The sequence below is a fragment of the Mesoplodon bidens genome, assembly GCF_964165515.1.
Source record: "Mesoplodon bidens genome assembly, chromosome: 3".
Taxonomy (NCBI): Eukaryota; Metazoa; Chordata; class Mammalia; order Artiodactyla; family Ziphiidae; genus Mesoplodon; species Mesoplodon bidens.
In genome coordinates this window covers 43,938,766-44,182,558 of record NC_138178.1, presented here as the reverse complement: position 1 = coordinate 44,182,558, position 243,793 = coordinate 43,938,766, and the positions used below count along the sequence as shown (strand labels likewise).

Genomic DNA, 243,793 nt, shown 5'->3' with positions numbered 1-243,793 from the left:
TAAGTAGAGAGAATCTATTTATACATTTACCCACAGATTAAAGAGTGATGTGGCACCTTAATCACCCCTGTGGTTGGACCTAAGTTGTTTCTGATTTTTTTTTGTTTTTAAATGAGTAAGTGGACTGGCTCGTCTGTAAACAAGGTAGTGGAGTCATCATTGTGTACTCTCACTCTCAAGTTGTTTGAGAAGTGGGATGATCCTTGAAGTCAAACGGATCTGGGATATAATTCTATTCAAGGGATTTAGATTTATTTACCAAGCCTCCTTTTCGTAATAAGACTAATGGTTCATGTGTCAACCAAATGAGATAATGTATGGGAAAGCCCCCAGCACAGCACCACATCTAGAATGTCTTTTAGTGAACACGAATTGAAAATACTTTGTCTTAAGACTGGGAAAGGATAATTAAGGCAGAAGGTGGGGATGTGATCTGGAATTAGGGAAAGTAGGGGGAGCCAGGACAAGGAAAATGATGAAAAGAGGTGAGGAAAAGGAATATAAAAAAAAAGAGGTAGGATTTGTCTGCTCCTGACAGAAAATCCACAGAGGTGAGAAGAATGGTTGTAAATGGCTCACCTCTTGTGTCTTGAATTAATGCTGAAATGGGCTGGAAGTCCCAGAAAATATCTTTTTAAAGAATTGAATATTCCAGTAAGGCTAAGTTTCCTTTGGATTATGACCCTCCAGTCCGGTCCCTCCTCTACCACTCCCTCTAAACCACCATGGAATTCTGCACCCATAAGCCTTCTTGATGTAAGTCTGTTTTGGCCACATTTCTGCTCAGATCCTGGAATGTCAGAGGGTGGTCTTAAAGACTTCCTTGGCAGAAGCATCCGTGTTTTGTAGGCAGAGTCAGTAAACACTGGAATCCTGGGTATTAGGGAGCCTTCTCCAAAGAGGAGTTGTCTACCTAGGTTCATATTCCTGCCTGTGGGAGTGCCTTCTATCTATTTATTCTGTGAGGAAAGGATTATCATAATGGCAGTGGACTGACTTCAATGTCAGCGTGTGCTAAAGATGGGAAAAGGGAAATAGTTTCAAGGCTAGGGAAGGAGACAACTGGTCCATGGGAAAACGCAGAATTTTTCTAAGAGAGATGCCTAGGTATAAGGGATGCACCATCCACAACCATGGGAGCAAAGTGCTCCTTGCTCTTGTACCTCAGGAAAACTCATCACAGTCTACTTTGCATCAGTTATTACCTACCTATGGCTTGACTTGTAGCTTGTGAATTCCTAGAGATCAGGAGCCTGTGTTTTTTCATTTTCATTTAGAAGAGCTTTTAATTAATACCTGTTGAGTTAATAAATGAATATATTCTTTCCTCAGGGAACCTATAATGTGGATGGAAAGAAGATTTATTACACAAAAGAAGTAGAGAACGGAATTTGGTATATGACCAATTGTGTGATTCAGAGTAAAGTTTAAGTATCTGTCTCCAGAATTGAGATACACATTATTAAGATTTATGTTCTTACTTGGAAGAAACAAAATCTGTCAGATGGTATATTAGATTGCTAGGGCTGCCATAACAAAGTACCGCAAACAGAGTGCTTAAATGGCAGAAATGTATTGTCTTACAGTTTCAGAGGTTAGAAGTCTGAAATCAAGGTGTCAGCAGGGTTGGTTCCTTCTGTGGGCTGTGAGGAAGAATCTGTTCCATGCCTCTCTCCTAACTTCTGGTGGTTTGCTGACAATCTTTGGCATTCCTTCTCTTGCAGAAATATCACCCCATCTCTGCCTTCATCTTCACATGGCTCTCTCCTTGTGTGCATCTTTCTCCAAATTTCTCTGTTTTATAAGGATGCCAGTTATACTGGATTAGCCCTAACCCAGTATGACCTCATCTTCACTTAATTAATTACCCCTGCAATGACCCTATTTCCAAATAAGGTCATATTCTGAGGTTAGGACTTCAATATATGAATTTTGGGGTGAGTTCAGTTTAACTTCTAACACGTGGAAAGATGGTAGATTTTGTTCTACTTTGCCAATTTGGTACGTTTGACGTTTTATTTTAGTCTCCCCTGCTTAATTCACTGAATAGCTGGGATCTATTGTAAATTGTGATAAACTGAAGGATTATACATGACAAGGATTACACTTATTGTTCTACTATTTACTTAACAGGATTTATACACAAATTTTGAGATTAAAAAAGCCTTCTGATAAGAGTGGCTAACATTTATTGAATGTTTACTATCTAGTGATTTCCATGGATTAGACCACTTAACTTTCACATCTACCCTATTAGATAGATATTATTATTTATCTACATTTTATTGACGGGAATCCAATACACAGTTGTAAAGTAACGCACCCGAGAACATACAGTAGTAGCATTGACATTGGAATCCAAGCTGACTAACTCTAGGGCCTCACCACTGGGTACATGCTATCTCCTTAGTCTTATTACAGCCAGGTTAGGTAAATATTATTACCATTTTATGGATAAGGAAAACAAAGTTTAAAGTAACTAGGGACTTTCTTGGGTCACAAAACCAGCACATATATAATATTGATAAGTGTATAATATTTGGGATTGAGTTTAGATATTAACTTCCATGGGGAAATCCTTTCTATCTTTGATTTCAAGCTCCACTTGTGTTTTCTTCCCAAACATTCTTGCATTTACCTTACAAGGCACTCATCACATTGTTGGTGACTCAGGATGTGCTTGTCTCCTTAGAAACCCATGAGCTCCTTGAAGTTTGGAGATTCTTATCTACATTCCTAGAATCTTGCATAGTCTCTAGCACAAAATAGATAATAAACGTTTTTAAACAAAATGCATGTAAGTAAAGGTAAAGGAGCCAAAGAAAAGGGAGACCAGTTGAAAACACAAGAAATAAAGGTCAATAAAAGGAGTAACTGAGGTGACAGAAGATGAAATTTGGGGTAATGATAAAAATGTTATCATAGGAGATTAGTATGAATATTTTAGAAAAATGAGCTAAAAATAAGGAAAAGATATGATATGTTGAAGTGATGAGAGGAAGCTCTTGTGTAAGTGGCTTGTTTTTCTTGGTTAATTGGAAGGAAGGGTCATCAACTAAGAGTATTGGGGTGTAAGGAGTTGCCTGGGTTGCAGGGAGGTTTATGAGGGGGTAGAGGAAAAGATTTGACTGTGGGACTGGATTAGAGACATGTTTCCCAGTGTGACTTTAGGTAGTACACAACAAACATTTATGTTAATAGACAAGTATTTATTTTAATGTACATTTTGAAAAAAAATCTAAGCAGCATGTCAAGTCCCATGATTTTATATGGTTATGAATGATTAAGATAATTCTAAAGAAATAGTTATATAACAATTTATTCTTAATTGAATACTTAAAATAAAAATGAGTTAATTTAAAGAAATAGGCAAATTGTTTTACAGATTGTATTTAGATATGGCAAAGAAAAATATGACTCAGGACTGGAAATATGTTTACAGAGTTCATACACGTCAAAACAATTGCCTAATAGTGGGAATACTTAGTTAAAATTAATCATAAAATTACTTTGTCGTATATACTTTGAGGTCAGGGATTGTGTTTTTCTGTTCATTGTGTTCTCTGCAGCTCAACCCACTACCTTGAATACATTTGGTTCTCATTAACTATTCATTGAATTTATTTAAGAATGGACTAGAACAGTGAGACTTTTTGTTCATGTTAAATATCTCTAGGTTAAGAAAAAAAATGACTTGGACTGTAAATATTCAGAGTTAAATGTAGCATAATTAAAAAGAAAAAATTTCGCTTCTTAAAGCCTAAAACTAAGGTTTTAGACAAGAGGATTTGAGTTCCATGAAGTTGTTCATTGACTAAATATAAATAAAAGTGAAGGAGCTCTATTTCCAGAGAAAATTTCATAATTCGAAAAGATGCATGCACACCAAAGTTCATTGCAGCACTATTTACAATAGCCAGGACATGGAAGCAACCTAAATGTCCATCGACAGAGGAATGGATAAAGAAGATGTAGTACATGTATATAATGGAATACTAATCAGCCATAAAAATGAATGAAATAATGCCATTTGCAGCAACATGGATAGACCTAGAGATGAATATACTAAATAAAGTAAGTCAGACAGAGAAAGACAAATATCATATGATATCACTTATGTGTGGAATCTAAAAAAATGATACAAATGAACTTATTTACAAAACAGAAATAGACTCACAGACATAGAAAACAAATTTATGGTTACCAAAGGAGAAAGGTTGGGGGGAGGGATAAATTAGGAATTTGGGAGTAATATATACACACTACTATATATAAAATAGATAAACAAGGACCTACTGTATAGCACAGGGAACCGTACTCAATATTTTATAATAACCTGTATGGGAAAATAATCTGAAAAAGAATATATATATATAACTGAATCACTTTGCTGTACACCTGAAATTAACACAACATTGTAAATCAACTATACTTCAATAAAAACTAAAATTTTTTAAAAAGTGAAGGAGCCACCCAGAAAGAAATGAGTTGTCTTTCTCTTGTTTCTTTTTCTGGCCAAATGCTCATCTGTTCAACATTGTCTGTAAATGGAACACACTTGGCATTAATGGGGCTCTTTTAAATCTGTTGCTCTACAGCTTAATAAGCAAGGAGATGAAATTTGAAGGTAATACTTTGTAATCTTTTACTCACAAGACTGGCAAAGTTGCAAGCTGTGATGGAAACCTCATCTGTGTAGTGATAGGGATGTGATTTCTTGGCTGTTTGGTTTTATACTTGTTCCAGATCACACGTGTGTGGAGTTCAGAGATTATTTTGCATATCTGTCTAATTCATCCTTTGATCTCTGGGTTATTTTACCTCTGACTTTACCTACCATGGTATTCCCTACCTAAACTTTCTAGCATTTCTTAAGTAGCAGTTAATCACTCAATAATAACATTTTTGGAGGAGCTTGGCTTTGATGTTGGTTAGGGGTTAATTCTGAAATTGTCACGCTCCACTGGGTAAACCAGGTGGATTTTTATGTTATTCAAATATGCCTTGGGCAGCTTATGACTTTATAGAAACAATTTTTTACCTTTTCTGAGGAATGATCTGATTACAATCTGTTGATAAAATAAGACCTTTTGCTTTGGGAGCATCTGCAAACAAACAGGTTTTGGGGGATAGGGCTTCTGCTGAGACCAGCTGAGCACAAACCCTTAGGTCCCATGGATTCCTGAAGCTCCTTGCTTCATTTCCCGGTTTTAAAGTAGCTCTCATGCTGGCCTACCCTGATACCCAGGTATGTTTCTCTTCAGCTTACATCTATTCCTTGTTGCTTCATAAAGCCCCACTTTGTCCTCTCCCAATTTATTGCCACTGACTAGCTAGCTGACATCCAACAAACTGCTTTATTCTGATTTCCAATCTATTTGTTTTTTTCAGCTTCATTAAGGAATAGCTTACATACAATAAGCTACACTCATTTCAAGAGTACAGTTTGATGCATGTTAAACCCCAAGCTTTTTTATAACCTAAACTTAAAACTGGGTAACGAAACTTCCTCTGGGCTCAAGATGACCAAGTTATCTTCTATGAAGGAGAGAATCATGAGGCAATTTATTTGTGTCTCTCACAGTTCCTAAGTATGAGTTTTGAAGAAAGTAAGTAGGATTCCTTTCCACTTAAGAGATGGGATTCAGAGACCACATAACTGTTAAGAGGCAGATATGAGATTCAAACCCAGATCTGTTTTATTCCAAAGCTTGTATTATGAACTGCTATACTATTTTTACTTTCCTCACAGATGTTTACTTTGGTCAGGAGGTTATTGTCGGAATTCATGGATGGTAAGTGAGGAGTATATCCTTTGTATTTTTTGATTGTCCTCAGTAAAGGGGTTTGACGTTTGTCTTTGTGTTTGAGGCTGGCGAGGCAGACTCAGTGTCAGGGTATGTACCTGAAGAGAGCTATTTATGACAAGGTAAACAATTCCAGTGTCCAGTAGACACCAGCCACAAAACCCCATTTGCCTCATATTTATTTTTCTGCTAGCCTCAGATCAGACAAGTCAGAGAGATAAAAGCAACTTGTTACAGGGAAGAAGACGAAGGTGAGAAGGAAGATGGGGGCTGTAATGGTGTGTTGTCTTCTCTAGTGCTTTCTCGTAATTATGGAGAAAGGACCAGGAAGCATTAGAACAGCTTTTAGAGACGATGTAGGCCACACTGGTGCCTGAATGGATAACAGTTTTTATTGTTGTTGTTTTACTTGACTATTTGCTTTTTGTTATTTATTTTTGTTTTTTTATTTTTATTTATTTTTATTTTTATTTTTATTTTTTTGGCTGTACGCAGGCCTCTCACTGTTGTGGCCTCTCCCGTTGCGGAGCACAGGCTCCGGACGCGCAGGCTCAGTGGCCATGGCTCACGGGCCCAGCCGCTCCGCGGCATGTGGGATCTTCCCGGACCGGGGCACAAACCCGCGTCCCCTGCATCGGCAGGCGGACTCTCAACCACTGTGCCACCAGGGAAGCCCTGTTTTTTATTTTTAAAGAAATACCAACATAAAGACTTTTGCTTAGCCTGTCACTAAGACTCTCTGGTGGGGAAGCCTGGGTTGTCTTTGTCATGGTGTGCAGGAGGAGAGTTCTAGGTGGAGTCTTAAGAGACCAGGTTCCAGTTCTTACTCAGCCACTCTCTACTTGGGTTACTTTGGCCAAGTAAACAGTTTTCCTGAGCTTTCATTCTCTTGTCTGTAGAAGCAGGGAGGGGGATGATAGTGATCTTCAAGGCTCCCTTTTGGCTGCAACTTAGGGTCGCCAGTGGCCCTAAGATGCCTATAGGATACCCAGTTCAGTTTGGATTTCAGATAAACAATAAATAATTTTTATAAGCATGTCCCATAAAAAAGTCAATTTTTAAAATTATAAGCATGTCCCAAATCTTGTCTAGGACATACTTACACTAAAAAAATTATTTGTTGTTTACCTGAAATTCAAATTTAACTGGACAGCTTGTATTTTTATTCGCTAAATCTGAGGACCCTAATATTACCTGAAGTTGTTGATTAAAAGATCATTATAGATTTTAGAAGTAATAATAGCATGTGCATTTTTAAATTATTTATTTATTTATTTATTTATTTATGGCTGTGTTGGGTCTTCGTTGCTGAGCGCGGGATTTCTCTAGTTGCGGCGAGCAGGGACTACTCTTCATTGTGGTGCGCAGGCTTCTCATTGAGGTGGCTTCTCTTGTTGCAGAGCACAGGCTCTAGGTGCGCGGGCTTCAGTAGTTGTGGCACGTGGGCTCAGTAGTTGTGGCTCACGGGCTCTAGGGTGCGTGGGCTACAGTAGTTGTGGTGCACGGACTTAGTTGCTCCACGGCATGTGCGATCTTCCCAGACCAGGGCTCAAACCCATGTCTCCTGCATTGGCAGGCAGATTCTTAACCACTGCACCACCAGGGAAGCCAGCATGTACGTTTTTATGGCCAAATGTTCTAGTATAAGTTCACAGGAGTTTTGAGAAAAGAAATTGTAATGACAGTATTCTAAAAGAAAGGAAGGAAATCTCACACTGAGAAAGGCATTGCTAGAAAGTGATAGTCACATTGTCTGCCCACAGTGTAAAATTACAGTGATTCATTTCCTCATTCATTCATTCAATAAACATTTACTGAATGACAATTATGAACAAAGAATTATGATAAGCATTTTCTGTAGACACTCACCTCTTTTCACATCAGTTCTGCAAGGTAATTATTTTTCCCATTTTGTAGTTGAGAAAACTGAGGATCAAGGAATATTTGCTATTAATGGAGGAAAAAGACCAAAATTTTTATGACTCCTTCTATTATATTTTCTTGCCTCTTTTCACAATAAAGTATATTTTGAATTAAATTAATGCGATTGTGGTATGCTGGATAGAACCTAATGATCAACCTAGAATCAGAAACTTTGTATTTCTATCCATCTGAGTGGAACACAAAAAAGGGAAATGGAGGAGTTACTTTCCCCAGAACATAAGTTCTACCAGAACAAGAAGACTCTATTTCTTCTAGGAAAATCACATCACCTTTCCTTTAATTCCTCATCAGCACTATAAGAGTTTAATGCTTCATTCTAGGGCTTCCCTGGTGGCGCAGTGGTTGAGAGTCCGTCTGCTGATGCAGGGGACACAGGTTCGTGCCCCGGTCGGGGAAGATCCCATGTGCGGCGGAGCGGCTAGGCCCATGAGCCATGGCCGCTGAGCCTGCGCATCTGGAGCCTGTGCTCTGCAACGGGAGAGGCCACAACAGTGAGAGGCCCGCGTAACACACACACACACACACACACACACACACACACAAAAAGGAGGGGGATGGGGAAATCATAATGATCTTACTGAATATGGCTTTTTCTAGAAAGGAAAAATATCTACAAACTTCGTGTATTTTGAATGACTAAATACCATTTGCAAATAACAGTCTGAAACCTTCTCTCTTATTCAGAAAAACAAAATGTGGAAATTATAAAAATGAACATTTGACTTTGTTAACCATAAAAGGTAGGAAATCCAAGCATTATGTCATGAATGCAATTTTGGTCTTTTTTGATATGTACCTAAATTTCAATCTATATTTAAATGTACAACATTAAAATAACATGTCTAAATTTAATATTATGTCTCATTCTTAGGTATAAATTGAATTTGTCTTTATATATAATTAAATTGTATCAAAAACAGCTTTATTTACCTACTTTAATAATTACTAGATCTAAAATAATGTTTTTTCTTAAAATTATTTTTCATTATACTATTCAAAAATAACAAAATAATAAATATGTATATGAAAGGGGTTCTGAGAGACTGTTTTTGAAGAAAGGGACAAAAATCAAAAGGATGGGAAAGCTGATGGAACACCAGCTATCCCTTACAGGTCACACCTCACCCTTATCTGCATAGCACTTATACATGTCCAGAGCATTGTACTGTGATGTTACATAGTAATAAAGCCACTTCGGAAAAATTGGGGATATATATATACAACTACGTAATTAGGTGAGTAATTCATTTACATAGGTATTCTACCTGCAGGCTGTGAGCTTCTTGAAGTCCATTTATCTCATTCTAAGAATTCATTGTGATATTTTGGTAGGCTGCAGTCAAAAATTTGTGTAGAAATTATCTGAAAGTCACTTAAGAGTAAAGTTTGTATGTATGTATATGTGTGTGTTTATGTAATTATTTTGATAGCTATACTGATTATATAATATTGATCATATTCCTTATATAAGTAACAAAATACAATATCAGAATCTAAAATGTTGTACTTAGTACTGTGACTCGGTACTGTGACTAGATCCAAATGAGGGAAATTTGTTTGACCTTTATAATATAGTCTGTAATTTTATCCCTGTCTGTGGAAATGTTTCTTTTTTAACGTCCATTTTTTCCCTCCAATGGAACTGTTTATTTTAAATTGTTTTCAATTAAACCAGATTTAGAAACCATTTAAGGGCCTGTAAACATCTATTCATAGTTTTGTTTTAGACATTCCAAAATATCATTCAGGCACTCAAATTTGGAATATAATAATTACAAATTGAGGGCTGTGCTAGAGGTTTATAATCCCTTTTCAAAGATTTTACAACTTGTCTAGACATATAATTATTTGAAATGGGACAGTATACTTCTGTCTGGGGCATGACTTTCTTCTCCACATCACAGACTTTTCCTCTAACTTAAAGATTCTACAATAGACTGTTTTTTCCTTTGAGGTTTAGTTATTTATTTTTTTAAATTTATTTACTTTATTTTTGGCTGTGTTGGGTCTTTGTTGCTGCTCGTGGGCTTTCTCTAGTTGCGGCGTGCAGGCTTCTCACTGCAGTGGCCTCTCCCGTTGTGGAGCACAGGCTCCGGACGCGCAGGCTCAGCGGCCATGGCTCACGGGCCCAGCCGCTCCGCGGCATGTGGGGTCCTCCCGGACCGGGGCACGAACCCGTGTCCCCTGCATCGGCAGGCGGACTCTCAACCACTGCACCACCAGGGAAGCCCAATATTTACTTTTTAATAGTAAAGTTCAGATATTTGTTACTTAGACGAGGTGACATTTCTGGGGAAAGAGAGTCTGCAAAGTTATCTTCAAATTATAGTGTGTAGACAACTCTATTCTTGAAAGGCCTAGCTGGACTTTGGTGTGGGTAAGGGCACCCATAGTCAGAGCTGGGTGTGGGGTGGGTAGACTATTCCTATCCTTCCCTTGGTTAGCATCAATCATCAAGAACTGGAATAAAAAACATTCCTCTTTGGCTAATTAACAATGGGCATGGTAATTTCAATGTCTGACTACATTTTTCTCTATTTGACGGGGACACACCTTTCTCCACAGTTCTGAGAGAACACATTGTTCAAGTTTGTGTCATCATAAACATTTATGAGATGATCAGTTTTCAAAATTTACAAAAGATAACTGTGTACACGTCTCCCCATCTCTGTGTGTCCAGGATTCCTTTACCATGAGGTCCTCCCTACAGGCGGTGGCACTCTGGGGAAGGAAGGCACCTCCTCACAGCATCACTGCCATCATGATCACTGATGACCAGCAAATGATTGTGACCGGAAGTCAAGAGGGTCAACTCTGCCTCTGGAATCTCTCATCTGAACTAAAGGTTAGTGAAAACTATTACTATTGAAGCAGATAGAGCTCATAAAATAAACACAGCTTGCTGTATATACCTGCAATGACAGTGGAAGTTTTGCATGGTTGTTAAAAAGGTACTTACCAAAGTAATAAATGGGTTTTACTTCTGAATTTGGAAAAATGAAGTATTATATGATGGATCAAGATCATATGTGAAAATTATATTATGAATAGCACCAATCTTAGCTACCAGTTAAGTGTTATCATCCTTTAAGCTATGCTGAGTTTTACTATTTTATATCCTGAATTATATGTTTAAGTAACTGAACTATGGACATGTAAGTATAATTCTAAAAATTATGGCTCATTAATCTAAACAAAGGGCACCCATGAAAACCACTATTAACTAAATGAGTAATATTTTAATTATCTGGGTGTTTCTGCCAGTTTGGCCTTCTTGCCATTCTTTTGGTCTCTGCTTGCCTGTGATTTTGACAGGTCACATCGAAAAGCTCTAAATCCAATTTACTATTATCGTCCTCCTATTTCAGAACCTGGCCTCACCTAGGATTTGGCCCATTGATTAGCAATTAATTGTCCTTGTCCCAACTCATAAACATTTAACATATTGGAACAGATATTTGCTTAGCTCTAGGAGCCTCTAGACCCAATTTGAACACTTAAACTAATGATGTACTTAAAGTATACTGCCCTCATTAGGAAGCCTGTTAAAGATCAAAGACTATTTTTAGCCTTTAAAGTTTGTCACTTTAAAACCTAAATTAACAATTAATTGTAATTCTATTTTATAGTGTAATTAATTAACATCTGCCATCACTGAGCAGTTACACTACAGGACTGCCAAAAACTGCAAGCAGACCAGCTCAGCTCAATGTTTATGAACATTCCTAAAAGAAGGACTGGGTATTATTGCAACAGCTGAGTTTTGAAATTGGCCCTTGCCTTTATTATCTCTTACAGTCTAAACTTAAAATCCTAAGTGGCTTAAACTATCTTGCTACTTTTTTTAATGTTGGAGTGTAGTGTTTCCTGGCTGAAGTAGTTGTCTTATAATATGTAGGTTGCTATAAGCTTAAGAAATTTGGAATCCTAGCATCTATATCTTTTTACATATGTTCCTGGTATTTATTCAACATGCATTTATTGGGTGCATTTTATAAGTTAGGCAGTACGGTGGGTACCTGAGTTCAAACATGAATGAGAAGACCTGGTACTGGCTGCCCAACTGGTCGCAGTGTCGTAGAGGAAGGACATAGGCTAGTAACTGCCAGTGCAGTTATGTTATAATACAGGGTGCTCTTTGTGGGGGTCAGTCTGTACTTCATCTTCAGTGGGAATAGTTATTTCATGCTTTTCTTAGGAGCAAGTCTTCTTTTTGGGGTTAGAGCAATGGAAAGGGCGATGCTATTGGCATCTAGTGGGCAGCGGTCAGGGATGCTGCAAACATTCCATAGTGTACATGACAGCCCCTCACAGCAAAAAAAATTATTCCACCCCAAATTCTAATAGTTGCTGATATTGAGAAATCACAGTTAGAAATATGAGGTGGGAATGGGAATCAGATTGGCAGGGGTGTAAGGAACAAGAAGAGTCATTGAGAAGACTTAAGAAGGAGATTGGATCAGTTTTATGTTTTGGAAATTCACTGTGAGGACATTGTGAAAAAGTTAGTAACACAAGTAAGATATTGATTAGTATGGGTGTGAGATTTTCCACATAAGAGTTTTCCTTGAGATTTTCTATGGCTAATCATAGGACCAGAAAGAATGAACACCTTTTCTTATTTTTCCTTTGAATCTTGCCCCTACATGACAATGGGTCAATTATTAGCAGGGAAGATTCTAGGCTTTTCAAAAATCAGGGCATTTTTGAGTTCTCAACAAATCCTCTTGGTATCTGTAAGATAGTCAAGTGGGTGTTCCATCACTGATATTTTAATGCTTAGTAGTTTAATTTGATTTTTGTTTTAAAATATATAGATAAAGGAATAATTCAGCCAAAGGAAGAAGAACAGAGGCCTTGAAGACAAGAGAGATTTTAAGAGAGGTTATGACCACGTGGTTGATTGAGTGGCTGTAGGGCAGCTTGGGGCCGATGAGCATAGCAGGGGAAGACATTAGGAAGGGGAGAAGGACACTGCAGGGAGGCGCGGTGTAAAATGAACTGGGAGCTCTTTCTTTCTTCCTTGTACTAAATGTGGAAAGCTTCTTCCCCTCTCCAAAATGGTTTAGGTAAGAGGATAATCACGCTCTGTGGTCTTAAACGCTCACTCACCACCAAATAAAGTGGAAAAACAAACCTAAGGACACTCACTTATGCAGTCATTAGACGAACTACACAGATGCTTTTTGTCACAGGTGTAGATTCCTCCTTCAGGTTTCTCAGAGTCTAGTGTAGGAGACAGACATATAATTAGGAAGCTGTAAAGTGGTGGGATACACGCTGTCTCTATGAATTTGACCTTACTGTGTATCTTATATAAGTAGAATCATACAGTATTTATCCTTTTGCAACTGGCCTATTTCACTAAACACAATGTCCTCATACATGTTGTAGGATATGTCAGAATATCCTTCCCTTTTAAGGCTCCATAACATTCCATTGTATTTATATACCACATTTTGTTTATCCATTCCTCAGTGGACATTTGGATTGCTTCCAAACCTTTTGACCATTGTGAATGATACTGCCATGAACCTGGGTGCATAAACATATGTTTGAGTCCCTGCTTTCACTTTTTTGGGCTGTACTCAGAAGTAGAATTGATGGAATATTTGGTAGTTCTATTAAAAAAAATTTTTTTTTTTCGGTACTCGGGCCTCTCACTGTTGTGGCCTCTCCCATTGCAGAGCACAGGCTCTGGACGCACTGGGTCAGCGGCCATGGCTTATGGGCCTAGCCGCTCTGCGGCATGTGGGATCTTCCCAGATCGGGGCACGAACCCGTGTCCCCTGCATCGGCAGGCTGACTCTCAACCACTGCACCACCAGGGAAGCCCTATTTTAAAATTTTTGAGGAACGGCTAAACTGTTTTCTACAGTGGCTGCACCATTTTGTATTCCCATTAGCAGTGTGCAAGGGTTCCCATTTTCTCAACATCTTCACCAACACTTGTTATTTTCTATTGCTGTTGCTGCTTTTTTAATAGCCATCCTGATCAGTGAGAAGTGTGCTCTTCAAGGGAAAGGCTTTCTGAGGGTGATGCCTGAGCTGAATTCTAAAGGATGTATCAGACTTGAACAGGAAAAGCAGGTGGGAGGAGATTGCAGACAGAATGATAAGTGTGTGTGTGGAAGGCAGGACTATTTTGCCTTCAGGGAACTGGTGAAAGTAGTTGAGCAGACCTGGAATATAAAGGGCAAATTAGAGGTGACAGGCACACCTGGAAAGGACAGAGCAGACTCAACGTGGAATCTGACATGCTGAGGAGATTAGATTTTTTTGTTTGTTTGTTTAACTAGCAATTGCTAACACTACGTGCTAACTAAAAGCAGTGGTAATATTAAGGGATTTTGCAGAGATGACATAATACTATTTTATTATATTTGTAATTTAGAATATCACTTGGTATTAAGGGCACACTGAAGGGAGAAGGAGATGAGGTAAGGGAAAGGGACTTTGGGCAGGAGGCTTCTACAGTAATGTAGTCAGGAAAGTTCTTGACTATGAACCAAATCAGTGGCAATGGGAATGAAGACGAGATGAAACCTGGAATGATGTTAAGAGGAGAGTATGGACAGAACTGAGAAACCAGTTGGATGTGAGCTAAAGATGCAGGAACAGCCAAAGATACCTTCCAGATTTGGCGTTTGGGTGATGGGTAGGACTGCTAGAATGAGAGTATCATGTTTCTGTATAAGAAATAGAGAGGATTAGAGAATAGGAAAAGGGAGGGAAAGAAGCTGATTTAAGGTCTGTACATCTTGGAGTATCCAAGCATTCATTAGGGGATTGTGTACACATCTCGGACTTTCCCTGTCCATGGGTGGTGGGATGGCAGGGTGCAGGGGAGCTGGAGAATAAATGTCTCCCTGTCCTGGGCTGCTCATCATGTATCTAGGTTAAGCATTCTGCTTCCAGGCTCAGGGTCTGACTCCCAAAGCCCTGTGCTTTCCCCAAAACTTTGTGAGGTCTGCCCATGGGGAGCTTCTCCAAGTCCCATGCTAGGAACTTCATCACTTGGGCCTTTTGGTATTGATTGCTGGTATTCATCATACCTGTGAGCATAGAAAAAGGTGAACTCTGAACATTCTCTCAAGTATATTCTCTTATAGTATCAGTATGTCCTATTTTTCTTCCTGTTATATACTCAGAGGGAAACACAACAGTGACAAAATGAAGAATAGCAATGTTGAGTAGAGAAAAAGAATAAAGGTCTTGGTCAAAATGTAGGTCTGTTATTTACCAACTCTGTAGTGTTGGGCAAATGACTTCTATTCTTCGAGCCCTAATTTCCTCAACTGTGAAATGGGGATTAAATCCTGTTCATAGTTGCATGAGTGCATGGAGTATGGTATATGCTCATCAAGTTGTGTGTTCTTTTCCCTTTTCTATTTGTGCTATGGTGGGAGTGAGGGGGACCAATGCTTCATAAAGGTGGAGCCCACGAATAGAGGTAAAGGTTTCCTGGATTTCATCATGGCAATGACTAGGTGTGATTGTAGAGGTTTTTGTTATTCTTCACAGCAGAATGTGTGATAAAATGAGGAGATTATAGTGAATTGTCACAGCTTATTCAACTACATGTGAAGAGTTAGTAGCAGAATGAAGACTTCATATGAAAGGCAATGGTGTTCTCTTCTGACATTTTGTCCATAGTGGATTTTCTCTGGAGGAGGAGTATCTTTGATTTGCCCTGACTCATTGCTTAATTTGGCCTGTAATGTATAGGACAAGGGTTAAATTCATAGAGGTACGCTTTCCCAAGTGTGATGATAGGGAAAGATAGTATGTTGTTTTCTGAGATGGAACCTGTATTTCCCAGGAGGAAGGTAGAGAACTTGGATTGTAAGTGATTAGAACCAACTGCAAAATGCTCTTTCTAGCACTAGAAATTTATTCTGTAACAGATCTTTTAAAGAAATATTTCTGATTAATATAGAAATAAGAGGAAGGCAGAGAACAATTGTGTTATGAAATAATTTGTTCTTATTGTTATGGTTGGATTATGAGGAACAGACTTCTTTCACACATGAGATAATGGAAGAATTAGTCCTTGGTGTCATTTTTAAAAATCACACATAGGAGAAAAAGTTGGCATTTTGAAATGGCATTTTAACTAAGTTGGCTTAGTTAAAATTTTATTTCTAATGTTGACAAGTTAATTTTTACTATTTCTGAGGCAGGAATTCAAATAAGGTGTTATAATGGTTACAAAAGGGGTAATATTTTCTCTGCATTGTTTTGTAAACTCAGTTCTGAATTCTGAAATCTGCACATAAATATGCTTCTATTGTTTGAGGCACATTTTGTGCGTAATAAACGTCAACACTGATTTATTTGTATTCAAAACCTAGATGTTGTAAAACAGGTCCAGCAATCATCTAGGTTTCATGACAGATGCAGAACCAAAAACAAAAAAAATGTGTATAACACAGCTCCTTTACCTAGAAGTTTATTATTCTGGGGATTTTGATATGCCATATATCAGTTTTCCTGAAACTTATGTACAGCAAAAACATAATATAACAGCATTCCTAATTAGAATTATGAATAATTATATAATGCCATGTTATATTCTTCTACTAAAAAGTTTACAGCTATTTAAAAACTTACCCTCATCATTTTCAGATTTCGGCCAAAGAACTTCTTTTTGGTCACTCAGCTTCAGTGACGTGTTTGGCGAGAGCAAGAGACTTCTCTAAACAGCCCTTCATAGTTAGTGCTGCTGAAAATGGGTAGGTAAGATGTGTGGAACTGTGCACCTGTTTCTGTTCCTTCTCCCTTTTTAAAAACTCTGATGGGATACAGAATTCTAGGGCTGAAGGAAATTTTAGTGATTAACATATTCCTTTTACATATAGGAAAAGTTAGATCTTGAATGGTTGAATAACTTGTGTGACAGTCCCAAGGAAAGTAATCAGTACTGTGACTCCCAATCTTTAGACATCCCAACGTGTATCAGGCCTTGTGGCTGCCTCATTGTGTAAAGGATGTCAGCAAATGCCACCTATTATAGAACTGAAAATGGAAAAGTCTGGGCGCTTGTCTTTTTTAATGTAGTAACTCACTTTGAGCTATTAAGCAAATCCATGCAAGCCTTCATAGTTTCATGAAACAATTCAGCAGTTACGATCTTTATGTTGTACACTTGTCTGATATCATTTTAAAACAGAGGAGAGGACTCACTTGTAAGTGGGATGTGGGAGTGAGAAGGAGAAGAAACATAGTGATCTGGGTGTACTTTCATGGAAGGAGGTTTGTTCCAATGAAAGAGGACTTAGCTGTAGGAAAAAGCCCCACTGATGGAAGAGCTACTGTGAACTACTCTGCTGATGAGATGTTTGCCAAAGTATACTCAAGAATGCGGAATCCATTCAGCATGTGTTTGTGAAGGAGGGATTGGGTTGCTGGTTGAAACAAGAGAATCTCCTCATTTTTTGTTTTTAACCCAAGGAGAAATTATATGGCTTAGAATTCTGAGACCCAAAAGAAGAATGAGGAATCAAGTGTCCAACTTTTAAAAATGGAATAGTTTAACAAAATGGCTAGTGGTACAGACATCAAAGAGATACCTATTCTCATAGCTTATAGCAAGGCATAATTGTTATACTTAGAGAGACTGAACTTTGGATGAAGCTAAAATGAAATGTCCTAGTACATTCTTTTTAAACAACTGCTTAGCTTTCGTACACTAGGGCTGCCTTGAAGCCTGCTACATAGGCTGAGATATTTATTCCCAATCTAGAGAATTTGGGGGATGGTTAGTTTTTCTGAGACTACTTGCACAGTTGATAAAATTAATAGCTGAGTGAGAAATAGATCTGAAGAGTATAACTGAGTTCCACCTTGAGGTTTTTGTCCACAGTGGTCTAGCTCCAAAAAAGAAACTAGGGGTTAATGGACATATTCTTGATGATAGATGAATTCAGCTGTATAAGTCCTGTAAATATGATTGTTAAAGAGCCAAGGAGTCTGGTTGGTCTTCCTTTTCCAAGATGATTTGAATTTTCTAGAACTCTATTTCTTTGGGGTCTGACACCTTGCATCTATGAGATTCTCCTTTGGCAGTACCTACACTTTAGCTACTGCATACTTAGCAAATCCTAATTCAATCTGCTGAAACTTGTTAAAATTACTAGGCTCGACCTATTACTTCTTAAGTAACAATGAATTTTTATTTTTTTCTTTTAGCTTTTAGAAGTCCCAGGAAGTGACCGTTGGCTTAGCATTTCTGCTCCAACGTTATCAGATTCATGCTGATCATGACTTGCTTCCTGACTTAGTTTTTCATTTTTTTCACTTAGTATTACTTCATCTATAGGCAAAAATCCTAATATTCAGGAATCCCAGTGAATTCCAGGATAAATGAAAGGAAATAAACACCTGGAACCTGATGTTGAAATGATGGAATGCCGAAGAAAAAGAGAAGAACCTGAAAGTAGGCAATGAGAAGAAGCAGATTACTTTTAAAGGAAAGTTAATTAAACTGAGAGCTGACTTCTTAACAGTAAAATGAGAACTAGATAGCAGTGAAATATCTTTTAAAAGTTGAGAGAAAATATCTATCAACTTAGAGTTATATCTCTAGCAAAAACATCTTCAAAAAATTAGGGCAAAACAGTAACATTTAAGACAAATACTGAGAGTGTTCACTGCCAACAGACCTTCTGTAAGTAATGAAATTCTAAATTATATTTTTCAGTAAGAATAATGATTTCAGAAGGAAGATGTGATGGAAGAAGGAATATTGAACAAAACCCAGCAAAGTTTTAGAAAATTTAAATAAGCACAGATTATATTACAATATGGTTTATATGTACCTCCCATCCACCTCCCCCCCACATACACAAAATCCTAATCAACAACTGCATATCATAAGCGTAGTGATCAGACTCCACGTGTTCTGGTGTTCTAGAGGTGGGTAAGGATGGTGATTAACCTTAGCCTTTAAGCTAGATATACATGCTGACATTTCCAGGGTAGCTGCTAAGAGAACAGACAAAAGAAATAAAAATGAAAGAAACAGAATATATAACTTCCAATTTAAAAAAAGATAAAGAATGTTGTTTAATCTAAAGGGGACAATAAACGAGACAAATAGCAAAAAATAAGGTAATTGAAATAAATCTGAATAAACCAGTAATCTCAATTAAGTAAAGGGACTAAGTCCATCAGTTAAATTACAAAGATTGTCAGACAATTTAAAAAACAAAAACAGCATAAGGATATATAAAGGTTAAAAGTAAATGGATGGAAAGAGATTTATTGGGCAAATAGTAATGAAATTAATGTTAATATAGCCATTTTAATATTATATTAATAAATATATATAGTTAATAAAACCTTAAGGCAAAAAAGGCTTGACATTGATAAAGCAAGTCATTACTATTAATAAAATTTCCAACTACCAGCAAGAGATGATACTAGAGAGATAGGCAGGCACCCAGCCTTAGAGTCTTCTAGGATAGTGTTCATTAAACCTAAGCCTGCATCAGGACCACTTTCAGAGCTTGTTTAAATACAGATTTCTCAGCCCCATTCCCGAGATACAGGTTTAGTAGGTCTGGGCTGAGGTTCAAGAACTTGCATTTCTAACATGTTCCTGGAGAGTGCTATGCTGCTGGTTTAGAGGAAAATATTTGAAATAGTGGGTACCCCACATTTGGGGCAGTGAGAGAATGTCTGAGTTCAAGAATGACTTGGGAAACTCATTGGTGATGATACCATTCATTGAGAATGAGAACAAAGGAGGGAAGGTGTTGTGCCTCATTTTAAGTACGAGGTGTGTGAAGTCCTGCAAGTCATCCAGGTGGAAACATCTAATTACTAGTTGTATGTGGAAATCTAGAGTCCAGTGAATAGGTCTGGGCTTCCAACATCATATAGTTGGTGCCTGCAGTCATGGGAGTAGATGACTCATCAAGAGAGAGTGTGAAATATGAGAATGTAAGAAAGCCTAAGATACTAAGGAAAACCAACATTTAAGAAATAGGCGTAAGAAGATGGGAGCTTGAGAATGCCAAAGAAAACCCCAAAGTGTAACTGAAGACAAAAGTGAGTTTGAAGAATGTAATGGACTTGTAATTCAAGAGGGCAAACCAAGCATTCATATGTATCTCCTTTCCCTCTAGATGCTTCATTAAAATTTGAGCAAAACGGTAACAGTGTTATAAGCACACAAATATGAGAATAAGAATAGGGCCAAGAGAAAACAGTATACTTTTGAGAGATAGACAGTGGATGAAAGAGTAGTGACTGATTTATGTATCCATTGAATGAATTTTTATTGAAGCGCTCAGGTGGGGATGTACAGTTGAATAAGAAAGAAAGGCTCTTTCGCAAGGAGTTTATAGTGGGAATGTAATAATATTCTAATTTTATATGTTATGGATTTTTTCCTATGTGATTTTCTTTTCATTGAAATTTAAAAATTAGGAATTTAAAAAAATTTGTAAATTGTTAAATTAATTTTTTATAATTGAAGGTGATTTAATCTATGTACAAAGTTGGGGAACAGTGTTTGAAAAGAAAAAGAAGAATGTTCATTTTAATAGTTAATTTTCATGTCTTCCTATTAGATACATAACTGAGCAGTTCCAGCTAAAATGCCAATGCTACTGTTGATATACAAGAAATTTGCTTTTCTTTCTTTAATAGAATTGATTGGCAAGGAGTCAATTTTTACTATGTGATATTTTTGTATTTTTTTCCAATTTAAGGTAGAAAATAAGATGATAAGCAAACAAACAGGGAAGGCATTAGAATCCAAGAGAGTTTAGAAACATAAGTATCACTGGGAGAGCTTTTATTGATGCCCAGGCTCCAACCTTAGAAATTGTGATTTAATTAGTCTGGCTTGATGTCTGGGTTGGGTCCCAGACATCAGTATTTTTAAAAACCTCCCTGATGAGTCTAACGTAGAGCCAGAGTTTTAGAACCACTGGTTTAGAGATAGAGTTATCTAGAAACAGGTTAATTGACCAGGAGCTTTGCAAAACCCCACATGCCAGGACCACAACACAGAGCCATGAAATTAGAATCTCTGAGGAGAAATTTTTATATATTCACAGGTGATTCTTGATGCACAGCTAGAGTTGAGAACCACACTGATAAACTCAAATTTTTTGTAGAGCTAAAATTTTATATTGATGCTGCTTAAAGTTCCATTTCTTTACATATATATATATATATACATATATATATATATATATACACACATGTACACGTATATCCTTTGAGATATATTATGTCAATTTCTACCTTTTTCCCTGTCTTATTTTTCATACACACACACACACACACACACACACACACACACTTTCCCACTGTTTAATTGAGTTGCATGTCTTTTCAGATTACCTCAAATCCTTTCTGGCATACAGTTGGATATAAACAGAGAGAAATAAAATCACTATGAATATTTAGTTCTATATCTAGGACATGGTTTTTCAACCTCAGCACTAATGACATTGTGGACCACGGAAGAATTCTTTGCTGTGAGGGACTATCCTGTGCATTGTAGGATGTTTAGCAGCATCCCTGGCCTTTCCCCACTAGATGCCAGTATCGTGTTCCTAGTTGTGACAACTAAAAATGTCTCTAAACATTGTCAAATGTCCTTTGTGGGGCAGAATCAGCCTAGGTTGAGAACCATTGATTTAAAGATTGATTTCCAGTGTTTGGCTAATAAAACCCCCAAAGCCTGCAAACACCAAATGCATATAGCATTTACCGTTATTGGTCCGTGTCTTTTGCTTCTTAATAGCAGCTCTCCCTTAAAGCCAATAAAGCTTTCATTTTCCTTCCTTGGAAAATTTTGCTTATGTGTTGAAACTGTCAAAACTGAAGAATATTACCAAACAACTGTGAAACAGCCATTCTGGTTTTTGTGAACTGAAATCATACAGATTTAAACTGCCCTATACTGGATGTATTTGTAACTGTATTTCATAACTGTAGCTGTATCTTTGTAACATATATGTAACTAAATCAGAGTTTTCTAAACAATGAGAATTTTCTAACAATTTAGTGGCAAGGATGGTTTCAGGATTTCAGGAGAAGCAAAGAAATAAAGCGTTATCAATGATAGACCAAATGTGGCCTCTTGGTGGCACTGTTTATTTTTATAAAAATGATACCTGAGCTCCAGAAGATGCAACACTTGATGTATTATGCTTTTCAGAATATGTAGTTTAAGTTCAATAAAATAAATCATTTTCAAGAAGATACAGTTTCCATAGAAAGATTGTTGTACTGTCACTCTCCCAGGCTGTGATAGCTGCATCCCCACAATTTGTTGTAGGTCAGGTTGGCACTCAAGTAAGGTTTGTAGGCTGGTGGCAGGGTGTAATTACCAAAACAAAAAGACATAGATACAGCATGTCATCCCTGCTAATGACCACAACATTTTCTTGCCCAGTAATCTGTAACGAAAAGCCACATAAACGATCAGGCTGCATTTAAGTGCAGCACTAAAGAAAAACTTGGTGGCACAAAAATTATTCCAGCCAATTGAGTGGAAATGACAGAGAATAATACAAAGTTATCTCTGCTAGGGAGATGTGTGTTTGGAATGTCACCAATGGACAGTGCGTGGAGAAGGCCACACTTCCTTACAGGCACACTGCAATCTGTGTAAGTATGTTCACTTCCTTGAGAACATCTCCAGATTCTACAGCTCCTTCAGAGCATTTGCTAAGCACACATTTAAAGACATGTCCTTAGAGGGATTATTTTCTTGAATTTTTTTATCATTAGAATAGAATACTGTCAGTTATCATCTGTTATTTTTGGCATTTTTCTTTCCCCAAAGTAACTATTCAACCAATTTTTTTTCTTATTCTTTCTCTTATTTCTGTATCTTTCTAACATAGACAAATTTGAAAAACAATTTCCTTATTTTTCCTTAGTTACGCTCACAAAACACATGCACACAATGACACACACATGAAATGATTCCATTTTATTGGCATACAGTTTTATAAAGCAAAAAAGTTTTGTTTTTTTTTTGCTTCCAGTTTCAACCTTTTTTGGATGGATAGGTTCTGAATTTCTTATTTATGAAAACAGAGCAAGAGGCACAGCCTTAATCTTTATAATAACTTCCCAATATTTAAAAGAGATTTTGGCTTTTGGTATGTGGACTCCAAGCATATGTAAGGTAGTCACATGATTCCATGGTACTGGCACTGTTTTTTATATTGTATGCATTGCTTTTAGCATTGATGACTTGCATTGAAACATTCATGAACTCCTTTCTGTGATCAAACCTGAATAGTGAGAGAGCTTGTCAAGGGTAGGTTATATTACTCAAACTTTAATAAAAGCCATTCTCAAAATTTATTTGGCACAAAAGTTCCTCAAATGCTTTTCAAACATTTTTATTTCTTCTTAAGATGTAGCAGTGTTGCTAGGGTAAGAAACCTGGTTTTTGTTGTTCAGTTCTACATAGCATTCCAGAATTAATATAATTGTGAGCTTTCCATGATTTGGAATAAGATTAGTTCTTCCCAAAAGAGCCCCCTTCTCCAGAAAAATGACAAAATGCAAGTCAGCTAAACGGCAAAATTAACACTTCAGAAGTGTAGAATAATTGAACTAAAAGAAATTTTAGTTGTTATTTAGCCTAATACCTTAGTTGAATAGATGATAAAATTAAAATCCAGAGAAGTCTTCACCGCAGCCAAAATTATGTTAATTGCTAGTGATAATTAAACTTTTGCTTTGAATTCAATTTGCATAGTATTACCACTGCTCATTCCGGATGATAGGAGAAGGCTGGCTTCTGTGTTGTGGAGAATATCAAGATGTTCTTATAATTGATGCCAAAAGTTTGGTTATTATTCACACTTTCATATCATCTCAGTCTCCGGATTGGATCAACTGCATGTGCATTGTTCACTCCATGAGAATTCAAGGTAAGAGTTAGGTATTATCTAACGCTAGAGATAGCATATAAAAATATCACCTTTGAATTATTTGTTAAATTACTGGGCAAGAGTTCAGAATGCTTCTTTATTTTTACCTACCGGTAGGGATAGCACTCTAAGCCAGATCAAGAAAAACTGAGAACATCCATCCCAGTGGTTCAAATCACTGGAAAGTCAGCAAGAGGTCATGAGGAAGTGGAAAGAGGAGACACTGTGTTTCCATGACCCAGTTCTGCTTTGATACATTTTAAGAGTGACAAGCAGGTGTTTGTTTTGGATTAACAGGACTCTTGGATTTGCCCTGCTGTATCTTCTGGATGTAGTAATGAAGAGAATTCAGTTCCTGTAATGAAGGAAGGCTAGCTCCTTACTTATTTCTGAAATAGGAAGGCGTAATTAGTATTGCCAGCGTGATGGTTTGCAATGTGGTTCTGCTTTCAGTGGTGCCCTCCTTTTACATGGAAGTCAATTTGAAATTGCAAAACAAATTTAGAACGTGATCTAAAATGTTTACTTTTTTAATTTAAAAAAACAGCTGAGTATTTTCTACCTACATGCCCTGCATAATCCTTAAATGACTATGAAATGATCTTTAGAGAAACCAGTTATAACAGTGGTCAGCTTATATATGACCTTTGTTGTTTTCACAGAAGATTCTCTCTTGGTAGTGTCAGTAGCTGGTGAGCTCAAAGTATGGGATCTCTCTTCATCTATCAACAGCATTCAGGTTGGCTTGCGAAACTATCCTTTATTCTCCAATTTCAAGCATATGTATTGGCATTTTTTAAATTATAAGAGTGTTACATTCTCATTGTTAAAAGTCCAAATAATGTAGAAGTATATAAGTTTTATGTCCATGTACTTTTTCCCTATCTCTCTTCCAAGTTGTGAGCATTGGTAACAATTGCATGGTATCTTTCCAACCTTTTCTCTGTATGTATACAAATGTTTTTACCTACATGCACATGCGCACGCACACGCACACACACAAACATTGATTATATTTTAATTTAAAAAATCCATCGTGGAATATTTCTCTGTCCCTTACAGAAGAAGACCCCATTTCTTCTGGCTCTTTGTGAGCTGTGGCAATGGGGGTAACATACACTGGGAGTCCAGTATATTCAGCTGCTCCCTGGCATCAGGCTACAAGTCAAGGTGATGGACAAAAGAACAGTCATAGAATTTGTGCGGTTGACAGAACCGTTTCAACTGCCCCATACTCTGGACTATCCTTCAGAATTTCTTGGTTGGGAAAACCTGGGAATTGAGTTGGCATACTGAGCCCAAAAAACACACACCCAGCGTTATCAGAAACTTATTGAGAACATAGTATTCTAGGTGTTCTGTGCTGGCTACGCTTTTGTCTTTTCAAAACATTTTGTTTGTTTTTCTATTTTAGCAATTAAGATACTGCAACGGTTTCTTAAAAAATTATTTTACTTTTTTTTGTTTTATCTTTCTGCCATATCTGAAAGTCAGTAACTTATTCATATCTTTATATTCTCAGTATCCTGCAGCAAATTTCCCGACAGAATGTTTGTTGAATGATTGTATATAATGAATTCTTGAATTCAAGTGGGTTTCCTTTTCATGGTTTCTTTTGCAAAGTAACTTTCTTAGTTCAGAAAACTCAAAAGGAAAATTGGGTGCTTTTTTTTAATAACAGTGTGATCTACTTCAGGCTTAGAGGGGAGGAGTCTTCTAATACAGTTTTATATAAATTAGCTAGAACTAGTACTAAAATGTTTTTATTCCTTTTGAAGGAAAAGCAAGATGTTTATGAAAAGGAATCCAAATTTCTTAATTCCCTGAACTGCCAGACAATACGATTTTGCACGTATACAGAGAGACTTCTACTGGTGGTATTTTCTAAATGTTGGAAGGTATTATAAAATAACATAATAAGTACCAGTGATACACAAATGTAATTTGATTTTTATCTTGTTCAGTGCAACAATTATAAGAATATGTTTTAAATATGATACAAACTTTTTATAATATTATTACCGCAGCAGGGAATTACTTGTCTTTTATGACTGACTTTTATCAGTTTTCCTCTCACTACACTGGGTACTTTTGCTTCCCAGGATTGTATATATAAAGTATATCCTAATTTTACTAATAACAAACTATTATAATAGTGAGCATTTGTCTCAGATTATTTTAAAGAGTTGATGCCTGTACTTTATAGTTAAAAAGAAAACTAATACTTTTCACCTACATACATTGATCTTATTTTTATATATTTTTTCTTTCTCTGCTTTGTCACTACATTTGTTTTTAGGGACTATATACATTCTTTTCTTGTGAATATATTCACTGACATCTCCAAGAAGAAAGGAAAGCTAAGTTACTGTCATTTGATAGCATCCTTTTTTTCTCTAATGTTTCATATACTTGGGTCAGTTAATAAAACTATATTGTCTTACTTAAAAGCTTATAATATATTTTTGAACTAAAATGTAAAGTAGATGGTTCAACATGTACTTTAGGATTTCTACTGTATCAACTTCTTTTGTGTGTAATAAATTTTTCAAATGTTCAGGTTTGACTATCCATATGGAAAGAATAAAATTGCATAGAAAATTTGGGATTTTTGGTCTCTGTGCTTAATGGGCACATTCTGGAATGATACTGTCAGATAGTTTGTCCACTGAAACCTACCTAGGATAAATGTGAAAAAATAAGTACTAGTGAAATATTATCTTGGTCCATGAGTATAGTGTGGCCTGTTATGATACTTCATACTTAATATTAATAATTAATATGTTGTTGCATTAACACTGTTATCTAAACAGTCTTGATAAGCATAATTTATCTTTCTCCTTGGTAGATTAGATTGGAAGCTTCTGTTAATGGGCATCATTCATTCTGTATTTTAGGTTTACGATTATTGTGATTTTTCTCTTCTTTGGACTGAAGTTAGTGGGAGCGGGCAGTTCTTTGCTGGTGGAGAGGTGCTTGCTGCTCACAGAATCATCATCTGGACAGAAGATGGTCACAGTTATATCTATCAGCTGCTGAACAGGTGGGCTCAGATGGGAGCAGCATACAAAACATTCAGGTAGAAAATGAACTTTGGGAGGTTTATTATGGAAAAATCCCCACATGCTGCCCATGATCAAAAACCAGAACAAAACAACTTTGGCACTAGAAGATTTACTCTGGGCTTGGTAGGCTTCAGCCTTTGTATAAAACAGCAGGGGATGAAGGAATGAGATTAACCATGTATAACTTGTACAGCTGGTGCTGGGTTTTCAAAAAGTCACTTGTAATTATTAACCCAACAATTTCTAACTAGAGTTTAGAAACTTGAATGGTACCATCCGGCTTTTGAAAGTGGGAGGGGAAAAAACGAATAAAGAACCCCAAAGTTCTAAACTTTGCTTTTTATTTTTCACTATGCAGTGGGCTTTCAAAAAGCATATACCCTGCTGATGGAAGAGTGCTTAAAGAGACCATTTATCCTCATTTACTGTGCTCTACTTCTGTGCAGGAAAATAAGGTAATGCAAGAAAAGAATGACTGCCTCAAAGCTGTTTCACTCCACTTCTCAGATAAGTGTTGCTTTGTCTGTAACAGAGTCTGGCTTGAAAAAATTGAATTGAAGAATCACATCAAGTTGTTAACGAGAAAATTAAATCTAATTGTTAATGGCTACTGAAGAAGAATTTGCCTTTAGAAAAGCTATTTTTTAAGTCTGCTTAACTAAACAATACATATTTATTATGGAATAATTATAATGATAAAAAAGGAAGAATTAAAATTTCTAATTTTACCACCATACATATTCACTATGAATATTTTTATTTTTTGTATTTACTTATTTTAATTGGAAAATGTTCAAATATTTGAAAGGTTGTAAGAATAGTACAATGACCAATCATATACCCTTTACCTAGATTCACCAATTGTCAACATTTGCCGTATTTATTTCCTTTCCCTCTCTCATTCTCTCTTTCTCTCTCTCTCTCTCCCCCACCATATATATATACATACACATTTTTTCCACTGACCTTTCCACTGATACAAAGTTATTAACATTTTGATGTATCTACTTCATTTTTTAAACTTTTATCAAATGGCTTATATCCTGCTTTTTTTTATTCTTAAGGCAGCTGTATATTGAGATCATTTTCACATGCATTTAGTTATTCTTCTGAATAAATTTTCTTGTTAAAACAAATATAACTATGATTCCTGGCAGAGAGTTGAGGATGTAATTGTGGGTTTTCACTTGACTGAATTATATCTTTGACACTCTATGAAGCCTGAAAATTTAAGCAGTTTACTTTAGTGTCAGTGAAAGTGTTTTTTTTTTTTTTTACCTATTGGACTTAGTCATCAGTTAATTATCCAAAAAGGTATTTCATGGAGAATGGAGGAGTTTTAAATTATTGATGTGTCAAACAACGAAGCATGTTACTTTTTACAGTGATGGTTTGCTTAATTAGGCAGCATAGCTGCTGCAAATCCTATGGTTCAGTATCATCTCTTTAACATATCTGTGAGGTTTTGTTGCAAAAACTTGATTAAGACTGTCAGCCAAAAATTAGAACTCCAAGTGCCACTAGGACATAGACAAACTTTAGAGTTATGGTGTGGAACACTATTTCTGAAGTCATTCATGGGTTGCAGTAGAGCCTTGTTTTGCTGTTGATCACAAAAGCTTTATTGTGGTTTACTCAGAAAGGCATCTTAAGTTATTTTTTAAAGGACTTTCCCTTTTTTTCCTTTTTAGCTCCTGAATGCATTTTTACAAAGCACAGTTTGCCCTAAAAGCTAGATATAAGAAATGTCCTTTAGGAGCTTCTAGTCTACTACATATATCAATGCTATACATAACTATGAGGAAAAAGAACAGCAATTACAAATTAACTTAAAAAAATACTAATCTTATGGGAAACCACCTTGCTTTGTGTCTCAAAAGGTGAAGACATAGATTTGTGAGTTTTCCGTCAATGTATAATTCTTGTTTAGACAACCACAGTTGTTTCTGTATCTTAAAAGTGGGAAGTACTTGGAAGCCAGTGAAAATGAATACAATAATCTGAAACAAAAAGAAGCTGGTCTACTTATTCGTAGACCTTTGCTTGCCCTTTATCCGGCCAAGAAACTAAATTCAGATATTGTTCTCTCTATTCAAAACATCACCAATATTCACTAAATATAAGACTTCTTATTGTTTCATGCAGTTACAAGGTAATGAAGGCATTTTCATGGTGTAGGGAGGTGAGTTTGATAGATACAATGAACTTAGAGAATTATGCACTGTAAACATGTTTTTTGGAGTGATGCCATAGAATTAAATCCCAGTGTGTGACAGTAACATGTTCTCATGTGATGCCAGGAACTTACCTGCTGATGGAGTTGTAGTAGAAAAAATGGGGACTCCTCCTTCATTCCAACAGCTTTAGGAAAATCTCCCTATCTTGAAATCATAGCTGATGATCACTGAAACTTGTGGTAGGGGTCCTGGCTGCTGAGGCGAGGAACTGGGCTTCCCAGGGTCTTAGCTGTGGAGTAAGATTGCAGTGTTGAGGTAGGAGTAGATGGAATAGAAACAGCCTGAGAATTGCAGATAAGGAATTTGGATGCATGAACTAAGAGTAATGACAATGACGACGATGATGAGTAACTTTTTTTTCAGTCCTTATTATTGTTAAACATATGCACTGCCTTATTTACATGAGTTTTCACCATGAGCCCAGTTTGAAACTGATGCTCAGGAAGGTTAATTCCCAGGATTTGAACCTAGGCAGTTTGGCCCCAGAGTCTGGGAATGGGCTTTGGAGTGAATTTCTCATTTGTTTTGAGAATGGATAATAAGAATGGTTACTGCTTATTGAGTATGTCCCAAATGCCTGGCACCATACTAAGCACCTTACCTTTATCAACTCATTAATCCTGACAGTAATCCCATATAGTAGGTGCTTTTATTTATTAGCCTTCTTTCACAGTTAGAGAAAATGAGATATAGAGAGGTTAAGTAAATTGCCTAAATCAAGTAATTGGCTCTTTTAATAGAGTTAGTATGTGCTAAAACCAGGATTTGAATCCAGGCAGTTAGCACAAGATAATTGTGTTTTTTTTTTTTTAGAGTTTTTTTTTTAACATCTTTATTAGAGTATAATTGCTTTACAATGTTTGTTAGTTTCTGCTGTATAATGAAGTGAACCAGCTATATGTATACATATATCCCCATATCCCCTCCCTCTTAAGCCTCCCTCCCACCCTCCCTATCCCACCCCTCTAGGTGGTCATAAAGCACCGAGCTGATCTCCCTGTGCTATGCAGCTGTTTCCCACTAGCTATCTGTTTTACATTTGGTAGTGTATATATGTCAATGCTGCTCTCTCACTTCGTCCCAGCTTATCCTTCCCCCTCCCCATGTCCTCAAGTCCATTCTCTACGTCTGTGTCTTTATTCCTGTCCTGCTCCTAGGTTCATCACAACCATTTTTTTTTAGATTCCATATATATGTGTTAGCATACAGTATTTGTTTTTCTCTTTCTGACTTACTTCATTCTGTATGACAGACTCCAGGTCCATCCACCTCACTATAAATAACTCAATTTCATTTCTTTTTATGGCTGAGTAATATTCCATTGTATATATGTGCCACATCGTCTTTATCCATTCATCTGTCGATGGACACTTAGGTTGCTTCCATGTCCTGGCTATTGTAAATAGTGCTATGAACATTGGGGTGCATGTGTCTTTTTGAATTATGGTTTTCTCAGGGTATTTGCCCAGTAGTGGGGTTGCTGGGTTGTATAGTAGTTCTATTTTTAGTTTTTTAAGGAACCTCCATACTGTTCTCCATAGTTGCTGTACCAATTTACATTCCCACCAACAGTGCAAGAGGGTTCCCTTTTCTCCATACCTCCTCCAGCATTTATTGTTTGTAGATTTTTTGATGATGGCCATTCTGACCGGTGTGAGGTGATACCTCATTGTAGTTTTGATTTGCATTTCTTTAATGATTAGTGATGTTGAGTATCCTTTCATGTGTTTGTTGGCCATCTGTATATCTTCTTTGGAGAAATGTCTATTTAGGTCTTCTGCCCATTTTTGGATTGGGTTGTTTGTTTTTTTGATATTGAGCTGCATAAGCCGCTTATATATTTTGGAGATTAATCCTTTGTCAGTTGCTTCATTTGCAAATATTTTCTCCCATTCTGAGTGTTGTCTTTTCATCTTGCTTATGGCTTCCTTTGCTGTGCAAAAGCTTTTAAGTTTCATTAGGTTTTGAGAAAGAAAAACAGAGCTGGAGGAATCAGGCTCCCTGACTTCAGACTGTACTACAAAGCTACAGTAATCAAGACCGTATGGTACTGGCACAAAAACAGAAATATAGATCAATGGAACAGGATAGAAAGCCCAGAGATAAACCCACGCACATATGGTCACCTTATCTTTGATAAAGGAGGCAAGAATATACAATGGAGAAAAGACAGTCTTTTCAATAAGTGGTGCTGGGAAAACTGGACAGCTACATGTAAAAGAATGAAATTAGAACACTCCCTAACACCATACACAAAAATAAACCTAAAATGGATTAAAGACTTAAATGTAAGACCAGACACTATAAAACTCTTAGAGGAAAACATAGGCAGAACACTCTTTGACATAAATCACGGCAAGATCCTTTTTGACCCATCCCCTAGAGAAATAGAAATTTAAAAAAAGTAAACAAATGGGACCTAATGAAACTTAATTCACTGTTAATGACTATTTTAATACCTCTTGGTACTTCTTGTGATGGGTACTTCTTGTGATGGGTACTGGGTACTGTGACGAAAAATCAGAATCACATGATAAGGGGCTTTGAGGGAGTTTTCATGTGAACTAGAGAGGAAACTACTGGAAAGGAGGAGGACTGAGGTGTCAAGGAGTGGGTGTGAGCAAGTGAGGAATGGTAGTACAGAAGTGAGCATAGAGGGAGTAACAGCATCTGGGGCGCATGGGCTGTAGGGGCAGCACATTTTGCTGGGAGGGAGGAGATGTGCTGCGACCAACTTCAGTAACCACCCAGCCTCTCTGGAGCGTCATTCGCATATCAAAATCATGAGAGATCTGGGCTACTCAATTTTAAGGTTCCCAAAGGTTGAGAGAGTTTGAGAGGCCAATCTAACCAAGTTTTATTGTACCATTTCTAACACCTACAAAAATAGTGGCCTAGAGAAGTATAAGACCCCAAAATGCCTTCTGAATCTTTAAAAAAATAATTATTCAGAGAACTCACTTCACTGGAACTGTTTTTCTTCAGTGCTTTCATTTCTTGGGACTATAGAGGATTACATATCTTGGTCTTGAATTAGTTTCTTATTCTCCTCTCGTCTTAGTTTCCTTATCTCTATAACAGAAATAATAATAATGTTTATTTACTATGTAGCTTTGTTGTAAGGATTAAATGTAGCAATATTTGGGCCCTTAATATTCTCTAGAGATACATTATAGAATTTTTCCACTAAAATAACTAAGTCTGGACCTTCAAACATGTGTTTTCTGACTAGAAACTATCACTTTCTTAGGCTTCTTTAATTCTAGCATCAGCAGTTGGCTTTCTTTTCAGGGTGCCTTTTATTTGTACATCAAAAGAGGGTTTTGTTTTTGTTTTTGTTTTTTCACTTAATCATTTTGATCCCTTGTGTGTAATCTCTATATACAGGTCTGCCCAAAGAACCTCTACACTGCACTGAGGTACTAGGGAGATTCTGGACCCATTCACTAGTGAAAATGTATCTTTAAGAGCTCTGGTACCCAATATTCATACTGTGCCTCAACAAAACTATATTTTTATATATATAAATATATTTATGTTAATTATAACATACATTTATTTTTACTAGTATCTATCTATCTATCTATCTATATAAGTTATGAATTCATTTTTCTTTGTGGCCATTTGGGAAGTTTGAAATCAAGTATGTTAAATCTGAAAAATGGTCAAAAGAAAGTAGAAAGCATAATAATACCACACAAATATTAGTTGTTGCTATTTTAACTGACAATTGGAACTGAAGGGATCATAAAGAAATCAGACCTCCTCAGTGGACAGTAGAGCACTGTCATCAAGACGTGGGCTCTTGAGTCAGAATTACTGGACTCAAAAGCCCACTGCCATCTATATCACCTTAAATAAATTAACCTCTTCCCTCTCAGATTATTCATCTGTAAAATGAAGACAATGATAGTACGAACTTCACAGGATTATTGTAAGGACTACTTAACTGAATACATGCAAAGACCCTAACAGTATATGTAATACATACACTGAACATGTTCAATAAATTAGCTATTAGCTATTCTTATTAACTCTCTGAAATCTAGCTGATGACTTTGCTTCTTATTTCATAAAAACTTTTTTGTTTTGAGTAAGAGGACTATTTCACTTAATTTACTTGAAATTTTTTAAACAGTGGGAAATAAATGGAAATAATTTAGTTCATCTATGAAGTCTTGTTCCTTCATTTAAAAACAGTGGCTGCCATTATATACATTTTTTTAAAGATATTTTTTCTACATAAATGCTAACTTTTTTACTTGGATCAGAGCCTTCCCTTTGTTATGGGCTACATGAATGAAAGGAAAGAGCCTTTTTATAAGGTACTTTTCTCTGGAGAAGTCTCAGGAAGAATTACTTTGTGGCACATCCCTGATGTTCCTGTATCCAAGTTTGATGGTTCTCCTAAAGGTAAGACAATTTCTATTTCTAATCACATGTTTTCTGAGAACTACTTTATAATTAACTCAGTGTTTTTTTTTAAGTTGAGTAATATGAGTAAATAAACAAAAAGTTCTCATGTACCGCTATGCATTAGATGCTAACATAAAAGTAGGTATAAACATGATGCTTATAGATCTTATACAACAGTGCAACAAGTGTAATTCAAATTAACATCAACTTAACATGAATGATGTTTTATTGACTTGAAATGAATGTTGACAATATGAATATAGGATAGACTGATAGACCATATTCATATTTTTGAATTCATCATGTCCATATCCTGTACCCCTTTTCAACCAATTTCTCTATTCGAAAGAGTTTCTCTGTTCTTTTCAGTTGACTTAAGTCTAAAATGAGTGCACTAATACACATCTATTCTTCCGAGGCTCCTTGAGGGAGAAAGAATCAATAAAATAGTATTTGGAGTGAAAGCAATGGATGGCAGAAGAACTTTTCTGCCTATAGCATACTGTTAGGATGGCAAAAGAGTCTCTATGTTCCCCAAGGTATGGTGCCTTGATAATATTTTCTATATCTATGATGAATTTATAAACCAAATTTTCCCTTTTTGTGTGTTTTCCTTTTAGAGATACCAATAACTACCACCTGGACCCTTCAAGATAATTTTGATAAGCATCATACCATGTCACAAAGTATTATTGACTACTTCTCTGGGTTTAGAGATGAGAATGGAATTGTGGTTGTCACTTCATCAGAGTATGTTCCAAGTCTTGATAAACTAATATGTGGCTGTGAAGATGGGACAATTTTCATTACACAGGCTTTGAATGCTGCCAAAGCAGGACTTCTAGAAGGCGGTTCTTTACTAAAAGGTCATTGAATTTTATTTGACCCTATTTATTTAATTTACCTAAGCTTCAACTTTAATAAGCTATACTAAGAAGATTACTGAAGCTTAAGAAAATTGCAGGCATTTGCTAATAAATTTGTGCATGTTTTAGTGTTAAAGTAAAACGCACATATAGGTTTTTTTTAAAGTCAAACAGAAGGTTATACAATGAGAAATACATTTCTCTCCTTCTTTGATCTTCCAGGAAGATCACCAAAGGCAAGTGCTAATAAGTTTCTTTATACACTTTTTGAAATTTCCTATGCATAAATAAGCATATAACAAAAGAGCAGTATACATTCTTTTAATTGTATTATAAAAATAGAACCACATTCTACACACTTTACTAAAATGTCCTTAAATCTTAATAAAATATTTTGGAGTACATTCTTTATGACTTAATTTTAAATGATTAATAATGATTGAATTCTAATTTTAAAAATCTCCTATGATGGGTGTTCAAGTTTTTTCTCATCTTTGGCTACTATAGACAATGCAGAATTAACTATCTTTGCACATATATGTAGGTATATGTATAGTATTAATTTCCAGGAGTAGAATTACTAGATCAACTTTTATGTGTATTTTTAATTTTGAAAATATATCTTAAATGTTCTCCAAAGTACATCAATATACATGTGTGTCCACTAGCACAGATGTATGAGAATGCCTTTTCCCCCCAGCCTTAGCCAACTTACTGTGCTATTCAATTTTTTAATATTTGCCAATCAGGAGAAAGTGGTATCTTCCTGTTTTAATTTTTAATTTTTTTGGTAATGAAATGTAAATGTGTTCTCATACATCTTTGTGCATTGCAACAGCAAAATCTCTTAAATAAAGACCATTATGCAGTAAGTTGTCTTATGTAAAGGAAAGAAATATAGGAGGTGACTGAGATTTGGGGCTGTGTAGGTAAATTTGTATGCCACTTTTCATTGTATGGACCCTACTAGACTACAAGGTCCTGACAGACCAAATATTATTAAAAAAAACACCAAAACTTGTTATATTGCCTATTGCTGTTCTCAGATTACTCTGGCTACTTACTATGTGTTCTAACTTTTCAGTGATTCAGTGATTGACTGAAATAGAGTGAGTAGCAATAAAGCAAGGAGAGGTAATACACCACTTTACATCTCAATGGCTGCTGTTAAAAGTTAGTAAAAAAGCTTAAGACCTTAGCATATTTTATCTAGTCTGATTTATCTTATCCTGAAAACAAGCAGAAACCTACATTTGATCTTTAGCATCTGAATTAATATTCATCTTGGTTTGCTAGTGGATATAAAGCGAGAAGGTGCCTGACGGAATAGAAGTAATAATGATTCTTTGGGACTCATTTTCAATGTGAATAAAGAGTTTGTGGTCTGTGGTCCTCTCCAATTTTTTTAGGTTTAGCTAATAATGAAGGAAGAAGCAGTGTGGAAACTGGGTGTCAGTAAGCCTGTGTTCTAATACAGCTATGGTATGAAACACCTAGGTTCCTACCAAGTGCCAGTGCTAAGAAATTATGGACATTATTTTATTTATTCCACACAGTAGTCTTGTGTGAAGTAAGTGCTGTTATTATCCCACTTTTTCAGATGCAGTACCTGTGGCTTAGAGGGAAAAGGCAAGTTGTCCACAGTGACACATCTAGTAAGTGATAGACTGAGAAAAACAAAGCTAGATTTGTTTAACAGCAAAGCTGTGCTCTTAAATATTATGCTGTGTTTCTTCACACTTGGATTCAAGCCACTTAACCTCTCTGAGCCTCAGATACTTTTATCTGTAAAACAAAATGGTGGAACTAGGTAATCTGTAATATCTTTTAAAGCAAAAGTATTCTGTGAAACTTTGCTTTTCTTTTATACTAGACTTGGTCATGCTGTTTTAAAGGACAGCAGTAGTGTTCTGAGAGTGTTTTTGTAGAGACAAAATGTATAAATTGTTCACTCTTTTAGAACAGAGTTTGCTATTTCATGGCACTGGAATTGGTAACTTGCTAACATCCTTAAAGAATTAATAGACCTTGAACAACAAAATTTAGTGCTCCATCAAAAGCATGACCTGGCTTATAATGAGGCACTTGCCTTTTGAGAGAATCCAAGGGTTGTTCATTAATTTTCTTAGTCAACTGCCTGCCTACCTTTAATTATATGTAGTTTCCTTACATTAAAAATTTATAAAAGAAAATCTCAGGACTATTTCTTGAACAAAAATAACTCTTTTATATTATTTGGTGTTTGGTTGTTTTCCAGGTTCCCTTCCTCAGAAAGTTCTCAAAGGCCATCACCACAGTGTTACTTCCTTGCTTTATCCACATGGTCTCTCTTCAAAATTAGACCAAAGTTGGCTGGTATCTGGGGACCAGGACTCATGGGTCATCTTGTGGGATATCTTTACTGAAGAAATTTTGCATAAATTCTTTTTGCAAGCTGGTTTAGTAATGAGTCTTTTGATGTCACCAGAGAATTTCAAAGTAAGTTAAGATAAAGAGTGAAACATAACACATAAATTTAAGTTATACATATAACATTTCAGAATGTTTAAAAAACGTAAGGAAAAATAACCCATATTTCCACAGAAAAGAAAAAGAAAGCCATAATACAACTGGATGGTTTTTATGAATTTCTTTCTTATGTTTTATGCATTTTATTATTTTTACAGCTTATACAGATAATTTGGTTCTAAAGCAAAGGTCTCATCAATTCTTGGCTTTACAAAAGTCAGTTAATTCTCTTTAAGTACTTATACGTTAGTTCTTTTTCTTTTCCTAGTTCTACATCTTAATTTTTAATGGAATTTTCTTTTTAAATAAAAGTAATGGACACTCAATGGAAAAATAAATATGTAGGAACTGTAAATTAAAATTAACTTTTGTGTTCAACAATTTAATAATAATAATGATAGTTACACTTTCTTTTTCTTAAATAGATTTTTGTTTACTCTTTCATTTATTTAACAAATGACGAGCTTTAACAAATTTACGAGCATCTACCTTGTGCTGAGCAAAGGAAATACTTTCAGGTATAATTTTCTCATGCAATGTCAGCTTAAATTCAGCTTTCATAAAGCTGATATCTTTGATAAAATATGAACAGCCAAGTTTTGAGTTTTCTGAGTTTATAAGTTAGTTGATTGACTTGTAAAAATTATGTCTCCAGGGCTTCCCTGGTGGCGCGGGGATTGAGAGTCCACCTGCCGATGCAGGGGACACGGGTTCGTGCCCCGGTCCGGGAGGATCCCGCGTGCCGCGGAGCGGCTGGGCCCGTGGGCCATGGCCGCTGAGCCTGCACGTCCGGAGCCTGTGCTCCGCAACGGGAGAGGCCACAGCAGTGAGAGGGCCGCATACCGCAAAAAAAAAAAAAAAAAAAAAAAAATTATGTCTCCATAGTAATGTTATGAAAAATCAGTTCCAAAGTAAAATCAGAGAAAACTTGCACTGTATTTTTGTAGTAAGAAAAAATGAAAGCAGTATTTCAGGAACAGAAATGATTAACCAAAACAGTAAAACAAAGTTAAGTGACCCCTCGCCCCCCCCCAAAAAAAAACTATGTGGTGATTTGAGATACCTTGATACATATTTTATTCCTGAAGTTCTCCCTTTTTCAAAAATATTTTTTTTCTCTTGGCCCCAGGACCGTAGTCCAAGTCAGTTCCACTCCTGACCCCTTTTACTTCTGCCTCAGTCATAGATGATTTAACTCCAAGGATCAGGACAGATTCAAAGTCAAATAAAAAGGGAGTTTATTGAAAGGGCACAAGGGGCAATCCCTAGGCATCCAAGACAAAGCACTAGAGCAAGGACCTACAGTGGAACTTAAATTCAGAAACCAAAGTTACTCCTTGAATCCACTGCCCCCAAATGGTCTGCTTTTCTGTGATTGCTCCATTCTCTTGCCTCTTCCTATGACTTCTTTTAGCTTTACAATTTCAAACGCCTAGAAAAGAGAATCTGATTGGCCTAGTGTGGGTCTCTAGTATATGTCTACTCCTGGCCATAGGATCTGTGTTCATGTGTTATGTGTGTTTTCTTGTGTTGTAGGTGTGTGTGAGTTTCCTGAAGTACACTGGGCTGTCTATTCTAGAAACTGGGGGTCAGGCAGGTTCTCCAAGAGGTAACAGTTGGGGGGCAATGCATCTGTGCCCCATTCTACAAGTCCAGGCTCCCCATATATCACACCTGCCATTTTGTGATTCCCCCACCCCCACCCCCACTCAGAATTGCTGTAGTCTCCTTTACAAGTATTAGGAAAAATAACAAGTTCCCAATGCCCCACAGAGAGAGGTCAGTGATGGGCACTGGGAGATTCTTCAGGAACCCTAGCTGATGCTTTTAACATAGCAGATGAAAGTCTGGCCAGGTGCCTTAGTGAAAGTAGGATCATTGACATAGCAAAATGGTTAGAAAAGAAAAAAATAGCAGAGGAACTACCCATTGCCCCTTCTCACCACACCCCAGCCATACCCACTGATGGGCTGATCAATGCATGGCCCTCATGGTGAGGCACAAAGCTGCCCTGTAAACCTCTCCTAGATGAGCCTCAGCAGCACCCAGCAAGAATAGTCTTTGTCCTAAACTATGCTGAAGGTAACCACATGCTGATGTTCTTGAAAGTATCTTAAGAATCTTTGTCCTGTGAGACTATTTTTGGTCCCCGTGTCTTTGAAGCTGTACATTCAGTTGGAAATATCTAATGCTTACCTCTTTTAGATTGTGTCTACACTGAGTTTCCTGTTTGGATTAAAATCTGTATAGTTCTGGGAACAGCACCAAATCACATTTTGAGGCTCTAAGTGGAAGATATCATCTCATGATACCCTTGGGCCTAAGCTTGTGTCTACAAATAGCTTCTTTTTGTGGCAACAAATTAGTTCTGGGGTTTATTTTATTCTGCATTATTTCCGATGTCTGCCTCACTGCCTGAATCTGCTGAGTGATGATCACGTCCTTCATTTATCTTATAAGTAGATCTGGCCTGGAATTCTCCTCTTTACTTGTGTCTTTTGACCTTCCTAGTAGGTCTTTGAATTTAAAATCTAGTTCGTTTGTAAAGCTCCCCTGTGCAGTGTTATGTGGAGAGGTGCTAGAGAAAGCAGAACTGTCATTTTGTAAATGGGATTTTAACAAAAACTTATGTTACTAGGGGGGAAAATCTGATTTAATTTTAAAGAAAGCATTTGACTATTAGCTTACAAAGAATGCCATTTTTTTTCATAGCTACGGAGTCATCAGGTAATTTGCTGTGTGTGCAGTGACCATTCCGTGGCTCTCCTTCACCTTGAAGGGAGGAGGTGCCTCCTGAGCGCCCGAAAGCACCTTTTCCCTGTGAAGATGATAAAATGGCATCCTGTCGAGAACTTTCTAATTGTTGGATGTGCAGATGACTCTGTTTACATCTGGGAAATTGAGACAGGTAAATTGAAATTTTACCCCTTTTCATCCTTTATATTTTTATGCATCAAAGCATTTGGCTGGGTGGAGAGATCCAGAAAAGACACGGTGATGCCCTCACTTGCTTTTACCTTTGGTTGGGCTGCATTTAATGGCTTCGTTTGAAGGTGTGTATGGAAAATAAACACAACAGCCCAAGTCAGATCTTAACCCACTGATGATTACCTGACAGAGCAGTGCGCAGGAACGAGCCAGATATTTCTGGAAGCTATAAATAAAAACATAAGTTATCCACTTTAATTATTAACAAGAGAGAAATCTAGTGTCCTACTACTAGTCTCAGTCATTGAATTCTGCTTTCTTCAGCATACTCACCATCTCAGCAACATTTTGAGCTAATTGTTGATCAGTAATAATGGAATATAATTAATTACAAAACTCCAAAATGTTGAGTCAGGGAAACTGAAAACTGAGTGGTTCCATTGAACTTTTGATGTCAGAGCATAGAGAATGTAAAGTTGAACTTTTAAGTTTTTAAAAAAGTTTTACTATATAACTTAAGATTGAGAGTAACACATTTCAGGCCAATGCTGGGAACAAATTAAATAAAGCGAGGTAATGAATGAATGTGAGTCAAGGGAGTGCCCTGGAGAGTACATTTTACTGAAACCATTGCATGATTTGTATTGATTAATCAGTGGTGGGTTTCTGCTGGGTGTTGTGAACAGACTGGATAGTTTATAATATAATAGTTTAGAGCCATACTTCACCAAAATAATTGCTATTTTCTTTACATTTGACTTTCATGTATTAATGACGATGGTACACGGAGGATGCAAATAATACCACCTTACATTTGTGCTTTGCTTTAAAGCTTTGATGGGCTTTCATGCTTATTTCCCATTAGATTATCACAATTTCTAGGGTAGGTAGAAGAGATATTATACCCCATTGCATGGATGAGGAATTTGTTGCTCTGATTTGTAAGTGTGCTAGGTTACACACCAGTAAGTAGTAAACCAATATGAGGCCCCCCTCCCCGTTGTTCTTTGCACATATTCACAAGATTAGGAGAGTTTAGAATTCTTAGGTAATCTATCAACCTGAGTGATGGTTGAATATAATAGATCAAATAGGTTCTAATGCCTGGACTTGCCTCCAGGACCTGCAAGCAAAAACTGTATGATCTTGGACAAATAACTTGGCTTCACTGCTTGTCAATTTGCTCACCTATGAAATAGGAGTAATAATACTTGTCTTCCTATTAGGATTAAATTAACAAGTACCTACAATTCTTGTAAACAGAGCCTGTAGATGCCAAGTCTTTAGTAAGAGTTAACTATTATTAATATTATTTAAAAATGCAGCAAAATCGATTTGTGCTAGTGAAATATGAATCTGTAAAACACATACACTTATAAATGTGTGCAACTGCATTTTTTAATGGTTATGATAGCATATATGTATTTATTTATTTATTTTAACTTTTTATTTTATATTGGCATATAGTTGATTAACAACATTGTGTTAGTTTCAGGTGTACAACAGAGTGATTCAGTTATACATATACATGTATCTATTCTTTTCCAAATTCTTTTCCCCATTAGTTTGTTACAGAATATTGAGCAGAGTTCCCTGTGCTACACAGTACATCCCTGTTGGTTATCCATTTTAAATATAGCACAACTCCATTGTCTTTAGTTGTGAAATTGTAAATACTTGCTAATCAAACATATTTTTTCCTAGAAAATGGAGTCTAGCAAGAATAAAAAAATTCTGGGCACTCATAAGCGTTTATGGTTCCATTGCCCCACCAGGACGCCTTTCAGGCTATGGAACTTATAATTTATCTGTTCTTGATAGGGCAGGCAGTAAAGAAGGGAAGCCAAACCACTAGTACTTCTTGAAACCATATTTATTCCCACATCGTATTTTAATTGTATTATTTCTTTTTATGCTCCCAACATATATAATCAAATGTATAACAGCTGAAAAATACAAAGAAACATAAAAAAACCTAATAATCCTATCCCACTGCCTAAAGATAGCTGCTATTTATATTTTGATCTACTTTCTGTCAGACATCTTTCTATGTCGATAAATAGATGTCTATATTATATTTCAGTCACAGTCCTGGCCAGAAACTGAAGTCAACCCAGCTGGGTTAAGTGAAGAGACTTTAAGAAAAGGACTCTTTATAGGGATGTGGATAGGGATTAAGGAACAGACAAGGAGTGGATAGTGAGGCCATCACCCAGACAGTAGCAGTATCAGGAAGCTCTTACCACCTCTAGGGCTGAAGTGAAAGATAAGAAAATAGTGGTACTGGAACCCAGTTAAGCTGAAGCCAAAGAGGAGTGGATACTCCCTGGGATCATGGAAGAGAAACAGCTCCCACCAAAAAGGCAATACTGAGACAAAGAGAGAGTTGGAAGAAATTCTCTTCTCTCTCCTGCAGTCACCATCTTCATTAGTTTAATCCAACTGGAAGTCAGAAGGATGTTCAGTTCTAGGCATCAGCCAGGGGCACAGAACAGGACACAGAAGGGTATTGGAAGGATGGAGTGGGTTGTCAAATGGACAATAATTGACATGTTGGCCATTATGGACACACCATACTTAAACTCAGGAATCTCCTATAGTTGGTTATGTATATTGTTTCCTATAAAAAAAAACCTTGTTTTAAAATGGCCATATAAAATGATATGCACATGTTTAGTGCCCAGTTAACTTATAGGATATTTATTCCAAATGAAGTTATGAGGCTGTTTATCTCTTGGTGATCTACAGTAATAGTTTATAAACAACCATAACTCAACTTAAGCTTATAATTGGTGAAAATGTTACCAATAATTGTATCATTGCCTTCACATTTGTGATGTGCCTCTTCACTTTTTCAAAGCATCCTCCCCTTGATAATCTCATTTGAGCCCCATGACACTCTGGAGATGGCTGACAACTGAACTCCTTACCACACTCATTCCTTTTGAGTAAGTCTATGTTGTTCCTTTTAGTCTGTGTCTGGTATTGGCTTTGAGTTGCCTTTAACCTCAGCAATTCCAATTTTGTTTAAAATTTAATGAACTACTTTTTCTTTCTCAAGCTGTATTTCATCTGGCTAAGATACTTCCATTATGTTTGCTATACTTGATATCTATTTTATTCTTTTTCTGTAAAGGTGGGAAAATCCAGTATCAGGAAGACTTTCCATTTATAGTTTCTTAAAGTTAGGAGAAAAAATGCCGGCTAAGACCAAAACAATTAGGCTGAAAAGAGGTCTATGAGGGTATAGAATATGCTTGTTCACTGACATGCCTGGCACATGAATAAATGAACCAACCCAAGTTTTCTTGGACTTGGGTCCAAGTAGACTCAGTAGACTGAGTACAAATGAGTTCATCTTACCATTGACTGGTTGCAGTGGCTCTTAGAACGTGGCTGCCCAACTTTAGATAGACCCTTAGCTTTCTCTTCCAAGTCTCCCTTAGGGTTTCTGGAATTCACAGGCACATACCTCACTTCCTTGTGTAGAAGTCTGTGTATTTTCTATGCCAGCCAATTTTTCTTCTTTTTTTTCCTTTTAGCTTTGCTAAAAGGTTCAAACTTGGTTCCATGTGTGAATAGACCTATTCTGTGCTCCATTTTTCCAGCCTTCTGCCTCCTCTAAATACATGGAGGAGAATAAATTGACACTCAGGCATTTATCAGATCTTTCAGCACTAGAGCAACTCCAGAGCTCCTAGGGAGAGAAATAGGAGGTGTCAGCGGGATAAGGATTTGGGGGCAAGAGACCTAGAAATAAAAGGCAGGGGAAGGAGATTAAAGCCAAAGGTGATTAATTCTCAACTGTACCAAAAGCCCACCTTGGCAGAAGGTTGGTGGGTGGGGTATAGGTCAGTCCCTGTGCCACCTTCCTCCAGGTGTGGAGGATGGGATATGAGACTTTAGTTTTTCACAAACACTTTACAACAACCTATTCTCACTTTATTCATGAGATGTATTTATTCATTTATTTATTCTCTTTGGTAGAATGCACAAGTATATTCTAGAGCCACGTACCCCCATGCCTATCTTATCTTGAAATTGTCTGAGGTGTATCTTTTCAGTGACAGGTGGCATAGCCAGATATGTACCAGGGTAAAGTTTGGGATCATAGGTGGGCATGCTCATCTCATGGGAGAAGCAAACAATCAAAGCAGAGGAGTATTTATGCAGCAGGGGGGCCCCTTGTCTTCTGGCTAAAAGTGCAGTGCTGCCAGGTTGGGAGTGATGAGGGCATCTAGTTTTGCTTATTGATTTAGCAGATGTCCCATGATGTTTAGGCCTGATTAGGAAGGGAAAAAATTGGAGATGTCATTTTGATTAATATTTGAGCTCCTACAGTGCATTTGACACTGACAACTCTGGGCAGTTTTGTCACCCTCATTTCTATGAGACACAATATAGAGATAATGTAATACTGATTTTTTCCCCTAAAATGCATACCAGAAATAAATCTCTGCTCTTAGTTCATTTTTAAGAATTGAATTTAAATTAATTCTGAAGACTTTTCTGTTCACAGAAATGGATTTACATAGCAGAAAACTTGTGTAATGAATTTCTTGTGTGTTATTAAATATAAATGTTATTATTATTGAAGGTCTTCTGTTAAGCTTATGGCCTGTGTTGTGAAATATGCTATATTAAACAACTGAAATTTTTTGTGGGAAAAATGAAGCCTTATTTCCTTGAAAATAAAACATTTATTGATAAGATAGGTCAAAAAAACTTTTCTGTAAAGGGTTGGAGAGTAAATATTTTCAGCTTTGGGGTCCATATGATCTCTTTTGCAGCTACTGAACTCTGCCCTTGTATGTAGCACAGAAGCCATTGACAATACATAAAGGAGTGGGTGAGGCTTTGTTCCAATAAAACTTTATTTACAAAAGCAGACAACAGGCTGGATTTGCCTTGCAGCAGTAGTTTATAGACCCCTAAGAATGATGGTAGTTTTTTTCTCTTTAATTTATTTATTTTATTTATCTTATTTTTGGCTGTGTTGGGTCTTCGTTGCTGCGCGTGGGCTTTCTCTAGTTGTGGCAAGCGGGGGCTACTCTTCGTTGAGGTGCGTGGGCTTCTCATTGCAGTGGCTTCTCTTTGTTGTGGCTCGTGGGCTCTAGAGCACAGGCTCAGTAGTTGTGGTGCACGGGCTTAGTTGCTCCGCGGCATGTGGGATCTTCCCAGACCAGGGATTGAACCTGTGTCCCCTGCATTGGCAGGTGGATTCTTAACCACTGTGCCACCAGGGAAGGCTGATGGTCATTCTTTTTAAAGATCACTATTTTGACACCTCATTCTAAAGCAGTTTGTAATTTTAATTCATTATACTTCACTGACTCTCTATGGTCATACCCATTTTGCAAAGGAGGAAATGGAGCACAGAGATTTTTTGAATCCGAAGGTCCCCAGGCTGAGTGTTGGGCACTTGCACTGGAATGTGTGTCTCTCTTTCATTCTGGTGTGTTCTTCACTGTACTGTACAACAGGAGCACCTTCTGCAGATGGAGGTCAGCTTTTTGAGACTGTCAAGCAGGGAATTACATAAGAAAAACTCTTGAGAAGAAAATAAGTGGCTACCAGGAACCCCCGCCCCCACATTGCTCCCCTGAAGGAGAGAGTCTCTGGCTATCTCTCGGCACCTGGCTCTCAATTTACATGCAGTTCTAACAGCCCTAGTCATCAGACTTCTCAGATGACAGATTAGAAACAGCAACTTGCAAGTGGGGAGACTGTTAGTGGCAGGCACTCTGGTAGCAGAAGCAACAGCTGACGGGAAGGGAGGATAGGCAAAACTATGTGTCACTGCTCAGGGCAGTCTTTCTGTACTCTGGGGAAGACGGTCACCCAGAAAAATAAATGCTGAGATTGTTTCCCTTGTTCAGGAGGCTCTTAGATATGCTTGCACAGGTTATGGGCAGCTGCCAGTCCCCTTCCTGTGGCTCCTGCTGGGGAGCTGGGCTTTCTCTTTCCCAGCACTAGCTTCAGGAAGAGTATTTAAAGGCATTATATCCAAGGTGAATTCTAGACCTAAGAAAATCTCAGAAGTGGCTTGGGGCCTGGAGTTCAAGGCCAATGAGTGGGTGGAACTGAGAGTCCATGTGAATGTCTTCTTGTGTCTGCTCAGGTAATGTGAGCTGTGTGACCTTGAGCAGGAAGCTTTACTGCTGCAGTGTGGCCTGAGGATCCAGCCTCTGGTTATGACATGGTTTCTGTGGGAAAGCACATTCTGAGTTTTAAGACAACTATCTTATAAACAGACCATTGGAACAAGAACAAAGCCTATGAATATGAAATTAAGGAAGTAAGGAAGAAGATAATACATTTTTGAGTTATTTTCACCACAGGTGTTAAATTTCCTCTCTCTTAATTTCTTTTTCTTAGTGAAATTAGTAGCAGTTAGCTATAAAATTATTCAATCTACTATGATGCCATGTAAATGAAGCATTTGTTCTTCCGTGGTTTCAAAGTACAAGAAAAAAAGAAAATTTAAAAACTAAAACTATTAAGAGATATAAGATGAGGTTTGTCAACTAATAGCTAATAGGCCATATTTTTAGAAAACATCCGGTGTTTAATCTACTGTAGATCTGAGTTTCCTTTAATTGTTTAGGGTGAGGTCTATATAGATATATGCAAGGCACAGTCTTCCAGATATATGTAGTCATATTTTCCCTAACAGAATAGCATCATGTGTCTAAATTCCTATTTTGCCACGCCAAAATATCACACAAGGTCAGTACTTGGAGGAGTAATTTTCCAGTCCACAAATTTTAGTTGGTTTTCTTCTTTTGCAGTATATGTTGGGTTGGCCAAAAAGTTAGTTCAGATTTTTCTGTAAGGTGTAACAGAAAAACCTGAATGAATGTTTTGGCCAACCCAATAGTATATTTAGTATATAGTGTATAAAATAAAAATTTTAAATTCCACTAGTTACCAACTATACTATTCTGAGGGGCAGTTTTGCTTGGTTTTCTCATCAAGGTCACCCCTTTGTAGATAAAGTTATGTTGTGTCGACTGCCTTGTCAGCACAAACCAAGTATGACTTTCATTATATGCGTTTTAAAGGTAGGTTTTGGGTATGTAGCATCCGACAGGCAGTAGTCTCTCCACTGTGTCATTTTCTCAAAGCCACGTTATTTTGTTGTGATAGATTATAGATGGAACTCTCTTGGGATGATTGTTTTTAGAAAAGAAAAATAGGATGCATTAAAGCACAGGTGGGCTTTTTTCCTATATCACCTTTTCTTCTTTATTATAATAATTACTGATGTTATTGCTCAACGTGTATTTTTAGTTTTACTGCCTATTTTTTGAATCGTTATTTTTTTGTCCTTGGTCCTAGTTATCACAGCTACACTATAATTTGAGATTTTGATTCACGTAGTATTGTGTGCACGTGCATGCAAGTTTTTATGTACGCACTTGTGCATATGAGGTTTGTCTGCAGTTTAGCTACTGAATAGTTGCACAACCGTCAAAGTTCAATGTCTTGAGTAGAAATTAGCATCCAGAGGGGTTATGACCATGAGCCCTGAGATTCGTACTCCTGGGTTTGAATCTTGTTCTACTATTTCCAGTCTTTATTATCCCCAGTCAACTTTTAACTCCTCAAAGAATCACCATCTCTTAATGGCAGTTAGCACTGAATAAACATTAACTATTACTTGTATAAGTCCTTCATATATTACCATACCAGTTTATACTGAAAGTTTCATTGTTTCTCCCTCTTTACCTCCTGTCCCCACTCTAGTTGAGCTCAACAGTTATTTCTTATTCTGATGAAAGGCACACCACTCTGAGGTATATTAGAATTATCACATATGACCTTCCAATAAAATCATGGAAAGTTTATCCCTTTGAAACAATTTGAAAAAATATAGGGCAACATATAAGAATGTGGTATATGAATTATGCTAAAGTGCCCAAATGTACTGACAAGTATTCTAAGCTCTTAGCTGAAGGCAGGGATGAGGGCAAGTTAGTGTAGTGGAGAGTTTTGTTACTTGTTCCCATAGCACAATGTACTTATAATTTCATACTTAAAATTTCATACTTCAGTAGCCTAAAACACCATAAGAGCAAGAACTGTGTCTGTCATGCTCACTGTTCTATTCCCAGAAGCTAGCATAACACCTAACACATGGGAAGAAATTAACAAATATTTGTTGAATTTAATTAAAAATTTTAAAAATATTTAGCTTTTGTAAACAATATGCTACTAAACAACCAATGAATCACTGAAGAAATCAGAGAGGAAGTAAAAAATACCTAGAGACAAATGAAAATGAAAACATGTTGATCCAAAACCTATAGGCTACAGCAAAAGCAGTTGTAAGAGGTAGTAGTATAGCCATACAAGCTTACCTCAGGAAACAAGAAAAATCTCAAATAAACAACTTAAACTTACACCTAAAGGAACTAGAGAAAGAAAAAACAAAACTCAAAGTTAGTAGAAGGAAAGAAATCATAGAGATCAGAGCAGAAATAAATAAAATAGAGACTAAAAAAAATAGAAAAGATAAATGAAACTAAAAGCTCATTCTCTGAAAAGATAAACAAAATTGATAAACTTTTTGTAAGAATCATTAAGAAAAAAGGGAAAGGGCCAAAATCAATAAAATCAGAAATTAAAAAGGAGAAGTTACAACCAACACCACAGAAATACAAAAGATTATAAGAGACTACTAAGAAAAACTGTATGCCAATAAAATGGACAACCTAGACGAAATGGACAAATTCTTAGAAAGGTACAATCTCCCAGGACTGAACCAAGAAGAAATGGAAAATTTGAACAGACCAATTACAAGTAATGAAATTTAATCAATAATTTAAACAATACCAACAAACAAAAGTCCAGGACCAGCTTTATAGGTGAATTTTACCAAACATTTAAAGAAGTGTTAACACCTATCCTTCTGAAAGTATTCCAAAAAATTGCAGAGGAAGGAACACCCCCAAACTCATTCTATGAGGCCAGCATCACCCTGATACCAAAACCAGACAAAGATGTCTCAAAAAAGGAAAATTACATATTACTGATGAACATACATCCAAAAATCCTCAACAAAATGTTAGCAAAGCAAATCCAACAATACATTAAAAGGATCATACACCATGATCAAGTGGGATTTATCCCAGGGATGCAAGGATTTTTCAATATCTGCAAATCAGTCAATTTGATATACCACATTAACAAATAGAAGACTAAAAACCATATGATCATCTCAATAGATGGAGAAAAAGCTTTTGACAAAATTCAACACCCATTTATAATAAAAACTCTCAGAAGGTTGGCATAGAGGGAACATACCTCAATATAATAAAGGCCATATATGACAAACTCACAGCTAACATCATACTCAACAGTGAAAAGCTGAAAGCATTCCAAGATCAGGAACAAGGCAAGGATGTCCACTCTCACCACTTTTATTCAGCATAGTATTGGAAGTCCTAACCATAACAATCAGAGAAGAAAAAGAAATAAAAGGAATCCTAATTGGAAAGGAATACGCAAAACTGTCACTATTTGCAGGTGACATGATACTATACATACAAAATCCTAAAGATGCCACCAGAAAACTACTAGAGCTCATCAATGAATTCAGTAAGGTTGCAGGATTCAAAATTAATGTACAGAAATCTGTTGCATTCTATACACTAACAATGAACTGCCAGAAAGAGAATTTAAGGAAACAATCCCACTTACCATCACATCAAAAAGAATAAGATACCTAGGAATAAACCTACCTAGGGAGGTAAAAGACCTGTACTTGGAAAACAATGAGACACTGACGAACGAAATTAAAGGTGACACAAACAGATGGGAAGATATACCTTATTTTTCGATTGGAAGAACTGATATTGTTAAAATGGCCATACTACCCAAGACAATCTACAGATTCAATGCAATCCCTATCAAAACACCAATGGCATTTATGACGGAACTAGAACAAATAATCTTAAAATTTGTATGGAAACACAAAAGATCCCAAGTAGCCAAAACAATCTTGAGAAAGAAGAACAGAGCTGGAGGAATCATGTTCCCTGACTTCAGACTATACTACAAAGCTACAGTAATCAAAACAGTATGGTATTGGCATGAAAAATGGAAATATAGATCAATGGAACAGGATAGGAAGCCCAGAGATAAACCCACACATTTATGGTCAATTAATCTATGACAGAGGAGGCAAGAATATACAGTGGAGGGCTTCTCTGGTGGCGCAGTGGTTGAGAGCCCACCTGCCGATGCAGGGGACACGGGTTCGTGCCCCGGTCCGGGAGGATCCCACATGCCACAGAGTGGCTAGGCCTGTGAGCCATGGCCGCTGAGCATGTGCATCCAGAGCCTGTGCTCCACAACGGAAGAGGCCACAACAGTGAGAGGCCCACGTACCTCAAAAAAAAAAAAAAAAAAAAGAAAAAGAATATACACTGGAGAAAAGAGTCTCTTCGATAAGTGGCACTGGGGAAACTGGACAGCTACATTTAAAAGAATGAAATTAGGAAATTCTCTAATATCATATACAAAAATAAACTCAAAATGGATTAAAGACCTAAATGTAAGACTGGAAACCATAAAATGCTAGAAGAAAACATAGGCAGAACTCTCTTTGACATAATTCATAGCAATAGTTTTTGGATCTGTCTCCTAAGGCAAAGGAAATAAAAGCAAAAATAAACAAATGGAATCTAATTAAACTTAAAAGCTTTTACAGCAAAGGAAACCATCAACAAAAAGACAGCCTACTGAATGGGAAAAAATATTTGCTAATGATGTGACTGAAGAGGGGGTTAACGTCCAACATACACAAACAGCTCATACAACTCAACATCAAGAAAACAACCTGATTAAAAAATAAACATTTTTCCAAAGAGGACGTGCAGATGGCCAATAAGCACATGAAAAGATTCTCAACATTGCTATTCATCAGGGAAAATGCAAATCAAAACCACAATGAGATATCGCCTGTCAGATTGGCTATCATCAAAAAGAACACAAATAACAAATGTTGGTGAGGATGTGGAGAAAAGGCAACCCTTGTCCACTGTTGGTGGGAATGTAAATTGGTACAGCCACTGTGGAAAACAGTAAGGAGGTTTCTCAAAAGACTAAAAATATAACTACTATGTGACCCAGCCATTCCAATCCTGGGTATATATCTGAATAAACAGAAACACTAATTCGAAAAGATACATGCACCCCGAAGTTCATAGCAGCATTATTTACAGTTGCCATGCAACCTAAGTGTCCATCAATAGTTGAATGGATAAAGAAGATGTGGCATATATCAATATGTACAAATTGGAATACTACTCAGCTATAAAAAAGAATGAAATTTTGCCATTTGCAAAAACATGGATTTAAAGGATATTATGCTAAGTGAAATAAGTTAGAGAAAGAGAAATATTGTATGATACCACTTATATGTTGAATCAAAAAATACAACAAACTAGTGAATATAACAATAAAGAAACAGACTCACAGATATAACAAACAAAACTAGTGGTTACCAGTGGGGAGAGAGAAGGGGAGAGGAGCAACATAGGGGTTGAGGATTATGAGGTAAAAACTATTACATGTAAAATAAGCTAAACGATGTACTGTTCAACACAGGGACTATAGCCAATGTTTTATAATAACTATAAATGAAGTATAACCTTTAAAAATTGTGAGTCACTATACTGTACACCTTAACTTATATAATATTGTACATCAACTATACTTCAATAAAAATGCAAAATAATTTAATCTATGGCTACTAAAAAGGAATTTGGAAAAAGTTTGGATAAGACATAAAACCTCTTCTGGGAAAAAAATTTAAAAATATTTAGCTTTTGTAAGCATAAATCATTCCATATGACTCATTATTCACTCCTAATGTATCAAACTAATGTTCCTGCCCAATATTTAGTGAAAGAAAATTGTGCCACTGTTAATTTGTGCACTTTTTGGCAAATCATTAAATTGATCAAAGCCTTAGTTTCCTCATGGTGATGATGATGATACTTAATACAATGCTGTAGAAGAGATGTGAGAAGTTAGTATGTGTGAGAATGCTGGCTTTATTTTTATTAATTAACCACATATATGTGTGTGTATATTACACATATATTTATATACATACATATCTATATATCTATTTCTATCTATCCACATACATATATATAAATATAAATATATATATATATATATATATATATATCTCACATGGTTGCGCTAATAAAAAAGAAACCAGAGCAACAAAAGAAAAATAAGTGGGACTCCATAAAAATTAACAACTTTTGCCCATCAAAGGACATTATGAAGAATGTGAAAAGACAGCCTACAGAATGGAAAAACTTATTTGCAAATTATATATCTCATAAATGTTTAATATCCAGAATGTATAAAGAACCCTTACAACACAACAAAAAGACAAACAAGCCAATTTTTAAAAGGACGAAGACTTGAATAGATATTCCTTCAAATAAGATATGCAAACGGCCAAAAAGTACATGAAAAGATTATCAACATGTTAGCCATCAGGGAAACGGAAATCAAAATCACAATGAAATACCACATCACATTCACATTTATAATAAAAAAATGGAAAATAACAAATTTGCCAAGGATGCAGAGACATAGGAACACTTATAGATTGCCAGTGGGAATATGAAGTGGTGCAGCCACTGTAGGAAACAGTTTGGCAATTCCTCAGAATTTAACCAGAAATACCATATGAACCTGCAATTTCACTTCTAGGTATAGACCCAGAAAAATAAGAACATATATCTACACAGAAACTTGTATGTGAATGTTTGTACCAGCACTGTTTATAATAGCCCAAGGGTGGAAACAACCCAAATGTTCATCAGTGGATGAAGGGATAAACAAATTATGGTGTATACAATGAAATTATCATTCTATCCAAATGAGGAACTGATACAAGCTACAACTTGGATGCACCTCAGAAACATTATGCTAAGTGAAAGAAGCCAGTCACAAAAGATCTTATATTTTGTGATTCTTTTTATATGATATATCAAGAATAAGCAAATCCATAGAGATAGAAAGTAGATTAGTGGTTATCAGGAGATGGGGAATGATTGCTTAATGGGTATCGGGTTGTCCTTCAGGGGTGATGAAAAAAATGTGAAACTAGAGAGAGTTGGTGGTTGCACAACATTGTAAATGCACTAAATGCCACTGAATTGTACACTTTGAAATAAGTCATTTTATGTTATGTCAGTTTCACCTCAATAAAAATAAGAAAACGCAGAAATACAGATAGTATAAAGGAAACAATTTTAAAAGCAGTAGAATTCTAAAATTTGTTGATAATCATTAATGGTTAGCATATTATAATTTTAATGTTTTTTCCTTTTACATATTAATCTATACAGAGACATGCTTATATTTATTTTGGTTTGTGAAAGTGTTTCATAAGGCATTATCCAATTATTAGTTCATTATTTTCATTATTGATATAACAACCTGGGAGGTATAATGGGGGACTTTAGAGGGTTTTTTAAACCCTAAATGAAATCAAGTATTTCTTTCCATTTTGAATGTAGGGAACATTTCACAGCAGTATTAGCAATACCTGTGACTTTCTCAACAATAGACATCACAGATAATTTTCATATCACATTACAATTGTTGCCAGTATCTCAAAGTATCATTTATGTTTATCAGTGTTGTAAACTTTTACCCACCACTAGTTCTTGCTATTTAATACATTAATAAAGAAGCATATAAATTTTTAAAAAATTATTTTGATGATTATATTTCAATATAATTGATATCCTTTATTATCCTGTGTATTTTATTTCCAACATTTTAAAATATTAATTGTGAGAAACGGTTCATTGGCATTCCCACTGCTGAAGGGGTTCATGGCACAAAAATGGTTAAGAATTGCCTGTTAGTCTAAATGATTTGTAATGTGGGATGCATCAGAATTACTTAATGGTAGCAGTACAGTTGGGGAGTGTAAATCGATATCTGCCTTTTAAAAAAATATCAGAGCAAAAATACAATAATAATAAAGAATTTAACCTTATTTTTCAACCAAATTAAGTCCAACAATTAACAGTGCATCACTGAAGAGAGGCATATGAGTCTCAATGTATATTTTCTTTTACTTCCATATTAAGCCTCGGTAGACTCCTTTTACATGCATGTGAATACACACACACACACACACACACACACACACACACATGTGTGAATGTATTGCCCACCCCCCAACAGGAATCTTCTGTAATTCCATGTAGTGAACATGAACCTCTACTTTGGTGAAATTATATAAATCTTCATTTGATTTTATAATTTTACAAGCTTTCAAAGTAAAGAAATTCCAAGGATGTAGACAAATTCAAGAAAAAAATAATCTTCATGGGGTAGTTTCTGCTGTGCTCTTTAAAAATCCAGATATCACATTTAAAAGCTATTAACAAAAGAAGCCCAAATAATTTTCTTTTCTCAAATTTGGATTTGCTTCTTTCTCAATCTTCATTTGTTATAAACATTTGAACAATTTTCTACATTTTATTGAAAAATTATACTTTATGTGAATATGGCTCCATATTGTTTTTAGATACCCCAGATGACTTTTAAAATTCTACAGTATATGATTAATTTTTATCTGATAACACACATACAGGAATATGTGTGTGTGTGTATACATTTTAATTAATGTATTATTCAACTCCATCATTTTTTAATCTCCTGGCATCTTAATATGTATTAGTCATATCATTGTGGTATTTGTAGGTTGTCTTTGGAGTATTTTGTATGGTCAGAAAAAAATATGAACATCAATATGGTCTCATTCTATCATAAAAATAAATGCTTTTTGCTCTTAACATTACTTTCACCAATTAAGTGCCATGCTTCACTGCTTTTATTCTTTGTCAGTTGCTATCTTCCTGGGTTTTATTTTAGTAAAGAAAATACTTGCAATAGTCAGTTTTAGCTTATTCCTGCAGTCTGATAAAATTTTGGATCAAGTGCTGGCTGGATATGTTAGTTACAAATCTGCATTTAATGTTCTCAGGAGCTTATTCTATAGCAACAAAAAGAGGAATACATCAGGAAGGCTGCTCTGTGGCTCTTCCTTAACTTGGCCCCTTTTGCGAGCGTTTTATATGAACACTTGGAACATTAGTGGGTTTCACAGCTGCCATGTTTGGTGAAATAAACCCAAAGGAGCCATCTGCCCCTCCCCACGCTGCCTCCTTTCAATTCCCTAACAACTTCACAGTAGCCAGCTGCCACAGAAACGATTGGAAAAGCAAGACTCAGTGGACTGTAATGATTGTTATTCTCTGGGAAAGTGGGTTCTCTGATTTGGCTGAGAGATAAAGGATATTGAACGCACTTGATTCATCTGAGAGTATCAATAATATCCAACTTCCACCATTAACTTACTTGTTAGGATTTGATGGGAAAGGTCTTTGTGTTTCCAGGGTTGAATCAGGTGAAAACAAATCCAAAGGTCAAGTCCTTGGCTTGGGTGGTGAGCAGGATATTTGACTACAGGAATGTTGTCAGATTTTATCTTGTGCCATACAAAAAGTTGGTTGCTAATCTCAGCCTTGTAAAAAGTCCTGGGCCAGGATTGGCCCACTATTTTTCCCTTTCACATTTAAATGCAGGTGGATTCCATCCACTCTAGGCCAAAGAAGACAACGGACTTGTTTCAGCCACTTGGAAGAGTCAGAGTAACAGAAGCTCCACTGAGGGACACAGGATGTCATCTTATAGTTTGGTCATTGTTTGAGGGGATAGCAAGTCATTTTTGTAACTTTAGTTAAATGAATTGTACTTTATGCTGACAGGTCAAAATTGAGAACCAGGAAAAGAACTGGAATAAGAAGATTTGATAAGACAGTTTACTTTTAACCCATGATTTGCACTGGAGGTTAACCTTCTTTGGTCATCACATTTTTCTTACTTCCAGAAGCATCAATTTTAAGTCTAGTTAGGATTATCACATTTTACATGTCTCTTATTTTATGTCTATTATTTTTAAAACATGTTCTTATCTTCATTTTTCACACCCATGATTGCCTTCCCAAGTTTGGCCTGTTAATGAAACTATCCCTCATCAATGATTTTTATAAAGCAAGTTTTGCTTTCTTTAAATACTAGATTTAAAAGAATCTTTAATACATTATAATCCAATAATATATAAATAAAACAATCAGCAAAACTGGAAGTTTAGAATTAGATGACTTAGCTTATCTGAATAGACATAAGGAGAGGTCAAATGCATGATCCAATATCCTATACTATAGAAAACTGAGCACCCTACCAACTTATTTCAGAAAATATCTTTTTCGTTAGTTCTGGCCTCCTGGCTATCAGTTATTGTGAATAAAGGTCCACATTCTTCTAGCCGCAATTTAAAATTTAAAAGCTGTGAAAACAAAAGTTTTTTTTTTTAATTAGTTTGTGGTAAGGCAACAAAACCAAACCTTAATTCACATGAGGTTATTTATTGAACGAAGTGTGAGTATTCTCTTTTTACTGCACATATATGACACGTTTGATTACTGTCTGCTCTTCCAGGCTCTGCTATAAATGTTTTACAATATGCATTTGTGCATTATCTTTTTTCTGCAAAATCTGAAAAATCCTGAATTCTAAAACACTGTGGTCCCAAATGTTTGTTTGTTTGTTTTTAAATAAATTTATTTATTTATTTGGCTGCGTTGAGTCTTCGTTGCTGTGCGCGGGCTTTCTCTAGTTGCGGCGAGCAGGGGCTACTCTTCGTTGAGGTTTGTGGGCTTCTCATTGCAGTGGCTTCTCTTGTTGAGAAGCACGGGCTATAGGTGTGTGGGCTTCATTAGTTGTGGCATGCGGGCTCAGTAGTTGTGCCTCACGGGCTCTAGAAAGCAGGCTCAGTAGTTGTGGCACACCAGCTTCATTGCTCTGCGACATGTGGGATCTTCCCAGACCAGGGCTCGAACCCATGTCCCCTGCATTGGCAGGAAGATTCTTAACCACTGTGCCACCAGGGAAGTACCTCAAATGTTTTGAATAAGGAATTATGGGCTTCTGTTATCTTTCTCTGTTATTCTCCCCAAAGTAATCGATAGCTTTCTACAAAATGCCATGTATACTCTGTGTCTTTGTTTTCTTGCCTCCCATTTATTTAACACATTTTAATCTGGCTTCTGCCTCCACTATTCTAATGGAACTGTTCTTGAGGTCACCTCGTTGCCAAGTCCAGTTGTCATTCTCTGGATGGCAAGTACTTGACTTGTCTGCTGTCACTCCGTCATCAGTATCCTTCTCTTCTCTCTCCACCCTCAGCCTCACATGATACTGCCTTCTCCTGATGGCCAATAGCCCCTCTTTCCCAGGTTGTCCTACTTCTGTATGCTTTTTCTCTATTGTTTCCTGAGTCTGTTCTCAGTGTCCTTCTCCTTTTGTTTGTATTTTCCTTGGGCTATTTTACCAACACAGATGCTTTTTTTGTATGGTAAGATACACATAACAGAAATTTTACGATTGTAACTATTTTTCAGTGCATAGTTCTGGGGAATTAAACACATTTACATTGTCGTGCAACCATCCTCACCATCTTGGGAACATTTTCATCTTCCCAAAATGAAACTCTGTACCTATTTTTAAAAAGTCTTCATTCCTCCCTCCCCTCAGCCCTTTGCAAACACCAGTCTACTTTCTGTCTCTATGAATTTGAATCTGACTACTCTAGGTACCTCATATAAATGGAATCAGTACAGTATTTGTCTTTTGTAACTGGCTTATCTCACTTAGCACAATGTCACCAAGGTTCATCCATGTTGTAGCATGTGTCAGAATATCCTCTCTTTTTAAGGCTGAATAATGCTTCATTAATGTTTTCTAATTCAGAACTGTGTAGGACAATGGTTGATGCCATATGTAACTACATACAAATCGCTTAGAGGAAGTGGCAGTGGATTATAAACTATAGAAACAGTGATGGTGGTGAGAAGAGTAGGATAAAATGCTCTGGTTAAAGAATAAGAAAAAGGAAATGGTTCTATAGAGTTAAGAACACACCAAAGACCACTGGCTATATAAGTAAACTAAATAGCCATTCCATGGAAGTCCTGACCAGTAATTCCAAAGGGCATTACTGCTTCTTAACCTCAATATTGTCAACAGTGTCTAGTAATGAACTTGGATCACTTGAAAGATAAGCTATGTTCTACATTTATTTTGTAAGCCTCCAGTAAAACATGGAATTATATAGTATACTTCAGAAGTACCAAAAACATTTAAAAATATACTTTAGGGCCAGATGGATTGGAATCTTTATCATCTTTTACGTGACCTGTTGAAAATTTTCCTGACTACCTTGCCAGTCAAACACTTTCTTTAGTTCTCTTCTCCTTATTGCCAACCAAACATGATTTACTTTAAACTTAGCCCTGAAGATGCCAATCCTCAAGGTCTGTGGTAGAAATGTACCCCACCGCACAGCATTCTTCTTGCCTTTTCCTAGCTTTTAGTCACATTACCTTCCCTAACCACTTCCTCAACCACAGCACACACAAATCCCCTGAAACTTATCCTTTCTGAAGCTCTGGGTTTTTTTGTACCTTCCTGCATTAAGAATTAAAAAAGATGTGTATTAAGTGCTAAGCAAAGATTAAAGTGTACTTAATTAATGGTAGCTCATGGCAGTTTTGATGATGATGATGTTAAAAAGGAGGAGAAAAAACATATCTTACATATAATTCGTTCTGAAATAATTCAGAGTTGTTTTTTTGGTGTTTTATTTTATTTTTTTTTTTTGCGGTACGCGGGCCTCTCACTGCTGCAGCCTCTCCCGTTGCGGAGCACAGGCTCCGGACGCGCAGGCTCAGCGGCCATGGCTCACGGGCCCAGCCGCTCCGCGGCATGTGGGATCTTCCCAGACCAGGACACGAACCCGCGACCCCTGCATCGGCAGGCGGACTCTCAACCACTGCGCCACGAGGTAAGCCTAATTCAGAGTTTTAAAAAGGCATTTTTTGATGTGGTATATTATTGCTCAATCCCAGCTATTTAGTGAATCTCCTCATGGTTTCTAATACTCAGAGTATGAACATAGGAGAAGGGGATTATTAAAAAGTATGGAATGTCTAGCCAGCCTTCACGTTTATTTGTTTTTATGACTATGCATGTATGTATTTAGTTATTTATTTTGCTTAAGAAGCAGGACTTTCACATGTAAAATAGTAAAAACAACAACAACAAAACTTGAGGTCTAAATCTGTGGTCCAAAGTAAAAGTACTGCCACAAGTCCTACCTGCATTAGTTTCCTATTGCTGCGTAACAGATCCCCACAAATTTAGCAACTTAAAACAATACCCATTTATTAACTCACAGTTCTGTAAGTCAGTCCAGGTGAGCTCAGCTAGGTTCTCTGCTTAGGGTTTCACAAGGTCGAATTCAAGGTTCAGCTAACTGGGCTCTGAACTGGAGGCTTTGAGAAAGAATTCAATTCCAAGCTCATTCAGTCCTTGGCAGAATTTAGTTCTTTATGGTTATAGGTCTGAGGTCCTTGCTGGCTGTTGGTGCTGTCACTCTCAGCTCCTCCAGGCCACTCCCTGATTCTTCTTTGTGGCTTCCTCTATCTTCAAAGCCAGCAATGGCACTTTGCATCCTTCTTATGCTTTAAATCTCTCTGGTCCCCCTCTTCCACCAGCTGGAGAAAACTCTTACTAATTTGGCCTGGCCCACCTGAATAATCTCCCTATTTTAAGGTCAGCAAATTAGAAATCTTAATTATATCTGCAGTGTTACTTTTTGCCATGTAACAACATAATCACTGAAGTGCTATCATCATAGTCACAGGGGAAGGAATCACATAAAGATGAGGGTTATTGGGGGTTATTCGTAGAATTCTACCTATCATATTGGTGTTCAGGTAGGTTAGTGTCTCGAGGTCCCCATGGGTAAATGAACCCATGGAATGGAAGAATGAAGAAATAGGAGAAGCTTTTTGGGCAACTGGGTACAGAAACATGGAATGAAATTGTACAAGTGGCACTGGGGTGCCAGGATTATAGTGAAGGTACACTGAGAATTGGTGCTGACATGCCTGCTGGAGCTTTGGTCACCCATTCTTTGCCTGAAGAAAACCACTTCCATGTACCAAGGGGAAATTGATTGCAATCAAAAGGTTTTCGTCCTCCCATGACCACCATATCGCTCCAGCAAAAAGTGACTTTCCATATGACTTCACCCCTCACCCAGCCAGCATCTTTATTCAGGAGACTGTTCCCTGATTTTTCCTTGTCCAATACGCTTCCTTTTTCCAGGAAAAATTCCAGGTCAACTCAGCAAGATATTTACCTAATTAAATTAACTGACAACAGAAGTGAATAAATGATAGAGTCAAATCTCTAGGGATATTGTATCCCCTAAGTAACTTAACCTTCAACCTAGAAAATGAGAGGAAAAAGTCTATTTTTGAAATATTTTAAAAGTAAAAAATAAGTATGTCTGGTGTAAAAGAATCAAAAATACAGAGTGAATGGCCTTTTACAATACTTAGAGGCAGTACAATTTTAATGTTTTGTATATAATAGGTAATTATAAACTTCATTAAATATATTTTTTGTATCATAATACAGAAATACTTTTCCATAAACATTCACTTCTTAAATTTGTTTTAAAATTATATGAAGTCTTAGAATGAGGTTAAAAATTGAAATTTATTCATAGTAGCTTCTATGGTGTTAGCACATGTTTAAAAAGAAGGAATATTTAATAAGTAAATACCTTATCCAAAAAACTCTACTTTCAAATTTGTTTAAAATTAATGCATTATTTGTAATCCTTATACGTCAACAACTTTAAACCTCGATGTATTTTGGTCCTTTTTTTTCTTTCACCCCACCCCATCCCCACTCCTTTATTCAGTTTTTCTGGAGGTCAGAGATCAGAATTAGATGTGAGTGTTGAGGTGGCCCAGCTGATAAATCCCAGTGTTTCTTTGAATGCGCCAGAGGCAGTGGCAGAGCTGGGGTTAAGGTCGTGGTGGTCAGAGACTTTGTGAAAATGTATTCTACATACCCTTAAGGTACAGAAGGTTGACGTGAAGCCAATCGTGAGTTTATCATATTAGGACTTTTATATAGAGCAAAATGAGCTGCCTCCTTGGCAATCTATTTTACAGCTGAATTTATTATATTCAAATACATTCAGGAGTGAAGGTACATGTCTTTATGCCTCGTTTAATGTTTTCAGATCCATCACCTATCCCCACCTTTCCCTTATTTTCTAGTTAGCTAAGTGTGATACCTCCAGGGTCCCCTGTCCCTGGTCAGAACCCCCATCAGTTATACATTTTCTGGAGTAAGATGCAGTAACTGTGAAATGGTTTTGTTAGGAAGGGGGCACCAGGTCGATCTCCATACACTTCTGTGAGCAAGGCAATGAACTTCATGTGTAACTGAAGATAAATGGTAAATCTTACAACAGACCCAGTGGTCAGATTCCTTGATATGTGGAATTTGATTACAGCTGTCAGTCAGCTGTTTTGTTGAAAGGTGATTTTATTAATTTGACTACAAGATTTGGTAGCGAGGCCATTATTTTGTCCTATTCTCTTTTAGAGAGTCACTTTCAAATATAACTGTCCTCTTAATTACTGCCCAATATTGTGGTAGATTCAGTTAGAAAATGCCTACCTGATGTAGAAAAAAGACTATATGATGTGTCCACTCACATGTTCTTAATGTTAAGCTTTAGTCATATAAGTACAATTTATATTAATTACTAATCACATAATAGGAATTATTTACCAAATTCTGATTTTTTCACAATCCCATAATAAGCACAATATTTACTTGAAAAAAATATTTTTGGTTAAACAAATTGTTTAAAATTTGTTGGTTTATAATATATGTGATTTTACTGTGCTGGGAGGATTTTATGTTTCTGTAGTAATGCTATTTCTACAGTGTTCTTCTGAAGAAAAACACCATAAGTTATAATAAATCAATTACTGTCTCAAATTTATTTACATATAATTTTTAAGTAAATAAAATGTTTCTGTACAATTGTGATAAAAAGTTAACCCATCTGTGTATTGTTTTTGAATCTTAATTTACTCATTATTTGCTGATGTATTCATCAAGTGATTATGTTTTCTTTTTTAACCATTTCTGTCCATTATGAGATTATAGCTATTGCTTTTCCTACAGACTTAGTTGATCTAGATGTTAAGTTGTAGAGCAAAGTTTATCTGGCTGGGGCTTTTAAATATGTAATTTAAAGCTATTGATTAATTGGTAGCAGGCTATGATAATTTTGTTGATTTTGGAAAGCACATATTAGTGGGAGTTGAAAAAATGTTTAGATAGAAGATAGCAAGTATTTAAAATATGGGAAGATTATAAGAGAAATAAAATCAAGGGAGCAACTTCTGATCACGTGGAAGGATATCAAGTGTAGAATATTACTACTCCTTCCTTTTCTTTATGTAGATATTCAAGTCTATGACATGTCAGGGATATTTTATCATCTAAATGCATTCTCTTTACTCTCTGCCTTGTTTTTCTATCACAATTGAAGGCAGCATCCTTTCTAGTACATGTCTTGCTTTAAAATATCTTGATACTTCAAAATCAGATTTCATTACAGGCACATTACAAAGTGATTATTTGCCCTATTTAAAAACAAAACAAAAAAGCTATAGATGCCTTATAAATATTGACAATTCCAATGCACTTAAAATATGACTGTATTTTAGCAACATACTGATTTACAACAGTTTCTGAATTTTCCTTCTCTCCTTTCCTTTCTATGTGCAGAAACTGCTAAAGGTTTTATGCTGGTCTCTTGACAAATCTCCCTCCAAACTCTCTTGAAAATGACATTCTTTCATTGGGATTTAATCCTCACTCCTCTGCTGATAATACTTAAGCCTTTGTCTCTCTGCTCTGATTGCTATCTGGAACTGTACTTGTTAACTTTTCATGTCTGTTTGGATGGAAACAGAAACATCTCCTCTGTGCCCTCTTTATTAGGACCATTTAGGTAGCTAGCAAGCGGCTACTCCACAGGTCAAATTAAAATATGTCATTCAGAGACTTACTTGTGTTTCCAGTTCCAGATTCTTGGGACATCAGGAAGGACCTGGCCACACTTCTGAGACCTGGGACAGGTGTCAGGCATGTGAATGCTGCTTTTCCCAGTGTTGGCTCCTCCTGGGCTCTAGGGTTGAAGTTTATAATGGGTATAATTTGGTGTATTCTTCTGAGACCTTGGCATGCTCTGATGCCTTCACAGCCACCTCCTTCCACTGCTACAAGAAAAGGGTAAAATTTGGTTTATTCATTCAGTGAGCACATATTGAGCTCTGCTTTGTACCAAGCTCATAGAATACATACTTGCCAAAAAGAATTTAGCATCTAGTAGATAGACAGCTCTGCATTTAAGTAAGCAGATAAAATATACCAATTACAAATGTGTTAAGTTCTGTAAAGAAGCTGAGATAGAAAACAATGCATCAGAGGAGAATTTACTTTAGAAAAGCCTCTCTGAGGAGGTGAGGTTTTAAGCTAATTCTTAAGGAGAAAGATGGAGCCAGCAGGAGAGAATTTATTTTCAAAGATCTTTTTTCAAAAAAAAAAATCTAATTTGTGAGCAAGGGGAGGATGACATGGGAGGAAGCAGGGGTAAGAATATGACTTGTGGGTCAAGGAGTTTGGATTTAATCCCAAGTGTAGCCACCGTGAAAAATCATTAGCCAGGTTGCTGATGTCATATAATCCATTAAGAAGTATTTATCTAGCCTTTAATTTAGGCCAGACTCCAGCCTGGTTTACTGAGGAGGATTAAAAAGTAAGGCAAATGTATAATCCTACTCTGATTTTGACTATAACCTACCCTGAGAGGCAAGGAGGAGTTTCGAGTCTCAGGTAGGAGGCAGGGGGACCACACTGATCTTATGCTCAGTGAGTTCAGGCCTGGTGTCAGGCAAATCCCAGAGCCACAGAACTAAACTGCTCACGAGGAGCTGAGTGAGAACCCACTGATGTCAGAGGAGGACTATCATATGGCACAGTAGTGTCAGTATGGACCTAGGTTCTGCAAAGGGGATCTTGGCTGCTTCTTATGTTTCTGTGCACTGGCTTTTTGAGGAATATGTAATTTTGGATCCATGAAAACTGCTTGGAATACTTGCCAGTGCCATCTTTCCTTCATTTTCCCATAGCATGTTAATTGTTCTAAGCTCTCTTATGGTTGTTCATTCTCTAATGTACTGTTGTATAGTTAGGATTAAAACAAATTGTATAAAACCTCATATAAAAAATACAAGATATTTATGATTTTTTATGATATTTTATACAATGAATATTTTACTTGGGGTAGATTTTATGGTATTTTTTGCACATCTACTTTGAGGGAGGAAATGGTATTGTCACTTTCAATAATATGTAACTCACATATGTCTCTGCATATTTCCTTATCATGTTCAGATTGGTCCAAATGAAGAGTAGGTGTGAGTTCAATCATATTCTTGATGTAGTACAGTGCAAAAGAAAAAAAAAAAACCTAATTATCATTGAGTTCACTTTGGAAAGGAAAAGATCCCCTGAAATTAGAAGTTGAATTAAGCAGTTTTGTAAGCCTTCAGTCTCTGATATTTCTTTAATATCAGGCAGTAGTCACTATTCTGTCTCTTGCCAAAGGCAGCTTATTAGAGTTGAAAAAGGCATCCTGTGTTGGACCTCCTTGGCGTCTGCCCTGCCGCCTAGGTTACTATTTACATTAGGACTACTGTTCTTGCTATTGACCCTCTCTAACAATTTAAGTATATCTCTGAAGTTATGTAAATTCCATAATTTCAGGAATATATTTAAAGGAACATTCTGCATCAGAAGTGATTTACTGTGATATATTAATATTAATCAGGATATAATCAGGAGAGAGAAATGACATAGTAATTTGAACAGAGATCATTTAACATTAAAAATTAGTAACCACCATAAAGAATTTCAGTGGAGGGACAGGTAATAAGAACTAAAGAAAACTAAAGAGTATAGGAATAGCAGATTTAAGGAGCAGCCATTACCCTAGAGCTGGGATAGCTGCCCAAGGAAGAGCCCTCCCCAACCCCAGGGCTAAGATCCTGACCTTGCTGGAGAGGTTATAGCTGTGGTCACTGGATGGTAGTGGAGCTGCTGTGGTGTGGTATAACTTGCCAGAAATATGCCCTCTAGGGGACTAGGGAAAGCAGTTCACAGGGAGATGCCTTACTGGAGGCACTCTATTATAAAACCATCCAGAGAGTGTGCCAAGGGAAGCTGCTGTCTGCTGGGTGCTGCTAGCTTACTTGCACTGCAGGAGCCTGGTAATGGGGAAGACACCAGATCTGAGAAGAAAAACCCTTTCTTCTACTAGGTCATTCCAGCACCTTTTATCCACAAAGGTTAACACTGCACCAGCTGTTAAAGGAAAAATATTTTAAAAGCCCATATCCATTTTCAGAGCAGGCAGTAAAGGGTGAATTTGGAGCTAAGATACAATAAATTGATAACTGGCATACATGGGAATCCCTATCTTTCCACTGTCAGGGTTTTGACAAAAGCTGTTGTGCTGAACTTATTAGAAAATCAACTTATTATTTTCAAAATTCAATTTATGGTTTCTGGTCTTACATTTAGGTCTTTAATCCATTCTGAGTATATTTTTGTATATGGTGTTAGAGAATGTTCCAATTTCATTCTTTTACATGTAGCTGTCCAGTTTTCCCAGCACTGCTTATTGAAGAGACTGTCTTTTCTCCATTGTATATTCTTGCCTCCTTTGTCATAGATTAATTGACTATAAATGCATGGGTATATTTCTGGGTTCTCTATTGGGTTCCATTGATCTATATGTCTATTTTTACGCCAGTTTTGATGACTTTAGCTTTTTAGTATAGTCTGAAGTCAGGGGGCATGATTGCTCCAGATCTATTCTTGTTTCTCAAGACGGTTTTGGCTATTTTGGATCTTTTGTGTTTCCATACAAATTTTAAAATTATTTGTTCTAGTTCTGTGAAAATGCCATTGGTATTTTGATAGGTATTGCATTCAATCTGTAGATTGCCTTGGGGAGTATGGTCATTTTAACAATATTCCTCCAATCCAAAAATAAGGTATATCTTTCCATATGTTTGTATCATCTTCAATTTCTTTCATCAGTGTCATAGTTTTCTGAATACAGGTCTTTTACCTCCTTAGGTAGGTTTATTCCTAGGTATCTTATTCTTTTGACATGATGATAAATGGGATTGTTTCCTTAATTTCTCTTTCTGATAGTTCATTGTTAGTGTATAGAAATGCAAGATTTCTGTATATTAATTTTGTATCCTACAAGTTTACCGAATTCATTGATGAGCTTTAGTAGTTTTCTGGTGGCATCTTTAGGATTTTCTATGTATAGTACCATGTCATCTGTAATAGTGACAGTTTTACTTCTTCCTTTCTAATTAGGATTCCTTTTATTTCTTTTTCTTCTCTGATGGTTGTGGCTAGGACTCTTTGACATAAATCATAGCAATATTTTTTTGGATCTGTCTCCTAACACAATGGAAATAAAAGCAAGAATAAACAAATACAACCTAATTAAACTTAAAAGCTTTTACAGCAAAGGAAACCATCAACACAACAAAAAGAAAACCTACTGAATGGGAGAAAATATTTGCAAATAATATGACTGAAAAGGGGTTAACATCCAACATATATAAATAGCTCATACAACTCAACATCAAAAAAAACACAACTGTATTAGAAAATGGGCAGAAGAACTGAATAGACATTTTTCCAAAAAGGACATGCAGATGGCTATGCACATTAAAGGCTGCTCAACATTGCTAATCATCAGAGAAATGCAAATCCAAACCACAATGAGATATCACCTCACACCTGTCAGAATGCCTATCATCAAAAAGAACGCAAATAAGAAATGTTGGCAAGGATGTGGAGGAAAGGGAACCCTCCTGCACTGTTGGTGGGAATGTAACTTGGTGCCGCCACTGTGGAAAATAGTATAGAGGTTCCTCAAAAAACTAAAAATAGAACAACCATATGATCCAACAATTCCACTCCTGGGTATATATCTGAGAAAAACAAAAACAATAATTCGAAGAGACACATGCTCCCCTGTGTCCATAGCAGCATTATTTACAACTGCCAATATATGGAAGCAACCTAAGTGTCCATTGACAGATGAATGGATAAAGAAGGTATGGTATATACATACAATGAAGTACTACTCAGCCATAAAAAAGAATGAAATTTTGCCATTTGCCACAACATAGATGGACTTGGAGGGTATTATGCTAAGTGAAATAAGTCAGACAAAGACAAATACTGTATGATATCACTTATATGTAGAATCTAAAAAATGCAACAAACTAGTGAATATAACAAAAAAGAAGCAAACTCACAGATACAGAGAACAAACTAGTGGTTACAAGTGGGGAAAGGTAAGGAGGAGGAGGCAATATAGGAGTAGGGAATTAAGAGGTACAAACTATTAGGTATAAAATAAGCTACAGGTATATATTGTGCAAACCAGGGATTATAGCCAATATTTCATAATAACTATAAATTGAGTATAATCTTTAAAAACTGTGAATCACTATATTGTACACCTGTAACTTACATAATATTGTACATCAACTATACTTTAATAAAAAAGGAAAAAAGACAGTAGATATGCCTTGAAGAATGTCACTATAATTAAGCAAATAAAATTTTTTGCAGCCATTTGGAGAAAAAAATGCAATTTACTTATTTGTCTATGGTAACTTTTAAAGAAACTTACTCACTGTAACCACTCCCCTTTATCACATTTGTGCTTCAACTAGTTCTTTGAAACAAAATGATCTAATTATTTTAAGTATTTAATAATTAGTCAGGATGGGAACAATTGCTTACAAAAACAAGTGCTCAATATTTGTGAGAATGGGAGGTTTTTAGTTTGGAGTGGAAATAACTTATGTGTTACTTTAAATATTATAACAAATTAGTTTTCAGATGTCTCTTGCCTCTGCATTACCATTAGATTTTAAGTAGCTCCAGGGGGACCAGGCTCGAGTCATTCTTGTTTACTCTGCATTATAGTTTGAGTAGCCACAGAAAATCTATGAGAAGAAAATACCCATTGTGACACCGTATTTATAGAGACTCCTCACAAAGACAGTGAATTTTAGATGTTTCAGACACAAGTTCCGGAATACAATTATTTTCACGAAGAAGTAATAACTGTAGTAATTACTGTTATCTTTGGTTTGAGAAGCTCTTCTATTGTCGTCCTTAAGAGAGAGGATTTTCTTGATGTTGTTGCCCAGTTTACTTGTTGAAGATACATCAATCTTGATGGAAAAGGAAAGCTTAGAGAAGTAGCATTTTTAAGATTTATATGTTAAAGATGTTAATTTATGAATGTAGAAATGTTATCATGAAAAGATATCACTGTTAAGAAACCAGAGACTAAATTTCTCCCCAATATTTTAGCATAGTAGCTATTAGTGATTCAGAATCCAAAGCACCAACTAAAGGTAGCTTATTGCTGAAAAGGAAAGATATGGAAGAGAGAAGGAGAAATGAGTAAGGACTGAATAGTCATTATCTTCAAATCTATCTAAAGACATAGGGGTATAGAAGCATTCTTCCTATTTTCTTATTGTAATTACTTTAAATCATTTTTTTTCTTAATACTGTCAGTAAGAATGATCTTTTTCCTTCTTAGCAAATAGTACAACTGCTTCTTTTTTCATTGGCAGGAAAGGAATAATAAGAAATAAAATTCTGTGTTTAGATTTTATGTCAAGTTAATTTTCCTTAGCTGCTTTATTTAGTAGGATAGTATATATTTAATACAGTATGAATAATACAAATGAACTCGTAACTGAATTGAGACAGTGGTCATGTTTAATTGATATTTATCAAGATTCCATTGAGTGTCATAACATTGTATTTTATAAAAACACTCTCTGTGAATTGTTTTCTGACACTTTTGCTCTATTTCATACTTGTTCCTTTTAACTGTAAATTGAACTTGTCAATACTTTGAAATTCTGAAACTGCAAGAATGGCAGAGAAGAGGGCAAAATAATTTTTTTCTCTCCGAATAAAATAAGAAATAAAAGCCAAAATATATAACAGCAACAATATCAGCAATACCACCACCAGCAACAAAACCCTAGAGTGGCCAGCATTCCTGAAGCTGAGGGTACTTGGGCATCTCTGTTCTTATTTCCCCTATTCACGTAAATGCTGTATTACCAATAGAAACATTTTAAGGTTGGGAACCCAAGCAAAGCACTGTGGATTCTCTGTTGTTTGTGAGTTGGAACACTAGGGGACAGCACTAAAATATTCCATAGTTGTTTGTTATTGATCACTTGCATACTGTATAATAAGTATGAGATTTTACTGTTAACGACTATTGAATGCCCTGTTGATTTCAGTGGATGAAAAAGCACAAAGAAGAAGATGAGTTTTTCAAGTCTATAATTTCAGCCTTTGTAAAATGATGATTTGAATAATTTAGAGAAAGCTCTAGGCTGTTTTTTGGTTGCAAGGAGATAGTAAGGCATGATAAAGAATTGTGATTTTGTGTTACAAGTGGTTTCTTCTTTTCATTCTTTGGGGGTAAATATTTTGCACAAATTTTTATTTCTAATCTTGTTTTCCAGGCACTTTGGAAAGACATGAAACGGGAGAAAGAGCAAGGATTATTCTTAATTGTTGTGATGATTCACAGCTTCTAAAGCCTGAATCTGTACTTCCAGTTGCCTCAGAGACACGTAAGCACAAAAGTGTAGAACAGAGGTCACCCAGCTCCTACCAGTTTGGGCCAATACCTTGCCCTGGTCTGCAGGTAGAGTCTTCATGTAAGGTAAGTGAAAATCAAGCTGTTGCTCACGAAGAACATTATCAACCCCGAGTCAGAAGTAATGTGCTTTCATAAATATGTGGCCATTAAATATCAGCACAAAGATAAGAACTCAGAGATGATCGCATCTACCAGACGTACCTACCAAGCGATCTTGGGTGAATCAGGATAACTTTTTGAGTTATTATTATTTTTGAATGACTATAGCATTCTTTTTTGATAAGACAGGTCCTGGCTTATCAAGATTGAGCCAGTTTTATATTAATCCTTGAATTCTAGATGGTTTTCAATGAAAAGGGGGGAAAATTATATTCTGTTGTCGGGATCAATTTTTTTTTTCACTTGGGTATTTGACCTCTTTTTAAAATGCTGATTACAAATAAACCAAAAAACATCAGAAAAACTGGCTCGTTGTTTGGGCAATTCTTTTGGTATACTCAGCATCTCTAGGATCACTAGCTCTTTAGGATTCCAGGCCTCAGTTAACACACAACGATGGAGTTTACATTCATTTTCTCAAGCCACGTTAACCAATGTCACAGAAATTTGCATGAGTTTGATTATTTTTCAATTCTAAACATGACACAGCAATTTAATCTGATTTCTTTAAGGGATATTTCCATTCTTCTGTCATCTACACCTCCAAGTTATCCCCTCCTCAGGTTGCAACTGTGGCATTTATATGTGTATATGTAATGTAGTATATATATATTTTTGCGATACGTGGGCCTCTCACTGTTGTGGCCTCTCCCGTTGTGGAGCACAGGCTCCGGACGCGCAGGCTCAGCGGCCATGGCTCACGGGCCTAGCTGCTCCACGGCATGTGGGATCTTCCCGGACCTGGGCACGAACCCGTGTCCCCTGCATTGGCAGGCGGACTCTCAACCACTGCGCCACCAGGGAAGCCCAGTATTTTTTTATGTAAACATATTTTCATAATAATGTCTGTTTCTTTTTAATGACTGCATCATGCTCTATACTGTGTATATACTATACTGATATGAATTATTTTCCTATGGCTTAATATATGGATTATTTTTTATGCTTCAGTTTAGGACTAACACAACTATGAACCTAAAGTTTTTTTTTTTTAATATTTAGTGTTATTTAGTGGGATATATTTCCAGAAGTGGGGTTTCTAAGTCAAATTTTAGCTGATTTTTATTTATATGTTGTTAACATTTTCTGTTATTTTAATGATATTATGAAGACTTAAAGTAACATTAATAAGGACATTAAATAAGACTTTATTTTATCTCATGTGTATGTATGTAGTTAGAGGCAAAAGGATGTGTCATTATTTAAGAAAGGCCAATTGGCTGCTAAGCTTTGCCTCAAAGCTTCAGGGGTGGAGGTGAGGGCACCAGCATATGAGCCTCAGCTTTTTAGGTTTACAGACTAGATTTCGATTTTATCAGTGAGGCCAGAGTTTGTCAACCTTTTGAGAACTGAGTCATACTAACCAAACACCCAAGAAATGAATATTTAAACTAGAATGACAATTTTTTAACGTATAATGATAAATATGATGGCAGTTCATTGCTCAGCACAGTCTCACAGGAGCAAAGCTACAGAGCATGAGGGAGAATGGGGAGGTGGAATTTTAGCAGAGGATTCCTTGATGGGCATGGAGTCAGAGCCCCAGGGTATTCATTCACTGAGCTCTAAGAAGATAATGCAGTCTATGCTTTCAGCCCATGGGGTACTATCTCCCTTGGTCAAGGCTGATATACATTGAAAACTTTCTAAATTTTGGATTTCTCTCTTTAGGCCAGCTACTTTTGTTTATGCTTTCTCCGGCAGATGTTAAAACCAGTGATTAGGCTGCAGCTTTTTTTTTCTCTTTTTTTCCTTTTCTCATTTAGTCTAATTGTTTTTAGATTTTCCAAGTCTGTTTTTCATGTTCTTAACTTGAAAGAAGTCATGTTTTTTTTTTTCTTTTGGCTACGACGTGTGGCATGTGGGACCTTAGATTCCAATCTGTGCCCCCTGCAGTGGAAGCTCGGAGTCCTAACCATTGGACCACCAGAGAATTCTCAGGAAATCATGTTTTATAAGGACAATTATATCAATATGATGAAATGTTTTAACATTCACAACTGAAGTTGAAAGTGATAGGGCCTTAGTCTCCTAAAGTGGGAGACAGAACCACACTTCTATTAATGTATTTTAAGGTTGGGGTAAACAAAGCCTAGTGAGTGAGGCCAGCTGACTGCCAAGCATTCCCATCTTAATGTGGCTTTGTTGCTTTTCTTTCACAATAGAATTTGTATTTTATAGTGGAAATTATATGCTAGAATAGTGGATGAGAACTTGGATATATCTCTTGACTCGTGCATGTCATATGCCTAAGGTTTGCAGGAGCAAATCTCATTCATCAAGTGCCTATTTTACTAGTTTAATTCCCAGAAGGTAAACTGACTGCTGTTTCTTGCAGGACCTCAGAGCTATCGTTTAGGTAGTGATAATAGTATATATAGATTTCATTTTCTTTATATAATTTTGTTTCTTTCTTGACTCCAGGAGGCAATAAAATGCCGGGGTCTTGTTTTCCTACTCTTAGGCTGATTCCAACTTCATTTCCTAGCTGCTGCCCTTTACCTTAGATGACTGCAATTTCCAACTTTTACTCTCTACAGAGGTGGAGAATTGAATTAGACAGGACTATCACCTCCTTTGTTCTATGTACTTTATTTCTCTTATTATTGAGCTTACTGTTGAGTAGAGCTATTTTTATTTGTGCTTCTCCTAAGTTATATCTTCTCCAATTATGTACTGCATATCTTCTCATCGTCTTAGACTTAAGCCTTTAAGATTGTTTTATCTTAATCTTTTGTTTATGAATTTGATAAGCATAAAATTTCAAGAATGCTTATAAATTCTCCATTCTCCTTTTTGTTAATATAGTAAAATGCTTCATTAGTTTTCATAAGAAAAAAAATCAGATTTAAAGAAGGGGAATTGAATCACCCTTATTTCAGAGCTGGGAAAAATGAGGGACAATAAGCCTGTAAAATTTGGAACTATGTAGGGTTACTCTGTGTTTCAGAATTTTTTGGTGTGGACTTCAATGAGAGACAAGTGAAATATTTTCAAATGGTAGCATGAACTGTTTAAAAGGAAGAATAGCATGTAATATCTGTGTGGTGAGCTCTTTGTGTTTGGCAATATTTTGCATTTATTAGGATGCTGTGTCCACTTTTCCTTCTTGCATTTGAAGAGTGCATATAGATTTAGGAGAAGGTTTTAAAGAGAAAAACAAATACAATAGAACATTTAAAAAATGGGTCCAATTAGAAAGGCCAAAGGAGTTGAATTTGTGCAGCTAGGCAAAGAAAAATCTTTGGGGTAGGAGAGGACCAGAGTCTTAAAGGATTTAAAGGAATACAATATCATATTAGTGATGGCGAACTGCTTTTCTCAGATTCTGCTGAGGATAAAACAAGATAAAAACTGTTTAAATTGCAGTGGGAGGAATTTAGCTTCAAAGTAGAAAATAAACAACCTTACTAAAATCATCTTTACATGGCAGAACTCTTCATTACCTCATCAGGTTTTAACGAGGGAAGGTCTTTTTAGTCTATTATTCTGTTGGTTGGTTTTAAATTCTTTATCCACACTTCTTGTCTGTAAAATGAGTAAAAAAATAAACAGGATTATTTTAACTGCCACAATTTAGACCCATTGTAATGTCCTGGAAATGCCTTTTAAAAAAAACCCTGATTTTCTGTAGAATGGGTCCCCAACAGCTCCCCCTGGTTGCTCTTTTAGAGTTACATGGTTTAATACGGCAGCCATTAACCATACATGGCTATGGAGCACTTGAAATTTGGCTAACACCACATATTAAAATGATGTTTTGGATATATAGGCTTAAATAAAATATATTATTAAAACCAATTGCACCTGTTTCTTTTTATGTTTTTCAATATGGCTACTAGGCAGTTTAAAATTACACATGCAGTTTGCATTTTATTTATGTTGGACAAATGTTGAACTAGACCAGGGATAAGCAAACTTTTTCGTAAAGGACCAGATGGTAAATATTTTAGGCTTTGCAGGCCGTATTTTTGCTGTTGCAACTATTCAGCTCTGCTGTTGGAGCACAGTAGCCACCACAGACCGTTCTTAAACAAATGAGTGTGGTTGTGTTTTGATAAAACTTTATTTACAAAAACAAGCAGTGGACCACATTTGATACTCGCTGGCCATTATTTGCAATTTCTGATCTAGTCAGTCCTCTCTAGACTTGGAAATCATGAGGTACTTGGAGGAACTAGCAAAATAGCCAATACCTACCCCCTCCCTAGATATCTAAATTTTTAATAAAGCAACTTATCCCAACTTCTTCTGCACTATGAGGAATGTAATCCAAAAGCCCTTGTATCAAGTCTGTTTCCTGACAGCATTCATGAAATTGATGTGTTTGAAAATCTGCCCTTTGTGGAAAACAAATGTGCACATTATGCTTCCTAATCCAAGCAAGATTTTTTTAAATGAAATTTTCTTTAAATAAAGCACTTATACATGCATCATTATCTAAATATATAAAATTGATTATAAATAATGCATTTACATTTATTTACGTTCCAGTTGAGGTTTCTAGAAATATGTTTGTATTTTTTTAACCTTTAGTTGACCTTAGAGTGATGCCTGTTTGGTGCCATTTGCTGAAAAATCTTATTAGAGCTTTATCCTGCTACCTCTTGTAAAACACAGATGGTGTACTGGTAGGCCACCAATAGAAAATCAGGTCCTACTACTACATATTACTTTATTGGAATGCAACATTAGTTCTTTTACATTTTATGAAACAAAAACATAACCAAAATGGACTAGAGTAGTTTCTTAATTGTGCAATTTGAAAATTTCACCTGCGAATTTACATGTATCAATATGAAATAATAATTCACTGTGGCAATATTGCATGTTGCAGATTAACTGTTTTCATTAAACTATATTTTATTATCAAAATTGAATTATTACAAAAAGAACAAATAATATTTATTTGAAAACAATTGTGTTATATAGGGACAAATCCTGAATATAGAATGATAATTTTCACATTTTTGATTAGTAGTTAATTTTCAGTATTCTTTTTAATGTAACAAACAGCATATGCCTATTGTTTCTAACGTAGACAATATTTTGCATCAATTTTATATAATTTTAAAAGAAAACAGATTTTTATTATTAGACATGCCAGCCCTTCATGAAAATATAGGAATTTCTCTCTGTTAACATTGGATTAAGATTCTTGTTTTAAGTATTTTAATTTAGTGAATCCCAACTCAAAACTTAGTGCCTAAATGATATCACCTGTCCTGAGATAAAATAGAGAAATATACAATAGCAGGGAAATATAGAAGTCAATTTGCTTTTTGAACACATGTGAGGTGGTACAAGTTTTTGACAGTGTAACCATTTCTCATAAGCATTTTATATGGTAATTTTAACTACTGTATGTCAAAAAAATTTCTGTAATACGCAATTTTCTGTAGCTGCTTTATAAAGGATAGCCCTTTTCTTATTTTGTAGCATGAGTTTAAGCATTTTTGATACAAACTTCCCTCAGTGTTGAGGAAAACTCTGAAAAGCATATCACAGCTTTGTTCCAAAACTAATTCAGGAGGTCTCAGAGTCACTGTGAAAAGTAGGAACCCCACTCCATTAAATGACTCCAGCTGTCCGCCACGCACACAGAAGCAACCCTGAATTTCCTCACAGGACTTCAAAGCCTTGCTTGTATCTAAACATTCGTTGGCCATGTAAATCAGAGGCACAAAAGGAGAATGCTCCTATTTCATGGTGCACGGCTGGTCTGAGTCCGGCTTTGTGCTGCACGTGCCGGTGGGGAGTGCCAGAAACAGAAGGGCACTGTTCTGACTCGTGTGACAAATGTAGTTAACACCAGATCCATATTAATGTTGTCAAGTTCCCTTGATGTATTTAAACAGATTTTAATTATTTTCAGCGTCCAAAGGCCTGAAATATATAGCCTAATAGTTCTTCAAAGAAAGCTTACTTAATGTGTGAATGTAAAACCTCTCATAAAAATGAAACTTTTATATTAGCCTTAGTCATTGACATAGGTTATTCATCAAGTCAGCAATTTGTGTGGCAAAGTGCCATTTGAATAGCGTATTGTTAGGCTACTTATGGTCCACTTGACAAGGGCTCTTTCTGTAAATAGTGCAATTTGACTCCAGCTGTTAAAGAGTGGCTTTGACAGCAGCCAAATAGAATGGAGATGCCTTACTGCACTGCCGAGAAATCAATATTGGGTTCTTGTTCATGGTAACCTGTTCTTTTCTCTTCTGTAGATTTATAAACAACTATCAAGGGTTTATAAGTGGAAGTTTAAGTATTATTTTAAATGTAATTCACTTTGAGTTTCAAATTAAGACTTGTGATAAATGGTACAAGTGCAGAGTTTTAGGATATTATTTCCACCCCCTGGTTCATGTTTAGTCACAATTACAGTTAAGTTGAATTTGGATTCTCCAGCTACAATAGAAAAGAATTAGTATAAAACATGGACTCAAAATTGTGTGCCTATTGTATATTGCCAGTGAAATTATTTCTTCTTTTTGATTCTCTTATCAGTTTATCTTCTGTGTCCTCCCATCTTCTCTCTGTGTGTACCTTTTTGTACAGATGGCAGGGTTCTTTGTGGCTGTGCCCATGGCAACACCCACAGATGTTGACAGCCAGTAATGTTGTTGAAGATTTCCCTAAAGCAGAGTCTTGCTGGTTTTGAAGATTTTTCTAGCGTTTTCAGCAATACAGGGTTGCTATGATACCTGGCTGGCAGTAATAGATATTGAATCTTTTAATTACAGTAACCACACACAAGGACTTTTTTCACTGGCTTTCTCTGCTGTTGCTAGATGTTATATTTAAGATACAGAAGAGGCAGTGAAATTATATACTCAAATGAGAAAAAAACTTCCAGAGTTTACTTCAAATTCCAATATTTAATTTTAAAAATTTCCTGGTGTAAAAACCTTTCAGCAGACTGATGGAAATATAGTTTATTTAAATTGCAGATATAATTTATTTAAATTATTTCTAGTTTTGACTGAACTTGATTTTGAATTTTTATTGTTTACCTGAGATGTCATTAAGCCTTCGTCTAAGGTGTGCTAAGCAGGATTTGAAAAAGCTGTTATTTTTAACATGGGAAAAGCTGGTGGAATGTGTACTTTCTCAAATGCCTCTTTCAGTGAAAGCTGTTAAAGTAGCCATCTTCCTATTACTGACCAACTCTGCATTTATGAGTTTGTGGCTGAGATAGCAACTGAAAATTCATAAAGCTGATAATATAATTGTGTACAAAGACCTGTAAGGCTGATTCAAGGTGAGCGTTACTGTTTTTATAATTGCTGAAAGGCAGTTCTCATTTCTTCAAGAAGAAGGGTTTGTTCTGCTTTGATTTTAGTTGGTTTCAAAAAATGTTATCCCTTCTGTTAATTCTAAAGTAAATCTTTTCACTGAATAAATGTTTATGTTGTTCTTTAGCACTAGATTTAGCCTAGATTTACCTCAGTATTTTCCCCACCCCCACAATATTAATCAATCCTGTAAGAAACATGGGAATCTAGCATTATAACTTTTCTCTTGAATTAAATATTCTGATTATAGTCATCAATTGACTTGTGGGTGAGGATTCTATCTTAGAAACATGACGAAAAGTTAAACATATCAGGCAGTTTTATTTTGTATTTAGATTAATCTAGGGACAGAGCAGCATAATTTATTAAAGCATGTCTTTAAATTTGACACCATTTGCACAATAATTTTATTTTATTTTATATTTTAGAAAATATATATTATGTAATAATGTACCTACCATATTACCCACCATAACCATTTAGAGACTTTTTGTTTCTCCCTCATTTCTTTTCTTTCCTACATTTTTTTTCTCAGTTGTAATTAAAAGCAAAACAAAAACAAAAACCCTGTGACTTTCCAAATTTGTTAAGGCCAGGTTCTTGTAGGACCTAAAGATGGACCTATTCAACTTACTGAAAGAGGTCTAAATCTTCTGGGATACAAATTCACTCCAGTGGATTTAGATGTTCTGTTATTGAGCAAATTGCTGGTTCTGATTAAAAGATGATGGGAAATGTTACTCCTTACAGAAACTTGGAGTTTTCTTAGTAACCAAGTCATTGTCTCACATCAGGAATATTTTCTGTTTATATCCTATTTTTGATGACTACCACAATGGATGATATTTTGAGGAGTAAAAAATGAAGTTTATAGAAATTCAGATGTTGAGTTAACTAAAAGGGTTAGTGGCTTATAACAGGAAAGAAATGAAAGAGAATAAAATCTTTCTTTATGAAAGCTGGTAATGTCACTTATAGACTGAGAGTACCATCTGGACCCATTTAAAGGAATCCCAACAGGAGCACTCCTTCTGTACCAATGACTTAAGTTGAAATTGGCCCTAAGAAAGCAGCAAATGCAAAAACGTAACAGGAAGCAATTCTCAGAAAAGAAAGTATCTCTTCTCATGGAATATTTCCCCTATGTTGGTAAAAACAAAATGTATGTATGAAGACTTTAGCTTTGAATCTGTAGATTGCTTTGGGTAGTATATTCATTTTCACAATGTTGATTCTTCCAGTCCAAGAACATGGTGTATCTCTCCATCTGTTTGTATTGTCTCTAACTTCTTTAACCTGTGTCTTATAATTTTCTGCATACAGGTCTTTTGTCTCCTTAGGAAGGTTTACTCCTAAGTATCTTATTCTTTTTGTTGCAATGGTAAGTGGGATTGTTTCCTTAATTTCCCTTTCAGATTTTTCATTGTTAGTGTATAGGAATGCAAGAGATTTCTGTGCATTAATTTTGTATCCTGCTACTTTACCAAATTCATTGATTAGATCTACTAGCTTTCTGGTAGCATCTTTAGGATTCTCTATGTATAGTGTCCTGTCATCTGCAAACAGTGACAGCTTTACTTCTTCTTTTGTGATTTGGATTCCTTTTATTTCTTTCTCTTCTCTGATTCCTGTGGCTAAAACTTCCAAAACTATGTTGAATAATAGCAGTGAGAATGGACATCCTTGTCTTGTTTCTGATCTTAATGGAAATGGTTTCAGTTTTTCACCATTGAGAACGATGTTGGCTGTGGGTTTGTCATATATGGTTGAGGTAGTTTCCCTCTATGCCCACTTTCTGGAGAGTTTTTATTATAAATCGGTGTTGAATTTTGTTGAAAGCTTTTTCTGCATCTATTGAGATTATCATATGGATTTTATCCTTCAGTTTGTGAATATGATGTATCACATTGATTGATTTGCATATATTGAAGAATCCTTGCATTCCTTGGATAAAACCCACTTGATCGTGGTGTGTGATCCTTTTAATGTGCTGTTGGATTCTGTTTGCTAGTATTTTGTTGAGGATTTTTGCATCTATGTTCATCAGTGATATTGTAGTTTTCTTTTTTTGTGACATCTTTGTCTGGTTTTGGTATCAGGGTGATAGTGGCCTTGTAGAATGAGTTTGGGAGTGTTCCTTCCTCTGCTATATTTTGGAAGAGTTTGAGAAGAATGGGTGTTAGCTCTTCTCTAAATGTTTGATAGAATTCACCTGTGAAGCCATCTGGTCTTGGGCATTTGTTTGTTGGAAGGTTTTTTATCACAGTTTCAATTTCAGTGCTTGTGATTGGTCTGTTCATATTTTCTATTTCTTCCTGGTTCAGTCTTGGAAGTTTGTACTTTTCTAAGAATTTTTCCATTTCTTCCAGGTTGTCCATAAGGGGGACGGGTAAGCTGGGACGAAGTGAGAGAGTGGCACTGATATATATATACTACCAAATGTCAAATAGATAGCTAGTGGGAAGCAGCCACATAGCACAGGGAGGTCACCTCGGTGCTTTGTGACCACCTAGAGGGGTGGGATAGGGAGGGTGGGAGGGAGACGCAAGAGGGAGGAGATATGGGTATATATGTATATGTATAGCTGATTCACTTTGTTATACAGCAGAAACTAACACACCATTGTAAAGCAATTATACTCCAATAAAGATGGTAACAACAACAACAACAAACTTTAGCTTTATTCATTGGAACTAAGAGCATGAACTTACTGAAAAATATATCCAGCTAATATTCTCATCCATTTTTCTGAATTGGGTTTTAATAGTGACATCCTGAAGGCACAACCAAACCAGTTCTCTGCATCCCCAAATGGCATTCATGACATTAAATACAAATAATGACATAAATTACATTTTTTTGTAATTTTCTACATACTATGAACCTCGTATTAGTCTGGAAACAGTTTTTTATCCTAAATTGAAATATCCTGCGTAAGCTTTCGGTCCAGGTATGATTATTCCTATCAGATATTTTAAAAATGGTCATAAGAGGCTGCTGTGAGCAGCAGGGCCTTTCTTATACACGTGTTTAACTTCATGCACATCCAAATATAACTGAAAATTTTAGGTTTTATTTTTTTGTCTTCACGTGTTGTCTGAGACCTGCTGGTTTTTAGAAAGCTATTATGAAAGCTTACAAAATATGAAGTTGTACTCATTTTTACTACTTTCTTCCCAGCTCCCACTAGAGGTCTATTATACAAAACTTGGCCCTCTACATTTATTGTCTGGTAACAAATGTCTTACTTCCTTTTTTGCTCCTTGAACTAAAATAATAATCTGGATGCATAAAAAGTAGTAAATGGAGGGAGACAGGTTCATCAGACCCTTTACTCCTAGTTTTAGCATTGTAGCCTGTTAGAACCAGAAGTGGTCAAATTATCTGTTCTCTTCTTTCTTAGGAGAATTTTGGAGCCCAGTCTTGATTGAATCACACAGTAAATTGGGTTTAGAGGCAGAACTGAGACTTTCTGGTTCCTGTCTCTGCTCTCTCAGTGTCAGTATAGCTGAATCCACTTGTGGATGGATCCTGTAGCCAGACTTTGACCTGCCAGATTTCTCTCATGGCTGGGTTCCTGTGTTGTCCTCTCTTCACTTCCCCATCCCATCTTCTTGAAGATTCTTTGCCAACAGAGCTTGGGATCTGGTGTACTAAAAGCTGGTTATGGATATTTTTATAGTCCCAGAATTTCAGAATTCCCTGGCTTTTCTGTGATAGTTGATAGGATTTAGCTTTTGCTTGGAGCTCTGAATTTTCTTTTCTCTGTCTGATCACCCTCCTTAGTATACATCTGCCTTCCAGGTTGCCTCTTTTTGGGAACCAGTGGTCTCACTAATGACCACTCTGGCTTCTTCTACCTGAACCCTTTGAGATGAAGGTGTTTTAGTTTTCTGTTGCTATGTAGCAAACTGCCACAAATGTAAGGGCTTAGAACAAATTACACTTATTATATCACCATTTCTTCTGTGCCAGGAATCTGGCATGACATTGGGTTGTTTGCTCAGGGTCTCATGTGACTGAAATGCAGGTGTGGGCTGCAGTTGCTGTATCATCTGAGGCTGGGGTCCTCTTCCAATCTTATTCAGGTTATTGGCAGAATTCATTTCCTTCTGGTTGTAGGACTGGAGTCCCTGTTTCCTTGCTGGCTGTCGACCAGGGGGGCCACACATTCCTTGACATACAGTCTTTTCATCTTCAAGCCAACAGTGGAGAACTTCTTATGTAGGGAGTCCCTCTAGTACTCTGAATCTCTGACTTCCCCCTCAGCCACCAGCCATAAAAATCTCTCTGCTTTCAAAAACTCCATGTGATTAAGTCAGGACAACTCAGATAATCTTCCTATCTTAAAGTCAACTGATTTGGAACCTTAATTTCATCAGCACAATCCCTTCATGGCAGTACCTAGATTATTGTTTGGTTGGATAACTGGAAGAAGATATGCTTTGCCAGGTTTTGAGAATACTGGGGGCAATCTTACAATTCTGCATATAGATGGGAATCATTCTAACTCATGGTGACTGCTGTCTTAGGACTATTACTCTCTTCTTCTAGTTCTACAACATTCAACATCTGCTTAAGTGCCCTGATTAGCTATTCTGGTACTAATCGTTTCTGAAGTTTGAATCAAACTCTTGTTTCTCTTTGGGACCTTTTCACCCTGTCTGTTCCTTCAGGGAGTTCTACATGCTGGACACCTGGAAGCATAGTCAAAACCTAGAAAATATCTCCTTTAATATTTCAGGATGTTAATACATTTCAAACTATTAATCAGTATTATTTTTATGTAATTTTTATTGTAGCTCCTAAGCTGGGGACGATATCTACTGTTAGCATACCTTCTGAATTTTAAATTTGATTTTGATGCTTATCCTTGGGTGGAGATTGAACATATTCTTCAGCTGTGTGACTTTCCAATCTGTTGAACACACAGTACAGTTTATGAATTAGTCTTTCAACTTCCACCAGCATGACCTGGATGGAAAGAAAAGAGCCTCAGAAATGGATATTCAACTACTGTTCATCTGAGTTGTAGTCATCCTCATATAAAATCCAAAATTATAAAGAAAAAGATATTGAAAAGGTCAACTGTAGATTTGGGGCCATAACCTCCAGCTACATATTTAATCTCCAGCTACTTGGCCTCATTAAAGTAACTCATATTCTCCCTACTGCTTGTCTGCTACCAGAATATTTCCCCTCTGATTCTTCACCTTGAAGTCTAAGCTTCAATGTCATTTTCCATAAAGTATGTAGCAGCCCACCTCCCCTTATTCTCTGTCTCAGCATCCTATTTATTTCATTTTTTTATTTTCCCCACCTTCCACAACAGTATAATCTCAAAACGGGCAGTGATATGCTGTCAGTTTATCATGGTATCCTCATCACCTGCATATGTTGGGCACAAGGCAGATTTTCAGAAAATATTTGTTGAATAAACACATGGACTAAAAATTACTAAAGTTGAAACATGAAAAATACATGGTAAGAAAGTGAAGAATATGTCCTTTTTTGAGTTGTAACAGAAACAATGAAAATGAATGCCCCCCCCCACCCCATGGGTATTTACTTTGTCAGTTAATTGCTTAAAGTCCAAATTGGGTTTTTGTGTGTGACTTGATCTTACAGAGGGGAGTGTTCTAGCAAAAAAATAGTCAATAATAGCAAAGAGGTTGTTGAAACACAACTGCTACCCCACTAATATTTAGACACAACTTTCAATCAATTCAAAAGTTTGAAAGGCATATCGATATTTAGACCAGTCCAAACCAGTACAAAAGTTTATAAGAAAAAGTTTATTAAAACTGGCAATGAAATTTAGGATATTTAGCACATTAGGGAGGAATGATTCACTACAGATAAGATAGGCACAATGGTGAGCTGATACAGACTCAGAAAGGAAGATTAAAAGGCAGTGTAGTTAAATGGTTTCTTATACCAGTAAAGTTTGTTATTGCCCTATTCACTTGCCTTAAATTTCAGACTATTTTTTTTAGTAACAAAGTTATCTAAAATAAGCACTAAAAAATAGCCTGAGGATTGTACTGTATATCATGAGCCCTCTGCTTCCCTCAAATAATTACTAAGTCCTCCCCTTGACACAAAACCCCTGAAGCCAGCAACAGTCTAATCACAGGTTTGTAATAACTTTTAGAAATGTAAGTGTAATAAATATGAAGAGGCCTGATTTATGTTTCATTTCCCAGATGCAAAGTGTCTGGCACAATCCTCCATCCCTCAAGTGGCCGACATCACTTCCTGCTTTCATAGATCATTTGAAAATTGCTGAACCTCTCATCAGAGGTTGGTGAAGAGAGGGCTGATCCTACTCCTTGATATGTATGACAGTAAATGCTTTAGGTAACTCCTTCTTGTGAGAACATAGGGTAGTGTCCTGGGTTAACAGCCCGAGGAGACACCAATCCTCATGGGATTTGCTCTTCTTCCTTGTAAGATTTGCTCCTCCTCCAGGGAGAAGGTGTCTTGGTAATGGCAGGCATGTCAGTGCCCCTCCACACGGTTGCCCTACTGATTCCACTCTGCACACATCTCTTCTTGCCTCATCTCATATACAGGAGGTGCTCTTCTCTCCACCTAGTCAAATCCTACCCATACTACAATATCTGCATGCTATTTAACATGCACTGGTTAAACACTTGTAAGTTAACTATGGATTGCCTAGTTATTTTACAAGTATATGTATGTCTTATATTCTCAACTAGACCTTAAGCTACTTGAAATAATTGCTGTGTCTATACATTATGTAAGTTTTGTAGTGTGGAATGCAGAACAGAATCTTTTATTTATTCAGCAAATATCCATTGAACAACTACTATGTGCCAGACAGTCTTCTTGATACTAAGAATTTCAACAAAGTCTTGTCACTCATGACACTTACATTTCTAGTAAGAGGAGATAGACTATAATTTTTTAAAAGAAGATTAGGCAGCTTTAAGACGGCGGAAGAGTAAGATGCAGAGATCACTTTCCTCCCCACAGATACATCAGAAATACATCTACACGTGGAACAATTCCTACAGAACACCTACTGAACACTGGCAGAAGACCTCAGACTTCCGAAAAGGCAAGAAACTCCCCACGTACCAGGGCAGGGCAAAAGGAAAATGAAAAAACAGAGACAAAGAATAGGGATGGGACCTGCACCAGTGTGAGGGAGCTGTGAAAGAGGAAAGGTTTCCACACACTAGAAGCCCCTTTGCGGGCGGAGACTGTGGGTGGCGGAGGAGAGCACAGCAACAGGGGTGTGGAGGGTAAAGCAGAGAGATTCCCGCACAGAGGATCGGTGCCGACCAGCACTCACCAGCCCGAGAGGCTTGTCTGCTCACCCGCCGGGGCGGGAGGGGGCTGGGAGCTGAGGCTCAGGCTCCGGAGCTTAGATCCCAGGGAGAGGACAGGGGTTGGCCGCATGAACACAGCCTGAAGGAGTTAGTGCACCACAGCTGGCCGGGACGGAGTCCGGGAAAAGGTCTGGACCTGCCGAAGAGGCAAGAGACTTTCTCTTCCCTCTTTGTTTCCTGGTGCGCGAGGAGAGAGGTTTAAGAGCGCTGCTTGAAGGAGCTCCAGAGACTGGCGCAAGCCGCGGCTATCAGCGAGGACCCCAGAGACGGGCATTGGACACTAAGGCTGCTGCTACTGCCATGAAGCCTGTGTGCGAGCACAGGTCACTCTCCACACCGCCCCTCCCGGGAGCCTGTGCAGCCCACCACTGCCAGGTCCCGTGATCCAGGGACAACTTCCCCGGGAGAACGCACGGCGCGCCTCAGGCTGTTGCAACGTCATGCTGGCCTCTGCCGCTGCAGGCTCGCCCAGCACTCCGTGCCCCTCCCTCCCCCTGGCCTGAGTGAGCCGGAGCCCCCGAATCAGCTGGTTCTTTAACCCCGTCCTGTCTGAGCGAAGAACAGATGCCCTCAGGCAACCTACATGCAGAGGCGCAGCAACAAATCCAAAGCTGAACCCCAGGAGTTGTATGAACAAAGAAGAGAAAGGGAAAATTTTCCCAGCAGCCTCAGGAGCAGTGGATTAAATCTCCACAATCAACTTGATGTACCCTGCATCTGTGGAATACCTGAATAGACAACAAATCATCCCAAATTGAGGAGGTGGACTTTGGGGGCAATGATATATATATATATATATATATATATATATATATATATATATATATATATATATATATATATATATATTTCACTTTTTCTTTCTTTCTTTCTTTTTCTTTCTTTCTTTCTTCCTCCTTCCTTCCTTCCTTCCTTTCTTTCTTTCTTTCTTTTTCTCCCTTTCATTCTAAGCTGTGTGGATGAAAGGCTCTTGCTGCTCCAGCCAGGCGTCAGGGCTGAGCCTCTGAGGTGGGAGAGCCAAGTACAGGACACTGGTCCACAAGAGACCTCCCAGCTCCACGTAATATCAAATGGCAAAATTCTCCCACAGATCTCCATCTCAATGCCAAGACCCAGTTTCACTCAATGACCAGCAACCTACAGTGCTGGATACCCTATGCCAAACAACTAGCAAGAGAGGAACACAGCCCCATCCATTAGCAGAGAGGCTGCCTAAAATCATAATAAAGCCACAGACACCCCAAAACACACCACCAGACATGGACCTGCCCACCAGAAAAGACAACATCCCGCCTCATCCACCAGAACACAGGCACTAGTCCCCTCCACCAGGAAGCCTACACAACCCACTGAACCAACCTTAGCCACTGGGGACAGACAACAAAAACAATGGAAACTATGAACCTGCAGGTGGCAAAAAGGAGACCCCAAACACAGTAAGTTAAGCAAAATGAGAAGACAGGAAAACACACAGCAGATGAAGGAGCAAGGTAAAAAGCCACCAGACCTAATAAATGAAGAGGAAATAGGCAGCCTACCTGAAAAAGAATTCAGAATAATGATAGTAAAGATGATCCGAAATCTTGGAAATAGAATAGACAAAATACAAGAAACGTTTAACAAGGACCTAGAAGAACTAAAGAGCAAACAAACAATGATGAACAGCGCAATAAATGAAATTAAAAATTCCCTAGAAGGGATCAATAGCAGAGTAACTGAGGCAGAAGAACGGATGAGTGACCTGAAAGATAAAATAGTGGAAATAACTACTGCAGAGCAGAATAAAGAAAAAAGAATGAAAAGAACTGAGGACAGTCTCAGAGACCTCTGAGACAACACTAAACACACCAACATTCAAATTATAGGAGTCCCAGAAGAAGAAGAGAAAAAGAAAGGGACTGAGAAAATATTTGAAGAGATTATAGTTGAAAACTTCCCTAATATGGGAAAGGAAATAGTTAATCAAGTCCAGGAAGCACAGAGAGTCCCATACAGGATAAATGCAAGGAGGAACACGCGAAGACATATATTAATCAAACTATCAAAAATTAAATACAAAGAAAACATATTAAAAGCAGCAAGGGAAAAACAACAAATAACACACAAGGATACCCCATAAAGTTAACAGCTGATCTTTCAGCAGAAACTCTGCAAGCCAGAAGGGAGAGGCAGGACATATTTAAAGTGATGAAGGAGAAAAACCTACAACCAAGATTACTCTACCCAGCAAGGATCTCATTCAGATTTGATGGAGAAATTAAAACTTTTACAGACAAGGAAAAGCTGAGAGAGTTCAGCACCACCAAACCAGCTTTACAACAAATGCTAAAGGAACTTCTCTAGGCAAGAAGCACAAGAGAAGGAAAAGACCTACAATAACAAACCCAAACAATTAAGAAAATGGGAATAGGAACATACATATCGATAATTACCTTAAATGTAAATGGATTAAATGCTCCCACCAAAAGACACAGACTGGCTGAATGGATTCAAAAACAAGACCCGTATATATGCTGTCTACAAGAGACCCACTTCAGACCTAGGGACACATACAGACTGAAAGTGAGGGGTTGGAAAAAGATATTCCTTGCAAGTGGAAATCGAAAGAAAGCTGGAGTAGCAATTCTCATATTAGACAAAATGGGCTTTAAAATAAAGACTATTACAAGAGACAAAGAAGGACACTACATAATGATCAAGGGATCGATCCAAGAAGAAGATATAACAATTGTAAATATTTATGCACCAAACATAGGAGCACCTCAAGACATAAGGCAAATACTAACAGCCATAAAAGGGGAAATCGACAGTAACACAATCATAGTAGGGGACATTAACACCCCACTTTCACCAATGGACAGATCATCCAAAATGAAAATAAATAAGGAAACACAAGCTTTAACTGATACATGAAACAAGATGGACTTAATTGATATTTATAGGACATTCCATCCAAAAACAACAGAATACACATTTTTCTCAAGTGCTCATGGAACATACTCCAGGATAGATCATACCTTGGGTCACAAATCAAGCCTTGGTAAATTTAAAAAAATTGAAATCGTATCAAGTATCTTTTCCGACCACAATGCTATGAGACTAGATATCAATTACAGGAAAAGATCTGTAAAAAATACAAACACATGGAGGCTAAACAATACAGTACTTAATAACCAAGTGGTCACTGAAGAAATCAAAGAGGAAATCAAAAAATACCTAGAAACAAATGACAATGAAAACACGATGACCCAAAACCTATAGGACGCAGCAAAAGCAGTCTAAGAGGGAAGTTTATAGCAATACAATCCTACCTTAAGAAACAGGAGGGCTTCCCTGGTGGCACAGTGGTTGAGAGTCCACCTGCTGATGAAGGGGACACAGGTTCATGCCCTGGTCCGGGAAGATCCCACATGCGATGGAGTGGCTGGGCCCGTGAGCCATGGCCGCTGAGCCTGCACATCTGGAGCCTGTGCTCTGCAACGGGAAAGGCCACAACAGTGAGAGGCCCGCGTACCACAAAAAAAAAGAAAAAAGAAAAGAAAAAGAAACAGGAAACATCTCAAATAAACAACCTAACCTTGCACCGAAAGCAATTAGAGAAAGAAGAATATAAAAACCCCAAAGTTAGCAGAAGGAAAGAAATAATAAAGATCAGATCAGAAATAAATGAAAAAGAAATGAAGGAAACAATAGCAAAGATCTATAAAACTAAAAGCTGGTTCTTTGAGAAGATAAACAAAATTGATAAACCATTAGCCACACTCAACAAGAAAAAAAGGGAGAAGACTGAAATCAATAGAATTAGAAATGAAAAAGGAGAAGTAACAACTGACACTGCAGAAATACAAAGGATCATGAGAGATTACTACAAGCAACTCTATGCCAATAAAATGGACAACCTGGAAGAAATGGACAAATTCTTAGAAATGCACAACCTGCCGAGACTGAACCAGGAATAAATAGAAAATATGAACAGACCAATCACAAGCAGTGAAATTGAAACTGTGATTAAAAATCTTCCAACAAACAAAAGCCCAGGACCAGACGGCTTCACAGGCGAATTCTATCACACATTTAGAGAAGAGCTAACACCTATCCTTCTCAAACGCTTCCAAGATATAGCAGAGGGAGGAACACTCCCAAACTCATTCTACGAGGCCACCATCACCCTGATACCAAAATCAGACAAAGACGTCACAAAGAAAGAAAACTACAGGCCAATATCACTGATGAACATAGATGCAAAAATCCTCAACAAAATACTAGCAAACAGAATCCAACAGCACATTAAAAGGATCATACACCATGATCAAGTGGGGTTTATTCCAGGAATGCAAGGATTCTTCAATATATGCAAATCAATCAACGTGATACATCATATTAGCAAATTGAAGGAGAAAAACCATATGATCATCTCAATAGATGCAGAGAAAGCTTTCAACAAAATTCAACACCCATGTATGATAAAAAACCTGCAGAAAGTAGGCATAGAGGGAACTTTCCTAAACATAATAAAGGTCATATATGACAAACCCACAGCCAACATCATCCTCAATGGTGAAAAACTGAAACCATTTCCACTAAGATCAGGAACAAGACAAGATTGCCCACTCTCACCACTATTATTCAACCTAGTTTTGGAAGTTTTAGCCACAGCAATCAGAGAAGAAAAGGAAATAAAAGGAATCCAAATTGGAAAAGAAGAAGTAAAGCATTCACTGTTTGCAGATGACATGATACTATACATAGAGAATCCTAAAGATGCTACCAGAAAACTACTAGAACTAATCAATGAATTTAGTAAAGTAGCAGGATACAAAATTAATGCACAGAAATCTCTGGCATTCCTGTAACTAATGATGAAATATCTGAAAGTGAAAATAAGAAAACAGTCCCATTTCCCATTGCAACAAAAAGAATAAAATATCTAGGAATAAACCTACCTAAGGAGACAAAAGACCTGTATGCAGAAAATTATAAGACACTGATGAAAGAAATTAAAAATGATACAAATACATGGAGAGATATACCATGTTCTTGAATTGGAAGAATCAACATTGGGAAAATGACTCTACTACCCAAAGCAATCTACAGATTTAATGAAATCCCTATCAAACTACCAATGGCATTTTTCACAGAACTAGAATAAAAAATTTCACAATTTGTATGGAAACACAGAAGACCCTGAATAGCCCAAGCAATCTTGAGAATGAAAAATGGAACTGGAGGAATCAGGCTCCCTGACTTCAGAATATATTACAAAGCTACAGTAATCAAGAGAGTATGGTACTGGCACAAAAACAGAAATATAGTTCAATGGAACAGGATAGAAAGCCCAGAGATAAACCCACGCACGTATGGTCACCTTATCTTTGATAAAGGAGGCAAGAATATACAGTGGAGAAAGGACAGCCTCTTCAATAAGTGGTGCTGGGAAAACTGGACAGGGACATGTAAAAGTATGATATTAGAACACTCCCTAACACCATACACAAATATAAGCTCAAAATGGATTAAAGACCTAAATGTAAGGCCAGACACTATCAAACTCTTAGAGGAAAACATAGGCAGAACACTCTATGACATAAATCACAGCAAGATCCTTTATGACCCACCTCCTAGAGAAATGGCCATAAAAACAAAAATAAACACATGGGACCTAATGAAACTTCAAAGCTTTTGCACAGCAAAGGAAACCATAAACAAGACCAAAAGACAACCCTCAGAATGGGAGAAAATATTTGCAAATGAAGCAACTGACAAAGGATTAATCTCCAGAATTTACACGCAGCTCATGCAGCTCAATATCAAAAAAACAAACAATCCTTCCAAAAATAGGCAGAAGACCTAAATAGACATTTCTCCAAAGAAGATATACAGATTGCCAACCAACATATGAAAGAATGCTCAACATTATTAATCATTAGAGAAACACACTGGTCAGAATGGCCATCATCAAAAAATCTACAAACAATAAATGCTGGAGAGGGTGTGGAGAAAAGGGAACACTCTTGCACTGTTGGTGGGAATGTAAATTGATACAGCCACTATGGAGAACAGTATGGAGGTTCCTTAAAAAACTAAAAATAGAACTGCCATACGACCCAGCAATCCCACTACTAGGCATATACCCTGAGAAAACCAGAATTCAAAAAGAGTCATGTACCAAAATGTTCATTGCAGCTCTATTTACAATAGCCAGGACATGGAAGCAACCTAAGTGTCCATCAGCAGATGAATGGATAAAGAAGATGTGGCATATGTATACAATGGAATATTACTCAGCCATAAAAAGAAACGAAATTGAGTTATTGTAGTGAGGTGGATGGACCTAGAGTCTGTCATACAGAATGAAGTAAGACAGAAAGAGAAAAACAAATACCATATGCTAACACATATATTTGGAATCTAAGAAAAAAAAAAGGTCATGAAGAACGTAGGGGCAAGACAGGAATAAAGATACAGACGTACTAGAGAATGGACTTGAGGATATGGGGAGGGGGAAGGGTATGCTGTGACAAAGTGAGAGAGTGGCATGGACATATATACACTACCAAAAGTAAAATAGATAGGTAGTGGGAAGCAGCCGCATAGCACAGGGAGATCAGCTCGGTGCTTTGTGACCACCTAGAGGGGTGGGATAGGGAGGGTGGGAGGGAGGGAGACACAAGAGGGAAGAGATATGGGAACATATGTATATGTATAACTGATTCACTTTGTTATAAAGCAGAAACTAACACACCATTGTGAAGCAATTATACTCCAATAAAGATGTTAAAAAAAGATTAAATTTATAAGCTTTTGCACAGCAAAGGAAACCATAAACAAGATGAAGAGACAACCCTGAGAATGGGAGAAAATATTCAAAAACGAAGCAACTGACAAAGGATTAATCTCCAAAATATACAAGCAGCTCATGCAGCTCAATATCAAAAAAACAAACAACCCAATCCAAAAATGGGTGGAAGACCTAAATAGACATTTCTCCAAAGAAGACATAGAGATGGGCAACAAACACATGAAAAGATGCTCAACATCACTAATTATTAGAGAAATGCAAATCAAAACTGCAATGAGTCTGACCACCTCACACTGGTAAGAATGGCCATGATCAAAAATTCTTTACACAATAAATGCTGGAGAAGGTTTGGAGTAAAGGGAACCCTCACACACTGTTGGTGGGAATGTAAATTGATACAGCCACTACGGAGAACAGTACGGAGGTCCCTTAAACAGCTAAAAATAGAACTACCATATGACCCAGCAATCCCACTACTGGTCAAATACCCTGAGAAAACCGTAATTCAAAAAGACACATGCACCCCAATGTTCATAGCACTACTTACAATAGCCAGGATATGGAAGCAACGTAAATGTCCATCAACAGAGGAATGAATAAAGAAAATGTGGCACATATATACAATGGAATGTTAACCATAAAAAGGAACAAAATTTGGTCATTTATAGAGACGTAGATGGACGTAGAGAGCGTCATAAAGAGTGAAGTAAGTCAGAAAGAGAAAAACAAATATCGTATATTAACGCATATATGTGGAATCTAGAAAAATGGTATAGATGACCTTATTTGCAAAGCAGAAGTAGAGACACAGACGTAGAGAACAAATGTATGGATATCAAGGGGGAAAGGGGTGGGGTGGGAGGAATTGGGAGATTGGGGTTGACACATATACACTATTGATACTATGTATAAAACAGACAACTGATGGGAACATACTGTATAGCACAGGGAGCTCTACTTAATGCACTGTGGTGACCTAAATTGGAGGGAAATCCAAAAGGGAAGGGATATATGTATATGTATGGCTGATTCATTTTGCTGTGCAGTAGAAGCTAACACAACAGTGTAAAGCAACTATACTCCAATAAAAATTAATTAAATAAAAAAGAAAAAGAATGTCAGATAGTGATGAAGGCTTTGCAGTGAATTAACATCAGACAATGTGACAGAGAGGGCCTGGGGCTTTACTTTAGGCAGAGTAGTTAGAGAAGGTCAGAGGGGAAGGTAGCATTTGTAACTGTCTGAATGGCTAGATGTGGCCAGCCATGTGGCTAGCAGAGGGGATAATTTTCTAGGCAAAGCAAACAGCTACTGCAGAAGACCTATTTAGGAATCGGATTAGAGGAAAGGGGGTGTCAGGAAGAAGAAGCTATTGCATAGTTGCAGCAAGAAAAGGAAATTATTATTTGGGGATGAGTTTTTTAACATCAAATTGGTAAAAGCCATTATACAATACATGTGCTCTAATAGACCTACCTCCCAAAGTACTACTAGAACCCTGTAGATGGTGAGACCCACTCTGTTCACAGAGTGCAGAAATTCATGCTGGGTCTAAATCTTGATGTAGGAATAATTTTGCTTTGGGGAAGAGCAGGTCCAGAAGCCCAGAATACAAAGATGAGTGGTGAGGAGGGGATTGATGGGAAGTTGATATGCCTGGAGATTAAATATATAGTGGGAACAGTGGAAGCTGACTGTCTTATTGTCCAGCAGGAAAATAAAAAGAAGGCTTTGGACCTGGCCTTGGACTTCTGAGAGCAAGTTATATTTATAGTGGCAACTCACATTAGGTGGCAAAAAAACATCCAATACAACCTTAAGATAGGGTCCTTTTTTAGAATATAACTTACCTGAATCAAGGGGATTGAACACCTTAAATTGCCTGCTTTATATTTATATAGTGGTTTTGTCTAAAAAAATTTTTTGTGCACATTTAAAATTCCTGTTCATTTAAAATAGGCCAGGGATTGTCAGACTTTTTCTGTCAAGGGTCACATAGTAAATATTTTTAGATTTGTGGGCCATGCAGTCTCCCTCACAAATACTCAACTCTGCTCTTGTAATGCCAAAAACACCCATTGGCTATACATAAACAAATGAGCATTTCTGTGTTTCAGGGATAGTTTATTTACAAAAAAGATGTGGTAGGCAGTATTTGGTCTGCTGGCCATGGTTTTCTAACCCCTGCAGTCGGCAAAGCTGTGATTAGATTCTGTTATAATTGAGTGTAATAGGCCACAAGAAGAGAATTAGAAGCTTTCCACTGGAAAGTACTGTTTTTGGTTGTCATTAACATATAATCTTGTAATGCTCCCTCTTTGCTAAAATTTAAAACTGTTTGCACTCAATTTTGGAGCCCTGGCTTGTGAAATCTGTTTTGGCTTTTTGGACATTTTTTGTCTTATTTCTCCCACTTCTTACTTCTCGAAGGTAGTCTACAAACTTGATCTTGTCAATTACTAGCTATATGATAATTTATTGTGTGTGTAGTCATTTGAAAGAATGCATGTCCTCACTTTTAACTTTAGTTTATATTATTCACTTTTTTTTGTGAGAGTATTCTGTAGGTATTGGTTTCAATTTAATAGGTATGTGTTAAATCGAATTGACTAAAATGTTTGGTGGCCATACATATATCCAAAATAAGTGTTTGGCTGGTTATTCTTTATATAAATACACATAAGAAGCATTACAAAAAAAAAAAGGACCTTTTTTTTTGTCCTCTGATCTACTTAGTGGTAAACCAATTCTAAGTTATTTTCCTTCAGCCGACATCCTTTCTAACCTTTTGGCCAATTATAAGCTTATTAGTATGATGTTTGGAAAGCATCAGCATGATACCACTGACTTAAAAGTCATAGTTGGGAAGCAAAGGTGTTTGGAGTAAGTCAAATTAGTATATCTACATCACATCTCTTTTTTTTTAAACATCTTTATTGGAGTAGAATTGCTTTACAATGGTGTGTTAGTTTCTGCTTTATAACAAAGTGAATCAGCTATACATATACATGTCCCCATATCTCTTCCCTCTTGCATCTCCCTCCCTCCCACCCTCCCTATCCCACCCCTCTAGGTGGTCACAAAGCACTGAGCTGATCTCCCTGTGCTATGCGGCTGCTTCCCACTAGCTATCTATTTTAATTTTGGTAGTGTATATATGTCCATGCCACTCTCTCACTTTGTCACAGCTTACCGTTCCCCTTCTCCATATCCTCAAGTCCATTCTCTAGTAGGTTTGTGCCTTTATTCCCGTCTTGCCCCTAGGTTCTTCATGACCTTTTTTTTTTTTTTCTTAGATTCCATATATATGTGTTAGCATACGGTATTTGTTTTTCTCTTTCTGACTTACTTCACTCTGTATGACAGACTCTAGGTCCATCCACCTCACTACAAATAACTCAATTTCATTTCTTTGTATGGCTGAGTAATATTCCATTGTATATATGTGCCACATCTTCTTTATCCATTCATCTGTTGATGGACACTTAGGTTGCTTCCATGTCCTGGCTATTGTAAATAGAGCTGCAATGAACATTTTGGTACATGACTCTTTTTGAATTCTGGTTTTCTCAGGGTATATGCCCAGTAGTGGGATTGCTGGGTCGTACGGTAGTTCTATTTTTAGTTTTTTAAGGAACCTCCACACTGTTCTCCATAGTGGCTGTATCAATTTACATTCTCACCAACAGCAGCACATCTCTTTTAATTAGTTTTCATCTCTTGGGGGTGTGATTGCAGAGTAATTTAGCAACATAAAGTTGTTATCTTAGTTGATAATTATATACAGAGAGAGATACAAAAATTTAAGGAAACAGTTGCTATTTAAAGAGAGCATGTAGGACTTTATCTTCTGTGCTACAGATAATTTAGCTTTTAAATGAAATTGCTTTTTAATTTGATATGAGTACTTTTTTCTATTAGTTTAATTGAATTTTTATACACTGAGTAGACCACATATTAAAGGCAAAAACAATATAGCAAAATCTATTTTTGTAATGTTAAGCATGACTTTCAAATGTCTGTTTTTCTTACTAAATTTTTTTTTAAAAATCTCTAAATGTATATCAATATCTTTAGTCTCTTCTGTAATTCAGAACTTGGTGTCTGAGTTAACATTTCATATTCTGTGTTATCATGATTTTTACAATAGTGAAACATTTCTTTTCCTGAGGTCTAGCCAGATTTGCCCAGCATTCTGATGGCATCCTCACCATAGCTTTGTACCAAGATAAGATAATCTTTTCTATATTTTCTCTAATACTGGTAATACCCTACATCTTAGAGGAATGTTTTGGCTTCAGTACAAAGTTAGATAAGTTTATCAGCAATTCTTTAATTATTCCTAGATTTAATAAAAACATCTTAGCTTGGGCTGTTATAGCAAAATATCATAGATGGTATGGCTTATAAACAACAGAAATTTATTTCTCACTGCTCTGGGGGCTGGGAAGATTAAGGTGCTGCCGAGTTGGTGTTTGGTGAAGGCTCTCTTCCTGGCTGCATATGGCTCTTTTTTCATTGTACCTTCATATTGTGGAAGGAAAGTGAGCTAGCTCCCTGGACTTTTCTTCTAAGGGCATTAATCCCACCCTCATAGCCATATCACCTCCTGAAGTCCCTATCTCCAAATACCATCACACGGAGATTATAATTTCAACCTATAAATTGTGGTGAGGGAGTCCCAACACACAAACCTTCAGTCCCTAGCATTTGGTTATGTGAATTATTTTCCACAATTCCTATTTGGCCGTACCTCAACTTGCCATGTTTTTCCTTAACTTTCTCAGAGCCTCTCCCAGAAGTCGATCTCTGTCATGCGGTATTTCATTGCCTAGAAAGAAGATTGCATTGCACATTTGTTCTCAGAATTACTTATAAAACCCTAAAACTTTAAAGCTGGTATTGATTTTTGTCCCTTTTCAGAAATTGAGGACATACCCGTGGTTGTGGTTCTTTTTGTTGGGAAGGATGCATCTGCCTGTAACCTTTGACCTAGTATGTTAGCCAATTCCCAGTCCAGGATGCCCTGAAATGTTCCTTCTGACCCCTTGGTAATTTTGTTTACCATCTTATTTCCTTTTCTGTATCTCTCCTTTTCTCACTAAACTAGTTAGTTGTCCCAAAGTGGTGAGTGGTTTGTTTAACTCTAAATCAGTTATGTCTCTTGTTTTGCTCTTGCCTGTAACCAAATCTGTTTGCCTTATGGGAATGTAGTTGATTGCTGAGAGATTATTTTGGATATATCATAATAGGATTCTAGTAGCATGGACTTTATAAGCACAAAATATAGAAATTTAGTCTTGAGAAAATTAGTAGTATTCTTATAATTGAGACTTTGGTTATTTTTTGTTTGTTTGTTTACTACAAATCAGAAGTTTTCAAGAATTGGAACTAAATAAATTGAACCTGAAAGTTAAAAAAATGTATCTTCCTTTTAGTCATTTAAAAAAATAGACTTACAGAATTATAATTGTGATTTACAGAACAGTCACATTTCAAGAGTAATACAGAAATATAGATTTTTTTAAAAAGAAGTATACTTGTTGCTACATTCCTTTAAGATTAGGTGACCATACATCTAGGATCACTGGAACAATCCTGGTATATGCCTATTGTTCCAGTGTAATTATTAATAGTGCACTATTTCACTCTCAAAATTTGCCTGGTTTGAACAATAAATTATATGGTCACTTTACTTAGAGGAGACTAGCCTTAATTCAAGTGAAGAAAAATATATACATCTTCTACTTTATGTTAAAAATTTCAAAATATTCAAATAACCATGATGATATACTAACACAAACAGGTTAATAAAATATAAAACTGATGCTTAATCATTTTCCTTTCATATCCAGATATGTAAAAATACTATACTCTCCTTCTAGTAAGTGAGTGACATAGTTTAAGAGAAAAATTTAAGTCTAAGGGCAATTAAAATCTTTATTTTTACTTCATCCAATACATAAGCTTGTTTTTCAGTGTATGCTATAACTTTCTTGATGCATCATTAATTTTTAAAAAATTCAATAATATCATTGCACAGTAATGAAAAGTAAACCCTGCATTTTTAAGTGGCTTATTGTTATAGTAATCAACATGTAACCAAGTAACCCTTAGTTATGCTTTACAAAATTCTATTCTTCAGACTTATAAAACAAAACCTACCATTAAAAAAGAAGTAAGCAATCTTGTCCATTAGCCAGAGTTAGAGTATGCTCTTTAAAACTGGATATTTTGTTGGATACACTAACAATATTTTATACTCATAAACCAGTTTGAAGCCTGAAACACAATTTCATTTATCTTTACATTCTAAGCTTTATAGTGTCGCAGAAAGTGTCCATCTGTTCAGCTGAGATTGCTTCAAATAGTGAGTGGTCAGAAAGACTTAGATGATAAAGGTCAAAAGAGCTTCTTGACCCTGTGATACTTGCCAAAGCAATTGGAGCATCGGGACTGATATACCGTTAGATACAGTTCACTAAATCAGCCTCTACTTTAATTGGTAATGATAGCAAAAATACACAGTAAAGTCATTGCTGAAAGAAAACAAAAAGTATCCAATATAGTAATTTATTACCAGTCAGTGGGTTTCCCGCACTCGGTTGTTTTACCCCTGCAGTGGTGAGAAAAAGCAAAAAGGTACTCTAACACTTAGCTGAAAATGGATGCCCCGCTGATACCCGGGATGCGTGGTGGCCCCATGATTGCCCACGCCATTAGCTTGGTAATGTCATCTCTATTGTAAACTCAGCTCCCCATGTTCTTCTTGTGCATCAGCTGCAGATTGAAGCTTTCTCCTTTGTCTTCTATTTGTGCTGCCAATCATGCTGCTCTCCACCGACCCTTTGGAGGGTGACAGTTTTTACTACCAACAACTATGTCCAGCCGCCTAGAGCTCAATGGATCTAAAAATGAATGGCTGACACTTTCATTTACACATTGATTTATGCATTGTTGGGCTATTTGTTCATTCCTATCCTTCCACCAATGGTTTTTCATACCTTTGTAAGATATATGTTTTTTGTAACTAGTATATCCCTACCTGTTTATAGTTTTCTATGAAATTAAGTTATTTGTTATACATGTTGAAATGTATTTGGTACAATATGAGCAAAGCCCTTTGTAGATCTTTTTCATTTAGTCAATCAATAAAAAAATCCTTTTAAAAATAGTTACTGGTTTCTGTCAATGAAGGAAAAATTCCCATGGAGAAGTATAAATGAGCTCTTTGAACATCAGGGTTTTTATCCATAAAAATATCTTAAGATCAACAATATATCACTGAGTAAAGACAGATTAAAGATGAGATTTTGCTAATTGCAAGCACCGAGATGGTAAAATAAATTTTAATTCACATTTCTAATTGTATATGGGAGGTGCAGTTTGTGTTTTTGATTTCTGTTTGTGTCTGCTTTCAAATAGATCAACCTTTATAGAATGAGTAAAAATCAGTAAGCATATGGATTCTCTTACCTTCCTCAAATACTTGAGTTACTTCAAGGTTTGCTTCATTTTATAACTGACAGCCCATTTTCCTCAAATCATAATAGAAATTTATTCCAGAAATAATTATAAAGAAAGCAATATTAATGTAGCATTTACAGTTAAACACAAAACATAAACCTGATTTTGTTTTTATAATTAAGGATCTGGTAGTGTATTAAAAGTTTGTTACTGTGTACATTTTTAATGGATAAAGTAGTCCTTCATACATTTAGTTTTATATATCAAAGTAAATGACATGCTATAATTCTCCATGGAAATATTTTTTTCAATTAAAATCTAAACATTTTAGGTTTGGTTATGGAAATTGGTAAATTGTTGAAAAGGGTATAATTTTCTCTTTCTACCAAGACACGTTTCAGCTTTTAATTTAACAAACATTCTCTAGGATTATTCTGGACTAAAACTAGATATGTGAGGAGCTAAAAAGCTCCAAACCAGACCAGAATCAGCCTCTACTCCACTAGTGCTTTTATTTTGACCAGGTTTTCAGCACTGTATTTGATTACTGCAAAGGCAGTTTGGTGGGAAGCATGTCCCAAGCCAGCTCCCATCTATTTTAGAAACTGCAGTGCTCTGTGCTTCAAAACAACTATGGAGTTTATTATCTTTTCAAGGACAAATAGAGAAAGGCATTTCAGAAAGAAAAAATGTTCCTAATAATGCATTTCTGCACTGAGAGGGATTGTTTGACTTGCAGAATAAAAGTCTTCTACTCAATTAATTTGAGTTATTATTACAATTACTTAACTGGTTAATTAATTAATTTGTTTCTGGTATAGAGACAAGGCAACTCATTATACCCCATGTCATAAATATTCATAAACCAAAGAATCTGCAAGTCAGTATCTGGCTTAGCTCTTAGTCTATTTTTTAGACCAAATAATCTAAAATGAAAATTGTGTGAAAGATTTTTAGCACTGAATAAATGTTAATTTCCTGTTACCTTTATTAACAATCCTTTCACTTTTCTTTCTCACTGTATTTTCTACCTTAGAAACATCCAAAGGGCAAGGTGGCAGGCAGAGGAGGAGCTCATTCACCAGGAGTGTGTCTTGTTAGGAAAATGACTAGTGTTTTAGGAAAAGAGGGTAAACCAACTTGGGACTCTCCATCAGCTAATGGAAACGTGTAGTTTAAGGAAGGTAGCACAGTTCCCAGAATAAGCTGAATCTCAATGGTAAACAGCCTTCAGAGACAAGAAGGTAGATAGGTAAAACAGCATCCAAGTTGTACTTTCCATGAAATTTTTATGTGGTTATGTGTATTAAATCAGTTAAAGTAGATGGCATGTCTTGATGTATTTGAGGGGGAAAATATAAAAGCATTTTCTTTTCCTGGATATCATATCAGTAATATATATAGTAACTTGACTTTTCAGGTACGGTTTATGTTGTAATTTAAGACTTTTCAAAATACAGTGTAGCAGTATTGGTTTTCATGTATCACTAATGGATCGAGGGTGAATTTTAGGAAATGAGTGCTTGACAGTACAGGGAGGACCCTGACATTTATGAATAGTAAAGAAACCTCTCTCACTCTTCAAACCACAGCCCTGTGTTATCCTCTGTTATTATGATACTTTTGATGTGTTCCTTTCTACACCATAAAATACAAACGTGTGTAGGTCTGTGTGAATGTGTATAAATTCCATTTTCACATAGAAATGAGATTATATTATAGATTCTGGTCTACAAATTAAGTCAAAAATATTTGGTGGACATTCTTCTATATCAGTACATACACATCTACTCTGGTTAGATTTTTAACCAAGCCTCCAATAAATACTATTTTAGTTTTCTCTTTCAGAAAATCTTTGATGGGGGAAGCTATTTAGGACTATATGTTAATATGCAATTGTTACTAGTTTATGTTGTTAAAATGAACCCAGTATTATTTTGTTTACTTGAAATTATTGCATAAATCAAATTTAAATGACAGGATTAAAGATATTCATAAATATGCACCTAGGAAAACCATTCCAGTTTATCCAATATTAAGAAAATGTATGAATCAAATAATTTTTTAAATAAAAAAAGCAATAATGATGCCAATTTAATTTATAATAATCTATCATCCCTACTATTATTTAACTTTTTTTCTGGAAATTTTAGCAAATGCCAAATCATAAGAAAAAGAAATAAAAAGGATAAAAATAGAACAAATTACTTTTATTCAAATATAGTAATAGTGGATACTCTACATTTGAAAAAATAAATAGAACAGAAAACCTAATAAAACAAAAATTAAAGTTAAGCATAGTAGTGCCAAAAACAAAACTCATATACTAACACAAAAAACACTAGTTAGAAAATACAATGAATATAAAAAATTCCATTCAATGAATCTAGGAAATTAATAGGAATACATTTAATAATAAATATGCAAGATCCATATGAAAACACATTCTAAAAATTACTAAAAGTCATGAAAAATATCTTGACTTCGTAACGTAATGTAATCCCAGATGGAAAGTACAGTATTTTAAAGATTTCCATAGTCACAAATCTGTACATTTAATAACAATAACTTCCAAAATCTCCCTGGTGGGTTTTGGGGAACCTGGTGAGTTGATTGCAAAACTCGCCTGGAAAAATAAATGTATAAAATGAGCTAAGGAAAGTTAAAAAAATGAAGAAGAATGGACATGGGGCTTTTTTCTCAGATGTCAAAATTTATCATCTCTCCATCCATCTATCTGCAGTAGAGTTCATTAGTGGTTCAAGAACAGACAAATAGATAAATGGAAAAGAAAAAAAGAGTTCAGGAATGAGGATGTATATAAATCATAATTTGCTCTTTGGAAAAGATGGCACTTAAAATCATAGAGGAAAGTAAATAAGTGGCTTTTGTATAATTGAGAGTAATTTCTGGGAAAAATATAAAATTATATCCTACTCTCTACCTTTAACAAAAATAAACTTAAGATGAATAAAAGTTTTAAACACAGAAACATAGATTACTAGATGAAAATACATAATAATATTTTTAGTAATTGTGAAGGGCCTAAGAGTGGGAAAATTCTCTAAATATATGTGAAAAAATTATAGTTTTACTATTTAAATTTTAAAAATCATATCACAAAAACCCCCAAAGATCTATAAATTTAAAGTCTAATGATACTTGAAAAATATTTGTAATATATTCAACAGATGATCAATATCTTTACATACAAAGGGGCTCTTACCATTTGATAAGGAAAAGATAAATAGTAAAATAGGAAATGGGGCAAATATTAACACTTAAATCACAGAAAAATCTACAAATAGTCATTAAGTTTTTCTCACTAAAAAATGTCGATGCATATTTTTATAATCAAATTAGTAATTTCTTAAAAAGTGATGAACTCTTTAATGACATGATGAAATAATTTATACTTACACATTTTTGGTTCAAGTGTGTTTTGAAACAACCTTGCTGGAGCATAGTCTAACAATTTAACCAACATTTTAAAGGCACATATTTTTTCACCCTGAAATTCCATTTCAAAGAACTTTTTAAAGAACCTGAAATGTGTTCTATGATTTTAGGCACAGGTATGTTCAAAGAAGGCATAGAAAACAGTGGTTTTCATTTGTAATCTATGGAGAAATGGCTTACTTGGGGAACACTTTGTGCTCTTCCAAACAACCCCAAATTCTGCATCAATAAGATTTTGAGGAGTCATAGTTCAAAATCAGGGCAATGACGTCCAAGTATGCCAAGACCCAAGAGTAGGGGCACCCTAACTGAAGCTCTGGGTAGACAGAAACCCACTGACTGGAGGCAATCTGTTAGGAAGCAAGTTGACTCTTGACTGATCCTGTAATTAGGTGCTTAAATGGGCTAGAGTTGTGAGGCACTTATTTTTCACTTAGGCGACAGTTTCTTAAATGAATTCCTCTGGTCACAAAGATGGGCTTGTGGAAATGTGCAGGACTAACACCTGAGGGCTGAATCCCAAGTTACCAGAAACAAAGACATACTTAATAATTATTTTTAAACTGTGCTGGCTTTTATTTGTTATTTTTCAAAAAGACCTGGAATAACATCTTAATCATTATGTTTTGGTATTGAATAGTTACTAGAGGGAGGATGCCTTGAAATAAGTATGCTTGCCCTCAGTGTTTACATGACATGGCTGACCTGCACTTTTAGACTCAATGAAGTCTTCTGTACAAGACCTCATGTTTTATGAACTCTTAACAGAACAAATTCCTGTTGGTATAATGCACTGAGGTTGAGGCACGCTCAGCTATTTAGAGATTGGACTGGGTGACAATAATGGTATTGATACTTATACATATGATGATGACAAAAGGTAAATATTGAAAAAGAAATAAAAATGTCATAAAAGAAATCCAAGGAAGGCAAGATTATAGCTGGAAGAGGATATTAGAAAAAGTTTGTGTAGGGAAATCTCTTGAGGAAATGAGCTTTCGTTAGGTGTAGAATTTCTGTAGATGGGTGTTAGGGCATTCTCAGCATGAGAAGAGGCACAGAGGCAAAGAAATCAAAAAAGCTAAAAAGCCAAAACTAGCTACTAACAGCAGCAGAATCAGGCAGCAGTGCCAAGCACAGTTTGCAAATAGGAGAGAAACTTGGGGGAGAATTTGAGTGAGATGAACTAGACTGTGAGGTGCATGCTTCAGGGACCATTGGTCTTACCACTGAGTCTTCCACATATGGCACAGTGCCTGGCATGTAGTAGATGCTTAGTAAACATCTGATAGATGAATGAATGAATCATTAATGAAAAGTGAAGGAGGGAACATGGTATGAGAGGCATTAAAGGAGGACTTCCGAGAAGGAAAAGATGATATCCAGATTTAAGCCTGGTTCACTGGAAGAATGTTGCTGCCAGGGATGTCAGGAGATGAAGTGGACTATCTTTGTGAAGAGACTAGTACTGCAGCACAGATCCAATTAGGACAATCTGCTCCTCCAGATTTAATTTAATTTAATGTTTTACAAGTTTTAATGTAGTTAGTTTGGATATTCAATTTAAATATATAATTACTTAATTTAAAAGATTTTCTTGTATTTGCTGTTACAATCACTTATATTGTAATTGTGTTTTGGTATGGTAGATCAGGTTATGATTGAATTTTACAAACATTTTCAACTTAATTTCTATAACTCCATGCTGACAGTGAAATAGCTTTAACTGAGATGTTGACATAGAAAAATTTCACCTTTATTGAAAAAAAGTATGATTAAAAATTGAATGACATGCCACTTCACTCAAGACTTTAATAAAAGTTTTATACAGAATAAGTAATAGTAAAGTGTAACTTAAAGCCAGGCCACTAATGTGGCCATATACTTATTAACAGTAGTTTTCTAATATACCTCTACTGCATTTTAAATACAATTACCATACTTTCCTAATATTTCTAATAAATCCTTTCTCATTTATTCATTTTCTTTTTTTCTTTCATAGCTCCTTATTCATTTTTGTGAATGTTATTCCTTCAATTTCTCTTTGATGATTTTTTTTCAGTCCATTCTAAAGCATTGACTTCATCTGGAGTAAGTATATATCTCAGCTTTTATTTTTTAGCTATTAGATTTTCAGTGTTTTGGAATTTTGGTTTATAGACTCATTTCTAGAGCAATTTTCTTGTGTTTTTTTCATTTTGGTGTATTTTATTTTCCTCTCTCTCTCTCTATACTCAGCTGATATTCTCTGTTGGTTTTACTGTTGCCTCTGTCTACCTTTTCAAGGTCCTCAGTCCAGAATAAGGCCTGGACCATACTGATACTAAGTATATTTCTGTCTAATTAGGGAATGAGCTTGTGGGTTGATTTAGTTACAAGTTAAAATTGTTCTAGGTCAGCTACCCTCCATAGTGACGTTAACCTCAGGGGCTAAACTCTAAAGCCTGGCACCTGCTTAAAGGCCTGTGACTTCACTTCCACACTCGGCACTTTGTGTTTCTGTCCCATTGTGGTCCTCGAAGATGTCTATTTTGTTTTTGAGCTTGTCTAAACCTTTTAAAATTTCTTTTAAAAATTATTTCATCCATCATTGGTATCCATTTGGAAGAAATAATTTGCTCCAAAGTCTAAACTTTGCCATCTTGACTAGAAGTCAACTGATATTTTCAAAACCTCTAGGATTTGTTAGTTTGTCATAAAACAAAAGTAGTTAATTAAACTTAAAAGCTTTTGCACAGCAAAGGAAACCATAAACAAAATGAAAAGACAACCCTCAGAATGGGAGAAAATATTTGCAAATGAAGCAACTGACAAGCGATTAATCTCCAAAATATACAAGCAACTCATGCAGCTCAATATCAAAAAAACAAACAACCCAATCCAAAAAATGGGTGGAAGACCTAAATAGACATTTCTCCAAAGAAGACATACAGATGGCCAGCAAACACATGAAAAGATGCTCAACATCACTAATTATTAGAGAAATGCAAATCAAAACCACAATGAAGTATCACTTCACACCGATCAGAATGGCCATGATCAAAAATTCTACAAACAATAAATGCTGGAGAAGGTGTGGAGAAAAGGGAACCCTCCTACACTGTTGGTGGTAATGTAAATTGGTACAGCCACTATGGAGAACAGTATGGAGGTTCCTTAAAAAAGTAAAAATGGAGCTACCATATGGCCCAGCAATCCCACTCCTAGGCTTATACCTGGGGAAAACCATAATTCGAAAAGATGCATGCACCCTGGTGTTCATTGCAGCACTATTTACAATAGCCAGGACATGGAAGCAACCTAAAAGTCCATCAACAGAGGAATGGATAAAGAAGATGTGGTACATATATACAATGGAATATTACTCAGCCATAAAAAGGAATGAAATAATGACATTCCTTAGACATGGATCAACCTAGCAACAGTCATACAGAGTTAAGTAAGTCAGAAAAACAAATAGGGTATAATATCACTTATATATGGAATCTAAAACAATGGTAGAGATGAACTTATTTGCAAAGCAAAAATAGAGTCACAGACATAAAGAACAAACTTATGGTTACCAAAGGGGGAAGGGGGGGATGAATTGGGAGATTGGGACTGACATATATACACTACCATGTATAAAATAGATAACTAATGAGAATCTACTGTATGGCACAGGGAACTCTGCGCAATGCTCCGTGGTGACCTAAATGGGAAGGAAATCTAAAAACGAGGGGATATATGTATACGTATGACTGATTCACTTTGCTGTACAGCAAGACACTAACACAACATTGTAAAGCAACTATACTCCAATAAAAATTAATTTAAAAAAAAGTAGCTATCGGGCTTCCCTGGTGGCGCAGTGGTTGAGAGCCCGCCTGCCGATGCAGGGGACGCGGGTTCGTGCCCCGGTCCGGGAAGATCCCACATGCCGCGGAGCAGCTGGGCCCGTGAGCCATGGCCATTGAGCCTGCGCGTCCAGAGCCTGTGCTCTGCAACGGGAGAGGCCACAACAGCGTGAGGCCCACATACCACAAAAAAAAAAAAAAAAAAAGTAGCTATCTGAAGTTTTTAGTAGCAAAGATGTAGGCAGCTATTGTAATTTCCTTTTGTATCCATGTACTGTATTCTCTGCTTTTTGTGGCATGAGTTTTAAAGATAACTTCTTATATAATATATTAGGTATATTAGGTCATAAATTCACCTACATTGCAGAGTTGTTTCTCAGAAAATTTTCTACTTCAAGAAACTGTGTTACCTTTTCTGTAAATTTACCATGTTTGTTAATCATCATATAATTTCTCAGTGGTAGTGTTCAATACACAGATACCACATTCCCCCCCCCCATCATCTGTGCCATCCTTACTTGAAAACTCCCATTGTCACAAATCTTTTGATGTGGATACTTTCCCTTGAGTATAGATACATTCTCTAGAATTCCTAATCTTTTTTCTGGCATGAACTACACTTGCAATGCATCAACTGTGACTTCCAGTTTTTGTTTATTTAAAGAATAGGAAGAATTTAGAAAACTACAGAGTAACCAGAGTGCTGAATCTTTGTATATTTTTATGATTATTTTCTGATCTGCTACATGGCTTCATCCATACCTAGTTGGACAGAAGTTGTTAGAGTGACTCATCACCATAGAGTCATTCAGATGTCAGGGAGGAAGAAAACTTTCCTGTACCCTTTTAGGTTCTTCAGGCTGGTCTAAGAGTTAAATTGACATGAGACAGGTTAACAGGAGAAAATCAAATTTAATTTTGTACTTATGGGAATCCCACATACATGAGAGGGTTAGAGACAGAAAGGTAAAATGAGATATATATGACATCCTGAGCTAAGGGAAGGGATAGGAGTCTGGGGCTTTCAAGGACGGGAGGGTCATTCACAGGATGATAAGCAGAAGAGCACATGTATGGGTAATTAAACATTTGCCTTGACATATAGATGGGGCCACTTAGATAAAATCTGTCTCTGGTTATAACTCTTTTCTGGGAAAATCCTCAACTTAAATTCTTCTAGCTAGTTAAGGGAGGGGCACTAGTTTCTCTTGAACCCTCAGGGTCTGGATTACCTTTAGTTCAAAATAATCCTCATGCAAAAGTGATACATTTTGGGCTTCCCTGGTGGTGCAGTGGTTGAGAGTCCACCTGCTGATGCAGGGGACATGGGTTCGTGCCCCGGTCTGGGAAGATCCCACATGCCGCGGAGTGGCTGGGCCCGTGAGTCATGGCCGCTGAGCCTGCGCATCCGGAGCCTGTGCTCCGCAATGGGAGAGGCCAGAACAGTGAGAGGCCCACGTACCGAAAATAAAAAAAAATTGATAAATTTTGGGGAGGCTTATTCTGAACCTCTATACAGATTACTAAACTTTGTTTTCTCAGGGGCTATATTTTACATGCAGAATTCCCCAATTTTTATATAACTTATTAAATTACGCAATTAAAGTTATAAGCCTGGGAAAGAATATTGAGAACAAAAAGGTAAAAGTACCAACAAACAAACATCATAGTTCCTGTGATTAGAAGGCAGAAAGTAGAACATAGCCTACCAGTGGTCAGGAGGATTGTAAAGCATGGGTTAATCTGTTGAGTTAGCTGTTAAAAAGGTCCAAAATTTTTTTTTATTTTAAACTAAAAATAAAGTTATAATTATTAAAATGTGATTTATATTATATTTAACAAAATTTAGATTATGACTGTAATTATATACTACTTTTTTAGAACAAATCATGTGTTTTGTTTTGTGTATTTTTTTAAATTAAACTGTATGGTACATAATATGTTACATTTTACTTCATGTTTGAATTTCATACTGAATAATATAGCGTTATTTTAGAAAACCACTTAAAAGATAATCAAGTGAAAACGAAAAACAAAACAAAAAGATAATCAAGTGTTTCACAGGCCTCTCATATATTTTATGTTACAAGTTTGTCATTTGTAGCATCTGAATTAATTTTCTCTTCTTCAGTGTTAACTGGTCTTCTCTGCTGGATTCTTATTAGTCAATGACAATGGGTCTGACTCAGATAGTTCCAACATCCCTGTCTGGATTTAGTGTAATCCTGCATTTTTAACAGTATTTGCTATTTACTTTGCAATTGGATTGCATTATTTGATAATCAGTCAGAACCTGACTGATGGATGTTAGAAAGGGAGGAGTGTTTGGGTACTAATTTTATAAATGATCAGCTCATTAGTAAATATTTTCATATAATGATGACTTTTTCTTCCTTATACATCTCAGTGAATATGGTGTTTCATAAAAGGAATGCTTAGCTAATTAGGACCCTCTATATATCTTAGAAACAATAAATAAAAAACATTATTCCATTCTTTGAAAAACTTAAGTTGATAATATCATCTGAAGAATAGATAGAAAAAAACAGATTTGAGAATTCTGACTTGGCTATTTACCAAACGAGTAACTTTGAACAAATCACTTTACTTCTCTGTCCCTCATTTTCCCTTGTGTAAGGCGAAGGGGTCAGATTAAATCATTTCTAAATTCTTCTTGCTCTAACAAAACTAAATATCTAAAATATTTGCCAGTTATCATCTATATGTTTTCTCACTTAGGATTTAAATGTTTGTACTAGGTATTATTGCACAAAATCACAAGAGTGAGCAGATGACTGTAAATTGAAGCATCAGTTTTACCAGATGCATTTTGTATTTGTGGTAGGTTGGGCAGGTCAGATTCTTTCAAAACAAACTCAGTGGGGGATTCAATTTGTTTTTAGGAAGAAGTTTTATCAGAACATGTTGTTAGACAGTGTATTTCCACCTTCAAAGACAGAAGGTAAAAACAGTCTTTTTTAACCATTTTGTCTTTCTGAATCAGACAGGAAAGGAAGAGGCACAGCTGAACACAGTAAGATAAAGAAAAAAATAAGTGAATAGACATTTTTTTTATAAAGATGTTAGACTTATACCTTCACACCTTTTACATTGTTTTCCTCCGAGCATTTGGGTCTTTTTTGGTTTTCTTTTTTACATGTATACTGGGTTGTTGAGAGTTTGAATTTTGTGTTGTTAACTTTAGTTTTACTTGTCATTTATTCTGGGTTCTTGTTGATAGTAGAAGAATAATTTCTGCCTGCTGGCCATCTGGGATTCTACTTGTAGACTTTCTGACTCAGTAGCTTTTCCCCAAATCTGTGTACTTCAGACAAAGAGCTCAGCTCTGTGTGCCTCTTTCTACTCCCCATCTGCTGTTTAGAGCATTCACATGTAGATATATCAGTACCATTTTACTCCCCAGCCTCACAAAGTTCAGAGGTTGGAATGGACCATTGTTCTTTAGTGCCACCCTCTTGCTGTCCTGATTGTAAACCATACCTCCACTCTTGCCTCAACCTGAATGTCAGAGAGTAAGACTAAACGTGATGTGAAGTTGGGGAAAAAACCAGCACCTTCTGATGCATGCAAAACCTGGACAGTACATTTTGGGGAAGTATCTGCCAAGCAATCAGAGAGCATTCTATAAACAACATGTAAACTAATAACTTAAAATTTATATTTAGCCCTCACATTTTTGCAGTGACATAGATTGAATGAAATACTCTTGTATTTAATTATTTATTCTAGACTTCTTTTTACTGTAAACAGATTGGTGAATGTTTCTAAAACACTCTTGTTATAATGATGGTTTACATATACTTTATCATTCTAAAAGTAATATAATTACATTTATATTTTTACACAATATCATTCAGTCATGATTTAATAGGTTACTGTTAATAGAATTCTTGTCTGAGTAATATATTGTATATAGGTAACATATAAATAAAAATAAGTTTAAGAATTACTGTAACCTTTGCTACACATTACTAAAAGTTATGTATTGCCCAATTCATGATATGTTAAAACCCAGGAATTACTATTATAGGTATTTATCTTCTTTCTATGTTACTTATGTCTAAAACAATGGTAAATATTGTTTTTCAAATCCTTTGGTGACGTGACTTTAAAAATACACTATTTCTTAAAAGATTTTAAAATGCTCCAACAATGATAACTGGCTAGCATTAAAACATTTAATCATTTTAGTACATTCAAATATAACAATGGTTTATACATATTGTCCAATGGGCTTATTTCCAAATGGAAGCCAACTTTGTTGTATGTTAAATAAGTTTGGAATAACATTTATGATTTGAAAATATTGTAAAACATCCAGTTGCTCCTGAGGCTTAAGGTGATCACATTTAGGGACAGAAATTTAGGATTTTTGTTTACGGCAGTACAATGGGCCTATTGTGGTGGTGTGGATCTCAAAATAAGAAGATGAGACCAGACCAGGGAATGTGTATATTGCTAGAATCATTGCTGTGATTTTTGAGTGGCCCAGTAATTGAGGAGGTCTAGCTGTTGTGTCCAGAGAATATTATTGCTTAGGGAAGTGGAAGTGCACTGGAGGGCGAAACCCTGTCTTCAGCCTGCTTCATTAACCCCTAATTCAAAAGAAACCATGGCTATAGTTTGTGAATAGGTGACTTCCTTGCTTAATACCCTTCAAGGGTCATAACTGCTCTTTGAGTAAATTTGAAACTCAACAGTTTGCAGGGCTTCAGTGTAATCTGGCTCCTGTCCTGTCTGTCTCATTCTGTAATACATTCCCATATTCTACTCTGTAGACAAACTAAGATTGTCACAGTGCATGATCCCTATATACCTTCTCACTCCTCTTCCAGCCATCACTCTAGGGGGCTTCCCATTCTCTTCCCTTTGCCTGGAATACTTGGCCTCTCACTTTTCTTCAGTTCATTTCTCCTTTATCTTTCAGATCTCAGTTTGGTGTCACTTCTGCTTAGACTCCTACTTGTATCTTCCAGGCTGAGATGCCTTCTTCAGATCTTTCTAGTTTCCTATATTTTTCCTTATACTGCCCTCATCTAAGCTATGTGGTTATTGCTTGGCATATCTGTCTCTCCCCTCTGAGTATAAAGAATGTGAGCTGCATCCATGCAGATGCTGGGTCTTGTTCTGTATTGGGTAGATAGCTTCTCACACCATATTCTACTTAGTAGATACTCAGCAAGGACCTCTTGAATGACAGCTGAATGAAAGAAAACCAGGCATAAACCCAAAGGATGGACTGGGAATGGTAACCTTCAAGAACATGAAGTAGCATCTCAATTAGGGAAGATGACACTCAATATTTTTAAGACTCTTGATACATATTATCACAATATTTTTGAAAAACGTTAAGGACATCTAGATCTTATCAGAGTTCACCTTGAAATGAGCACTCAACAGTTTGGGATAGTCTACTTTTTGTTTGTTACAAATTTGTGAAAATTTTAGCTAATTTAAGGGATCAAAACTGGTATAGTATATAAAATTTTATACTTGTTTCCTTTTTATTGGGACAAATGGTTTAAAAACTATTCCCTTCTGTGATATTTTTTAATCTCCTTTTCTCATTTTTTCTCCTGAGTATGTGGCTAATTAATTTTTGTGAGTTCTTTAAATATCTAAAATATTAGCCTTTGATCATTTATGCTGTAATTGTTTTTCTTACACTTTTAAGTTTAATCTGATTAATGCACTTTTTTTTTAGAGGTACCTGTTAAAAACATTTAGATAGCCATATCTATTATTAATATTTTCTCTGTCAATTTGTATTACTTTTTTAAAACAGCTTTTGTTTAGTATGGTAAAATATAAATTTTTGTAGGAGTTTTAAAAATAGATATAATCAGAAGGAGTCATAAGAAATCTCTGCAATTTTGTAAAAAATCAAACTGTACTTTTCAAATCTAGATATTTTCTATTGACAATATATGTGAAGTTCTTGCTGTGACATTATGTATTTTATAAAGGACTCTTTTTAATATCGACTTAATATTTTAATGTGTGCATATACCATAATATTTTAGCCAAATCTCTATTATGGAACATTTACTTTCAGCTTATTTATATAGAAAATTCTATAATGAACATTCTTTTTCATATAATTTTGTGCATCTTTGTAATTTTACCCCAGGATAAATTATTTTTAAAAGAATTTCTGCATCCAAGGGTATATAATAGTTTAAGGTTATTGATACATTTTGCTAATTGCCTTTCATGAAAGAGATACCAGCTTACACCCATCACGCAGTGTGTGAGAGTGCCTATTTTCTTGCTCCATTATCAAAACTGAGTATTTTAATTTTTAGTGTTCTTTACAAACCCAATTTCTGTCTCTTTGTAGGCTAATAGTCTGAACAACAGCACTGATTAATTCTCTAAAAATAGTGAGTAAAGTATTTTTAAATTCTTCCTTAAAAATAATACATATGTTAGTTTAAATGAAATTTAAGGCAACTCTTAGAGGTAAAAAACAAAATGAGAACACAAATCCAGACAAGAGAGAGAAAGCTGAAAGACCATTTGCTAATCTCTGGGTTCTCTCAGCTTTGGTTTTAACTGCGACACAGGTAATTAGAGGTAATTCGAGGGAATGTCCAGGCCCAGTGTATTGATGGGAAGTTAGGTTGGAGACAACTGCGCAAATCCATTATTCTCTAAGAGCTGTATATGCAGTGAAAAAGTGAACCAAGGTGAGGGATATATTCCACAAATGGAGATAATAAAGATTTTTCTGTTGGTTTTAGCCCAAGATGGATGGGGGAAAGTAGGTTTGCCTGAAAATTGATAACCATAACCTAACTTCACATGGGTTGAGGGTTAGGATTCACATTACTTGCAAGGAATGAAAAACTCTTAAGGTAAAATTTTTATTTAAATAGGGACCTGCTGGTGGTACCCCCTGAGTACCTGGCAGTCAAAAACACAAAAGCTCTCTTGAAGAATGCATCTTTAACCCATGTCTCAAAGGATTCTCATCGATAATGTTTCACACATACACACACACACTTACAAAACATATAAGGAAACAGGAAAGTATCAGCAAAATAAAAAAGAGGCATATTCACAAGGATTTCAAAAATTGGAACTATAGATACAGAATGCAAAATAAGTATGCTTAAAAAGATAACAGAAGGCTTGAAAAATGTAAGTAAGAAATAACTGACTAAAAAATGACCAATTTGTCAAATAAAACTTCTAGAAATGAAAAATGTAAAGGTTGAAATTAGAAAAGCCATGGTAAGTTAAATGACACAATAGAGACGGGGGGAAGAAAACTGGCAAATTAGAAGAAATTCTGAAGTGATTGCCCAGCATGTGACACAGAGAGACAAAGAGATGAAAAACATGAAAGGAGATAGAGTGACAAATAGCTAATCATAGTTCCATAAGGGGATAATAGGATAGATAGAGAAGATATTCAAAAAGACAAGTCTGAGAACTTCACAAAATTAACGAAGGATAGGAATACTCAGATACAATGTAAGAAAGATTGGGGGAAAACATACACACCTAGAAGAATCACAGTGATTCTGTGATTTTACGCAGAATATTAAAGACAAGATCTAAAAAGCAGCAGAGAGAAAGGCCAGATGGAGTGACAGACTATCAGCTCTCTGTGTGACATGTCAACCACATCAAATGAAACCAGAAGACTGCAGAATAATGCCTTACAATTGTTATGAGAGAATAAGTTAAAACAGTATACTCAGCGAAACTATCTCCTAAGAAAAACATGATTCCGTTGAGAGGATGAACAAAGTCAAAGTTGATTATTTGAAAAGAAAATAAAAACTGACAAACTTCTGGCAAGAAAGAAACAAAAGCAACAAAAATAATATCAGAAATGAAAAAGGACCCATAGTTATAGGTGTTACAGAAATTTTAAAAATTATAGGCAAATAATATAAACAGCATTTTGAACAATTATAAAACTATCAAAAGAAATTAAGCACTGTCTAAATAAGTGGGAGATATAATCTGGAATTTGATAAACATCCTCAAATTTATATAAAAGAGTAAAACAACAGGATAGGAGAAACTACCCAACCACCTCTTAAAGTCTTTTCATGAAGCTGTTATACAATGGAGTATTGTGCAGTCATAGATAAATTGATTAATGTCCCAGGGAACAGAGATCAGTGAGAAAAGGACAAATTCACAAATAACGTTGGAATAATTGAATGTCAAAATTTTAAAAAACATGAAAATTATTCCCAGTTGTGAACCAAACACAAATATGAAAGAGAAAAGTATGAAAGAATTAAGAAGTTGTGTGGAACTTTAAATTTTGGAAAAAAAATAGGTAAATAATTTTATGTCCTCTGGATACCTATAATTTTTAAAGTAAATATTTCATAAGTTTGATAGCATTAAAATAGGAATTCAGTGTTCATCATAAAACACTTTTAAAAATAAAGAAACGACAGGCCACAAATAGAAGTATTTGGACCACATAACCAACAAAAGATTACCTCTAGAATGAATGTATAACTCTAAAAATCAATAAGGAAAAGACAAAAGAAAGTTTATAGAAGCCATAGGTAGACACTTTATAGAACAAATGTGAAAAGATAATGAAATATTGCAATGATAATGGTAATAATTTAAAAAATGAAAATTAAAACTACAAGGGATACCATCTTATATCCCCATATTGACAAAAATGAGATCCCGTATTAATAAGGATGTGGAGCATGGAAACTCTTTATACAGTGCTACTGAGACTTATAAATTCATACAATTATTTGGGAAAATCTAACAGAGTTGAAGTTGTGCGTATCCTATGAATTATCAATGTCACTCTAGAAAGTTTTGCAGATGTGCACCAGAAGAAAGTCTTCACCAGAAGGATATTCACACTGTGCCTTTTAGTATTTTGTAATACTAAATCTTGAAGATAATTTAAAAATCCATTTAAATGAATAAACTGTAGTTATCATATAGTATAATACTTTTTAGTGGTAAAATGAAAGAACTACAGCTGTAATTGTCAACAAATATGAATCTCACAATCACAAAATTCAGAGTAAATAAAGCAAATCATGGAAAATTATAAACAGCGTAATCATATTTTTATGAAAATTGAGAACATGCAGAATCAAATAGATTAATTAAGACTAGATATTTAAGATTAGGACATTAAATGAAAGCAAAGAAATCATGACCATGGAATTCAAGATAGTATTTAACCTCTGACAGTAGGCAGGGGTATCGAATCAGAGCAGGTTCTTTTTTTTTTTTTGCGGTACGTGGGCCTCTCACTGTTGTGGCTTCTCCTGTTGCGGAGCACAGGCTCCGGACACGCAGGCTCAGCGGCCATGGCTCACGGGCCTAGCCGCTCCGCGGCATGCGGGATCTTTCCGGACTGGGGCACGAACCCGTGTCCCCTGCATCGGCAAGCGGACTCTCAACCACTGCGCCACCAGGGAAGCCCAGAGCAGGTTCTATTTTTTTAACCAAGATGGGGACACATTGTTGATATTTAACATTTAAGTGACATTATTTGTTTAGAATGAAATGTATAACACATATAGAAAAAATAAAGAGAACACAGGACAAAAGTGTACAGCTCAATAAATTGCCACAAAGCACACACCTGCATGATCACTACATAAAGTAATAAAATATTCAGCACCCCAGAAATTATGTCCTCCCTGCCCTCCAAATGTAATCACTATCCTTATAGATTTATTATCTATGAATGCTTCCTTAAACCCTACTGGTTTCTTTGCTCCTGTTTTGTTTGTTTGTTTGTTTGTTTGTTTTATTTAACAGTCAATTATTTTGTGTCTGGCATCTTTGGTCAACATTACATGGGTGGATTCATACATTTTATACATGTTGTTAAATGTCTATAGCTCTTTCATTTTCATTGTATATTTTTCCATGATATGAATACATCACAGTGTCTCTATCCATTGCACTGTTGATGGACATGTAGGTTGTTTCTAGTTTGGGTCAATTATGAATAATGATGCTCTATAGTTTTGTCCATGTTTCTTAGTATACAACATGATGATCCTAAAAAGACTAAATGTATGGTTTATATATTATTTGTGTGTATTAAACATTACAAAATAAAATAATGTAAGAAACTCCCTTTGTGAAATTAATAGGTAGTGAATGGTATTTTTATCTTAATTTCACTTTTTGAGGACCACTGGTGGTAAACATGTTTTATATTTTACTTTGAATGTTATTATTTGCGAATTGCTATTGATGCTATTTGCCCATTTTTCAATCTATATAGTACTTTTTTTGATTTGCAAGTATAGCTGATTCACTTTGTTATAAAGCAGAAACTAACACACCATTGTAAAGCAATTATACTCCAATAAAGATGTTTTTAAAAAATAAAATAATTGTACTATCCCTTATCTTTAAAAAAAATTTTTTATACAGCAGGTCTTTATTAGTTATCTATTTTATACACATCAGTGTATACATGTCAATCCCAGTCTCTCAATTCATCCCCCCCACCACTTGCCCCCCTAGGTGTCCATACATTTGTTCTCTACATCTGTGTCTATATTTCTGCCTTGCAATCCCTTATCTTATTGGTGAAAAAAAATGTGCTTTTTAAGGTTGCACCCATTTTGCTTTTTTACTTTAAAAATTTTTAATGGCTTTAAAATTTTTTTAATATTTTAAAATATATCATTACTGAAAAATTTCAAAAAACTAAATCAAAAAAACAAAACAAAACCCCCTAAAGTATAAATAACATCATTTTAATCCCCTCTTCCCAATTAACTATTGTCAATATTCTGGTATCTGTCCCTTGTGGCTAAATGCACATATATATTTATATTACTATTATAGTGAACATATGTAATACATAATATATTATATGTTATATATTATTATATACATATATTTATATATGTACATATGTATGTATTATATCAACCTTTAAAAATATCTACATATCCATACGTACATAGTTTTTTTTTTTAATTTATTTTTTGGCTGCGTTGGGTCTTTGTTGCTGTGTGCGGGCTTTCTCTAGTTGCGGCGAGCAGGGTCTACTCTTTGTTGCAGTGCGCAGGCTTCTCATTGCGGTGGCTTCTCTTATTGTGGAACACAGGCTCTAGGAGCACGGGCTTCAGCAGTCGTGGCACGTGGGATCAGTAGTTGTGGCTCACAGGCTCTAGAGCGCAGGCTCAGTAGTTGTGGTGCACGGGCTTAGTTGCCCCGCAGCATGGGGGATCTTCCCGGACCAGGGCCCAATCCTATGTCCCCTGCATTGGCAGGTGGATTCTTAACCACTGTGCCACCAGGGAAGTCCCACACACATAGTTTTACAAAAAGGATTTTTTCCTGCCTAATAGAACACAATTCCCCCCCAAAATATAGTTGTACACCATCATTTAAAGATATTTGGATGATATTCCATTGTATATATATACTAATTGTTCATTCAACAAATATTTATAATACTGTATAGTAATAATAATACTGTATAGTAGCATTATTTTATAGGCATTGGGAACAAAGCGATGCACAAAACACCAGGGGTGGAGTTTGAATGATACTGGGGAAAATATATAGTAAACAAATAAATATTTCATATAATATAAGGTAATAATTAGTACTATGAAGAAAAAAAGCAAGGAAGAGGATAGAGAGTAATAGGTTGCCATGAGAGTATATGGTACTCAAGTAAGGAACCCTAAATGAGCAGGAACATAACTGAACTGTGGGAGCCCACCATGCCAGTATCTAGGGCAAAATCATCTTAGACACAGAAAGAACAAATGCAAGTCCACAAGGCGAGCCTTTAAAATAAAAAAAAGCAATTTGATACTGGTTCACATTTAGATTACTTCCAATTATTAAAAATTTTAAACAAATATGGAGAGACCATTTTTGTTAAAAGACTTCTTAAATTATTGCAGGTGTTCTAACTGTTCTCAATTTTCATACCCACTTTTCCCCTATTGTATGTTTTCATGGCTATATTGATAAGAAGATATGCAAGTGTATCTGGAAGGAAGTTAATCTGATGCCATCTTACTCTATAGGCCTAATTCATATTTTTTAGAGGAAAAAATGAAAGTTTTAGAAAGTAAAAGTTTTTCAAAAAATTAGAATATAGAATGTTGAATTTAGAGGGGAATTTTTATAGCTAAGGCAAAAAAATTAAAATGCCTTGGGTTGTACTGCTACTTAATTTCTTTTTATGCCATTTTAATATCATGGAACCTTTAATAAAATCACTTAAAACTGGGCCTCCCTAGTGGCGCAGTGGTTGAGAGTCCGCCTGCCGATGCAGGGGACGCGGGTTCGTGCCCCGGTCTGGGAGGATCCCACATGCCGCGGAGCTGCTGGGCCCGTGAGCCACGGCCGCTGGGCCTGCGTGTCCGGAGCCTGTGCTCTGCAGCGGGGGAGGCCACAGCAGTGAGAGGCCTGCGTACCGCAAAAAAAAAAAAAAAAAAAAAATCACTTAAAACTAAGAACTTTGACACATAAATTTTTAAAATCTCCCTTAGGTCGCTGATGCCAAGTCTTTCTCAGGACCTTTTAATGTCTTGCCTGTGAAGACAAAATGGAGTAACATTGGTTTTCATATCCTTCTATTTGATCTGGAAAACCTTGTTGAACTTTTGCTGCCAACTCCAATCTGTGACGTTGACACTTCCAATTCATTCTATGGCAATGAGATCCTGAGAAGAGCCAAAAGCACAGTAGAGAAGAAAACACTGACACTGAAAAGGAATAAAACTGCCTGTGGTCCTCTCTCAGTGGAGGCACAAGCCAAGCCTGTTAGTGAAAGCCCAGCCCAAGGAGAAAATACCATGAAGTTATCAGAAGAAAATGATGGCATTAAAAGGCAGAAGAAAATAAAGAGCTCCAAAAAGATGCACCCTAAGCAATCTAGAAAAGTCAATGCCAACCTCACAATAGACACAGCTAAATTGCTCCTATCTTGCCTTTTGCCATGGGGAGTGGATAAAGAATTAGACAATCTTTGCATTAAACATCTCAATATTTTAAAGCTTCAGGGTCCCATTTCTTTAGGACTTGCTTCAAATGAAGATCACTTCTCATTGATGCTGCCAGGTTGGGATTTATGCAATGCTGAAATGAAAAAAGACTATTCAAAAGTAAATTTATTTTCCAGAAAAGTTTTGGACTTGTCAAATAAATACATTTCCATTCTTCCAAATCAGGCTGGGATGCCAAGAAGACCGGAAAATAATTCTGATTCTTTGCAAGAGCCAAACACTATAGTTTACTTATTGAGCAAACTATTTTTAGTTAATAAGTTAGTTAACGTGCCTTTAGAACTGGCATGTGGAATTGACAGGTAAGACATGCTTAGAGATTTTAACTATTCTTATTTACGATATTAAAAAAATTATCATTATTTGTTATATTTAGCTCACTAGCCTCCCTCCTCCCCCCTCCTTCCCTCCTTTCCTTCCTTCCTTCCTTCCTTCCTAACTTCCTTCCTTCCTTTAGATGAAGAGTAAATATGCAACATCTCCTTTAGCGCAAAACAATTTTAAGAAAATCTTCCTTTTAATTCTTTGAGATTGGATACTACTTTGGGCAATAAATCTATATGTTTTAAAATTTATTCGTCCAACAAATATCCATTGCTCTTATAATATGTGCCAGGAAATTCACAGTACTGGATGCTGAATGATTCAATAGATAGATAGATAGGTAGATAGATTCACACACACCTTGAAATCCATTATACTTGTTGTGAATTAAGTATGAACAAAAAACATTTAAATAATTGCCTATGATGATAAACTTCATATATCATTAGGAAAGGAAAAATTTGAAAGTTTCATACCTCAAATCCCACTGTTTAATTCATACTTCAGCATATTAAAATAGAAGAGGTTATCATTAATTCATTTATAGAAAGTACAGTTTAGTAATAATAGGCATTGTTTTTTGAGTGTTTAATATCTACTAGTCACCATGTAAGCCCTTTACATACATGATTTCACTTCATGTGCACAGCAAGGCTGGGGTTTAGGTACGATTATTTTGCTTATTGTATAGATGAGGATATTGAGGCTTATGGAGAGAAAGTATCAACCCCAATATTAATTCAGAGCCTTACAAGCTGATTCAAGGCTGGGCATCAGTTTAACTCCAGAGTCTGATTGCTAACCTTGACTCTGTGTTTACCTTCTCCCACTGCTAAAATTCAATATACTTTTCGTAGTCTGATGTTAGAAGATTGGATTCAATTCATCAAGTGCTTACTGAATATGTCTTTAGCACTAGCTCATAGAGGAAATATAAATAAATTTCTCATTTGGGTAGGAACTAATTGAAATGATGAAGATAATGCACATTAAATAAGTAGAAAACACTGAAGGAACAAGGAGAAATATTTGTAGTATAGGTAAGTATTATAGGCGGTCAGAGTAAAGAGAATAATTAGTGTGAGATAAAACCATCAGAAAGCCTTTATAGAAGATGTGCCATTTGAACTGCTCAGTACATGGTGGTAAATAGTCCTTGACATTTCTATTCTTTGGTAAGAGCTCAGTTCAACAAATATCTGTGTCAGGTACTAGATAATAGAGTTCCTGCCTTCAGTGAACCTACAGTCTGTGAGCAAATCCGTATGGATTATGTAGATTCAGTGTTAAGCTCCCTATCATTACAATGCTTCTATGCTATAGGGTTTTCCATTTTCTGTTTGGTGGCCCTAATAATGAGAAAACAGAGACTGGTGAATTTCCATGATTCATATACTTAATTTTCCTCTATTTTCTTTTCTTCTGTTCATTACAATATATATATATATACACACTTATATATTACTTCATATTTATAATTTATATATATAATATATATGTATTTTAATTTCAGTTAGGCACTTTTCTTTCTATTACTAAGAAAATTAAATAACACCTAAAGTATGATTTTAAAAAAATTGTAGTCAGCCAAGCCTGAAAACCTGAGAATGAACCCTGGTTTTGTTGTTAAACTAGTCATGTGGCTTTGGACTAGTCACTCAGCCCCTCTGGGCCTTGCTTTCCTCATTTACAAAATGAGATGAATAGAATAGGTGATCATCAAGATTTTTTCAAATTCTTAAAAACAACTTATATTTGTTAGCCTAATCATGATCCCACAGAGCAGATGAGGGACTCAGTTATTGTCGCCAGAGTTTTTCATTCTGAGTTTGTTCCAGATACTGAATACAGGATGTGAAGGATATATCTGGTGCCCTTTAGGGGAGATTAAGGGCTTTCAGCATGCTTTCCATTAAATGGCCTTAAAATCATTGCCACACATAAGTTAATCTTTACAAAATTCTTCATTAAAACAAATTATTGAATGGAGGTGTCAGGATTAGAGACTGCTTCCCTAAATAAGCCATTTCACATTTGATCTGCTAATGGAAACGGCATGTTATATTTAGGGAAATCAAAATAATGTGTATTGGATTTGTGACTCCAAATCCTTCCAATAAATTTGGCCATTTTGCTAACATTTCACTGTGGTTGTAAAGGTGGAGAAATCTTTGTATGCTTAACAACTGAGTGTGTGACGAAACTGAATTTTAAGGAAAGAACTATCTGCCTATGAGAATATCCCTGGATAGTATCTGAATGTCCTCTCATCGAATCACTGGACTAGGGTAAAGCCTGTCTTCATCAAGCCCTGATGGTACCTGGGGATAATTCTTTGGCAGCTATGAACATATTAGGATTCAAAAATTTATTACATTAGCCACAAATCACATGACCTAAAGTCGCAAGGCCCCTCCAGTAAAAGTGGATCACAAGATAATTCTGGTAAACTAAGATTCACAATTCATTTAGGGTTAGGGTTTTAGGTAAGTTAAAGTGGGGAAAAAAGATTCACTGAAGAGAATAATGTCAAAGATATTGCTAAAAATAATGTGTTCAATTCCCAAATTTGTTAAAGTGGTCATGCAGTCATATCGTCAATTTATTTCTCAAAATGTTTTTTATACATCTTTAATAATACCCTTTGAATCTTATTTCAACAGTTCTTTCACAATGGAGTCTGTGCATAAGAAGATGAAAAGTCCTGGGAATGATATTTTAAATATTTCAAGCTTCTACGGTTATTTACAAAATGGTAAAGGAGTTAGTCTAATAATTTTTTTCTTCTATGAAATAAAAGTGCTATAACTGGATAGCACCCTACAGTTTAGAATAAGAAATGTGCATGTTTACTGATTCAGTCTGTATTTTACATGGTTATAGTTTTGTATTCTGTCTATATTTGAAATACACATGAAATTTTGTTATTAAAGTAAATATCTTATAAGACATAATATGATAGATTTTATCAAATGATCTTTGAAATACCTAAAAGTCTGAAACTTTTCAGCAAAGGAAACATTTGAATATTAAATTAAGGTCATATGTGATTTATGGGGAATTTACTGTATCAATATCTTTATTACCAAATAAGTAATTATTATATTAGAGAGTTTTACAGTTATTTCAGAAGATTATATAATGGTCCTTGAATTCTTCTGAGTAACAGTCTTGGTGTTTAGATTTTCTTTTGATGCCAAATGGCTAATTCATCTCTAAAACCTGCTTCTCCAAATTTTTGACATCTCATTAAATGGCAATCCAATCTTTCCAGTTATTTAGGCCAAGAACTTTAATGTCATATTGACTTTCCCCTTTTTTCTTGTACCCCACATCCAATGTTTTAGTAATCATGTTGGTTCTACCTCCAGAATATATCCCAGATTCTGACTGCTTCTCTCCACCTACATGGCCAGCCCCCTGGTGTGAGCCTTCATCCCCTCTTGCCTGGATACAGAAGCCTCCTAACTACCCTCTGCTCCTATTCTTGGCTCCTACACTTTATTCCCAACCAAACGTCCAGAGTCATCTATTTGAAACTAAGTCAGAACCTCATGCTACTGCTTAAAACCTTTCAGTGGCTTATGTTTCACTCTGAATAAAAGCTACAGTCCTTAGGATAGCTCACAAGGCCCTGTATAACCTGGCTGCCTTACTTACATCATCAGACACACACCCCCATCTGACCTCATCTCTTTGTACTCATCCCCTGCTTCACTCCTTCCAGCTTTGCTGGGCTTTTTAACTCTTACCCACACATGACAGGCAGGGTTTAGGGTGTTTGCACTGACTGTTCCCTCTGTCTAGAATGCCCTTTCTCCAGATTCCACATAAGTCAACCTGCTGCTCCCCACCTCCATCCTCCATCCTTCAATTCCTCCTCCAATACCATCTTATCAGTGAAGGTGCCCTCCCTTCTCCCCCGCATACCCTACCCCTTTCCCTGTTTTATCATAATCCTTTTCACTATCTGACATGCTGTATAGCATTTTTTCATTTGCCACCTACTTCCTGCTACTCAAATGTAAGCTCCAGGGAGGCTGTTGGGGTTTGTTTGTTTTGTTTTGTTTTTTTTTTACATCTTTATTGGAGTATAATTGCTTTACAATGGTGTGTTAGTTTCTGCTTTATAACAAAGTGAATCAGTTATACATATACATGTGTTCCCCTATCTCTTCCCTCTTGCGTCTCCCTCCCTCCCACCCTCCCTAGGTTATTGTTTTTTATGACAGTTTTATTCACTGCTGTGTCCCCAGTTCCTAGAACAATGCCTGCAAGGAAGTAAGCAAGTACTTTTGGATTAATGGATGAATAGAAAATAGAACAATGGTTTTGGAGATAAACCACTAAGGTTCAAGATCAAGTTCTGCCACTTACTACTTAACTTTGGGTGTATCTTTTACTCCTTTAAAAGCCGAATTTACTGCACTTGTAAAATGGGAATAAGATTCCAGAATTGATGTGCATTTTGCTTCCAAAGTTGTACAGTATATGATCAATACATTGGGATGACCTGAACAACACTGCACAGTGGCCCTCTCAGGGCTACTGAAAAGAATATTCATTTGGGATATTTTAAAGTGAGAGTTTATTAATAGCTTCCAATTATTAAGCCCCTAGTATGTCCAAAGAATTATGCCAATGACTTTACATATATTACCTCAAATAATATATAAACAGCAGTGCACAGTAGGAGGATCTATCTCTGTTTTACCCTTGAGAAAATTGGGACTCAGAGAAGTTAGATGATTCACTCATAGTCAACCAGCTGACAAGCTGAAGGGCTAGGATTCCAGTCCAACTCCGTCTAATTCCATACCCCTGTTCTTTCCACTATGTCAGGCCACTTCTCATATTTATGATTACAAGTCATGATTCCTCTATATTATCCAGTCTGGATTGCCAGCCTTCTCCTTAGATAGTAGCCCTTTTTAGGGTTATTTGCTCTAATTTTCATTTTTTTATAACACTGGGAAAGAGACTAGGATTTAAGATGCAGTATAAGTAGTTTCTGCAGAGACTTAGGGATTTGCTAACCAGAGCCAAGGAGGCCCCAACTTTTCCTATGACTGTCCCAACCAAAGCAGGCTGAGCAACTAGTGTTATTACTGAACAATCTCCCTGTTGTTGAGAGGTGGCATTTATAGCATTTAAAATTCAATTAGGTACTAAGGAAACATAGTTTTATGTTTTATAGTCGCCAGATGGGAGGTGAAGGGAAAAGAGGGATTCACTTCATGCTATTAATTCTATAAAGTCCAAGCCTGAGGAAGCCTGGGATGTTTTCTTTTTATCTTTCCCCCTGACGTTATAATTAATTCTTTAACTCACTGTTATTGCCAAGAAAAGTTGGCTCTCACTTCCATCTCATATTAAAATTTTAACATCACATTAAAGTGTGCTGTGAAGTACCCCATGATGCCAGTAAGTAGTTACGGTTGAGACCGATACTTAGCTTTGATGGTGGAATCACAAGGTCAACAAAGTGAGAGAGGGAGAAAGGAAAGCGATCAAAAGAAAATGCTCTGCTACCTGCTGTGCTCATGAAGAAATGGAAAATATGACTTCAAACTCATAGTGTTGTATCATATCACATCTTTTACATACTGTTCTTGGGCATTTCAAATTCACATCATAGGTTCCATCAGGATAAAATCATGATATTAATGAGAAGAAGTTTCTTATATATTTCTTTCATATTCTCAGTTTACATTATATTAATACCTTCTATTACATTTCCCTTCACCACTAATGTGAGATATATATATACACACACACATATCTATTAATATATAAAATGGTAATTCAATGAAAAGCATCTTGGACTAATACTAATTTAAATAGTTGATCCAGGATTTCAAACATACATTAATACATTAATTTAAATAGACAATTATAGCAATTTTCCCTCCAGTGCAAGCCTGAATCACTCTTCCTTATCTCGCTCCTGGATCTGGCACCTAGATAATATACTTTAGCCATCAGAAAGCCTTAATTCATTGATTTTTTCATTTGGATGATAATATGTTCATTTTCAATTAATGAAAGGGCACTTATTAAGTGCTTTTCTGTGTAGGGAACTGTCGGACACTCTATGGATCAATTTAAATAAACCAAGCCATAGCTCACTCTTAAAATTTCACACTGAACATTAGGGCAAATAGATAGAAAGGACATTTAAAAGGGCAAACTTAAAAAGAAACAATACATAACAAAATGAGTCAAATTAAACATAAGTGCTATACCTATTGATCAGAGTAGTATAGCTCAGGAGGAAGAATCAAAGGAAGTCTTTTATAGGATTTTCTGTGTGATAGATACTGATTCATGGCAAGGTAGAATTTCAGGAATTATTTGTATGAGGAAGGCGTAAAATTCAGTGATCTGTTTTGGGGGGAATGTTGGTCATTGTATTTTGTTGGCAAAAAGGTACTGAAATGGGTTTAAGGTATAAAGATGAATTTGATTTGATGTGAATGTGTATTAGTATAATTGTTAGAAATATATATATGTATGTTGATTAATGTTTCTTGACTCTGGCTATATATGAAAATCATCTGAGAATCTTTTAAAAAGTATTAATGCCTGCCCCACCCTCACCAGATGCCTGCCCCACCCTCACCCAGGGACCTATTAAACCAGAATCACTGGAAGATTGAACCTGGGCATAGGTGTTTGTGGGAAAAAAAAAAAAGGCTCCCTAGGTGATTCTAATGTGCAGCCAGGGTTGAAGATCATTGGGCTGCATCTGTGTGTAATACTCTGAAGATATAAATGTGTTCTATATATTTCTAGGTAAGAGTGAATCCCATCTACCTGAAGCTGACATTTCACTTTTGAAGCTAATTTCCTGTTGGAAAGACCAGTCTGTCCAGGTATGATATGGTTCATGTTCTTGAAGTTATTGGAAGAGTTCCTTGCTGCTGTGGTTCATTCATACTCCCCTTTACCTGAGAGTATAGGTGAGTAGGTACTCTTGTCCTCACACATTTTCTTCCAGGGTATTTCATTTAATAGGACTAACGCAGAGACTAATAATGAGGGAAAAGTGGAAAATAACATGCAAGGATGCACCAAGTTAAGGGGCATGAATAGAGGGGGCTGAGGAAGGGATGTTTATGTTGTTACAGGTAACTTATTGCCCACTGAGGTTTCAGTTGGTGGCAGAAATGTCTATTATTTGATTTCATAATTGGATATAAAAGTCCCTAGGCTTGAGAATTTGGTAGGTATAATTAGAAATCATTTTTCTATCATTTTCATCTGTGAGTTGATATAGAGAGCTGGTTTCCTCAATGTCCAATTTAAGTCTTTCTTCTTCTTTTAAGGATTTTTTTGTGGATAGCTTTGAACATTGTACAATAATATCTGTGCATTGATTAGATGAACATTTATTGGAACTTTATTCTTCATGGGCTTAATAAATGTCAAATTTGCAAGACAAGAATAGCAATAACTCCAATTACAAATGGTTATTTTTGGTTACAGGAAAACAAAGAAAGTCAACTCAGAACAAATTATGGGGGCTGACACCATAAAACCAAATAAACACAGTTGGGATGGTTATTAAAGCCATGGCCTACATGATTTGCCCCTCGCCTAACCTCTTTCTTCATCATTCTCCCCCATTCTCACTAGCCACGTTGATCTGCTTGTAATTTCCAGAATATACAAAGCTCATTTCCACCTCAGGACCTTACTATTCTCTCAGGCTGGAATTCTCATTTTATCCATTCATCATTTGGGTCTTTGCTCAAAAGCCAACTCCTCAGAGAAGTCTCTCCTGATCACTCCATCTAATATTGTCACCATACCTTGCTGCCCCATGCTCCAGTTACCATCACATTATCCAGTTTTATTTTCTTTGTTGTGTTTGCTTTTAGTGGAGATTATACCATTTTCTGTTTTTGCTTGCTTATCTTCTGTCTTCTCATTGAAACAGAAGCTTGCTGAGAGCAGGGACTTTGCCTGTCTCACACACCCCTTTCACCAGTGACAGTAGCCAGTCAATATATATTTAATGAATGACTGAATAGCTATGCAAAAAGCATCTGTGATAATCAAATAAATATTAGTATATGTTGACTTTACCAGCATATTTACAGTCACCCTAAAAGAGTCTCTATTAAAGGTGGGATTTTTTTTCCCCAGTAGCCAAAGAATTTCTCAACAGGGAAAACAATTCTTAAGGAAAAAAGAATTCAATAAAACAGTTATCCTGAGTTTCTCTAATTAAAGATCTTTTGTAATTGTTCGTTGATCTTAAATTTTAATGTGGTTTGGATATGTTTGGACTAATGGAACTTAAGGTTCTATGATTCTAGGACCTTGTGTAAAATGCTGGCAGCAGGACAAATATTACTAGAGCTTTTATTACTCACTCTGTATGAAGTTTAAGCTTCAAAATTCTCCTCTCATTTCTGCCACTAACCTGATGAGTGACTCTGGAAGATAGGTTTAACTTGTTGGTTATTTATTTTACTCATATGTAAGGTGAGAATGAGAATTCCTGGGGCCCTCAGGAAAAACAGAGGCTCTTGCAAGTATCCATATAAATGCTTCATTAACCAATCCTTAAATTCCTTATAAAGCTGTTCATTTAAGCAGTTAGTCAAATTATGTTAACTTGAATCTGCTTTTTAATGTATTTTAGGAACACTAGGTGGTAATGGAATGATTTTGTAAAAAAAAGAGCATAATCCTACTTCAGAAATTGAAGGGGGTGTACCTTTAAGGGAATGGGTAAGGATGAGTTAATTTTGCAGATGAATGAGTTTGTCTGGAGATTGTTTTTTTGTTTCTCACACATGAAATATACACAACATAGAAATAAATGCTGGAGAAGCAACAGCAGGTTTTGGGGTTGCTAACTTGCATGTTTCTGAAGCAGCACTAACATTCTTTGGATTTTATAATCTGACACCAATGGGTGAAATCATGACATCCAGGCCTCCTGAGAGAAGTATTGCTATTCCAGGAGATGATGCAAGACATGAAAGGCTCGTGTGAGCCTGAGTGTTGGGAAAATGCTTTTATACCAGAAAATCTGGACACTGAAACCACAAGCAGGCCACGGGGGCCCTTAAGAGTCTTTATAATACTCTGTACTATTTTACAATACTTTGCTGTTTCAAGGTGTTGGTAGAAAACCATTAACATTTTTAGCTTGCTATGGCATAGTAATACTTCTAGTAAAAAGTATATGGCCCAGATGTGGCTCTCTTTTCCCAACCAATGGATTTTTAAACCTTATTTTAAATCTGCACATTCCTTCATAAGTGTGTAATGCTTTGCATATCTGTCTTTTCAGGAAAACTGTATATGCATTTGGAAGACAGCTTTATAGCCATAGTGCTTTCAATTTTAGCTCAGCATTAACATCACAAAGTTATATAAAATAATGTCTACAGATTTTATATTTTGTTGGGAAAAATTCTATGCCTACTACCTATCTACAAAATTTATCTACTCTGTTTATATGCTAGAGACACTTAAGTACTGACAGTCAGAAACTATCATTAAATTTTACTTTCCATAGTGTATATTTTTAAAGTATACAATACCTATTTCAATTCCATTAGCCTGGTTTTAGTGCTCACTGTATACCAGATACTGTAACATTATTATATGCTTATATAAGTTGTACCATTTCTCTGTGTATTGACTTCACACTGAGCACAAAGCATATATTTTGAGTTTGTCTCTAATGGGGTATGTGCCATTCTGTATTCACTTTTAAGTTTTGTGGCTCTGAGTATCCTGTTTATTGTGGTTAATATGTTTCATTCTGCTGTTTCTGCTTCATCTTGCTTTTTAATGATACTCATATTGATTATTCCTGCAATATGCATTTGTAGTGACAAATATGTCAAAAAGTTTCAAATTTTAACAGGTAAAAAAATATGGTCATGATATACAAATCTAATAACTAGAAATGTTAATTGAAGCTGCATAAATCCCTGTATTTTTTTAAGAAAGAATATTGATCCAAGTTGTTATAGAATATTATATCTAGTGGATAGAGGACTTTCTAAATCATAGTTGTGAGAGAGCATCCATAATCCCATGGGAGCATATGGCCAAACTGCCCATTCTGAGGGATAGACCATAGTCTGGATGTACTACAGTTCTGAGGATATCCTCTAATATCTTCCTGATTTTTATAGGTATGAACAGAAGCAAGTTCCATACAGCTTTCTGTGATTGAAAGCTCTCATCCTAGCCTCTCTCAGCATCACAGACTGTTTTATAAGTATGGACATGAAATCCCAGAGAAGTATGTGACTTGTCAAAAGTTACATTTGTAGTAACTGTCATAGTCAGATCAGGAACTTGGACCTTCTCATGTCAGATTGAGAGCTCTGTATACCACACCATTCATGTCTTGGAAGCAGTGCTATCAAATAAATGTGTGGCAAAATTAAAATGACATAAATTCAGTGTTGTAAAATTGTCCATGAATAATTAATACAGGTTGCCCCATCATAATATCTACATGATAAGCATAATTCACTTATTGTGATATAGAATAGTATATGTTAATAGATATCATAGCTAATAGTTAATATACAATGTATCTCAGCATATGGTAGATATTAATAAGCATTACTCATCAGTATCATAATGTGTAGAATTATATGTTGTGTTCATGGTATGCAACAGCTTTCATATATATTCAACACTCAACAGTGTTGAGTATGTCCTCACATGATGTAAGCATTATGTACCTGTATTGTGACAGGCAGTACTACAATATTAATAGACTTGGTATGCAATAGTAAAATCATATCATTCATTAGCCTTTTTTCACGACCCAACCAAGCATCTGACTGGACAAGAATAGGGGGATGACCAGTGATCAGGCAGCTCCTCTGATACTTTCAGGAAGCTCCCTATATTTAAAACTCTAGAATAGAGTTTAGAACCCAGTTCCTTCTACTCCTGTAGTTCACCTAGCATCTGCCATCAGCAAAAACTCTCAAGTGTCCCTGGAACCTAAAGGTCTCATAAGCTACCAGGACACATAAAAGGGACTAAATAAATATTTAAATGAATACCTACTCTGTTTTGGGCATTAGCATCTCTCGATTACCAGTTTCAGTGGTGTTGTCCCAAAGCCCTAGCTCTAGGCATCCTATGGGTAGACTGGGAATAAGGCAGAGGGGACGATGGCAATTATGGAACATGAGTCATCTTGACAGAGGACAGGCTTTTGAAGGGAAAAGAGTAGGCATTGGGACGTGGCTATGTTAAAGGTTGAACTATCAGCCAGGGGAGGATATTGGAAAGGTGTCCCAAGTTCATCTAGATCAGCAGTGCCCTTCCTTTTCTCTCACCAGTTCAGGTCTTGGCTTTCCTTGAACTCTACCTAACTCCTGGACCTTACCTCATCCCTTACCAGGAAGGGGCTAAGGTACTGTCACTGGCTTTTTACTGAGATGTAAGGGTATAGAACCTTGGGAAGACATATACTACTAAGGACATAGAATCAGGGATTAGAAGCCCTGTCCACCATGTCTGTGTGGAACTTGGGATGTCACATCCCAGGTTCTTCATTTTAAAAATGAACATACTGGATTAGATGCCCTGTGCTAAATATTTCCCTTCCCCTTCCCTCAACCACAGGTCCTTGACTGGGTAGGTACAATAATCAGAAGGGAGGCTTTGCAGTATTTTAAGCCATGTAAAACCATATATGCATACACACAGTTTAGTGAGATTTACTATTAAAGTCTTGTCTTTAACTTTCTGTATTAAACCTAGTTTAAATCAAGGGTTTTTAGCTAAATCGTGTTTTAGAGCTAGACATTGAGGCACTAAACCTGTCTTTCAGAACAATGTGATATACTAAAATTTCTTTATCTTCTGGTATAAATGAAAATATTTTATGAGAAAGAACTGAGAACTCCCTTTAAACTTTCCTTTTACATTCTCTTACGGTTTTTTTAAAAGAACAGTATGATGATTTGGGTGCCAATTTTCAGTAACTGCATTTCAATTGTTTCAGATGGTAATTTTAGTGGAATGGAGCATTCCAATTTATGTGAGACTTATTCAAATCAAAATTCTAGACTTTGGGTTTTATATAAGACTCCAAGCATTTGTGATAACACTAAAAATAATTCATTAAAAAAAAAGAAAAAAACTTTACAGGTAACTGAAGCAATACAAGCTGTTCTTTTGGCGGAAGTTCAACAGCACATGAAAAACTTAAGAAAGACACCAGTCAACAGTGAACCAGTGTCGGTGGCAGAGAATGGTGACTATGAGATGACGCAGATCCTGCCAAAGATTGAATGGGCCAAGGAGCCAGAGTTACAGTGTGTTACAAACACTTTGCCTCTGCAAAGTAAGTGCAAAATTTATTGGTATGCTTTTTCATCAGAACTTTTTCTACTACTCAGAACATTTTGAGAATGAGTTCAATATATCACTTCTGCAAAAACCAAGCCAAGTGCCCTGTTTATGACCTTTTCTGCTATCAATTTCCTCATAATTGTCAAGTTTCTAATTCTAAATTCTATTATAATTAATAAATTCTTTACAGAACAAAATTTATATTATTTATTTAAATGTTTTAAAGTTAAGTCAGTAAAAATGAAAACAGAACTAACAGTAATAGCTTAATGGGACATACATTATAAGGATACCCCGATAATAATGGGTCCTAAATTTGTTTTCATTTGATACCATGGTAATAGCCATGTGCCATTTTTTTTTTTTTTCTTTTCTGGGAGTAAGAAATGTACTACAAACTAAAATTGCACTGTTTTACAGTTGGACCACTTGATTCTTTCTATAACAAATTTTATCATTGTAACTTTATAATCATAGTGTTTATGGTTTTGACTAGCAAGTGAATCTAAATTTCTGCTGTAAAATGTCATCTGATTTTTCAGCCTGTTAGTTATGACTTAAAAATGATTTTAAAAAATGGTAAAAAAAAATTTAAGCAAAAATTTGATTTTCAACTTCATTAGTAAGGTTTTGATGAACAAATGATTTATAATATGATTAAATATATATATTTGTCAGGAAAACACGTTACAAATTTACATGCTTCAGGTTGAAAGAGATTTTTATTTGGGACTCAGAGAAATGTTGCTATATTTAAAATGTTAACTCTTAAAACAGGTGTCATTCTTTAAAATGCATTATATTTATTTCTTATTATTTTTATAAGATTACTGACTAGAGAGTATTATGCAGTGAGAGAGTATATGCAGCAGGAAAAGGCTTTTTCAGTAAAGGCCAAAGATCAAAATAGATAGAATATTTCCTAATGCCAACACAGTCAGCAAAGCTGGTAAATTCAATAAGTAATTTGTTAAAACTCAATGGCAATTTCAAGTCATTTGTTTACTTGTTGTCAAGAAATCAGCTTTAATTATCTGGCAAATTCACCCACTTTAAGACACTTCTTTTTGATCATATCACAAAATTGTAGTTGTATTACACCTTTCAAGCAAGAAGTAGAAAAATTCCTTTTTAAATTAATTTTCAATGACTATATTTGTGTTCTTGATTCATTTGAAGAGGCACCTATAGTGTCATTTAGTAGGTTTCTTCCAATTCTCCAAAGACAACAGTGTGTTCATCATGTGTTAACTCTCATTAGGTGGTATTTCTGTGCCTTATCCATAAACTTTATTTATTTATTTATTTTTAACATCTTTATTGGAGTATAATTGCTTTACAATGCTGTGTTAGTTTCTGCTCTATGAAAAAGTGAATCAGCTATACATATACATATATCCCCATATCTCTTCCCTCTTGCGTCTACCTCCCTCCCACCCTCCCTATATCACCCCTCTAGGTGGTCACAAAGCACGGAGCTGATCTCCCTGTGCTATGTGGCTGCTTCCCACTAGCTATCTATTTTACGTTTGGTAGTGTAGATATGTCCATGCCACTCTCTCACTTTGTCCCAGCTTACCCTTCCCCCTCCCTGTATCCTCAAGTCCATTCTCTAGTAGGTCTGCGTCTTTATTCCCATCTTGCCCCTAGGTTCTTCATGACCTTTTTTTTTTTTTTAGATTCCATATATATGTGTTAGCATACAGTATTTGTTTTTCTCTTTCTGACTTACTTCACTCGGTATGACAGACTCTAGGTCCATCCACCTCACTACAAATAACTCAATTTCATTTCTTTGTATGGCTGAGTAATATTCCATTGTATATATATGCCACATCTTCTTTATCCATTCATCTGTTGATGGACACTTAGGTTGCTTCCATGTCCTGGCTATTGTAAATAGAGCTGCAATGAACATTTTGGTACATGACTCTTTTTGAATTATGGTTTTCTCAGGGTATATGCCTAGTAGTGGGATTGCTGGGTCGTATGGCAGTTCTATTTTTAGTTTTTTAAGGAAACTCCATACTGTTCTCCATAGTGGCTGTATCAATTTACATTCCCACCAACAGTGCAAGAGTGTTCCCTTTTCTCCACACCCTCTCCAGCATTTATTGTTTCTAGATTTTTTGACGATGGCCATTCTGACCGGTGTGAGATGATATCTCATTGTAGTTTTGATTTGCATTTCTCTAATGAATAATGCTGTTGAGCATTCTTTCATGTGTTTGTTGGCAACCTGTATATCTTCTTTGGAGAAATGTCTGTTTAGGTCTTCTGCCCATTTTTGGATTGGGTTGTTTTTTTATTTGATATTGAGCTGCATGAGCTGCATAAACTTTAGTGTCTAACTTAACCATTGGCCCATAGTCCTCATTTCTGGGTGAGAAATTCATGGTAGGCTATCAAGGTGAAACTTTTTATGAGTTTTGCTATCACATGACTTACCCATTATTTGAAGTTTCACCAGATTGGGCCCTGTTCTGTCCCCAGTTAGTTCTCGGATATAAGAATTATTAACTCTATGGAACTGAGTCTTACTATGACTAAAAAATCTGGATCTTAATAAATATTATCTATCTTTTGATCATTACTGAGTGGTCCTTTGCCAATTTTAAAAGAAAATTTAGGGTTAGCTTGTGATAAGAATTGGAACACAAAAATATTAAAGCTACTTTATATGTTGGTGGATGAAATTTAGAATACTTTATTTAAAATAAATATAACATATTCACAAAATAATGAGCATATATTTTTCTGGGAAATATTTCCTGTAGGAAAATATTAACTACAATTGCAATTAAATAGGAAGTAGATAAGCATTGAAGAGGAAAATTTCCAAGAAATATTATATTGGATATTAACATTGCCATTTTTTTCCCCTTTTGGAAAAAACTATTTTTTAAACTATTCAGAGGAACTAAGTAAGATTATTAGAAAAGTTTTAGGCCTTTATTAGTGGTATATACTGCATTACTTCATGGAATTTTTAAAAATAAATAAGTAAAAAGCTGTTTTATTTATATCAAATGTCCTGATTTAAGGGTTAAGAAGATGGTGTATGTGCTATTCACCAGATATGATTATTCTTCAAATGTTATTGGGAGATTTACTTAACCCCAGTATCACTGCAACATACATCATTTTATCAAATATTCTTATGATAAATGGTTTATGTTGTTTGATTTTATCAGGTCCTTGTTCATTTTTCCTCTGTGAGCTCCCCATTCCCCCATATTTTTTTTCTAATTTCTTTTATTCTTTCTTGGTTCCTTGATTTCTTGATGCATCTTATTTGTAAATCATTGGGAAAGTAATAGATGATTGTTTTTTGTACAGATACTCATAAACTTCTTTTATGCCAGGGTAGATTGTTTGGTTTATTAGCATTATGGTAATATGACAATAATAGTCATAAGGAAAAAATAATATTAACAACAAGTTATTACATTCTTAATATGCTCTAACACTAGGCTAAGTAATTTAGGAATGCTAGCTCACTTTTTCCTTTTATTTTCACATGATCTACATGAACCCTAAGGCTCTGTTTCCAATATTTGAGTTGTCTGTGTAAACAATTTTACAGTTTTTAAAAAAAATGTCCATGTTCATGGAATTGAAGTCACGAACTACAGCTGAAAAGAACTACTCTCTGAGAAAGAGAGATTCCCATGGTGCTACCTAGGCTTTCCCTGACATAAGTCTCTGTATATGTTTAGGTTGACATACTAATTATGTATCTTTCTCATACACATAAAAATAAATAATATTTCAAAAAAAGTTCATCACCATACTAGCTATCTTGAAAGCCACTGGTGTTGCACATCTTGTACTTTGAGACATGCTTCCTGTTATTATTCCATTTTTTAAATGAATAAACTGGACTTACAGGAGGTATGTGCCTTGTCTAAAGTCACAAAATTACTAAAAACAAGGAAATGAGCCCAGATATTCTCTTAAACACTGCGTTCTTATCCAATAAGCTACATTTCCCATACTGGCAGCATGAAGGAAATTTGCTCTAAATCAGCTTGGTCTGAAAATTGAACAATTTATCGAGTGGTTTTCTTAGATTTTTATTCCCTTCTCATAAATCATACTTTCTATTAACAAAGAAAATGCAGAGTGTTCAATCATTGCCATCTCAGCCCTTTTAATAAGGAAAATCACCAGGTTTCTTGAACTGTTTGTACATGAGGTGGAAATCAGTAAAATGAGAATTGAAGCATAATATATGTTTGAACTTTATAATTTTGTATCTTATTTTTTTTCAGTGTTTCAACTTGTTACATTTCGCAGCATGTATTTTATTTGAGGTCTTAATATTTGTGAATCAGTATTTTATGGGAGAGTGGTGGATTTTATCTGAGTTTACATTTTTATAACGATTGCATTGCTATCTTCCTTGAATCTCTTTAATGAGAAATTGTGTAATTAACACTCACATTTAAGGCTGAGACTCATTGCTTTAAAAAACAGTAGTGGTTTCTATTATTAAAATGCATTTGAAAGTTATTTCCTTTAACTTTTTTTTTAATGTTTTTTGGATCAGTTTAAACAAGTATTCTAAATTGTTCCATTAAACAAATTGCTTGAAATACAAATGGAGGCTTTGTAGATAAAACTGTCACCTTAGAATTACTGGCTGAATTTAAATTCACGTTAAACTGTGTGGTTGTGAAGATGATGCATCAGATACGGGTATTGCAAATAATCTTTATGATGTGCACAATTTTCAAAGTCTTATCTGCAAAATTAAATAATGAAAATGTCCTCTTTAAGTAAAACCATTACTTTGTAGTAAATAAACATATATTCAACAGAAAAGTTTTATGGTCCTGGTGGCCATCAGTAGAAGGACTGGCTTGGGACAGTCTTCATCTGCCTGCTGACTTTCTCAGAAGGAAATCTGTCTAGTTGTAGAAAGGATTTGAAACCTAGTGTCTGACTACCTCACAGGGAAACTCTTTCTTGACCATTTTTAGTTATGGTAAATGCATCTTCCACCTCCACCTTAGTCTTAAGGCTAAGTGAGAAGGCCAATGCATTCTTCTTTATAGCCACAGAAGTCATTTAGGAAAGATCTGTGTAAGGCAAGTGAGCAAGGAGTAGAGAAGTAATGAGGGATCGTCATAGAATGCCTTGTGTATCAGAGTGAGGTCCTAGGCTTTCCCTCTGAGTGAGATGGGAAAATACTTGAGCAGAAAAAGGGCACATATTTTAATGGGATCTCATTGCCTGAAGTTCAGGGCCCTGGACAGAAGCTGGAAGATCAGTTGGGAGGCCATATAATGCTAATGCAGATGATGGCAGCTTGGAACAAATATGGTGGCTTGGATGGAGAAGATGAGAAGTGATCAGATTCTGAATGCATTTGAAGGTATAGCTGACAGTGTTTGCTGACGAATTGGATATGGAGGAGTGAGATAATGAAAATCTATACTTGCATTTTTTCAAACAAAAATACCCTTGATACAAAGACTGACCCTGGTATCCTGATTTGAAACCTATGTCGGGTAGTGTAGTGTCACATAGGATATTCCAGGTATGCTGAAGGAGAGTAGAATACTCACTTCAGAGAAGGCTGACTCTGCTATGTTCAGTTTCAAGTGTCCCTGCTTAGATGATCTACAGATTTTATTTTCTAGTATTAACTAAACTAACTCTCAGAAAATGAGTAAAACGTCCTGCCAAGAAACTACAGATTGAAGATAATTCTAATAATGCAAGCTTAAGCAAATAAGATGTAAATGTCATTGTCATGTGTGTGTGTGTGTGTGTGTTAATGTCCTCCTTTTGAAATTTTAATTTTTGTGTACACTTTAGAGTGGACTTAATGTGGATATACTAATATAGCATGTATATTGTTTATAAACAAACATACATATATTAGTGATGCGTGCATCAAATTCTTCCTTGCTATTTTCTGCAAGAAAGTATCCCAACCACAGCCTTGGGTGGAAGCAGAAGGCAGATATGATAAGCTTTTGGGTATGCGGGGTTGGTAACTTGATATAGTATATTGCACACTGTGCTGTCTCCAAAACTTGGAATACATCTTTATGCATCATTCCTCTATGCCTCTGTGTACTGATCCAAGAGTTGGTGGTACACGGAGAACTAACTGAAAATCCCCAGTTGAAGACCATAAATTAGCATCAAGATAACTATAAGTGGGGCTTCCCTGGTGGTGCAGTGGTTGAGAGTTCGCCTGCCGATGCAGGGGACACGGGTTCGTGCCCCGGTCCGGGAAGATCCCACATGCCGCAGAGCGGCTGGGCCCATGAGCCATGGCCGCTGAGCCTGCGTGTCCGGAGCCTGTGCTCTGCAATGGGAGAGGCCACAACAGTGAGAGGCCTGCATACCGCAAAAACAAAATAAAGATAACCATAAGTGTGTCAGAAGCCACGGAATAGTCTGCAGGAGCGCATCACAGAGGTAATTAACCCAGACTTTGAGGTCAAGAAAGCTTCTTAGAAGAACAGTTGCCTAATGCAAGACTTCAAAGATGAACATGATTTAGCCAAGCAAAAATAGTTGGAGTAGGAGAAGACAGCTGTTTGCTAAGACCACTAAAGCCACATAATCCATTTTCTTCCTCGCAAGAATTATCTGCTCCATACATGCATAAATGAGGAACCTGAATATTAGAGAGAAACCCATATGTCCTTAACTCCTTCTCTGGAGAATATCTGTGTCCTCTTTGAATCTCATCGTGCCAACGCCTTCCTCTCCTAACCCTCAGCCTTCCAGAATTACAATGATAGTGATGACAATAACAGCTAACACGGATATGGCTTAGTATGTTCTAAGTGCCTCACATACCTTAAATCATTTGATCCAGGCAACAATTCTGTGGGGATAGGTAGTATTGTTATACCCATTTTATTGATGAGAAAACAGATACAAAGAAGTTAAGTAACTTTCCCAAGGTCTTATTACCAACAAACAACAGAACCAAGAGTCAAACCCAGGCAGTCTGACATCAAAATCTGGGTTCTTCATTACTATCTAGTATTGCCTTCCAAGTAATCATTATTTTCCTTCACTATTTCTTAATTCAGCAAATATTTACCAAGTGACTCCTATATGACAGTTACAGAGGTAGGTATAACCCGTGTTGGGGATCACAAGGCAGCAAAACCCCAGATATTTGGCAGAGCAATGGAGGAAAATACTCTTTTGAATCAAGTAATCAGCAAATATCAAATACCTAATTTCTACTAAACTTTGGATGAGACACCGTAAGCTATTTCACTAAAGATGTACTTAATACTAAGACTTTTGTTTGGAATATAAGTTTATATGAATATAAGTTTTAGTGTTAAAAATTAAAAGGTTTTATGCCTGGGAACTGGCAATGCCAACTAGTAAATGTTAGAAATGAAAAAGATTCGGCATATACATATCAGTCAAAAAGGGGAAGGGTAAGCAGTATATGAGGAAGAGAAGAGGAAAGTAAAATTTTCATTTTAATAGATTAATTTGAACCATGTAATAGGCTTAACTGACTTAAAAAGCAAGATATTCATGTTAGATGATGATGATTTTACATATGAGAAGCAAATAATTTACCACCTAGAGTACACTACATACCTTTCAAAAAACACTGTTGCCTTTGGGTTTAATATATGTTCTGTCTTATTTTTAGCTTCTTGTAAAATAGGTGGAGAAATGTTATCATTTCCCTGTTCCCCATATAAATTCTTCTGAACTTCTCCACTGCCTCTGCCCTCTCTGTATCATCTTAAAGATTGCATCGCCTTAGAAAGACTGATAGAGTTCACTGCTCTTTTTACCAAAGAGTTTCATCTTTCACAGAGATTGAGATTGATGACTTTCATCTTGGCATATGAAGAACTAGAGTATTGCATCGTCTTTTATCCTCATGAACAATCAGAATGCCAACCTAGCCCAGCTGGGCAGAGATGGTAGCATCAAGGAATTGAGTTAAATAGTTCCTTGGTAACAGTTGTGCAGGCACCACTTTATTGATTATTGTCTGCATACCCATTTAAAGTTATTGACAAAGGAAAAGTGATCTAGATTCTGTTGCTGCAATCAATGTGTTCTGCACTATTGTTCTCCAAACTGAGACTGGCTTCCCAACACTGACCTCTCAAGGATGGGGTTGGGTCTATTTATCTTTTTCCCTCCCATCACCTGGGATGGTCCTTCACCTAGTAGCTGGTAATAAGTGATTATTGAGTGGATGCATGAATAGATGGACCACGGGGTAGCTTGTACTAAAGATCCAGCCAACTCCTAATTAGTAAAAGAAAAAGACAAGGAAAATCAGCTGATTGCTTTTCTTTAGCAGCCAGATATAGTCTTGAATATACACACGAAAATTGTTTTCTAAACATCACCATCCCAGCGTCATGTGTATGCACACAGGCTGATAAAAAAAATTAAAAATAGACACATGAATGAGTCTAGCTTGTAACCATTCAGAAAACTTCTTTCCTGATGGTTGATTATTTGGCACTTCACTACTCATTTTGTCATGATCTGGTTTCAATCTGATGTTTCTAGAGAGCCCAGAGACTTGCCTGAAACTCATCTTCTTATTCTTCATTCAGCTACAGCTTCTCCAGGGAAGTGTTTAAAGAGCTGCTGTGTCAAACACTATTACCTCAGTACTTGGATTCACATCCTGGGTTCTGACTCATCTGCCTCTCTTTGGATTTCTGGCTCACTCGTGATCTCTTGTAGCCAAAAGCCCTTAACACTGCTAACCTGGGGTTCTGCTTACAGCCTGGCTCACTTGAGTCAGCCTCCTCCTTATTGACTCCATTCCTACTTCTGAGCCTGGCACTGTGTGTGATATTAGTTCCTCCATCAAATGCAATTCCATTAGCCAATATAGACATGCATCCCTAGTTCTGGAAATAATTTTGATATAACTAAATTCCTTGAGAGAAAAAGCAGGGATTTTTCAGCTTTGTATTCTCAGCAGATAGTACAGTGTCTGGCAAATGGCAAGGCAATTGCTAGAGAAATGGTGGTTTTGATGGAAAAAATATCCATATGTTCTCATGTCGTTGGAATACCCCATTCCATCAGAATTTCATTCACCTTGCTGGTGCGCCCCTTATTTTTCCATTTTAACTTGCCAATATATCTGCCCAACTTTCACCCTTGGAACAATCTGAATAACTTCAAAACATCTCTTATTAAGCACTATGTTGAAAGTTCAATGTAAAGTACTGAAATTTTTTATTACATCATTTTATACATCTCTTGTATATCCTTCTAAATAGTCTATATCATCTAGCACTCTCACTGTTTATTTATTTGCCTTTCTTTCCCACCTCTCTGAACTCCTTGAGGGCAAAAGTTGTAACTTATTAATCTTGTGCTCCTAGCAGCTAATGCACCACGTGGCTCATGATGGGTGCTCATTAAATGTTTGTTGCCTGTGTGAGTGGAGGAATGATAAACGACAGTGACATACATATATCAAAGAACTCTGGTCTAAGGCAAAATGGAAAAACTGCTAAATAATATGTTAATCGTCTGTAGGTAGGAAGAGAATGGAAAAGATCATCATAGGGATGATGGCTTTCTTCTAAAATGTTAATCCAGAAGCATTTCTTCAAATTTATTTATTTAGTTCATGGGCAATTTATCTGTCTAAAGAGCTATCAGGAAAAATTAATGCCGACAGATGCTTGAAGGCAAAAAACAAGGCAACCCTGGAGAACAAGCTACAAGAAATGAAGACAGCTGTTTCAAAGAAGAGTTGTTCCTCTTTTTTTCTTTTACCTCCTATATCTGTGCAAGAACGCCTGTCCTCCAGCCAGGCAGCCCTGCTAATCTGGGGCAATGTAAAAGCGCCCCATAGTAGCTGAATATATGTAAGAATATGGTAACTGTGGACAATCTTTCAGCCTCTTAGGTTTCTTCTCATCAGAATGAAGTTGGTCTTGAAATATTAGAAAATTCAAGTGTGGTGTTTCTCAACTCTTTCAGTCCTAAAATGGACTGAAATATTGCTAATGTTTTGTAATGTTCCCTTTCTAATTCTAAAATGAAGTTCATAAGTAATATAACCTATCTACACAAATATAACAATTTTTATACAATTTAAAGGATAAAAAACAAAGAGTAAGAAATTTATAATAAAAATATGTTAGGTAAAAGCTTGGGCATAACTATACTAAAAGAAATAATAAAATGCTGACCAGGAAACATTTCACTGCTGAGAATATGACAGCTGCCAATGCAGTCCCTGCACACACATGGTGGTGCTGTCAGTGACATGGGTGTCCAGATGGATTTTTCTTGGTAAGGTTCTGGACAACATCAGTGAAATGTGGCCATTCTTTAACATACAAGGTTAGTGTCCTTCCTAGAAGATTGGAGGTGTAATCAAAACCTTGAAAGATCCCTGTGTGTAAAATTAAGTTAGGTTCTGGACTCAAGAAATTATAAGCAGGGCTTTCCTTTCCAGGAACGTCTAGTGGAAAATTTGGAAACCATGTGAAATATCAGGACAATTTTTTCATTGCGAAGGACCGTCCTGAACACTGCAGGATATCTGGCAGTTCTGGTCCCTGCCCACTGAATGCCAGTGAGTGTCTCCACAATCATTGGGGAAACCAAAGGTCCCTTGCCTCAGCAGTTTCCAAAGCCTTCCTCTAGGGGGCAGTACCAACCCTGCTGACAACCAAAGCCTTCAGAAAGGATTCTATACATTCTGATGCCTTTCTTCGTTTCTATCCTTCTCCCCTTTTGAAAATGCACAGGGAGGTGATGGAATTAGGAACCCCCAACTAACTCAAGAAGTTCCTTCCTTAGCTTCCCCTTGTTTGCTCCTTCCTTTGTACTCCACCTATGTTGTTTCTACATTGGCCATAGTACTTCCAAGGATGTGTAGTAAATCATCTGATTGCAGTTCTGTCTCCTCCATTAGAAAAAAGAACTTCTTGTCCTATCCTTTCACTTTCATCTTTGTGTCCTCGAAGGCTGGCTCTGGGCCTGGCATAGAGTTAGTGTTGTTTTGTGTTTCTAATGCCATCTTAACATCTGATTCTGGGAAGACCCAACTGACACCAGTGGGAAAGAACTTGATGCAAAAAGGGTATTTCAGGCAAAAGGAATAACATGCAGACAGACACAGAGGAATACAATGTGGTCTGGTCAGGAAATAGGGGTAAATTTGGCGTGGGCAGGGTATAGGAGATGAGGATGCTCCAGTCTGGATCCAGAAGGTGAGACACCTAGAATGTAAAGGATCTGGCAATGGACTTTTTCTTGAAAGATAAAGGGAGCCATTACAAATTATTCTAAGAGGAGAAGTGAGGCATTTCCATTGCAAAGTAGACAGTGAATAGAGCAGGAGCTGCAAAGAATCCTTGTTTCCAAATTTTGTCAGAATACCTCTCTGTTTGGTATTTATTTGTAAAGCAATACTTATTTTCCTTAAAATTTGTATCACCTCTTCACGAAATTAGGTTATTTAGATAGAACATTAGTGCTTTATCTCACATAGAGAAAGAAAGTATGTTCACATTACATAGAGGAGAGAAATTTTGCCTCCTTGCTTTTAGACCAAATGACACTGAATGTTCTTCAGGATCATCAGAATCCAGGTCATGTTAGTTAACACCTTCAGAGTTGCTGTGGTTCTTGGTGCTAATTTGAAGTTATTTCTCTTTCTTTGTATTTGGTCACTATCTCAATCTCCCATCCATCCACAGTTCTTAAATTTTTCCCAACTCATATTTGTACAATACTTGGTCTGATCTCTCAGCTGTTTTGGATGCATTTGGATCACTTACCATATATTGACAAGTTTGGGTTTCACCATTCATTTCATTTTTCTTTTTTCTGTGTATGGATTTACGTAGACATTATTGACCTCCTTTTCTATCAACATCCTTAACTGAAACATTAAGTAAGACCAGGCTTATTAAGTCTTTGCTATTAGACATTTTCCAGGAATAGGATATATTTTTTCTCTTTACCACTTAAAAAAAACCCAACAACCTGATTTAATGAATAGAAGTTCAGCAAAGCAAGGTAACTTTGAGATGTGCTTTTTCATGTGTTTATATTAATAACCAATGAATAATTTCAAAGGTTAAACTTCATGACCCATCTCTTCAAGTCATCTACTTAAGTCTAGAGTCATTGCATCACCTGCTTCCCTTATGCCATTGATTTAGTTTCTTTCAAACTGCTGAAATTGGGGAGTATCATTTATTTTATATATGACAGACTCTGTACTATGAAACAGAGTTTCAGAAGGTAATGGCGCAAATACCTGTAATACAGTATAGAATGGCCTACTCACCTGTGTGAATCAGTAAGTTATCCACTAAAACTTGTCTGAGGTTCTCATAATGCTGAAAGAAAATGAAAGGTTTTAATCAGTCTTTTTTTGTAGCAAATAAGTAGGGAGAATTTAGTAGTACTCAGATACCATAATGTGTCTGTGTCTAATGCTAAGGAATGCAAAGGAGTTTTTAGAATTTTCTAGGTCTCTCCTGTTTCAAGCTCTCCAAATTATCTAGAGTCTATTCATAATGTACTGTGCAGAAATGTTCATTTCAGGACTGCCAAAATATCTATTTTACCATTATTTTCAGAAACTAAAAAAAAAATAAATAAGTGGATTATTTTCAAATAAAGTAAGCCTTTGCCCATTTCAATGAAAGGAAAACTAGGGCATGAAAGACTTAAGTACCTTTGCTATGTTGATATGACTTGTTGGAAAATGGTCTTAGAATAAATTACATGCTCTTATTTGCTAATCTCAGATTCTTTTCTGTAAATCATAGTCATGGGGCATCATGTACAGAATGGAATTTATAAAAGAGCAAGCTCATTTATTTATTCAAATTGATGTGTTTCCCTCTAGCTAAATCCCTAGGAGGATGTTGCCATTTTTATGTTTCCAATGGCTCATTTGAAAGGAAAATATGTTACACGTTTAAAAAAATGAGTTAAACTATTTCTACTGTTAATGGCAATCCATGTTACGATATTCATATTATAAAAACCAACTCTTAGTCAAAAATATAGTTTGATGAATGTAGTATGTTTATAAATTGAAGATAGTGCTTTTATTTCTTCCATGGTAAAGTTGCTTTAAATATTGGTTTATTATACATATTCACATGTATTACAAATATTTCCAGTAAGCAAACACAAATCATTTTTATATTTAGCATTTAAAATGTATCTTAACTTGAACATTAAATCATCTATTAAATATTCAATTAAACTGGGTTTTGATCCATTTTTTAAAATTAGTGGTCAGGTATTCGGGGAAACAAGCTTGCAAGATATTTCTAAAACACAATTCACTTCATTTCTTGTTCTGTATATTTTGTCAGAGAACGCCTTAATGTAACAGAAATCAGATTTGGTGTGTATTTTTACACCAAATCAAATTGTGCAGGCGCCACCCTCAGCTTTCTCCAAAACATTATAAAGGATAAGATTCCACCACGATATAGCTTAAGAAACGAGTACGGCCCTGGAAGAAGTCCATGCATGGAAAGTGAAGCTACAGGAGAGTATGTTTTACCGGAAAAACCACGTGTCTTACAACAAACATCGTTTGTTATAACTGGATTTAAAAAATTTAAAAAACACTGGATTGAAAAAATAAGTTTACTTAGCTGAGTTCTTTTTCTGGAATCTGTATGTAAGGCACATGTTCTGTTTCTAGTTATTCTGCAGGCATAAATCATACGTATAAAAGGTACTGAAAAAATGTAAGAATGAAACTGCGGTATAGTGGTGACTAATGGTATAAAGCACTTAGATGCTCCAGTATAACAACTATATGAAGAGGGTGAAGGCATCATAAGTCTTTTTATTTATTGCAATTGGCAGCTTTCCCTTCCAAGTTGTATTGCATATAGTCTCACTTTCCCTGTCTTCTCCTTGCCTCAATCGTCAATTTCCCAAATTCACAAGCCACAGTTATAAATTTTAATATTCTTAATCTGTACTTTTAATGTGTAGCAGTAATCCAAAATTATTCATTCCTTTTGTCAAATCAGCAGTGGAAAAAGTTAAGTAAACCTTCATAGGCTTTTTTAGAACAGAAGTTCTAAAATTTTCCATTTTCCAATTCCCAGAAAAAAGAGCTGTGATCTGTCACTATATACATAATTGCTTAAATATCAGAAAGTTACTACAAAATAATTACAACCTAGTTCATGAAGTGAGCTAGGTTGTTTTCACCTTCATATGGGATCTTCTACATAATCATAACTGAGAAGTTGCAAAATATTAGAAAAATAAAGTCAAGCTTCACCAATAACTTCCATCTCATGTGTAAAGCATAAACATTTCTAAAGATTTTTACCAATGACTAGCTCCTTTTTGCTATTTAAGAAATGATCTAAATTGGCGTTTTAAAACTTTCATAAGTAACTGAATCTTTTGTAAAACTGAAACAATCTATCAAATTCTATGAATTATGAGATATGAAATTAAGACAGATGGATGACGGTCATATAAACTTTTGGTCTCAACAACCAATTCACTTTAGTATATTGCTTTGGATATACTAGACTGAAAAAATTATGATTCATCCTAGTAAGCAGAATAGCACTTCAGTAGCACTTGTCTGTATAATTTTACATGAGTGAAACTGTCTACTACTAACAGTAAAACACATTCATGCAACCTCTTTAATAGATGATACATTTATAAATTTAAATATAAACCAGGGATTAATCTTAGATCTGCATAGAAATAGCTATTTGGCAGAATAAATCAATGTGTTTATTTTTTCCAAGATTATTAAAAATAGTACAATAATTTGCCTTTTAAAATCATGGTTCTTTAACAATAGCTGTGATATATATTTTAAAGAGAAAATTTGAATCAGACAGTTATGAATTCCCTCTGAGAAATGCCTTGTTCCATGGAATGCAAGTTAGAAACGTCTGGGCAGCATCATGAGGAAGGAAGTGTATCATTTCTTCTGTCCACCCCTGAGCCTAGTACAAAACTGCAGCAGTGCAACAAATACTTGCTTAATTACCTCAATTTCATTTTTTTCAGTGGCCCTTTTAGTTGTATGCTTTATTTTTAAAAAGGAGACTGATCTCACAATTTGAATAATGTGACCTGTTGTCTGGCTGCCTCCTTTAAAGACTCAAGTTATAAAAGTGCAAACCATGTCACCTAGGAATGCACCTTACATTTCCCAGTGCCTCAGTTTAGTGCCAGCTGGTGCCAAGCAAGCTGCTGACTTGCACAGAGAGGAATTCCAGGAAGTCATCAGAGAGGGCCATTTTCCAATAATGCTCCCTGGCATGGACTCAGTTCAGAGCTCTTTTACAAATGGCTATTACACTGAGATCATGATGAGATTTCCTAGAAGTACACGCAATGCTTTTCACTGAAATTTCCTAATTCAAAACTTTTTGTAAAAACAGAGATTTTCTCCTGAATTCTTAATGTCACATAACCATATATCAATACATTTAGTGGCCCTTTAAGGTATGCAAGTGCTTAGATCTCTTAGAGACAGGCTTTTTAAAATTAAATTATTATTATTTTCACTTCACATCATTTTGTTTTAGATATTTGGCTTAAATTATATTGGATTTTTATGTCTTTTTTCAAGATGGTTGAAGACCACAGGAGTACTAAATTATTAATGATCTCTATTAATTCTGCCAACCATCAGCGGTCACGGAGAGTTTACGGTGGGCAAATGTTGCAGTAAGTACTCTAGACCTGTGGGCATCTGTCTTGAGACTAGATTGGCCTATCAGAGCCTACCATAGCACCTGCCACTTGAAGAATCTAAAGCACATAATAAAGTTCTTCAGTGATAGATGTGATCAGCATGTTCACGGGGTAAAATATGGATGAAGAGAAATAATGGAGTCCTCAGTTCTACCTTGGATAAGGACTGACTACCGCCTTGATGTTTCTGTTATAGGCATTTGGTATTTACTTGATTTTGAATATCCTTATGGTGGGTGAAGAGAGGGATTTTAGAGATTGGTGTAGTACTTGGCATATGAGTGGTACTCGGATAATAGGACTCATAGGACCTTTGAGTCAAGATCATTTGGAGGTCATTGAATCTAAGCCCTTTGTTTTTCTGCCTAAGAACCTGAAGCTGAGAGAGGCCCAGATATAGCTAGTTAATGAGTGAGACAATATTCAAAACTAACCCTTTCCAATATTTGCTGATTTTTAAAAAATGGCCTGGTGGTATAAACGGCCATTTAGTATTTCTCCCTTTTTCTCTGGTTGTTCTTATTTGCCAATAAACTGAACGTTTTCTCCTGCACGTGGCAGAGGAACCATCTACAAAAAGATACGAAAACCAGTTTACATGCCTTTTAAGTTCCACTTGATGGGGTTAGAGCCACTTAAAAGTGGGGTGCTTTTCTCCCTTTTACCCCTTGTAGCCTTCCGTCTTATTCCAGCAAGACTATTAACTCAGTTTAATAAATTATTAGAGTAACCTGTCCTAGAGGCAACTGCCTTCCATAGCTAAAGTGATTTATAAAAACACATTTGTTCAAATCACCTCTCCTATTAAGACCTTTCAATGGTGCAGTGCTCCCCAGAGGTTTTTCTTTAGGATCAACTAAACAATTAGACTCACAAGATAACCACACACTGCACCTGGTACCTGTCTACTCAGAAGGACAGAGACTGGGAACCATAGCTGGCTGACTGGACATTCCTCATCGGAATCCAGCAGTCCAGCAGTTCAGCTCTGGAAGTCATCCTGCTAAACAGCCTTGTATCTCCTGCAGCAATTCCATAGGCATTGGCTTGCCAGGTCCACCATCAAGGACACCAAAAGCTACGATAATGGGCTTTTATGGCTCATTTACAGCTCTTCCTAGCCCAGACACAATTTACCAATGAGAGGTCATTTTTACTATCAGTAATGTCTCCTTGAGCTGTTGACATTCTACCTTTATCAAGTTACCAAGAGAATCCAACTAGAGTTAGCCAAAGATCAAGTTCTTACAGAGAAAAGGCAAAAAGGTTTTGTTTGTTTTTCCTTGTTTGTTTGTTTTCTTTAAGCACACATGGCTTCCCTTTTCTCTTAGCATAAAGTACATATTATTTGAATGATTCACAAGAATCATTTTCAACTGGCCGCTGGATGCCTCTCTAGTCTCATCTTGCCCCCTCCTACCCACCTTGAACCCTACAATTCAGCCAAACCAAACTCTTCCAGTTCCTCCAAAGGACCTATCCCCACTTGGCTCTCAAACTTCACACATGCTATTCCATCACCCATTTACTTATTTAAAGTTTTTGAATGCCTGCAGTGAGCAAAGCCCTGAGGAGACAACAATGAAAAGGACAGCCTTGCAGTATCTACAGCCCCTGCCTGAAAAACTTTCCCCTCTCCCACCATTGCCTGAGACCTTCATGTCCCAAAGTGAATATTACATCCTCTAGAATGCCCTTTCCATTTCCCCCAAATGGGATAGGTGTCCTACTCTATACTTCTTCTGTCACAATACTGACCACCCTGTACTGTCATTGCCTGGTTTCTTGTCTACTCCCCAGTGAGATTGTGAGCTCCATGATGAGAAAGGAATATGTCTAACTTGCTCATTATTATATCTTCAATGCTTAGGTCAGTGCCAGCCCCTGAAGATTCTCAATAAATATTTTTTAAGCAAAGAGACAGGTAACAATTCTAGGAATTCCAAGAGTTCTAGAAAACCACAAATAATGTACTTCTAAAGTTAAATTTTCAGACCCTGTTATAGGTAATGAAGAAGATATTTGGGAGCAGATGACGACCAGAATCTATGATATAAATAGAATTGTTTATTTTTTTAAATTGTATTTATAAATAAAAGAGCAAAGCAATAATATTATAAAAATGGAGTAAATGAATTTAAAAATATTGATGACCAAGAATCAAATCACTTGAATAAAACCAAACTGTTATAACTGGGTTATTCCCAGTTACCTAAAACCTAAAATCAGTGCTAACATTAGTGGACAAATAAATGCGGGTGGAGGGAAGAGTCAGTAAGGGCTTCAAAATCTCAGAAACAAATCTAGGATTCTTATTCTCACTTAATGTAGTGTTTGAAGTTCGGCCTGGTAACTAAAGAAAAATTTTCCCATTAAGATATCATATATAGATGCATCTGTGAGGATAAACATCCTTTCCTGGAACCATTTTTCCTGTAATTTATCACATGAGTTCCAATATAAAGCAGTATTAAGTCACACAGTAGAATATACCTCCAACCAGTATTCCAAACGGTACAAAAAATGCTCTTAAATATGATACTTTTTAATATCATCCATCTATAAAATCAAAGAACATAATATTGGGCCATACCTCAGAAGACATGTCTTTGATTGACTGAGATAATGTGGTCTAAGACACTATTTTCTGATGGTCTAAGAGTGCAGGGATAGAATTTGGAATAGTGTAGGTAAATGGATAGTTAACATACCCATATAGGCTTTTTCTCTCAAATATCTTAAATGAGATTTGGGAAGGTGCTGGACCACATTCAATATGCAATCCAATTCCCTTAATAAGATTTTACAGTGCAGAAATTCTTCCTTGCTGATTAAAATGAAAGTCATAATTTTGAGTCAGGTACTGACCAAACTTCTTACATAAGGAGAGACAGCACAGTGGAAACCAGCCATGAACAGCCTGGGCGCTTACAATTAGCATCCTAGTCTATTTGAAGGAGCAGGGGATCTTTTCGAGCTCAGATGCATAGTAGTAATGTATAGAGACGTCCAAGTCTTAGAGCTCTACAGCACAGGTGCACAGTGGTCCCCTGTGTGTTTTCTGTTTGATTTACACAGTGCTTCATGGGAAATAAAACTTAATTGCCAACATTTATAAACCAGGAGATTTCACAAAATATTCTAGATTTCTGCCTTCTCATGAAAAATAGGAAGAGATTTTTCTCAGAGTGACAACACATTGAGTTGTCATATTAGTGCAACAACAGTAGGCTGGAGCTGAGTAGCGGGTTGTTGTGTCAGACAAACTTTTCAGAGTGAGTATGTGCTCTCCAGGTCATTTCAGTGCCCACCAAACCTGCTTTATTCAATTTTCACTAGGTTCTTACAGGAACTAAGGTTTTTGTAGGCTTTAGGGAGGAAGGGAAGAGGACAGGAATTATCATTTAACAGACATCAAAAATTTACCTAATAAGTAATAAGCACTGTACATGTTACCATATATACAAAAAGGAGTAAGACACAAGGTGTCTTAAGGTGTGTCCTTTGCTTAGGGCCATGGTAGTGGCTGCCCTGAACCTACCTGCTTATGGAGAGCTAAGAGAAGCTGAAGAGCTGGAAGCACTATACCTCACTTCTCTTTTCTAAACAGTCTTAAAATTTAATTTCAAAATGTTCATCTTACTAATATCTCAAGGAATCTGTGAAAGAAAAACATCTGCTAACAATGGGATTTCTTTCAAGAGTGATTATTTTGGGAAATGTGGAGAGGCATGCACTGGTTGATTTGCCCCCAACCAAACTCTTGTTCTTTGAGGTACAGCCCTTGGTACACAATCTAGAGAGGGTTAGACCCCTGGTGAACTAATAGTAACAAAAGTCAGTAAGGCAATAGCAATGTCGTAAGGGCTACTTTAAGAGTGTGAGTGCAACAGGTTCAAAGTTGGGGTGAGGCCAGTTTGTGAACTGTTTTATGTGCCATACTGTAGGTGCTAGGAAGTCAGGTTTATAATTTAGATATTTCTCACTATAGTAGATGGATCAAAGGGGCTAAAGTAGGGACACTAGTTGTCTCAGTGGGCTCCAGAGATATCTTCTGAAATCTTGCAGAATTGTTGGCTGTCAGTTCTTTCCTCTGAGATAGCTTAATGAGCTAAATGATTACATAGGCTTAACATCAGCAATTAAATATCTCTGTGTTATGGGTGTTGATGTCAGTTACTGAAATGCACAGGTTAACACCAATCCACTTATGGGCACTAATAATCAAATTCAAATTTTTATCATTCTGCAATTTTAGTAGTAGCCCAAAAATTCTGTGTGCTTTGCGCACATATCTAATTTAATTTTGGTAACAATTTTTTGAGCTACGACTATTATCTCCATTTTACCGAGGAGAAAACTGAGTTCAGACTCCCTTCTAAGATATATGACCTGTCCGCATTAAAAAACAAAATGCATGGGCACAGATTGTTCCTTTCAAATATCAACGTTTTAAGACTTTTAAACCCTAGGTTGATTTTTATACCTGGTAATAAAGTTGTGTTAGGAGATATACAGGGTTACTACATTTCAAAATGAGGATGTTTGTGTTAGTAATTAAAACTTTATTTGGAGAACAATCATGGTTTTATTTCAGTGACAGAGCATGCAGCAAATAGTATTGTTTATAGACTAATACATAAAGTGTCAGTACCCAGATTTAAAGCATCTCCTTGGTATATTGTAGAAACTTGCCATGAATCACTTCCCATGAACATCAAAGATTATGTCCACATTTACATATAAAAGTACATGCTTACTGAGCAGTTTTCAAATACAATTAGCAGTGATTCTCCTGTTGAATTTGGAACATATGATATGTTAGCACTCACTTGAAAAAAATCCACTACTAACTTCCCTGTATTGCTTTTTGATATATGTGTGTATCAAAGCATAATATATATAAATTATATATGCATATATAAATATAAAAAAATATATATGTATTGTGTCTGTTGGAAGTTTTCCTGGCTTTGAAGTGAGGGCTTGATGTGTGAATTGTTTTAATTCTACCCAGCTCCACCATCATGAATATATATATATATATATATATATATATATATATATATATATATATATATATATATACTCCTTCCCCCCTCCCTATATATAATTTTTCATGTCTGAGTACAGAGAAAATAAATGGAATGTATCCTATGGAAATTCCATGTTCATTTCTTTTATAGAAGAAAAAAAAGGAAGAAGAGAAAGTCTGGGTTTTACATCATTTGTTACATGAAACTGCAATATTTTGCATTAGAAATTATATAATGAAAGAAACATCTTTTCAAGGAAAATATGTGAATACTAAAGCAGTTCCTTTGGGAGATGTTTTAATAAAATTAAATGCACTAAAAACAGTCAAATTAGAATATCTGAAAGACCTTAAACATACATCATTTTTTCCTCTATTCTGAGATACATATTTTACGTACTTCTCTACATTATCATTTCTGAAATATGGTGCCTCTTATAATTGAAGAATATAAGCTTAATGACAGTAAAGATTTTATCTGTATTACTCACTCTATTTCCTTAGTACCTAGGTCAATGCTCACCAATATTAGACTGTAAGTAAATATTTATTGAATGAATGCATGAGTCTAAGTTACAATTGTCAGTCACACAAATAATGAGTGTCATTGCCTATGCATGAACTTAGCCACGTGTAGAAGGCATCTCTTCATTCAGTTTTCATCTTTGTTGAATTATTTGCAGCAGTAGCATTGCTTGAAGCTAAATATTAAGTTTGGATTTTTAATCGTGACTTAAAATATCTTCAGAAGCACTACACTGTGATATAGAACTGAAACAAATACTGCCTTGTATGCAGAAGACTGCCTGCCACATCAAAGATATTTGAATATATGATTAAAGACAGTGGAAATGGGTAATCTTTCATAAGAGATCATCACATTTTCAATCTGGGGATATGCTTACAACTGACTTATGGATTATAAAGGACTAAGAGGTTTCCAGCTGATGTTCAAGGGGATCTGCTAAATATTCTAGAATATATCATTCAATTAAAGAAATAAAAACAAATATGAAACTAAGATATTAGCAAATAGAAAATGCAAATGAAACAGTTGATGTTAAAATTAACAAAGGAGTTAAAATTACAAGAATCATGAAAAGTAGTTCATCAAATGACATTGTTCAGAAAGGCAATGGCCAAAGCAAATCAGAAAAATCCTAACCTCTGAACACACATAGGATTAGACTCCAACATCAGTATGATATTGGAAAAGACAGGGGCATGTGTTGTATGAATAAGTGTACAGTATATATTGTGAATTGATATAAAATGTGGACAATTAATGTGGAATTTCCTTTGTCCTAAAGATATAAAATTGATAATACATTTAGAATCGATAGTGTCTTGGAATGAAGGAAATACATACACACACACACATGCACGCACTTACATACACATTTTGGAGGGTGTAGTTGGACCAAATGAGGTACTTAGCAAAAGAGGAACAAAGTTAATTCAATTGATATTTGAATGTCATGGGAAAAAGATAAAGTGTTTCTTAACACAACATGTGCTCTCAGATTTGGTTGGCACTGTTTGGAATCTATGACCATTGGAGAGTCTCTCTAATGGGAGAGAAAATGTGCCACCTCCACCTCCTCCCAGCCCCAACTCTAAAGGTGCTTTCTTTTAGTTGGATTTCCAACTCATGAAAAACCCAATCACTGTGGGAAATTTGTATTTGTGGTGAAATGATAGAAAATATGGTTTTCTGAAAGGGAGAGCCATAATTGCTGCTGTTGCTGATGAGGGTCAGGAGTTTTTCCAGAAGAGCAATACCTGGAGCACAACTTGGATAGTGACAAAAGACCTGGGTTTGTTTTTTTTACCCTAGTGTCAGTCCGCCATTGTCTGCAGCCCACCCCAGTGGGGTATGCAACTTCCCAGGCACCTCTAGTCATGTTGGCTTCCTCAAGGGTAGTTCCCAGAGAAAGGTCAAGAGTTTCTTGCAGCAGTGCTCTCATTCTCTCTCAGAGAAAAAAAATCATTTAATTTTGATGAAGTCCAGTTTATCAATTTTTTTTTATGGGTTGTGCTTTTGGAGTCAAGTCTAACAATTCTTTGCCTAGCTCTAGATCCTGAAAATTTTCTATTTTTTATATTAATAAGATTTTTTTTTTTTTTTTTTTTTTTTTGCGGTACGCGGGCCTCTCACTGTTGTGGCCTCTCCCATTGCGGAGCACAGACTCCGGACGCGCAGTCTCAGCGGCCATGGCTCCCGCGCCCAGCCGCTCTGCAGCATGTGGGATCTTCCTGGACCGGGGCACGAACCCGTGTTCCCTGCATCGGCAGGCGGACTCTCAACCACTGTGCCACCAGGGAAGCCCAAGGTTTTTTTTTTAATTTAAGCTTTCAGTGTGAGAGAAAGCGATCATAAGAAGAAAGAGAAAATGAGAGAGAGTATGTACCTACAAAAGAATATTGTCCTTGGCGAAAGACCAGCCCACCTACTGAGTTGTTGAGCGTGAATCACCTTTACAGACCTTTCACTGGAGACCACAAAGATGTCTACTTTAAATGTTAATTGTTTTAATAGTTCTTTTTTTCATAATTCACCAATAATGCAAAGATAAACAGAAGCAAAAAGTAAAAAACATATGAAACAATGCAAATTATATTCCCTCACTCACATAATGACATCCTAGGGGGACATGATGAATGAGGTCATTACTCTTGTGAGAGCAAACCTGAGTACTATGAGAGGAGAGGCTTAATTAAAGCTATAGCAACTATACCTATTTAAAGACGTCCAGGTGGCTCATGTCTTGTGGTACTCGCATTCTTGCTCTTGTGGATGCAAATAAATGCTTCATAAACTGATGCACAGATATCAGATGGAATTCCTGATATACAGAATTCTCATGACTTGAATGGGTGATTCAGAATGAGACTATTCTATGATGGTATCAGTCTAGCTCTATATTTAATATGTGTTTTAGCCAATAGACACATGCTTCAATAGTATTACAGTAGACAGTTCTCAGGATGCCTGTCTGGTTGATGCTTCCTACTCTCACAGCCTCATTCATGACCTTTCAGAGAACCTGTACATATAGTGCAGATGCGTGTAACTCTGTGACCCCGGTCATCTCTAATTGGACGACTAGTCAGTAGAGACCTGGGACAAAATGAGATTTCTATCCCAGAAATTGGAAACTGGGAATACTGGGAATGTAGAGGCCAGTTTCTGTTTGATGTAAATCAGAATGACCACATAAAGACAGAGATGGGCTGGCTAAGGTAATTCAGAGCATAGAAAGCCCATCTGCAGAGAGAGACAAAGAAGGATGATCACATGTGCAGAAAGGAACAGACCAGAAGTCCCGTAAAGAGGAAAGAAAACCTTGGACTTGTATGTTTCAATAAACTCCTACTTTGCTTAAATACTCTGAATTCTTCCAATTTTCTTAATTATCCTAAGACAAATTGATAAATATTATTTTACAATTTAAGTATATCATAATTAAAAGTTTTCCCTACTCTTTGTGCTGAACTCTAAAAGACAATGGAAATGTGCATGTGCCAACAGTATGTTTTGAATTATAAAAACATTATATTGCTTCTAATATAGGTTGCATTGATAGAAGCTAGGTGCCCAACTCCTGGGAAATAATAACTCTGACGTGGAATTTTGTGATGTTTGAGTGAGATAGTGTATAGTCCCTGCTAGAGATGATCAGTAGTGCTCTTAGAGCAGGAATTGATATGGGCCTTTAAAAAACACGAAGGTGGAAGAGTGACTAGAGAAAATTTTTGCCTCAAAAAATAAAATCTTAGCATAGGAGCTATGATTAGCGACCGCTCTAGTGAAAAGGGGGAAGACTGTTGGGATTGTTCCAGAAGCCAGAGCAAAGACTATTGCTAGATATATAGGGAGATTTGTGTACAGTATTTAAGGAAAAATATTCAAACTCTTAAATGTGTTGAATGATGGAGCAGGCTGCCCAATCAGGTAGTGAGCTCCCTCTCGTTGTTGTTCAAATAGTGGCGATCAAGAGGTCAGAGTCACTGTTTTGGGTAGGAGATTGTTTGGAAAATTTCTATTTTCCACCCCGTAGAAATTGATTTCACTATTCTGAAGATCTTAAGGATCTATAAAAACAAAAGCTACATGCGTAAGAGGAACTGCTCTTTAAAGGTGCTGCTCTTTGTTCCAGGGTTTCAGCACCAAAATTAATGAATGAATGAATGAATAAATAAATAAATAAGCTACTGTTTCTACATGCATACACATATGCATGATTCACATATTAAATGGTAAAGCATTATTTTGCATTTGATATAAATAACCCCATCTATTTATAAAAATTAGATATCTGTTGACTAATATTTAGAAATTAAGTAGAGTTTATTTAAAGAAAATAAACTTAGGAGAAAAAAATGCCTAAAATCAAAGCTTGATTTCAAACATCCTAACTAATCAATAATTTTTCTTTTTTTTTATTTAAGATGACTGTGTTTGTTATGTTCAGGATAATGAGCAATTGATTTTGAAGATAAAACTTGATAGAATGGAGGAATATTGAATTAAAATTTTTTCCAATAAAGCTTATAAATAATTATTTCAATGTTTTTTCTATTAATAAAGTATAAAATCCGGCCTAATAACTAAAAAATGTTTGTTAAAAATTTAGCTGTTTGACTTAAATATTAATAGTATATATTAGATATTTAATTGTTTTTTCAGAATATTTTAATAATATTACAATTTTATTTACATAATTTTCAGGGCTTCTGTTCCTACAAAGATCAGCTTAAACACCTAAAAATGTGTTCAGATTCTATATTTCAGTCCAATTATACATTTTCAGCTTTGGTGTATTCAGAAGTGGAATGTGATTTGCTAACATAGGAGATAGTGTGTGTAATTTACAAAATGGGTTTTATAAACTGTTAAACAAGAAAATCAGTTCCATCTCTCCAGGTCATGCCACACACTAGTTATGCTACAGAGATTGTTCAGCCACTTTCAGAGAACGTACCCTCTTTGAAAAGAGCTCTCTTTTTTTTCTTAGGAGGGAGTTGGGGAGAGTGGGCAGGTTGGAACTTCTTGAGACAAAATCCATCAATAGACTGACAGTGCCTACATATTCTTCCCCTCAAATATATCGCATGAACTGCATATTACACAATCCAGGCAGTCTCAGAAAATCTATACTCATTTCTCGATTCCGAATGTGAAGGTCCCCCTTAAACCTAGAGGACTCCTGGAAGGATTTACAGGGAAACTATAACGAGACTGATTTTCTAACACGTGTTGGACACACAGATCACATAAACCTTTGGGTAGCCCTCCACAGATTTATACGAGGTGGTGCAGGAAAATTCTCCTAGCCATTGAGTGTGACTCCCCTGCTTCTGAGTTATGTCAGGTACATAGGAATCACTCTCAGACACTCTCCCAGGACTACAGCCTTTGGCTTTAAATCCTCAATTTGACACTTTTCTGCATGGTTATTAGAGCTTTAAAGAAATGTATTAGGACTCTCAGCCAGCTTAGGGAAAGCAATTTTCCCCTGGACTATCACCTCCACAAGACAGTATTGGTGGGGTGTGTTAGTAACCTATTCTTCCCTTGTATTTGGGAAATATTTCATGAACATTACTTTCATAATGTATGGAAGAGGTTAGAAATAAGAGGAAAAAGGTATATCAATAATTTATTTGTAAAATAATTCCAAGTGTTTTTGATTTAGTTTTTTTTGGTTTGTTTAATTTAATTTGGCTTGGGGCTAACATTTTCTTTTGGTTGTCCTTTCCTTCCTTTCTTCTTATCTCCTGGTTCATTCTTAGTCTCTTTCAAGATAATCTCCTTATCTTTGGCCTGTTCCTTAGTGTTGCTCCCTGGGTGAGCTCATCCTTTCTGGTGACTTCCCAGCACAGTGGCTATATGCTGATGATGTCTCCACCTGCATCTCCAGACCAAACCAATCTCCTACTTCTAAGATGGTAGAGACGTCCTTGACTTGACCTCCCACTGGCACCTCAAGATGAAAATCAAATTTACTCCTACCCCATCCCTTGCTCTCCAATTTTAAGTGTTTTTGAGTTCCCAGTATTTGCAGACAATGCTGATCTGTTCCTTTTCTTTATGTTCTGCATACAATCAGTTGCCAAATTCTGTCAATTCTACCACTTTGATAAATCCCAAATGCATCACATTTTCTCCATCCCAAAGAGGATATTGTAGTTGTTAAAAGCACTTGCTTTGAACTAATACTTGCCTGGATTTGAATCCCAGTTTTGTTATGTACTGCCTGCATAAACATGGATAACTAATTAACTTATGAGCTTCAGTCTTGTTTTATTTGTGTGTGTGTGTGTGTGTGTGTGTCTGAAATCCGAAATAACAATAGCTATCCATCAGTGTTGTTATAAGTAATAACTCAGATAATGCAGTCTACATGTTCAGCACAGAGTCTGGCATACAATATACGTTCAATAAAACATCTTTGTCTCTCCACATGATAGATACTGGGTTATCTGTTCTTGGCTAACTGCTGCAAAGATTGCTAACCACCCTTCTTGCTTCTGGTCTTACCTACTCCAATCCATTCATTTTCCACATTGCAGTGGGGGTGTATCTTTCTAAAATGTAAGCCTAATCAAGTCACTCCTTTTAAGCCCCTTGATTTACTTCATAATGTTCTTAAGATAAAGGTCAAATTTCTTTTTGAAGAGAAGGAAAACAGTCCTCTCTTACCTTGCAAATGGGATCGCAAATTAGTATAGCCCCAAGGAGAACAATCTGGCAAAATCTACCAACATGTTAAATATGAATGCCCTTTGACTCCAAAATATGTTTCTTGGAATTTAGCATAGATGAATGTGTTTGAAATTAAGTTTATTCTTTACAGCATTGCTTATAAGATAAAAGGTTAGAAACAAGCTAATTGTTAATCAGCAGGTGGATGGTAAAATAAATCATGGTGTATGTATATAATGGAATACTATATACAGTATTTACAATGAATAAGATGTGACCAAACCTCCAAAATATGTTATGTCAAAAAGCAAGGTGCTGGGCGTAGTATACCTTATTCTTGAATTTATTGGGACAGGGTGTTAGGAATACATACTAATACAATATTGCATATGTATTCAATACCTATGGAAAGACACACAGAAACTGTTAATAGATTTTTCTTTCTAGTAAGAGAAATGAGTAGCCGGGGAAAAGACGGAAAGGAAACCTTTCATTGTATATCCTTTTTATACATTTTGACCCATGCACATGTGTTCAAATAATAAATTATTAATACTAGAAACATATGTCCTTTGTGATAGGCTCCTTCCAACTTCTTCAAATGCATCCTTTGTCTTGGCCTCAAGTTTTCTAAAGAAAGCTGCCTAACCACGTACTCTCTTTCTCATGCAGTTCCCTTGCTGGGAACACTTTCCCCTCTCCTCCCTCCATTGTGCCTAGATTATGCCTGTGAAGTTTCAATTTCTCTACCTCATTTCCCAGAACCTTTTCTGGGCTGTTAAGATTGACTCAGATGTTTTTCCTATATACCTCCAAAGTACTCAGCACTTTGTGCACTTGGAAAATTCTGTTGTAGACCATTGACTATCTGAGTACATGTTAAAAACATATGTACCTGAGCCCACCTCTAGATCTGTTGACCCAGAATTTTCATTTTTTGTAAGTGCCTGCTTGGTTTTTCTACACAATGTTTTCTATTGCACTTGCCTGTTTTCTAGTCTCCTTCTAGTAGGCTGTCAGCAGGACTTGTGTCTTCATCATTTTATGCACCTTAGGAGAGGCGTTGGAAAATAGGGGTGTTCAGTAAATGCTGAAGGAATGAATGTCATTCTCCTGAATAGATCTTTGGCTAGACCAGCAAATATCATTTTTATAATACCAAATATAGATACTGATGGTAAGAGCAGCTTATCTAAGGCACACTTAGACACAGAACCTGGAGTCAAAGCCAGGCCTCCTATTTCCTTTGCCTGTCTTCTTTTGGGCAGTGTAGTTGACCTGGGAATAATTTCTTTAAAGTCAAATTTTAAGTTCTAGTTCTTTTAATCTTAGGAAAGAATGTAAAAGAAATACATAATATATAGCATGTCTATCAGGTAATTTGCTTGATATCTTTAGACAGTTCTGAGATACGAGAGCATAGCATACAACTAGAAATTTTAGATAGACATTTGCACAGATTTAATTTTTTAATATAAAAATTTAAATTATAAGGAAGTTGACATTTCAGGTTTATATTCATAATAGTATATAACTACTCCTCTGTGTGAATTTTTCTTCCCCCAAAATAATTATCGTGTTAGACAATTCTAGCCATGCCAAGATGATAGCCATTAGACACCTGGTTTATTAAATTCTGTTGCAGATAAAGGTGCCAGAAATAAATTGACTGTTATAATGGCTGGGCTTTCTTGCTTACAAGAAAAATACCTTGACATATTTTTTGACTCTGTGATTGGTCTACATTTCAAGGGTATAAATTAATCTTTAGAAGATCCTAAAGAATATCTTCCCTGGACACTTCACTGATACATCAAGTTGGCCATGTTAGCAATCTAATCACAAACCTGTAATTCAGTGGACAACAATTTCTTATTGTGAACAGCATAGCAGCTTTTACCATCATTTAGGTCAGCCCAAGATTGCTGATACACCGTATGTTTCAGGCCAGGGATGATGGATGGCTAGCTGTGATGCCCATCCCTAAGTGATTGGAAAGATTGAAGACACACAGTTCACTTAAGCTTGCTTACTATTATATCAAGTAATCAGTGTGATAGGCAAGCCTGTGCTCTTTATGTCATCCAACCAACTTTCTGCAGGAACAGTATTTCACATTTAAAAAAAAAAATCTTAAGCAGTGTGTTCCAGGTGACATTCCCATTACTAGATCAAACAGCTCCACCTCACACCTGGGTGTTAATGAATATTTTAAAAATACTTTGTTATAACAGGCAGATCTTGCTTTTCTTTATCTTAATAGCTGAAATAAAGTATATGTGTTACTGAAGTTGTAAGTAAAATATGCCAATTTGTTTCCTTTAAACTTTACTCAGGTCAGAAAAAAGGAGTCTGTTAAAATAATTTCATATTTTCTATGCCTAATTTCCAATTTAATAAATTAGTCTGCTTGTTAACTTTAAATCATAAAGTTCTGAAGATTTGTCTTTGCCAAAATGAATCCATGTAAATACAGTTTTCTGAATCTCATCTGACCAATACCCAACACAAATAATTAGGGGCATCTTCCTAGCTACTATTCTGTGGTGTGGAAAAAATTTTTTGTAAGTGATAAAGAAAAACCAAGTGTATATCTTAAACTGTCAATTTTGCAATAAGAGCATAAATCACTGAGATAAACTCAATAATATTCCCTTGCTTTTTATTGTTTCAGACACTATAATTTATAACTTCAAGCAAAATATCTCATGGAATAATTAGATGTATCTTGATATTATTTAAGTAACAGAGAACACAATGCATAGAAGACCTTAAAACTGTTCATAATTGCTCATTTTCTTTCTAAACAATGTCATAATGTAAGTTTCTTTGACTTTTAGAATACTTGCATTGCCTGCCATCATACACCAAGTCTAATTTTAACTTCGTAGAGAAAAGAATGCTGAAGTCCATTTATCTCTTGGGAAGGGTTTGCAACAGGGGTTAAGAAATCACTTCTTACTTGAAGTTTTATTATCAATTCTAATTAACGTAGTTTATATATCATCATCCCTTTGTCCTTTCTTACCTATTTTTATTTATACATACCCTTTTCTATTTACATAAATGATTTGAGGAAGCTCATAATAAAGACAGGCAACATAAGATTCATTACAATTAATGCAGCCTAGTGATGTTTAAAGCATGGTCCAGCAGCATCAGTGTCAACTGGGATTTCCTTAGAAATACAAATTCTTGGTGCCCCCACCCAAAGCTTACTGAATCAGCAGACTGTGTTTTAATAATCTCCCCAAATGATTCTAGCTCACGCTAAGGGTCTAAGCCAAAGCTAGGAATCAAAAACTTGTAAGACGTGTGTGTGTGTGTGTGTGTGTGTGTATGTGTGTGTGTGTCTCATGAAGAGAGATGGCAGTTAAGAGAAAACTATTTTACAGGTTGAGAAAAGCTGCAAGAATCAAATACACAAATAGGTTTAAGCGTGTAAGCTCTGTAGTCAGACACAGGTGTTTTGATTCCTGGATGTGTGGCTACCAATGAGCTATCTGACATTGACCAATTTATTCAACCCATCCTACTCTCAGTTTGCTTATATGTAAAATGGGAAAAATAGCATTGCTTTGAGAGCTAAGTGAAAAAAATGTATAAGAAAAGCTTAGTGCAGCAACTAGTGTAAGATATATGTATATTACTTTTTAACTAATGCTCTTAATATAAAATGATGATAAATACTATATATGCCTCATTCATGACAACATGGATGAACCTTGAGGGTATTAAGTCAATTGAAATAAGACAAACAGAGAAAGACAAATACTGCTTAATATCACTTCTATGTGGAAACTTAAAAGAAAGTCAGACTCTTAGAGTAGAAGAGTGGTTGCCAGGGGCTGGGGCGTGTGGGAGGGGGGACAGGGAGAAGTTGGTAAAAGGGTATAAACCTTCAGTTATAAGATGAATAAGGTCTGAAGAGCTAATGTAGAATATGGTGGCTATAGTTGATAACACTGTATTGTACAACTGAAATTTGCTAAGAAAGTAGAACTTAAATGTTCTCACCAAAAAAAAAAAGAAAGAAAGCAAAAGAAAAAAATTAATATGTGAAGTGATGGATGAGTTAATTAATTAGATGGTGGGAATCCTTTCACAATAGATAGGAATATCGAATAACCACAATGTACCACAATTGAATATCTTTCAATTTTGTCAATTATATCTCAGTAAGGCTGAAATTAAAAGAAAATATATTATAATTTAACTAAGAAGATTCATGTGACTACTTGAGCTTCCTAGTAGCTGCTGAAAAAGACAAACACAACAGGCTATATAGCTTTTGACTGGAATGGTGGAGCTTTTAAAAAATAGTGGTGCTTAGATCCTCCTGTCAGAAATGCTGATTTAGTTGGTCTATAGAGGAAGTCTGGTATCTCTATTTTTTAAGAGATCCTCAGGTGAACCTAAAATGCAGACAGGATTGAGAATTACTGTATTAAAGCAGGGCTTTTCAAGCGTGATTGTGCATACAAATCACCCCCCGGGGAACTTGGTAAAATGCATAGTTCTTACTTTTGTGGGGTGAGGACTGAAATAGTCTAAGAATTCAGTAGGTGACAGGTACTCTGATTAACAAGGAATTCAGGTATTGGGAAATATGCAGATTCCTAGGGAGAACCAAACCATTTTTCCCGTTTGGCTATAAGAAGAAATACTAGAGCCAGAATGCAGCAAAGCATGTACTTGTTTTATGTGGAATACTCTCATTGCTGACAGTTTTACACAAAGTAAAACTAGGTTATACTTTGATTATGTTTTGTACTTACTTTGCTTTATATTTTTATATTTGGGATATGAATTTTGTTCTGGACAGATTAATAGCTTTCAATATCTTCGTTTTCTTTCTCAGGCAATTTAAAGATAGGGTACAATTTTTTTTTTTTTTTACAATTTTTACAAAATTCCTAATTTTCTGGAGGGGAAGAGGTCTAATTTAGGCTTTGGTTACACACTTAAGTTTTAGAAATGAATATATCCTTATCAGAATTAATTTCAGATGAAGTCCTTTTTGTTTAATGTGCTATATCAGTCTATTCATTTATTAAAGATAGAAATCCAAGTGTTCTAAATAATGCCATTTATGCTACTCAAAATTAAATAATACAACTCTAAAATGCCAATAAAGAAATAGAACTTGAAGATTTTTAAAGTTCTAATCTCACATAAAGGGATATGGTAATAATATCTTTAGAGAGTGAATCTATTTGAGAATGATGTATAAAGAAAGTGTAGAAGAACATATAGCCTTTTAAAATGATTCTAGAGCAAGTCTCTCTCTCCTCAATCTCTCTCTCTCTAGAGGACACATAAATAAGAATAACTCTAAAAGAATGGAAAATGATTATTTTGACATTAATAAGTTTAGTTGACAAGAATCAAGCTAGGGATGAAGATCAGAGCATTTTACTATTTCCTGTTAAACTCCTTAACAAAACGAATTTCAGTCATTGAAACCTACTAAAAAGCAACTGCAAAGTTGATGGTGTTTTCTTAAGACTACCAAGAGTGTCCTTGCCCTATCTAAAATCCATTCCCTATTTTAAAGCACAGTGAAAATAAGAATAAATGCAGCATCTTGATTCTTGGGGAAAAATATCAGCTTGTAAATTGGGGTCATGGTACTGAGCTTCCTTGCTTGTGACTCTCTGGAATTACAACATGTGCATGAAGAAAGCAGTGGGTCAGCATGGGAAGCCTACTTTAACATTCTTCCTTTATATCACTGGTTAAAAGAGTTGCTGGTAAGGACAAGTAAAGAATCGGAGCTTTTAACCAGTTCAGTCTTCTGTACTTTATAGTAAACCTTTTTTTAAAAAAGTGAAGATGGCAGACTGTATGTTAAACACGATGGCTGGTTGGTCAAGTCAACCATGTGCATCAGAAAGTGGCAGACTATGGAGCAAGGTGCAACCTCAATCTGAGCCATAATAAAGTAGCTGTTCATCTGTGGTCAGAGAGCACCATGAAAGACCTTGAGTTCCTTCACTTTATTTTGCAGAAAGCCATCGGACGGCTTTGCATCATCTAGCTCTATCAATCAAGGGCCTCAACCACTGCTTGCTGCTGAAAGCTTTCCTGTTTGGCTCTGTTTTTTCACAGACAGCTCAATAACTTGTCTGTGGAGCTGTGATAAATGTGCCATGAGCTTCTAAACTGTCTCTTTAACACTGGACTGCATTTCAACTTGTAATGCTTGTGACTAATTGCTTGTATCAAAGGCTTTTTATTTATTTGTAATGATTATCCAATAGGCTTATCATTTATGTTTCTCACTTTTCTTCATGAAGTGGTTTTATTTTAAAGTTGCACATAGCCGACTGTCAGCTAACTTCTAATGTAGCGGCTCTTGCTCAATGAATACACTGTCAAGTTAAGAGAACATAATTGGCAAAACCTAGTATATAACCAGAACAAGTGCAAACTCCTAATGAATTTTCTTATCTTTTTGTGACAGCTGCACATCAGCCATAGTTTTAAACACCAACGTTATGGCTACCTACTGTGGCTGTCAGAACAGAAATTTCCCAGTGGTTTTGTCCTCTTGTGTAAGAACAGTAGTCAGAATCATAAAACCTTCTTATTTGGGCACAATTGCCAGTTTCTGCTAAGGAGGCCCAGAATAGAGCTATTATGGTAAATGAATAACTTCTCATTTTGAAAGAAGGTAGTTCTTTCAGATCAGGTTGGAGGCCAATGACAGGGCAAGAAAAGGAAGCTCATATTGCAGCTGTCTGCAAATGAGCTTTTCCTACAGATACTGTAAGGAAAAATAAGAGTCTATTAGGGAGGCTGATCTTCACCTAATCTTTAAAAACATATTTTAAAAAGAAAGGAAAACCTGTATGCTTTTTCTTAAACTTTCATTGTACTTAAAAAAATACATGCATTTGTCATCATTAAAGGTTGTTCATATTGGGAATGAAAGGATTTCTTTTTTCTAGCCCTTGGCTGAAAGAAAAAGGAAATACCATGACAGTAGTCCATGTCTTTCAACCCTAAAAAAAAGTGCTAACATTCAAGAAGAAAAAATACACTAACAAGTTATAAGTAAATACACATTTAAGGTTGCTATTGCCTTTCGGTTATATTTCTGTTGACTAAATGCTTGGTTTGATTCAGACATCGATAAACCAAAGTGATAACTGCTTATCTGCATGCCTGAGATTCTAACTCTTCAAGAAAGTGGATTTAAGAAAAATCAGACATATTTTAAGTATGCAAATAGAGGAAGTAAAAAGTAGAATGTCCTGTTTTTTGAAAGGGAAGAAAAAAGTCTCATTAAGAAACTTTTATTCTGAAGCCATTTTCTTGCTTCACAGTAAAAAAAAAAATCCCATCACAGAAACGAAATCAAAAGGCAGGTGCCATTTACTACTGTGAATCAGAATAAGCTAGCTTTACTCATTGGCTTAATTGGAGGAAGAAGTTGTACATAAAATCAGGAAAGCATCTACGTAAGGTTTTGGAATGTATTACAAGGTCTTCTCTTATACAGCAATGTAGTGGGTAGACTTTAACTTTTTTGAATTTATAAATTAGGAAATCAATTCAACATTCCATTAAACATATTTTAATGGAATGTTGAATTGCTAAATCATCATTTTGAGAGGTAATCAAATAATCCTGTTCTTCCTTCACTCCACCCCTAAGTCATTTCCCTAAAGATCAGAGATCAAGAGTGGTATCTATGGAATAATATTTAATTAGGTTTTAATTGCCTAATGAAATTTGATACATAGAATTATTTTATAGCCATTCTTTTTTTCAGAATTTGTTTTTGCTTTTTTCTTTAAATTCAGGGCTACCTTATTCTATTCATCTAACTTGGTTTAGCTTGAATAGTTGGTATCTACTGGAGAAATTGCAAAAAACTGCTAGGTGATAGGAAGAGGTAATCTGGAATTAAATATGTCATGGATAATGTTCAAAATGTGGAAAATTAAGGACATAACATTATAGGATAATTGTTTGTTACTAACATTGGATAAAACATTAAAATTAATATTGATGTCTATAAATAGATTTCTAATATAGACTGCGTGATAGATTCCAGAACACATCTATGGTAGAAGTGGAACTGTGTCAGTCAGTGACTGTGGAAAGACAATGGATTGGGCTCTTGACCTGAGCTCTACCCACTTCTTCATAGTTCTACCATTGCTACTATTTCATCATCAACAGGGAAGATGTCATTTTTACCCACTATTCCATATAATCCTACAATAGGGAAGATCCTGGAAGCATTTTCTTTCTTCAAGTTTATATACCAAGGATGTCTATTTGTTCAAGTCAGTCTCAACAAAGGTAATAAACTGCTTCCTCTAATGCTTTTCATTGACAGCATTATGGTTCAGCTCATTTGTTCTCACGACCCACACAGCAGACAACAGGATCTCAAGGAGGAAAGCACCTTCTGCTTCACCTTGTCTTCTGGGCTTCAAGGTTTGGCTGTGGCTCATTGATGGAGAAGGCCAGGAGATTGGTCCCTCTTAAGTGAGAGCCTATCAACTGGTAGTGGCTCCAGCAGTGACGTGTTGAAGAGTCTCACGCTGTGTCTGGGCTCAGCAAGAAAGGCTGCCATCATATACCCTGAGAAAACCATAATTCAAAAAGAGTCATGTGGGCTTCCCTGGTGGCGCAGTGGTTGAGAGTCCACCTGCCGACGCAGGGGACACGGGTTCGTGCCCCGGTCCAGGAAGATCCCACATGCCGCAGAGCGGCTGGGCCCGTGAGCCATGGCTGCTGAGCCTGTGCATCTGGAGCCTGTGCTCCGCAACGGGAGAGGCCACAACAGTGAGAGGCCCGCGTACCGCAAAAAAAAAAAAAAAAAAAAAAAAATGGTTCTGATGAACCTAGGGGCAGTACAGGACACAGACGTAGAGAATGGACTTGAGGACACAGGGAGGGGGAAGGGTAAGCTGGGACGAAGTGAGAGAGTGGCATGGACATATATACACTACCAAATGTAAAATAGATAGTGGGAAGCAGCTGCATAGCACAGGGAGATCATCTCAGTGCTTTGTGACCACCTAGAGGGGTGGGATAGGGAGGGTAGGAGGGAGATGCAAGAGGGCAGGGATATGGGGATATGTGTATACGTATAGCTGATTCACTTTTTTATACAGCAGAAACTAACACAACATTGTAAAGCAATTATACTCCAGTAAAGATGTTTTAAAAAAAAAAAAAGAAAGGCTGCCATGATAGATTAGCGCTCTGTCCTGTGGGCAAGGGATGGGATCCCCTAGGGGGAGGAATCAGGAGATTAGCACTGGACAATCTGGCAGGTGTGAGGTAGGAAATATTGTTGTCATGTCCATAGAAATGTATATTTGTATATGTATGAGGCAGCATGTTAATTAGATGAAAACTAATGCTTGAGTCCCTGTACCACTATTTGTGTTACCTTGGTTAGCCTCCTTGAGCTTTAGTTTCTTTGTCTAGAAACTAATAATAATGATACAAGAAATTAATATTTATATAACATTTTTTTGAATTGTAATATTGCTATACAAATATTAGGTGTTAGTAAATTATCCCAGCACTAGTAGCACCCCCTTCATTTAAAGGTAAGGAAACTGAGCCTCAGGATGGTCGATGGCCATTTTCCCAGGTTCACAGTGCTGGGTATCTCTTCACCCCAACTCAGATCTCATTAGATGAGATCACAGAAGGTGCCACGTGAGCTTCCTCTTCTTCATTGCTAGTTTACAGCAGACGTTGCTCATTGATCAAGGCATTGTTTCTTGTTGGGTCTAGATACAGCATTAGAAATCTTCTGGACATATCCTTCTAGCTGTCACTATAATGTTGTTGGATGTGGCATGTGAGATGGAACTCTTAGCCATCTTAATGTCTAATTGACCCTGAAGCTGATGCAAAATAAGTTTACATATAGTGCTTCCTACTTGAGATGCTCTTATTATTGTACTAAAGGCATCAGGAAATTTGTTTCCCCAAGATTATCTGACAGTCCAGAAAAATTGAATGAATGCTGAACACAGCGTGGCTCCTTCCATGGAGCCATGTTAAACAGGAAAGAACTTGGAAAACAGGAAAGAACCCCTTAACGTTAGAAAACTAAGTATAATGACACTATAAGTGTTCATTTTGCTCTGACTGCTGCGGCATTCCCTCATGGCATCTAAGCTCCCTGGATAGCCTGATATACTAAAAGTTAGTAAAGTAAATTACCTTTTAAACTGCAGTTTCTTATTCTGGCCTAGGCAACCTTGGCAATAGCCATTGTTTAATTGTTGAAGTCAGATTCCTACTGTCAATAGATCTTTTATTCCTCTTTTCTTTTTGACCTATTGAGAGGGAAACTCCTTTTCCTTGTTGATTTCTTCATTCAGGTTATTGTGTGTGTTTAGTAAATGTATACATTTTTATTGTGTTGAATGGGTGATATATATTATATGACGTTAGTAACGTTTCTACATGTGTTCAGCATATTTTATACCAATAATTAATTTTTTTCCAAAGACCTGATTTATGCTATGTTTTGAACCATGTTGTAGAATATCCATTATAGCAGTCTGTATTTTTTGTCTTATTTTAGATGGCTTGCTTGGCCTGCTGTTGTGAATTGAATCCAGTCAAGATATTGCATTTTGAATCATCAGAAAGTATTTTCCATGATTTCCCAATGCAATTATATTTATTCTTTGAACTTTTATCAGTCTAGGCAGTTTACTGGGCTGGGTTCATCAGATAATTGCCAGCTAGGTGCCAAGTCAGCCTTCTTCACATGGATGATTTGGGTGATATAGGTGACAGTTGATAAGTCAGTTCCATCCATCCATGTACAGGAACACTGCTGAATGTCACCCTTGCTGATTTCCAGACCCTAATGCCTCTAGAAACACTTATGTGAATTCTGTGAAGTACCAGAGTAGGAAAAAAAGTGACTTCTTTGCAATAAAAATAATAAATAACAAAACCTAAAATGAAGATGGGAACCTAAACCCTTAGTTCTAAAAATAGTACTCTATCTTAAAGTGTTTTCCTATGATGATAAGTTTAAATGGTTTCATCATCATAACCCATATCCTCACACTAATGTTAATTTACTCACACTAATATTAATTTACTCATACTAATGTTAATTTACTCACTGTTATTATTTAACTACTAGTAAAATGTTTTCTTCAAGAGATGGATATTGTATGAGCCTCACTTATACATTGTCTATTCATTATGCCTTTGTTAAACATTTACATTGGCAAGTAGAGGAGAGAATTATTATTTGTTTTCTCCATAGAGAAATGATAGACCCATTTATCTTTAAAGAAAATGTGTTTAAATATTTACAGTATATTTTGATTTTGAAACAGTGCATTATAGTGAAAGATATCATAGGATAATAATAGAGAAACACAGATTCAAGGCTCAGTTCATTTCGCTATATGATAAAGAAAATTACCTCATTTCTTTTGCCTTCCCTTAATTTGTAAATTAAAAATAATAGCCCTTTTATTCTGAAGGAGTACTATACGACTTTTAGGTAATGGATGTAAAACCACTTGTCTTCTTTGCAAAGTAATACTATCACGAAGGGATGGAAAACATTTTTTTAACATCTTTATTGGAGTATAATTGCTTTACAATGCTGTGTTAGTTTCTGCTCTATGAAAAAGTGAATCAGCTATACATATACATATATCCCATTATCTCCTCCCTCTTGTGTCTCCCTCCCACCCTCCCTATCCCACCCCTCTAGGTAGACACAAAGCACTGAGCTGATCTCCCTGTGCTATGTGGCTGCTTCCCACTAGCTACCTATTTTACATTTGGTAGTGTAATATATCCATGCCACTCTCTCACTTTGTCCGAGCTTACCCTTCCCCCTCCCCATGTCCTCAAGTTCATTCTCTATGTCTGCATCATTATTCCTGTCCTGCCCCTAGGTTCTTCAGAACCATTTTTCTTTTTTTTTTTTTAGATTCCATATGTATGTGTTAGCATATGGTATTTGTTTTTCTCTTTCTGACACTTCAATCTGTATGACAGTCTCTACATCCATCATCCATCCACCTCACTACAAATAACTCAGTTTTGTTTCTTTTTATGGCTGAGTAATATTCTATTGTATATATGTGCCACATCTTCTTTATCCAACCATCTGTCAATGGACACTTAGGTTGCTTCCATGTCCTGGCTATTGTAAATAGAGCTGCAATGACCATTATGGTACATGACTCTTTTTGAATTCTGGTTTTCTCAGGGTATATGCCCAGTAGTGGGATTGCTGGGTCATATGGTAGTTCTATTTGTAGTTTTTTAAGGAAACTCCATACTGTTCTCCATAGTGGCTGTATCAATTTACATTCCCACCAACAGTGCAAGAGGGTTCCCTTTTCTCCACATCTGCTCCAGCATTTATTGTTTGTAGATTTTTTGATGATGGCCATCCAGACCAGTGTGAGGTGATACCTCATTGTAGTTTTGATTTGCATTTCTCTAATGATTAGTGATGTTGAGCATTCTTTCATGTGTTTGTTGGCAATCTCTATATCTTCTTTGGAGAAATGTCTATGTAGATCTTCTGCCCATTTTTGGATTGAGCTGTTTGGTTTTTTTGATATTGAGCTGCATGAGCTGCTTCTATATTTTGGAGATGAATCCATTGTCAGTTGTTTCGTTTGCAAATATTTTCTCCCATTCTGAGGGTTGTCTTTTCGTCTTGTTTATGGTTTCCTTTGCTGTGCAAAAGATTTTAAGTTTCATTAGGTCCCATTTGTTTATTTTTGTTTTTATTTCCATTTCTCTAGGAGGTGGATCAAAAAGGATCTTGCTGTGATTTATGTCATAGAGTGTTCTGCCTAGGTTTTGCTCTAAGAGTTTTATAGTGTCTGGCCTTGCATTTAGGTTTATAAATCCATTTTGAGTTTATTTTTGTGTGTGGTGTTAGGGAATGTTCTAATTTCATTCTTTTACATGTAGCTATCCAGTTTTCCCAGCAACACTTATTGAAGAGGCTGTCTTTTCTCCATTGTATATTCTTGCCTCCTTTATCAAAGATAAGGTGACCATATGTGTGTGGGTTTATCTCTGGGCTTTCTATCCTGTTCCATTGATCTATATTTCTGTTTTTGTGCCAGTACCATACTGTCTTGATTACTTTAGCTTAGTAGTATAGTCTGAAGTCAGGGAGCCTGATTCCTCCAGCTCTGTTTTTCTTTCTCAAGATTGCTTTGACTATTCGGGGTCTTTTGTGTTTCCATACAAATTGTGAAATTTTTTGAAAACATTTTTTAAAAAATTGCATGTTATGGATCCAGCAAAATAACTGAATAAGTGGTTTGAATATAAAACAAACTAAACCTCATTTTAATTTATTTGCTTTGTGGGTGATAGAGTGGAAGTCTGGGAGAGCTGAGAGGAATATGAAATATTAGATGGTTTGTAGTTATATTAACATGGATTAGAAAACTACAGAGGATACCACAAATGAGAAATATATTTAATAAAGTAACAATTAGAGGAAGAATAAAAGTGGGCAAATGGCAAATGAGCCAAAAGGGAAAAACTAATATACACCCAAAAAGCAGAGGTGAAAATGTTATGGAATGACAGCCCCTACTTGTGATATTTTATATATTATAGCCAAAAACCTTCAACTATACCTGGCCTTTTACTAATTACAGGAATAAATCAGGATATTATCTTTAATCTGCCTTATTGTCTAGATAAAATTAAGTCAATTGCCAGAGGTTCCTCAGTCCTGCTCTTGACATTTAATGTGGAATCCTTTTCACTGTTCTTCAAAATCTAAACAAAGCTCCACTTAGTAGTTCAAAATCTACTAAACAAAGCCATTCTGGTACCAGATTTGTTTTATACTTCTGCCAGATGAAAACGATTTAATTATTGTCCTGTTAAACTGGTTTTATTTTGCTTTGCTGTTGAGTAAGTGGATTGGACCATTTGCCTCCCTCCTGCCCTACACCCCTACCCTAAATTTTCATTTGGTATACAACCTCAGATGACTATTTCTCTGCTTCTCTCCCCCTACCTTTTCCATCTTTCCCCAGCTCTCTCTACTGTTCTCTCCTCTGTGTCTGTATCTTTATCTCACACTTTTTTTTTTTTTTTTTTTTTTTTGCGGCACGCAGGCCCCTCACTGTTGTAGCCTCTCCTGCTGCGGAGCACAGCCTCCAGACGCGCAGGCTCAGCCGCTCCGCGGCATGTGGGATCCTCCCGGACCGGGGCACGAACCCGTGTCCCCTGCATCGGCAGGCGGACTCTCAACCACTGCGCCACCAGGGAAGCCCTACGTTTCTTTTCTTTGTGTCTGTATCTACACTGAGGCCCCTGTGTCAGTATGCAGTTTCCTTACCCTTCTGGCACTTTTCTTTCTTTTTTGTCATAACTGGTTTCATGGTATGGAAAAGGGAGAAAAACTCAGAATCTGGTAGTAAAAGTCATCTAGTATCAACCCTGCTGGGTTTTTTTTACCTCTACATCTCAAATCAATCCCTTAATATCTTCACATCAGTTTTCTAAACTCCAAAATGAAAATGTTAATATCTGTCCTATATCCAGTGGTGTGATGAAGCCAGCTACCACCAGCTCATGAGAGCCAACTGTTTGCATCTCTTCCTGGCTCCATGATTAGTGACATCACTTGGTTCCTTGAAGCTAGTTATGGTGGGAGTATTCACACCATAAAAATGAGCAAATGGTACAAATGAGGGTTTTGGTTGTTTGTTTTTCAGAGCAGATTGTTAAACATTTATCAGCACACAACTGCAAATATCACATGAGGTTGTAGCGAGGCTAAAATGAAAATAAATGTGAAGTGCTTTAATGGGACGAAGAAGTGCTTCACAATACTCACCAGGTGTCATTTTAATCTCCTCAATCCTGTCAACTCATCCCCTTTCCTTCCTGTGCATGCCTATATAGCAGTAGTATTTTATATTATTAATTAGAATATGTCCTCACCATAAATCTAGGTCATGTGCTTTTACTGTGGAAAGCTTGCGACTTTGTAGAAAAGTACAATATGCACAAAAGAAAATGTTTTCACGTAACACAAGGAGGCTTTGTGAAGACCCTGCGCATCAAAAGTGTTCAATATGTATTTATTCAGTTGAATCAAGTTGAATAAGCTTGAAACCAACTGAATAACAACTAGCTTTGGCTGCCATTTTGCCTTTCTATTTTTGGCAGATATGGGGAATTACAATGAATTTGTGGTGAGGTCGTCTCCAAATCCTCCATTGTTAAGTTTTTTTTTTTTCCCACTTTACAGTAAATAACAAAAAAATTGGCTCAAGACACTTCCTACTCACCTGTGTTATATTACTACAAGGGGAGATAAGATTATTTTACTAAGTGGCCCTTCTGCAATTCACAAATTGGCAAGAGTTTAATATGAAGAGTGAAGAAGAATATCATTTTCAGTTGAAAGCTGAAAGGGAACCTAGCAAGATAAATGTAATTAGCTAAACTGGAACTTGGCCAGACTCCTGACATTTTTTAATTTAAAAGAATGCCAAGTAAACACAAATTAAATGCACTGTGCATGTTCTTAAGGATATCAAAACAAGACATATTAAAGGATATTTATTAAAATAATGCAAGCATTTACCAAGCTGACTTTATAAGAACTGATTTTTCCCAAAAGCAATGCTGAAAATTTTAAACATTAAAGTCATAAGGATGAATAGTTTAGTTTGAAGCCATATTTCTGTTTTTATTTTTGTTGAATTTTTTAAATTTCTAGATTAGATCACTGTGTCATCCAAATAAGCATAAACATTTAAACTAATAACTATATCAGCTTAATATTGTATATATCTCAATCCCTTATCTAAATACGAGGACTATTTGCAGCAAAACAAAGGGCAAAAGTCACATCTTTAGAGATAAGTAAGCTCATTCCTATATTCAGAAAATTCTTTTGAAATCACCTTACTGATAATACAAATAAAATAAATATAGCAAAAGAACTTTTTTCTAGTGCTAAAATAATAAAGGAAATCAGAATTAGAAGGAAAAATTGGCCAATATTTAGGTTTCTACTAAATTTTACAACTAAATAGAAGCCTTAAAAACCAGGAAAGGAGGCTTCTTAAAAGCAACAATAGAAATATTTCTATAAATATCTCTTTACATAACACAACAGCTTTAAAAACCTATTCTCTCTTTCATGCTACATAACATGAAAATACTGCAGCACCTACAGCCTGGGTTGAGGCAGCTCATTAGCTGAGCTGTCTCTGTGTGTGTGTCTGCCATCAGCATCTGGTGAAAGGGGAAACACTGACCCTGCCAGATTTGGGTCATGAGGTCAACAGGTCTCATTTATTATTCAAAATTGCTTTCTGACCTTTTATCTGCTAGGTCAAAGGATGTTGTATTCTAGTTGGCTGAATTTTTTAATGATGAAGCCACTATCCTGCCAGATAATAAAATTACTTCTCCCTTCTCCTGGGCTACGATATTCTCTTCACCTATCTAAAAATGTAATATTCTGAATCACTGGCTGTGGAAAATCCTCAAAAGAAAGCCGTTAGTTTCAATTTTTCTTTCTTTCATATCTAGAGATTTAAATGATACTGACTGTTGACAGTGGTTGAAGTCATTTTCTTGGCTGTGATTTGAACTTCTCAGCCCACATTTGGAATTCCACCACTTCCTGTGGGGCTTCTGTACTCCACAGAAACTAGTACACACCATACTGACTCTCTCTGAGTTTGGATAATCATATTATATATTTCCAAAGCAAAAGAGGGTGAAATCAAATGGTGTTAGATTTTTACTGGTTAATATTTGTTTCAGGAAGAAAAATTAAGTGACAGACAGTTATGTAGCATGTCTTCCAACTCAGAGGGTGTTTGGGAGCATTCTGTATTACACAGGTTTTTCATCATCCAAGAAAAATAGTTTTCTAAACCACTTTGTTATTTTCTATGTCTCATCTCATAAAGCATAAGGAAAGAGAAGCAGTTTAAAACCCACTCAAATAGAGAATAGATTTGAAATTATCTGAGCATCTAGCACTACACTATAAAAGTAACTATAAACATTTAACAAGCTATTTTGCAGATAATTGAGACTCCTTTAATAGCAGATTGTGTAGTTGTGCAAATAGACAATGTTCCTACGGAATGATTTTATCTTTTATAAAACAGAAAGTGAAAGGTCACATTGGTGCTGCCCTTGGAGCAGACATATGAGACGTGACCATGTGCTTTGTGACACAGTGTATGATGAATAATGCTGACAAGCTAGTAAACAAATAGTGGAGAATATGTGGCATTCATGAGCCCAGTGAGGCATTAATATACTATACAGATAAAGTTACAACTCTAGTCTTGGATATATAGCTTTGTTATCATTATGAAATTACCTGCTACTGACTCTGTGTCCTTGTGTATTTATACATAATAGTGTATACACACACAAACACAGAGATAGATGTAGAACAATTCATTTGGGGATAGTCTAAAAATGTCAGGTGACACTTATGGGACATTCCAAACAACCGCACTCTGTCCTTTCTCTCAATGTGCTCAGCAGCAGATGGCCAGGTGGTCACTTCACTTCCTCCCTTCCCCACCCTGACCTCACAGGACTGTGATATTAAATGGAGAGCAACTGCCAGACAGGTCAGAAGCTTCCTGCCCAGCAGATTATGTGTGTGCATGTCTGTGTGTGTGTGTGTGTGTGTGTGTGTGTGTCTATTCTAAGTCTTCTTCCATATCTGAATTTCTTCCATATCTGAATTATCACCCTACATCTATTTTTTACCACTCCCTTCATTGGTGCCTTTCATTAGCAGAATCCTCTTCAAGGGAATTTCCACCTCTGGTTTCCTTTCTTTGTCCAGATGTCTACTGTTTGAATCTTAAAGTAATTGTTTTTATATGGTGACTCTATGATTCATAAATGGGATCCTGATTTTTTAGTTTGATTTGAATATAGCATTATAATTACGTGTTTGTACAGGGAAACAAATTTATGGTAAAACAAATTATGTCCATTTATACCCTAGGAAGGGAGATATAACTTTCTCCCTGTACTCATCTCTGTACTCTGTACATAGTTACTTAAAGGCACTTTCCCCAGAGAAGGTGCTGGAAAGAGGAAGGTGGAGAGTGGATTTGATCAGATCTCCCCTCTAGCTGTTTTTTACACAGCAGTCAGAATGATCTTTTCAAAATGTAAATCTAATCCTGCCACTCCCTGCATAAATTATTTTGATGTCTTCTCACTGCAGTTAGGATATGACACAAAATCCTTAATGAGTTCTATTAGGCTTATGGTTTGATCCCTATGTCTCTCTAGCTTCAGTCCTTGTCAGTTGCTTTCCCATTTTCTGTGTTTCAAGCATGCCAGCCTTCTCCCAATTCCCAGACTGGGCCAAGCTGCTCCCTGCCTCAGGACTTTTAAGAACTTTTGCAGGGCGCTCATTCAACCCGTAATCTTTCCCATCACCCATTTTTCACCTAATTTCTACCCTTTCTTCAGGTCTTACTTTACAGGTTGCTTCCTTAAACAGGCTGTCTCTGGCCTCCAAGCTTCCTTATATTTACTTCATTATCCATTTTCATAGTACCCTGTGATTTTCTTTCAGATCACTTATTTTCATGTGTAATTAGTTTCACATGTAATTAGTAATTATTTACACTTGTTTATGTTTATATAGCTATTATGATGTGTGTGAGTAGAGTCTGCTACTTTCAGTACCTTAAGTTTAAATTTCCTTCTTGATAAATGAAGAAATATGTACCTACTTGGCAGGGTTGATTTAGGATTAAAGGACATGATATGTATAAAAATATATATATATACATACATGTGGCAAAAACCAAACCTTCTGAGAATTGACTTAATAATTTTTTTGACTTCCTAATTTTTAAAGAGTCTATCTGCTGCATACTAGTTCTCTTAACAAAATGGTCTTGCCATTCCCCTTGTTACATGTTCCAAAACCATTCTGTACTCACACAGCGTGACCTTTATCCTGTGATGGTAATTCCTTGTTCAGTCTCTTCCCTGTTAAACTGCAAGATCTATGAGGACATCAACCATGACTATCTTTTTATTGTTTTCTCCTCCCAGCACCTTGGATAGTATCTGATTTACTAAGGTCTCCCAAATATGTAAATTCTTGAATGAATAAAATATTGAATAAACACAATGTTGAATGAAATAAAATCCCTAAGAATAAATAATGTCATACATACCTAACTTCCATGTAAACTGTTCTTACCTAGATGTGTATGTGTTCTGTATGCTCAGGGCTCAGCTGTTGGTTCTCTTTCTTCCCTAAGTTTCCCCAGATTCTTTCTAGAGCTTCTCGCCTGTCATTCCCAGCCTTCTCTGTGTTGGTATTAAGAAGATGAACACACAAATGTAAGAACTATTTGCATTGCTCTCCATATGCTAATATCTCTATGTTAATTTTGAATCCTAAAAATGTCTTCTGTAACTACCTATGACTTACAAATCCCTTCCAGCAAATGGCTCTTCCAGTTTTAAGTACCCAGAAGTGGCTTTTTTTGAATCTTATAATCAGTTATAAACTACCAAACAATATGTAATGTTTTACAATCAAGCTACACATCCTGTTTCCCCAAAAAAGCTCAGTTCACGACATGGTCAGAAAATGATTAACATTCACTACAGATGGTTCCCTCAGTGCTTACTTTTCACCTCACCCCAATTTCCATTGCCTTTATAAATTAGTAAATGGAGCTTATCAAAGATTAATGCCTTGCTTTCTCTTTTTGGTGACTAACTCTCTCTCCTCAAAATCACTTTCTTTGAAGTCAGCCGAAATTCTGCACATGGTCCAGATGCACATCAGAAATTCCAAACCTGGTGTATGATGGAAACTAAGCACACTGCATCACAGAGTTCTAATCCTCACGTAAGGCCTTTTCTGCTTATTCCACAGGAGGAAGGTGGCACTGGCCATTTCTCTTCTATTTGGGAAGTCTAACATATGAGAGATACCTTACCACAGGTACATTTGGAAGGAAGGTCAGGGATATGGTGTGATGCTAACATATTTTACTTTATTTATGTAGGAGATGATCAGCACATCGTTCTAAACTACTATAGGGAGTGAGCAGAACTGATGAATGCCCTATGATCAATTTTATACTTGTCATTTTTCACTGCAAAATGTGGCCTCAGATTCAGTATAGAGTCATACAGCAGACAAACCCAAATGGTCAGTTACAAAGAAGTAATACAGCTTATCATATCAACCTTGGGAAATCAGTGACATTTGTTGTTTTTTTTTTTGCTGCCCAATATTCATTGCTGCCATGAAAGCACGCCATTTTGTTTTGTGCATTTTTGCAAAGACAATAAATTCATTTGTCCTCCTGCTTCAGATGTCATAGGCATGCCTGGAGCAACTACCACTGGATCAATTCCTCTATCATTACCACAGAATAGCCAAAGAGTGGGCAAGCACCGTTCACTCAGCCAATCAATTAATCTTCTGAGGCTCAGAACTTTAAGCTGAATGGGGCAAGGGCAGAAGAAGTGGGTGAAATCCATTCATTCCAGGCACAGCATTCAGTAGAGACTAATGCAGTTCTTCATGCAAAGAAATTTTGGACATTCTTTGTTCTGTCTGCTCTGGGTCTGGGTTTTCAGCCTGTCATTTTACACTATAGTGAGTATCCTAGTAAACGATCAATGTTTAGTGCTTAGAACCACTGAAGCCTAAGTACAGAGATTACCGCTGAAATGCAAAGACTGATCACCACTGTGCACCCAGTACCTTGTATAGGACTTGGTATTCAGTCAGCACTCATTCTATATGGAATGAATGGCATTATAATAGTAATGCTTCAATTATTCTGCAGTATTACAGCGTGAACTATTCAGGTAACTCAATTCTAGCAGAAATCATTAGTAGACATTTTAATGAAAATACCCACTCTGTTTCAATTTTATGCTTAAAAGCTGTTTATATATTTTTTTATTGTCTATTTTCTCATGTGATAATTATAATCCTTGGGAGACTGAAGGTATAGTGAATACCAACTCATAAGTTCAGATCTAAGGCCATGTTCTCCCTCTAAAAAGGAATCTCTGTGACTTAACATCCCTAAACTTTTTTTTTAAATATCATTATGTCATAGGACTAGATTCAGAGAGTTAAATAATTCAATTACTTATTCAAAGTTTTTCCTTACAAGAATAAAGTACATCTTGCTGTTTGTCCAAATCTACCTTTGTATCTTTTAAGGGTGCTTTAGAGTTTTCCTCATATAAATTTTGGATATTTCTTATTTTTTTAATTATTGTAAATAAAGCCTTCTTTTTCATTATATCTTCTAACTGGTTTTGTTTGTATTTTTAAAGACAATTTATATATATATGCCATACTACTTTACTAAATTCACTTTTTGCTTGAAATCATTTTTCCATAGATTCTTTGAGTATTCCAGATATGTAATTGTATTTTCCATTAAAAAAAAAAAGATTTTCCTTCTTCCTTTCCAGTTGATGTGTCTGTAATTGTTTTCATTTGGCTAACTGCATTGATGAATACTTCCAACACAATGTTAGATAGTAGTTGAGAATAGTATTGTTTTCCTTGCTTTGATGAGAAAGTCACTGGTGCTTCTACACTAAGTAGGATACTGACTTTGAGGCTGAGGCATATCATATTAAATAAATATCCAACAACCCTATTTTACTAAGTGTGTTTACATAAATGGGTGTTTGATTTTGTCAAATGAGTTTTCTTTCCCTATTTCTGCTATGGTAATTGTCCATTTACCCTCTTGATCATTACCAATTTTTCCATAAAATTACTGATTTAATTTAGATTTTCAGATTAATTTGTTTAGAGTTGAGCACCATCATCTCTTATGACTTTAACAAATTTCCTGTCTATTGATAGCTATTTCTCCTCTTCCATTTTGATTTTGTACGTTCATGAATTTTTCCTTCTTGAACAGATTTGTTAGTGGTTTGTTGGTTTTATTGATTAGTTTTTTAAAAATAGCGTTTCGATTTCTTTCCTGGTTTTGTTTTACCAGTTTCTCACTCATTATCTTTATTAATTCTTTCCTCTGGATTTTTTTTTTTGGTTTGCTTTATTGTTCTTTATCTACCTTTTGAGTTGACTAATCCACTTTCACTTTTTAAATTAGATTTTAATGTTATAAAGTGTCCTTTCATAGCTGGATTAATTATGCATTCATTTCATGGATTCTGTTATGTTTTCATTATTGTAATTTTGAAAAAGTTCTGCAATTCTGTACCATATTCGCCCCCCCCCCTTTTTTTTTTTTGCGGTACACGGGCCTCTCCCTGCTGTGGCCTCTCCCGTTGCGGAGTACAGGCTCCGGACGCACAGGCTCACGGGCCCAGCCGCTCAGTGGCACGTGGGATCTTCCTGGACCAGGGCACGAACCGGTGTCCCCTGCATCGGCAGGCAGACTCTCAACCACTGTGCCACCAGGGAAGCCCCATATTCCCTTTTGAACCAAGAGTTATTTAGTAAGATGTTTTGAAATTTCCAGGTGGAAAGATCTTTTTGTTTTTTGATATTCTTATTAATTTCTCATTTTATTGTATTGTGATCAGAGAATATGGTCTGTGCCAATTCTATTCCTTGGACTATTGTAGGACTTACTTTGGAGTTTAAAATGTGGGCAATTTTCATGAATGTTTCATGTGCACTTAGAAACAAGGTATGCTATTATTGGCATTCAGACTTTGATTTTTAGATCCACCTTATTGACTTAGTTGTGTCAGTTTGTCTCTATCATCTGTCTTCGATTGCGCGAGGTATGTTAAAGTTGTCTATTATTAGTTTATGTTTCTCTTTGCACTTCCTGTAGTCTCTGCTTTATTAAAGTGGCTGTGTTATTATGTGCGTATATACATAGCTGAAATAACTTTATTGTGAATTGTAGCTTTTAGCATCATAAAAATACTCTTCTTTGAGTTCTTATTTAACATTCTTTGATTTGCATTTTACCATATTCAGTAATACTGTGACCGCAGCTTTCTTTTTATATATTTATATCCTGTCCACCCTTTTATTTTGAATCCTTCTTAATCTCTGTTCTCAGTGTATCTCTCTCATACAACATAGTGTTAGATTTGACTTTGTTAGCCAATCTGATTATCTTTTCTTCTAATAAGTTAAGGCCATTAATATTTACTGATACTGTTGGTAAAGTTGTGCATACACACAAATATATGAAATTCTACATATGTTTTCACTATGTGGTTGTTTTATTTGATTTTCTTCAAAATCTCTCTTCTTCTCTCTCTGCCTTATTTTGGTGGGGAGGAGTCGGAGAGTATTTGAGAATGTTTATTTTTTTGTTCCAATGCTTACCTTTATGCTAATACTTTTATATAATACTTTTTTTTGCCATTGTCGATTGGTTCTCAACTATGAGAAATATTGAAATAACTTTGCTAGTAACATTTCAGCTTCCTCTCTCCCAGCATCTAATTTGAAATAATATTCTTTAATCCCAAGTAATACTTATAATGTAATCAGTGAGCTCATCTTGGTTTTTATGCAGTTTCCATATCCTTCCAATCCCCTCTATTTTTCATAGTTCTATCCGTGCATTGTCAGAGAATATAGTCATATTTCTATAACCATCACTTAGCCTCAGTCCTACATGAAAATGTTTATTTAGTGCTTACCTCCTGTTCTTATGCAGATGTCTCTTCAATTATGCTGGTTATCTAAAGTGTTCTCTGGTAGATTCCTTAGGAAAAGTTTATGGGAATAATAGTTGGAATAATATTCCTTAAGTTATTGCATGCCCATATCAGCTTGAAGCCTTTATAGTTAAAGATAGTTTTGCTGGATAGAAATGCTTAGCTCAAATTTTTATTTCCCTGAATTTTAAAAACATCTTTCTCCTACATTTTCTGGGGTGAAGTGTTGTCATCAAAATCTTACAACAATCTGATTTTCTTTCCCTTGTGAGTAACTTGACCCACTTCTTATTTGATTTATATTTTGAACTTTGCTCAAATTTGTAATATTGCTAATGCCACTAAGTTCATATTAATACCTAAAAGTACTTGCTAAGATCTTGCCAATCACAAAGTCTCTGATCCAGTTATTTCAACTACCTTTACAGAGGAATCAACCATGTAGAGATCTGATCAACTTTGTGATCTACTGTATGTATAGGGGCAGGGAGAGCAGCAGTGAAAATATCTGGCTCGAATTAGATATGTTTTTAGCTATGGCCAAAGTTGAATATAAAATAATCTTAATTTATCCTACATTTAAAAATAAAATATCCTTGCATTTTAAAAATATTAAAAATAGTAAAAATATCCTTGCATTTAAAAATAAAATTTTATGATTTATGTTTATGGAACCTAATAATGAACTGAAATATATACTTTTTTTCAACTTTGTGATTAAGATGGATATGCACGTGCTTTTTTTCATGGTTTAACCTAATTTTCAAGGGAAAGAGTTGTTTTATTGTTATTATTATTTGATATGGCATTTTATGGTGCTATCTACCCTAGAAATGAGAGAGAAGGAGAGGGTCAGTAGCAAGAAAACCACTGTTTTTATGTTTTAGTTTTGTACTCCATCAAATGACCACCATCCAGTAATGTTTTTGTCTTAGGTGGAACTGAGCTAGATTAGACTTTTAATTTCAATACTGGCACATTCTTTTTTTTTTCTTTTTTTTTGCAATAAGCGGTCCTCTCACTGCTGTGGCCTCTCCCGTTGCGGAGTATAGGCTCCGGACATGCAGGCTCAGCGGTCATGGCTCACGGGCCCAGCCGCTCCACGGTATGTGGGATCCTCCCAGACCGGGGCACGAACCCGTGTCCCCTGCTTCGGCAGGCGGACTCTCAACCACTGAGGCACCAGGGAAGCCCCTGGCACATTCTTAAAACATATGTGAATGGGAACCAGTAAAAAGCCTGGCAATCAAGGATTATGCATAAGTAAAGCTGAAAGATCTGTGAATGGTTTCCCTGAGTTATGAGAAACCAGTTTTACTTCTTTCCTCAGAATTACAGATGACTTTGTGTGGGATTTTTTTGGTTATAGATATCATCAAATGTATACAAACCCACATGTCCCCTTAAACTATTTTTTTAAATGAGTCACTAACATTATCTTCTAGAGTTCTACAATTTTAAGTGAAGTTCAAGATTATATAACTATTTAAAATATTTCTTTTATTAGGTCTGAGAAATCTTAAATATTACTATATTGATAGTAAAATTAAGTACCTTGATCTGAAGGCTAAGCATCTTATTGCCATTTATACACATTTCTAGGCAAGGACATATATAATAATAGTAATAATATCGGATTTATTTACCTACTGCTTTCTAACCACTAGTCTACAGTCTACACTTTGCATGTTTTTAACTCATTTAATTGTAACAAAAATCCATGCATTTGGTAGAATTATTACTATTAATCATTATTACTGTTATTACTATTTTGTAGATGAGGAAACTGAGACACAGAAAGATTAAGTAACTTGACTAGTGTTACCCAGTTTGTGGATGAGCCACAATTTTATTTGAATTGGCTATTTTAATAGCATATGGATAAATTCCTGTAACAATAAGCTACTTGTCTTTCAGTTGTGAAAGACTTTTTTTTTAGCAGAGTCCTAAAACTAAATAGTGATTTTAAACAATGTTGAAGGAAATACTTATAAGAAACTAGCCAATTACAAAAGAAAAGCAACATATGTAATTCTCTCAACATCTAATCATACTATATCTTTCAATTAAATCATCACTCTTAGTAGAATCCCTGTATTGCCAAGTACAATCCTTGCCAAATAACCAGACACAATCATGGGCTTTAAGGATTACAAGTGACATAATAAAGGATAATGACCTAAAATTAAGTACAGCAATATAGAAAGCTAGGACTGCCATGCTCTGTATAAGCCAGCAATCTATTAGATTTAATGTGAGATTAAGGAGCTGTGTAACCCACAATTATGCTGTTTTTCATTAAGAAAAAATGTGATGATGGTGCTCTGTAAAATTCTTCCTTCTATTTACCTCTGTTTAATTGGATTGGGGACTGCTTAAACATCTTTGAGTTGGAGCTTATAAGTAGATGATCCCAGCTGTTTTTCAAAGCTTAAGGCAGCAGCTGGACAACATGATCATGTCAAGGCTCATGCAAAAGCCTTAATCCTACTTTTTTCCATCAACAAGCCACTGCAGCCCAGTGTTTAACCTTCTAAGTACTAAATATGCTTTGTCACTGCTTTGGTAGATTTGCCACTGAATTGTTATTGTTTAATGCTGTTAACTTCCCTTCTTATTTCCCTCTGCCTTTGGATACTAACCATGTTACCATTAGGAGTCTCAGCATGCAGTTGATATAAATGCAGCTGATATAAAACAAGCATAGAAATTTTGAATCATATTCAAAATATCAACTATATGTATATACACACATATAGATACCCTTATATATATGCTTTTAAAAACCCCTCTGTTTTGATTCATTAAAAGAAAAATGGCAGAGTCTGAATTCTGATGCCATAACCCACACCATTAGCCACTCTACATTCTGCTTGTAATAAAAATACACACACACACACACACATGTAGTAGATAATAGTGACTTGTTCGTTCATACATTTATCCAGTCACTTTATTCATTTGACAAATATTGAGCCCTTTTAAGTCTTTCCCCAAGCTCTAAAGTAGATATAAGACAGCAAGCATCAAGATGGTAACCAACTAGCCCCACAATCATAACATCTCAGCCAGTCTTTGGACCTCACTGTTGAAAGTAAATAAAATAATTTGGAGTCTCTTTTTTTTCTAGCTACATTTTGCCTCATCCAAATATCCAGCATCTTAACCTCAGGAGTACCAGCTGTAGTTTTACCTAGATCAGCAATATCATAGTATTTAAAGAGTAAAGGTTAAATGGTCAAATTAGCTTCCCCTACAGCTACACATGCTACTTGGATGGTGATGCACTTTCTTTTCTCTTTTCCTTTGAAGGGTGAGTTGTAAAGGAAAGAGGGAGTGGCTCTCTGATTTGTCCCAGTGGCAGTAAGCAGCCAGCAGAAAAGCAGACACAGTTAATGCTCAGCTGCTCAGACCAGTCAAGCAAACTACCAAGTCCCAGCTGTGCCTCTTGATGTTTTCTGATTGCACCTACTCCTCAATCTGTGAACTGTTTTCTGGACTCAGATTCATCAAGCGCTGCTGCTTTAAAAACACATGCAGGCAGGCATCCTAGGATATGCCATTATAAGCTGCTGCCAGGGGTTCTTCTAGGAGATAAATGGAATCAGTGTGAAGTAAATTAGTGTGAACCAGTCAATCTGAGTGTCAGCCTTGAGCCACTTCCATGGATAACTAGCTGGCTGAGTGCAGGCCAGGGTCTTCTGCCATATGTGGGCTGGAATCTCTGAGACTCTGTTCCACAGGATGGGGGAACATTGTGGGGGGCTGTTTATTCTTGGAAGAAGGCCAATTTGATCCATGTTTTAGATTTGTCAATGAAAAGGACTTGTAAAGTATTTTTGTTTACCTCCCTACTCTGGCTGTACTGAATGTCTCTAAGTTGGACAACTCCTTTCCTGTAGGAAATATGAGAGAAATGCCCTGGCAAGAACTGCTTCCTCCCTGCTTGAGCTGCCATTTTTCAAGCTCCAAGTGTGCTATGCTTGGTCTGAGCCTCCTAAAATCTTTAGGGTTTTAAAACAAAGTAATAACCATAATTTGGCAAAATGAGTTTAATACAAATCTTTTCTCCCTATTTGTTTTTTGAGGAATAAATCTGTGTGATCTTTAATTCATGAAGAAAGGGAGATTCTATGCAAAGCCTGATGATTGTGGTTCCCTGTAGATACCCAGCGTGGAAAATCAAATTTTGGCCATCAGAGGAGGTGGGGGTGCCCCTCAATAGGTGGGGGAGCCAATAGAATGGGAAAACCTTTTAAATAACTTAAATGTTCCATGGAAAGAATTTAGAGAAGAAAAAGCATATGAATGAATAGAGCAGTAAGAATTATTTAATATGATTAACTAGTAAGTGAAAATGGTTCTATTATGAAAAAATCATGTTTCCATAATTCAGTATTCCTTTAGAGATCATAGTCTGTTCTTACATTAAGATCACAAGAATTCATTTTATCTAGTTAAATTATGACAAATCTTTATTTCTTTTTCCCTTTATTACCTTAATAAAAATTTTTTATCACCTCCTTCTCTGTAGAATGAAATATCAACGAGATGGTTAAAGATGGAATAAAAATGTGTAAAATAGAATCAGAATAATTTTAGACCTCATATTTGGGGGAAATTTTTAAGAGCATTTACACCCCCACCTCGAGGGAAGCATTTTGTCTTTCATAAGAGGAAAAAAAATCTATCTTGGAATAGAAATTTGGGCAAAACAATAATTGCTTAAATATTCAAAAAGTAAGTTTAGGGCTTCCCTGGTGGCACAGTGGTTGACAGTCCGCCTGCCGATGCAGGGGACACGGGTTCGTGCCCTGGTCCGGGAAGATCCCACATACCGCGGAGCGGCTGGGCCCGTGACCCATGGCCGCTGAGCCTGCGCGTCCAGAGCCTGTGCTCCGCCAACGGGAGAGGCCACAGCAGTGAGAGGCCCCCATACCACAAAATAAATAAATAAATAAGTTTATTTTCTATTTCTGGTCACCTTTTCTAAACTCATGAGTCTGGAAGGTAGCTTTTGCGTGCTTTATGTGAAGGTATCACTATTATGGAGTCCGTGGAGACACATTATATATATAAGAAACATTTCGGTATATAGAGTGTATATAGTCTGTGGAGGCTAGATGGCATGAATCATAGCAAAGATCAAACCAAATGCTTTAAAAATTGAGTGACCCTTTCCTTGAACTAATGAAACAAAAGTGGGATGTCCTGTGAGAACAAAATTTGTTTTATGCCTGCATGTTGAGTTCAAAGAAATGAAGTCCCTAGGGGAAATTTAACTTTATGATTTATGAGGGTAAGGAAAAACATTTTCTGTTGTTGGGGTAGGTATAGTATTTTGCAATGTATAACTCTTATTTTACGAAGTTCCTTGAGAGGAATGGAAGTGAGTGTTGTATAAATGATGCTATGGCCTAGAGATCTTGCTCAACATGGTCCACCAACATCTATATGACCTCATCAATGCTGAGAAAGTTGACTTCCTAACCATGGCCATCCATAAATAAGCTGCCCCATGAGCATTAGATTCACCATGTTTGAGGAACATGCATACTATCTATGAATTTACAACTGTATGAGACAAGTTAAGAATGACAGAAACGGACACACAGGGTCAGCCCTATGCTTCTTCTAGCCCAGTCTTCTGATTGCAGCACTAGAGGTTCCATTGTGGAGAAGCAAAGTTGTCCTCATGACATCAGCCTCAAAATTTCAAGATGTGTCTGAAATATCTTGCTTCCCTATGAATGTAGCCCAGCAAGCTAGTCAGAATGGGATAAGAAGAATAACACAGGCCAATAAAATGCTAGGAAACACAAAAGAAGGGTCAAAATCTATGTTCACTGTGGGCTGTTGAAGACTAAATGGAAAAGATGGCATCTGAGCTGAATTTTTAATAAGGGGGAGTTTTGGGCAAGGAGAGAACTAGAGATTGGGGTGAAAGAGGATATCTCAAGATGGGGATCTTCACAAAGGTACCAATGTAGAAAATAAATGGCACAGCCCAGGGACAATGGGTAGTCTTGTCCAGCTGTAGTGTATGGTATCAGAGTCTAAAACTCTCACAGCATCCAGTGAGAAGCTTCTTAACGCGAGTTGAGACTGTATCCTGAAAGGCCTTGAAATCCATGGCTCCAGAATCCCCCATTGCTGACTGAATAGAGGTGATTGCAGAATTTTCTACACAGAAGCTACATGATTAGACCTTGGTTTTAGGGCTATGACTTTTCTCAATTTAAAGAATTACTGCAGGGAGAGATACTTTTATCAGGCCATAAAAACAGAGGTGTGACGGAGAGTAGGGTGACAGTACAATCTTCTTGAAGGGTTGGAGGAACTAGAGGTGAGAAAACTGTGGTGGTAGATAGATACAGCTTCTTGGCAATTTTACAAATATCACTCACTTTCTTCTTCACTTTTACTTCCATTCTGGAGTCTGGGTCTTCCTAATTTCTTTTTGAGATATTCTGATATTATATAAAATCTCCTCCCCTCAACTTGCCCCCAGATCTTTGGTTGGCCTCTTAAATTCCATTGTGTCCTGTATTGGCTATAGTCCCTGGAGACATATGCAGGGTTTCAGGTGCAGAGGCAGGGTTTACTTGTTGGTTTTCTTGTGGTTGTTTATTGTGTTGATCTTTCCCTTCCTAAAATTCCAGGCTTCTGTTAACCATTTGCTTACATTTTTATATTGGCCTAATGTCCTTAGTCATAGCAAACGATAGCTCAGTCATGTTCTTGTTACATGTACTTTGGATCATGTTTTCTTTCAATGTTTCCCAGAATTTACTATTCTGAAATGTGTACACAGAATGTATTCCCACTGATTCAGCCTTACAATTGTTTTCTATAGTTAATCTAATCAACTGAATTTCTAATTCAGTTCCTGAATGTGAAATAGTTAACATTTCACATTCAGGAACCCTTAGTTTCGTCTATAGTCCTGGAGATTCTACCATGTATTCTTCCAAATAATTTGAAACAATTTATTAAGAGAAGTATGATACACTAATCCAGGACACTGTTTTATACTGTCTTATCTAGAAATATCTGCTTGTCTCTCACCTTTTGTTTCCTATATCTTAGTTCTCTAATTATAACATCTCTTTTGTATCGAACCTAGTTTTCCGAAAGCCTCATTAGATTATGTTTGCTGGTTTCCCTTTATCCACTTCATGTTTGCTCTTTAAAACTTTACTTTCTTTAGGTATGTTTCCTTTATCCTTTATTTATAGATGGTAATGGCTTGTCTAGTATCAAAATGAGACTCTTTACTACTTATCAAGTTTATTTCTATATTTTGGGCAACGATCTCTTAGAGATACTAGTACAAATACTGTGTTACGCAGTGACACAGCCCAAGGATTTGAAAAGGCAACTTTCCATTATTTATCCCCCAGAAAAATTAATATTTTTAAATGAATGACTACAATTTATATGCATGATCATAAGAGGCAATCAATGCCAACAGATCACCTATGCTTTCTATGGCTAGTGTGAGTGCGTGTGTGAGAGAGTGATGCTTGCTACTGATTACATTATAAATACAGTGGTAAAGCACATTATTATCATCCAAGCATGACTTCCATTCAATTTCAATAATTTCTCAAGATATCACTAAGATGCCATTTTGATGTCATTCAAATAAAAATAAATCACATTCAGAGTACCCAAGCCTAATGATACAAAATATGGTAACGTAGACCTTTTCTTCCTTGCATCCTTCTTAAGGTTGAAAAAGAATTAGAAAATGAAGGCATAGTCTAGATAATTTGATTTCCTTATTTTCCATTTCCTACCTAGGAGATGAAAGAGCTCTGACACTTGACTAACCATCTGAGACAAGCATTTTCCCCTGAGATAGAGATGGCCATCAGCTGGGGATTTGAGACTGCCTGCCAAGCATTCTCCCCACACTGATGGTGTCATTTTAGGTTCGGCCTATGGAAAGGTTGCTACTCTTACAAATTCCAGTGATAGTGCCATTTGACAGTTTCTTCTTCTACTGATTCTAGAGGAAAATGTTTTTGGTATTTTTCCTTATGGATAACTGTAGACTTTGCTCTGGTTTAAATTGCCCTATGCTGTGAATCCTTATCTTAAGCTCATATATAAATCATGTTTATCTCTAGTCTTAAATGCTAGCATGATGCTCTATTGATTGAAGGGTCTCTTGTTTTCCTGAACTTCTTCTAAATTTTCAAAATGGAAGCTGGGAAGTTTACTACAAATTCCTCTTAGAATTCTCCCTTTACTGACTGTTCTTCAGTTTATCAATACGTGGGAATCTATTTGTTTTCTTCTTTGGAACCTACTCCTGCTTTCAACTTCTTGAACTTCTGAACAGTAAAATTAATGCATTTCTGTTTTTACCATAGATTCGGTCCTTATGAGAAAAGTCATATGAGTTTTGCAAAATCTAAACTGCCTGAAGAGTGTGAGAGTTAATTTCTATACTTTCTTAGAACTCATTCATCACCTATACTTCCTTTCAGTGATGAAGGTGTCCTTTCAGATAAGATGTTCCTGAGTCCCCCTATCCTGAATAATTATCTCTATGGTTTAATGTAAAAAGCTGGAATTGAGCTTGCTGATCTGACCAGCTTATTTCTTGCATCTAGAAAATCTCTTCTTTACCAAAGTATAGATAAGTACAAAAATAATGATAAGGAATATTTCCCTGGATTATTTCCACTCTGAATTTACTCAATAGTGACCAGGGACCAAAGCTGTGGAAATTATTTTGATTTGATGATTAAAAAGTAAAAATTAAAAAAGGTGCTTGCTCATCTACTTACCACTTCTCTCCTTGGAATGCTGCTTGCCAAGGAGCTGGTACTCTAAAGGAGCACATAAAGAAATCCAGGCAAACCGCTCATAGGTAACTCTGAGAATTGCCTTTTGGGGAGGATGGAGGAAGAAATGCAGCAGAAAAAAAAGGAAAGTTGCATTTTTCCCTGTTATTTCATTTTCTACTTCCCAGATTACACATTTCCTTTTTCATATTCTCCCCATCCTATATCCAATATGTCTCTACAGTCTGTTTCAGTCTGAGAGTTTAAATAATTTGATTAGAGTTGGTTTTCATGCCAGGCTTGAGTAAGACAAAGTACTTCATGGGCTTCAGTTTTACATATAAAAGGAATAGAAAGAGTTGGGGTTCTACTGATTCTCCCTGTAAGAGATTTGACACGAGGAAAATACTATTCCATAGGAATACCACATCTCTCTATAACACTGTCCATTCATTCAGCAAACAATAATTGAGAACCTCTTCAATGTCTGGGGTCCTGAAACCAAGATGGGGCCAGTCTTCAGAGAAGTCTAATGCCAATTCAGCCCAACCCAACCCAGATCTAACTTCCAGGCCATGGCTTGTCCACTGCAGGTTTGCTTCTTGCAATTACTTCATGGACCCAATTAATTTAGTTTAGGATGATTCATCTTGTACTGAAGTTCATGAAGTTCATATTTGCCAAGTTGATCAATGAGGAGAGGGATTGTTTAAAGAAATTAATAGCATAAATATGATTCTAAGAAGGGTAAGGTATAACTTATTTTTTTTAATTTGGTTTTAAAAGATTTTTTACACCACCGGTAAATATCTGATGGATGTTTCTTTTTTTTTTAATTTGGTTTTAAAGATTTTTTTACACCATTGGTAAATATCTGATGGATGTTTCTATGCCAAGGAATCACCTTGTTTGTTCTCAGGAGTAGCCATACTGCAGCCTCAGTCCTTTCTTGGTCATCTTTCTATAGGGTTGCCTCACCCTGGCATTGCAACTACCAGAGGAGCTCTCTGAAGCTGCCCTGATTTCCTCTGTCCCTCAGTCAGATGGAGATTACTACTTATAGGAAAATATCAATCTTAATTGAGAAAGGGCCTCAAAAGCCTTCATTATTTCCAAGATTACTGTAGTGGCCACTTATCTTCTTATTATCCTGTTCAGTGATATACTCAGTGGTTGGTTGGTCTTGGATTCTTAACTGGCAGGGAGATGTCAAGGAAGTTGTCCAGTCCAATTCTCTCATTTTATTAATAAAACCACCCGAGTCCAGGAAAGTGAAATGACATGCTCAAGGTCACACTATTAGGAACAGAAGTGGAATTTAAAAACAGATCTTATATTAACTGACCTTTTTTCTAGTACAGCATGCCTCCCCCACCCCCACCCCTGGGGAACTAAGAAGTTCATCTCTGTAATGAAGTTGCTGGTATTCATCTTTGTTTCAATTAATACATATATTTGGGTAATAAAAAATGAGGAATTTTATCTTCCCCAAAATAAGGCAGATAGGATCTCCTTCTTTATGTAGTCTGCCTGTTGGCATTAGTAATAGATTGTGGAGGTGTTTGGGTATATTTAAGCTATAAACCCTATGCCTGACCTTAAGATTTCTCCCTTAAACTTCAAGTGAAATTAATCATTGGTTTTTTAATTCTTGGAAATTCTTGTTAGATGCTTTACTCAGTCATTTCATAAATAGTCCAAGTGTCTGTCTTGTTTCTTACATTAGGCTAGAGATGTATTTGCTTATTTACCAGCCTTACCAAAGCAGCCCATTGTTCAAACATCCTGGATAACAGGAATATTTTTATATCTTAGAGGAATAAAACATTATTTAAAAAGATGCAGTAACCAATTAATACTTCTTTCTCATTCACATTTATCTTCCCCCAAATTAGACATTTAGCTGTTTGTGTCACTGTAGAAGTTAGCTACAAATTTTTTTCCCTTAGATAGTAAAGAATTTGATCCTCTGCATATGTATATTATATATCACAAAATATTTAAATAAAATAATAATTCCAATTCTATATATCTAGTTAGGATACCAAAATAATAGTTACTCTTCACAGCATTTGGAAAATTTATTTCTTTACCAATTGAAAAAGCCTCATGTTTAAGGCAATTCACACTAGAAAATGTCAGCCAGAAAATAATATTGTGCGTCAGATTACAATTTCAGAAAGATAGTAAAACACATAAGTCTAATCTTAACTCATCTTGCTGATGAGTTGTTGCTCATCAGCTTGCTGTTTTACTTGTCCATAAAGCAGTTATTTCTTAGTTATAAAGCAGCATTAGATATTTTATTTAATTCTAGGCATTCCTATATGATATTTTTTTCCAGTTTCCAGTCCACACTGAACACAAAGTAAGCCTGAAGTCTGATGCAGGATGTAGCTATTGCTATTCAAATGTAATCAGGAGGTCCTATCACTTGATTATCTCAGTAGATACTCTTTAAGTAGGGGTAATATGTACATAGCTCTTTAGCTGGATATGTTTTTCTGATAAGACATCTGTCCAGAGAGAACCTCTTTGTAAACTGAATTTGTGGTCTGTTCAAATGACATCCTCTTTGTTTACAACCTTAGTGTTATCACTTAAAGTCTTTTCCCTGATTATGCCTCCTTCTAATTTAAAACATATTGCAGTTTTTCGTGATCTGTCAGGATTGCATTAGTATTTAATTCTATTGTACTTGAACTTACTGTAGTTTTTCTTCCTTCTAAACCTGTAGAAAGATTTTTTTAGTTGATTCATAGTGATGCCTTATTGAGAAGAGACCCAAATTATCAGCTTAAGAAGTGATCAACTTTTGTCCACCATATTGAGCTAGTAGATTTGAACTCAAGTCTTTGACTTCTTTTCCACTGCTCATTCCGCAAATCTGAGTGGACTTTTAATCTTTCATGACCTCTGTAACATGCACATTATTTTTATGCCTTTGAATAAGATGCAATTAAGATTCTTGTCTGAGTTTTATCTGCTAATACAGTGGTTTATTCTATTCAATTGACCAGCATTTCAAACTGTATATCTTTTTATGAATGATTTTCCTATCAATATCTCCAGTGCTTCCTAAAACTCCATACATATACTGGATGGGATCTATTTTTTAACCATTTATAAGTCATCATATTGAAAACATTGTTTGGGCTGCAAATTTTATTCATACTGAGAATGATATGGATTTTTACACAAGGGCTCTATATATACTACAGTACTGGCCTAGCTTGGTAGAATGAGCTGCTGTTTGTGGAGATGGATGGAGATTTTTCCCAGTGGTCATTCTCTCACTGGGAGTGGGGAGGATGTTTCTTAAAGTTGTTTGTTGCCTTGGCCTAGCCACCTTCAAAATTTACTGAAAATTTGCATTTCCACAAATGATGAGAAAAGGCAGGAAGGAGTTTTTAGACATTAACTGAAAACAAAATAGAGAGTATAGAGAGGTAAAGGAGCATAACCACTGCTGACCCTGTCACCACATTTTTTTTCAGTAAGTTCTTCTATAGGGTCTTTGTCATACAATTTTCTGTGCTTCCTCATTATATGTTCTTAAGTATAATTTAAAAACTGATTTTGGATTGTCTACAGTTGAACCATTTATTTCTTTAGGAATTTCTTTTACACTAATTAAGCACACCGTAGTCAAAAACATCTTTACAAACTACGTGGACTTCTCCCTCTATCTAGCTTCCAAAGATATTATGAAGGTATTTAGAACACTGGCCTTCTAGTTGTCAATATTTTGAGGTATGTGATGAATAAATGGAACAGCCTTACATCTTTCAGTGGTAGAACTGTCAAGAAGTGTTCGTCTTTTTGCCCCTCGCCCCCCAAATGCAGACTATTTCAGAATGCATTACAGAGGAAATAAACAGTTGATTTTAAGTTAAGGGTGAGCCTAGCAACCATTTACACTGTATTAATGTCAAAAGTACCTCTCTGCCAAGCTCTAAAATGCATCTTGAAAAACTACTGAAAATATCCAAGGACTTTAGTGATGAGCTACAAATGGATTTTAGTATTGATAAATAAAAGTCAATATGTATAGTGAAAGGACAGCTTACTGTGATAAATGGGCCCAACATCAGTAAAGATCAAAGTATTGACTATCTACGGCAAGGAAAAACCTGTCTATAGCTAACTTCTACAGGTGAGGAGAATTAGCCACAACAGCAATTCAAGAAAAGCTCAAAGAGACATGTAAGGAGAATTCATTAAAAATACATACAAAAGTAGGCAGTAACAGTCTGTTAAATATATCTGTGAACCCAGGCTAGTGTATTTCTTTGGCCAGGCCTGGGTTCACACCTTCCCTCTCAAGGAGATTTAATTTAAATTTCACTTCCCAACAAACCCTATTGCAGGGGAATTACCTCTGCATTCCTAAAAACCATGTCACTCTTGGAATATTGTCTCTAATGCTCCTACTAGTTACTTTTTATTATACCTCAACTAGATCACAAGTTGTATTAAAAGTGCTTCATGTTTTTTGTCCCTCACATGGTCTAGCACAGAGCTCTACCCATAATAATGACTAGATCAATATTTGTTGATTTCATCAGTTTTGAAATGATTCATTTACAGAAGCCTAGGCCACACATCAAGTCAGAGTTTACTGATGAAACATCACAAGAAACACGCAAAAGAATAACTGCAAAGATTGGCTTATCAAAAAAAAAAAAAAAAAAGTGGAATGGCAGTAATTAACCTCTCCGATGTCCGTTTTTCCCAGTTGACAGAATGGAGGGATTTCTTCCACAGTAGATTTAATTGGATACTCTGTAAACTACCCAGTAAAAAAAATGGCAAATCTTGTACCATCTCAAATTTGGAAGCTAAAGTGTAATTAAGCAAAATATCTGAAGAACAACCCTTTCTACTCTCCTACCCCCACACAAAGCACACCCTCCAAAATCAGAGGTGGAGACAAAAATAGCTGCATGGTACCTTATACTGTGAGTTTAATAAAGATCATGCAGTTAAAACTACCTCTAACTTTCCAGTTTTCTTGAAAGATTTGGTATGTCAGTTTATCCTGGGACCACTTTATTGCCACTAAAAGTGGTTTCAAGCGTTGGCTTCATTGTTCTAATACCATGCTCTCTTCAGCTCTTTGAGGCCCCTGTGTCTAGAAGAGCCTTTTGGAGGAATGAATAGATAAATGAATAGATGCAAGTTTTAGATGAAAGAATAGAGTATGGGATCACAAGTGGGATGCAGTTGCCCAGGTAAACACAGATGCTACTTCATTCGTTGTTAGTAATAGATTTAGTTGTATGGTTAATTCCCTATTATAAATACCAATGTAAGTATCTCAGAAAATTAACAAGATATATAGAGAAAAAAAACCATTAAAGCAGGCCAGAAAATTTTGACCAATGTAATAGTACTCTGCAACTCTGATGCATTTAATTATTCCACTTAAACCTTTCACAAAAATCTATGGATTCAAAAATAATCTGTAAGTATGATCTAAACTGAGGAAAACTAAATTAAAGGCAGTGACACCAAAATAACTACTTAGGCCATACATACTACTTAGGTGTCTCTTCCCAAGTCATGGACTAACCCACACTACTATTTTTTTTTTTTTTTTTTTTTTTTTTTTTTGCGGTACGCGGGCCTCTCACTGCCGTGGCCTCTCCCGTCGCGGAGCACAGGCTCTGGACGCGCAGGCTCCGCGGCATGTGGGATCTTCCCGGACCGGAGCACGAACCCGTGTCCCCTGCATCGGCAGGCGGACTCTCAACCACTGCACCACCAGGGAAGCCCCACACTATTTTGTAACTATGCATCTTTTATCTCAAGTGGGCCTAACAAGAAACCGAGCAGATCAGGTTGAAGATAACTCAAAGCACATATCGTCTTGGTTCAGGAGGACATCAAGCATAGCACTTCTGCTTCATTCATTTGTTCACCATTCACCCATTGCACAGACCCTTCAAGAATAATTTCCATAGCCCAGGGCATACAGAGGTAAATAAAACAGACATGGTACCTACTTCCATGTTTTTTTTTCAGAAACCTCAAATGCAGAAAATGAAACATTTGGTATGTTTATTCAAAATCAGAATTTTGTATATTTTTTCTCATATTTTGTTCCCATACAAAAAGTTTTAGGAAAGCAGTGAATTCAAACGCTATGCTTGCCCTTCCATGGAAAAGAGCAGCACTATCTGTGTTTTGAGAGGGTGGGTGAAACTGGCAAGAATATTTGAACCAGAATCATGTTACAAGTCACCTTTAAATGTGTATATGTGGGCCTCAGGTTATGGTCACCACTGTTATGCACAGTCCATGAAAACAAGACAAGGAGTCTGGGAGGCGTGAGCTTTCCTAAGGCTGCTTTGGACCTCAGGCGGCCCTCCTTTGTATCACTTATTGAATGTGTGAAGCAACACAAGCTTTAGCCTCTGCATTTGCTCCCTTATCTCCTAAGGGAGGCTTAGGAACAGCAGCCAGGCCCACTCCCCTGGGCCAAAAAACACATTATTTCTTATAAATATCTATGTTAAATATATATAAACATATTATGACTTATAAATCTATATTTTCTCTATTGCATTTATGGCTTATAAATAATATGTTGTGTGTGTTATCAAGACCTGAGAAGACAGTGGTACTTTTCACTGAAGCAATTTGTGATAGACAAAATTCCATTTTGTTTGGCTTCAGACAAGTAAGTATGACATAATTTATATTATTGAAGGATTGCTTTGTTTTGTTATTCAGAGTGTCTTCATGAAGACCACGTCTACTTTTCCTGACAAATGATTCCTTGAACAAATATAATAGGGAAATATGTTACTTGTGGAGAGAATTTAGACAAAGTCGTACAACTCATGGAAAAATGTGGAAACTTAAGTCTGTGTTTCTCTAACAGAGCTAGTAGTTATAATGTGTTTATAGGAAATTTTAGATTCCTACGCTGGCTTCTGCTTCTGTTCATAATTCCTACTCAGAAAATATATCATGACAGCTGTGTGAAGACCTACCATTCAAAACACCAGCCCTCCTTATTATCATTTGCAACGTATTCATCCTATCTTTTTAAAGTTATTTTTATAGGGCTTTTTATTTGTGTTTGGAACAATAATTTTTAATTTGATGAAAGAGAACCAAAATGCATAAAAAGTGTTCATCCACTGTGATTTGTGTGACAAAAGGAACCATTGCAACAGCATAGAGCTGGTCTAATTGAACAGCCTGATGTTCTTCCTTCTGTGTCCTGTTGCTGTTAATTGACTATATTGTTTTAGATTTATGCATTAAAAATACGATTTCTACTTCGAAGGGATCACTTTGTTACTTTGTAGCTTTTAAGCTGATGCCATGAACTTATTTTTCTTCTAAGATAAAGTCTCATCTATAGATTTTTCAACTAATTACATGTCTGCCAATACATACTTAGAGGATACATTTTATTTCAATTTATTATTTGTGTTTACGTAGTGTGTCCCTGGAAATATCTGTGGAAATGAAAGGAAATGTTTAATGGTGTTTATTACTACTTTTTCATTGCTCTCTTTCTCTTTCTTTGCTCTCTCTTTTTTTAATAGCTCCAGTCAGTCCGGTCAAGCATGACAGCAACTCAAACTCGGCAAACTTCCAAGACACCGAGGACATGCCTGACAGATGTGTCTTGGAAGAGTCTGAGAATCCAGGTGAAAGCCATTTAAAAATAGTCAAGTATAAATGATAAATTTGACACAGCTTTGGGGTCCTTGGAAGAGAGTGGGGGGGAGAGGACATTGTAATGCTGTTTTCTCTTAGCAGCTGCACTGTCAAATTAATGGTCACCTCCAGGGGTCACAGTGTGGAGCTGTTATCTTTTCCTCTTTCATCAAGAATTCAGCTGGAGGAAGTACAAAGGCTTTATGACTGAGAAGGAAGCTGACACTATTAGTTCATTATCATCAATTTTAGGCTAAACTGGTTAATAGGAGCAGAGATTGGAAACTGGAAAAATGGCAACATTTTAAATATTTTAAATAATGGGAACAAGTGGAAATGGAGAATTAGGGAGAAAAGAGAAACAAATCATCATCATTACTATCTGTTTACCTCTCTAAATACAAACAGAACTCTAACCGGGATGAGAGGATTTTAGCATAACAGTAATGAACGAATGGACAGCGTCAACTGTTTAGAACAAGACAAAATAGTAACCCTTCCTCACTCAATAAAAGTTACCCTACGTCCAAGTTACTAATGTTTGTATTCTCTTTGTGGGAAGAACAGACAGAAATGTGCTGGAAGGATATGTCCAGGAACGCTTAAGCATGAATTTTTGTTTTTGTTTTGTTTTGAAGCATGCCTTGTCTTAACAACTAATTAATTAAGAGAAAAAAAATCTTGTGAAAGTTGAATGACAATTCCTGGTTCACTACAAAGCCATAAGGTGCTAGAAGATGCCTTATTACCATGAGCGAAAGAGTTAACTATCTTCCCCCACTGAACGTTTTTCTTTCCTGTTTTCTCTGGCCGCTGTGTACTCTCTACCCTCTCACATCTTTGTGTGCTGATCCATGTATCAGATTTTTGATTCATCCTCTCTGTGGCCTGTCAGCTTAGTTAAGAGATTTCCAAATCTTGTAGCCTTCGCTGACAGGGGGCAGCTGCAAACAGTCCCCTGATCCTTCCCCGAGGAGAGCTACTGAGATTTAATTTTCAGTGAAAGGTGCAGCCTGCAATCTATGTCAGGTCCCCTAAGTCATCTCGGAACCCCGATAGGCCCAGTGGCAATGGCTTGTATTTCAGTCCCCTCCACTATACCAAGATTCCTCAAAAGATGAACTGCTGCTGGGTGTCTGTTCTCAGCCACACTTCTGCTTCAGCATCCATGGAACTGAGAAATGGCATCTTTAGCAATGACAGAAATTTTTCATTAGCACATTAGCCCCACCCCCTGCCATAATATCCAAACAACAAAGTAGATGTGTCCCACGTGAAAAGGGAGCGGGTAGTGGTAGCATCAGATTTCTATTAAAATTATTTTTAAATTACGTTTAGTTCTGACTAAAATTTTGTCTAATTTTTACTAGGTTTTTAAACTATTTTAAAAACAGTTTAAAAGCCTAGTTTTTAAACTAGGTTTCTATCAATCATTTAACAGGCAGTTAAATCCACGAGGCAAGTTTTTAACCGAAGTGTTCATTGCTTTGGGCAAGAATAGATCAGCTTTATACTGTTTCAAAAGTAGAATAAATTTCAGTCATCCCTCAATATGAGTGGAATTGTAGTGAGATTCAAATATAGCGTAGTCTATCTGATTGATATAAACAAAAGGATATGTCAAAAAAGAAAGATCAATTAGAAAATATAGGTGCTGATAAAGAATCTTAACTTAAAAAGTGAGTACCATTCTATACATTGGACATCATTAAACTGGTAATAAAGAATGAATTACTCTGGCTTTTTCCTCTGTCCATTCCTGCATTTTAAGACATCTTGCCTTATAGGCCTAGAAACCTCTGGAGAGTTCACTACTGGTCTCACTGCCTTCCACTGAGAATTTGTGGCTTGGTTGTCATGGAGACATCGTATTTCTCCAAGAATTGCTCATATTGATCCGTGGCCAGGCGTAAATGGCCAAGCGAGTGTGAGGAATAAAGGGGGTTGGGCAGTCCTATAAAATGACCAGGGCTTGTGGGTTGGAAATAAGCTCATAGCAAACACTTAGGTAAAAAGAAAGAAGCAGTTTTATTTTGTTTCAAGATTTCTTTCTGCACTTTGGGCCATTGTCTTCCTTCTCTATGAACTGAAAGAAACTTGTTAGTCACTTGTCATGTCAGATCTTTGGTGCTTGTCCTGACACAGCTGTCAGCCTTCCAGCTCTGTGCAGTTCAGGGACACACAACAAAGAGGCAGTGACATGAATTATTTATTGCTCCTTGTGTGGATAAAATTCTGTGATAAGAAATTAAGACACTTCTGACAGGGGTGCTTGTTTAGTAAGAAAGATTTTGATGAGAGAGTGCAGTTCCTTGAAGTCTGAGCATTTGAGAGGCAAAATTCTTAAAACTGAGCATGAAGGAAGATTTGTGAAATTGGTGGCATGGTAGGACTTCCTTGTACTGTGAAAATATGACTGTCCACTTCTCACCATCCAAAAATTAACTTCAAAATATCAAGTCATTCAAATGTAGGGGCTCCAAAACTATAAACGTTACTTTGGTTGTTTAGTTAACTCTATTTACCATGTACAGGTGGTGTTTCTCTGGAAAGCATGTTTAACCGCCTTTGTTAGCAGAAAAAACAAAATTTGGGATTTTTAAATGGTAAGCTTTGAGAAGGTGTTCTCAAACCAATAGAGCTGCCTCAGTAGCTAAGCTTTAATTTCATTAGTATAGTCATTATTTCTTGTATGGAAAGGAGTGTATTTAAATCTGAATGAATTATTCTTACCATTTTCACCTGGAATATTATCACTCATTTAAAATTCTTTTTAACATTTTCATGTACATGCAAAATCCCCTAGTTACAAAGTTGAATGTGGTCAGTCTTTTGGCTTTAATGGATATTGACCTTACATGGTTTTATCTATGCAATTCTAAATGACTAATATATTTATTACATCATTTTAAATTAATAGCCCAGTTGTTCAAACAGCATCTGGAAAATGAAAACAAAAAAAATCATTTTCCTATTCAAGCACAGTTCAAGAATATTGCCTCATATATTCTCTCCAAGGAAAGATTTCTTGGCAAATTCTCTAAACATCATATTACTTTAGCTCATATAGCTTTATATTGCTCATATCAACTAATTTGCATTTGTGGAGAGTAAGAAAACTTGAAGTACAGAAAAACTAAAACAATTTTTTAAAAGATGAAGTTGAAATTTTTAAAATGTTGATAGAGCATTTAAAAATATCAGTAATAAAATCAAACTTTTAGAATTTATATAAAACAGTAAGGTTGACTTTGCAAATTGACTGTCTTGGAATGAAATGGGTTTTGAACTCAGTACGTAGATTGTTTATTTTTTCATTGACATCACTGCTTCTCCAGCACTGAATTGACTAGGATGACCCATTTGTAAATGGCCTGGAGTGTGCATATAGGTCACAATTTAGATACCTGGTGGAGTGGTCATTCACCCAGTCTCGAAAGCTCTCTACCTTATTCATCATGCCATTGTGATCTCTTTATTGGTTCAAGCTGTATACCCAGGTGGGTGCCTGCAGTCCATTAAGGTTGGCAAAGCACCTTTAGACCAGAGCATTCTTGTTACTCTGAGCCAGCTAGTGAACCTGGAGGTCTTGTCTGATCGCTTAAGGCCTCCCTCAGCAGTGTCTTTTCTTTGGAATAATTTATTAGCAAAAGTTTTGACTCACAGGTGAATCCCAGATTGAAGTTTCTGGCTTAGACTCTGTGAAGTCTACTGGCTTCTTCACCCAGCATTTATACATTCCCAGAACCTGTGGGAATAACTTCAATGTCTAGTAATAGAAGCACTGAGACAACATGTGAACTTGCAGCTCCCTTTTTTAAGTTTTTAGGGCCATTAGGCTTTCTTTCTTTGGCTCTTTAAGGCCTGGTTGCTTTTGAATCTGAAAGATGTTATCACAAAAATAGTTCAGTTTAGTCTTTCGATGGTTAACCTCTTATTAACTGTTTCATGCACAGTGATTATAGCTCAATCCCCAATCTCCAGAATATTAAAAAAGTGTTCCTTGCCCCTCATCTTTGTACTCATGATGATAAAAAATTTAGTGTGACGTTCACAAATTTTATCCAGTGTTCATGAGAAACCTTGAGCTTTTATCACCTTATTGGCTTGGAAAATTAAGAATTTTACTTCCTAGTGCACCAGGGATACTGCACTTAAATATAGCTTCAGCTGAAAATATTAGTGACAAGAGGAAGCTTGGAAGTACAAAAAAAAAAGGATTCAGATAAGCATTTTTATGTCAATCTGAAGTAGTTTATAATCAGTATGCATCTGCCATTAACAGAACACTTTGGTGGTTTTTATATAGCATGTTATGTAGATCTACATACATCATTGTTAATCAATATTGCATTTTCATGAATCTGATGAACAAAACTAGATTTCTTACAGTTTCCTAGGGGATACTACGTTGTGAAAAGCCAAGTTTTTTTTGTTTGTTTGTTTTTGTTTTTTTTTATACTATTCTGGCTCATGAATCACCAGCAAAAATCAGGTAACAGAAAGTAGGACAGATTCAGGAGTGGAGTGTTGGAGATGGCTGATGATGATGCGCGAAGCAGAAAAAATGTAGAATGTGCGAGCAGCCCATCAATCATAGCCATCGAGAACACACTTCTTACGGTTAGTGGTAAAAAAAATGTTCCAGAAGAACAGTTTCAGTAGTATAAACATGTAAGCTCTGTCTTCTAGTTGTGTTTAACAATATCAGTATTGTTAATAATTTACCCAAAGGGAAAATTTTAAGCATTAATCTAATAACCTTTAAAGAACATAAAATTCTAGGCATATATATGTAATACATATATAATACAATTCTGAATATTGGTTTAGCTAAAGTAAGTAATCAGCTTTTTGAGTTTTTGCCAGTAGGAGTGGGAGTTACTATGATTAGTCACATCATTAATATAAATGTGTTTAGAAGTAGTTTACTGAGGCACAATGCTCCAATTATTCAAATTAATTTAATCAAGTGATCTTTTAGCCTGCAATAATCATCCAAGTAGTCTGAGAAGTACATGTGTTTTTTTTTTATTCCATAGCTCAAACCATATTTCAACTGACATTTATAACATTTGGTCCTAAAACTGCAGTTGTGAGTTTCTCTAAGAACAATTCAGCTGCTTGAAATTTATGGAAATTTACTAATTTCAAACTCGATTCACCTTGTTGACAACTTTTTACCTTTCTCGGTGATTAAAAAAAACCTATACCAATAAGATGTGCAATTAAAATACATTTACCTGAGGTCTGGTTTATAAGAATTTCTTTATTGTCTTAACATTTTATTTCATATAGAAAAAGAAATGTAGAAATTATAGGTAATTCCTTTCTTTCTTCCTTCCTTCTTCCATTTCTTCCCTTATTTCTTTCCTCATTTCCTCCCTCCTTTCATCCTCCCCTCTCTCCCACCCTTCCTCTCTCCCTTCCTTCCTCCTGCCCTTTCTTCTCTCTTATTTCTTTATTTTACCATATAACCCAAGATAATCTGTTTTCTTTCCAGGTGAACGAAGGCATCATTTATGGATAGCAAAGGTGTGCTCCTGCAAGCTGTGCTAAATGGAATCTCATCTGTAGAACTGGATTTGGACAAATTAAGAAACCCCAAACATGCCAGTTGTTTATCATTGTGTATAAGCTATGTTGTTATTAGTCTAGTTATTAGTTTGTAGTAAATTTGCTGATACTTTGGCCAGAGTCATTACCGATGGAAAATATTCAAATTCATCTAATTTTAGAAAATCATTGTCTAGATCATTCGATGCCTCTTACTTTTGTTTGACTATTTCCAACAAGGAGTGCCAGCCCACAGACACAAATTTAATACCATTTTAGATTTTCTTCCATTTGTCAGTTCCTGAATTATATAACCCTATTGCTTTTAAACAATGTAACAAACAATGCTTTTAAATTTAATGTTGCTTAAATGTATTTGATCTAAAACTTTACCAAATTTGTTTGAGTTGTTAGGTTAGGACATTTTGTCTTAGTAGATGCTTTAATTCAGATCAATCACCCTATGGTAAATCTCATCCTTAAGCATGAAATGTCAACAAATAGCCAATTCCATTTAGTCATCAATTAGCCCAAATAAGTGATACACAGTATAATAGGGACCAATCTTGTGCAGTCAAGTTAATTTAGACTTCTAATGACATAGAGGCTAATGTCTTTCGCTAAAGGTTGATCTTGTTGGCCATATACATGTAAACTAGGGAAGGGGAATCTACTGATACCACATCACAATTGATCCTTAATAAGTAAAAACTCTTGTAGTTCTATTCCCAGAAAGAAACTTGACTAGCAGGAATTCTCAAACTAAAATATGGGAAGCAATATAAATAAGAACAGACTTAAAGTGCTCATCTATTAAGGCTTTTAGTGATCCGATTTATTTGCTGTGATTTATATTGTATAATTCCTGAATTTATAGAAAATCATGAAGAAGATTATTAGTGTGCATATGAATACAAATATTGACTAATCCATAGAAAAATGGAAATAAAGTGTTAAATATATGATATATATCTTTATAAATCTATCTAATAGGGAAGTTATAGTCACTTCAATTCAACAAACATTTTTTGGGGCACCAGCATCAGGTTCTGTACAAGGGAGGATGCAGTGGGCAAGGGAGAGGGAGAGATTAGAGAATAGAGCTATAAAATTGAAATAGAATGGTTTCTACCCTTACAGAGCTTATAATTAATGATTGGAGTAAATGAATATACCAGAACTAGAGAGGTGAGTGTGACTGTTTTAAAATAGACAAAATTGTGTGTTCTTTTTTTTCCTAAAGGGTGAAATTACTTGAAATTACTTTTGAGTTGTATGTCAGTAACAATAACATATTGTTAATATGAATAATGATGGAAAATTACCATCCTTTGAAAAAATATACATATATGTGTGTGTGTGCTTCCCTCAGCCCTCTGAAAATTGTCAAAAGCCATGTGGAACAAATTTCAAAATAAGGGAAGGTAGCAAGCTAGGCAATGGAACACATTTTCTTGCATGCTGTGTTCTGGCTCTGAAAACCATTACAAGGAGGACTCCCAAAAATATTATTAATGATAGCAATATCAAATAAGGATATATCCTCTCACAAGGGCAATTTTAATAGTTGAAACTAATTCAGATGCTCAAGTTCTGGTATGTTTATTAAAAATAAACTTCTTTGTTTTTATAGCTATGTCCTATTATTCCTTTTACAAAGAAGAATAAAAATAAGTTTAAATAGTTGCTATATTTAGCATTTTTTCAGGTCCGAGGAAACCAATACTGAATTCTTGATAAATGTTTTATTATGTCACTAGCTATAGGAAATTAGAAGTAGCATAATCCTGACATTACTAAATGAAATTTTTAAGATTTTTTTGGTAACACAGTTTATAGTTGCTAAAATTTAAAAATTCCTATCAAATGACTAATTAAAATCTTTTATCAATATGAATTCTGGAGACCAACACCATTAATTATCAAAATTTTTAATTCCTAAAAATGAGTTTTAGAGATAGACATTTAAATAATGTTCCCTAATATACATGTGCAAGTGTATTTATGACACAGATCCACTAGTCTGTTTAAAAATAATGATATTGACTTACTTTCAACATGTTTCAGGAATTTCTGTTGTGAGGAGAATTTGAAATAGTAAATTGCCACACAATTAAACGGATCACTCATATGGTACCTAGAAACTCAAAACTGACTGCCTCTTAATTAGGTGTTTGTCCCTTTGTATGTACAATCTTAGGTAACAGTGGAGTAATTGTATTAGCAAACAAATGTGTTTGTATCCAGAGTCTTCCTTGTCATTGTAATAAGTAAATCATTTAAAAATTACATTGGGTTTCTTTTTTGGTAATAATCTTGGTGATGTTTATGATTATATATTTTCCTCCAAGGAATATCATATTTTCAAATTTGCAAGCCTGAGTTCTGTTATTCACTGTGGAGTTACACACTGGCAATATTGCATGAGGGAAGAATCTAGGTTTAAGAGCCAGGACTTCACTGCCATGTGTCTAGGCAGCATGTCCTTGCTGTGAATCTCAGAGCCTCGCTTCCCCATCCATGTAGAGAGCTCCCTCAAAGGGCTCGTCCAGAGGCCCTCTACGAGATGGTTTATGGAAAGCAATCTGAACACTGTAAAACACTTCAAATATAAGGTAAAATTTATAGCATTATAAACATGGAACGGTGCCTCAGGCCTGAAATATTCTGTTGCTATTTTAGAAACTAAGTTAAGGCTACTTTAAACATGTCATTATTAGAAAAACATAGGAAATATTTTACTAAGTATTAACATTCTATCTCAAGATGGTAGTATTGGGGTATTTTTTGTTTCCTTCCTTGTACATTTCCCTCCAATGTTCTGTATTTAAAATCCTTTTATAATTATTCATATGAAAATTTTAGAAAAGATATTCTTTTCAGTCTTTAGAGGGCACATTATAATAACTAAATTTTTAAAATTTAAGTTTTATGCCACATGTTTAAAAAGAAGGCTCAGAATATATTAATTTCAATTGACTTTAAAGTCATTTTTACAGAATGGGCTCTTTCATGTAATTTTTAAATTTCTATTGCATACATTTTGATTACACAGTTATTTAAAAGTGGTGCTATATATTCTTTGGTTCTCCACAAAATGTTATTTTAGGTGTAAAGTGCTCAAAGTTGTGTCTAATCTCATATGGAAGTCATTATTTTGTAAACATGTACCTAGTTAGCAATGTAAAATACTTTCAAAATGAACTGTGACCAAAAATGTTGCAAAGTTAAAACTTTCTTGAGTAGATATCTTTCTGATGAATCTACATGGCTTCCTGTACAATGGTCCCCAGACGACTTTGCACTGTGATTTCATCAACAAGGACCCTACAGATAGCATGTATGAGAAAAACGTAAACTGGAAATTAACAGATCTTCCAGTAAGAGCATGCCACTGGAAACTCCCACCCAACTGTGACCCCTGAAGACAGCATGCATCACTTCATGTCTTTGGCAGGGTAGGGACTGGGGTGAGGTTGTCCTAGTACCATTCACTCACTCCTCTCACCCTCATCAGACCTTATTAGATTCCGTCTTCATTTAAGATTTCAATGTCATGGATTTTTTTGCATTAATTTGATTTTTATAAATATTGTGTTAAAATATATTTATCTTGATTACTGAATTTTTTGCCACCGTCTAGCCCTAGGCTCTATTCATTAAGTCTAGGAGAAATTCACTTTTATCCCAGAAAGCATAGTGCAGGTAAATAGACTGTGACAACTTCATCATTATGAGCATGATTATAATGATACAAATGGTAAGAAATAGTTGTTTTAATACCATGTGAAAACCGAAGCCATAGACCATTGAAAATATTTTAAATGGCTTATTTCTAGTGGTATACAGGGGGAAATGTTGAGCACATAGAGTGCTCCCTTTTGACGTTGTTTTTCCAAATGCCCTTTTTTCATTGCACAGACAAGGTTTTCCCATCGTTGTTTTTAGGGATCCTTCTGTCTTCAACTTGTTACTAATTGGAAAGGTAGCAGTGATTTTTTAATTCAAGGATACACTGTTTTTAACATCAAAGATGACTAGTACATGTTTAGTACAACACTGTGCCTAAATCTGGAAAGTGCCAAATGCCAGCAAAATGCCAATATTCATAACATGGTGCAATAGCAGTAATTGCTTGGTACTTGCTTACAAAACCTATCATTTATTCACTTAGCAATTATTTTAATTGGAATTATCTGTAAAGTCATCAATCGGCTTTTCGATCTTGCATGTGTATCTTCTAGGGAGAATGTGTTTCACACAGCCTCAGTCACTGAGCATCATGGCCCTCAGATGATGCCATCCAAGATAAAAGGAAGATCTATGACATGTTCTTGACATATCACAAGTTTCCTTTAGACTTTTAAAGAGATTTCCTGTTAGTTCTGCAGTGGCAACTGCATTTCCTATCAGAAATAACCATTCTTATCTATATCAAAAGAATTCTTACATTCATGTTATCTCCATTTGCATCGACTATAATCAACTGAGGAAACATTGTATTTATTTCTTCCTCTTGTATTTTAAAGCCTGCAGTCTTGGGGTGGGGTTGGGGGGAAACTATAAGACAGTAAGATTGAGAGCCTTCATCCTCTCCCTGAGACAGTCATTGTCACAGGGATCAAGTTGCACTTAGGACTGTTTTGATGGTAAGGAAGATTTCCTTGGATCAGCCCGTATTTCATACAGTCAGTGTATTCCCACCAACCTAAACAAACCTGCTCCAATTTCTGCAAGAATTTGAGACAAGAAGTGAGGTGAAAATAGTGAATACTATCACTTCAGTTGTGATTGGGACAGTCAATTAAAGGAACAAATATGGAGATTTCTAAAGTATGTTTTCATAGAAAGTATACTGCAGCTGATGCTTGTCTGGAAAGGGGTTGGGTTTTGTTTGTAGTCTTCCCGTCATGTAGGTGGCAGCAACACTCAAGGCTAGAAATTTTCTTTCACAGTCTCTGAGCTCTAGTCCATAGCATATACTTACTAAAAATCCTTGTGGAAGAGAAAAGGTTTAAAGTATAGAGACAAATATCTCTATGTCTTCTCATATTGTTAATGTGCTATTTTAAGGGTGTGCTAAAGCTGTTCCCATAATGTGAAAACATTCATCATTTTTCTTAATACAGAAGTCATATTCTACCCTCATACATGTTTGCAGTATTCGGTTTCTGTTTATTTACTAGGATCTTACTTCTTTACCTTCTCTCAGGCTAAAGACTTTTCTCTGAAGAAAAAGGAAGAAAACTCTGCTTTATTTCACTACCACCTAAGCTTTCCTGGGAAATGGTGAAAGCATGTCCCTTTATTCTTTGTAAGCATCTAAGAAGCCAGGATATTTAGTAAATGTGGAGAGATTTCCCTTTAGTCATCCAAATAAAGCCATTTTCTCTTACTGTCCTAACTGGAGGTGACTGCATTCAAGTTAGTTCTGTGTGCAAATCAAATGAAGGCTCTGTCTGAGCTGAGAGGCCCAGGGCACCTGAAAGTGAGGCCAGGAAACAAACAGAAGGTGTTGAGCCATTGCATTGATGGGGGTCACTGCCTTGAGAAAGCTGGTGGCTCCTGCACCCAGCCAGAAGTGAAACCAGGATGCCTACCTTTATGTAAATAAGTGTGCCCTTCCCTAGTATTGGAAACTAATGAGCAGTGAGATTTTCTTTAATTCCTGGCATTTTGCTAGAACTAGGATATGTGATAGCAAGCATAGGTAGCTTTTGTGAAGAAATCTTCAGTGTTTTTTTTATACAGGGCTGGTCAACGTGTCCAAAATAGCAAGCAAATATATACCATTCCAGGCACAGGTGAAGCAAAAGGTGAGGAGAGGGTTCTATATCTAATATCTTTTAATCTGGTTTTCACTGTTCCTCACTTCTTTTGTTCTTTATGTCCTTGATCACTTTCCCCAAAGATCTATGTAGTTTAATGCAGGTATTTTGCGTTGCAGCAGGCATTACACATGGAGTCTTCAGTACTATCACTGCATCTCACACCTTCACTTTCTTACTAGCTGTTCGACATTACAAATGTAGTTTCATATACTACCCGGAAACTCAATTTTCTCATCTATACGTTGGGACTAACAATTCCAATCTCTCAATTACCATATGCATGTACAGTATTATTGATATAATAGTACAAATAATTGAAATTACTACACATACCAAAAATGCCTGGCTTTAGAATCTTAATTATAGCCAACTATCATGGCACTCCAGTGCTTGGATAAGTGCTTTAACTCAGATTAGGGAGAGCACTTTGGCATAAACAATCTAAATAGTCTGTTTTAATAAAAGCCTTTTCTTTTAAAATGTTTCATGTTAACTTTGCACTCTCAGGATCAGGAACTAGTTTAGAAGTTTTCAACAGTTTATTTAAAGGTCAAGGCTGGAGGCAACTTCAAGATGGCGGAGGAGTAAGACATGGAGATCACCTTCCTCCCCACAAATACATCAAAACTACATGGGCATGTGGAACAACTCCTACAGAACACCTACTGAACGCTGGCAGAGGACCTCAGACTTCCCAAAAAGCAAGAAACTCCCCGCGTACCGGGGTAGGGCAAAAGAAAAAAGGAAAAACAGAGACAAAAGAATAGGGACGGGACCTGCACCTCTGGGAGGGAGCTGTGAAGGAGGAAAGGTTTCCACACACTAGAAGCCCCTTCGCGGGCAGAGACTGCAGGTGGCGGAGGGGGGAAGCATCGGAGCCATGGAGGAGAGCACAGCAACAGGGGTGCAGAGGGCAAAGCTGAGAGATTCCCGCACAGAGGACTGGTACCAACCAGCACTCACCAGCCTAAGAGGCTTCTCTGCTCCTCCGCCGGGGCAGATGGGGGCTGGGAGCTGAGGCTCAGGATTCAGAGGTCAGATCCCAGGGAGAGGACTGGGGTTGGCTGCGTGAACACAGCCTGAAGGGGGCTAGTGTGCCACAGCTAGCCGGGAGGGAGTCCAAGAAAATGTCTGGACCTGCCTAAGAGGCAAGACACCATTGTTTCAGGGTGCACAAGAAGAGGGGATTCAGAGCCCCACCTAAACAAGCTCCAGAGACAGGCGTGAGCTGCGGCTATCAGCGCGGACAGCAGAGACGGGCATGAAATGCTAAGGCTGCTTCTGCAGACACCAAGAAGCCTGTGTGCAAGCACAGGTCACTATCCATACCTCCCCTCCTGAGAACCTGTGCAGCCTGCCACTGCCAGGGTCCCGTGATCCAGGGACAACTTCCCTGGGAGAACACACAGCATGCCTCAGGCTGTTGCAATGTCACACTGGCCTCTGCCGCCACACGCTTGCCCCACATTCCATACCCCTCCCTCTCCTCAGCCTGAGTGAGCCAGAGCCCCCTAATCAGCTGCTACTTTAACCCTATCCTGTCTAGGTGGGGAACAGATGCCCTCAGGTGACCTACACGCAGAGGCGGGGTCAAATCCAAAGCTGAACCCCAGGAGCTGTGTGCACAAAGAAAAGAAAGGGAAATTTCTCCGTGCAGCCTCAGGAGCAGCAGATTAAATCTCCACAATCAACTTGATGTACGCTGCATCTGCGGAATAGTTGAATAGACGACGAATCATCACAAAATTGAGGTGGTGGACTTTGGGAGCAACTGTAGACTTGGGGTTTACTTTCTACATCTAATTTGTTTCTGGTTTTATGTTTATCTTAGTTTGGTATTTCGAGCTTATTATCATTGGTAGATTTCTTTATTGATTTGGTTGCTTTCTTCCGGGTTTTTATATATATATATATTTTTTCCTTTTTCTCTTTTTGTGAGTGCGTGTGAGTATGTTTCTTTGTGTGATTTTCTCTGCATAGCTTTGCTTTTGCCATTTGTCCTAGGGTTCTGCCTGTCCATTTTTTGTTATTTTTTTTAGTATAGTTTTTAGTGCTTGTTATCATTGCTGGATTTATTTTTTGGTTTGGTTGCTCTCTTTCTTTCTTTCTTAAAATTATTTTAATATTTTTATTTTTAATAATTTTTTAATTTAATAACTTTATTTTATTTTTCTTTCTTCCTTCCTTCCTCCCTCCCTCCCTCTCTCTCTCTCTCTTTCTTTCTTTCTTCCTTTTCTTCTGAGCCATGAGGCTGACAGGGTCTTTATGGTCTGACCGGGCATCAGGCCTGAGCCTCTGAGGTGGGAGAGCTGAGTTCAGGACATTGGTCCACCAGAGACCTCCCAGCCCCATGTAATATCAAATGGCAAGAGCTCTCCCAGAGATCTACATCTCAATGCTAAGATACAGCTCCACTCAACGACCAGCAAGCTATAGTGCTGGACACCCTATGTCAAACAACTAGCAAGACAGGAACACAACCCCACCCATTAGCAGAGAGGCAGCCTAAAATCATAATAAGTTCACAGATACCCCAAAGCACACCACGGGATGTGGTCCTGCCCACAAGAAAGACAAGATCTAGCCTCATCCACTAAACACAGGTACCAGTCCCCTCCACCAGGAAGCCTACACAACCCACTGAACAAACCTTACCCACTGGAGGCAACACCAAAAACAATGGTAACTACAAACCTGCAGCATGCAAAAAGGAGACCCCAAACATCGTAAGTTAAGTAAAATGAGAAGACAGAGAAATACACAGCAGATGAAGGAGTAAGGTAAAAACCCACCAGACCAAACAAATGAACAGGAAATAGGCAGTCTACCTGAAAAAGAATTCAGAGTAATGATAGCAAAGATGATCCAAAATCTTGGAAATAGAATGGAGAAAATACAAGAAATGTTTAACAAGGACCTAGAAGAATTAATGAGTAAACAAACAATGATGAACAACACAATAAATGAAAATAAAAGTTCTCTAGAAGGAATCAACAGCAGGATAACTGAGGCAGAAGAATGGATAAGTGACCTGGAAGATAAAATAGTGGAAATAACTACCGCACAGCAGAATTAAAAAAAAAAAAGAAAAGAATTGAGGACAGTCTCAGAGACTTCTGGGACAACATTAAACACACTAACATTCAAATTATAGGGATCCCAGAAGAAGAAGAGAAAAAAAAGGGACTGAGAAAATATTTGAAGAGATTATAGTTGAAAGGAAATAGTCAATCAAGTCCAGGAAGCACAGAGAGTCCCATACAGGATAAATCAAAGGAGAAACATGCCAAGACATATTAATCAAATATTAAATACAAAGAAAAAATATTAAAAGCAGCAAGGGAAAAGCAACAAAAAACATACAAGGGAAACACCATAAGGTAAACAGCTGATGTTTCAGAAGAAACTCTGCAAGCTAGAAGGGAGCGGCAGGACATATTTAAAGTGATGAAAGGAGAAAGCCTACAAGATTACTCTACCCAGCAAGGATCTCATTCAGATTCCATGGAGAAATTGAAAACTTTACAGACAAACAAAAGCTAAGAGAATTCAGCACCACCAAACCAGCTTTACAACAAATGCTAAAGGAATTTCTGTAGGCAGGAAACACAAGAGAAGGAAAAGATCTACAATAACAAACCCAAAACAATTAAGAAAATGGTAATAGGAACATACATATCGATAACTACCTTAAATGTAAATGGATTAAATGCTCCAACCAAAAGACACAGACTGGCTGAATGGATACAAACACAAGACCCATATATATGCTGCCTACAAGAGACCCACTTCAGACCTAGGGACACATACAGACTGAAAGTGAGGGGATGGAAAAAGATAGTCCATGCAAATGGAAATTGAAAGAAGGCTGGAGTAGCAATTCTCATATCAGACAAAATAGACTTAAAAATAAAGACTATTACAAGAGAAAAAGAAGGACACTACATAATGATCAAAGGATCAATCCAAGAAGAAGATATAACAATTGTAAATATTTATGTACCCAACATAGGAGCACCTCAATACATAAGGCAAATACTAACAGCCATAAAAGGGGAAATTGACAGTAACACAATCATGATAGGGGTCTTTAACACCCCACTTTCACCAATGGACAGATCATCCAAAATGAAATTAAATAAGGAAACACAAGCTTTAAATGACACATTAAACAAGATGGACTTAATTGATATTTACAGGACATTCCATCCAAAAAAACAGAATACAATTTCTTCTCAAGTGCTCATGGAACATTCTCCAGGATAGATCATATCTTGGGTCACAAATCAAGCCTTGGTAAATTTAAGAAAATTGAAATTGTATCAATGATCTTTTCTGATCACAATGCTATGAGACTAGATATCAATTACAGGAAAAAAACTGTAAAAAAATACAAACACGTGGAGGCTATAAAATACGCTACTAAATAACCAAGAGATCACTGAAGAAATCAAAGAGGAAATCAAAATATACCTAGAAACAAATGATAATGAAAACCCGACGACCAAAACCTACAGGATGCAGTAAAAGCAGTTCTAAGAGGGAAGTTTATAGCAATACAATCCTACCTCAAGAAACAAGAAACGTCTCAAATAAACAACCTAACCTCACAACTAAAGCAATTAGAGAAAGAAGATCAAAAAAACACCAAAGTTAGCAGACGGAAAGAAATCATAAAGAACAGATCACAAATAAATGAAAAAGAAATAAAGGAAACAATACCAAAGATCAATAAAACTAAAAGCTGGTTCTTTGAGAAGATAAAGAAAATTGATAAACCATTAGCCAGACTCATCAAGAAAAAGGCAGAGAAGACTCAAATCAATAAAATTAGAAATGAAAAAGGAGAAGTTACAACAGACACCACAGAAATACAAAGGATCATGAGAGATTACTACAAGCAACTGTATGTCAATAAAATAGACAATATGGAAGAAATGGACACAGTTTTAGAAAAGCACAACTTTCTGAGACTGAACCAGGAAGAAATAGAAGATATAAACAGACCAATCACAAGCACTGAAATTGAGACTGTGATTAAAATCTTCCAACAAACAAAAGCCCAGGACCAGATGGCTTGACAGGCAAATTCTATCAAACATTTAGAGAAGAGCTAACACCTATCCTTCTCAAACTCTTCCAAAATATAGCAGAGGGAGGAGCACTCTGAAACTCATTCTATGAGGCCACCATCACCCTCATACCAAAGCCAGACAAAGACGTCACAAAAAAAGAAAACTAGAGGCCAATATCACTGATGAACATAGATCCAAAAATCCTCAACAAAATACTAGCAAACAGAATCCAGCAGCACATTAAAAGGATGATACCCCATGATCAAGTGGGGTTTATCTCAGGAATGCAAGGATTCTTCAATATATGCAAATCAATAAATGTGATTCACCATATTAACACATTTAAGGAGAAAACACATATGATCATTTAAATAGATGCAGAAAAAGGTTTTGACAAAATTCAACACCCATTTTTGATAAAAACCCTCCAGAAAGTAGGCATAGAAGGAACCTCAACATAATAAAGGCCAAATATGACAAATCCACAGCCAACATCATTCTCAGTGGTGAAAAACTGAAACAGTTTCCACTAAGATCAGGAACAAGACAAGGTTGCCCACTCTCTCCACTATTATTCATCATGGTTTTGGAAGTTTTAGCTACAGCAGTCAGAGAAAAAAGGAAATAAAAGGAATCCAAATAGGAAAAGAAGAATTAAAACTGTCACTCATTGCAGATGACATGATACTATACAAGAGAATCCTAAAGACACTACCAGGAAACTACTAGAGTTAATCAATGAATTTGGTAAAGTAGCAGGATACAAAATTAATGCAAAGAAGTCAGGTGCATTCCTATACACTAACAACAAAAAATCTGAAAGAGAAATTAAGGAAACACTCCCATTTACCATTGCAACAAAAAGAATAAAATACCTAGGAATAAACCTTCCTAAGGAGACAAAAGACCTGTTGTGCAGAAAACAATAAGATACTGATGAAAGAAATTAAAGATGATACAAATAGATGGAGAGATACACCATGTTCTAGGATTGGAAGAATCAACATTGTGAAAATGACTCTACTACCCAAAGCAATCTACAAATTCAATGCAATCCCTATCAAACTACCAATGTATTTTTCTCAGAACTAGAACAAAAAATTTCACAATTTGTATGGAAACATAAAAGACCCCGAATAGCTAAAGCAATCTTGAGAAGAAAAACAGAGCTGGAGGAATCAGGCTTCCTGATTTCAGACTATACTACAACACTAAAGTAATCAAGACAGTATGGTACTGGCACAAAAACAGAATATAGATCAATGGAACAGGATAGAAAGCCCAGAGATAAACCCACACACATATGGTCACCTTATCTTTGATAAAGGAAGCAAGAATATACAGTGGAGAAAAGACAGCCTCTTCAATAAGTGGTGATGGGAAAACTAGATAGCCACATGCAAAAGAATGAAATTAGAACACTCCCTAACACCATACACAAAAATCAACTCAAAGTGGATTAAAGACCTAAATGTAAGGCCAGACACTATAAAACTCTTAGAGGAAAACAGAGGCAGAACAGTCTATGACATAAATCACAGCAAGATCCTTTTTGACCCACCTCCTAGAGAAATGGAAACAAAAATAAACAAACGGGACCTAATGAAACTTTAAAGCTTTTGCATAGCAAAGGAAACCATAAACAAGACCAAAAGACAACCCTCAGAATGGGAGAAAATATCTGCAAACAAAGCAACTGGCAAAGGTTTAATCTCCAAATATACAAGCAGCTCATGCAGCTCAATATCAAAAAAACAAACAACCCAATCCAAAAATGGGCAGACGACCTAAATAGACATTTCTCCAAAGACATACAGATTGCCAACAAACACATGAAAAGGTGCTCAACATCACTAATCATTAGAGAAATGCAAATCAAAACTACAATGAGGTATCACCTCACACCAGTCAGAATGGCCATCATCAAAAAATCTACAAACAATAAATGCTGGGGAGGGTGTGGAGAAAAGGGAACCCTCTTGCACTGTTGGTGGGAATGTAAATTGATACAGCTACTATGGAGAACAGTATGGAGGTTCCTTAAAAAACTAAAAATAGGGCTTCCCTGGTGGCCCAGTGGTTGAGAGTCCGCCTGCCGATGCAGGGGACACGGGTTCATGCCCTAGTCCGGGAAGATCCCACATGCCGCGGAGCAGCTGGGCCCGTGAGCCATGGCCGCTGAGCCTGTGCGTCCGGAGCCTGTGCTCTGCAACGGGAGAGGCCACAACAGGAGAGGCCCATGTACCGCAAAAAAAAAAAAAAAAAACCTAAATAAATAAAAATAAAAAATAGAACTACCATATGACCCAGCAATCCCACTACTGGACATATACCCTGAGAAAACTATAATTCAAAAAGAATCATTTACCACAATGTTCATTGCAGCTCTATTTACAATAGCCAGGACATGGAACAACCTAAGTGTCCACTGACAGATGAATGGATAAAGAAGATGTGGCACATATATACAATGGAATATTTCTCAGCCATAAAAAGAAACAAAATTGAGTTATTTGTAGTGAGGTGGATGGACCTAGAGACTGTCATACAGAGTGAGGTAAGTCAGAAACAGAAAAATAAATACCATATGCTAACACATATATATGGGGGAAAAAAACAGTTCTGAAGAACCTAGGGGCAGCACAGGAATAAAGAAATAGATGTAGAGAATGGACTTGAGGACACAGGGAGGGGGAAGTGTAAGCTGGGACGAAGTGAGAGAGTGTCATGGACATATATACACTACCAAATGTAAAACAGACAGCTAGTGGGAAGCAGCCACATAGCACAGGGAGATCAGCTCAGTGCTTTGTGTCCACCTAGAGGGGTGGGAGAGGGAGGGTGGGAGGGAGACGCAAGAGGGAGGAGATATGGGGATATATGTATACGTATAGCTGATTCACTTTGTTATACACCAGAAACTAACACACCATTGTAAAGCAATTATACTCCAATAAAGATGTTTTTTAAAAAAGAAAAAAAAGTGAAAGGGTAACCTTTCTATTTTTATTATAGAAAGTGCAATTTAAACCTATGCAAGTAAATTTGTATTAAATTCCTACCAGCAAAAATAAATAAATAAATAAAGGTCAAGGCTTTTCCAAGTTTGGTGGGTGATAATAAATAGTAAATAGTTTTTCTTCTGGATCCTGAAAGACAATATTCTGGGAATGTTTTATGTCAGAATAGGACAGGCCATGATCCATCTAAGCCTGTATGAAATGACAGGTAACTTCCCTCCTGACTTGTATCAATCTTTGTATTATCAGATGACACTAACAAGCGTGATTCTATAGCTTTATATGAGTATGATGAAAAAGACCAAAACAAAACATCTAAGTATTTTTAAAACAGTATCCCAAAACTTAGAAAGTCTCTGAGTTTCTGAAGGATTTTGTAAAGCAAAACAGTGTATATCGAATTTTACTTTCCTACTGAGGATGGTATGTAGTAGAAATGCTTTCCTTTTAGGCAAAAATCTGAAAATAGATGAACTGAGTAGAAAATCTGAGTCAAGGAAGGGTTAAAGTGGAAAGCTGACCATGGCATCAGGGGTATCAAACACCAACAAAATGTACCTGGGGAGAGATGCTCATCCTTGCTTTTCCTTTAATAAAGCTTGGTGGAATGTCTCATGACAGATCTCTGCTTCTGTCTCTTTCCCCTAAAGGAAAAAAAGGAGTATTGATTAATAATGATAAAAATTAACAATAACAATTAACAATAAAATAACAACAATAGAAAAATGACAAGAGGGAGTTTCAGTTAAAATGGTAAATTAAAGACACATGTTTATCTCTACCCTCTGCTGAAGCCCTACTGAAATAATGTGATAAAAGACATTAATTGCAGAAGAAAAAGAGACTGGGAAAAGGAGGTACCAAAGCAACACTTTAAATACTGAAAAGTAAATAAATGCCACAGGGATGATGCCAAAAAGTGAGCTGGTTGGTGTTGCAGAGTTTCTTAAAGGCTCAGAAATTAGAGTCAACTGTCACTTCTAAAAGTGGAGGTACCAGTATGGCTGAAATAGGAAAACTGAAAGAAATAGTTAATATCCTTGATTTCCACCCCTGCTTCTCTCCCTGGCTATTGCCTGGAGGTTCCCTCCCTGAACAGGCTGATCAACAGGGACTCTAGACTCAGGACACTAAGCCTAACTGAGAGCAGGGACATAATCTTGAAAAGGAGGGATGGATAAAAATCTGCACACTTATGGCTACAGCCCAACTCCAACTCCTTTCTGCTTTGTTCCCGAAATGCTGATAACCGTTCTTATTAACCCTGAACAAGAGACAGAAGATTTTTTTTTCTGATAAAATAACCAGCCTAAGGCCAATGGGCACATAAGAAGATCCTCAACATCACTAATCATTAGGGAAATGCAAATCAAAACCACAATGAGATACCACCTCACACACATTAAGATGGCTACTATCAAAAAAACAGGCAATGACAAATGTTGGTGAGGACGTTGAGAAACTGGAACTCATGCATTGTTTGTGGGAATGTAAAATGGTGCAGCTGCTGTGGAAAACAGCACAGTGGTGCTTCACAAAATGCAAAATAAAATTAACATATAATCCAACAATTCCATTTCTGGTTATATATTCCAAAAGAATATCTGAAAGCAGGATCTCAAAGAGATGTTTTTTGTACACCCATGTTCATAGCAGTATTATTCGCAATAGCAAAGGGTGGAGGGAACCCAAGTTCCTTCGTCTATCAACAGATGAATGGATGAACAATATGTGAGTCATATATAATTCAGCCTTAAGAATTCTGACCCATGCTACAACATGGATGAACCTTGAAGACATTATGTTAAGTGAAATAAGCCAGGCACAAAATGATAAATACTAAATGATTTCACTTACATGAGGAACCTAGAGTAGTCAAATTCATAGAGACAGAAAGTAGAATGATGGTTACCTGGAGGCGGAAAAGGGGAAGGAAGGGAAAAATGAGAAGTTGTTGTTTAATGGGAATAGAGTTTCAGTTTTGCAAGATGAAAGAGTTCTGGAAATCAGCTGCACACCAATGTACACATACCTAACCCTACTGATCTGTACTGTACTGTATAATTAAAAATGGTTAAAATTGTAAATTTTATGTTACATATGTGTTACCACAATTAAAAATTTTAAGAACAACCTGAGAAAAAAAGATTTACAGATGTGTACCTTTCAGGCTGCTCCAATGAAACATCAAGAGCCAGATAACCCCAGGGTCAAGCCCGGCACTCTAGCCTGCTCAGGAACACAAGATATTTTCGTGACTCACTGGTGAAAGCTAAGGATCACCAGACATATGAAGAAAGCTTTCAATATGAAAGATAGAGACCAAAACAAACAAGCATAAAAAGACAGCAAAAGCAGTCAATATAGGGTATTACAGGAGAATCCCCAAAACATCTATAATTAATATAATCAGAAAAATAAGAGGGGAAATTATCTTCAAGAAACAAAAATAGGAGGCTAGAAAAAAGAACATTTGGGAAGTTAATAATATGTGATAACATTCACTTATTCAATTCAATAATTTTTTTTTAAATTTCTACTATGTGCAAGGCACTGTTACAGCCATTGAGAATACAACAGTGAACAAAATATATATACATACATTCACAGGTTAGCAACGTTTTTTCCCCTCAGAAAGTTTGGAAGACATAATTGATTAAATCTCCCAGAAAATAGAAAATAGGAGAGATAGTAAGAAAATGTAAAGATCAATTCAATTAAAGGAGGTACAATATTTAAAATAATATTAATGAGAGTTCTACAAAGAGTAAACAGAGAAATCAGAGAGAAGAAAATTGTGTGAAATAAAATCAAGCAAATTTTCCAGAAATGATGAAAACAAATTCCAGATTAAAAGAATCCTTGGTGTGCTTTGAAAAATTTATGAAAAAAACCCATGTGAAGACACATTCTAGTGAAAGCTCACAACACTAAAGAGAGAGATGATCTTAACTTTAGAAAAGAGAACTTTTGCCCTACATGAACAATATGAAATCTGAATGGCATTAGACTTCTCAATTACAATTCTGAATGCTAGGAAAAAAATGAAGCAATGACTTAAATATCCCAATGAAAACCATTTCCATCCTGGAATTCTTTACTAGCCAATCTGTCTCTTCCATGCACCTTTTCCCATAAAACTGCTGAATGGTATGATCCACCTTCAAGATGGAGTAAACCAAGAAAGAGCAGCACATACAGCATAGGAAACAAGGAAATTCCCCAGGGGACCATGAAGGTAGATTGCATGCCTACTGCAGTCTGCAGGCCTAGAAAGCAGCTGGGCCAGTCGTAGCAGAAAGTAGAGGATTCCAGTAGAGATATCTCCAGAACAGCAACAAAACTGGTAGATTACTGATAGGTCTGACTGTACTGAGAATGATCTCAGAGTTCTATCAATGGGCTTGGTAATGGATTAGTGACAGGTATCACGTATGACATAAAACTAAGCAAATGAAAAGAGAAAGAGAAGAAATGTAATCACAGTGTACTATGTGGTCCAACTGTGAATAATACAAGTAATAATTATTACAAAGTAATCATTACACTAACAAAAACGATAATACAACTATCAGGAGGATGAGGGGATTCTGTGAGGGGAGTGGGGAATGGAGGAAAGGAAAGTTAAATGCTAAGGAATCACTAAAATTGAGAACTACAAATAATCTGAAATAGTAGGTAAATTGCCAGTTTACAAATTTTGTTATAGCAAGTGTTGGTGTATTGAATTTATGTACAAAAAGAGTTATCTAGAATCTTTGAGTGTCTCACCTCTGCTTGCCCTGTATGTGGTCCTAACTTTGTACCTCTCTGGTTGTTTGGGATCATAGCTCAAGAAATTACCCAGGTTGTATGGTTCCTCTGAACTCCACAGCGATGTCACTCATTTGATGCTGTCCTACCACAGCCAGCCGTAACCAGTGTGCAGAGTAATCCAGCAGGCATGACTTCCAGGCAGGGGATTTTCCTGCACATCTGGTCACAGTTGTTAATGATCCTCCTTTGCAACATGATTAATGAGTGCAATGCATGATTAATGAGTGTGAGTATGTAGTTATTCATAAGGTATTTTGGAAAGTATCTAAGAGTATTGGTCAAAAATATCCTATGCCTGCATAGCTGTCCAGTGGACTAGAAGACCACCCATATCTATGCTTCTCAAAAGTTTACCAAAGTATTCTCAGAAGAAAAGAAAAATAGTATACAAAATAGCCACAAAGTAGCACACTATAAATGTGAAATTTTTCTGGCATCTTGAAGTTTATCTTTAAAAAGTCATTTAAAATTTGCATGCATATACATTTATGTTTGCTAAATATGTAAAATTTTAGTTTTTATTTAAACTGACTTTTATTGAGGTACAATTGACAGACAGTATTATATTAGTTTCAGGTGTACAAATGGTGATTCAACATTTGTATACATTGTAAAATGGTCACCATACTAAGTCTAGTTACTATCTGTCACCTTACAAATGTAATACAATATTATTGACTATATTTTCCATGTTGTACATTATATTCCCATGACTTATTTATTTCATAACTGGAAATTTGTGTTTCTTAATCTCCTTTACCCATTTCACCTCCCCCCAAACTCCCTCCCTTATGGCAACCACCAATCTGTTCTCTGTATCTATGAGTTTGGGGATTTGTTTTGTTTGTCTTCTTTTCTTTAGATTTCACATATAAGTGAAATGATGAAGTATTTGCCTTTCTCTCCCTGACTTTTTTTACTTAGTGTAATACCCTCAAGGTCTGTCCATGTCACAAATGGCAAAATTTCATTATTTTTTATGGCTGAGTAGTATTCCATCATATATATATATCACATCTTCTTTATTCAATCATTTGTTTATGGACACTTGGGTTGTTTCTATGTCTTGGCTATTGTAAATAATGTGCAGTGGACATAGGGGTGCATGTATCTTCTCAAATGAGTGTTTTCCTTTTCTTTGATAGATACTCAGTAGTGGAATTGTTGGATCATGTGGTAGCTCTATTTTTAATGTTTTGAGGAACGTCCATACTGTTTTCCATAGTTCCTGCACCAATTTACAATCCCTCCAACAGGGCTGGGAGGTGTTCCCTTTTCTCCACATTCTTACCAGCACTTTCTATTTCTCATCTTTTTGATAACAGCCATTCTAGCAGATGTAAGGTGATACCTCACTGTGATTTTGATGTGCATTTCCCTGATGATTAGTGATATTGAGCATCTTTTCCTATACCTTTGGGCCATCAGGATGCTTTCTTTGGAAAAATGCCCATTCAGATCCTTAGGAAAAAAATCCTCTGAAAAAAATTGGACTGTTTGTTTTTAGTTATTGAGTGTTATAAGTTCCTTATATATAGGATATTAACCTCATATCAGATATGTGATTTGCAAATATCTTCTCCCATTAAGTAAGTTGTCTTTTCATGGGGCAATGTCATGGAGTGTCACAACTGCCCACGTGCACAGACTTTAGCTAGGGAACAATATAATGCTACCACTGTTCCCATTCGCCCACCCCTGCCAGGGAGCAGGGAAGTGCTGCAACTGCCTGTCCTATTTGGCTCCAGCAAAGCATCGGGATAGTGCCTGAACTGACGACTCCCTTCCATCTATTTTAGAAAGGTGGGGGAGGGGGGCTGGGGAGGGTGCCACATCCAAGCTTGCAGCTTACACCACCAGGTTAGGTTGAGGGGGCAGTGATAGCATTTGCCAGCGCCTCTGTCACCAGGGGGCATTTTGACTACCCGCGCCCTACCTCCAGCCAATGCTTTTGGATTAGCAAATGAATCTCCTTCCATATAGTCTAGGCTTCTTTCAAACTGCTGTTTTTTCACTAGGTCTCAGGCCAAGTGAGACCTCATGCAAGCCCTTGAAGGGGGAATCTCAGTTTCCTACAGCACTTAGGTCCCTTGGATGCCATCCCTGTTGCTTTTCTAAGCCAGACGTTTTGGGGGCTTGTCTCTAGAGTGCAGCTCCCGGGGTTGGGGTGCCTGATGTGCGGCACCAACCCCTCTCTCCTCCAGGAGAAGCACCTGTCTGGTGAGGTCCCTCCCTATAGTGTGTTGATGCACCAGGGGTGGGTCTTGATGTGGTCCTTTTATCCCTTATTATTGTAGGGAGCAGTTCATCTAGTTTTCAGATTTTTTTCAAGGAAAATATCCATATATAGCTATAGATTTGGTGTGTTCCTGGGAGGAGATGAATTCAGAATGAGTGCCTATGCTGTCATTTTGGACTCCCCATAAAATTTTAATAGCTAACATTTACTGAACATTTTGGGGGCGTGCTGTGTCTAATACTTTACAATATCTTTTCTTTGCACAGTAGATATCAAAGGTAAATGCATATTTCAATTCTATACAATAGGAAAGGAAATAAAAAGAAAGCATCGATTACTTTTTAGACAAAAAAATTTATAGTTGGACAGAACCTCTAAGGTAATTGAATACATTAATTGAAACTAATTGCTGGAGTTTATATTTTTCTCTACGAAATTAATTTTTTTGTTTAACTCAATTTGTTTAAACTAAAACAAAACAAAAACCGGTTCACCCATTAATTGTTTCTTACTTGATCTTAACAGCCATTTAAGAGATATTTTCTAATCTCATTTTATAGATAAGGAAACAGAAACACAGAAAGGCTAAGTAATTTTCCAAAGGTCATACAGCTAGTAAGAAGTGAAAAAAGAGTTTAAATATTGCAGTGCAATTTGTATGCATGCAGGCTCTGTATTCAGATTCTTTGTAATAAGTTAGTCTTTTATAACTGCCTCTTTTATGTGTGGTCTTCAGTTTTTCATTTAGGGGTATGAGAACTACAATTTGAAAAGCATAAATCTATTTTATCTACTTCCATTCATGATGGCAGCGACTAATGAAATCAACGGCAAGCATGTCACCACATTTAAAAAATATTGGTCAGCAAATAACTGATTTGATTAAAAAAGAAACAGCAGATATTATCATAATCCCAGCATTAATACTATAAATATCTTTGTGCCCTTAGTAGAGGATCACTTTGGAAGCAGTAGGCTAAGGCTAGGTCTTCTTTTGCTCTATTGATAACACACTTTACTTGCTAGGCTCCCAGAGCTCACATAGATGGGATTTATTGAGAGTCTACCATGTGCCAATCACTCGGCTAGCTGTGTGTGTGTGACATTTTACTCCCATACACAGCTCTTTGAAGCAGGTATTATTTTTATACCCATTTTACAGATTAAAAAAGTACAGCCCTTGGGAGCACAAGTAATTTGCTTAAGATTACCCAACTAATGAATCATAGGACCAGAAGTCTTGCAAGCTCAAACAGTTGGACTCAGCAACTCGTGCTTTTAACAATTATTTTATATTGCTGACCCCCTTCACCATCTTTTTTCTTTCTTTTCTTTTCTTTTTTTTTTTTTGCGCTATGTGGGCCTCTCACTGTTGTGGCCTCTCCCATTGCGGAGCACAGGCTCCAGATGCACAGGCTCAGTGGCCATGGCTCATGGGCCCAGCCGCTCCGCAGCATGTGGGATCTTCCCGCACCGGGACACGAACCCGTGTCCCCTGCATCGGCAGGCGGACTCTCAACCACTGCGCCACCAGGGAAGTCCCCCCCTTCACCATCTTTTGTCCTCATATTTGATAATGCAAAAGCCAAATTTAATGGTCATTTTCAACCTTCTATTTTTATGTCTTTATCAGTATATGGATTCCCACCCACTCCATGCTATAGAGCTTGTTATTTTTGCATCAACTGCTAACCTATGTTGTGGGATTCAGTGGGTAAAAGTGCTGTACTTTCTTGGAGCCTTCAGTGTGGTATATGGCCAGAGTGCTTCTGTGTACCCAAGAGCTTTTGACCAGATAGGTGGCCTTTTGAGTCAGAAAAGCTAACTGGAATGGACTTCCCAGCCAGAATATCAAGGTTCTTTCATGCATTACATCGAAGTCCTTCAGTGATGTTTCAAGATCAAAACAGCAATTTAAGGATGATTTCAGCTCTTTCAACAAAATTGTTAGCTCAGTTGTCTAAGGCAGAGGTTTCTCAACCTCAGCACTATTGATATTCTGGACTCAATAATTCTTTGCTAGGTGGGGGCTGTCCTGTGAATTGTAGGATATTTATCAATAGTAGCATCCCTGGACTCTACCACCAGATGCAGGTAAAGTTATGATAAGCAAAAGTGTCTCTAGACATTGCTAAATATTCCCTGGTTGGGGGTGAGGGGACAAAACTGCCCCAGCCAAGAAACACTGGTCTAAGGTAAGATTCTTTTTACATACATTTCCAAGCAAAAGCTCATCGGGTGTTATGTTGTTTTATTTATTTCAGAATAACACCTTCTAGCCTGACTTCAACATAAAGCTTACTCAGGTTAAATTTACATCTACTAAGAGACTAAGAGAAAGTAATCACTATATTGCTCTTCTTTTTTTTTCAGTGCTTACTACCGTCTTTAAATTGTATATGCCCATGCCCCCAAATCACACGTCCCTCACACACATCAAACACCAAACCCCAAAATTCACCTACAAAGCCATCATCTCCTCCTAAACATCCTACAGGAACCTCAAGACAAAGTGTCCCACACTGAACTCATTCTCTGCCTCCACAAATCTCCTCTTTGTTCCTCACTCCCAGGATAAAATTGGTCTCCAGATATTTTCTATTTGATTTCCTTAATGGCTCTCAAATCTGACCTTTGGCATCCCCATGGACTTCCTCCATTGGGAAATGAGTGTGACTTCCTCCGTTCACACTCACTTCCCATTCAAATTGCCACAGAAGCCTGCTGACTAGTCCTTCTACCTCCAGGCCATTGTCCACACTGTTGCCCCAGCTAACTCTCTAAAACACAAATCTCATTCTTTCCCTCCTTTGAAATTATTCCAAACCCCCTTAGCTGGGCTTTCGAAGACTTTCATAAAGTAGCCCTTGCTTTCTTCCATCTTATAACAATACATTAGTGAGGATTACATTTGCTGCTAGAATAAAGGCACCAAAAGAACCTGAGACAGATATTAAGTACATAAAACATATATCCTGTTGTATTCAAGTAATGGTTTGTGCATACTGTAACAGGTTTGAAGATGTAAACGCCTGAGATTTATGTGCCTTTTATATTAGGAAAGGTGAATTTCAGTACACACTCTAGGTATGCCCAAAACTCAACCAATTTTCTCTATAAGCGAATCTAATTCCTATTTTAGATTTTTCCCTTTATTTTTCCACTTTTTCTCATATGTTGCATCTAAGTTTTGAGCACTTAAGTAAGTCACATAGTTTTTAGCGCAAAATAAGACATTTTCTATGGTGAAAGGATCTGCTATTTAACAATTATGCACAAGGCAACCAGTATAAATCAGGAATATTCCAGGTAAATGGAGATATATGGTCACCTTTGACTTAGGTAATGTTAGTCTAGTAGTAGCGGGGTGTGGGTATCTGGAGAGTATTCAGTCACCATCTTTCCATACAAGATGTACAGATAATATTATATCCAGATGTCCAGAAGAAAAAAAAATGTTCTGCCTCATTCTATCTGGTCTTTAGTCGTCTGTCCATTCATCTCTCAGCTGCTTTCACCCTCTTTTCTAGCAATAGGCATCTCTGGTCTGGCTCATAGTCAGGTCCTCTCTAAGCCCTGCTGAGGTGGACAGAAAAGATTTAAATCTATTGCTCTTCACTGGAACACGATTATGCCTATCTCAGGCATTTCTATGAAACCATGTCTGTGTCATGCTACATGCTGCAACATTTTGTGAACATGCCATCCTCCTGAGCTCCACCCAGAAAACAGCTCTCCACCCTCCACCGTTCTTGAATGCTGAATTCTCTCAGGTTTCTATTCACCACCCCAACCCTAACTAGGAAACACACTATGCATGAGACACAGGATTGCTTTTTCAGGAATCCATCTGAATCTAAGTTATTTGTCATCTTCTCTTTGCCCTCCCCATGTAATCTTTACCTCTTCGGCAATGAGATAGCCTGACTTGTTATCTATTTTCTTAGATTTGTTGTTTGTGACATAAACTTTCTACCCTAGTATTATAGGGCTAAAGACTTTAAAATGCAAACTCCTATTGACACTTAAAGTTGTTTTCTTTACTCATGTGTCTTGTCATCTTTCCCCTAAGACAATGAATACTGCTGACAATAGGGTGAAAAGCAAAAACTCCAAAAGCAATACAACCCAAATCCTTGATAAGTATAAAAGCATATCCATTTTTTTCATCTACTAAAGACAAATGAATTCAAGATTAGAAGAAAAGAGTATGGGAACTGCAATGGTTAATTTTATATGTCAACTTGGCTAGGCAATGGTGACCAGTTATTTGGTCAAATACCAGTCTGGATCTTGCTGTGAAGGTATTTTTTAGATATGATTAATTTTGGTAGACTTTGAGTAAAGCTGATGAATGTGGGTGAGTGCCTTTTAATCAGTTGGAGACTTTAAGAGCAAAGTCTGAGGTTTCCCAAAGTAGAAGGAATTCTCTTCAAGACTGCAGCACAGGAACCCTGCCTGAGTTACCAGTCTGCTGCCCTGTCATGCAGACTTCAGACTTCAGACTCTCCAGAACCAGCCCCCACAATTTCATGAACCAAGTTCTTAAATCTCTCTCTCTCTCCATCTCTATCTATCCTATTGGTTCTGTTGCTCTAGAGAACCCTAATTGGTACAGGTGTATAAATGGAGTTTTATTGAATTGTACACATCAGTAGACCTGAATTGTTATACATAGCACATGGTGATCAGCAAAAATTTTCGATAGTGACAGAGAGAGTGAGTGAAGTCTGTTTAGAAATCTCAGTCTTGGCAGGACTTAAGGAGTAAGGGGTGATCCATACTGTCAAAATCTATATGAAGTTAAAGGAGAAAAAATAATGTCAATAAAGCTTCTGTGGAGAGTCACTGCAACCGGACTGATTAGGTCCAGTTGAAAATCAAATGTTAAAAATAGGTAAAATGAGAAGAGAGATCACTAATTCTAAGACTTGAGCACTCAAAGTAAAAAGGACGGAAGAGAAGAGCAATAGTTAGAAAGAACTACCAAGTCAAGTTTCAGTTTCTCAATTATTTGGCTTGAGAATGGGGCTATCAATCCAAAAATCATCACTTTTTCCCCTGCCAAGGAGGCCCTGAGACACTGATGGTGAAGGAGCTAGTTTCTTCCTTAGGCTAACAGTGAGAATTCCATACAGTACCACTATTTGCTTGGTTGAACAGTAGCTGATGGAGAAGAGTTCAATGATACCAAGATAAAGTGATGGGCACATCTCTCTAGTGGCTTCTTACAGAAGCTTGAAGGACAGGAAGCTAAAGAACACAGGTGGGTAACACAACTGGCTAAGCCAAGTAATTCAGGGTCCAGATGATTGTCCTAAAAGGAGATTTCAAAATTAAAATGAAAACATAACGACATTGCATTATATCACGTTTTCTATGAATAAAATGTGTACATTTCCAATGGTAATGGTTGCACTCTCAGAAGATAATAGCATTTAGGTGACATGTTTTAAAATCAAAATATTACATTCTAGTAATTTTTTTAACTTCTTGTGGTCTAACTTTGTTTATGATTCCCTCATGGAAATTCTTTCCTTGCTGTTGACCTTGACCTTAATAAGAAAAATCATCATCTTTCTATTTTTAAGCCTTGTCAGCAAATATCTTCCTTTCTTCTTCCAGTCCACCCTGGATTATAAAGCAAAAACAGTAAAATATGGAGCAAAGTATAGCAAAAATAAGTCATTTACACTGCTATTCTGACAGCTATTATCAGCAATAACTATCTTTTCTAAGCTGTTCAAAAGTGAGTCCACACCGATAAGTGGAAACATTTTTTATAAGTGCTGTATAATAATATCTGACATGTATATAGCACTTTCACCTGCAAGAATCCCGAAGTACCATGTGGAGTATCCTGGGATCACGTCATCTACTAAAGAAATACAACAATCTCTGGAGTACATGTAATATTCCACAGTACTGGTATTCTTGGGGATAGGGCAAAAGTAAATACATTTCGTTTTTCAGAACCTACCTAGTCCCTCCAGAACCAACCTGGCTTACCCTCTAGTTTCATATGTACAACCCGTGGCCCCAGAAGGTAAACTCTTTTATTTCTTCCTTTTCTGCTTCCGTGGTAAGGCTGATTCTTGAACAACTGTGGGTTGTTCAAACCTTATCTAAGCACTGATTTGTTCGGACTGCTCTTTATTTATAAAAGAGCTTGTGGAAATTAATTAAAACCCAACATTAGTAGAAATGCCTTTGAAACTTGAACCACTTTTTAAAATTGAAGTATAGTTGATTTACAATGTTGTGTTAGTCTCTGGTGTACAACAAAGTGATTCAGTCATTCCTCAATATACATTCTTTTTCAGATTATTTTCCATTATAGGTTATTACAAGATATTGAATATAGTTCCCTGTGCTATACAGTAGGTCCTTGTTGTTGTATCTATTTTATATACAGTAGCATGTATTTGTTAATTACATTATATTACATTACATTTGTTAATTACATTAATTACATAATCCCAAATTCCTAACTTATCCCTCTCCCTGCTAACCCCTTTGGTAACCAGAAGTTTGTTTTCTATGTCCGTGAGTCAGTTTTTGTTTTGTAAATAAGTCCATTTGTATCTTTTTTTTTTTTTTTTTTTTTTTGTGATACGTGGGCCTCTCACTGTTGTAGCCTCTCCCGTTGCAGAACACGGGCTCCGGACGCACAGGCTCAGCGGCCATGGCTCACGGGCCCAGCTGCTCCATGGCATGTGGGATCTTCCCGGACCGGGGCACGAACCCGTATCCCCTGCATCGGCAGGCGGACTCTCAACCACTGCGCCACTAGGGAAGCCCCATTTGTATCATTTTTTTAGATTCCACATATAAATGATATCATATGATATTTGGCTTTCTCTGTCTGACTTACTTTACTTAGTGTGATAATTTCTAGGTCCATCTATGTTGCTGAAAATGGCATTATTTCATTCTTTTTTATGGCTGAGTAATATTCCATTGTATATATGTACCACATCTTCTTTATCCATTCATCTGTCCATGGACACTTGGGTTGCTTCCATGTCTTGGCTATTGTAAATAGTGCTGCTATGAACATCAGGGTGCATGTATCTTTCCAAATTGGATTTTTTATCTTTTCCAGATACATGCCTAGGAGTGGAATTGCTGGATCATATGGCAGCTCTATTTTTAGTTTTTTTAAGGAACCTCCATACTATTCTCCATAGTAGCTGTACCAATTTACATTCCTACCAACAATGTAGGAGGGTTCCCTTTTCTCCACACCCTCTCCAGCATTTATTGTTTGTAGACTTTTTGATGATGGCCATTCTGACTAGTGTGAGGTGATACCTCATTGTGGTTTTGATTTGTATTTCTCTAATAATTAGCAATGTTGAGCATCTATTCATGTGCCTGTTGGCCACCTGTATGTCTTCTTTGGAGACATATCTATTTAGGTCCTCTGCCCATGTTTTGATTGGATTGTTTGTTTTTTCATATTGAGCTGTATAAGCTGTTTGAACATTTTGGAAATTAATCCCCTGTCAGTTGCCTCATTTGCAAATATTTTCTCCCATTCCATAGGTTGTCTTTTTGTTTTGTTTATGGTTTCCTTTGCTGTGCAAAAGCTTATAAGTTTGATTAGGTTCCATTTATTTGTTTTTGCTTTTATTTCTTTTGCCTTGGGAGACTGACTTAAGAAAATATTGCTATGATTTATGTCAAAGAATGTTTTGCCTATGCTGAACCAATTTTGACACTTACTTCTGCTACCTTCTATCTGTAGATTTGGGGCAGGTTTCTTAATTTCTCTCAGCTTCATTTTTTAAAATGGAGATGCTAATATTATACTTAGTCCAAAATGATCTTATAAATTTACAGTGACTAGCAGAGTAATTATGATAGTGTAGGCACAAAATGAATGTGTTTTTCTTCATTTCCACAATATATGTCTATAGGAAACAGTCTATGTCTGTTGATTAAATCAAGGTGAGGGGTTAGAGAGTGAGGGTTCTATTATCTCTTAATAGAGAAGTTAACTTTAGTAATGGAGCCATGAATTTGATTTCACAATCTTTGGGTTTATCAGTTACTTGACGCCTCCAATTTACCCTGTATACTCAAAGGAAAAACAATAACCCCTACTCTCCTTACTAAAGACTTAGGATAAGTTGAATAGTGTTTGTAATACAGTTCTGCTTCCTCAGAAAATGGCAGAAAATGGTGCTGTGTAAAGATAATGCAACATTACTCTGGCTATGATTGTTGACCAAAAGCAAAGTAGAAAGAAATTAATGAATGTAAGGAAAATATTCATAGAGTTTATAGTAAACAGTTTATATTAGTGTAAAGTAAATGAAAAGGAGTACAAATGCTATCTTAAAATGACCCCCATCACTCTCTGACCCTTCATTGTAAAAGATCAGAGGAATAGAGAAAACCAATAGAGGGTGAGCCACCTGATTTTTCTAGACTACATAAGATATTCATTTAGCAAATATTTATTAAGAACTCATTCTTCAAAGCATGGCAACATTTCATTCTCAGGTCAAACAAAAAGATATTCAGTTCAACTACTATTCCTTGGTACCTACAATGGGAAAAGTGCCATGCTTAGTCTCAGTATTAATGAGCTAGAAAGATGAGAAAACCTTCATCCTCCAAGAAAGGTACCCATAGCTATGTCATAAAAGACAAGATGTTAAAAGTTATGACATAACTGTAAAAAGCATGAGCTTTGGAACTGGCTAGTTATCTAAAAAACAGCTCTGCATTTACTAGCTATATGATTTTCTCTAAATTCTCTGTTTCCTCATACTTAATTCAGAGATATTTTAATCATGTAATAAGTTTATGTGAGAAAGTACTTTCCAAAGGGCCTGGCCTGTGGTGTTCACTCAAATTTTAAAAATGTTAAAATTTTTGTCATTATTTACTAATAATTGGGGGTATCATGAATTTAGATCAGTGACTCTCAACTGGGAGTGATTTTGACCTCCAGGAACATTTAATGATGTCTGAAGATATTCTGAGTGTCAAATTTGGAATGGAGAGGGAAAGGACAACTACTCAGTGGGTAGAAAGAGGTCAGGGATGCTATTAAACATCCTGCTCTAAACAGGACAACCTCCCACAATGAAGAATTACCCGGCCCCAAATGTCAATAGCCCCAAAGTTCAGAAACCTTGATTTAGAGAAAAGTTATCTATTTATCTATCTACCTCTCTATCTATTATCTATGTATCCATTCATCCATCTATCAATCAAAATTGGTTTTTATCAACTAAACTAATTTAGTTGCTGTTAAGTTGATTGAGAACTAAAACAAAACAAAACAAAAAACTAAAAAACACACTACATCTCTAAAATGAAGTTTAGAGTAGGTGTGAATCCTAGAGGTGAGAACAGAACCTAGGATCCAGAAAAATTATTGGTACTGCTGGTGATCAAACACTGAAGTCCATTATTATTAAAACAATAAACGTAGAAACCATGGTATTGCTATTGGAAAGTATAACAATATTAGTGATACTTGCTACTCTGTCAATGAAGGGAGAATAGAAAAAAAAAGAAAGAAAAAAATCAGTCAAAACAGAGGCTACTAAGGCCAATGAATCTCTTATGGAGAGTGACATGTTTTAAGCCCAGCCTCAGGAGCCTGCTACTTTACTAAAGGGAAAATGAGAAAACCTGAAATACCATAGAAAGAATTTCTGGTCTGTCTCCTGGGGGAATGGGCCTTCAATTCAAGTAAATAGCTCTTTTTGATATAGAGAGTGAGAAAGAGAAGGATGTAACAATACAATCGGTCTCCCGTGGTGCAGATGGTAGGTAGAGAGGCTGAGAAAACTTGTAGCTGAATGTCTGGTCTTGGGAGGGCAGGAAGCCCCAGGAAAGCAGCCAGGAGCCAAAGGGAATGCAGCAGAGTCTAACCTGGAAAGGAGTGAATGCACAGGGAGGGCCAGGATCCCTGGATTGTGTTTTATGTAACTGCAGTTAAGAAAGTTGAAGATGAGAAAAGGAACTGGACTAGGGTAAGGAGTGTTGGGCAAAGGGGAAGTAATCTCTCTTAGAAGGATTTGTAGCCAGGGCCCAGAGCTCTAAAAATATCATACACAGATACTGAGTAATCATAGAGAAAATTCCTAAGTGCAGTTAGAATACAGAGAATAGGAAGGATCATCCCAACTGTCTGAGACAGCAGGACAGAGGCACTTTGAAATATTCTAGCCTAAAGACTTTTTACCCACTCACTGTGCTTTTGGAAGAGTTGACAGTAAAGCTTAGCAGGTTTGATTATAATTAGTTGTCATATTCATATCTCACAAGAATGTTCAAATGCAGCAAATACGTGCCTCTGCTATGACCTTAAATACAGGTCTAGGTATTTAAGATTAGAGTCAGGGTCTAGTGGGATGAGGTGCAATGTTGTTAGTGGCATAGGGTAGGGCATAGGGAGACAAGCATAAACTTCAAGGTAAATATTAAGCTTCAAGGTAAATAAAATAAATATTTAAATACATATACGATACTCTGAATCTAGAGAAGACCGAAAAATTAAATCTCACTGGAGGAATTGTGAAAATTATCACAAAGGAGGTGACATTTGAACTAAACTTTTATCCTCCCATATGATGAAGACATTCTAAGGCAAATATATTTTTGATTATAGCTAGTGTTAGCACTTGAACAAGTTAGTAAGTACAACATATCTGGAGCCTGAACTCACATCTGGGACCTAGAGAGAAGAGAATTCAGAAAAGAGAAAATTGTTAGTATAACATAAAGGTACCCAAATTTGGGCAAATCCAGCAATTTTCCTGATTGAATCTATGTTAAGAAAAGAAAACGTCAGGCCAAGGAGTTACTACAGAAATGCGTATGAATGGGCATTCATGGACTTTCTTCATCAGAGAAACCCATAGCTCTCCACTTAGCTCTCAGTTAGAAGAGGGCAGAGAAGCTATTGGCAGCCCCACTAGTAACAACCAGGAACAAGGGAAGAGAGAGAGAAAATCTGTACATTTGCAACATTTGCAACCTAAGACCACTTAATATAGAGGCAAATAAGACTTTTATGCCTAAAAATCTTATTCTATTTTATAAACTGTCAATTAGTTTATGCTCATAAGTAAAGACTCTGAGTCAAAGTGAAAGACTTAAATATTAGGCAGTAATGTCTATTTAAAAGCTAAGGTAGGGAGACGCAAAAGGGAAGAGATATGGGGATATATGTATATGTATAACTGATTCACTTTGTTTTAAAGCAGAAACTAACACACCATTGTAAAGTAGTTATACTCCAATAAAGATGTTAAGAAAAAAAAAGTTAAGGTAATATGTAACATATTTTATTTTATTTTATTTTTATTTTTTGGCGGTACGTGGGCCTCTCACTGTTGTGGCCTCTCCCGTTGCGGAGCACAGGCTCCAGACGCGCAGGCTCAGCAGCCATGGCTCATGGGCCCAGCCGCTCTGTGGCATGGGGGATCCTCCAGGACCGGGGCATGAACCCGTGTCCCCTGCATCAGCAGGTGGACTCTCAACCACTGAGCCACCAGGGAAGTCCTGTAATATATGTTAGACATATAGGTAAAAGAGACTTTTGTTTTCCAGTTCCATTTGTATTGAGCTTGGAAGTTGCCAGTCAATCCTAACAAAAAGTAAAAAGCTGAACAGACTGAAAAATCAACAATTCTTCTTGGATCCATAAGAGAGGCAAGAAAACAGGGCAAACCTCTGAGACTGGAGAGACAGAGAGGCAAATTCAGGGAGTCACAGCTGACCAGAGCAGAAACTCAGGATTGGAAATGGCCAGGGGAACACGTACTGGTTAGGAAAATCTGAAATGTAATTGACAAATTGCTGGAGGCGCAGTGGACAACTCTGAGAGTTAAAAACTTCACGGGGAACCCAGGCATTGAACATCCCTCACAATATTGTCAGATTTACCTCTAGGAGCTTGACCAGATCCCCACGGTATATCAGAGAAAAATTCCCTCATGCCTCTGGCAGGGGGAGGGAAAAAGGAACCATATTTAAATATACCAGAGCACTCTGTTCTCTTTAAGAAGGGCTGCCCCTAAGAGAAGGAAGTGCTCCAGAACCTAGCCTGCTGGGGTATTATAAGAGCCTAACTGACCTGGGGAAAAGAAATACACAACTCCAGCCCACGCTAGCCATCCTGTCCCACTTAAAGTGGGGAATAAAAGAAAAACAAAAAAAAAACCCTGAGAACCATTTGTGAAGTTCACAGTCCAGAGACACAGGCTCACTAGAAGACTCAGACCTAATCATAAGATTAGAGAATGCTTCCCCTACCCCCACAATTCACCATCACATTAATAAAGGCCTATTTACAGGAGTTCCTTTGACCTGGTACATCATGTTCAGCTATAAAGAAAATAAAAGTTACAAGTCATACCAAAAGGCAAAAAGCACAATTTGAAGAGACAGAGCAAGCATCAGAACCAGACATGGCAGAGATATTGGAATTGTCAGGCCAGGAATTTAAAACAACTGTGATTAATATGCCAAGGACTCTAATGGATAAAGTAAACAGCATGCAAGAACATATGGGCAATGTAAGCAGAGAGATGGAAGTTCTAAGAAAGAACCAAAAAATAAATGTTACAGATAAAAAAATAAAACCACGGTAACAGACATGAAGAATACCTTTGATGGGCTTATTAGCAGACTGGACATGGCTGAAAAAGGATATCTGAGCTATGGAATATATCAATAGAATCCTTGAAAACTGAAAAGCAAAGAAAATAAATACTGAAAAAAATTTAAAAAAAACAGAACAGAATATCCAAGGACTATGGACTAGCTACAAAAGGTAAAACATACACATAATGAAAATATCAGAAAGAGAAGAAAGATTGAAAGGTGCAGAAGAAATGTATGAAACAATAACAACTGAGAATTTCCCCAAGCAATAATATCTGAGAATTGTCAGATATCAAATAATAGATCCAGGGAGCTCAGAGAACACCAAGAAGGATGAATGGCAAAAAAAAAAAAAAAACCCAAAACACACACACACACAAAATTACACTTAGGCATATGATTTTCAAATTACAGAAAGTCAAAGATAAAGAAAAAATTTTAAAGAAGCAAAAGGGAAAACAACAACAAACACACCTTACTTATAGAGGAACTAAGATAAAAAAGATGCAAAAATCTTCAAAAAATATTAGCAAATCGAATCCAAGGAAGTATAAAAATAATTATACACCTCAGCCAAATGGTATTTATTCCAGATATGTAAGGCTGGTTCAACATTTTAAAATCAAGTAACATAATCCATCATATCAATAGACTAAAAAAGAAAAATCATATGATCATATCAATAGATGCAGAAAAAGCATTTGCAAAATACTTTCCCATTCATGATAAAAACTCTCAGTAAAAGAGGAATGTAGGAAAATTTTCTCAAGTTGATAAAGAATATCTACCAAAAAATTCAGTTAACATCATGTGAAAAACTTGAAGCTTTTCCACTATGATCAGGAAGAAAGCAAGTATCCCCTCTCACCACTCCTTTTCAACACCATCTGGAAGTTCTTGCTAATGCAATAAGGCAAGAAAAGGAAATAAAATGTACATGGATTGAAAAGGAAGACATAAAACTGGCTTTGTTTGCAGATGACATGATTGTCTAGGTAGAAAATCTGAAAGAATTAAAAACAAACAAACAAACAAAAGTACTTCTTGGAACTGGTAAGCGATTATAGCAAGGCTTCAGGATACAAGGTTCATATACAAGTCAATTGCTCTCCTATATACCAACAATGAATAAGTGGAATTTGAGTTAAAAACACAATATTATTTACATTAGCACCCCAAAATATGAAATATTTAGGTATACAGCTAATGAAATATGTATAAAACCTATAAGAGGAAAATTACAGAACTCTGATGGACAAAATCAAAGAACTAAATAAATGGAGAAATATTCCATATTCAAGGATAGGAAGCGTCAGTATTGTCAAGATGTCAATTCTTCCTGATCTGATATATAGATTAAATGCAATCTCAATAAAAATCCCAGAGAGTTATTTTATGGATATCAACAAACTCATTCTAAAGCTTGTATGGAGAGGCAAAAGACCCAAAATAGCCAACACAATATTGAAGGGGAAGAAAAAAGTTGGAGGACTGACACTCTACAACTACAAGACTTACTATAAAGCTACAACAATCGTGACGGTGTGGTATTGGCAAAAGAACAGACAAATAGGTCAATGGACATAACAGTGAGTCCAGAAGTAAACCCCCCAAAATATAGTCAACTGGGTTTTGACAGAGAAGCAAAGGCAATTCAACTGAACAGATAGCCTCTTCAACAAATGATGCCAGAACAACTGAACGTCCACATACAAAAAAAATGAATCTAGACACAGACATTATATCCTTCACAAAAATTAGCTCAAAATGGATTTTAGACCCATATGTAAAATACAAACTTATAAAACCCCTGGAATATAACATAGGAAAAAACCTAAATGACCTTGGATATGGAGATGTCATTTTAGATATGACATCAAAGACATGATTCATGAAAGAAATAATGATATGGACTTCATTAAAGTTAAAAACATCTGCTCTATGGAAGACAATGTCAAGAGAATGAGAAAGACAAGCCATAGACTAGGAGAAAATGTTTGTAAAATACACATTTGATATACAAAGAACTCTTAAAATGCAACAATAAGAAAACAAACAACCAGATTAAAAATGGGTCAAAGACTTTAAACAGATACCGCATTAAAGAAGATATATGGAAGGCAAATAAGCATATGAAAAGATGCTCTACATCATATGTCATCAGGGAAATGCAAATTAAAACATGACATACTACTTCACATCTATTAGAACGGCCAAAATCTGGAACAACGATAACACCAAATACCAATTAGGATGTGGAGCAACAGGAAATCTTTTCATTGCTGGTGGTAACGTAAAATAGTACAGACACTTTGGAAGACAGTTTGGTGGCTTCTCACAAAACTAAACATACTCTTACGATACTATCCAGCAGTCATGCTCCTTGGTATTTATCCAAAGGAGTTGAAAGCTTATTGTTCACACAAAAATCTGCACATAGGGCTTCCCTGGTGGCACAGTGGTTAAGAATCCACCTGCCAATGCAGGGGACACGGGTTCGAGCCCTGGTCCGGGAAGATCCCACATGCTGCAGAGCAACTAAGTCCATGTGTCACAACTACTGAAGCCCGTGCACCTAGAGCCTGTGCTCTGCAACCAGAGAAGCCACCGCAATGAGAAGTCCGCACACCACAATGAAGAGTAGCCCCCGCTCGCCACAACTAGAGAAAGCCCGTGCACAGCAACAAAGACCCAACACAACCAAAAGTAAATAAATAAATAAATAAATTTTTAAAAAGACTCTGCACATAGACATTTATAGCAGATTTATTCATAACTGCCAAAACTTGGAAGCAATCAGGAAGTCCTTTAGTAGGTGAATGGGTAAATAAACTATAATACATACAGACAGTGGAATATTATTTAGAGCTAAAAAGAAATAACCTTTAAAACAATAAAAAGACATGGAGGAATCTTAAGTGCACATTGCTAAGTGAAAGAAGCCAATCAGAAAAGCCTACATACTGTATGACTCCAACTATATGACATTCCTGAAAAAGCAAAAATACAGACATAATAAAAAACATCAGGGGTTGCTGGGGGGTGAGATGGGGGTGGTGTGGTGGTGGAGCAGAGATGAATAGATAGAGTACAAAAAATTTTAAGGCAGTGAAAATACCCTGTATGATATTACAAACATGGATACATGTCATTATATTTATCTAAACCCACAGAATGTACAAGGGTGAGCCCTAATATAGATAATGGAGTTAGGGTGATAATGATGTGTCAATGTATGTTCATCAATTGTAATGAATGTACTACTCTGGTGGGGTTGTTGATTATGAGGGAAGCTATGGATGTGTGATGGCAGGACATATATGGAAAATATCTGTACCTTCCTCTCAATTTTGCTGTAAACCTAAAATTCCTCTTTAAAAATGTTTAAAAATATATTTAAAGGAGGAGACATTTTGACTTTTCCAGGCTAAAGCCTAAATAAGAAGTTGGTTCATTAAGAACAAGTCATATGTGAAATTTTGAAAAAGAACAATAAGTGGTACCCCTAATATCTGAAAATAAAACATATTATAAAACACAGATAATTAAAACAATGTGGTATTGGCTCAGGAATAGGTGAACAGATCAATGGAATAGAACAAATTTCCAAAAGGAAACCCAGGTGTATAGGGACATTTAAAATATTATAATGATGATGCCTCAAATCAATGAGGTGAAGATGGACATTTTATTAAAGGGTTTTTAGGACCACTGGTAGCCACTTGGAAAAGATGACATTCTACCTATTCCTCATATTGCTTACCAGTATAAACTCCAAATACACCAAAGTTTTTAAATGTAAAAATGAAACCATAAATGTATTTATAGCAAGCATGTGTGAATTCTTTCATAAACTGAGAGTAGGAAACTATAACTTGTATGACAAAGAAAAAAAAAGCCAAAAGCAAAATTCAAAAAGAAGTGACAAACTGGGAAAAATATTTGCAACTCCTAGAAACTGGAAAAAAAGTGAATAACAACCCACCAGAAAAATGATGAAAAGATATGAATAGAGACCACAGAAAAAGTAATGCAAATGGCCTTTAAACATATGAAACAAAAGCACAACTTCACCCAGAGAGGCTATACTGACATTCTATCTCTTGACTATCATATGGCAAAAAGTCCAAAAACTTTCACAACACACTTTCTTAGCCAGACTATAAGTAAAGAGGTGCTCTCTTGTAATGCTGGTGGGAGAACAAAATGGCACAACATCTAGGAAAGAAAAATATCCACCAAATTTGGCAACATCTACCAAATTTACAGAAGCATTTACCCCTTGTCCCAGCAATCTGACTTTGGAGACTTTTATTTCAGCATTGTTTCAAATAAGAAAAGATTGAGTAAGAAAAGGTGGAAAATAAAAAATAAACGTTCATATTTACTTGTGTTTAAATTAAGAAACGCTAAAAGCTTGAACAAAATAAAAATGGTTATCCACAGGAGTCAGGAGAGAATGAGATTTCTTAGTGTTTACCTTTTTATATCATTTTTTGTATTGTAAATGTATTATCAATAATTATTCAAAAACTTTAAAAATTCATTTCTAGACTGTTTTGTTTTTTAAAAATCTGGCTAGGGCTTCCCTGTGGTGCAGTGGTTGGGAGTCCTCCTGCCAATGCAGGGGACATGGGTTCGAGCCCTGGTCCCACATGCCGTGGAGCAACTAAGCCCGTGTGCCACAACTACTGAGCCTGTTTACCTGGAGCTTGTGCTCCACAACGGGAGAGGCCACCACAATGAGAAGCCCACGCACCGCAACGAGGAGTGGCCCCTGCTCGCTGCAGCTAGAGAAAGCCTGTGCACAGCAACAAAGACCCAACGTAGACAAAAATAAAATAAATAAATTTATAAAAAAATAAAAATCTGGCTATTCTGCTGCAGTTCTAACAACTTTCAATATTTTTAAAATCAAAACGTAAACCTAATTATGCCAGATTAAAACTATTGGCATGTTTCTCATTGCCTTCAGGAGAAAAATCCCAATTCCACATATTGCATATAAGACCCTTCCTGATTTGTTCTTCCATAGATCAGCGTCTACCTACTCTCCTTTTCTTTGTTTAGCAAATCCCTACTCATTTTTTTTTTTTTTTTTTTTTTTTGTAGTACGCGGGCCTCTCACTGTTGTGGCCTCTCCCGTTGCGGAGCACAGGCTCCGGATGCGCAGGCCCAGCGGCCATGGCTCACGGGCCCAGCCGCTCTGCGGCATATGGGATCCTCCCAGACCGGGGCACGAACCCGTATCCCCTGCATCGGCAGGCGGACTCTCAACCACTGCGCCACCAGGGAGGCCCCCTACTCATTTTTAACATTTGTCTCTGGACAGTTTCTCTCCCATCCCTCCTTCTCTTCCCTATTCTGGTCTATATTTCTCAGTCACCAACTATATCACATTCCTTTTATTTATATATTTATTTTCTCTCTCCTTCCCCTTGCCTGCCTTTCTGGAGAGCAAATAGTGCATCTTAGCTGCCAGTGTTTGGCACATGGTAGGTAGTCATTGTTTATTGGGTGGGTGGATGGGTGGAGTAGACAAGATGCCACTGATTAAGCTACTGTCTCTTAACACCACACCCAACCTCCTCTGCTCCGCTTTGCCTCTGCCTGGAACGGAAGGATGCAAACTACCTATTTCTGCTTGGCCAGAGGCTCCTTGTTAGGTGTGTCCAATAGCGGGCACCAGAGGAAAACTGCAAGGCTCCTGTGGGGAGAAGGCTCTTGCTCCTTCCTTCCTATGGGTTTCCCGTTCCTGTTAGTGGCACCCTAGTCTCATTTCTTCACCCCAGCAAATGTCTCTGTGTTCTGTTAGCAGCAGCTGAATCCCGTTGGCAGTCAGTTTTTCCCACACTTGAAATACCAGATACACGACCCCCCTCAAAATCTCCAGCACCAGCCTAGCAGTGTCCCTCCTCAGAGGCCTGACTTTCAGCTCCAAAGGCCCCTTCCACCAGGCTTCCAATTTAGAACAATTGTAACTTCTTCCCTTGGTTCCCTCAACCCAAGGCTTGAAGCTGAAGTTGTTACCTTCTAATACCTCAGAGTTCCCTTTTGCCTTTTCAGTTCTTCGAAACCTAATTAACAAGTCTTTATATCAAATTCCCTCTGTTAAAATAGCTAGTGTGGCTTCTGCCTCTTGCCTAGAGCCTGGGTGAAGCTGCAGTGTGTCCACCTTCAGCATATCCACACCTGTACTGGGTGTGACCTTGGACTGGATTTCTCCTCACTGTTGGCTGCACAGATGAGTCCTGGGATCTTCTCCCAGTTTCTGTACTAAAATCCTCCATGTATTGAATAAGCTCATGGTGTCTCTACATGGGCCTGGGTGGAAAGGAAGGACCAGCTTTCAGCAGTTCTAAGTGTGGCTTTTGTTCCTTGCCTTCTGCTATTTGGCTCCAT

General features: G+C 36.4%; 1 protein-coding gene across 2 annotated transcripts; it reads left to right on the top strand.

Moving 5' to 3' along the window:
- Nucleotides 1–10,443: 10,443 nt before the first annotated feature.
- WDR72 (WD repeat domain 72) lies at nucleotides 10,444–204,777 on the top strand (the record flags this gene model as incomplete). 2 transcript variants are annotated; one of them, XM_081227042.1, is made up of 19 exons in its annotated part: nucleotides 10,444–10,596; nucleotides 16,380–16,486; nucleotides 22,307–22,385; nucleotides 23,494–23,668; nucleotides 24,331–24,407; nucleotides 25,447–25,566; nucleotides 26,566–26,711; nucleotides 27,092–27,188; nucleotides 33,242–33,383; nucleotides 34,007–34,252; nucleotides 36,510–36,730; nucleotides 39,473–39,668; nucleotides 69,361–69,563; nucleotides 118,386–119,203; nucleotides 121,889–121,980; nucleotides 126,021–126,100; nucleotides 131,379–131,574; nucleotides 199,104–199,208; nucleotides 204,722–204,777. In XM_081227042.1, 19 exons carry the CDS (start codon nucleotides 10,444–10,446, stop codon nucleotides 204,775–204,777), a joined length of 3,309 nt encoding a protein of 1,102 aa, XP_081083168.1. The 2 variants fall into 2 exon arrangements, with proteins under 2 accessions (XP_081083168.1, XP_081083169.1); XM_081227043.1 differs by having other exon boundaries at nucleotides 26,566–26,747.
- Nucleotides 204,778–243,793: the final 39,016 nt, after the last annotated feature.